Source organism: Scyliorhinus torazame, chromosome 6, assembly GCF_047496885.1.
Source record: "Scyliorhinus torazame isolate Kashiwa2021f chromosome 6, sScyTor2.1, whole genome shotgun sequence".
NCBI classification, from domain to species: Eukaryota; Metazoa; Chordata; class Chondrichthyes; order Carcharhiniformes; family Scyliorhinidae; genus Scyliorhinus; species Scyliorhinus torazame.
The window spans coordinates 18,077,911-18,348,498 of NC_092712.1; the positions used below are offsets into that span (position 1 = coordinate 18,077,911).

Consider the following 270,588-nt stretch of genomic DNA (forward strand, 5'->3'; position numbering starts at 1 on the left):
GGTGGAGCATCTGAACTATAATGAGAGACTGGATCGGCTGGGATTGTTTTCTCTCGAGCAGAGAATGCCGAGGGGGCTATGGTTGAGGTAAGATGATGAAGGGTTTGGACGGGGTAAATAGGAAGCAGCTCTTTCCCTCGGTTGAGGAGTCAATCACAAGGTGAGGGGCGGAAGATTCCGAGGGGATTTGAGAAAATATTTCTTCTCTCAGAGGGTGTTGAGAATGTGGAATGCGCGGCCTGGGCAGGTAGTGGAGGCTGGAAACCTCACAGCCTTTAAAACGCACTTGGATGAGCTTGAGACACCATCACATTCAAGGATCTGGGACAATTGCTGGTGAGTGGGATTGGCGCGTGATTAGGGGTAGTTACTATCGGAGCTGACCTGATGGGCTGAAGAGACATTTCTGTGCTGTCCGACTCTATGACTCAAAACGGTCATTGTTTGATGTGTCCTGTGGCTCATAGCTGTAGCCAGATATTGAACTGCATGAGGCACCACCACCAGTCTTTCCCTTGGTACAAACACAGGGGACGGGATTCTCTGATCCTGAGGCTAAGTGTTGACGTGTTTCTCGACGGCGTCAACAAGGCCGCAGGATCAGCAATTCTGGCCCCTACAGGGGGCCAACACGGCCCTGGAGAGGCCCACGCCGCTCCAGCTGCTGATCCCGCCGTCAACTGGGTGCCGGCCCTGACGCATCATGGCGTAGGGCTACAGGGGCCGGCGCGGAAGAAAGGAGGCCCCGCAGCCCGAGAGGCCGGCCCGCCGATCGGTGGGCCCCAATCGCAGGCCAGGCCACAACGGAGGCCCCCCCCCCCACAGTTGCTTCACAGCTCCAGGGTCCCAGGTTCGATTCCGGCTTGGGTCACTGCCTGAGCGGAGCCTGCACGTTCTCCCCGTGTCTGCGCGGGTTTCCTCCGGGTGCTCCGGTTTCCTCCCACAGTCCAAAGATGTGCAGGTTAGGTGGTTTGGCCATGATAAATTACCCTTAAGTGTCCAAAAAGGTTGGGTGGGGTTACTGAGTTACGGGGTTAGTGGAATAGGGTGGAGGCGTGAGCTTAAGTGGTGTGCTCTTTGTAAGGGCCGGTGCAGACTCGATGGGCCGAATGGCCTCCTTCGGCACTGTAAATTCTATGATTCTATGAAAGTTGTTATTGAATCTGTTTCCACTGCCCTTTCAAGCACCAAATTGAAAATCACAGCCGCTCGCTGCGGTAAAACCTTTCACCTCATCTCTCCCTCAGGCTATTTTACCAATCACCTGAGACCTTGTGTCCTCCAGTTACCGGCTCCCCTGCCACTGGAAGTAGTTGCTTCTTGTTGGCTTCCTCGAGAACCTTCATCAAATTAAACGCCTCGATTGAATCTCCTCGAGGGGGAACTCCTGGGTTGGTCTGCACAACCGTTTTCCATGGTTCCTGGTACCACTCTAGCAAATCTCCTCTGCACCCTCCCCAACCCTGTCGTGTTGGGTGTTCCGATACACAAACGGACCAACACGGTTGTCGATGGTACAACTCTGTTTTATTATTCTGTACAATAATAACTATTAACTTCTGGCTGTGGTTCGTACTTTACCAGCTAACCTGTGGACCCAGCCCCAGCACTATCTTAGTGAGGCACTCAGCATATGGTGTATGTCTGAGTGGCACGCTGTGAGCTCTGTGCTCTGAGCTATCTCCTGGTGGAATGAGCAGGAACTGTGGTGTTCCCTGTTTTATAGTGCGTGTGCTCTCACTGGTGATTGGCTGCGATGTTATGTGTGTATTGATTGGTCCAACTGCCTGTCCATCAGTGTGTGTGTGATTGCACCATGATATGTTAATGTGGATATCATGACAAATCCCTGACTAAAATCCATCCCCAGAATGTACTTTCCCCAACACAGCCCTGAAGAATAAAGTTAAGAATGTCTGCGAGTGGTAAATCTGGATTGAGTGACAAGGTTAAGGGGCCTACACGAGGAGGGGGAACCTGCAGGTTGTGGGTCGTGGTGGGGGGTGGGTGCGGGGGGGGGGAACAGGACGTGCCCGTCACATTCCACCTGCGGGAGGATATCCTGCGTGAGTCCGAAAGGGGTCCTCATGGTTGAATTGGCCACTGACTGACTCTCCCATGCGACACATTCTCATTATCTCGATTCTAGTTGCTTTCCAGAGGCGTCGATTCAGTGGGGCCCCCTTCTTGTCCAGCTGATACCATGTCAGGCGGATTGTGTCAATGTGGCAGGTCAGGCGAGAGATCTTGTTGTTTTCTGGGACCAGTTGCAATGTTGTAACTTTGGAATCTTTCCTGCTCCACGTGAATGCTGACAGCGGCAGTCCCTCCCTCCCTCCCTCTCCCTCCATCCCTCGCTCCCACTCTCTCTCGCTCCCTCCCTCCCACACTCTCCCTCCATCCCTCGCTCCCACACTCTCTCTCTCCCTCCCTCCCTCCCTCTCCCTCCATCCCTCGCTCCCACACTCTCCCTCTCCCTCCCTCCCACACTCTCTCTCTCCTGCACACAGACAATGGGGTAGATCAGGACTCTCTGCAATACTGTTAAACAGGAAACAGTGAGTCAGCAGGCAGTACTAACTCCTCCCTGATGCTCATTGCCAGGAGGAATCGCAAAGTGGCGTCGATAGATCGACCGGATGGACAAAACTGTGGAATGAGCACCCCAGCAATCAGAGAATTTTATTTAAATGCGAGAGCCTCGAAAGCATAGAGGGGTAGGGCGAGGTTCCAAGTAGAAAGGCTGGTGAATGGGTACAAAAACATAATGGAACATTGTATAGTTTCGCCAGGCGGGCCTGGGATAGAGAGGAGTGGATGTTTTGTCATACTCACTCTGGTTAGATCCCAGTAAAGAAGTTCTGTTCAGTTACAAGTGCTACATTCAGGAAGGGTATCTTGGACATGGAGTGGGTGTAGCTCAGACTCTTCAGAGAACATCCCCAATAGTGACCCAAAACACAGACCCCCTCAACAGAGATCCCTCAACAGAGACCCCCAAACAGAGACCCCCAGCACAGACACCCCAACAGAGATCCCCCAACAGAGAATGTCCCAAACAGAGACCCCCAAACAGAGAAATCCCCAACAGAGACCCCCCAACAGAGACCCCCAAACAGAGAATGTCCCAAACAGAGACCCCCAAACAGAGAAATCCCCAACAGAGACTCCCCAACAGAAACCCCCAAACAGAGAGCCCCAGCACAGACCCCCCAACAGAGAACCCCCAACAGAGACCGCCCCCCCCAGCACAGACCCACCAACAGAGACCGCCCCAACAGAGATCCCAAACAGAGACCCCAATCAGAGACCCCCAGCACAGACACCCCAACAAAGACCCCCCAGCACAGAGCCCCTAACAGAGACCCCCCGACAGAGACCCCCAGCACAGACCCCCCAACAGAGACCCTCCAACACAGAACCCCAACAGAGACCCCCCAACAGAGACCCCCCAACAGAGACCCCCCAACAGAGACCCCCCAGCAGAGACCCCCAAACAGAGACCCCCCAGCAGAGACCCCCCAACAGAGACCCCCCAACAGAGACCCCCAACAGAGACCCCCTAACAGAGCCCCCCAAACAGAGACCCCCCAGCAGAGACCCCCCAACAGAGACCCTCCAACATAGACCCCCCAACAGAGACCACCCAACAGTGGCCCCCCAACAGAGACCCCCAACAGAGACCCCCAACAAAGACCCCCCAACAGAGAGCCACAACAGAGACCCCCCAACAGAGACCCCCCAACACAGACCCCCCAACAGAGACCCCCCCAACAGAGACCCCCCAGCACAATCCCCCCAACAAAGACCCCCAACAGAGACCCCCCAAAGGTGACCCGCCAACAGAGACCCCCAACAGAGACCCCCCCATCAGAGACCCCCAACAGAGACCCCCCAACAGAGACCACCCAACAGAGACCTCCCAACAGAGACCCCCCAACGCAGAACCCTCCAACAGAGACCCCCCAGCAGAGACCCCCCAACAGAGACCCTCCAACATAGACCCCCCAACAGAGACCCCCCAACAGTGGCCCCCCAACAGAGACCCCCAACAGAGACCCCCAACAAAGACCCCCCAACAGAGAGCCCCAACAGAGACCCCCCAACAGAGACCCCCCAACACAGACCCCCCAACAGAGACCCCCCAACAGAGACCCCCCAGCACAATCCCACCAACAAAGACCACCAACAGAGACCCCCCAACAGAGACCCCTCAACGGAGACCCCCAACAGAGACCCTAACAGAGACCCCCTAACAGAGACCCCCCAACAGAGACCCCCCAAAGGTGACCCGCCAACAGAGACCCCCAACAGAGACCCCCCATCAGAGACCCCCAACAGAGACCCGCCAACAGAGACCCCCCAACAGAGACCTCCCAACAGACCCCCCAACGCAGAACCCCCCAACAGAGACCCCCCAACAGAGACCCCCTAACAGAGACCGCCCAACAGGGACCCCCCAAAGGTGACCCGCCAACAGAGACCCCCAACAGAGACCCCCCCATCAGAGACCCCCAACAGAGACCCCCCAACAGAGACCCCCCAAGAGAGACCTCCCAACAGAGACCCCCCAACGCAGAACCCCCCAACAGAGACCCCCCAGCACAATCCCCCCAACACAGACCCCCCAACAGAGACCCCCAAACAGAGACCCCCAACACAGATCCCCAACAGAGACCCCCCAACAGAGAGCCCCCAGCACAATCCCCCCAACAAAGGCCCCCCAACAGAGACCCCCAAACAGAGATCCTCCAACACAGATCCCCCAACAGAGACCCCCGAACAGAGAGCCCCCAACAGAGACCCCCCTACAGAGACCCCCAACAGAGACCCCCAACACAGACCCCCCAACACAGACCCCCCAACACAGGCCCCCCAAAAGAGACCCCCCAACACAGACCCCCAACAGATACCCCACAACAGAGACCCCCAACAGAGACCCCCCAACAGAGACCCCCCAAAAGAGAGCCCCCAACAGAGACCCCCAACAGAGACCCCCAAGCACAGACCCCCCCAACAGAGACCCCCCAGCACAATCCCCCCAACAGAGACCCCCCAACAGAGACCGCACAACAGAGACCCCACAACAGAGACCACCCAACAGAGACCCCCAAACAGTGAACCCCAGCACAGACCCCCCAACAGTGACCCCCAAACAGAGAACCCCCTGCACAGACCCCCCAGCACAGACCCCCAACAGAGACCCCCCAACAGAGACACCCCAACAAAGACCCCCCAGCACAGAGCCCCTAACAGAGACCCCCCGACAGAGACCCCCAGCACAGACCCCCCAACAGAGACCCTCCAACACAGAACCCCAACAGAGACCCCCCAACAGAGACCCCCCAACAGAGACCCCCCAACAGAGACCCCCCAGCAGAGACCCCCCAACACAGACCCCAAACAGGGACCCCCAACAGAGACCTCCCAACAGAGCCCCCCAAACAGAGACCCCCCAGCAGAGACCCCCCAACAGAGACCCCCCAACAGAGACCCCCAACAGAGACCCCCTAACAGAGCCCCCCAAACAGAGACCCCCCAGCAGAGACCCCCCAACAGAGACCCTCCAACATAGACCCCCCAACAGAGACCCCCCAACAGTGGCCCCCCAACAGAGACCCCCAACAGAGACCCCCAACAAAGACCCCCCAACAGAGAGCCACAACAGAGACCCCCCAACAGAGACCCCCCAACACAGACCCCCCAACAGAGACCCCCCCAACAGAGACCCCCCAGCACAATCCCCCCAACAAAGACCCCCAACAGAGACCCCCCAAAGGTGACCCGCCAACAGAGACCCCCAACAGAGACCCCCCCATCAGAGACCCCCAACAGAGACCCCCCAACAGAGACCACCCAACAGAGACCTCCCAACAGAGACCCCCCAACGCAGAACCCTCCAACAGAGACCCCCCAGCAGAGACCCCCCAACAGAGACCCTCCAACATAGACCCCCCAACAGAGACCCCCCAACAGTGGCCCCCCAACAGAGACCCCCAACAGAGACCCCCAACAAAGACCCCCCAACAGAGAGCCCCAACAGAGACCCCCCAACAGAGACCCCCCAACACAGACCCCCCAACAGAGACCCCCCAACAGAGACCCCCCAGCACAATCCCACCAACAAAGACCCCCAACAGAGACCCCCCAACAGAGACCCCTCAACGGAGACCCCCAACAGAGACCCTAACAGAGACCCCCTAACAGAGACCCCCCAACAGAGACCCCCCAAAGGTGACCCGCCAACAGAGACCCCCAACAGAGACCCCCCATCAGAGACCCCCAACAGAGACCCGCCAACAGAGACCCCCCAACAGAGACCTCCCAACAGACCCCCCAACGCAGAACCCCCCAACAGAGACCCCCCAACAGAGACCCCCTAACAGAGACCGCCCAACAGGGACCCCCCAAAGGTGACCCGCCAACAGAGACCCCCAACAGAGACCCCCCCATCAGAGACCCCCAACAGAGACCCCCCAACAGAGACCCCCCAAGAGAGACCTCCCAACAGAGACCCCCCAATGCAGAACCCCCCAACAGAGACCCCCCAGCACAATCCCCCCAACACAGACCCCCCAACAGAGACCCCCAAACAGAGACCCCCAACACAGATCCCCAACAGAGACCCCCCAACAGAGACCCCCCAACAGAGAGCCCCCAGCACAATCCCCCCAACAAAGGCCCCCCAACAGAGACCCCCAAACAGAGATCCTCCAACACAGATCCCCCAACAGAGACCCCCGAACAGAGAGCCCCCAACAGAGACCCCCCTACAGAGACCCCCAACAGAGACCCCCAACACAGACCCCCCAACACAGACCCCCCAACACAGGCCCCCCAAAAGAGACCCCCCAACACAGACCCCCAACAGATACCCCACAACAGAGACCCCCAACAGAGACCCCCCAACAGAGACCCCCCAAAAGAGAGCCCCCAACAGAGACCCCCAACAGAGACCCCCAAGCACAGACCCCCCCAACAGAGACCCCCCAGCACAATCCCCCCAACAGAGACCCCCCAACAGAGACCGCACAACAGAGACCCCACAGCAGAGACCACCCAACAGAGACCCCCAAACAGTGAACCCCAGCACAGACCCCCCAACAGTGACCCCCAAACAGAGAACCCCCTGCACAGACCCCCCAGCACAGACCCCCAACAGAGACCCCCCAACAGAGACCCCCCAACAGAGACCCCCCAACAGAGACCCCCAAACAGAGACCCCCAACAGTGACCCCCCAACAGAGATCCCCAACTGAGAGCCCCCAACAGAGACCCCCCAACAGAGACCCCCCAACAGAGAGCCCCCAACAGAGACCCCCCAACAGAGACCCCCAAACAGAGACTCCCCAACAGAGACCCCCCAACTGAGACCCCCCAACACAGACCCCCAAACAGAGACCCCCAACAGTGACCGCCCAACAGAGATCCCCAACTGAGAGCCCCCAACAGAGACCCCACAACAGAGACCCCCCAACAGAGACCCCCAAACACAGACCCCCAACAGAGACCCCCACAGCACAGTCCCCCCAACAGAGTCCCCCTAACAGGGACCCCCAAACAGAGACCCCCCCAACAGAGACCCCCCAGCAGTGACCCCCCAACAGAGAACCCCCAACAGAGACCCCCAAACAGAGACCCCCAGCACAGACCCCCCAACAGAGACCCCCCAACAGAGACCCCCAAACAGAGACCCCCAGCACAGACCCCCCAACAGAGACCCCCCAATAGAGACCCCCCAACAGTGACCCCGCAACAGAGATCCCCCAACAGAGACCCCCAAACAGAGACCCCCAGCACAGGCCCCCCAACTGAGACCCCCCAACAGAGACCCCCCCAACTGAGACCCCCCAAAAGAGACCCCCCAACACAGACCCCCCAACAGAGTACGCCCAACACAGACCCCCCAACAGAGACCCCAATCAGAGACCCCCAGCACCGACCCTCCAACAGGGACCCCCCAACAGAGACCCTCCAACAGAGATCCCCCAACAGAGACCCCCCAACACAGACTCCCAACAGAGACCGTTCCAAACAGGGACCCCCAAACAGAGAAACCCCCAACAGAGATCCCACAACAGGGACCATCCTGAACAGAGACCCCCAACAGAGACCCCCCAACAGAGAGCCACAACAGAGACCCCCCAACAGAGACCCCCCAACACAGACCCCCCAACAGAGACCCCCCCAACAGAGACCCCCCAGCACAATCCCCCCAACAAAGACCCCCAACAGAGACCCCCCAAAGGTGACCCGCCAACAGAGACCCCCAACAGAGACCCCCCCATCAGAGACCCCCAACAGAGACCCCCCAACAGAGACCACCCAACAGAGACCTCCCAACAGAGACCCCCCAACGCAGAACCCTCCAACAGAGACCCCCCAGCAGAGACCCCCCAACAGAGACCCTCCAACATAGACCCCCCAACAGAGACCCCCCAACAGTGGCCCCCCAACAGAGACCCCCAACAGAGACCCCCAACAAAGACCCCCCAACAGAGAGCCCCAACAGAGACCCCCCAACAGAGACCCCCCAACACAGACCCCCCAACAGAGACCCCCCAACAGAGACCCCCCAGCACAATCCCACCAACAAAGACCACCAACAGAGACCCCCCAACAGAGACCCCTCAACGGAGACCCCCAACAGAGACCCTAACAGAGACCCCCTAACAGAGACCCCCCAACAGAGACCCCCCAAAGGTGACCCGCCAACAGAGACCCCCAACAGAGACCCCCCATCAGAGACCCCCAACAGAGACCCGCCAACAGAGACCCCCCAACAGAGACCTCCCAACAGACCCCCCAACGCAGAACCCCCCAACAGAGACCCCCCAACAGAGACCCCCTAACAGAGACCGCCCAACAGGGACCCCCCAAAGGTGACCCGCCAACAGAGACCCCCAACAGAGACCCCCCCATCAGAGACCCCCAACAGAGACCCCCCAACAGAGACCCCCCAAGAGAGACCTCCCAACAGAGACCCCCCAACGCAGAACCCCCCAACAGAGACCCCCCAGCACAATCCCCCCAACACAGACCCCCCAACAGAGACCCCCAAACAGAGACCCCCAACACAGATCCCCAACAGAGACCCCCCAACAGAGACCCCCCAACAGAGAGCCCCCAGCACAATCCCCCCAACAAAGGCCCCCCAACAGAGACCCCCAAACAGAGATCCTCCAACACAGATCCCCCAACAGAGACCCCCGAACAGAGAGCCCCCAACAGAGACCCCCCTACAGAGACCCCCAACAGAGACCCCCAACACAGACCCCCCAACACAGACCCCCCAACACAGGCCCCCCAAAAGAGACCCCCCAACACAGACCCCCAACAGATACCCCACAACAGAGACCCCCAACAGAGACCCCCCAACAGAGACCCCCCAAAAGAGAGCCCCCAACAGAGACCCCCAACAGAGACCCCCAAGCACAGACCCCCCCAACAGAGACCCCCCAGCACAATCCCCCCAACAGAGACCCCCCAACAGAGACCGCACAACAGAGACCCCACAACAGAGACCACCCAACAGAGACCCCCAAACAGTGAACCCCAGCACAGACCCCCCAACAGTGACCCCCAAACAGAGAACCCCCTGCACAGACCCCCCAGCACAGACCCCCAACAGAGACCCCCCAACAGAGACACCCCAACAAAGACCCCCCAGCACAGAGCCCCTAACAGAGACCCCCCGACAGAGACCCCCAGCACAGACCCCCCAACAGAGACCCTCCAACACAGAACCCCAACAGAGACCCCCCAACAGAGACCCCCCAACAGAGACCCCCCAACAGAGACCCCCCAGCAGAGACCCCCCAACACAGACCCCAAACAGGGACCCCCAACAGAGACCCCCCAACAGAGCCCCCCAAACAGAGACCCCCCAGCAGAGACCCCCCAACAGAGACCCCCCAACAGAGACCCCCAACAGAGACCCCCTAACAGAGCCCCCCAAACAGAGACCCCCCAGCAGAGACCCCCCAACAGAGACCCTCCAACATAGACCCCCCAACAGAGACCCCCCAACAGTGGCCCCCCAACAGAGACCCCCAACAGAGACCCCCAACAAAGACCCCCCAACAGAGAGCCACAACAGAGACCCCCCAACAGAGACCCCCCAACACAGACCCCCCAACAGAGACCCCCCCAACAGAGACCCCCCAGCACAATCCCCCCAACAAAGACCCCCAACAGAGACCCCCCAAAGGTGACCCGCCAACAGAGACCCCCAACAGAGACCCCCCCATCAGAGACCCCCAACAGAGACCCCCCAACAGAGACCACCCAACAGAGACCTCCCAACAGAGACCCCCCAACGCAGAACCCTCCAACAGAGACCCCCCAGCAGAGACCCCCCAACAGAGACCCTCCAACATAGACCCCCCAACAGAGACCCCCAACAGTGGCCCCCCAACAGAGACCCCCAACAGAGACCCCCAACAAAGACCCCCCAACAGAGAGCCCCAACAGAGACCCCCCAACAGAGACCCCCCAACACAGACCCCCCAACAGAGACCCCCCAACAGAGACCCCCCAGCACAATCCCACCAACAAAGACCCCCAACAGAGACCCCCCAACAGAGACCCCTCAACGGAGACCCCCAACAGAGACCCTAACAGAGACCCCCTAACAGAGACCCCCCAACAGAGACCCCCCAAAGGTGACCCGCCAACAGAGACCCCCAACAGAGACCCCCCATCAGAGACCCCCAACAGAGACCCGCCAACAGAGACCCCCCAACAGAGACCTCCCAACAGACCCCCCAACGCAGAACCCCCCAACAGAGACCCCCCAACAGAGACCCCCTAACAGAGACCGCCCAACAGGGACCCCCCAAAGGTGACCCGCCAACAGAGACCCCCAACAGAGACCCCCCCATCAGAGACCCCCAACAGAGACCCCCCAACAGAGACCCCCCAAGAGAGACCTCCCAACAGAGACCCCCCAACGCAGAATCCCCCAACAGAGACCCCCCAGCACAATCCCCCCAACACAGACCCCCCAACAGAGACCCCCAAACAGAGACCCCCAACACAGATCCCCAACAGAGACCCCCCAACAGAGACCCCCCAACAGAGAGCCCCCAGCACAATCCCCCCAACAAAGGCCCCCCAACAGAGACCCCCAAACAGAGATCCTCCAACACAGATCCCCCAACAGAGACCCCCGAACAGAGAGCCCCCAACAGAGACCCCCCTACAGAGACCCCCAACAGAGACCCCCAACACAGACCCCCCAACACAGACCCCCCAACACAGGCCCCCCAAAAGAGACCCCCCAACACAGACCCCCAACAGATACCCCACAACAGAGACCCCCAACAGAGACCCCCCAACAGAGACCCCCCAAAAGAGAGCCCCCAACAGAGACCCCCAACAGAGACCCCCAAGCACAGACCCCCCCAACAGAGACCCCCCAGCACAATCCCCCCAACAGAGACCCCCCAACAGAGACCGCACAACAGAGACCCCACAACAGAGACCACCCAACAGAGACCCCCAAACAGTGAACCCCAGCACAGACCCCCCAACAGTGACCCCCAAACAGAGAATCCCCTGCACAGACCCCCCAGCACAGACCCCCAACAGAGACCCCCCAACAGAGACCCCCCAACAGAGACCCCCCAACAGAGACCCCCAAACAGAGACCCCCAACAGTGACCCCCCAACAGAGATCCCCAACTGAGAGCCCCCAACAGAGACCCCCCAACAGAGACCCCCCAACAGAGAGCCCCCAACAGAGACCCCCCAACAGAGACCCCCAAACAGAGACTCCCCAACAGAGACCCCCCAACTGAGACCCCCCAACACAGACCCCCAAACAGAGACCCCCAACAGTGACCGCCCAACAGAGATCCCCAACTGAGAGCCCCCAACAGAGACCCCACAACAGAGACCCCCCAACAGAGACCCCCAAACACAGACCCCCAACAGAGACCCCCACAGCACAGTCCCCCCAACAGAGTCCCCCTAACAGGGACCCCCAAACAGAGACCCCCCCAACAGAGACCCCCCAGCAGTGACCCCCCAACAGAGAACCCCCAACAGAGACCCCCAAACAGAGACCCCCAGCACAGACCCCCCAACAGAGACCCCCCAACAGAGACCCCCAAACAGAGACCCCCAGCACAGACCCCCCAACAGAGACCCCCCAATAGAGACCCCCCAACAGTGACCCCGCAACAGAGATCCCCCAACAGAGACCCCCAAACAGAGACCCCCAGCACAGGCCCCCCAACTGAGACCCCCCAACAGAGACCCCCCCAACTGAGACCCCCCAAAAGAGACCCCCAACACAGACCCCCCAACAGAGTACGCCCAACACAGACCCCCCAACAGAGACCCCAATCAGAGACCCCCAGCACCGACCCTCCAACAGGGACCCCCCAACAGAGACCCTCCAACAGAGATCCCCCAACAGAGACCCCCCAACACAGACTCCCAACAGAGACCGTTCCAAACAGGGACCCCCAAACAGAGAAACCCCCAACAGAGATCCCACAACAGGGACCATCCTGAACAGAGACCCCCAACAGAGACCCCCCAACAGAGACCCCCCAACAGAGACCCCCCAACAGAGACCCCCCAACAGAGACCCCCCAACAGAGACCCCCCAACAGAGACCCCCCAACAGAGACCCTCAACAGAGACCCCCCAACACAGACCCCCAACAGAGACCCCCCAACAGAGACCCCCCAACAGAGACCCCCCAACAGAGACCCTCAACAGAGACCCCCCAACACAGACCCCCAACAGAGACCGTCCCAAACAGGGAACCCCAAACAGAGAAACCCCCAACAGAGACCCCCAACAGAGACCAGCCAACAGAGGCCCCCCAACAGAGACCCCCCAACAGAGACCCCCAACAGAGACCCCCCAAAAGAGAGCCCCCAATAGAGACCCCCAACAGAGACCCCCAAGCACAGACACCCCCAACAGAGACCCCCAGCACAGACCCTCCAACAGTGACCCCCAAACAGAGAACCCCCTGCACAGACCCCCGAGCACAGACCCCGAACAGAGACCCCCCAACAGAGAACCCCCAACAGAGACCCCCCAACAGAGGCACCCAACAGAGACCCCCCCCCAACAGAGACCCCCAACAGAGACCCCCAACAGAGACCCCCCAACAGAGAACCCCCAACAGAGACCCCCCAACAGAGGCACCCAACAGAGACCCCCCCAACAGAGACCCCCAACAGAGACCCCCAACAGAGACCCCCCCAACAGAGACCCCCAACAGAGACCCCCAACAGGGACCGTCCCAAACAGGGAACCCCAAACAGAGAAACCCCCAACAGAGACCCCCAACAGAGAACCCCAACAGAGACCCCCAACAGAGACCCCCAACAGAGACCCCCAACAGAGGCCCCCCAACAGAGAACCCCCAACAGAGACCCCCCAAAAGAGAGCCCCCAATAGAGACCCCCAACAGAGACCCCCAAGCACAGACCCTCCAACAGTGACCCCCAAACAGAGAACCCCCTGCACAGACCCCCGAGCACAGACCCCGAACAGAGACCCCCCAACAGAGACCCCCCAACAGAGACCCCCCAACAGAGGCCCCCAAACAGAGACTCCCCAACAGAGACCCCCCAACTGAGACCCCCCAACACAGACCCCCAAACAGAGACCCCCAACAGTGACCCCCCAACAGAGATCCCCAACTGAGAGGTCCCCAACAGAGACCCCCCAACAGAGACCCCCCAACAGAGACCCCCGAACACAGACCCCCAACAGAGACCCCCACAGCACAGTCCCCCCAACAGAGTCCCCCTAACAGGGATCCCCAAACAGAGACCCCCCAACAGAGACCCCCCAGCAGTGACCCCCAACAGAGACCCCCCAACAGAGACCCCCAAAAAGAGACCCCCAGCACAGACCCCCCAACAGAGACCCCCCAACAGAGACCCCCAAACAGAGAACCCCAGCACAGACCCCCCCAACAGAGACCCCCCAATAGAGACCCCCCAACAGTGACCCCCCAACAGAGACCCCCCAACAGAGACCCCCAAACAGAGTCCCCCAGCACAGACCCCCCCAACAGAGACCCCCCAATAGAGACCCCCCAACAGTGACCCCGCAACAGAGACCCCCCAACTGAGACCCCCCAACACAGACCCCCAAACAGAGACCCCCAACAGTGACCCCACAACAGACATCCCCTACTGAGACCCCCCAACAGAGAGGCCCCAACAGAGACCCCCCAACAGAGACCCCCGAACACAGACCCCCAACAGAGACCCCCACAGCACAGTCCCCCCAACTGAGTCCCCCTAACAGGGATCCCCAAACAGAGACCCCCCAACAGAGACCCCCCAGCAGTGACCCCCCAACAGAGACCCCCAACAGAGACCCCCAAACAAAGACCCCCAGCACAGACCCCCCAACAGAGACCCCCCAACAGAGACCCCCAAACAGAGACCCCCAGCACAGACCCCCCAACAGAGACCCCCCAATAGAGACCCCCCAACAGTGACCCCGCAACAGAGATCCCCCAACAGAGACCCCCAAACAGAGACCCCCAGCACAGGCCCCCCAACAGAGACCCCCAACAGAGACCCCCCAACTGAGACCCCCCAAACAGAGAACCCCCAACACAGACCCCCCAATGCAAACCCCCAACAGAGACCCCCAACAGAGACCCCCAATTGAGACCCCCCAACAGAGACCCCCCAACAGAGATCCCCCAGAACAGACCCCCAACAGAAACCCCCCAACAGAGATCCCTCAGCACAGACCCCCCAACAGAGACTCCCCAACAGTGACCCCAAAACAGAGACCCCCCAACAGAGACAACCCAATAGAGCCCCCCAACAGAGACCCCAATCAGAGACCCCCAACAGAGACCCCCAACAGAAACCCCCCAAAAGAGACCCCACAACAGAGAGCCCCAACAGAGACCCCCAAACAGAGACCCCCAACAGAGCCCCCCCCAACAGAGACCCCCCAACAGAGACCCCCAAACAGAGACCCCCAGCACAGACCCCCCAACAGAGTACCCCCAACAGCGACCCCCCAACAGAGACCCCCAAACAGAGCTCCCCAGCAGAGACCCCCAACACAGACCCCCAACAGAGACCCCCAACAGAGACCCCCCAACAGTGACCCCCCAACAGAGACCCCCCTACAGAGACCCCCAACAGGAACCCCACAACACAAACCCCCCAACAGAGATCCCCCAACAGAGAACCCCCATCAGAGACCCTCCAACATAGACCATTCCCAACAGAGACCCACCAGCACAATCCCCCCAACAGAGACCCCCAACAGAGACAGCACAACAGAGACCCCCCAACAGAGACCCCCAACAGAGACCCCCAAACAGAGACCCCCAGCACAGACCCCCCAACAGTGACCCCCAAACAGAGAACCCCCTGCACAGACCCCCAAGCACAGACCCCCAACAGAGACCCCCCAACAGATACCCCCAACAGAGACCCCCCAACAGAGACCCCCAAAGAGAGACTCCCCAACAGAGACCCCCCAACTGAGACCCCCCAACACAGACCCCCAAACAGAGACCCCCAACAGTGACCCCCCAACAGAGATCCCCAACTGAGACACCCCAACAGAGACCCCCCAACAGAGACCCCCCAACAGAGACCCCCGAACACAGACCCCCAACAGAGACCCCCACAGCACAGTCCCCCCAACAGAGTCCCCCTAACAGGGATCCCCAAACAGAAACCCCCAACAGAGACCCCCCAGCAGTGAGCCCCCAACAGAGACCCCCCAACAGAGACCCCCAAGCAGAGACCCCCAGCACAGAACCCCCAACAGAGACCCCCCAACAGTGACCCCCAAACAGAGACCCCCAGCACAGACCCCCCAACAGAGACCCCCCAATAGAGACCCCCCAACAGTGACCCCGCAATAGAGATCCCCCAACAGAGACCCCCAAACAGAGACCCCCAGCACAGGCCCCCAACAGAGACCCCCCAACAGAGACCCCCCAACAGAGACCCCCCAACGCAAACCCCCCAACAGAGACCCCCAACAGAGACCCCCAATTGAGACCCCCCAACAGAGACCCTCCAACAGAGATCCCCCAGAACAGACCCCAACAGAAACCCCCCAAAAGAGATCCCTCAGCACAGACCACCCAACAGAGACTCCCCAACAGTGACCCCCAAACAGAGACCCCCCAACAGAGACAACCCAAAAAAGCCCCCCAACAGAGACCCCCATCAGAGACCCCCAACAGAGACCCCCAACAGAAACCCCCCAGAAGAAACCCACCAACAGAGACCCCCCAACAGAGATCCCCAGCAGAGACCCCCAACACAGACCCCCAACAGAGACCCCCCCAACAGAGACCCCCCAACAGTGACCCCCCAACAGAGACCCCCCTACAGAGACCCCCAACAGGAACCCCACAACACAAACCCCCAACAGAGATCCCCCAAGAGAGACCCCCCATCAGAGACCCTCCAACATAGACCATCCCCAACAGAGACCCACCAACTGAGACCCCCCAACACAGACCCCCCAACACAGACCCCCAAACAGAGACCCCCAACAGTGACCCCCAACACAGACCCCCCAACACAGACCCCCAACAGAGACCATCCCAAACAGGGACCCCCCAACAGAGACCCCCCAACAGAGACCCCCCAACACAGACCCCCAACAGAGACTGTCCCAAATAGGGACCCCTAAACAGAGAAACCCCCAACAGAGATCCCATAACAGAGACCATCCCGAACAGAGACCCCCAACAGAGACCCCCCAACAGAGACCCCCCAACACAGATCCCCAACAGAGACCGTCCCAAACAGGGACAACCAAACAGAGAAACCCCCAACAGAGATCCCACAACAGAGACCATCCCAAACAGAGACCCCCAACAGAGACCCCCAACAGATACCCCCCAACAGAGAACCCCCAACAGAGACCCCCAACAGAGACCCCCCAACAGAGACCCCCCCAACACAGACCCCCAAACAGAGACCCCCCAACAGAGACCCCCCAACAGAGACCCCCAACAGAGACCACCCAACAGAGACCCCCCAACAGAGACCCCCCAACAGAGACCCCCCAACAGAGAGCCCCCAACAGAGACCCCCAAGCACAGACCCCCCCAACAGAGACCCCCCAGCACAATCCCCCCAACAGAGACCCCCCAACAGAGACCGCACAACAGAGACCCCCCAACAGAGACCCCCAACAGAGAACCCCGAGCACAGACCCCCCAGCACAGAACCCCCAACAGAGACCCCCAACAGAGACCCCCCAACAGAGACCCCCCAACAGAGACCCCCAAACAGAGACTCCCCAACAGAGACCCCCAACTGAGACCCCCCAACACAGACCCCCAAAAAAAGACCTCCCAACAGTGACCCCCCAACAGAGATCCCCAACTGAGACCCCCCAACAGAGACCCCCAACAGAGACCCCCGAACACAGACCCCCAACAGGGACACCCCAGCACAGTCCCCCCAACAGAGTCCCCCTAACAGTGACCCCTTAAACAGAGACCCCTCAACAGAGACCCCCCAGCAGTGACCCCCCAACAGAGAGCCCCCAACAGAGACACCCAAACAGAGAACACCAGCACAGACCCCCAACAGAGACCCCCCAATAGAGACCCCCCAACAGTGACCCCCGCAACAGAGACCCCCCAACAGAGACCCCCCAACAGAGACCCCCAGCACAGACCCCCCAACAGTGACCCCCCAACAGAGACCCCCCAACAGAGACCCCCGAACAGAGACCACCCAACACAGACCCCCCAACACATACCCCCCAACAGAGACCCCAAACAGAGACCCCCAATAGAGACCCCCCAACAGAGACCCCCCAACAGAGATCCCCAGCACAGACCCCCAACAGAAACCCCCAACAGAGATCCCCAGCACAGACCCCCCAACAGAGACTCCCCAACAGTGACCCCCAAACAGAGACCCCCCAACAGAGACAACCCAACAGAGCCCCCCAACAGGGACGCCCATCAGAGACCCCCAACAGAGACCCCCAACAGAGACCCCCCAAAAGAGACCCCACAGCAGAGAGTCCCAACAGAGACACCCCAACAGAGACCCCCCAACAGAGCTCCCCCCTAGAGAGACCTCCCAACAGAGACCCCCAAACAGAGACCCCAGCACAGACCCCCCGACAGAGATCCCCCAACAGAGACCCCCCAACAGAGACCTCCCAACAGAGACCCCCAACGGAGACCCCCAAACAGAGATCCCCAGCAGAGACCCCCGACATGACCCCCCAACAGAGACCCCCCAACAGTGACCCCCCCAACAGAGACCCCCCTACAGAGACCCCCAACAGGAACCCCACAACACAAACCACCCAACAGAGACCCCCAACAGAGACCCCCCCATCAGAGACCCTCCAACATAGACCATCCACAACAGAGACCCAGCAACAGAGAGCCCCCAACCAGACCACCCAACACAGACCCCCAAACAGAGACCCCCAACAGTGACCCCCCAACAGAGACCCACCACTGAGACCGCCCAACAGAGACCCCCCAACAGAGACCCCCCAACAGAGACCCCCCAACACAGACCACCAACAGAGACCCCCCAGCACAGTCCCCCCAACAGAGACCCCCTAAAAGTGACCCCCAAACAGAGACCCCCCAACAGCGACCCCCCAACAGAGACCCCCCAACAGAGACCCCCAAACAGAGAACCCCAGCACCGACCCCCCAACAAAGACCCCCCAACAGAGACCCCCGAACAGAGACCCCCAGCACAGACCCCCCAACAGAGACCCCCCCAATAGAGACCCCCAACAGTGATCCCCCCCAACAGAGACCCCCCAACAGGGACCCCCAAACAGAGACCCCCAGCACAGACCCCCCAACAGAGACCCCCCAACAGAGACCACCCAACAGAGACCCCCCAACAGAGACCCCCCAACACAGACCCCCCAACACATACCCCCCCAACAGAGACCCCCAACAGAGACCCCCAATAGAGACCCCCCAACAGAGGCCCCCAACAGAGATCCCCCAGCACAGACCCCCGAAAAGAAACCCCCCAACAGAGATCCCCCAGCACAGACCCCCCAACAGAAACTCCCCAACAGTGACCCCCAAACAGAGACCCCCAACAGAGACCCCTAAACAGAGCCCCCCAACAGAGCCCCCCAAACAGAGACCCCCAACAGAGACCCCTAACAGAGACCCCCAAAAGAGACCCCACAACAGAGACCCCCCCCCCCACAGAGACCCCCCAACAGATACCCCCCAACAGAGACCCCCAAACAGAGACCCCCAGCACAGACCCACCAACAGAGACCCCCCAACAGAGACCCCCAACAGAGACCCCCAATCTCAGACCACCCAACAGAGACCCCCAACATAGACTGTCCCCAACACAGAACCCCCATCAGAGACCCCCAACAGGGACCCCCAATCTCAGACCCCCCAACAGAGACCCCCAACATAGACTGTCCCCAACACAGAACCCCCATCAGAGACCCCCCAACAGAGACCCCCCAACAGTGATCCCCCAACAGAGACCCCCAACTGTGACCCCCAAACACAGACCCCCAACAGAGACCCCCAAACAGAGACCTTCCCCAACAGTGACCCCCCAACAGAGACCCCCCAACAGAGACCCCCCAACAGAGACCCCCAACAGTGACCCGCAACAGAGACCCCCATCAGAGACCCCCAACAGAGACCCCCAACAGAAACCGCCCAGAAGAGACCCACCAACAGAGACCCCCCAACAGAGACACCCAAACAGAGACCCCCAGCACAGACCCCCCAACAGAGTACCCCCAACAGAGACCCCCCAACAGAGACCCCCCCAACAGAGACCTCCAAAAGAGACCCCCAAACAGAGATCCCCAGCAGAGACCCGCAACACAGACCCCCAACAGAGACCCCCCAACAGAGACCCCCCAACAGTGACCCCCCAACAGAGACCCCCCTACAGAGACCCCCAACAGGAACCCCACAACACAAACCCCCCAACAGAGATCCCCCAAGAGAGACACCCCATCAGAGACCCTCCAACATAGACCATCCCCAACAGAGACCCACCAACTGAGACCCCCCAACACAGACCCCCCAACACAGACCCCCAAACAGAGACCCCCCAACAGTGACCCCCAACACAGACCCCCCAACACAGACCCCCAACAGAGACCATCCCAAACAGGGACCCCCAAACAGAGAAATCCCCAACAGGGACCCCCCAAAAGAGACCCCCCAACACAGACCCCCCAACACAGACCCCCAACAGAGACTGTCCCAAAGAGGGACCCCCAAACAGAGAAACCCCCAACAGAGATCCCACAACAGAGACCATCCCGAACAGAGACCCCCAACAGAGACCCCCCAACAGAGACCCCCCAACAGAGACCCCCAACAGAGACCACCCAACACAGACCCCCAAAAGAGACCGTCCCAAACAGGGACAACCAAACAGAGAAACCCCCAACAGAGATCCCACAACAGAGACCATCCCCAACAGAGACCCCCAACAGAGACCCCCCAACAGAGACCCCCAACACAGACCCCCAAACAGAGACCCCCCAACAGAGACCCCCCAACACAGACCCCCAAACAGAGACCCCCCAACAGAGACCCCCCAACAGATACCCCCCAACAGAGAACCCCCAACAGAGACCCCCAACAGAGACCCCCCAACAGAGACCCCCCAACACAGACCCCCAAACAGAGACCCCCCAACAGAGACCCCCAAACAGAGACCCCCAACAGAGAGCCCCCAACAGAGACCCCCAAGCACAGACCCCCCCAACAGAGACCCCCCAGCACAATCCCCCAACAGAGACCCCCCAACAGAGACCCCCCAACAGAGACCCCCCAACAGAGACCCCCAAACAGAGACTCCCCAACAGAGACCCCCAACTGAGACCCCCCAACACAGACCCCCCAACAGAGACCCCCAACAGAGACCACCCAACAGAGACCCCCCAACAGAGACCCCCCAACAGAGACCCCCCAACAGAGAGCCCCCAACAGAGACCCCCAAGCACAGACCCCCCCAACAGAGACCCCCCAGCACAATCCCCCCAACAGAGACCCCCCAACAGAGACCGCACAACAGAGACCCCCCAACAGAGACCCCCAACAGAGAACCCCGAGCACAGACCCCCCAGCACAGAACCCCCAACAGAGACCCCCCAACAGAGACCCCCCAACAGAGACCCCCCAACAGAGACCCCCAAACAGAGACTCCCCAACAGAGACCCCCAACTGAGACCCCCCAACACAGACCCCCAAAAAAAGACCTCCCAACAGTGACCCCCCAACAGAGATCCCCAACTGAGACCCCCCAACAGAGACCCCCAACAGAGACCCCCGAACACAGACCCCCAACAGGGACACCCCAGCACAGTCCCCCCAACAGAGTCCCCCTAACAGTGACCCCTTAAACAGAGACCCCTCAACAGAGACCCCCCAGCAGTGACCCCCCAACAGAGAGCCCCCAACAGAGACACCCAAACAGAGAACACCAGCACAGACCCCCAACAGAGACCCCCCAATAGAGACCCCCCAACAGTGACCCCCGCAACAGAGACCCCCCAACAGAGACCCCCCAACAGAGACCCCCAGCACAGACCCCCCAACAGTGACCCCCCAACAGAGACCCCCCAACAGAGACCCCCGAACAGAGACCACCCAACACAGACCCCCCAACACATACCCCCCAACAGAGACCCCAAACAGAGACCCCCAATAGAGACCCCCCAACAGAGACCCCCCAACAGAGATCCCCAGCACAGACCCCCAACAGAAACCCCCAACAGAGATCCCCAGCACAGACCCCCAACAGAGACTCCCCAACAGTGACCCCCAAACAGAGACCCCCCAACAGAGACTACCCAACAGAGCCCCCCAACAGGGACGCCCATCAGAGACCCCCAACAGAGACCCCCAACAGAGACCCCCCAAAAGAGACCCCACAGCAGAGAGTCCCAACAGAGACACCCCAACAGAGACCCCCCAACAGAGCTCCCCCCTAGAGAGACCTCCCAACAGAGACCCCCAAACAGAGACCCCAGCACAGACCCCCCGACAGAGATCCCCCAACAGAGACCCCCCAACAGAGACCTCCCAACAGAGACCCCCAACGGAGACCCCCAAACAGAGATCCCCAGCAGAGACCCCCGACATGACCCCCCAACAGAGACCCCCCAACAGTGACCCCCCCAACAGAGACCCCCCTACAGAGACCCCCAACAGGAACCCCACAACACAAACCACCCAACAGAGACCCCCAACAGAGACCCCCCCATCAGAGACCCTCCAACATAGACCATCCACAACAGAGACCCAGCAACAGAGAGCCCCCAACCAGACCACCCAACACAGACCCCCAAACAGAGACCCCCAACAGTGACCCCCCAACAGAGACCCACAACTGAGACCGCCCAACAGAGACCCCCCAACAGAGACCCCCCAACAGAGACCCCCCAACACAGACCACCAACAGAGACCCCCCAGCACAGTCCCCCCAACAGAGACCCCCTAAAAGTGACCCCCAAACAGAGACCCCCCAACAGCGACCCCCCAACAGAGACCCCCCAACAGAGACCCCCAAACAGAGAACCCCAGCACCGACCCCCCAACAAAGACCCCCCAACAGAGACCCCCGAACAGAGACCCCCAGCACAGACCCCCCAACAGAGACCCCCCCAATAGAGACCCCCAACAGTGATCCCCCCCAACAGAGACCCCCCAACAGGGACCCCCAAACAGAGACCCCCAGCACAGACCCCCCAACAGAGACCCCCCAACAGAGACCCCCCAACAGAGACCCCCCAACAGAGACCCCCCAACACAGACCCCCCAACACATACCCCCCCAACAGAGACCCCCAACAGAGACCCCCAATAGAGACCCCCCAACAGAGGCCCCCAACAGAGATCCCCCAGCACAGACCCCCGAAAAGAAACCCCCCAACAGAGATCCCCCAGCACAGACCCCCCAACAGAAACTCCCCAACAGTGACCCCCAAACAGAGACCCCCAACAGAGACCCCTAAACAGAGCCCCCCAACAGAGCCCCCCAAACAGAGACCCCCAACAGAGACCCCTAACAGAGACCCCCAAAAGAGACCCCACAACAGAGACCCCCCCCCCCACAGAGACCCCCCAACAGATACCCCCCAACAGAGACCCCCAAACAGAGACCCCCAGCACAGACCCACCAACAGAGACCCCCCAACAGAGACCCCCAACAGAGACCCCCAATCTCAGACCACCCAACAGAGACCCCCAACATAGACTGTCCCCAACACAGAACCCCCATCAGAGACCCCCAACAGGGACCCCCAATCTCAGACCCCCCAACAGAGACCCCCAACATAGACTGTCCCCAACACAGAACCCCCATCAGAGACCCCCCAACAGAGACCCCCCAACAGTGATCCCCCAACAGAGACCCCCAACTGTGACCCCCAAACACAGACCCCCAACAGAGACCCCCAAACAGAGACCTTCCCCAACAGTGACCCCCCAACAGAGACCCCCCAACAGAGACCCCCCAACAGAGACCCCCAACAGTGACCCGCAACAGAGACCCCCATCAGAGACCCCCAACAGAGACCCCCAACAGAAACCGCCCAGAAGAGACCCACCAACAGAGACCCCCCAACAGAGACACCCAAACAGAGACCCCCAGCACAGACCCCCCAACAGAGTACCCCCAACAGAGACCCCCCAACAGAGACCCCCCCAACAGAGACCTCCAAAAGAGACCCCCAAACAGAGATCCCCAGCAGAGACCCGCAACACAGACCCCCAACAGAGACCCCCCAACAGAGACCCCCCAACAGTGACCCCCCAACAGAGACCCCCCTACAGAGACCCCCAACAGGAACCCCACAACACAAACCCCCCAACAGAGATCCCCCAAGAGAGACACCCCATCAGAGACCCTCCAACATAGACCATCCCCAACAGAGACCCACCAACTGAGACCCCCCAACACATACCCCCCAACACAGACCCCCAAACAGAGACCCCCCAACAGTGACCCCCAACACAGACCCCCCAACACAGACCCCCAACAGAGACCATCCCAAACAGGGACCCCCAAACAGAGAAATCCCCAACAGGGACCCCCCAAAAGAGACCCCCCAACAGAGACCCCCCAACACAGACCCCCAACAGAGACTGTCCCAAAGAGGGACCCCCAAACAGAGAAACCCCCAACAGAGATCCCACAACAGAGACCATCCCGAACAGAGACCCCCAACAGAGACCCCCCAACAGAGACCCCCCAACAGAGACCCCCAACAGAGACCACCCAACACAGACCCCCAAAAGAGACCGTCCCAAACAGGGACAACCAAACAGAGAAACCCCCAACAGAGATCCCACAACAGAGACCATCCCCAACAGAGACCCCCAACAGAGGCCCCCCAACAGAGACCCCCAACACAGACCCCCAAACAGAGACCCCCCAACAGAGACCCCCCAACACAGACCCCCAAACAGAGACCCCCCAACAGAGACCCCCCAACAGATACCCCCCAACAGAGAACCCCCAACAGAGACCCCCAACAGAGACCCCCCAACAGAGACCCCCCAACACAGACCCCCAAACAGAGACCCCCCAACAGAGACCCCCCAACAGAGACCCCCAACAGAGAGCCCCCAACAGAGACCCCCAAGCACAGACCCCCCCAACAGAGACCCCCCAGCACAATCCCCCAACAGAGACCCCCCAACAGAGACCCCCCAACAGAGACCCCCCAACAGAGACCCCCAAACAGAGACTCCCCAACAGAGACCCCCAACTGAGACCCCCCAACACAGACCCCCAAACAGAGACCTCCCAACAGTGACCACCCAACAGAGATCCCCAACTGAGACCCCCCAACAGAGACCCCCCAACAGAGACCCCCGAACACAGACCCCCAACAGAGACACCCCAGCACAGTCCCCCCAACAGAGTCCCCCTAACAGTGACCCCTTAAACAGAGGCCCCCAACAGACACCCCCCAGCAGTGACCCCCCAACAGAGACCCCCCAACAGAGAACCCCAAACAGAGAACACCAGCACAGACCCCCCAACAGAGACTCCCAACAGAGACCCCCAAACAGATACCCCCAGCACAGACCCCCAACAGAGACCCCCCAATAGAGACCCCCCAACAGTGACCCCCGCAACAGAAACCCCCAAATGGAGCCCCCCCAACGGAGACCCCCAACAGAGACCCCCCAACAGAGACCCCCCAACAAAGACCCCCAAACAGAGACCCCCCAACAGAGTCCCCTCAACAGAGACCCCCCCAACAGAAACCCCCCAACAGAGACCCCCAAACAGAGACCCCCAACAGAGACCCCCCAACAGAGACCCCCCAACAGAGATCCCCAGCACAGACCCCCAACAGAAACCCCCAACCGAGATCCCCAGCACAGACCCCCCAACAGAGACTCCCCAACAGTGACCCCCAAACAGAGACCCCCCAACAGAGACAACCCAACAGAGCCCCCCAACAGAGACGCCCATCAGAGACCCCCAACAGAGACCCCCAACAGAGACCCCCCAAAAGAGACCCCACAGCAGAGAGTCCCAACAGAGACACCCCAACAGAGACCCCCCAACAGAGCCCCCCCCCAACAGAGACCTCCCAACAGAGACCCCCAAACAGAGACCACCAGCACAGACCCCCCGACAGAGATCCCCCAACAGAGATCCCCCAACAGAGACCTCCCAACAGAGACCCCCAACAGAGACCCCCAAACAGAGATCCCCAGCAGAGACCCCCAACATGACCCCCCAACAGAGACCCCCCAACAGTGACCCCCCAACAGAGACCCCCCTACAGAGACCCCCAACAGGAACCCCACAACACAAACCACCCAACAGAGACCCCCAACAGAGACCCCCCCATCAGAGACCCTCCAACATAGACCATCCACAACAGAGACTCACCTACAGAGACCCCCCAACCCAGACCCCCCAACACAGACCCCCAAACAGAGACCCCCAACAGTGACCCCCCAACAGATACCCCCAACTGAGACCGCCCAACAGAGACCCCCCAACAGAGACCCCCCAACAGAGACCCCGCAACACAGACCCCCAACAGAGACCCCCCAGCACAGTCCCCCCAACAGAGACCCCCTAAAAGTGACCCCCAAACAGAGACCCCCCAACAGCGACCCCCCAACAGAGACCCCCCAACAGAGACCCCCAAACAGAGAACCCCAGCACAGACCCCCCAACAAAGACCCCCCAACAGAGACCCCCGAACAGAGACCCCCAGCACAGACCCCCCAACAGAGACCCCCCCAATAGAGACCCCCAACAGTGATCCCCCCCAACAGAGACCCCCCAACAGGGACCCCCAAACAGAGACCCCAGCACAGACCCCCCAACAGAGACCCCCCAACAGAGACCCCCCAACAGAGACCCCCCAACACAGACCCCCCAACACAGACCCCCCTCAACAGAGACCCCCAACAGAGACCCCCAATAGAGACCCCCCCAACAGAGACCCCCAACAGAGATCCCCCAGCACAGACCCCCGAACAGAAACCCCCCAACAGAGATCCCCCAGCACAGACCCCCCAACAGAAACTCCCCAACAGTGACCCCCAAACAGAGACCCCCAACAGAGACCCCTAAACAGAGCCCCCCAACAGAGCCCCCCCAACAGAGACCCCCAACAGAGACCCCTAACAGAGACCCCCAAAAGAGACCCCACAACAGAGACCCCCCCCCACAGAGACCCCCCAAAAGACACCCCCCAACAGAGACCCCCAAACAGAGACCCCCAGCACAGACCCACCAACAGAGACCCCCCAACAGAGACCCCCAACAGAGACCCCCAATCTCAGACCCCCCAACAGAGACCCCCAACATAGACTGTCCCCAACACAGAACCCCCATCAGAGACCCCCAACGGGGACCCCCAATCTCAGACCCCCCAACAGAGACCCCCAACATAGACTGTCCCCAACACAGAACCCCCATCAGAGACCCCCCAACAGAGACCCCCCAACAGAGACCCCCAACTGTGACCCCCATACACAGACCCCCCAACAGAGACCCCCAAACAGAGACCTTCCCCAACAGTGACCCCCCAACAGAGACCCCCCAACAGAGACCCCCCCAACAGAGACCCCCAACAGTGACCCCCAAACACAGACCTCCCCAACAGGGACCCCCAAACACAGACCTCCCCAACAAAGACCCCCAACAGAGACCCTCTCCAACAGAGACTGCCCAAAAGAGACCCCCAACAAAGACTCCCAACAGAGACCCCCAACAGAAACCCCCAACAGAGATCTTCCCCAACAGAGACCCCCAACAGAGACCCCCAACAGTGACCCCCCAACATAGACCCCCCAACAGCAACCACCCAACAGAGACCCCCCCAACAGAGACCCCCAACAGAGACCCCCCAACAGAGACCCCCAACAGAGACCCCCCAACAGAGACCCCCCAACAGAGACCCCCCAACAGACACCCCCAAACATAGTCTCCCCAACAGAGATCTTCCCGTACAGAGACCCCCAACAGACACCCCCCAACAGGGACTCCCCAACAGAGACTCCCCAACAGAGATCCCCCAGCACAGACCCCCGAACAGAAACTCCCCAACAGTGACCCCCAAACAGAGACCCCCAACAGAGACCCCTAAACAGAGCCCCCCAACAGAGCCCCCCCAACAGAGACCCCCAACAGAGACCCCTAACAGAGACCCCCAAAAGAGACCCCACAACAGAGACCCCCCCCCACAGAGACCCCCCAAAAGACACCCCCCAACAGAGACCCCCAAACAGAGACCCCCAGCACAGACCCACCAACAGAGACCCCCCAACAGAGACCCCCAACAGAGACCCCCAATCTCAGACCCCCCAACAGAGACCCCCAACATAGACTGTCCCCAACACAGAACCCCCATCAGAGACCCCCAACGGGGACCCCCAATCTCAGACCCCCCAACAGAGACCCCCAACATAGACTGTCCCCAACACAGAAACCCATCAGAGACCCCCCAACAGAGACCCCCCAACAGAGACCCCCCAACAGAGACCCCCAACTGTGACCCCCATACACAGACCCGCCAACAGAGACCCCCAAACAGAGACCTTCCCCAACAGAGACCCCCCAACAGAGATCCCCAGCACAGACCCCCAACAGAAACCCCCAACCGAGATCCCCAGCACAGACCCCCCAACAGAGACTCCCCAACAGTGACCCCCAAACAGAGACCCCCCAACAGAGACAACCCAACAGAGCCCCCCAACAGAGACGCCCATCAGAGACCCCCAACAGAGACCCCCAACAGAGACCCCCCAAAAGAGACCCCACAGCAGAGAGTCCCAACAGAGACACCCCAACAGAGACCCCCCAACAGAGCCCCCCCCAACAGAGACCTCCCAACAGAGACCCCCAAACAGAGACCACCAGCACAGACCCCCCGACAGAGATCCCCCAACAGAGATCCCCCAACAGAGACCTCCCAACAGAGGCCCCCAACAGAGACCCCCAAACAGAGATCCCCAGCAGAGACCCCCAACATGACCCCCCAACAGAGACCCCCCAACAGTGACCCCCCAACAGAGACCCCCCTACAGAGACCCCCAACAGGAACCCCACAACACAAACCACCCAACAGAGACCCCCAACAGAGACCCCCCATCAGAGACCCTCCAACATAGACCATCCACAACAGAGACCCACCAACAGAGACCCCCCAACCCAGACCCCCCAACACAGACCCCCAAACAGAGACCCCCAACAGTGACCCCCCAACAGATACCCCCAACTGAGACCGCCCAACAGAGACCCCCCAACAGAGACCCCCCAACAGAGACCCCGCAACACAGACCCCCAACAGAGACCCCCCAGCACAGTCCCCCCAACAGAGACCCCCTAAAAGTGACCCCCAAACAGAGACCCCCCAACAGCGACCCCCCAACAGAGACCCCCCAACAGAGACCCCCAAACAGAGAACCCCAGCACAGACCCCCCAACAAAGACCCCCCAACAGAGACCCCCGAACAGAGACCCCCAGCACAGACCCCCCAACAGAGACCCCCCCAATAGAGACCCCCAACAGTGATCCCCCCCAACAGAGACCCCCCAACAGGGACCCCCAAACAGAGACCCCAGCACAGTCCCCCCAACAGAGACCCCCCAACAGAGACCCCCAACAGAGACCCCCCAACACAGACCCCCCAACACAGACCCCCCCCAACAGAGACCCCCAACAGAGACCCCCAATAGAGACCCCCCCAACAGAGACCCCCAACAGAGATCCCCCAGCACAGACCCCCGAACAGAAACCCCCCAACAGAGATCCCCCAGCACAGACCCCCCAACAGAAACTCCCCAACAGTGACCCCCAAACAGAGACCCCCAACAGAGACCCCTAAACAGAGCCCCCCAACAGAGCCCCCCCAACAGAGACCCCCAACAGAGACCCCTAACAGAGACCCCCAAAAGAGACCCCACAACAGAGACCCCACCCACAGAGACCCCCCAAAAGACACCCCCCAACAGAGACCCCAAACAGAGACCCCCAGCACAGACCCACCAACAGAGACCCCCCAACAGAGACCCCCAACAGAGACCCCCAATCTCAGACCCCCCAACAGAGACCCCCAACATAGACTGTCCCCAACACAGAACCCCCATCAGAGACCCCCAACGGGGACCCCCAATCTCAGACCCCCCAACAGAGACCCCCAACATAGACTGTCCCCAACACAGAACCCCCATCAGAGACCCCCCAACAGAGACCCCCCAACAGAGACCCCCAACTGTGACCCCCATACACAGACCCCCCAACAGAGACCCCCAAACAGAGACCTTCCCCAACAGTGACCCCCCAACAGAGACCCCCCAACAGAGACCCCCCCAACAGAGACCCCCAACAGTGACCCCCAAACACAGACCTCCCCAACAGGGACCCCCAAACACAGACCTCCCCAACAAAGACCCCCAACAGAGACCCTCTCCAACAGAGACTGCCCAAAAGAGACCCCCAACAAAGACTCCCAACAGAGGCCCCCAACAGAAACCCCCAACAGAGATCTTCCCCAACAGAGACCCCCAACAGAAACCCCCAACAGTGACCCCCCAACAGCAACCACCCAACAGAGACCCCCCCAACAGAGACCCCCAACAGAGACCCCCCAACAGAGACCCCCAACAGAGACCCCCCAACAGAGACCCCCCAACAGAGACCCCCCAACAGACACCCCCAAACATAGTCTCCCCAACAGAGATCTTCCCGTACAGAGACCCCCAACAGACACCCCCCAACAGGGACTCCCCAACAGAGACTCCCCAACAGAGATCCCCCAGCACAGACCCCCGAACAGAAACTCCCCAACAGTGACCCCCAAACAGAGACCCCCAACAGAGACCCCTAAACAGAGCCCCCCAACAGAGCCCCCCCAACAGAGACCCCCAACAGAGACCCCTAACAGAGACCCCCAAAAGAGACCCCACAACAGAGACCCCCCCCCACAGAGACCCCCCAAAAGACACCCCCCAACAGAGACCCCCAAACAGAGACCCCCAGCACAGACCCACCAACAGAGACCCCCCAACAGAGACCCCCAACAGAGACCCCCAATCTCAGACCCCCCAACAGAGACCCCCAACATAGACTGTCCCCAACACAGAACCCCCATCAGAGACCCCCAACGGGGACCCCCAATCTCAGACCCCCCAACAGAGACCCCCAACATAGACTGTCCCCAACACAGAACCCCCATCAGAGACCCCCCAACAGAGACCCCCCAACAGAGACCCCCCAACAGAGACCCCCAACTGTGACCCCCATACACAGACCCGCCAACAGAGACCCCCAAACAGAGACCTTCCCCAACAGTGACCCCCCAACAGAGACCTCCCAACAGGGACCCCCAAACACAAACCTCCCCAACAAAGACCCCCAACAGAGACCCTCTCCAACAGAGACTGCCCAAAAGAGACCCCCAACAAAGACTCCCAACAGAGACCCCCAACAGAAACCCCCAACAGAGATCTTCCCCAACAGAGACCCCCAACAGAAACCCCCAACAGTGACCCCCCAACAGCGACCGCCCAACAGAGACCCCCCCAACAGAGACCCCCAACAGAGACCCCCCAACAGAGACCCCCAACAGAGACCCCCCAACAGAGACCCCCCAACAGAGACCCCCCCAACAGACACCCCCAAACATAGTCTCCCCAACAGAGATCTTCCCCAACAGAGACCCCCAACAGACACCCCCCAACAGGGACTCCCCAACAGAGACTCCCCAACAGAGACCCCCCAACAGAGACCCCCCAACAGTGACCCCCCCACAGAGGGCCCCCAACAGAGACCCCCCAACATAGACCCTCCTCAACAGAGACCCCCCAACAGTGACCCCCAACAGAGGCCCCAAACTCAGACCCCCAAACAGAGACACCCAACAGAAACCCCCAAACAGAGACCCCCAAACAGAGACCCCCCCCAACAGAGACCCCCCCAACATAGACCACCCAACAAAGACCCCCAACAGTGACCCCCAACAGAGACCCCTCAACAGAGACCCCCAAACAGAGACCTTCCCCAACAGTGACCCCCCAACAGAGACCCCCCAACAGAGACCCCCCAACAGAGACCCCCAACAGTGACCCCCAAACACAGACCTCCCCAACAGGGACCCCCAAACACAGACCTCCCCAACAAAGACCCTCAACAGAGACCCTCTCCAACAGAGACTGCCCAAAAGAGACCCCCAACAAAGACTCCCAACAGAGACCCCCAACAGAAACCCCCAACAGAGATCTTCCCCAACAGAGACCCCCAACAGAAACCCCCAACAGAGATCTTCCCCAACAGAGACCCCCAACAGAGACCCCTCAACAGAGACCCCCAACAGTGACCCCCCAACATAGACCCCCCAACAGCGACCACCCAACAGAGATCCCCCCAACAGAGACCCCCAACAGAGACCCCCCAACAGAGACCCCCAACAGAGACCCCCCAACAGAGACCCCCCAACAGAGACCCCCGCAACAGACACCCCCAAACATAGTCTCCCCAACAGAGATCTTCCCCAACAGAGACCCCCAACAGAGACCCCCCAACAGGGACTCCCCAACAGAGACTCCCCAACAGAGACCCCCCAACAGAGACCCCCCAACAGTGACCGCCCCCCACAGAGGGCCCCCAACAGAGACCCCCAACATAGACACTCCTCAACAGAGACCCCCCAACAGTGACCCCCACAGAGGCCCCAAACTCAGACCCCCAAACAGAGACCCCAACAGAAACCCCCAAACAGAGACCCCCAAACAGAGACCCTCTCCAACAGAGATGCCCCAACAGAGACCCCCCAACAGAGACCCCCCCAACAGAGACCCCCCAACATAGACCACCCAACAAAGACCCCCAACAGTGACCCGCAACAGAGACCCCCCCAACAGAAACCCCCCAACAGAGATCTTCCCCAACAGAGACCCCCAACAGATACCCCCAACAGGGACCCCCCAACAGAGACCCCCCAACAGAGACCCCAACAGAGACGCCTCAACAGTGACCCCCCCCACAGAGAGCCCCCAACAGAAACCCCCCAACATAGACCCTCCTCAACAGAGACCCCCACAGAGACCCCCCAACATAGACCCTCCTCAACAGAGACCCCCCAGCAGTGACCCACAAACAGAGACCCCCAAACAGAGACCCTCTCCAACAGAGATGCCCCAACAGTGACCCCCAAACACAGACCCCCCCAACAGAGACCACCCAACAGAAACCCCCAAATGGAGCCCCCCAACCGAGACCCCCAACAGAGACCCCCAAACAGAGACCCCCCAACAAAGACCCCCAAACAGAGACCCCCCAACAGAGTCCCCTCAACAGAGACCCCCCCAACAGAAACCCCCCAACAGAGACCCCCAAACAGAGACCCCCAACAGAGACCCCCCAACAGAGACCCCCAACAGAGACCCCTGCCCGCAGGTTGAAGCATAGTCCTGGCAGTAGATTGTAAAATCATTCCATTTTGACTTACCCTTTCTTAACATCCCTGCCTCAGACAGAAATGTTCAAATCAGCAGCTTTTCCTTCGCGGTTGGCATTCTAAAATCCAGTCCAGGTTTTACAAATTACCCTTTTAACCCAAGCTTCTGCTCCATTTTTAACAGTGAATCCAATCCAGATTTTACTCCAACCCCTTTTTAGGTTCCCTCTGTTAACTGCTTTTTCACAAACTCCAAGATCCAGCCATCGATTTCCATAATTATTTCAATTCACCTTCCACAGTCTGTCGTAAAATCTCAAAACCTGCAAATCACTTCAGATTTCTTTCTGGCATCTCAACCTTATTTTCAGCTGTCTGTCTTTACTGAACAGTCCTCTGTTCTTGTATCTTTACCTCAGACTTCTTGGAACCTTACCTTCATTTTTCCTCAATTAGTTGCTGTTTAGATCTCTGGAGAAATGCTTAAGGAAACAAGTGCATAGTATGGCTTTTCTTATAGCAAAGCTTGGCGAGAAGTTCCCTCTCTAGTCTTCCAAAGCAACTACGTCTAGCAGAGCTCTAAGAGTTGCCTTCTCTCTTACTACTTCGCTTCAACTGCAATCAAAGTAATTTAAATTAAACTTAAAAAGCTTTTCAACCTTACAAGGTCTCAGCTGCTAAGCAACCGCCATTGGCTTATTTATTTTTCATGCTGTAGCCCTTTCTAAGCACAGTAGAAGCACAATTGGAACTTAACCAACTCCCATGCATACAAACCCCTTTGTCCAGCATGAATATAACTATATACTTAACCCTTCCAGGCACAGAAACATTAAATTAAATCCACTTAAAACTTATACCTTATTTCTAATGTTTATCAATACAAACATGAATCTCTTAAAACTACATTTGTTTTCCTAACAGTGACTAAAAGATTAATAAGGAGGGAAAAATTAGAGTACGAGAGGAGAGAAAGCTAGCTAGAAATATAGACAGGTGGTAAGAAATGTTCACAAAGGAAGAGTTAACAAAGTGAGTGGCGGTCCCATAGAAAATGCGTCTGTGCAGCTACTGATGGAAAACAAGGAGATGGCAGATGAATTGAACGGGTATTTGTATCGGTCTTCACTATAGTGGATACAAGTAACATTCCAGATTTAGCTGTAAATCCAGATTTGGAAGGGAATTACAATTACCAGAAAGTTGGTTCTGAGTAAATGGTTGGAGCTCTGGGCTGTTAAGTCCCTGGGTTCTGATGGTTATCATCCTGGAGACTTGAAACAAGCGGCGAGTGAGATAGTCGATGTGCTGGCCTTAATTTTCCAAAATGCATTAGATTCGGGGAAGGTTGCATTGGATTGTAAAATAGCTCATGTAAATTCTTCATTCAAAGATGAGGGAGACACAAAGCAGGAAACTGCAGTCCAGTTAGTTTACCATCTGTCAGAGGGAAAATGCAGGAAGCTATTAAAGATGTTTATAACAGGGCACTTTGATAAATTTAATGTAATCAGGCACCATGTTTTTATGATCGGGAAATCATGTTTAACCCAATTTGTTGGAGTTCTATGAAGAAGTCACATGTGCAGTGGATAGAATCGTAGAATTTACAGTGCCGAAGGGGACCATTCGGCCCATTGAATCTGCACCGGCCTTTGGAAAGAGCTCCCTACAAACCAGTGGATGCACTGTACTTAGATCTCCAGAGGGTATTTGGTAAGGTGCCACCTCAAAGGTTATTGAGGAAATTAAAAGGCGTAGGGGGTGACATATTGGATTGGAAAGAATATTGCTTAGCTAACAGGAAATAGAGAATAGGCATGCATGGGTTATTTTCTGTTTGGTAGGATGTGATGAGTGATGTGTCACAGGGATCAGTGGTGAAGCCTCAACTGTTTACAATTTATATAAATAACTCGGATGAAGAAACTGTTGCATGGCTGCTAAACTTGCTGATAATACAAAAATAGGTAGGACAGTAAGTTCTGAAGAGGACATAAGGAGGATTTAAGAGCATAGAGATAGATTAGATGAATGGGCAAAGATCAGGCAAATGGGGTATAATGTTGGAAAATGGGAGGTTGTCTATTTTGGAAGGACGAATAAAAAAAGAAGCTAATTTTTGTGAGGGCCACGAAGAATCCACCACGAGTTTTAAGGATACAAAGTAATAACATTTATTTGCAATAACATATATATATATATAACAGCAGCAGCAACTTCCCTTGCTACACACTCCTTCCTGCTGGTTCCTAAACTGGCCAGCTTTATTTATACTAGGAGTTTACTAATGGTTTCTCCACCCCCCCCATTGGGGAAGCTCATACTCCCACAGGATTGTGGGATTTGCCATTAGTCCCCAGTCAATGGTAAGTAGGCAGGTTATAACACTAATTATATGAATGGTGAGGGTTCACAGATCTCTGAGCTGCAGAGGGATCTGGGCATTTTAGTGCATCAATCACAAAGGTTAATATATGGGGGCAACAACTAATTAGAGAATTTTATCATTTATTAAAGTAATCTTTATTGTCATAAGTAGGCTTACATTAGCACTGCAATGAAGTTACTGAGAAAAGCCCCTAATTGCCACATTCCGGCGCCTGTTCGGGTACACGGAGGGAGAATTCAGAATGTCCAAATTACCTTTCAGCACGTCTTTCGGGACTTGTGGGAGGAAACCGGAGCACCCGGAGGAAACCCACGCAGACACGGGGAGAACGTGCAGACTCCGCACAGACAGTGACCCAAGCCGGGAATCAAACTTGGAGCTGTGAAGCACCAGTGCTAACCACTGTGCTGCGGTGCTGCCCACATTTTGTAAGAGGAACCGAATATGAGAGGGTTTATGTGTCAGTTCTACAGGGTATTGGTGAGACCACATTTGGAGTAGAATGTATTGCGTTGGTCACCTTATTTACTGAAGGATGTTAATGTTTTGAAAGCAGTTTGGAGGAGGTTTACCAGACTAATACCTGGAGTGGGCGGGTTGGTTGTTTTATGAGGAAAGATTGGACAGTGTAGGTGTGTATCCATTGGAGTTTAGAAGAGTAAGAGGCAACTTAATTGGAGCACATAAGATCCTCAGGGGCATTGATGTGGCCAGGATGTTTCCTCCTATGGGACAATCTTGTCGGCTGATGTGATTCCAGACCCAAAACAATGTGGTTGACTCTTAAACTGCTCTCTGAAGGGCAATGCGGGGTGGGCACTAAATGCTGGCACAGCCTGCGACACGCACATCCCACGAATGAATAAAAACAAAGAACTAGGGGGTTACTGTTTAAAAATTTAGGACAGAGAGGAGGGAAAGTGTTTTCTCTCAGGCGATTGTGAGAGTTTGAAAATTTCTTCTTCAAAGGGCACTGGAAGCACAATATCTTTAAGACAGAGTGAGGTTGATTCTGGATTAACATGAGGGGGTGGAAGGTTAATGGGGAGTGGGCAGGGGGGTGGGGTTGAGGTTACAATCAGATCAGTCATGGTCTTATTGAATGGGGGAGCAGGCTCGAGGGGCCTCCTCCTGGTCCTAATTCGTACGTTTGTAAAAATCTAGCTCACTCAGCCTTGAAGGTGAGGACAGGTGTGATGTACTGTAGGCTCGCACTCCTAGGTACAGGAGGGTGGTCAAACCGGGATATTGGAAATAATGAATGGGTTTGATAGGGTCAATAAAGACCTGGACATTGCAGATAGGCCTGTCAGAGGTGATGCCAGGCAGAACCTCTTCACACCTAGAGAAATCTGGAATTCTCTCCTCAAACGTTGTTCAGACTTGGCAGTCAGTAGGAGCTCTCAAAACTGACATTAGTTAAGATTTTAGTCAGGTACAAATGTTAAACGAGACAAAAGCAAAGTGGGTGGATGGAGCCATGGTATATATCAGCCATGGTTAAATTGACCGATGTTACTGTGAAAAGCCCCTAGTCGCCACACTCCGGCGCCTGTTCGGGTACACAGAGGGAGAATTTAGAATGTCCAAATCACCTAACAGCACGTCTTTTGGGACTTGTGGGAGGAAACCGGAGCACCCGGAGGAAACCCACGCACACATGGGGAGAAGGTGCAGACTATGCACAGACAGCGACCCAAGCCGGGAATCGAACGCGGGACCCTGGCGCTGTGAAGCAACAGTGCTAACCACTGTGCTACCGTGCCGCCCAGGCTCCAGGGAGGGAGTGACCTTCCCCCTGTTGCGATGTTGCTATGAACATGCAAATGTGTTTAGTGTGTACTAATGCCCCCTTCTCCCTTTGGAGTCTGAATAAGCTAAAACTGCGAACTGGGTGAATTCAATTCTTGTAGTACTGAGTTGTAACCAGCAGGTGGAGAAGGTGTGATTCATGACATTTCTTTCATTTCTTTCATTTTACAGTACGAAGTCTTACAACACCAGGTTAAAGTCCAACAGGTTTGTTTCGATGTCACTAGCTTTCAGAGCACTGCTCCTTCCTCAGGTGAATGCAGAGGTCTGTTCCAGAAACATATATATATAGACAAATTCAAAGATGCCAAACAATGCTTGGAATGCGACTATTAGCAGGTGATTAAATCTTTACAGATCTGTAAAGATTTAATCACCTGCTAATGGTCGCATTCCAAGCATTGTTTGGCATCTTTGAATTTGTCTATATATGTGTTTCTGGAACATACCTCTTCATTCACCTGAGGAAGGAGCAAAGAACAAAGAACAAAGAACAAAGAAATGTACAGCACAGGAACAGGCCCTTCGGCCCTCCAAGCCCGTGCCGACCATACTGCCCGACTAAACTACAATCTTCTACACTTCCTGGGTCCGTATCCTTCTATTCCCATCCTATTCATATATTTGTCAAGATGCCCCTTAAATGTCCCTATCGTCCCTGCCTCCACTACCTCCTCCGGTAGTGAGTTCCAGGCACCCACTACCCTCTGCGTAAAAAACTTGCCTCGTACATCTACTCTAAACTTTGCCCCTCTCACCTTAAACCTATGCCCCCTAGTAATTGACCCCTCTACCCTGGGGAAAAGCCTCTGACTATCCACTCTGTCTATGCCCCTCATAATTTTGTATACCTCTATCAGGTCGCCCCTCAACCTCCTTCGTTCCAGTGAGAACAAACCGAGTTTATTCAATCGCTCCTCATAGCTTATGCCCTCCATACCAGGCAACATTCTGGTAAATCTCTTCTGCACCCTCTCTAAAGCCTCCACATCCTTCTGGTAGTGTGGCGACCAGAATTGAACACTATACTCCAAGTGTGGCCTAACTAAGGTTCTATACAGCTGCAACATGACTTGCCAATTCTTATACTCAATGCCCCGGCCAATGAAGGCAAGCATGCCGTATGCCTTCTTGACTACCTTCTCCACCTGTGTAGCCCCTTTCAGTGATCTGTGGACCTGTACTCCTAGATCTCTTTGACTTTCAATACTCTTGAGGGTTCTACCATTCACTGTATATTCCCTACCTGCATTAGCCCTTCCAAAATGCATTACCTCACATTTGTCCAGGTTAAACTCCATCTGCCATCTCTCCGCCCAAGTCTCCAGACAATCTAAATCCTGCTGTATCCTCAGACAGTCCTCATCGCTATCCGCAATTCCACCAACCTTTGTGTCGTCTGCAAACTTACTAATCAGACCAGTTACATTTTCCTCCAAATCATTTATATATACTACAAAGAGCAAAGGTCCCAGCACTGATCCCTGTGGAACACCACTGGTCACAGCCCTCCAATTAGAAAAGCATCCCTCCATTGCTACCCTCTGCCTTCTATGGCCTAGCCAGTTCTGTATCCACCTTGCCAGTTCACCCCTGATCCCGTGTGACTTCACCTTTTGTACTAGTCTACCATGAGGGACCTTGTCAAAGGCCTTACTGAAGTCCATATAGACAACATCTACTGCCCTACCTGCATCAATCATCTTAGTGACCTCCTCGAAAAACTCTATCAAGTTAGTGAGACACGACCTCCCCTTCACAAAACCGTGCTGCCTCTCACTAATACGTCCATTTGCTTCCAAATGGGAGTAGATCCTGTCTCGAAGAATTCTCTCCAGTAATTTTCCTACCACTGAAGTAAGGCTCACCGGCCTGTAGTTCCCGGGATTATCCCTGCCACCCTTCTTAAACAGAGGAACAACATTGGCTATTCTCCAGTCCTCCGGGACATCCCCTGAAGACAGCGAGGATCCAAAGATTTCTGTCAAGGCCTCAGCAATTTCCTCTCCAGCCTCCTTCAGTATTCTGGGGTAGATCCCATCCGGCCCTGGGGACTTATCTACCTTAATATTTTTTAAGACACCCAACACCTCGTCTTTTTGGATCACAATGTGACCCAGGCTATCTACACCCCCTTCTCCAGACTCAACATCTACCAATTCCTTCTCTTTGGTGAATACTGATGCAAAGTATTCATTTAGTACCTCGCCCATTTCCTCTGGCTCCACACATAGATTCCCTTGCCTATCCTTCAGTGGGCCAACCCTTTCCCTGGCTACCCTCTTGCTTTTTATGTAAGTGTAAAAAGCCTTGGGATTTTCCTTAACCCTATTTGCCAATGACTTTTCATGACCCCTTCTAGCCCTCCTGACTCCCTGCTTAAGTTCCTTCCTACTTTCCTTATATGCCACACAGGCTTCGTCTGTTCCCAGCCTTTTAGCCCTGACAAATGCCTCCTTTTTCTTTTTGACGAGGCCTACAATATCATTCGTCATCCAAGGTTCCCGAAAATTGCCGTATTTATCTTTCTTCCTCACAGGAACATGCCTGTCCTGTATTCCTATCAACTGACACTTGAAAGCCTCCCACATGTCAGATGTTGATTTGCCCTCAAACATCCGCCCCCAACAGCGCTCCGAAAGCTAGTGACATCGAAACAAACCTGTTGGACTTTAACCTGGTGTTGTAAGACTTCGTACTGTGCTCACCCCAGTCCAACGCTGGCATCTCCATATCATGGCTTTCATTTCACAGACACTGCCTCCATCTGCTGGCATATTGTTAGTATTACACAGACTTAAACTTCTTTCAGAACATAAGGTCAAAAATCTATGGACCCCAGCCAACGATTTGAAGACGGGGGGAGTGGAGGGATTGTAAAATCCAGCACGTGACTTCCTCCCTGCCTGCCCCAACCTTTCTCCCATCTTACAGTGGAGGCATTGGGTCTGACATTGGGTCATACACGTGTGACCTGTATAAAAAGGACGGGTTGCATCTAAACTGGAGAGGCATAAATATCCTGGCCGCGAGGTTTGCTAGTATCACACGGGAGGGTTTAAACTAGTATGGCAGGGGGGTGGGCATCGGAGCAATAGGTCAGAAGGTGAAAAGATTGAGGGAGAATAATGAAATAGGGCCACTATGGCTCTGAGGAAGAGCAGACAGGGAGATGTTGCTGAAGTGCATATGTTTTAATGCAAGAAGTATAACAGGTAAGGCAGATGAACTTAGAGCTTGGATTAGTACTTGGAACTATGATGTTGTTGCCATTACAGAGACCTGGTTGAGGGAAGGATAGGATTGGCAGCTAAACATTCCAGGATTTAAATGTTTCAGGCGGGATAGAGGGGGAGGTAAAAGGGGTGGAGGAGTTGCACTGCTGGTTAGGGAGAATATCACAGCTGTACTGCGGGAGGACACCTCAGAGGGCAGCGAGGCTATATGGGTAGAGATCAGGAATAAGAAGGGTACAGTCACAATGTTGGGGGTTTACTACAGGCCTCCCAACAGCCAGCGGTAGATAGAGGAGCAGATAGGTAGAAAGATTTTGGAAAGGAGTAAAAGCAACAGGGTTGTTGTGATGGGAGCCTTCAACTTCCCCAATATTGACTGGGACGCACTTAGTGCTAGGGGCTTGGACGGGGCAGAGTTTGTAAGGAGCATCCAGGAGGGCTTCTTAAAACAATATGTAGATAGTCCAACTAGGGAAGGGGCTGTACTGGACCTGGTATTGGGGAATGAGCCCGGCCAAGTGGTAGAAGTTTCAGTAGGGGAGCATTTCGGGAACAGTGACCACAATTCAGTAAGTTTTAAAATGCTGGTGGACAAGGATAAGAGTGGTCCTAGGGTGAATGTGCTGAATTGGGGGAAGGCTAATTATAACAATATTAGGCAGGAACTGAAGAACATAGATTGGGGGCGGATGTTTGAGGGTAAATCAACATCTGACATGTGGGAGGCTTTCAAATGTCAGTTGAAAGGAATTCAGGACCGGCATGTTCCTGTGAGGAAGAAGGATAAATACGGCAATTTTTGAGATCCTTGGATAACGAGGGATATTGTAGGCCTCGTCAAAAAGAAAAAGGAGGCATTTGTCAGGGCTAGAAGGCTGGGAATATAAGGAAAGTAGGAAGGAACTTAAGCAAGAAGTCAGGAGGGCTAGAAGGGGTCACGAAAAGTCATTGGCAAATAGGGTTAAGAAAAATCCCAAAGCTTTTTACACATACATAAAAAGCAAGAGGGTAGCCAGGGAAAGGTTTGGCCCATTGAAGGACAGGGGGGGGAATCTATGTGTGGAGCCAGAGGAAATGGGCGAGGTACTAAATTAATACTTTGCATCAATATTCACCAAAGAGAAGGAATTGGTGGATGTTGAGTCTAGAGAAGGGTGTGTAGATAGCCTGGGTCACATTGAGATCCAAAAAGACGAGGTGTTGGGCGTCTTGAAAAATATTACGGTGGATAAGTCCCCAGGGCCTGATGGGATCTACCACAGAATACTGAAGGAAGCAAGAGAGGAGATTGCTGAGATCTTGACAGAAATCTTTGGATCCTCACTGTCTTCAGGTGATGTCCCAGAGGACTGGAGAATAGTAAATGTTGTTCCTTTGTTTAAAAAGGGTAGCAAGGATAATCCAGGGAACTACAGGCTAGTGAGCCTTAAGTCAGTAGTAGGGAAATTACTGGAAAGAATTCTTCGAGACAGGATCTACTCCCATTTGGAAGCAAATGGACATATTAGTGAGAGGCAGCATGGTTTTGTGAAGGGGAGGTCGTGTCTCACTAACTTGATAGAGTTTTTCGAGGAGGTCACAAAGATGATTGATGCAGGTAGGGGAGTGGATGTTGTCTCTATGGACTTCAGTAAGGCCTTTGACAAGGCCCCTCATGGTAGACTGGTACAAAAGGTGAAGTCACACGGGATCAGGGGTGAGCTGGCAAGGTGGATACAGAACTGGCTAGGTCATAGAAGGCAGAGAGTAGCAATGGAAGGGTGCTTTTCTGATTGGAGGGCTGTGACTAGTGGTGTTCCGCAGGGATCAATGCTGGGACCTTTGCTGTTCATAGTATATATAAATGATTTGGAGGAAAATGTAACTGGTCTGATTAGTAAGTTTGCAGACGACACAAAGGTTGGTGGAATTGCAGATAGCGGTGAGGACTGTCAGAGGATACAGCAGGATTTAGATCGTTTGGAGATTTGGGCGGAGAGATGGCAGATGGAGTTTAATCTGGACAAATGTGAGGTAATGCATTTTGGAAGGTCTAATACAGGTAGGGAATATACAGTGAATGGTAGAACCCTCAAGAGTATTGAAAGTCAGAGAGATCTAGGTGTACAGGTCCACAGGTCACTGAAAGGGGCAACACAGGTGGAGAAGGTAGTCAAGAAGGCATACGGCATGCTTGCCTTCATTGGCCGGGACACTGAGTAGAGGAATTGGCAAGTCATGTTGCAGCTGTATAGAACCTTAGTTAGGCCACATTTGGAGTATAGTGTTCAATTCTGGTCGCCATGTTACCAGAAGGATGTGGAGGTTTTAGAGAGGGTGCAGAAGAGATTTACCAGGATGTTGCCTGGTATGGAGGGCATTAGCTATGAGGAGAGGTTGAATAAACGTAGTTTGTTCTCACTGGAACGAAGAAGGTTGAGAGGCGACCTGATAGAGGTCTACAAAATTATGAGGGGCATAGACAGAGTGGATAGTCAGAGGCTTTTCCCCGGGGTAGAGGGGTCAATTACTAGGGGGCTTAGGTTTAAGGTGCGAGGGGCAAGGTTTAGAGTAGATGTACGAGGCAGGTTTTTTACATAGAGGGTAGTGGGTGCCTGGAACTCGCTGCCGGAGGAGGTGGTGGAAGCAGGGACGATAGTGAAGTTTAAGGGCCATCTTGACAGATACATGAATAGGATGGGAATAGAGGGATACGGACCCCGGAAGTGTAGAATATTTTAGTTTAGACGGGCAGCATGGTTGGCGCAATCTTGGAGGGCCGAAGGGCCTGTTCCTGTGCTGTACTTTTCTTTGTTCTTTGTTCTTGTCTATTCAACACTTTAAGTGGTCACCTATGGCCATTCTGAGGGTCACATCCCACCTCCACCCATTACAGTGCAGGCTGGTGTCAGGCAAGGGGGCAGTGTGGGTTGAACCTACTTCGGATCCTCCACGGTGCCCATCTGAGGCACTCCCACATCATCATACCCCCCTTTGGACTCCCCAAGAGGAAATAAATCCTCTGCCCACCATGTTCTTTGCTTTCTGAATGAGGATGGCTTCGAAGTGTAGTATCTCACAAAGAACATCAAGCTAAGTTTTGAACAAAGCTAATTTATTTGCACTACAACTAAATAGATTCGACTTGCTAGCTAAGATATAAAGATTACAGATTCACTAAAACTATGATTCTAACTACAGAACTCCTGATAACACGACTATTCTCTACCTCGCCTAACAAGCTTCTCCCCAAATCAAGAGTATCACGTGATCCACGTGTATGCGCTTGATCGCCATCTAGTGGTTGGATGCAGTTAGTAATTGTTAACCCTTCAATATACATATTGTCACATCCCCCTTTCTTTGAAGTTGTTTGGATAAGCATTCAAACATATTTACAGTACATGATGCGTGTTAAGGCTGTACATGGTTTCACTATGTTATCGTCCAGTAGTTAACAATTTGTTTGTTCTTTTTTCACAAATTAAGTCTATTTGCTTTCTCTCTGTGACGTTTAGATCATCTTAGTAGTCTTGTCTTGCAGTTGTTTTCGTTCCAATGCTGCTGTCATTGTGTTCGCTGTTGGAACGACATCTTCCTGACATACTGTTCGAGTTGCTTTGAATAGCTCTGTACCTATTGTGATGTTTGGAAATGTGGGTTGAGTCGTCTCCACCTTAAGAAGTGTTCTGCGTTGGCCCGCGAATTATGGCCATATGTTTTGGGCTTGCCCGAATCTTGGGGGGGCCCACGATCATGTCCGTATGTTTTGGGCCTGTCCGAATCTAGGGGGATTCTGGCAGGGATTTGCCGATGTTATGTCGGAGGATCTGAAATTAAGGGTGGTCCCGAGTAGAGAGGTGGCGATTTGTGGTGTGTCAGAAGACCCGGGAGTCCAGAGGGCGAGAGAGGCCGATGTCTTGGCCTTTGCCTCCCTGGCAGCCTGGAGACGCATCTTGCTAGAATGGAGAAACTCGGACCCCCCAAAGTCGGGGGGTGGGTGAGTGACCTGGCAGGGTCGGGACGGGAGGGCACCGTCCGGGGGATAAGCGGGTGCGTGGGAACCGGGTGAGGAGCTGGTCTAAAAAAGGGGATGGCTAGTCGACGAGGGGGGGGGGGGTAAAGAGCCCCCCAACCCTGTTGATCACGTGGAACGTGAGAAGGTTGAATGGGCCGATTAAGAGGGCAAGGGTACTTGCGCACCTAAAGAAGCTAAAGGCAGACGTGGTCATGCTTCAGGAGACGCACCTGAAACTGGCGGATCAGGTCAGATTAAGAAAAGGATGGGTGGGACAGGTATCCCACTCGGGCTTGGATGCGGAAAATAGAGGGGTGGCAATACTGGTGGGGAAACAGGTATTGTTTGAGGCGAAGAACATAGTGGTGGACAGTGGGGGTAGATACGTGATGGTGAGTGGCAGATTGCAAGGTGAGGCGGTGGTGCTGGTGAATATATATGCCCCGAACTGGGATGACGCGAACTTTATGAAGCGTATGTTGGGGCGCATCCCGGACCTGGAGATGGAAAAGTTGGTAATGGGGAGGGGACTTCAACACGGTGCTGGACCCAGGGCTGGACCGGTCCAGATCTAGGACCGGGAGGAGGCCGGCAGCGGCCAAGGTGCTTAAGGGCTTTATGGAGCAGATGGGAGGAGTGGATCCCTGGAGATTTACTAGGCCAAGGAGTAAAGAGTTTTCCTTCTTCTCCCATGTCCACAGAGTGTACTCCCGGATAGACTTCTTTGTCCTGGGAAGGGCGCTGATCCCGAAGGTGGCAGGAACGAAGTATTCGGCTATAGCCATTTCAGATCATGCCCCACATTGGGTAGATCTGGAAGTAGGAGAGGAAAAGGAACAGCGCCCACTCTGGAGATTAGATATGGGACTGTTGGCGGACGAGGGGGTATGTGTAAGGGTGAGAGGATGTATTGAAAGGTACCTAGAGATTAATGATGACGGAGAGGTCCAGGTGGGAATGGTCTGGGAGGCGCTGAAGGCGGTGGTTAGAGGGGAACTGATCTCCATAAGGGCCCATAAGGGGAAACAAGAGGGTAAAGAAAGGGAGAGATTGTTGAGGGAGATTTTGAGGGTGGATAGGCAATATGCGGAGGCTCCAGATGAAGGGCTATACAGGGAAAGACGGAGATTACACACGGACTTTGACTTGTTGACCACGGGTAAGGCAGAGGCACAATGGAGGAAGGCACAGGGAGTGCAGTATGAATATGGAGAGAAGGCGAGCCGGCTGCTGGCCCAACAACTTAGGAAGAGGGGGGCGGCGAGAGAGATCGGAGGGGTTAGGGACGAGGAGGGAAAGATGGAACGGGGAGCGGAGAGGGTGAACGGGGTGTTTAAGGTATTTTACGAGAGGCCATATAAGGCTCAACCCCCGGAAGGGAAAGAGGGAATGATGCGTTTCCTAGACCAGCTGGAGTTCCCGAAGGTGGAGGAACAGGAGATGATAGGACTGGGAGCGCAGATTGAGGTGGAGGAGGTGGTAAAAGGAATTAGGAACATGCAGGCAGGGAAGGCCCCGGTACCGGATGGGTTCCCGGTGGAGTTCTATAGGAAATACGTGGACCTGCTGGCCCCACTTCTGACGAGAACTTTAAATGAGGCTAGGGAAAGGGGGACATTATCTCATACGATGTCGGAGGCGACGATATCGCTGATCCTGAAAAGAGACAAAGACCCGCTGCAGTGCGGGTCATACAGGCCTATTTCCCTCTTGAATGTAGATGCCAAGCTTTTGGCCAAGGTGATGGCGACGAGGATAGAGGACTGTGTCCCTGGGGTGGTGCATGATGATCAAACGGGGTTTGTTAAAGGGAGCCAATTGAATGCTAATATACGGAGGCTGCTGGGGGTGATGATGATGCCCCCACCGGAGGGGGAGGCGGAGATAGTGGTGGCGATGGATGCAGAGAAAGCATTTGATAGAGTGGAGTGGGACTACCTGTGGGAAGTACTGAGGAGATTTGGATTTGGAGAGGGGTTCATTAGATGGGTTCAGCTCCTATACAGGGCCCCGGTGTCATCTGCATACTTACTAATAGGCAACGATCTGACCACTTCCGACTATATAGGGTGTAGCGCACAAAGACTCCGTGAGACGAATAGAGTGAAGTCGATGAGGCTTTATTAAGCGTGTCTGTTCCCCCGCAGCTCGATAGTAGAATGGCCTGCGGGGGAGGACTCCGGCTTCTTATACTCCGCCTTCAGGGCGGAGCTAGAGGTCAACGGCCAACCAGGACCCGGGATCTGTTAGCCAATGACATTAGGGCTTCCAGTCCCACATGACCCCTAATACATACTACCACATTCGCCCCTTGTCAAAAATGAACCCGGCGGGGTGATGCTTCGCATGGTGGTAAGGGTTTACAGGGCTGGTCCTGGGAGGAAAACATTCATATGGCAATACAGTATGTACAATTTTGTCCTGTTTCAACTATTTACAGAAGGTATCGGGAGAAAAGCAAAATGTTCTTGTGAAAAGTCCATACATTGATTTAGATCGACGCCACGAGTCGGTCGGGCGGTCTGGTCGTCCGTGTCGATCGCCTCGGCCCCGGTGGTGGTGGTGGTGCTTGTACCGGTGTTGTCGTCTCCGGGAGCCTTACGGTTTCAGCTTGGGCTTTATTCTTGGTCGGGCCTGAGGGGAGGGGAACCGATCCTCCTGGGAAGGGGGCGGTCGCGGGGTGCGGCGGTGGCAGGAAGGGGGGGGTTGGGTGAATGGTGTCGGGGGGGGGTGTGTGTTGCCGGCGGGCGCCAGATCCCGCAGGGAGACCGTGTCCTGTCGGCCGTCGGGGTACTCCATGTAAGCGTACTGCGGGTTCGCGTGGAGGAGGTGAACCCTTTCGACCAACGGGTCCGCCTTGTGTGCCCGCACATGCTTTCGGAGCAAGATGGGTCCTGGGGCCGCCAGCCAGGTCGGCAGCAACGTTCCAGAGGAGGACCTCCTAGGGAAGCCAAGGAGACGCTCATGAGGCGTTTGATTAGTGCTCGTACATAATAGCGACCGGATGGAGTGGAGAGCGTCCGGGAGGACCTCCTGCCACCGTGAAACTGGGAGGTTCCTGGACCGTAGGGCCAGTAGGACGGTCTTCCAGACCATGCCGTTCTCCCTCTCTACTTGCCCGTTCCCCCGGGGGTTGTAGCTGGTCGTCCTGCTTGAGGCTATGCCCCTGCTGAGCAGGAACTGGCGCAGCTCGTCACTCATGAAAGAGGACCCCCTGTCGCTGTGGACGTACGCGTGGCAACCGAACAGCGTGAAGATGGTGTTCAGGGCTTTAATGACTGTGGCCGCGGTCATGTCAGAGCAGGGAATGGCGAATGGGAAGTGGGAGTATTCGTCCACCACATTAAGGAAGTATGTATTGCGGTCGGTGGAGGGGAGGGGCCCTTTGAAATCCAGACTAAGGCGTTCAAAGGGGCGGGAAGCCTTAATCAGGTGCGCACCATCCGGCCTGAAAAAATGCGGTTTGCATTCCGCGCAGATGTGGCAGTCCCTTGTGACTGTACGGATCTCCTCTAAAGAGTATGGGAGGTTGCGGGACTTGATAAAGTGGAAAAACCGAGTGACCCCCAGGTGGCAGAGGTCCTCGTGGAGGGTTTGGAGGCGGTTAATTTGTGCGTTGGCACATGTGCCGCGGGATAGGGCATCGGACGGCTCGTTCAGCTTTCCGGGCCGGTACAAGATCTCGTAGTTGAAGGTGGAGAGCTCGATCCTCCACCTTAGGATCTTGTCGTTTTTGATTTTGCCCCGCTGTGCATTATCGAACATGAAGGCTACCGACCGTTGGTCCGTGAGGAGAGTGAATCTCCTGCCGGCCAGGTAATGCCTCCAATGTCGCACAGCTTCCACTATGGCTTGGGCTTCCTTTTCCACTGAGGAGTGGCGGATTTCTGAAGCGTGGAGGGTTCGGGAGAAAAAGGCCACGGGTCTGCCCGCTTGGTTAAGGATGGCCGCTAGAGCTACGTCGGAGGCGTCGCTCTCGACCTGGAAGGGGAGGGACTCGTCGATGGCACGCATCGTGGCCTTTGCGATATCCACTTTGATGCGGCTGAAGGCCTGGCAAGCCTCTGTCGACAGAGGGAAGGTCGTGGTCTGTATTAGGGGGCGGGCCTTGTCTGCGTACTGGGGGACCCACTGGGCGTAGTATGAAAAAAACCCCAGGCAGCGTTTCAGGGCTTTTGAGCAGTGCGGGAGGGGAAATTCCATGAGGGCACGCATACGTTCGGGGTCGGGGCCTATTATCCCATTGCGCACTACGTAGCCCAGAATGGCTAGCCGATTGGTGCTAAAAACGCACTTGTCCTCGTTGTACGTGAGGTTCAAGGCTTTGGCGGTCTGGAGGAATTTTTGGAGGTTGGCGTCGTGGTCCTGCTGGTCGTGGCCGCAGATGGTTACATTGCCGAGATACGGGAACGTGGCCCGCAACCCATGTTGATCAACCATTCGGTCCATCTCCAGTTGGAAGACCGAGACCCCGTTTGTGACGCCAAATGGGACCCTTAGGAAATGGTATAATCGCCCGTCTGCCTCGAAGACTGTGTACTTGCGGTCACTTGGGCGGATGGGGAGCTGATGGTAGGCGGACTTGAGGTCCACGGTGGAGAAGACTTTATATTGGGCAATCCGATTGACCATGTCGGATATGCGGGGGAGAGGGTACGCGTCTAGTTGTGTGTACCTGTTGATGGTCTGGCTATAGTCTATGACCATCCTTTGTTTCTCCCCTGTCTTCACTACTACCACCTGTGCTCTCCAGGGACTATTGCTGGCCTGGATTATGCCTTCCTTTAGTAGCCGCTGGACTTCGGACCGAATGAAGGTCCGGTCCTGGGCGCTGTACCGTCTGCTCCTAGTGGCGACGGCTTTGCAATCCGGGGTGAGGTTCGCAAACAAGGACGGGGGTTGCACCTTGAGGGTTGCGAGGCCGCAGATAGTGAGTGGGGGTATTGGACCGCCGAATTTGAACGTAAGGCTCTGTAGATTGCACTGGAAATCTAATCCCAGTAATGTGGGGGCGCAGAGTTGGGGAAGGACGTGTAGTTTGTAGTTTTTGAACTCCCTCTCTTGCACCGTTAGGGTAACTATGCAGAAACCTTGGATCTGTACGGAGTGGGATCCTACAGCTAGGGAAATCTTTTGTGCGCTGGGATCGGTGGTCAAGGAACAGCGTCTTACCGTGTCGGGGTGGATAAAGCTCTCCGTGCTCCCGGAGTCGACTAGGCATGGTGTCTCGTGCCCGTTTATTAGCACCGTTGTCGTCGTCGTCTGGAGTGTCCGGGGCCGAGCTTGATCGAGCGTAATTGAAGCGAGACATGGTTGTAGTAGTGGAGCGTCTTCCTCGAACCCCGTGGAGCCGTCGACACTGGGGTCCGTTGTTGCCGTCCAAGATGGCGTCGGGGATGAACAAAATGGCTGCCCCCATGCATCACACATGGCTGGGGGGTCGCAAGATGGCGGCGGGGGTGGACAAAATGGCCACCCCCACGCGTCGTACAGGTCTGGGGTGGTCCAAGATGGCGGCGCCCTTCCTCCCCTCGTGGTGGCCGGGACCCAAAATGGTGGCGTCTGCGGGTCGCACATGGGGCGCTGGGGGGGTTGGGGAGAGTTAGGACCACGCGGGGCTCCCTCATCTCTGTGGACAGCGGTGGTCGGGACCCAAATTGGAAGCGCCGGCGGGTCATACATGGGGCGCGTGGGGGGGGGGGGGTTGGGGAGCGTACGCAGCGTGCTGGGCTCCCTGTTCTCCCGGGACCGCGGTGGTCGGGACCCAGAGCGGCTGCGCCTGCGGGTCGTACATGGGGCGCTGGGGGGGGTTGGGGAGCGTAAACGGCTTGCAGGGCTCCCTGTTCTCCCGGGACAGCGGCGACCTCGCGGGACCGGCACACAACCGCGAAATGGCCCTTTTTCCCGCAGCTCTTGCAGATCGCTGCGCGGGCGCCCCCGGTGCGACTTGGCGTTTGGACCGCGCAAGCCTGTGGGGTGTCCGGGGGGGGGGGGGGGTGGGTTTGTCGCGACGGGTACGTACGGAGCCCAATGGGCTGCCGCGCGGTCGGGGCCGTAGGCGCGGGTATTACGCGCGGCCACGTCTAGGGAGGCTGCTAGGGCCCGTGCCTCTGAGAGTCCTAGCGACTCTTTTTCTAGAAGTCTTTGGCGGATTTGGGAGGAATTTATACCTGCCACAAAAGCATCGCGCATTAACATGTCCGTGTGTTCATTTGCGTTCACCGAAGGGCAGCTGCAGGCTCGTCCCAAAATCAGCAGCGCGGCGAAGAATTCGTCCATCGATTCGCCGGGACTTTGCCGTCTCGTCGCGAGCTGGTAGCGAGCGTAGATTTGGTTAACTGGGCGGACATAGAGACTTTTCAGTGCTGCGAACGCCGTCTGGAAATCCTCTGCGTCTTCGATGAAAGAGAAAATCTCCGTGCTTAACCTCGAGTGCAGGACCTGTAGTTTTTGGTCTTCTGTGACCCGGCCGGTGGCCGTTCTGAGGTAGGCCTCGAAACAAGTCTGCCAGTGCTTGAAGGCTGCTGCCGCGTTCACTGCGTGGGGGCTGATCCTCAGGCATTCCGGGATGATCCTGAGCTCCATAGTCCTTTTTAGGCACGCTTAATAAATTGTAGCGCACAAAGACTCCGTGAGACGAATAGAGTGAAGTCGATGAGGCTTTATTAAGCGTGTCTGTTCCCCCGCAGCTCGATAGTAGAATGGCCTGCGGGGGAGGACTCCGGCTTCTTATACTCTGCCTTCAGGGCGGAGCTAGAGGTCAACGGCCAACCAGGACCCGGGATCTGTCAGCCAATGACATTAGGGCTTCCAGTCCCACATGACCCCTAATACATACTACCACATAGGGGTACAAGACAGGGATGCCCCGTGTCCCCGTTACTGTTTGCGTTGGCAATTGAGCCACTGGCCATAGCGCTGAGGGGCTCTAGGAAGTGGAGGGGGGTACTTAGAGGAGGAGAGCATCGGGTGTCATTAGACGCGGATGATTTGTTGTTGTATGTCGCGGACCCAGTGGAGGGGATGCCTGAGGTAATGCAGACACTCAGGGAGTTTGGAGAATTTTCAGGATATAAATTGAATATGGGGAAGAGTGAACTGTTTGTGATGCACCCCGGGGAACAGGGCATGGGAATAGACAATTTACCGTTGAGGAGGGTAACAAGGGATTTCTGGGATTTGGGGATCCAGGTGGCCAGGAACTGGGGAACCTTGCATAAGCTTAACTTGGCACGACTGGTAGAGCAGATGGAAGAGGACTTTAGGAGGTGGGACATGGCGCCCCTGTCATTGGCGGGCAGGGTGCAGGCAGTTAAAATGGTCGTCCTTCAGAGGTTTCTTTTTGTGTTCCAGTGCCTCCCTGTACTGATTACAAAGGCCTTTTTTAAGAAGGTGGACAAGAGTATTATGAGCTTTGTGTGGGCTGGAAAGACCCCAAGAGTAAAGAGGGGGTCCCTGCAGCGCAGTAGGGACAGAGGGGGACTGGCACTGCCGAGTCTAAGTGATTATTATTGGGCCGCCAACGTGTCAATGATATGTAAGTGGATGAGGGAAGGGGAAGGAGCGGCGTGGAAAAGACTGGAGATGGCGTCCTGTAGGGGAACTAGCCTAAAAGCACTGGCGACGGCGCCGTTACCGTTCTCCCTGAAAAAATACACCACAAACCCAGTGGTGGTGGCAACTCTGAAGATTTGGGGGCAGTGGAGACGACATAGGGGAGTGACGGGTGCCTCGGTGTGGTCCCCGATAAGGAACAACCATAGGTTCGTCCCGGGAAAGATAGATGGGGGATTTAAATCTTGGCAGCGAGCAGGAATTGCAAAATTGAAGGACTTGTTCTTAGACGGGACGTTCGCGAGTCTGGGAGCACTGACAGAAAAATATGGGTTGCCACCTGGGAATGCATTTCGCCATATGCAAGTGAGGGCATTTGTGAGGCAACAGGTGAGGGAATTTCCGCAGCTCCCGGCGCAAGAGATCCAGGACAGAGAGATTTTGGGGGCATGGGTGGGTGATGGCAGGGTGTCAGATATAGATAGGGAAATGAGAGGCGAGGGGGAGACGATGGTCGAGGAGCTGAAGGGAAAATGGGAGGAGGAGCTGGGGGAAGAGATAGAGGAGGGGCTGTGGGCAGAGGCCCTAAGTAGGGTAAACTCTTCGTCCTCGTGTGCCAGGCTCAGCCTGATACAATTCAAGGTTCTACACAGGGCGCATATGACTGGAGCAAGGCTGAGTAGATTTTTTGGAGTGGAGGATAGGTGCGAGAGGTGCGTGGGAAGCCCGGCGAACCACACCCACATGTTCTGGTCATGTCCGGTATTGCATGGGTTCTGGGTGGGTGTGGCAAAAGTGATTTCAAAGGTGGTGGGGGTCCGGGTCGAACCAGTCTGGGGGTTGGCTATATTTGGGGTTACAGATGAGCTGGGAGTGCAGGAGGCGAGAGAGGCCGATGTTTTGGCCTTTGCGTCCCTAGGAGCCCGACGAAGGATTCTACTTATGTGGAAAGAAGCTAAACCCCCGGGCGTGGAGGCCTGGATAAACGACATGGCAGGGTTCATAAAATTGGAGCGGATAAAGAACGCACTAAGAGGTTCGGCTCAAGGGTTCACCAGGCGGTGGCAACCGTTCCTCGACTATCTCGCAGAGCGATAAGGGAAAATAGGAAAGGTAGCAGCAGCAACCCGGGGGGGGGGGGGAGGACTCATTTGGGTCCTCAGGGGTTTTATGTGTGTGTTTATATATTAGTTATTTATATTAGATTTTAAGAAGTTACTATTTTAGTTACTATTTCTGTTGTTTCTTATTTTGTTGTTGGCAGCTGCCGTTAGTTAGCATATTATTTATTTTTTAAAACGATCAATGTATATATTATTACAAAGTTGTAAAATGGGAAAATTTTGTTTTTGTTTGATCGAAAAACTTTAATAAAATATATTATTAAAAAAAAGGGGAGGCAGGGCGAGTTGGACAAGTTGGGGGCGGGTTGGTGGGGAATGTTTGTTGGGTTGTTGGTTATGTAAAGCCATGTCGGCTGGTTTGGGGTGTGTTGTTGTCCATTGTGTTAAAATTTATAATATAAATGCCTCAATAAAATATTTTTTTTAAAAAGAAGTGCTCCGCGGTTTCTCCTGAAGATCGAACCCTCTTCCGTTACTAATACATAGGAATGTGGAGCTACCTGACGTATGACATGTGCCATGCACGACCATCCAATCGGAATTGTACTCTGTCAGTATCACCTTGTTAAAGCGGTGATAGATTTTTTTGCTGTTCTTTCCGTTTGTTCTGTTCGATTTTTTGGATTGCGCCTTCGTTCTCAGGATTCGTTGTGGTAAGACACGGTAACGTGGTACGATTGATCGGCAACTATGCTGGTGAGTATCCTGTCCCACGTGGTGTGGCTCCGTAGCTTAACAAAGCTAAGCTTGGGTCGCTGTTTGAATCCCAAGCTTTCTTCAGTAACTTGGTGGCAATGTGCACTCCCTTCTCAGCCTTTCTATTGGACTGCGGATGAAGTGGGCCGGAGGTTACGTGATGGAAGTCATACTGTTTGGAAAACTAAGTCCATTCGCTGCTATCGAAACACGGTCCATTGTCACTCATTACGGTGAATGGAATGCCATGCCGAGCAAATATCTCCTTCGTAGCCTTGATGACTGCCTTCGAACTCGAGTTGGGAGCTTGATTACCTCAGGATGATTCGAAAAATAGTCAATGGCTAACAAGTATTCACTGCCTTGAAAGAAAAACAGGTCAATGCCTACTTTCGACCACAGTCGTGACGATTTTGTGCATAGCCAGTGCTTCTGTCGACGCGAATGATTCTTCTGACACGTTTTACATTGTGCAACTAGGTTGCTAGTGTCATTGTTGATTCCCGGCCAATACATGGACTCACAGGCTCACCTTTTACACTTCTCCATCCCCAGATAGCCTTCATGCACCTTGCTGAGGATCATTTGTCGTAAAGAAGTCGGTATTACAACACAGTTTTGCCTGAGCAGTAACCCATTTATACTGCTTTGTTCTGCTCGTATGTTTCGGTAGTTGGAATAAGTTCCTTTGGGCCAACCATCCCAACGAGTACTTTAAAACCCGTTGGATAGTTTCGTCCTTACGTGTTTCTTCTTTGATTAACTTCAACTTGTCATCAGATGCAGGTAGGTTCTCTTCAATGAGGTTTGCTTGAGCTTCAATGATCTGGACGATGCCGGTCGTCCCTGGATCATCAGTTGCACATGATAGTGCATCAGCGACAACTATCTCCTTTCCTGGAGTGTAGACTAGCTCAAAATCATACATTTGAAGTTTCATGACCGTTCTCTGTAGTCGTGGCGACATGTCGTTCAAATTCTTCTTTATAATTGAGACGAGAAGACTTTGATCAGTTTTCACTGTGAATGTGGGTAACCCATACATGTAGTTATGGAATTGTCCAGACCTGTGAGTAGAAACGCTCCTTTTCAATGTGCGCATAGCGCTGCTTGGTTGGTGTCATCGCTCTCGAGGCACATGCAACTGGTTGCCATAGCCGTTCACTTGTCTGTTGTAACAGCACTGCACCTCTGCCGTCTTTGCTGTCGAGATCTTCCTGTTGCTTTTGGGATCGAAGGACAGAACAGGTGTTGTAGTGAGTGCTCCTTTCAGATCAGACCACTCTCTGTTGTGTTCACCACACCAATTGAACGTGACGTTCTTTCAGATAGGCTCTTTTAGTGCCGTGATGCCTGGTGCCAAGCTTGGTGTGAATTTTCCCCCCTACATTGACAACACCTAGCATTCTTAGGACTGCCTTTTTTTGTCTGTTGGACATGATATTCTGGTAATGGCTGCTATCTTTTCAGTGTCTAGCTGGACCCCTTGAGTTGGTAGTTGATCACCCAAGAAAATTAGTCTGGAGCTGCCAAATTGGCGTTTGGCTCTGTTCAGTTTGAGACCAAACTTTGCAATTTGCTTCATGGCTTACAGAAGTCGTGCATTATGTTCCTCTTCATTTGATGAACAAATGAAGATGTCATCCACCTACACTCGTACGCCTGTGATACCCTCGACCATCTGTTCCATAGCCCAATGAAACATTTTGGAAGCTGAAATAATCTCGAAAGGCATTCTATTGAAACAGTATCCCTGTATGGCGTGTTAAACGTGCAGACTCTCTTACTTGCATCATCTAACTTTCGTTGCCAAAAACCCCTGGATGCGTCTAGCTTGGTAAAGATCTTGGCACCTGACATTTCACGAACAATTTCCTCTCCTTTAGTAAATGGGTAGTGTTCCCGTGAAATATTCTGATTCAGATCCTTGGGATGGATACAGATTCTCTATTGACTTTCTTCACACAAACCATAGGACTGACCCAATCAGTTGGTTCTTCCATTTTGGTGATTATCCCCAATTGCTGCATACGCTGAAGTTCTACTTTTAAACGGCCCCTCAAAGGAGCCGGAACCCCCGGAGGTGGATGAATTACTGGTTTGGCATTTGTTTTCAACTGGATTTTGTATTCAAATGGTAATGTTACCATACCATTAAAGACATGAGGAAAATTCTGATTAATCGCTTCATTCTGGTCATTACAATTGGCTGAAATCCTGTCCGAGCAGATCACAGCAGATCCAGCTCACTGCAAACACAGACACACCCAAGCTCTTTCAAACTGAAATGAAAAACTTCAAAACGGCCGAGCTGAAGCCCAGCTCCACCCACCATCTGACATCACTGCATTTCTTAAAGGTACATTGCTTAAACATCCATTTCTTGAGTTCACTGAGTTCTCCCAGTGAGCCAGAGAAGACACAGCCAGTGTGAGACAGCAAAGAGTGAGTTTGGGAATTTGAATCTAGGTGGGAATTGAATCCAATCAAATTGGTAAGGCAGCTCCTTTTAAATTTCAGGAGTTTAAATTAATTTATATTAAGCTAGTATTGTGCAGTGTAGGTTAACAAGGGCTGCCCCACCCACTCACATAACTGGTTGGCAGTTAAGTGTCAGTCACTTTAATCGACCTTGATCTAAAAGCAGGTGGGGGAGGGAGTCAACTCAGGCCAATTTAAAAAGAGCAACTTGTAACTCACTCCCAGTGAGTTCTCCCAGTGAGCCAGAGACGACACAGCCAGAGTGAGACAGCAAAGAGTGAGTTTGGGAATTTGAATCTAGGTGGGAATTCGAAGCTGGGTGGGGCGGAGGTGCTTTTTATCCCTGGTAAGTGACTGGTGAGCAATTTTTCTTTTCATTGTCTAATTTATTTATTTTTTCTTTCGTTTTTTGGAATTGTAGTTGTATAAGTTAACCTAAGGTTTAAGACATGGCAGGAGCTCTCAGACCCGTGTCACTCTCCTCGTGTGCGATGTGGGAGCTCAGGGACACGTCCACTGTCCCTGGTTCCTTCACTTGCAAGAAGTGTGTCCAGTTGCAGCTCCTGTTAGACCGCTTGACGGCTCTGGAGCTGCGGATGGACTCACTTTGGAGCATCTGCGATGCTGAGGACGTCGTAGATAGCACGTTCAGCGGGTTGGTCGCACCGCAGGTGAAAGGTACTGAGGGAGATAGAAAATGGGTGACCAAAAGGCAGAGCAAGAGCAGGAAGGCAGTGCAGGCGTCCCCTGCGGTCATCTCCCTGCAAAACAGATATACCGCTTTGGATACTGTTGAGGGAGATGGCTCACCAGGGGAAGGCAGCAGCAGCCAGGTTCATGGCACCATGGCTGGCTCTGCTGCGCAGCTGGGCAGGAAGAAGAATGGCAGGGCTATAGTGATAGGGGACTCAATTGTAAGGGGAATAGACAGGTGGTTCTGCGGACGCAATCGAGACTCCAGGATGGTATGTTGCTCCCTGGTGCAAGGGTCAAGGATGTCTTGGAGCGGCTGCAAGACATTCTGGGGGGGGAGGGTGAACAGCCAGCTGTCGTGGTGCACATAGGCACTAATGATATAGGTAAAAAACGGGACAAGGTCCTACAAGCTGAATTCAGGGAGTTAGGAGTTAAACTAAAAAGTAGGACCTCAAAGGTAGTAATCTCAGGATTGCTACCAGTGCCATGAGCTAGTCGGAGTAGGAATGTCAGGATAGATAGGATGAATGCATGGCTCGAGAGATGGTACAAGGGGGAGGGATTCAAATTCCTGGGGCATTGGAACTGGTTCTGGGGGAGGTGGGACCAGTACAAACCGGACGGTCTGCACCTGGGCAGGACTGAAACCGATGTCCTAGTGTTTGCTAGAGCTGTTGGGGAGGGTTTAAACTAAAGTGGCAGTGGGATGGGAACTGATGCAGGAAGTTGAAAGGTAGTAAAACAGGGACAGAAACAAAAGGCAGTACGGAGGAAAGTGTAAGGCAGAGAAGCCACAGTCAAAAATCAAAAAGGGCGACAGTACAAGGTACAGTGACTGAGGGGAGCTCAGTGAATAGGACCAGTAATACTAAAAGGAATAAAACGGGAAGTGAAAACATTAATGGTAAGCGACGCGGCAGGTTGTTACATGAAGATGTGGGTTCAACAACAAGGAAAATTAGGAGAAATGTTAAGAGGAAATATAACTTAGGAGATGTTACTGATCGAGGTGTTAAGATTCAGAACAGAAGTAAAAAAGCCAACATAAGTGTACTTTACCTGAATGCTCGTAGTATTCGGAATAAGGTAAATGAGCTGACGGCGCAAATCATCGTGAATGACTATGATTTAGTGGCCATTACTGAAACATGGTTAAAGGGTGGTCACGACTGGGAGTTAAATATCCGAGGGTATCAAACTATTCGGAAGGACAGAGTGGATGGTAAGGGAGGTGGTGTAGCTCTGTTATTTAAGGATGACATCCGGGCAATAGTAAGGGATGACATCGGGGCTAGTACGGCGCCGGAGTGGCGTCCGCAGCTCCGGCACCCGATAGCCGGCACGCCAAGGCCGGCGCGGGTTTACACATGTGCGTGGGTTCCCGTCTCCGCGCCGGCCTCCGGGTAATATGGCGTAGTCGTACAGGGGTCCGGCACGGACGAACATAGGGCCCCACGGAATTAGGGTCTGATCCGGGTCTGATCCCCCCACCCCCACTACCAGGACAGTCCCCGGAGACAGAACTCTGAGGTCCCGCCGGGTGGGACTGTACGTAACCCACGCCGGCGTGACTTGGCCAAACTCGTCGGTCACTCGGAGAATTGGTGGGGGGACGGGACACTTTCAACGGCTACCAACTGGTGCGGCGGCGATCCCACAGGCGCCTGGGAATCGGCGCCGGAGAATCGACGGGCCGGCGTCGGGTTGGCGTGGCGTGATTCTCGCGTCCCCCGGCGATTCTCCGACCCGGCACGGGGTTGGAGAATCCCGGCCAATCTCTTTGCTTCAACGATCTTGAATTAAATTGGAATTTTTTTCTCTTTGATCTCGACAGTTAAATAGCAGGTACCCATTGTGGTTATCAAATTGCCATTATAATCTCGCAGTTGACAATCATTCTCATCAATCACTGGTTTAATCTTTAATCTGGCTATGTATGTCTGATTAACGAGATTAGTATCCAATTTCAGTATCCAATTTCATCTTTATGTTGGTTCCATTTATTAAGAACAAAGAACAAAGAAAATTACAGCACAGGAACAGGCCCTTCGGCCCTCCCAGCCTGCACCGATCCAGATCCTTTATCTAAACCTGTCTTCTATTTTCCAAGGATCTACTTCCCTCTGTTCCCCGCCCGTTCATATATCTGTCTAGATGCATCTTAAATGATGCTATCGTGCCCGCCTCTACCACCTCCGCTGGCAAAGCGTTCCAGGCACCCACCACCCTCTGCGTAAAAAACTTTCCACGCACATCTCCCTTAAACTTTCCCCCTCTCACCTTGAAATCGTCACCCCTTGTAATTGACACCCCCACTCTTGGAAAAAGCTTGTTACTATCCACCCTGTCCATACCTCTCATAATTTTGTAGACCTCAATCAGGTCCCCCCTCAACCTCCGTCTTTCCAACGAAAACAATCCTAATCTACTCAACCTTTCTTCATAGCTAGCACCCTCCATACCAGGCAACATCCTGGTGAACCTCCTCTGCACCCTCTCTTAAGCATCCACATCCTTCTGGTAATGTGGCGACCAGAACTGCACACAGTATTCCAAATGTGGCCTAACCAAAGTCCTATACAATTGTAACATGACCTGCCGACTCTTGTACTCAATACCCCGTCCGATGAATGCAAGCATGCCTAAAGGAATCGTCCAATTATCAGTATTTTGAACGATGGAAATCTGTTTTAAAGTTTCCGAATTGGTAAAATTCCGAATTGGTAATATCCAAACCGGAAGTGAAGCCCCAACCTCGATTTGGAGCCGACCCGGACCTCGGAGCACCAAATCCGGCCCAACTACCGACGCCAGCCCCCGGATCGCCTTGCCCAGTCCCCGGAGCTCCCGACCCGACCCCCGACGGCAAGACACGGCCCAACGCGACCCCCAGAGACCCGCCCAGCGACCCGACCCGGAGAGGCCCGCCCAGCGACCCAACCTACCTGGTGATGGAAGAAAGAAAAATTCACGTGGAGGCTTGACCGGGCCTACTTCAAGATCCGACCCCAGGAGTGCCCAGGGAGGGAACAGACCACGGGACCCATCCCAACCTGCCTCAGGATGCCCCTGCCCATGACCCAGGACCCCCGGAACAGCGGAGACCCCGCACGAGGACCCGAACGTGCTGCAAGGTATTCCCGCGCCCGCAGAACGCCGGGACCCATCCAGATCGCAAACAGGCCCCCCTAGCAACCCCTCTACCTCAACCAGTGCCCGGGACCCTGCCAGACGCAACCCCAGATACGTAGACAGCACCCTGGTCCCCGCCAGAGCCCTGGACCCCGCCAGACGCAACCACCTACCTTCCACAAGAGCTGACGGGGCCATCGGATCCCAGGATCATCCAGCCGCAGCCGCCGATGGAGGAAGCGAGGGAAACGCGGCGGTCTGCAGGTTAGACTGAAGCAACGCGGTTTCAAGAGCCCTCTCCCCAGCATACTCCTGGCAAACGTCCAAGCGATCGAAAACAAGCTGGATGAACTTAATGCCAGACTTACCTCTCAGAGGGAAGTAAGAGGCTGCTGTGTGCTCTGTTTCACAGAGACATGGCTCACCCCTGCCTCACCGGACTGTGCCATACAGCCTGAAGGCTTCTCATTCACCGGGCGGACTGCACGGCATCATCAGGCAAAGCGAAGGGTGGAGGGTTTTGCCTCCTCATCAACTCCTCCTGGTGCTTGGATGTGGCGACTCGGGCGACCTACTGCTCCCCAGACCTGGAATACCTGACCGTGAAGTGCCGCTCATATTATCTTCCACGTGAGTTCACTTCAGCCATTATCACAGCGGTCTACATCCCACCCCAGGCAGTAATGAGGATGGCGCTGGACGAACTATACACAGTAATAATCAACTACGAAACAGAACACCCGGAGGCCTTGTTCATCGTGGCCGGAGACTTCAACAAGGCCAACCTCAAGAGTGTACTGCCAAAATTCCACCAACACATCTCCTGTCCCATCAGGGGTGACAACACTCTTGACCACTGCTACTCAAAAATCAAGGGCGCCTACCGTTCCATCCTCCGACCACACTTTGGGAAATCAGACCATAAGACAGTGCTCCTTCTCCCGGCATACAAGCAGAAACTCAAGCGGGAGAATCCAGCTAAGAAGGTCGTGCAGTGCTGGTCCGAGGAGACAGAAGAGCTCTTACGTGACTGCTTAGAGACCGTGGACTGGTCCATATTTAAGAACTCGGCGACCAACTTAAATGAGTATGCCACCACCGTCACAGACTTCATCAGCAAATGTGTGGATGACTGCGGCCAAAGAAAGCAGTACGTGCATTCCCCAACCGGAAACCATGGCTCAATCGCGAGATTGACTCCCTACTGAAGGACAGATAGAACATAGAACGATACAGCACAGTACAGGCCCTTCGGCCCACAATGTTGCACCGAAACAAAAGCCATCTAACCTACACTATGCCATTATCATCCATATGTTTATCCAATAAACTTTTAAATGCCCTCAATGTTGGCGAGTTCACTACTGTAGCAGGTAGGGCATTCCACGGCCTCACCACTCTTTGCGTAAAGAACCTACCTCTGACCTCTGTCCTATATCTATTACCCCTCAGTTTAAAGCTATGTCCCCTCGTGCTAGCCATTTCCATCCGCGGGAGAAGGCTCTCACTGTCCACCCTATCCAACCCCCTGATCATTTTGTATGCCTCTATTAAGTCTCCTCTTAACCTTCTTCTCTCCAACGAAAACAACCTCAAGTCCATCAGCCTTTCCTCATAAGATTTTCCCTCCATACCAGGCAACATCCTGGTAAATCTCCTCTGCACCCGCTCCAAAGCCTCCACGTCCTTCCTATAATGCGGTGACCAGAACTGTACGCAATACTCCAAATGCGGCCGTAACAGAGTTCTGTACAGCTGCAACATGACCTCCTGACTCCGGAACTCAATCCCTCTACCAATAAAAGCCAACACTCCATCGGCCTTCTTCACAACCCTATCAACCTGGGTGGCAACTTTCAGGGATCTATGTACATGGACACCTAGATCCCTCTGCTCATCTACACTTTCAAGAACTTTTCCATTAGCCAAATATTCCACATTCCTGTTATTCCTTCCAAAGTGAATCACCTCACACTTCTCTACATTAAACTCCATTTGCCACCTCTCAGCCCAGCTCTGCAGCTTATCTATATCCCTCTGTAACCTGCTACATCCTTCCACACTATCGACAACACCACCGACTTTAGTATCGTCTGCAAATTTACTCACCCACCCTTCTGCGCCTTCTCTAGGTCATTGATAAAAATGACAAACAGCAACGGCCCCAGAACAGATCCTTGTGGTACTCCACTTGTAACTGAACTCCATTCTGAACATTTCCCATCAACCACCACCCTCTGTCTTCTTTCAGCTAGCCAATTTCTGATCCACATCTCTAAATCACCCTCAATCCCCAGCCTCCGTATTTTCTGCAATAGCCTACTGTGGGGAACCTTATCAAACGCTTTGCTGAAATCCATATACACCACATCAACTGCTCTACCCTCGTCCACCTGTTCAGTCACCTTCTCAAAGAACTCGATAAGGTTTGTGAGGCATGACCTACCCTTCACAAAGCCATGCTGACTATCCCTGATCATATTATTCCTATCTAGATGATTATAAATCTTGTCTCTTATAATCCCCTCCAAGACTTTACCCACTACAGACGTGAGGCTCACAGGTCTATAGTTGCCGGGGTTGTCTCTGCTCCCCTTTTTGAACAAAGGGACCACATTTGCTATCCTCCAGTCCTCTGGCACTATTCCTGTAGCCAATGATGACATAAAAATCAAAGCCAAAGGTCCAGCAATCTCTTCCCTGGCCTCCCAGAGAATCCTAGGATAAATCCCATCAGGTCCCGGGGACTTATCTATTTTCAGCCTGTCCAGAATTGCCAACACCTCTTCCCTACGTACCTCAATGCCATCTATTCTATTAGCCTGGGGCTCAGCATTCTCCTCCACAACATTATCTTTTTCCTGAGTGAATACTGACGAAAAATATTCATTTAGTATCTCGCCTATCTCTTCAGACACCACACACAACTTCCCATCCCTGTCCTTGACTGGTCCTACTCTTTCCCTAGTCATTCGCTTATTCCTGACATACCTATAGAAAGCTTTTGGGTTTTCCTTGATCCTACCTGCCAAATACTTCTCATGTCCCCTCCTTGCTCGTCTTAGCTCTCTCTTTAGATCCTCCCTCGCTACCTTGTAACTATCCATCGCCCCAACTGAAACTTCACACCTCATCTTCACATAGGCCTCCTTCTTCCTCTTAACAAGAGATTCCACTTCTTTGGTAAACCACGGTTCCCTCGCTCTATGCCTTCCTCCCTGCCTGACCGGTACATACTTATCAAGAACACGCAGTAGCTGATCCTTGAACAAGCTCCACTTATCCAGTGAACCCAACACTTGCAGCCTACTTCTCCACCTTATCCCCCCCAAGTTACGTCTAATGGCATCATAATTGCCCTTCCCCCAGCTATAACTCTTGCCCTGCGGTGTATGCTTATCCCTTTCCATCATTAACGTAAACGTCACCGAATTGTGGTCACTGTCCCCAAAGTGCTCTCCTACCTCCAAATCCAACACCTGGCCTGGTTCATTACCCAAAACCAAATCCAACGTGGCCTCGCCTCTTGTTGGCCTGTCAACATATTGTGTCAGGAAACCCTCCTGCACACACTGTACAAAAAACGACCCATCTAATGTACTCGAACTATATCTTTTCCAGTCAATATTTGTAAAGTTAAAGTCTCCCATAATAACTACCCTGTTACTTTCGCTCTTATCCAGGATCATCCTCGCCATCCTTTCCTCTACATCCCTAGAACTATTTGGAGGCCTATAGAAGACTCCCAACAGTGTGACCTCTCCTTTCATGTTTCTAACCTCAGCCCATACTACCTCGGAAGATGAGTCCCCATCTAGCATCCTCTCCGCCACCGTAATACTGCTCTTGACTAGCAGCGCCACCCCCCCCCTCTTTTGCCTCCTTCTCTGAGCTTACTAAAACACCTAAACCCCGGAACCTGCAACATCCATTCCTGTCCCTGCTCTATCCATGTCTCCGAAATGGCCACAACATCGAAGTCCCAGGTACCAACCCATGCTGCCAGTTCCCCTACCTTATTTTGTATACTCCTGGCATTGAAGTAGACACACTTCAACCCACCTACCTGAACACTGGCTCCCTCCTGCGACGTCAAATCTGTGCTCCTGACCTCTATACTCTCATTCTCCCTTACCCTAAAACTACAATCCAGGTTCCCATGCCCCTGCTGCATTAGTTTAACCCCCCCCAAAGAGCACTAACAAATCTCCCCCCCAGGATATTTGTGCCCCTCAGGTTCAGATGTAGACCATCCTGTCTGTAGAGGTCCCACCTTCCCCAGAAAGATCCCCAGTTATCCAGAAATCTGAATCCCTCCCGCCTGCACCATCCCTGTAGCCACGTGTTTAATTGCTCTCTCTCCCTATTCCTCATCTCACTATCACGTGGCACGGGCAACAACCCAGAGATAACAACTCTGTTTGTTCTAGTTCTGAGCTTCCATCCTAGCTCCCTGAAAGCCTGCCTGACATCCTTGTCCCCTTTCCTACCTATGTCGTCAGTGCCAATGTGGACCACGACTTGGGGCTGCTCCCACTCCCCCCTAAGGACCCGGAAAACACGATCCGAGACATCACGTACCCTTGCACCTGGGAGGCAACATACCAAACGTGAGTCTCTCACGCTCCCACAAAATCTCCTATCTGTGCCCCTGACTATCGAGCCCCCAATTACTAATGCTCTGCTCCTCTCCCCCCTTCCCTTCTGAGCAACAGGGACAGACTCCGTGCCAGAGGCCCGTACCCCATGACAGATCTGAGGCGTTCAAGGCAGACGACCCTGACCTATACAAGAAATCCAGGTACGACCTCCGCAAAGCCATCCGGAATGCCAAGAGAGACTATCAAACCAAGCTAGAGTCACAGACAGACTCTCGGCGGTTGTGGCAAGGACTAAACAACATAACGGGCTACAAAGCGAAGCCGAACAGTATCTCCGGCAGCAGCGCACCGCTCCCCGATGAACTCAATGCATTCTATGCTCGGTTCAAGCAGGTAACCAACAATCCGTTGGCGAGTGCCCCAGCAGCCCATAATTCACCCATACCCACCATCACAGCTTCCGAAGTCAGATTGGCCTTCCTGAAAGTGAACCCTCGGAAGGCGACGGGCCCAGACGGGATCCCTGGTCGTGCACTCAGAGCCTGCGCGGACCAGCTGGCAGAGGTATTCACGGACATCTTTAACCTGTCCCTACTCCACTCCGAGGTCCCCACCTGCTTCAAGAAGACCACCATCATACCGGTACCAAAGAAGAACCAGGCAACGTGCTTCAATGACTACCGACCAGTGGCCCTGACTTCAGTCGTAATGAAGTGCTTCGAGAGGTTGATCATGAAGCACATCACCTCCATACTCCCAGAACACCTTGATCCACTGCAATTCGCATACCGCTGCAACCGGTCCACATCAGACACCATTTCCCTGGCCCTACACTCATCCCTAGAGCATCTCGAAAACAAGGACTCCTACATTAGACTCCTATTTATTGACTACAGCTCCGCCTTCAACACCATAATCCCAGCCAAGCTCATATCAAAGCTCCAAAACCTAGGACTTGGCTCCCCACTCTGCAACTGGATCCTCGGTTTTCTGACCAACAGACCACAATCAGTAAAAACGAACAACACCTCCTCCACAATAGTCCTCAACACCGGCGCCCCGCAAGGCTGCGTACTTAGCCCCCTACTCTACTCCCTGTACACACACGACTGCGTGGCAAAACTTGGTTCCAACTCCATCTACAAGTTTGCTGACGATACGACCACAGTGGGCCGGATCTCGAATAACGATGAGTCCGAATACAGGAGGGAGATAGAGAACCTAGTGGAGTGGTGTAGCGACAACAATCCCTCAATGCCAGCAAAACTAAAGAGTTGGCAATTGACTTCAGGAAGCAAAGTACTGTTCACACCCCTGTCAGCATCAACGGGGCCGAGGTGGAGATGGTTAGCAGTTTCAAATTCCTAGGGTGCACATCTCCAAAAATCTGTCCTGGTCCACCCACGTCGACGCTACCACCAAGAAAGCAGAACAGCGCCTATACTTCCTCAGGAAACTAAGGAAATTCGGCATGTCCACATTGACTCTTACCAACTTTTACAGATGCACCATAGAAAGCATCCTATCAGGCTGCATCACAGCCTGGTATGGCAACTGCTCGGCCCAGGACCGCAAGAAACTTCAGAGAGTCGTGAACACCGCCCAGTCCATCACACAAACCTGCCTCCCATCCATCGACTCCATCTACACATCCATCCCGCCTGGGGAAAGCGGGCAGTATAATCAAAGATCCCTCCCACCCGGCTTACTCACTCTTCCAACTTTTTCCATCGGGCAGGAGATACAGAAGTCTGAGAACACGCACGAACAGACTCAAAAACAGCTTCTTCCCCACTGTCACCAGACTCCTAAATGACCCTCTTATGGATTGATTTCATTAACACTGCACCCTGTATGCTTCATCCGATGCCAGTGCTTATGTAGTTACATTGTATATGTTGTGTTGCCCTATTATGTATTTTCTTTTATTCCCTTTTCTTCTCATGTACTTAATGATCTGTTGAGCTGCTCGCAGAAAAATACTTTTCACTGTACCTCGGTACACGTGACAATAAACAAATCCAATCCAATCCAATCCAATATTTTGACGTGCGTTTTCTATGCTTTCCACTGTTTCAACAAAGATGGAATCCTCTAAGTAAAGTACATCTTCCTCCGAGTCAGATTTGATCGCTTGTTTAACATTTTTTTTTAATGCTTACTTCTTGCACACCTCTTCCTTTGTTCATTGTAGGGAGCTTTTTAAACTGCTGCGAGTTTGTTCCCGATCTACATTGAGATATGTAGTGGTTTAGCTTGTGACATTTCACACAGGTTTCCCCATATGAAGCATTTTTTGATCTGATGCACGTTGTCACACCGTTTACACGTCACAAATAAACTAGCTGCTGTCTGGAGCACATTTCTTTTTTAGGTGCACCACTGCACTAATGGCGTCGGCCATGTTGTTAGTTTTCGCGCCACTTTCTCCGACCATTGATTTCTGACAAGTTCGCTTACTGATTGTGCCTTCTGACATCAAATCAGACTGTGGCAATAACCTTTCCGCAGTTTGTCCCTTTTTGCTCCGTAGGCTATCTGACCTCACAGAAGTGAGTCTAGGAAAATCAAAAGATTACGGCTGGGATTCTCCAATCCCGCGCCGGGTCGGAGAATCGCCGGAGCTGCGAGCACCATCCGGCGCCCTGCTAGCCCCCTAGGAAGGGGTGAATACCTGAACGTGGAGGCCCATTGACGCCGGAGTGGCTCGCGCCGCTTTCACGCCGGCGTCAGAACTTGGCCACGGGATTGGAGAATCCCGGCCTACATGCCTGCGCTTTAAGTCTCAGATCCGGTATGAAGCAGTCAAACATTTCACCTGCCTTCTGCACTCTTTGCCTGAACACATACCATTCAAACATTTTGTTGTGTTGCAACTGGCAGTGCTTGTCAAACTATTCAATAACTTTGATATACTTTTAAAAATCTGCCTCATCCTCAAACCGGAACGAGTTAAAGATTTCAATGGCTTGCGATCCAGCCACTGTTAGAGACAGTGCGATTTTTCGCTGGTTGCTGGCCATTTCTACGTCTAGGGCAGAGATATTCAATTTTTGCTTTTCACAGTAACTTCATTTGAAGCCTACTTGTGACGATAAGTGATTTTCATTTCATTTTTGCATTTCAAACTGCTGCTTGAAATTGAGCCAATGAACGGCTACTTTACCCGAAGTACAAAATTGCCGTGGAGCTTGCGGTCCATCTTGCTTCGACTGGGAGTCGCTTCGACGTCGCCGTTGAACTCAGACTCTGGTTGGAAATGTTTTTCAAGTTTTGTTTCATGGAAATGATTTGGCACTTCTCTTCTCTTGCTGAACCTTTCTAATTATCTTCAGCATGCACACCTAGTACCTTCCGATTTCAACTCCTGGTACTAGGTGATGTTCTTTGCTTTCTGAATGAGGATGGCTTCGAAGTGCAGTGTCTCACAAAGAACATCAAATTAAGTTTTGGACAAAGCTAATTTATTTACACTACAACTAAATAGATTTGACTTGCTTTGTCATGTGAGAGTACCTTTAAAAAATGGGTGTTTATAAATGGGTGTGTATATAAATATCTGTAGTGTGAGTACCTTTTAGAAATGGGTGTTTACTACTGCAGTGATGTCAGAGAGTGGGTGGAGCTGGGCTGTCTGTCAGCTTTTTCCTTTTGTTTTAGGCTGTTTGCTGCAGGGTGTGTTTTAGTTTCGTTTTCAGTGTCAGAGCTGAAGCCAGACAGAGCAGGTGTACTATTGATCTCTCTGCCATGAAAAGACTATCTCTTGAGCATTTGGTGAATTCAGGATTATAAATGTTCTCATGTGGTGAATGTAAACCTAATGTGCTTCTGTTAAAAGGTGTCTCTTCTGTCTTCTGGATGTTGTTTGGGAAGTTATTAAGGATTACTTAGTGTTGTATTCTTTGGGGGTTGTATTTGAATTGATGGTTGCTAAGATGTTCACTGTATGTTTTAAACTTGAGTTCATAGAATACATATTGTTTTAATTTAAAAGTACTGTAAAGCTCTGTTTGCACCACACCTGTAGAATGGACCGTGTGCTCCCCATAACCACAATCTATTAAAAGTTGTGGGTCAGACTCTAAACCCTGGCCCATAACAGCTTGCTAAGATATAAAGATTACAGATTCACTAAAACAATGATTCTAACGACAGAGCTCCTGACAACACGACTATTCTCTCCCTCGCCTCACATCCTTCTCCCCGAATCAAGAGTATCACGTGATCCACGTGTATGCGCTTGACCGCCATCTAGTGGTTGGATGCAGTTACAGTAAATTGTCAACCCTTCATTATTCTTACAATATACATATTGTCACACCCACCTGCCCTGCCAAGCCCTCTAAGCATTCTGCTCTGGGGCTCCTCTCGTGGCCAAGGGGTAAGTGTGTGGATCAGGAGAGCGTACCTGAGCACGAACTCCCGAATGTTCCCCATGAGGTCTGGGGTGAGTGAGCAGAGCAAGGTTTGCCAGCGTAACTGGCTCAGTGGATGGCACTCTGAGAGAAAGCAGGTCACATGGGAGGAGTGGGAGGGGCTTGTGGGATTTGATGGTCCCGGGATGGAAGCCCTAACTGATTGTTGGTGTACCTTCCTTCTACAATTCCTCACAGATACCAACATGGCTGCTGGTGTCAGACCCGCAGCGGCTACCCTCACGTTGCTGGTGGCAGCCCATATGGCCAGGCCCCGGAGAAGGCTACAGCGACGACGCTGGCTGGAGGAGGAACCCCGTGTGTAGGGGGCCACCGCCCACCCTGAAGACCCGGCCACCCATCAGGCTGAGGAGGAACCCAGAGGGAGAGGCCAGTGACGGCCCAAGGTGTACAGGCGTCGTTGGTTTTTCAATGAGGTGATGGACAGCATTTACCGCAGGAGACTCCGTCTCAGGAGTGAGACAGTGCGGCACTTGTGCCACGTCCTCACGGAATAGGCACCCCGTGGAGGAGGACGACGCCCGCTCCCAGTGGCTGTGAAGGTCACCACAGCCCTCAACCTTCATGCCACTGGTTCATTCCAGGGTTCAAGCAGGGACTTGTGTGGCACTTCACAATCTACAGTCCACAGGTACATCCGGGAGGACACAGGTGCTCTGTTAGCCCCGGCGTCAGACTTCGTCACCTCTGAGCTGGTCCAGGCCCACCAAGATGCCCAGGCTGCAGGATTCTCCACCTTCGCCGGGATGCCCCAGGTCCAGAGGGCAATCGATGGCACTGGGGCATCAGGGCATGCCCTTCATGAATGGAAGGGGTTCCACTCCCTGAATGCTCAGATTGTGTGCGTCCACCACCTTCGTATCATGCACGTGTTTGCCCACTGCCCAGGAAGCTTGCATGACAGATACATCCTGGGGCTCAGAGATCACCCAGCATTTTCAAGGACGATGGGTTGGCTCGTGGGGGACAAGGGATACCCGCTGAGGTCTTGGCTGATGAGGTAGGTGCGGAGGCCGGAGACTGAAATGGAGACCCGTTATAACGAGGTCCACGCTGTGATTGAGCGGTGCATCGGACCGCGTCGGACTGCTGAAAATGCCGTTCCGATGCCTGGACCACTCGGGTGGCGCACTGCAGTGCACCCCCCCCCCCCCAGAGGGTCTCCGCTTTGTGGCGGTCTGGTGTGCCCTCCACAACCTGGCACAGCAGCAGGGCGACATGCTGGAGGAGGAGGAGAGGAGGGGCATGCGGCCTCGTCTGAGCGGGAATGGCTGGAGGACGAGCCTGGTGAGGAGCCGGAGGAGGAGCCGGAGGACAGAGGGAAGGTGACGGGTGACGGCAAGGGTCCGACAAACCCGGAGGACCAGGAAAGCCCTCATCCTCACCAAATTCCCACCCCCCATTCTGCACCCCCCCCCCCCCCCCCCCGCCAATCACAACGCCTCCCCACCCCGACCACACTGGTTCCCCCTCAACTACTTCCAGTGGCAGCGACTTCCACAGGCTCACCACTCTCTGGGTGAAGAAAGTTCTCCTCATCTCTGTCTTAAACAGTCGTATACCTCTGTTCCTATTTCATCTGTCTGTAACACCTCTTAGCACAACAGCTCAAAGGTACTGAATTTGCGGAATGCTTTGAGGACTAGTTCCCGGAGCGATACGTTTAAAACAAACAATGGAACATGTCAAACTAGATTCCGTAATGAGTAATGAACCAGAAATAAATCAACAGCTTCCATGATCAGCGACTATTTTGAGAATAGGATATGATTTGAGGTTGACATGTGATTTGAGCAGAAAACTGGCAGGGTTTTAAGAATGTGCAGGGCAAACTTCAAAGGATTGAGAAATAAACTGACCACAGGAAATTGGGCCGAACTGTTAATGGATAACCCTACACGCAGGGGCAGGGAGGTACCCAAGGAAGTGATTTGAACAAGACAAATCCACTGATAGCTATTTGTATTTAAATGGGCCCTTTATTATAATCAATACTTTTCACAGGAATGTTCTCAAGTAAACTTTGTCACTAAGCCACAAAGACAATAAGGAGCATCGAAGGGACGAGAGATAGAGAGACAGAGAGATTTAGGGAGACAATTTCGGAGCTTAGGGCCTTGACGGTTGGAGACAAATGAGAGATGTTCCTGAGAGATGCCCCCGAACGCACGAGTGAGAACAGTCAACACATATAATACATTACGGTGCAGACAATACACACGGCCTGTGGGGGGGGGGGCTCCTTCACCGGGGTGGGGGCCTCCGAGGGGGTCTGGCCCGCCATCGAGGCCCACCGATCGGTGGGCCAGCCTCTCCAGCCCCGACCCTATTTTGTTAGGCGGCCGGCCCCTGAACTCCCGCGCCATGTTGCGTCGGGACCGGCGCGGTGAGGAAGTCCCCCGCGCATGCGCGGGCTGGCGCGGCGCCCAGTGGGTGCCGGGAAAGGAGGCTGGAGCGGCGTGAACCGCGCCAGTGCCGTGCTGGTCCCCTGTGGGGGCCAGAATCGGTCGTGCCCGCGCCCGTTTCATGCCGTCGTGAAACGCGACGGCGTTCACGACGGCACGGACACTCTGCCTCCATTTCGGAGAATCCCGCCCTGGGACTATGCGCTCTGAAGTATAGAGGAATGTGAGACAGAACGGCAGGCTCGAAGGAGACAGGCGGCTGAAGCTCACCTCCTATCAGCCCAGACGCCCGGGATCCCGTCTTACTTAGTAATTAATGTCCCATCTACAAAACTGCAGAAGTGTACTACATTTCCCCATATCTCTGGAAGTGATTCCTGAGTTATGAGGCTTTAAGGAACCCGGGAAAGCAACGGTAATTGCAGATTGGAGATTGCATCTCAAAGATCAGGAGGAACATCCCTTTGACTTAGCAGCACTCTCTCTCTTTTTATAAGATGCTCTTAAACACACAAATCCCAATCCTTTGTTTCCTTTGCTGTGTCTTTGGATTTGTGCTGAGGCCAATGCCTGATGACATGTTTGGTTGTTAAATCCACACAATCGAAGTAGTTCAAATTTAACTTGGCAGCCAGCCTCATTCCTAGCTTTTCAAGCTTCTGGAGAAAAAAAAAGGAACAATTGTTATCATCTGCTGAGGCGTGGCATTTTTTTTTTGGGAAATGAATTTAACTCGACTGAAAAATTTGGACCCCGCCAATCCCGCTCAGAGGGCACTGGGCTCCTGTCCGCTACGGTGGGCCCCAGATTCATGCACCAAATTCTCCCACCGCCTTGCCCAATTGAGCTGGTGAGCTGGCCAACCACATGAAGGCCCATCGAAGGGCAACTTCAAACCTGACCCCTTCAGTGCCCATCAAGGCTGCTTCAGGTGAGGTGAGCCAACGCAGAAGGGAACGAGTCTGAATTCTCAGACTCTCCTGGTGGTACGGTCCATTCCAATTTTAAATGTCCTCCTCTGGTATTTTATCTTGTGCCCTGATGCGGCATGCCATGAAAGAATAAAAATAGATCCAGTAAGTAGGTAATTTGAGACATGATGTGCGGTGAGTACAATGTACTGGAGAGGAACAAGTGATTTTGGACCCATGGATCCCAAAGCTCTCCACCACTGGAGCGGGGGGCTGGATTGGAGTCAGTCCTCACCTCAGGTCTGGCTCTGTTGTAGACTCATTGATAGCTATTGTTCACCATGTTTAATTGATAAGGCCATTATTGTTGTATCATGTGACTATCAAGATAGCAGAAGATGGACAGCGAGTGGCACAGTGATTAGCACGGCTGCCTCACAGCGCCAGGGTCCCAGGGTCGATTCCGACCTTGGGTGACAGTCTGCGTGGAGTTTGCACTTTCTCCTCGTGGGTTTCCTCCGGGTGCTCCGGTTTCCTCCCACAGTCCAAAGATGTGCAGGTGAGGTGGATTGGCCGCGCTAAATTGCCCCTTAACGTCCAAAAGGTTAGGTGGGGTTACAGGGCTAGGGTGGGGAGTGGTCCTCGGTGGGGGTGCTCTTTCGGAGGGATGGTGCAGACTCGATGGGCCGAATGGCCTCTATCTGAACTCTAGGGGTTCTAAGAATCTACAAACTAGATGGGTCTGGGATATTTCTGTCCAGCGTTTCCTATGAAGCAAGAATGAGGACCGTGTGTCAAGGGCATTGTGTTCGAAGTAATGGAGCAAGAAAAGAGTTTTTGGAGCTAGATCAGTACATAGTTCCTGTCTAACTCAGCACAGGTTCACACCTGATCTGTTGTAACCAGCAGACCCATTGAGGGCTAATTTCTTAATGGCACTTTATGACTTTTGGTGTATATTTACCTCATAGAAATACAAATAAAAGTTACCTCTCGATTGGTGGAGAACTTGATCCCAGTCAGACTTATTACTTCAATGTAAGTACCATTCAGGATTAATTTGTAGTAAAACTTGCCCTGTCCTGGAAAACGCCATTGGAGAAGATCGATAGTTATCTAACACAGAGTGGGAAAGGCTACATCCAACACCCTCCTTCCACAGAACAAAGAACAAAGAAAAGTACAGCACAGGAACAGGCCCTTCGGCCCTCCAAGCCTGCGCCGACCATGCTGCCCGTCTAAACTAAAATCTTCTACACTTCCTGGGTCCGTATCCCTCTATTCCCATCCTATTCATGTATTTGTCAAGATGCCCCATAAACGCCACCATCGTCCGGGCTTCCACCACCTCCTCCGGCAGTGAGTTCCAGGCACCCACTACCCTCTGTGTAAAAAACTTGCCTCGTACATCTACTCTAAACCTTGCCCCTCGCACCTTAAACCTATGCCCCCTAGAAATTGACCCCTCTACCCTGAGAAAAAGTCTCTGACAATCCACCCTGCCTATGCCCCTCATAATTTTTAGACCTCTATCATGTCACCTCTCAACCTCCTTCGTTCCAGTGAGAACAAACCGAGTTTATTCAACCGCTCCTCATAGCTAATGCCCTCCATACCAGGCAACATTCTGGTAAATCTCTTCTGCACCCTCTCTAAAGCCTCCACATCCTTCTGGTAGTGTGGCGACCAGAATTGAACACTATACTCCAAGTGTGGCCTAACTAAGGTTCTATACAGCTGCAACATGACTTGCCAATTTTTATGCTCAATGCCCCGGCCAATGAAGGCAAGCATGCCGTATGCCTTCTTGACTACACAGCTCAGGGACCTGACGATGGGCACAACTCCAGCCATCCACCAACCCAACCATGAACCCTACCCTCATCCATCAATCCCTGCCCAGTCACTGCACAATCCATCTTTTATTAGGTTGGGTGAACAGAGGAACATAGGAATTCAGAGCAGAGATGGGCATTTCAGCCCCTCGAGCCCGCTCCGCCAATCAATCAGATCACGGCTGATCTCTTCCTGCTCTCAAATCCACCGCCCCACCTGTTGCCCATATCCCTTCAGCCCATTTTAAAATCAGAAATATATCTAACACCTTCTTGAAACCATTTAATGACCCAGGTTCCACCGCACTATGGGGCAGCGAGTTCCACAAATTCACCCACCCTCTGCGAGAAGACATGATGTAACTTACCCAAAATGTTGAGGTCCCAGCTGCCCTTTGGATGCCAGCTCTGGTTCCAAGACCCACTGTTAATTGCATTTTAATTGAGTATTTAATTGTATCGAGGAAGTGCCATTAACTTGTGTTTCTATACTTAGGAGCAGACTGAAATTATGGCTAACAGTTCAGAAGACGAGTCATATTGGACTCAAAATGTTTTCCACCGATGCTGCCATCTGCTGCTGAGGTTTTCCAGCATTTTCTGTTTTTAGTTTAGATTTCCAGCATCTGTAATCTTTTGCTTTTATTATGTTAAAATTGCGGTTGTTCAGTTTGGAGGCGTATGCTTGTGATATGTATCTCTGTAAATAAAAGATTATAAAGTGCAGAAATATTTGTCTCCTGTTCTACGTCTCATCAGTGAATAAAGAGGGGGGCAGCAGGGTTAACGATGTGCTGTCTCCAACCTGTTTTCCAATAGCAATCACTGACTAGCCATAATTATAGTGAGTGTCCCTTTAAGAAAGGTTTTGTCTTATCACGTGGCGTGTCGCACGGCTTCAGTGATGTCATTTGTGGGTGGAGCTGGGCTGTGGCTGTCAGGTGAGAGGGGGTTTAGTGCTTTCGTTTCAGTTTCGGTTTGTTGGTTTTTAACTGCAGAAGAAAGAAGCAGCGTTTTCCTTGTTTTCTCTGTTTTTATTTCAAAGCTGCTCCAGTGAACTGTAAGCACATTGGGTGCGGCAACCTGCCTTGGTAATTTTAAAGCTAGAGTTGCTTTGTGGAAGGAGTTTTGAATTTGCTGGCTGGAATCTCCGGGAAAGGACCCGTCTCATTCAAGTGAGAGTACAGTGTGCTGGGCCACGCCCTTGAAAGGGGTTTTGGTTTATTGGATTTTGTATTGAATTGGAACAGTTACTAAGGGGGATTCATTAAGAGTTATATACATAGATTACTGTAGCTGTTGTGAGTTTTTACATGTTTGTCATTGACAACAAATTCTTGATAACTGTTTTATAAATGTTAACTACATTCTTTGTTTTGATTGAAGTGTCTAGGAAGTCGGATGAATCACACCTGAAGGTTCTTGTGCTCATCCTCACCAAATTCAACATAAAAGTTATCGGTCAGGTGAGCTTCACAAACTTTGCGTTTCTAAGCCCTGGCCCACAACAAGGGCCCATAACAAGGAGCCAGGGAAAGGGTTGGCCCACTGAAGGATAGGCAAGGGAATCTATATGTGGAGCCAGAGGAAATGGGTGAGGTACTAAAAGAATACTTTGCATCAGCATTCACCAAAGAGAAGGAATTGGTGGATGTTGAGTCTGGAGATGGGTGTGTAGATAGCCTAGGTCACATTGAGATCCAAAAAGACGAGGTGTTGGGCGTCTTGAAAAATATTAAGGTAGATAAGTCCCCAGGGCCTGATGGGATCTATCCCAGAATACTGAAAGAGGCTAGAGAGAAAATTGCTGAGGCCTTGACAGAAATCTTTGGATCCTCACTGTCTTCAGGTGATGTCCCGGAGGACTGGAGAATAGCCAATGTTGTTCCTCTGTTTAAGAAGGGTAGCAAGGATAATCCAGGGAACTACAGGCCGGTGAGCCTTACGTCAGTGCTGGGAAATTACTGGAGGGAATTCTTCGAGACAGGATCTACTCCCATTTGGAAGCAAATGGACATATTAGTGAGAGGCAGCATGGTTTTGTGAAGGGGAGGTCGTGTCTCACTAACTTGATAGAGTTTTTTGAAGAAGTCACAAAGATGATTGGTGCAGGTAGGGCAGTGGATGTTGTCTATATGGACTTCAGTAAGGCCTTTGGCAAGGTCCCACATGGTAGACTAGTACAAAAGGTGAAGTCACACGAGATCAGGGGTGAGCTGGCAAGGTGGATACAGAATTGGCTGGGTCATAGAAGGCAGAGAGTAGCAATGGAAGGATGCTTTTCTAATTGGAGGGCTGTGACCAGTGGTGTTCCGCAGGGATCAGTGCTGGGACCTTTGCTGTTTGTAGTATATATAAATGATTTGGAGGAAAATGTAACTGGTCTGATTAGTAAGTTTGCAGACGACACAAAGGTTGGTGGAATTGCGGATAGCGATGAGGACTGTCAGAGGATACAGCAGGATTTAGATTGTTTGGAGACTTGGGCGGAGAGATGGCAGATGGAGTTTAATCCGGACAAATGTGAGGTAATGCATTTTGGAAGGTCTAATGCAGGTAGGGAATATACAGTGAATGGTAGAACCCTCAAGAGTATTGAAAGTCAAAGAGATCTAGGAGTACAGGTCCACAGGCCATTGAAAGGGGCAACACAGGTGGAGAAGGTAGTCAAGAAGGCATACGGCATGCTTGCCTTCATTGGCCGGGGCATTGAGTATAAGAATTGGCAAGTCATGTTGCAGCTGTATAGAACCTTAGTTAGGCCACACTTGGAGTATAGTGTTCAATTCTGGTCGCCACACTACCAGAAGGATGTGGTGGCTTTAGAGAGGGTGCAGAAGAGATTTACCAGAATGTTGCCTGGTATCGAGGGCATTAACTATGAGGAGCGGTTGAATAAACTCGGTTTGTTCTCACTGGAACGACGGAGGTTGAGGGGCAACCTGATAGAGGTCTACAAAATTATGAGGGGCATAGACAGAGAGGCTTTTCCCCAGGGTAGTGGGGTCAATTACTAGGGGGCATAGGTTTAAGGTGTGAGGGGCAAGGTTTAGAGTAGATGTACGAGGCAAGGTTTTTACACTGAGGGTAGTGGTTGCCTGGAACTCGCTGCCGGAGGAGGTGGTGGAAGCAGGGACGATAGTGACATTTAAGGGGCATCTTGACAAATACATGAATAGGATGGGAATAGTACGATACGGACCCAGGAAGTGTAGAAGATTGTAGTTTAGTCGGGCAGCATGGTCGGCACGGGCTTGGAGGGCCGAAGGGCCTGTTCCTGTGCTGTACTTTTCTTTGTTCTTTAATAGCCAAGGCAGTGCTGTTTCACTCCCATGCACTAATTTTAGTTTAAAATTCACGTTACATGGGTCCATTTTGTGTACGTATTTATCGAACAAACATCTCCATTCAATGCCCAAGGAATTAAAGCAGTCGCAACAGCCAAAGTAAACATTTGCACACTGTTTTCAGGCTCCCCACTTTACCAATAAACACACAGAAAAGTTAAAAGTTCACATGCGCAATCCATGAAAACAAGAATACACACACATTCCCGTACCGGCCTCCCTGAACAAGTGCCGGAATGTGGCGACTAGGGGCTTTTCGCAGTAACTTCATTGAAGCCCACTTGTGACAATAAGCGATTATTATTATTATTATATTAGTGTCTATTTTTTATTTAATAATCACCAATGCACGTGTCCTCTTCTGGATTCCCAATTAAATTCCAGATGAACCCAATCCAGTGTCTCAATTAACAACATCTGTATTCCCAGTTAATCACATCTGGGTATCTGAAGTGCCCAGGAGTTCTACTTATCCACACCTGGACTGACAATTATTCACAGCTGGATTCTCAATCACAATATCTGGATTCTCATTTAAGTCACATCTGTAATTTTGAATTAATTACATCTTTATGTGCCTATTCTAGATTCCCACTAGCCACACAAAGATTCTCAATTAGCCACAGTGTGACTGGCAAACAGTGTACAGGACAACACTCTCCTCGGGAGGTGGTGAGTCCGAGTGACTGTGACAACATACACGTTTACATGCATGTTGTGGTCTGCAGCTGCGGATAGTCATGGTAGAGTGTCCAATGTTCTTTCCATCACATGGGTGACGAGGAATCCCTCCCACTCTTACCGCCTGTCATTGATGTGTGTTGGAAGGATGGACAGGTTGATACTCAACCTGACTGGCCACATTGGGAACGCACCAAGTTCAGGGGCGGGACTTGAACCCAGAGCTTCTGGTTTAAGGCCAGGGGCAGGACCTGCTTCTCGGAGAAGACGCACATTGGGCACTGAACTGCATCAACAGGTCGGTCAGTGGCCTGGCTTCTTTCTTGGCTGAGCTGAGTTTACTGAGCCAAGCGCTGGATGGAGTCAGAGACGTGAAGCACAAAGTTTCATTGCACTCACCGGATTTCTGAGCGGTGAGCCTGATGTAGACTTCGTCCAGGGTGCCCTTGTGCTGAAGGTAACGGTGGATGTAGAATTCATAGGTGTTCTCATTCAAGTCGATGATGAGGTTCCTCCTGCCTATGGATGTGATAATGAGCCATAGGCCCAACAGAATCAGGAAGATGAAGAATCCAGCAAACTGCATGCTGCCCTGGATATCAGAAGTGGAGAAAATGAGGGTTGTGGAGGGGAGAAAGGCAGAAAGGACACTTTTATTCCTCTTTACAAAATGGTTACGGCCTCTATTCAAAATGTTTTCCACTCATTATCTTCCTTCATGTTCAGCGTGTTGGACAGAAACTGCCCATTTGGCCCATCAAAGTCCATGCCAGTTTATGCTCCACACCAACCTCCTCTCGGCCCTACGTCATCACCCCATCAGCAACAACCTCAACTTCAGTTCATAAACTACTTTAAAGTAGGAAAACATCCCAAGGTGCTACCAAGTCACAGAGGATATTAGGACAGGAGAGGCAGGTTTGAAGGATAGTGTTAAATGGCAGAATCACAGAATAATAGTGCGAAAGAGGCCCTCCGGCCCATTGAGTCTGCACCCACGCATGAAAAGCACCTGACCTGCCCACCTAATCCCACTTGCCAGCACTTGATCCATTGCCTTGAATGTTAAGACGTGCCAAGTGCTCATCCAGGTACCTTTTAAAGGATGGGAGGCATCCCGCCTCTACCACCCTCCCAGGCAGCGCGTTCCAGACCGTCACCAGCCTCTGGGTAAAAAAGCTTTTCCTCAAACCTTCTGCCCCCCACTTTGAACTTGTGTCCCCTCATAACTGACCTTTAAACTGAGGGTACAGCTGCTCCCTATCCACCCTGTCCCTGCCCCTCATAATCTTGTCCACCTCGATCAGGTGGCCCCTCAGTCTTCTCTGCTCCACTGAAAACAACCCAAGCCTCTCCAACCTTTCTTCATAACTAAAATGCTCCATCCCAGGCAACATCCTAGTGAATCGCCTCTGCACCCCCTCCAGTGCGATCACATCCTTCCTATAATGTGGCGACCAGATCTGCACACAGTGCTCCAGCTGTGGCCTCACCCTATGCAACTCCAACATGACCTCCCTGCTTTTGTAATTTAAGCCCCGATTGATAAAAGCGAGTGTCCCATATGCCTTTTCCACCACCCTATTAATCATAGAATTATAGAATTTACAGTGCAGAAGGAGGCCATTCGGCCCATCGAGTCTGCACCGGCCCTTGGAAAGAGCACCCCACCCAAGCCCACACCCCACCCTATCCCCATAACCCAGTAACCCCACCCAACACTAAGGGCAATTTTTGGACACTAAGGGCAACTTAGCTCGGCCAATCCACCTAACCTGCACATCTTTGGACTGTGGGAGGAAACCGGAGCATCCGGAGGAAACCCACGCACACACGGGGAGAACATGCAGACTCCGCACAGACAGTGACCCAAGCCGGGAATCGAACCTGGGACTCTGGAGCTGTGAAACAATTGTGCTAACCACTGTGCTACCATGCTGCCCTAACTGCCTTCAGAAATCTATGGAAAAACATGCCAAGGTCCCTTTGTTCCTCGGAATTCCCCAGTGTTAGGCCACGACATAATAAAGGACGACAGAGGCAAAGAGGTTTAATGGGGAGCGAATTCCAGACCTCAGGCCATTCAGCCCCTTCAGCCTCCTCAACTACCCAATAAGACCATGGCTGATCAGATTGTGACCTCAACTCCAATTTCCCCTCACCCCCGAGACCCCTCGACTTCAGCCTCAAAACAGTTCAAGGACCCACAGCCTCCACTCCTCTCTGGGGAAGAGAGTGCCACAGAGTCACGAGAGAGAAACAAATCTCCTCGTTGCTTTCTGAAATGGGAGCCTCCTTGTTTTTAAATTGTGTCGCCTGGTTCTCGTCTCTCCCACAAGGGGAAGCATCTTTTCAGCATCCACCTTGCCTCGTTCCCACGGGATCTTTCATGTTTTAGTGAGATCGTCTCTAATCTTCTAAACTCATTCAGGCCCAACAGATCTAACCTTCCCTCATAGGTTAACCAGAAGACCATAAGATATAGGAGCAGAATTAGGCCACTCGGCCCATCGAGTCTGCTCCGCCATTCAATCATGGCTGATATTTTTCTCATCCCCATTCTCCTGCCTTCTCCCAATAACCCCTGATCCCCTTATTAATCAAGAACCTATCTATCTCTGTCTCAAAGACACATTTAGCCCCCACAGCCTTCTGCGGCAGAGTTCCACAGATTCACCACTCTCTGGCTGAAGAAATTCCTCCTCACCTCTGTTTTAAAGGATCGTCCCTTTAGTCTGAGATGGTGTCCTCTGGTTCTAGTTTTTCCTACAAGTGGAAACATCCTCTCCACATCCACTCTATTCGGCCTCGCAGTATCCTGTAAGTTTCAATAAGATCCCCCCTCATCCTTCTAAACTCCAACGAGTACTGACCCAGAGTCCTCACCCGTTCCTCATACGACAAGCTCTTTATTCCAGGGATCATGCTTGTGAACCTCCTCTGCACCCTTTCCAAGGCCAGCACATCGTTCCTTAGATACGGGGCCCAAAACCGCCCACAATACTCCAAATGGGGGTTCTGACCAGAGCCTTATACAGCCTCAGGAGTACATCCCTGGTCTTATATTCTAGCCCTCTTGACAAGAATGCTAACTTTGCATTTGCCTTCTTAACTGCCGACTGAACCTGCACGTTAACCTTAAGAGAATTGTGAACAAGGATTCCCAAGTCTCTTTGTGCTTCTGATTTCCGAAGAATTTCCCCATTTAGAAAATAGTCTATGCCTCAATTTCTCCTTCCAAAGTGCATACCCTCCCACTTTTCCACATTGTATTCTATCTGCCACTTCACTGCCCACCCTCCTAGCCTGTCCAAGTCCTTCTGCAGCCCCCCTGCTTCCTCAATACTAGCTGTCCCTCTATAGATCTTTGTATCATCTGCAAACTTAGCAACAGTGCCTTCAGTACCTTCTTCCAGATCATTAATGTATATTGTGAAAAGTTGTGGTCCCAGCACTGACCCCTGAGGCACACCACTAGTCACCAGCTGCCATCCTGAAAAGGACCCCTTTATCCTCACTCTCTGCATTCTGCCAATCAGCCAATCCTCTATCCGTGCCAGGATCTTACCCTTAACACCATGGGCTCTTAACTTATTTAACAGGCTCCTATGCGGCATCTTGTCAAAGGCCTTCTGGAAATCTAAATAAATCACGTCCACTGGTTCTCCTTTGTCTAACTTCCTTGTTACCTCCTCAAAGAACTCTAACAGATTTGTCAGACATGATTTCCCCTTGACGAAGCCGTGCTGACTCAGTCCTATTTAATCATGCACTTCCAAGCACTCCACCTCATTCAGGAATCAGTCAAGTCAAATTTCTCTGAACTGCTTCAAACTGCCTTCTAAAATATAATAATAATAATAATTTTTTGTCACAAGTAGGCTTTAATGAAGTTACTGTGAAAAGCCACATTCCGGCGCCTGTTCGGGGAGGCTGGTACGGGAATTGAACCCGCATTTCTGGCATTGTTCTGCATTACAAGCCAGCTGTTACCCCACTGTGCTAAACCAGCCTCTGGGTTATGGAGACCAAACCATTTTTTGTTCATCTGTAGGATGGTGGCTTCGCTGACTCGACCAGCATTCATTGCCCATCCCTAACTGCCCACATCAAAAACACCCATTGTGCTGTTCGGGAAGGAATTCCAGGATTTTGTCCCAGCGACAGTGAAGGAACGGCGATATATTTCCAAGTCAGGGTGGTGAGTGACTTGGAGGGGAACCTCCAGGTGGTGGGGTTGCCAGGTGTCTGCTGCTCTTGTCCTTCTAGATGGTAGTGGTCGTGGGTTTGGAAGGTGCTGTCTAAGGAACCTTGTGAGTTGCTGCAGTGCATCTTGTAGATGGTGCACACGGCTGTCATCGGTGAAGGGAGTGATTGTTTGTGGATGGGGTGCCAATCAAGCGGGGTTGCTATGGCCTGGATGGTGTTGAGCTTCTTGAGTGTTGTTGGAGCTGTACTGACCTAGGCAAGTGGAGAGTATTCCATCACACTCCTGACTTGTTCCTTGCAGATGATGGACCCTCTCTCAGAGGGGAATGAGTCTGTGGAATTCTTTACCACGGAGAGTTGTAGTGGCTGGGTTATTAAGATAGACAGATTTTTAATCAGTAAGGGAATCAAAGGTTATGGGGATAAGACGCAAAACTGGAGTTGAGGATTATCATATCAAATTAGTCATGATTTCATTGAATGGTGGAGTATATTTGATGGGCCGAATGGCCTACTTCTGTTCCTATGTCTTATGGTCAGGTACTGTGGGCAGGATTTAAGGAGTCAGGAGGTGAGTTAGTTATCGCATGATTCTGAGTTTCTGACCTGTTGCTGCAGCCACAGAGTTGATATGGAGAGTTCAGTTCAGTTTCTGATTAATGGTAACCCCCAGGATGTTGATAGTGGCGAATGTGGTGGTGTTAGTGCCATTGAATGTCAAGGGGTGATTCTCCCTTGTTGGTCCTTGTGTGGCATGAATCTATCTTGCTTCTTGTCAGCATAATCCGAGATATTGTCCAGGTCTTGCTGCATTTGGACATGGACAGCTTCCATGGACATCCACGCTTCTGACCTTATGATGGAAGGATGGGTGATGAAGCAGCTGAAGATGGTTGAGCCTAGGACTCTTACCCTGAGGACCACCTGCAGTGATGTCCTGGGGCTGAGATGATCCAACCACCACAACCATCTTCCTTTGTGCCAGGTGTGACTCCAACCAGCGGAGAGTTTTCCTCCTAATTCCCACTGGCTCCACATTTTGCTGGGCTCCTTGATGCCATACTCGCTCAATGTGACCTTGACATCGAGAACAATCACTGTTACCTCACCTCTAGAGTTCAATTGCGAAGGAAGGAAGGACCACTTAGCATCGGCCATGGTACCAAACATGACAACAGTAAACCCAGCCCTGTGGACTTTGCAAAGTCCTCCTTACTAACATCTGGGGGTTGGTGACAAAATAGGAGAGCTGTCTCACAGACTGGTCAAGCGACAGCCTGATGTATTCATACTCCCGGAATCATACCTCACAGATAATGTCCCAGACACCCGGGTCTGTCCTGTCTCACCGGCAGGACATGCCCAGCAGAGATGGGGCACAGTCCGGAGGGAGTTGCCCTGGGAGTTCTGCACATCACCTCTGGACCCCATGAATTTTCATGGCACCAGGTTGGAAATGGGCAAGGAAACCTCTTACTGATTAGCACGTACTGTCTCCCTCAGCTGATGAATCAGTACTCCTCCACTGAGCGTGGCACAGGCTCAGAATACACTCGGGGTGGGGGGCACTTCAATGTCCATCACTAAGAGTGGCTTGGTAGTACCACCACAGACCGAGCTGGCCGGGTCCTAAAGGACATAGCTGCTAGACTGGGACTGCAGCAGGTGGTGAGGGAACCAACAAGAGTGAAAAACCCTCATCCTCACCAACCTGCCTGCTGCAGATGTATCTGTCCATGACAGTATCGGTGGGAGTGATCACAGTCCTTGCGGCGACAAAGTCACAGCTTCACATTGAGGATACCCTCCATCGTGTTGTGTGGCACTACCACCGTGCTAAATGGGATAGGCTTCAAACCGATCCAGCAACTCAAGGCCGGGCATCCAGGAGGCGCTGTGGGCCATCAGCAGCAGCAGAATTGTACTTGATCATAATCTATAACCTCAGCGCTTGGCATATCCCCCACTCTACCCTTGCCACCAAGCCAGGTGATTGCTCAGTTTGGGTTCCGCCGGTCTCACTCAGCTCCTGACCTCATTATAGCCTTGGCTCATACATGGACAAAAGAGCTGAATGCCAGAGGAGAGGTGAGAGTGACTGCTCTTGACATCAAGACAGCATTTGACTGAGTTTGCAGATGACAGAACAATGTTCAGCAGCGACTGCTCAGATAATGAAGCAGTCCGTGTCCAAATGCAACAAGACCTGGACAATATCTAGATTTGGCAAGTGGCAAGTTACATTCATGCCACACAAGTGCCAGGCAATGACCATCTCCTACAAGAGAGGATCCAACCATCGCCCTTTGACATTCAATGGCATTATTGATTGATTGATTGATATTTATTGTCACATGCACCGAAGTACAGTGAAAAGTATTTTTCTGCAGCCAAGGGAACGTACACAGTACGTACACAGGAGACAAAAGAATACTACCGCTGAATTCCCCCCCTACCCGGCTAGGAATCCTACGTAATTCACCCCATGACTCCCCCAAAGCCTGTCCACTATCTACAAGGCACAGGTCAGGAGTGTGATGGAATACTCTCCACTTGCCTGGATGAGCGCAGCTCCAACAACACTCAAGCTCGACACCATCCAGGACAAAGCAGCCCCGCTTGATTGCTCCCCCTTCCACAAACACTCAAACCCTCCACCACTGACGAACAGTGGCAGCCGTGTGCACCATCTACAAGATGCACTGCAGTAACTCACCAAGGCTCCTTGGACAGCACCTTCCAAACCCACAACCACTACCACCGAGAAGGACAAGAGCAGCAGATACCTGGGAACCCCACCACCTGGAGGTTCCCCTCCAAGTCACTCACCACCCTGACTTGGAAATATATCGCCGTTCCTTCACTGTCGCTGGGGCAACATCCTGGAACTCCCTCCCTCAGAGCACAATGGCAGTACCTACACCACATGGACTGCAGCGGTTCAAGAAAGAAGCTCACCACCATCTTTTGAAGGGCAACTAGGGATGGGCAACAACCGCTGGTCCAGCCGGCCACATCCTCATCCCATAAAAAGGAATAAAGGGAAAGACGACCCCTGAATTAACTTGACTGACACAGAGTCGGAACAACTGGTAGTGGGGCCGGTTTAGCACAGTGGGCTAAACAGCTGGCTTGTAATGTAGAACAAGGCATCAGCGCGGGTTCAATTCCTGTACCGGCCTCCCCGAACAGGCGCTGGAATGTGGCGACTAGGGGCTTTTCACAGTAACTTCATTGAAGCCTACTTGTGACAATAAGCGATTATTATATTATTATTATTAGTGAGCGGGTGGATGGAGGTTCCAAAACCGTCTCAGATCCAGACCCTCGAGACCTCCCCAGCATGTTTTTACTCAGGTGTTAGCCAGTAGTTACATTCTACTACTCCGTGTGAACAGCCAATATTCAAACACTTTACTTCACCAAGTCCGGAACTTGTACCCTCTGTTGTTGACGAAAGTGACAACTTACCATCATGTAGCTCAAGAGGTAAAGGGCGGATGCAATGAGCGAGACAATTAACATAGCAATGCCGATCCATAAGTTATCGTTTAAGTAGCTGAGCTCATAGACTGCGGTCCACCAACAACAGCAAAGAGAAGAAGAGAGAAAGAAACATTAGAGCTGGTGTTCATCACAACAACAGAACAAAATTATTCTACCCAGGGATTCCACTGCAAAGCTACAGAGAAGATGGTGCAGTGGCAATTTCACTGTTTTATGATCGAGAGGCTCAGGATAGCACTCTGGGGTGTGGGTTCAGACCCCACCATGGACAGCTGGTAAAATTGTTGGAGTTTGGAAGGATGAGGGGGGATCTTATTGAAACTTATAGGACACTGTGAGGCCTGGATAGAGTGGACGTAGAGAGTGTTGTGTTATGTACTCTGGGATAACACAGGCTGCAACTGCAGCTTTAACCAAAAGATACTCCAGACCTTGAGGTTAGTTCAATCGGATTTATTGAACCAGTAGCACAGGTAGCACAGTTCTCTACGAGTTCGACTCTCTGCTAACCTAAGTGTGGTTACTCTGGCTGACTGAACCAGACTAGCTCTTAGTCACGTGCTGGAGGTGTGATACTGTACATACACCCTGACTCACTCTGTAGATGTTCATCAGTGGAAAGAGGTGGAGTGTGAGTGCCTCGTGCCTTTTATAGTGAGATACCACCCCTGAGTGTCCTGCCTGCTCATTGGTCATGTCCTGTTCTCTGTGTTTATTAGCTGCCTGTCTGTATATCATTATCTGCATGTCTGCAAATCATGACAAGTCCCCTTTTTAAAAATGTTTTGTTGGCATATGGGAACGTACTTACATGTGGTGGCATATACACATATTTACAAGCGGTGGCATATGTGAATGTATTTACATGTGAAGACAGCTGTCTAATGTGAGAAAACAGAACATTGCAAACAAAACAAATGTTCATAAGTCCAGTCTCTGGTGCTTGCGTCTGATCCTTGTCGACCGCCGGAGAGGTGGTGGTGGGGACGACAGCGCCCAGACAGGCGGGATGGAAGCCTGACTGGTGGCCTCGTAGTTCGAGGTATCAGGAGGTGGCAAAACAACGGACAGAAACGGAGAAGAAAGCAATTGCAGGCAGGCAACCTTGCACAGTGCCCGTCTGTTTCGTCGCACAACAGAACCATCAGCTATACGTATAGCATACGAGCAGGGCGCAGCCTGTCGAACAACGACAGCTGGAGCAGACTAGCCACCATCCGGTACCTTGATCCTGACAGTGTCTGCCGGGGATAACACGGGCAAATCGGTGGCATGAGCATCATAGCGCTGCTTTTGCTGGTTTCGGAACTGCTGCAACTTCTGCGGCACCGGGAGTTGATCCCGGTTGGGCACGTGTATGGCTGGAAGTGTTGTCCGCAGGTCCCTGTTCATCAGGAGTTGAGCCGGCGACATGCCAGTGGACAATGGAGTCGCCCTGTACACGAGCAGCACGAGGTATATGTCACCCCCACACCACCCTCACCCTCACCCCCACACCACCCTCACCCTCACCCCCACACCACCCTCACCCCCACACCACCCTCACCCCCACACCACCCTCACCCCCACACCACCCTCACCCCCAAACCACCCTCACCCCCACACCGCACTCACCTCCACAACACCCTCACCTCCACACCACCCTCAGCCCCACACCACCCTCACCCCCACACCACCCTCACCCCCACACCGCACTCACCCCCACACCACCCTCACCCCCACACCACCCTCAACCCGACAACACCCTCAACCCGACAACACCCTCACCTCCACACCACCCTCACCCCCACACCACCCTCACCCCCACACCACCCACACCCCCACACCACCCTCAACCCCACACCACCCTCACCCCCACACCACCCTCACCCCCAAACCACCCGCACCCCCACACCGCACTCACCTCCACACAACCCTCACCTCCACACCACCCTCACCCCCACACCACCCTCACCCCCACACCACCCTCACACCCACACCGCACTCACCCCCACACCACCCTCACCCCCACACCACCCTCAACCCGACAACACCCTCACCTCCACACCACCCTCACCCCCACACCACCCTCACCCCCACACCACCCTCACCCCCACACCACCCTCAACCCCACACCACCCTCAACCCGACAAGACCCTCACCCCCACACCACCCTCACCCCCACACCACCCTCACCCCCACACCACCCTCACCCCCACTACCCTCACCCCCACACCACCCTCATCCGCACACCACCCTCACCCCCACACTATCCTCACCCCCACACCACCCTCACCCCCACACCAAACTAACACCCACACCACTCTCACACCCACACCACTCTCACCCCCACATCCACCCTCAACCCGACACCCATCCTCACCCCCACAACCTTCACCCCCAGACTATCCTCACACCCACACCACCCTCACCCCCACATCCACCCTCACCCCCACACCACCCCCACACGACCCTCACCCCCACACCACCCTCACCCCCACATCGCCCTCACCCCCACACCGCCCTCACCCCCACACCACCCTTACCTCCACATCGCCCTCACCCCCACACCACCCTCACTCCCACACCACCCTCACCCCCACAGCACCCTCACCCCCACATCGCCCTCACCTCCCCCACCCTCACTCCCACACCGCACTCACCCCCACACCACCCTCAACCCCACACCGCCCTCATCCCCACACCACCCTCACCCCCATATCACCCTCACCCCCACACCACCCTCACCCCTACACCACCCTCACACTCACACCACCCTCACCCCCACCCTCACACCCACCCTCACCCCCACACCACCCTCACCCCCACACCATCCTCACACCCACCCCCCCTCCACCCCCACACCCACGCCACCATCACCCCCAAACCACCCTCACCCCCACACCCACCCTCACTCCTATATCACCCTCACCCCCACACCACCCTCACACCCACACCACCCTCACACCCACACCACCACTGCCCAGCCTGCGGTCTAATCATCACTCTTGTCTTGCAGGAGCTGCTGGTGATGGGGCGGTTCTGGTGACCTCCGCTCTAGCCAGTGCCACAGCCAGAGGCCACTCCCCACCCCTCCCCGTGAGCCAGGCAGTGATGATAACACCATCATGGAGGGTGACACCGACTTCCCATCACAGCTGCCCCGACACTCTCCACCACCCCAGAGACACTCACTTCGGTTGGGCACTTTAGTGAAGTGGCTCCTGGGACACACAGCTGACCCGGTACAGCTGGTGGAGGTAGGACCAGCCGAGGGTGTGGACGGTCGGAGGGCAGGCCGACCCCAGGGACTAGCTGCCATCCAGGTTTCTGTCTCGTGGAACAGACAGTCCCATCGATTGTGGGGACACATTCACAGAGCCAGGGCTACATGAGGGGTTGTCGGCGAGCATTCAGCACCTGCAGGCACTCATGGGAGAGTTCAACCATGTGCAGAGCAGGAGCTGATGCCAACCATGCATGCCACCCAGGCCAACACTGCATGGGGACGTCCGCGGTTGAGGCTGTCATGATAGGCACTCATGCACATAATGAGATACAGACAGGCAGTGACAGACACTCAGTACAGCCAATCAACACACAGGACAGAACACAACCAATCACCAGTCAGAACACGAGGGGAGGGCGTTCCCACTATAAAACACACGAGGCATCAGCACTTTGCATCTTTCCACTGGTGACAACTGTAGTGACAGTCAGGGTGCATATATCAGTTAGCACCTTCTACACGTGGCTCAGAGCTAGTCTGGTCAAGTTAGTTATAGTAAGCACGCTTAGATTAGTAGAGTGTCAAACCCACAGCGAACTGTGTGCACTGCTCAGCAAGTTCAATAAAGTGTTTGAACTTACATCAAAGTTTGGTGTCTACTTTCAAGTACTACTGCATCCAGTTGCAGTTCGTGTTACCCCAGGGTGAATAACACGGCAGAGGCATTGCGGGCGACGGTCGTGGCTATGGATCATCGTGTCCAAGGCTTGGAGCATTCCGAGCAGGCGCTTGCCGAGGCCCAGGACAGGGCTGCCCTCTCACAGGCAGCCATGTGTGTTATAACCTGCCTACTGACGATTGGCTGGGGACTAATGACTATCCCACAATCCTATGGGAGTATGAACTTCCCCAATGAGGGGGGCGGAGAAACTCCTACTATAAATAAGCTGGCCAGTCCAGGAACCAAGAGGAAGGAGAATGTAGCAAGGGAAGTTACTGTTACTGCTACTGCTATGTATATATTGTTATAGTAAATAAACGTTATTATTTTGTATCCTTAAAACTCGTGCTGGATTCTTCGTGGCCCTCACAAAACTGGCGACGAAGGTAAAAGTGAATAGCTGTCTACACTGCTGAAGCCACCTCCCTGGATTTTTGTTGGATACAGGTTGGAAGTTGTTTTCTATTACACCATGCCTCTGTACGGACGTTTGGATGTTTTTGATGCTGCGCTGGAAAGCTGGAACCAGTACACGCAACGGATGCGTTACTATTTCCGGGCAAACAATATCACTGAAAACGAGCGCCAGGTGGTCATATTGCTCACCGCCTGCGGCCCGCATATGTTTGGGGTGATTAGGAGCCTTACGTACCCAGCTGCGCCGGACACCAAAACGTTTGACGAACTTGTGAATATAGTGGGGCAACACTTTAACCCAACCCCGTCCACGATAGTCCAGCGTTACCGGTTTAATACCGCTGAGAGGACCCCTGGAGAATCCCTTGCCGATTTTTTATCCAGGCTACGCGGGATTGCGGAATACTGTGACTATGGTGAGACCTTGTCAGAAATGTTACGCGACCGTTTGGTTTGCGGTATTAACAATGCGGCCACCCAGAGAAAGTTGTTAGCGGAGCCAACATTGACTTTTCAACAGGCAATACAAATAGTCTTGTCCCGAGAGAGCGCAGAGCGAGGAGTACAGGAGCTACAGGGAATGGAAGTGCATGCCTTGGGGAGAAACCCTTTCCGCCCAAAAACGTCCCCCCGCACTCCTGCGGTACCTTGGGCGAGGCAACGACCAGACCGACGCCAGTGGCCATCGGACATTGCTCCCCGAAGGGAGCCTTCTCCAGGGCCAATGGATGAGGAGCCATGTCCGTGTCAGACTTGTAGGCGCCGACCCCGTCGCGGACGGCGGTCCTGGGGACGCCAGAGGCGCCGTCATTCCGACCGAAACTGGGACCAGCCCAGGGGCCGTAACTGGGACCAGCCCAGAGGCCGTACCTTCCATGTGGATGAACCTGCGGCGACCACTCCTGAGGACATGGAGACGGAGGACGACTGCCTGCAGTTGCATTGTGTGGCAGCTCCCCGTGTGGCCCCCATTAAGGTGACAGTACGGGTCAATGGCCACCTGCTGGAGATGGAGTTGGATACTGGCGCAGCTGTCTCCGTGATCGCCCAGAGGACATTCGACCGCATCAAGCAGGGTATACAGACCCTTACACTAACTGACTCACAGGCCAGGTTGGCCACCTACACGGGGGAACCACTGGACATTGCAGGAACTACAATGACCCCTGTTGTCTATGGACGCCAGGAGGGGCGTTTCCCACTTATCGTAGTGCGTGGCCATGGGCCCAGCCTGTTGGGTCGGGACTGGTTGCGCCATTTGCGGTTGCAATGGCAGCACATCCTCCAAACAGTTTCTGGAGGGTTGACTGAGGTGCTAGGACGATACCCAGAGGTATTCCAGCCTGGTCTGGGGAAAATAAAAGGGGCCGTAGCCCGTATCCAAGTTGAACCAGGAGCCACACCGCGCTATTTCCGGGCGCGCCCAGTGCCTTACGCTTTGCTCGAGAAGGTAGAAGGGGAGCTCACTCGTTTGGAGAGTTTGGGTATTATCAGGCCAGTCCGTTTTGCTGACTGGGCAGCACCAATTGTGCCAGTAATGAAGCCAGATGCCACAGTTCGCTTGTGTGGCGACTATAAACTTACAGTGAAAACAGTTTCCCGACTCGACCGATACCCAATGCCTCGTATAGAGGATCTCTACGCGAAACTTGCAGGCGGACTCTCATTCACAAAATTAGATATGAGTCACGCCTACCTGCAGTTGGAGCTGGACCCTGCCTCCCGACCATATGTAACAATTAACACACACCGGGGCCTGTATGAATATACACGGTTGCCCTTTGGAGTATCCTCTGCCTGCGCAATTTTTCAACGTGTTATGGAGGGCATTTTGAGAGGTTTACCACGTGTTGCTGTCTACCTAGATGACGTGTTGATTACAGGGACGTCGGAGCAAGAGCATTTGGAAAATCTGGAGGCTGTCCTTAAACGCCTTTCGGAGGCTGGAGTCCGTTTACGTCACACAAAGTGCGTATTTCAGGCAAAAGAAGTAGTCTACCTAGGTTATCGGGTGGACCGCGAGGGTCTGCACCCCGTCGCAGAGAAGGTGCGTGCAATTCAACATGCCCCCACCCCGACTGACACTTCGCATCTTCGTTCTTTTCTCGGTCTCGTAAACTATTACGGGAAGTTCCTCCCCAATCTGGCAACTACGCTGGCCCCCTTACACCTGCTGCTAAAGAAAAATCACACCTGGGTTTGGGGTCAGCCGCAAGAAACCGCTTTCCGGCGGGTAAAGCAACAATTGTCGTCGTCTGGGTTACTAACCCACTATGATCCGGGAAAGCCTTTGCTCGTCACATGTGATGCATCCCCGTATGGTATTGGGGCTGTCCTGTCCCACAAGATGGAGAACGGGGCCGAGCGACCGATAGCTTTCGCCTCCCGCACATTGACTGCAGCGGAGAAGAAGTACGCGCAGATCGAGAAGGAGGGCCTGGCAGTGGTTTTCGCGGTGAAACGCTTCCACCAGTATGTGTACGGCCGCCATTTCACTATCGTGACTGATCATAAGCCCCTGCTGGGACTCTTCAGAGAGGATAAGCCGATACCGCCCATTGCTTCTGCACGGATCCAGCGCTGGGCTTTGTTGCTTGCTGCATATGAGTATTCTCTGGAGCACAAACCAGGTACGCAGATAGCAAATGCCGACGCACTGAGCCAATTGCCTTTATCGATCGGCCCAATGTCGACCCCCACGACCGGTGAGGTGGTCGCAACCCTAAATTTTATGGACATCTTGCCTGTCACGGCATCACAGATCCGTGAGTGGACCCAGACGGAGCCAGTCCTGTCAAAGGTTCGGCACATAGTCCTGTATGGTGGGCAGCATAGACAGCTCCCAGGCGAGTTGCGGGCATTTTCCTCCAAGCTGTCAGAGTTCAGCGTGGAAGACGGCATCCTCTTGTGGGGGACGCGTGTGGTTGTCCCGGAAAAAGGCCAGGAGCTGATATTATCAGACTTGCACAATGGGCATCCGGGCGTGACCAAGATGAAAATGTTGGCCCGGAGTTATGTCTGGTGGCCAGGCCTCGACACCGACATTGAGAAGGTGGCCCAAAACTGCTCCATTTGCCAGGAGCATCAGAAGCTTCCGCCGGCCGCGCCCCTACATCACTGGGAATGGCCAGGGCGGCCTTGGGCACGCTTACATGCAGATTTCGCAGGCCCTTTTCAGGGATCCATGTTCCTTCTACTAATTGACGCCCAGTCCAAATGGCTGGAGGTGCATAAGATGCAGGGGACAACGTCCTGCGCAACAATTGAAAAAATGCGTTTATCATTTAGCACGCATGGCCTCCCCGAGGTGCTGGTCACGGATAATGGCACTCCATTCACGAGTGAGGAGTTTGCTAGGTTTACAAAGATGAACGGCATCCGCCATATCCGCACTGCCCCTTACCACCCGGCTTCAAATGGGTTGGCAGAGCGTGCAGTGCAAACATTCAAAAGAGGCCTAAAGAAGCAGTCTTCCGGATCAATGGACACGAGACTGGCTCGGTTTTTGTCTACGTACAGGACCACCCCCCATACAGTGACTGGGGTAGCTCCCGCAGAACTCCTAATGGGCCGGAGACTTCGCACCCGCCTTAGTATGGTCTTCCCGGACATTGGCGCAAATGTACGCCGCACACAAGAACGGCAGGGACCGGGATTGTCTCAGCATCGTCCGATTCGGCAGTTTGCGCCCGGTGACCCAGTATTCGTGCGGAATTTTGCTGGTGGTGCCCAATGGGTTCCTGGGGTAATCTTTCGCCAAACGGGCCCTATATCGTACCAAGTGCAAGCCCAGGGTCGTCTCCAGCGAAAACATGTAGACCACGTCCGGTCCAGAAGATCATCCCCGCAAAAGATTCCCGCCCCCTGAGCTCAGTTCAACAGCGGCAAAGACCAGAAACAAGGGAAGGTAGTCCTCCAAATCTTCCACTGGTGCCTCACTCAAAGCCTGCGCAGGTCATGACGGGACCGAATGGGGACAGAGACGCTGACATGACGGAGGCAGCAGACTCTGACTCCGAGATGGAGACACAGGATGAATCAGAGGGGGAATCCTTGGGTCCACAGGCCGTGGATGTACAACCGCCCCATTCATCACGGAAGCGCCGGTCTCCATCTCGTTATACGCCGCCTGATCCAGCGCCACGTGCAAATGGCGTCCGGCCTGCGGCCAAACGAGTTTGACGCCTTCCTTCGCCAGGGCCTACGGTGGATTCCTTGGACTTTGGGGGGGAGGGATGTTATAACCTGCCTACTGACGATTGGCTGGGGACTAATGACTATCCCACAATCCTATGGGAGTATGAACTTCCCCAATGAGGGGGGCGGAGAAACTCCTACTATAAATAAGCTGGCCAGTCCAGGAACCAAGAGGAAGGAGAAGGTAGCAAGGGACGTTACTGCTACTGCTATGTATATATTGTTATAGTAAATAAACTTTATTATTTTGTATCCTTAAAACTCGTGCTGGATTCTTCGGGGCCCTTACAAAAATGTGCCAGAGCCACCTGGACATTGCAACACCGCTCCTGAGCCTGGCCCAGTCACAGCAGGCCACGGCTGGGAACGTGAGCGGCATTGTCCAGGCGCTGGCCAGCGTGCCGCCAACACAGAGGGAGATGGCGCAGCCACTGGCTGATGTGACACAGACCCAGAGGGTGGTGGCAAAGCCGCAGCCTGATGTGGTGCAGTCCCAGATGGAGGTCGTCCACTCCCTCCAAGGCCGCAAGCATGCAGACTCTTGTCGAGGCGAAAGCGGGCCTCCAGGCACCACGCCACCTGGGACACCCGAGCAGCAGCCGGGCTCATCCAGGCCCGGTCGCCCCAGAAGACGGCCGCCAACTGGAACCCAGGCCACAGGGCGGGGATCACAGCAGGCCGCCTCCACTCCTGCTGTACCACCTGGGGACCCACCTCGAAGCAGCGTTCGGGACTGTAAGGCCAGAAAGTTAGACACCAGCTAAGTTGACACGGGTGCAGAGCACAGTTTAGGGATAGGAGTTGGGGCAGAAATCTGTATATATTTGTTCACATGAAACACTGTTCACAATGTTACAACCTGCCTCGGTGCTCTGTCAGAAGGGTGTGAGGGGTGGGCTTGTCTAGGCCGGCCAGAGAGGGGGTGCGTGGGGGCGGGGGAATGGCGGACATTGGGGGTGGGCTGCACTCAGGCACCGCAGTTCAGCGGAGCTCACCTCTCCGGTGTTCCACCCCCATCCCCCTCCCCACCTCCGTCTCCCAGCAATCCGATGGCACTGTGTGATGGAATGGCCAGCGGGCATGCAGGGATCACCCAGGTGGACGGCGGAAACTGCTGCCGTGGGCAGGAGTCAGGCATTGTCAAACGATGCGGAGCACCAGAGCTCATCGCAGAGCGGGTTGTCATCATCCTCCATCCCATGGATCAGACCCGCTGTTGCTGCCAACCCAGGGCCCACACCTCCGTAAAGAGGCAGGTATGTATCACAGAGGGGGGTGCAGGTGGGGTGGTGGCCAGAAGGGGGTGGTGTGTGGGGGTGAACCTACAGGCGATCAGAGCATCCCGTACGAAGTTGGCCCTGGCGCCCATGTTGTGTGGCCTCCCGTGCCTGCCTGGGCCCCATGTCCTGCCCATCCTCGCCCTCCCCGCATCTTCCTCATCGGACATGGGCAGACGTTCCTCCTCCTCCTCCAGCACGTCAGCCCTCTGCTGCGCAATGTTGTGGAGGACGCAGCAGGCCACTGTAGTGATCTGCATATCTGTGTGTATATATATATATATATCAGGGGTCAATGTAGATGCACTACAACTAAGCAATCACTAGAGGGAGCACGGGAGATGTATAAAGACAGACAGACAGGAAGCCAGGGACTCTTCACAGGAACGGCAGCTGGTGAGCAGGACACAGACAGGCAGCTCAGATGTAACATAGTATAAGCGCTGGAGAGAGAATGAACTCAAAATAAAGCATCTACTTCAACTGTAAGACTACGAGCTTTATTCAGACACAAGGAATAACACATGATACCAGGAGACTTCAGAACGCTTACTATAAGATTACAGAAGATGCAGAGAAAGAAAGATCAAAATGATAAGAAAACTCGTACCGGACATTCGACGTGGGAAGACTTCGCTGATTTAATGGAATTTGTTGGAACTCCACCGCAGCTGAACACAACCGGTAATTTAAGTCATAGCTGGAAAAGTTTTAAACAAATGTTCGACATATATATCATAGCTTATGATTTGAAAGCAGCCTCAGAAGAAATTAAAACAGCGCTGCTCCTCGCAAAGGCGGGACAAGAGAAACCTATAATTGCTCTAAATACTTGAAAGGTGAAGACAACACCAAATTAGAAGTAATACTGAAACATTTTGAAGAGTACTGTAACACCAGTAACAATGCTGCTTTAAGACATTCAATGCTTGGAGACCAAATTGCACAGGGGATGGGTGATGCAAAACTCAACCAATCATTACCAGAACAGAAAGGTTTAACGCTGGAAATCGTGTGCGATAAGTGCAGATTGCAAGAAAAAGATAACTTTACTTGCTTACCGAAAAAAAACGCTGATAAAGTTCTTTTCCACGGGTCTGAAGAAGTTACAATGGCATCTGAGTACATTTTTAACTGCCCAGGGAACAAAAGACTCAAATCTGAGTCTGCGCATGCACGGCTGTGGTTTTGCGCAAAGACCGTTCTGTGCATGTGCAGTTTTGGGCGCAGATCGTTATGCGCAAGGCGCGCATGCGCAGTTGGACAAAAAGACCGCACAGTGCAGAGATGGATTTGCACATGTGCAGTTGGACAAAAAGACCGCACAGTGCAGAGATGGATTTGCACATGCGCAGTTGGACAAAAAGACCGCACAGTGCAGAGATGGATTTGCACATGCGCAGTTGGACAAAAAGACCGCACAGTGCAGAGATGGATTTGCACATGCGCAGTTGGACAAAAAGACCGCACAGTGCAGAGATGGATTTGCACATGTGCAGTTGGACAAAAAGACCGCACAGTGCAGAGATGGATTTGCACATGTGCAGTTGGACAAAAAGACCGCACAGTGCAGAGATGGATTTGCGCATGTGCAGTTGACAAAAAAAATCACACAGTGAAAGAAACTTGATTTGCGCATGCGCAAACGGTTCCTACGCCTTACGTCACGAGCATCATGACATCATCAGATGCAGTCCGCGCCCACTTAAAAGGGAAATGCCCGAAAATCACAAACAAGACTTTTAAAGGCACAAAACCACCAAATTCAACCTCAAAAGGCACACCATTGCCTGAACTTCTACCAGCAGTTGAAAATAGCTTTTGCAGAACCCTGGAACAAGCAGTTTGCACCAGCCAAAGTGAAGAGCGCAATGACAAATCCAAAACCAAAGAAGATGATTTGTTCATTGAACATGAAGAGAACGATAACAAATCCGAAACAAAAAAAGATGATTTGTTTATCGAACAATACTACTCAGACATGGCTGAGTTATTCGGATATGCTGATCATAGCATCAGCAACACGGTTGCAAAACTCCACGCGACTCTACTCATGGTAGATGAATCCAATACCATGATGCAATGGCAGATCATCGATACATTGGATGACAGCAGCCTGTCAAATACCCAAGAAGAACACAACGCCACACAGCGAGTACTGACCAACTCCTTTGAGAGAGCACAGATCGACTCCACAGAGAGAACACTGCACGACTCCACATAGAGAGTGATGCAAGCCTCCACAGAGAGCTCGTTGACAGACTCCAAAATGGAAGCAATCAAACACTCCATAGCGAACGCCATGCATGATCAAGACCATGAAGGTCTACCCACCATATCTGAGCAACCAGAAGAAGACAATGTAAGTCTACCCACTGTATCTGAAAACAGTGACAATGTGATCACAACCGACATACAGGGTGTGCAGGATCACAGCGAGACTGACAGATCTCAGCTCGTTTGTACAGAAGCACATTGTAGGGCTACTCATCAGTCCAGAGAGGCCACGTCAATTGAAACCTCATCCACTCTAAAATACCCACAAGAAAATGAAATCTTGAAGATTTTTACTCCAGAAGAGGAGCACCAAGACCCACAAGAAAATGAAATCTTGAAGATTTTTACTCCAGAAGAGGAGCATCAACAAACCAAAGAAGAGGAATCAAATCCACCACAGATGACTGATGTCACCAAGATCAATGCAACATCAGATCATTCTCACAATCCTCAAGAAGAAACCCTCAATGAAACAGCAGATACCACAGAGGGCACTGACACCAATAACTTGGAGAATGACTCAAATTATCCACACGGAGCAATCATTGAGCGCAACAAGAACAATAAAAACCCCAAAAAGCACAACAGAAATAATAACAACAACAGCAACAACAAAAACAACAAGAAGCACAACAAGAACAACAAAAACTAAAAAACTACAAGCACAACAACAAGAAGCATAACAAAGACAACAACAGCAACAACGGCAATAACAAGCACGACAAAAACAAGAACGACAACGAAAACAACAAAGACAGAAACGACAGAAACAACAACAATGAAACAACGACCTGTACAACATGGTACAACTCTGCACATGAAGGACAATGCAACATTACACTCAAAAACAATGACAAGAGTACAAACATACCATGGCATGACAACGAATCTCATTAATTCACATTTGCTCCAGAACAAACGAGCACACCAGCTTTCAAGGCAGATGACACACTAAATCGATACCACAAGCACAGAAAAATGTCCACGTCGGTCAACATCAGTGGTTCGACCATTCGAACACCGCGTGATGACTTGTTGCTTGCTTAAAACACAAGAACACTGACGACATTCACAAAGAAGTTACAATATCAACATCACCACATCAACAACAGAAGAAAAAAACTCAACCGAACAAATTCATAAAGTTTGGAATCATAAATGTTTTTATTAAGATTGGACTCATAAATATTAATTGGCTTTGTATAATAATCAATATCATCACCACTTGTACAGATATACATATAATTAATCTCACTGTTTTGTACAATTTTCTTTAACATTGGAGAGAAAATATGTAAAAGAAAAAAAGGAGGATGTAGTGCTCTGCATATCTGTGTGTGTATATATATATATCAGGGGTCAATGTAGATGCACTACAACTAAGCAATCACTAGAGGGAGCACGGGAGATGTATAACGACAGACAGACAGGAAGTCAGGGACTCTTCACAGGAACGGCAGCTGGTGAGCAGAACACAGACAGGCAGCTCAGATGTAACATAGTATAAGCGCTGGAGAGAGAATGAACTCAAAATAAAGCATCTACATCAACTGTAAGACTACGAGCTTTATTCAGACACAAGGAATGACACAGCCACCACGATGCAGGCAACATTCCCAGCGCCATATGGGAGGGCCCCTCCAGAGGTACCTGAACCGCATTTCAGGATACTGAAGCACTGCTCATTAATTCTCCTGGTTGTGGCATGGGTGTCATTGTGGCGGGTTTCCGTGTCGGTTTGTGGCCACCGGACAGGTGCGATCAGACATGACCGCACTGGATAATCCCTATCACCCAGGAACCAATCCCCCAGCTGGGGATGTGCCTCGAAGAGGCCGGGAATCGTCAAGTGTGCCAGTATGAAGGCGTCGTGCACACAGCCCGGGTATCGGGCACGGAGGCGAATGATACACATCTGATGGTCACATATCAGCTGCACGTTGATCGAGTGGAACCACTTTCAGGTTGTGTAGAGTGGCCTGTCATCTGCAGGTGCTCATAGGGGGACCTGCATCCCATCGATCAGCCCCTGGACCCGGGACATGCCATCGATGGCGCCGAACCCCGCTGCCCAGGCATCCTGGTGGGCTCGGTCCACTTTGAAATGGATGTATTGATCCTCCTCGGCATACAGGGCGTCTGTGCACCAAGCTCTGTGAGATCCCGGATAGGTCCCCTTGGAATTCAGGGCGACCGTCACCTTGATGGCCACCTGCCATTGGGGTCTCCCCCCCCACCCCCCATACCCCTGTGTTACCAGGTGTGCCATGATCTGGTAGATATGTTGTATTGTGTGCCTACTCATCCGGAGTCTTCGATGGCATGCCTGGTCCGGCAAGTCCTCGAATGACATGTGCTGCCGGTACACACGAGCTCTCATGCGGCACCTCATTGGCACCTCCACTTCCTCAGCTTGTTGTGCAGCTGGCTCTCCATCCTCAGCGGTGCTCCAGCTCGTACAGCCACAGGGCCGCACGGTAGCACAGTGGTTAGCACAGTTGCTTCACAGCTCCAGGGTCCCGGGTTCGATTCCCGGCTTGGGTCACTGTCTGTGTGGAGTCGGCACGTTCTCCCCGTGTGTGCGTGGGTTTCCTCCGGGTGCTCCGGTTTCCCCCCACAGTCCAAAGGTGTGCAGGCTAGGTGGATTGGCCATGATAAATTGTCCTTAGTGTCCAAAAGGTTCGGTGGGGTTACTAAGTTTGGGTGGAGGTGTGGGCTTAGGTAGGGTGCTCTTTCCAAGGGCCGGTGCAAACCCAATGGGCCGAATGGCCTCCTTCTGCACTGTTAATTCTGTGATTATAGGGCATCTCCCAGGGCTGCGGCGACCAGCAGGAAGGCCATCATTGCTGGATGAATTCCAGTATCCATTTTCTGCAGGGGGTGAAAGGTCGACATGTTAGCATGGTGCGTAACCCCGTGCCCAACCAGGTCCAACGGGTTGCACGGTGCCCCTGGTTGGCACTGCAGACTCCTCCCCTGCATGTCCACCCCCCTCTCCACACCCTGTCAGTGCCTGGAACCAAGGGGTTCTGGCTCTGGCGCCTGTCCTGCTGCCAGGGGTGCCCTCGGCTGGTGCTGCCCTTGCCGGTGGTATGCTCCGCGGCCCCCGTCCGGTGCCCCCCATAAGGGCTACAGTGGGCATTGCCCTGGGTGGGCCGGCTGATGCCCCTTTGATGGGTGGCGGCTGAGTGGGGGGGGGGGGGGTGGGGGTGGTGTGAAAGAGGGTGGGGTGCGGGATGGTGGGGTAGAGGGTGGGGGCTGGGGTGAGGGGGTGAGGGCACCCATACGGCCGGTGTCACTGTGCAGAACCAGGGGGCCATGGCGGGCGGTGAGTGGAATGCACAGCTGCCTTGCAGGCCGCAGCAATGGCGGTCCATGCCCGGGCCACACGGACCAAACCCCCCCTCCCCCGCCAGCCACCCCGCCCAGCGTCAGGACCGGCAGCCCTCGGTCGCACCTCTCCATGTCCTACCTCCTCTCTCTCTCTCTCTCATCAGCCACGGCGCCTTCTAAAAGCGATTTATAAAAGCACAAGCGAACCTCGCCGTTGGGAATTCGCCCCAGTGGAGGCAGAGAATCGTGGAGGTCCCGGAGAATACCGGGTCAGGCTCGCTAATGATATGCCAACAGCGTTGACTGTACGTGTGTTCCGGAATGCTATGATGCTGCTGTCGGCGGAGAATTGTGATCTGCTGTGAAACACACCCTGTAAATGAATTTTGAAAAAAACTCCCCGAATCATTTTGCCATGGATACATCTGCCCATGAGGGCATCTCTACGAAAGACAGCACCTCAGGTATTCCCTCAGTGGGAATGTCGTGTCTTATTCCATCTGGAATCAGGGGCACATCTCTTACCGTTGGATTGTCGAATTGTGAATGGGTGGAACGGGTTACTCTTCAGGTTTCTGTGTAGAATCTCTTCTGCTGATTTGAAGACATTTCGCCAGTCTTTCGTCAGTCCTTGCATAAACATTTTGAGAATAAACTCAAGCTAGGCTCTCTGAAGGACTCAAGAATTTCGAACGAGTTCCTGCCGTGTAGAGAGCGGGAGCCCACATCCTTGTCCTGATTCCCCCTCTTTCCAAATCATTCTGATGATATTGTGAAGTGAAGATTTCTTCTTCAAGCCATGTCACATCGGGGTAGCTTCAGGCGCAGTCACTGTCCTCTCCTTAACTTAGCGATAAAGTTAATCTGTCGTATAAGTTCTTTACCAGGAATTAATGGAAGAACCATTGAAGAGTTGACAGCAATTTAGCCACTGTGCATTACCCAGGATAGGTCTCAGTGAACGTTGCCCTGGAGATGCAACGCATGACCTCACAGCAGCATGCTTGTGATGGTCAAAGTTGAAATGTGTCATAAGGACCTCTTCTCCTCAGCTTGTGACACCCTGTGTATTCCGTCACCTCTGACTATCAGAGGACATTCGAACTTCCAACAAATGGCAAACTAATAATAATAATAATCTTTATTATTGTCACAAGTAGGCTTACATTAACACTGCAATGAAGTTACTGTGAAAATCCCCTCGTCGCCACATTCAGGCGCCTGTTCAGGTACGCAGAAGGAGAAATCAGAATGTCCGATTCAACTGACAGCACGTCTTTCGGAAACCGGAGCGCCCGGAGGAAACCTACGCAGACACGGGGAGACCATGCAGACTCCGCACAGACAGTGGCCCAAGCCGGGAATCGAACCTGGGACCCTGGACTTCCTCAGGCCAACCCTGGTTCTTTCTACCACTCGCTTTAAATCTATACCACTGGAAACAGTTTCACTTTGTTTAATAATAAGAGCAAAATACTGTGGAGGCTGGGAATCTGAAATAAAAACTGAAAATTGCTGCAAAAACTCAGCGGATCTGGTAGCATCTGTGAAGATAGAAACATTCCTTGGGTTCGATTCTCCGTTTGGGAGACTAGTCCTCCATGCCGGTATGAACACGGTGATCCTTTACACAAGGAGAACTGGCGCAAAACGGCCACCGATTCCCTGTTTTGCCGGGAGGCATTGCAGAGCTTACAGCTCTTGCTGCCGATACGGCCCTCAGCACTCCTGGTTCCGTGCCGCGCACGTGCAAGGCCGCAGCCTGCAGCAGCCACGCCATGCTTCATGGCCGACTCAGCCCGCAGACCCGAACTGCAAAAGTGGTGCCCCCCTCTGGTCGCTCGCGCGCCCCGGACCGCCCGCCCACAGTGCCCCCAGCCCTGAATGAAGCCCCCCCCCCCACTGCCCGCGGATCGGCCCTCCCCAGACTGTGGTGGAGCCGGACTGAGTCCGCAGCCGCCGCGTGAGGTGCCTGGACTGTGTGAGCACACGTAACCCACGGTGAACTCGGCTGGTCAGGGACGAAGCATCGCGGGGCGGGACTCAGGCAATGGCCTGAGGCTGTAGATAATTGGCGCAGCGTACTCCAGAGGGCGGAGCATACAAAAACTGGTGCCGCTCCCGATATTGGCGTCAAAACGGATTCTCCGCCCCGTTGCCGAGTACGGCGTCGGAGAGCAGAAAATCCAGCTCCAAGTCTGTTCTGTTTCTCTTTTCTTTAATCCGCCTAAACCCTTCATGATTTTAAACATCTCTTAGCCTTCTCTGGTCCGATGAGAATGACCTTAACCTATCCCTTTGTACTCTCAGCCTCTATAAAGCTCAGATATGATATGTTTTATAAACTGCCTTGTTTACTGCACACTCACCCGTGGGTTTGCTCCGATTTCCTCCCACAAGTCCCGAAAGACGTGCTGTTAGGTAATTTGGACATTCTGAATTCTCCCTCTGTGTACCCGAACAGGCACCAGAGTGTGGCGACTAGGGGCTTTTCACAGTAACTTCATTGCAGTGTTAATGTAAACCTACTTGTGACAATAAAGATTATTATTATAATAATAATGGTGGCTAAGGTTTGGATTGCGCTGCTGGTTAAGGTGGTGGATGCAGATTTAATGGTACACATCCTTAAAGATGAACAACTTGGGACGAATGGCGGCGCAGTGGTTAGCACTGCTGCCTCATGGCACCAAGGACCCGGGTTCGATCCGGTCCCCAGGTCACTGTCTGTGTGGAGTTTGTGTGGTAAACCATTGTTACACCTGTATTAGGTGATGTACGGTAGGACCTGTACTACAGGTTCGCCGGTAGTCCCTGCCTGCTGGCTCCGCCCAGGAGGCGGGGTATAAATATGCGTGTCCTCCAGCCAGCAGCCATTTCGCCAGCTGCTGTGGGTGGCCACACATCTGATAGCAATAAAGCCTCAGTTGCCTTCAACTATCGTCTTTGTCCAATTGATCGTGCCTCAATTTATTGCTATCAGTTTCTAAGGATGGACCTCCGTACCAAACCGGATCGCCTGCAGCTGGATCCGCACTCAAGCGACGCCAGAAAGGACTTCCAGCACTGGCTAGCTTGCTTCGAGACGTATATCAATACGGCACCAACCCCTATTCCAGGTTGAGCTCAAAAAGCTTTCCGTTAATCCAGGATGTGCCGAACTACGCCAAAGCCATGACTCTACTCAGGGACAACTACGCACAGAAGATGAAGACGCTCTTCGCCAGGCACGCACTCGCCACTCGCTCTCAGCTCCCTGGTGAGTCCACAGAAGACTTCTGGTGGGCCCTAATCCTACTAGTCTGGGACTGTGACTGTCAGGCCGTTACGGCCACGGAACACTCAGACCTCCTTATGCGGGACGCTTTTGTGACTGGAATTGGGTCAGATCTCATATGCCAGCAGCTCCTAGAAGGGGCCTCGCGACCTCGCAGAGACTAAAACGCTAGCGCTCTCCATGACGGTCGCCCCGCACAACGTCCAGTCCTACACCCCAAGCCACGCGGCCCTTCCCTCCTATGCTTCATGGACCCCACAGACAGCCGCCCCAGCGGGGGCGCTGCCCACCCAATACGCCTGCGCTGCACACCAGCCAGTGAACCCCGGGGGCCCCCGATGCTATTTTTGCGGCCAACAGAAGCACCCCCGCCAACGCTGCCCGGCCCGCGCTGCCCTTTGTAAAGCCTGCGGGAAGACGGGCCATTCGCCGCGGTGTGCCAGGCCCACTCAGTAGCCGCTATCGCCCCCACCCCCCTCGGTCACGGACAATGAGCGCCGCCATCCCCCCCTCAGACCACGTGCGGCCAGTGGGCGCCGCCATTTTTCCCTCCGCACAACACGTGCGTTCCTTGGGCGCTGCCATCTTGTTCCACCCCCGCAACATGCGTTCCATGGGCGCCGCCATTTTGTAACCCTCAAGATCTTCGGGCGCCGCCATCTTGTCTACCCCTCAGCACATGGGCTCACCAGCCGCCCCATTATCCGACACCAGCGACGACCAACCAAGACTCGCCTCCATGTCAATCGACCAGTCTCGTCCGCATAACCTGACCAATGCATCCACCAGCGTGAAAGTCGACGGACACGTAACCTCCTGCCTGCTGGACTCCGGGAGCACCGAAAGCTTCATACACCCGGATACGGTAAGGCGCTGCTCCCTCACGATACACCCCGCCAACCAGAAAATCTCCCTGGCCTCCGGATCCCATTGCATAACGATCCAGGGGTACTGCACGGTCACGCTCACGATCCAGAGCATAGAATTCACCGGCTTCCGCCTCTATGTCCTCCCTAACCTCTGCGCTGCACTAATCCTCGGCCTGGATTTTCAGTGCAACCTCCAGAACCTAACTCTGAAATTCGGCGGACCCTTACCACCCCTTACTGTGTGCGGCCTCTCGATCCTAAAGGTCGACCCACCTTCCCTCTTTGCCAATCTAACTCCAGATTGCAAACCCGTCGCCACCAGGAGCAGACGGTACAGCACCCAGGACAAGACCTTCATCAGGTCCGAAGTCCAGCGGCTGCTTCGGGAAGGCATCATCGAGGCCAGCAACAGCCCCCGGAGAGCTCAAGTGGTAGTAGTTAAAACTGGGGAGAAACACCGAATGGTCGTGGACTACAGCCAGACCATCAACCGGTACACGCAGCTCGACGCGTACCTCCTCCCACGCATATCTGACATGGTTTACCAGATTGCACAGTACCGGGTCTTCTCAATGGTAGACCTGAAATCCGCTTACCACCAGGTCCCCATCCGTAAATCGGACCGGCCATACACCGCCTTCGAGGCAGACGGCCGCCGATACCACTTCCTCAGGGTCCCCTTCAGCGTCACAAACGGGGTCTCGGTCTTCCAAAGGGAGGTGGACCGAATGGTCGACCGGTACGGGTTGCGGGCCACCTTTCCGTACCTAGACAATGTCACCATCTGCGGCCATGATCAGCAGGACCACGACGCCAACCTTGCTAAATTTCTCCGCACCGCCACTCTCCTAAACCTCACCTACAACAAGGAGAAGTGCATGTTCCGCATGAACCGCTTAGCCATCCTCGGCTATGTGGTCCAGAACAGAATTCTGGGGCCCGATCCCGACCGCATGCGCCCCCTCATGGAGCTCCCCCTCCCCCACTGCCCAAAGGCCCTCAAACGCTGCCTGGGGTTCTTTTCGCACTAGGCTCAGTGGGTCCCAAACTATGCGGACAAGGCCCGTCCACTCACACAGTCCACCCAGTTTCCCCATGACGGCCAAGGCCCAACAGGCCTTCACCCGGATCAGAGCTGATATTGCCAAGGCCACAATGCACGCTGTAGATGAGACACTGCCCTTCCAAGTAGAACGTGACGCATCAGACGTCGCCCTTGCCGCCACCCTCAATCAGGCAGGCAGGTCCATGGCATTATTTTCCCGCACCCTTCATGCCTCAGAAATTCGGCACTTATCTGTTGAAGCTGTGCGGCATTGGAGGCATTACCTGGCCGGCAGGAGATTCACCCTCCTCACTGACCAACGGTCGGTTGCCTTCATGTTCAACAACACACAGCGGGGCAAGATCAAGAACGATAAAATCTTGAGGTGGAGGATCGGGCTCTCCACCTACAATTACGAGATTATGTATCGCCCCTGCAAACTCAACGAGCCCCCAGACGCCCTATCACGAGGTACATGGGCCAGCGCACAGGTAGACTGACTCCGGGCCCTGCACGACAGCCTTTGTCACCCAGGAGTCACACGGTTGTACTACTTCATTAAGGCACAAATTCTGCCCTACTCCGTCGAGGAAGCAAGGACAATCACCAGGGACTGCCAGGTCTGTGCGGAGTGCAAGCCGCACTTCTACCAGCCAGACCGTGCGTGCCTGGTGAAGGCCTCCCGCCCCTTTGAACGCCTCAGCGTGGATTTCAAAGGCCCCCTCCCCTCCACCGACTGTCACACATATTTTCTCAGTGTGATTGACGAATACTCCATATTCCTCTTTGCCATCCCATGCCCTGACATGACGTCTGCCACGGTCATTAAAAAGTTTTACAACACCAGGTTAAAGTCCAACAGGTTTGTTTCGATGTCACTAGCTTTCGGAGCGCTGCTCCTTCCTCAGGTGAATGAAGAGGTATGTTCCACAAACATATATATAGACCGATTCCATGTTTCTGGAACATACCTCTTCATTCACCTGAGGAAGGAGCAGCGCTCCGAAAGCTAGTGACATCGAAACAAACCTGTTGGACTTTAACCTGGTGTTGTAAGACTTCTTACTGTGCTCACCCCAGTCCAACGCTGGCATCTCCACATCATGACCATCATTAAAGCCCTCAACACAATCTTCGCTCTGTTCGGTTTCCCCACCTACATCCACAGTGACAGTGGATCCTCATTCATGAGCGATGAGCTGCGTCAGTTCCTGCTCAGCAGGGGTATCGCCTCCAGCAAGACGACCAGCTATAACCCCCGGGGAAACGGACAGGTAGAAAGGGAGAATGGGACGGTATGGAGGGCCATCCAGCTGGCCCTACGGTCCAGAAACCTCCCGGCCTCCCGCTGGCAGGAGGTCCTCCTTGATGCACTCCACTCCATTCGCTCATTACTGTGCACGACCACTGACAGTACACCCCATGAACGTCTTTTTGCCTTCCCCAGGAAGTCCACATCCGGGGTGTCGCTCCCGACTTGGCTCGCAGCTCCGGGAACCGTGCTTCTCCGTAAGCACGTCCGACTCCACAAGGCGGACCCGTTGGTGGAGAGGGTGTACTTGCTCTGCGCAAACCCCCAGTACGCCTACGTAGCATTCCCCGACGGCCGCCAGGATACTGTCTCCCTCGGACCTGGCACCAGTAGGTTCCACCCCCACACCCCCTCCGCCCCCGGTGCCACCCTCCCCTCCCCCGTCGCCCCCAACAGCAACCCTCCCCAGGACTATCCGTCCTCTCCCTGCCAACGCCCGATGATGAAGAGGATTTCGGCACACTCCCGTAGTCACCATCGACCAGATCAGCACCAACATCGCCGACACCACTGCGTCGCTTCCAGAGGAACATCAAGGCCCCGGACCGGCTAAACCTCTGACCGGTCCACCGGACATCAAAGGACATTTGTTTGCTCAAATCTTGTAAATATTAACTCATTGTTGTGTATAGTTATCCACCCCCCCCGCCGGACTCAATTTTTAACAGTGGTGAATGTGGTAAACCACTGTTACACCTGTATTAGGTGATGTACGGTAGGACCTGTACTACAGGTTCGCCGGTAATCCCTGCCTGCTGGCTCCGCCCAGGAGGCGGGGTATAAATATGCGTGTCCTCCAGCCAGCAGCCATTTCGCCAGCTGCTGTGGGAGGCCACACATCTGATAGCAATAAAGCCTCAGTTGGATTCAACTATCGTCTTTGTCCAATTGGGGCTGTTTAGGGGCTGTTTAGCACAGGGCTAAATCACTGGTTTTGAAAGCCGACCAAGGCAGGCCAGCAGCACGGTTCGATTCCCGTAACAGCCTCCCCGAACAGGTGCCGGAATGTGGCGACTAGGGGCTTTTCACAGTAATTTCATTTGAAGCCTACTTGTGACAAGCGATTTTCATTCATTTCATTTCAATTGATCGTGCCTCAGTTTGCACATTCTCTCCGTGTCTGCAGGGATCTTACCCCCACAACCCAAAGATGTGCAGGGTAGGTGGATTGGCCATGCTAAATTGCCCCTTAATTGGAAAAAATAAGAATTGGATACTCTAAATTTATTTTTTTAAAAGGTGAACAGCAGCTGGGGAGAGAACAGGAGGAACTTTATAAACGGGATTGCTCTCTGAAAACACTCGCAAGGACCCAAAGGGCTGAATAGTCTCCTTCTGTACTGTATGATTCTATGAAAAGCATTGTTACAAAAGCATCTTCTTCTGGGAAGTCAGGCAAAACTGCAGCTGTCCTTTCTATTAACAGGAAGACTTTGGTCGATCAATATTGACAAATGCCGAGAGCTGACAATATTGTGCCTGGTTAAACCTGTTTATCTTACTGTTCCCCATTCTATTGCAGGAGCCAATAATCTGTGGGTGAGTTCGATGCCCTATGACGGACTGTGGTAACGGGAAGATACATGGCTGTGTTCTCAGAAAGGACCTGTGCTGTTTACACTTGTCACTGCACCTTGGTGATTTCTCATCAGCACGAGTTCTGTAACTTCATGTTCCACCGTCCCACAGTAATGTACATCAACCCAAAATCAGACATCAAGTCCAGCACATCACATCAGTGACTCACAAACTTTATCCCAGTGCAACTTCGTGTGACCCCAGAGTTGAACAGGGTTGGGGGGGGGGCGGTGGCGGTGGCTTCAGCTTTTAAGCATGGAGGGATTATTAACAGATTATTAATGTACTTGGACTCTGATCATTAATGTAATGGCATCCTGATTATTAACCTTATAGTATCATGATTATTGATACAATTGACAAATGACTTTAATGTAGTATAGGACCCTGCGTATTGATGCAATTAGAGTCTTGATTATTAATTGAAACAATTCTGATTATTAATGTATTAGCATCCTGATTATAAATGCAGTAATTTCCTGCTAATTTAAGCCATAGGCAGCAATTATTAATGCAACAGGAACTGGACAATTAATGTACGAGGATCTTGAATATTAATGCAACACAATCCTGATTCGAACGTAATGGGACACTGATTATTAATGCAATAAGATCCTGATTGTTGGTGAACTCGGCACCAGACTATTAATGTAATCGTATACTCATTATTGATTTTTAGATGGTCGCGTTGTATGTAGAAATCCAAAGGCTCAAGGGGAACGCTATACAAAAGTAGGGAAGTTTTGCTCCACTTGTGCAGGGCATTTTTGAGACCACACCTGATTTAGATTTACCGAGGTACAGTGAAAAGTCATGTTCTGCGTACAGTCCAGACAGATCGTTCCATATATGAAAAACATACGATAAATACACAATGTGAATACGTAGACATCGGGTGAAGCATACAGGAGTGTAGTACTACTCAGAAGATGCAGAGAGAGATCAGTTCAGTCCATAAGAGGGTCATTAAGAGTCTGGTAACAGCGGGGAAGAAGCTATTTTTGAATTTATTAGTGCGTGTTCTCAAACTTTTGTATCTCCTGCCCGCTGGAAGAAGTTGGAAGAGTGAGTAAGCCGGGTGGGAGGGATCTTTGATTATGCTGCCCGCTTTCCCAAGGCAGCGGGAGGCGTAGATGGAGTCAATGGATGGGAGGCGGGTTCGTGTGATGGACTGGGCTGTATTCACGATTCTCTGAAGTTTCTAACGGTCCTGGGTCGAGCAGTTGCCATACCAGGCTGTGATGCAGCCTGATAGGATGCTTTCTATGGTGCATCTGTAAAAATTGGTAAGAGCCAATGAGGACATGCCGAATTTCCAACATTTCCTGAGGAAGTGTAGGCGCTGTTGTGCTTTGTAGCCATCTGGGATGGCCACTTCCAGAATACAAAATGGACGCTGACAAAGAATGTAGGGAAATGTGGACAATGCTAGACAACAAGCAGGCACAGAGCCTGAATGTGTATTTGGGAAGCACTTACCAGACGGAATCGAAACTCTGGGTCGATTAGCATATTGATGACCCATCTCCGAGGAACAAAGGACTAACACTCAGGTAGTTGATACTGTTACAGACATCCCGGCGCCAGAAAGACACAATCAAAGCAAGGCTAACGGCCACCTAAGACACGGCCAGCCATCAGGGCACCCACCCCTTTATTGGTCAAGATCGATAACAATGATCGAGAAGCTGCCCAATTAATTGGGACAAGTTTAAGGCCCGCCCAAAAGCGCGCGAAGCCCCTCCAAGTATAAGAAGGAACCCCCACGAGAGATTCGCTCTCTTGGATTTGGCTCTCAGGCGGAGAGACCCATCCACCAGCATCACCAGAAGCAAGTAAGTTCAAGGTCAACGCTCGCTACCAGACGAACGACCTTAGCTATTCTCCTGTTTCTCTTCGAACCCAACAGCCTCAGATCCGAACAACGGGCATTGTTTCTCTGACTAAGTGGGCACCCGAAGTTAAGTATAGGCGTTAGCGTTAGAGATAGTTTAGTTTGTAGTACTGTTGCGCATGAGTAGATCTTACTGTGTGTGTAAATAAATAGTATTGACTTTGAACTGACTAACTGGTGTATTGGCTCTTTGATCGGTATTCGGGTTGAACCTTGTGGCGGTATCGAGAGACACCTGGCGACTCTGAAGTAGAAACATAATTAGGATTAAGAAAGGCGTCCATATTGACCGCCATATTTATAACCAGATAAACAGAGCAACAATACTGGCAACATCTGATGGGACTCGACCTAGAAGTGGCTTTGTCACTTCGAGAGAACCCAAATTTGAATTAGAAGCCAATTGGAAAAAGAAAAACCACAAGCGTAAGACCAATACTGATCAAACCTCCAAGATTCGGAAGTGTGTTATTTGCATGCGTACTAACAGGGATATAAGGTAAACCTGAGAGATTTTGTTGCGTAAAACTGTCGGGAGTTTTGTAGACCAGAAAATAGCGTGAGCCGTACCCGTGTTTACATCACTACTTTATTCCCCCCTGTTCCAAATTCGGTAGAAACCCCAGAGATAGCGATAGAAATGGCAATGAAGGCAATGGAACGCCTTATGAACCCCCAGGAATTTGAGGTTGCAGCGACCAGTAGAGTAGGACAGTGTCCCGTATGGGAAGAGGAAATCAGAAAATATCTCAAAGGGAAAGGATGGCCCCTTTGGAGTGAATTTTGTGCGAACGATGAAACAGGTCCCGGAAGTATAGGGTATACTTGATGGGAGAACCTGACAGAGATCCAGAGGAAGAGCTTAGGGAAAGCTCGTATGCCGATGGCAATCGTGTCCTGCTTGGCACAATTGCGAGGCACGGAGGAGGTCGTGAGGACGCTCCGCAGAGAGATTGAAGAGAGAGATAAGAATAGTGAGGGGGTACGAGAAAGTTAACAGGGAATTGAGAGAGCAGTTAGCGGCGAAGGACAAGGAGATGGGGGATGTCAAACGGACACACCAATCTTATCTCGCCCATTTAAGCAGCTGCCTACCAAGACACGCAACGCGCGGTGTTGGTAAGAGAAGAAACCCAGAACACCAAGTCAAGCAGTTACAGAAACAATGTAATGATTTAAAAGCAGTCCTCCGAGCACTCCACAGTTCCACGACGGAACAAAGGCAGAGCTCGGTAGATCACGGCAAATGCCGAAAGCAAATTGCAGACCTGCAATCCCTGCTTTCTGTACAAAATGGATTCCAGAACACGTTTGGACCCCGATTAGACCAAGAAAATGGCCCCGATTGGCAGGAGTTAAATGAGGCTGCCCGTCGATATGTACATGGCACATGTACGCAGGACAAACCACAGAAAAGAAAAGTACCCCCCCCCCCAACTGCACAGGCAGAACACAACCCTATGAACCCTGTCACAACACAGCGCAGGGCCATAACAGACAGAAACCCAGACTTTCTGTACACCACCCTGATGCGACCATCAATTCACTCGAAGACACGTGGAGAAGTAAACCGTGGTTTTAATCAGCTTAGAACTGAGCCTGCCTGTGACCGGTACAACACTGAAGGTGGCCCCGCAGGTCAGCAGCTCTTATATTTCCTGTAAAGGGGGTGGAGCCATGGGTGGAGCCCGTACATGCCCCAACATATCCCCTGTGGGTGAAGCCACACAATGGCCCATAGGTAGAGCCCACAGGATTAATAACATAACACAGTGCACTGGTGAATTATCAGTAATTATACATTTATCACACACCCCATTAACCGTCACTCAATTAAGGGACGCGTGTGATAAAATAACACCATTCCTACCCACATCGGACCCACACCATTATTTCGCAAGAGTAAAACAACAGGCGACCATGTACGGCCTGGATGAAAAGGATCACGTGAAGGTCACAGTTTTGAGCCTTGACCCCAGCCCTTGTGGCAGCCCTTCCTGACCCACAAAATGTAGGAGGAGGAGGCACCCTCCAAGAAATGCATGCAGCGATCCTAGATGCGACCGGCTACAACAAAGGAGACCCCATAGAAGGCCTAAACAAATGTCGGCAGAAAAAGACAAAGCACCCACAGCATTTGCTGGATGCCTGTGGATTCATTTCACAGCGGTATTTGGTTAGTTAGCCCGCGTCCATTTGACCCCAGACAATATGGCCAAATGGACTCGAATCCTAGTCTCTCACGCGACAGAAGTAGGACAGAGAGCTTGCGCAAATTACGACCCCTCAGACGAGGTCCACAATGAGAAATGGGTACTAAAGAGATTGTACCGAGCTTGGGAACAGTCCGTTCAGGGAAAATCAGCTTATGGTAAAGCAGAGGAAGAGCAGGCAGATTCTAACATGCATCCAGTTAGGACACACCAGAACCCCACATGGGTAAATGAGGGAAGAAACAGCCCACAGCAGCCTAAATCCCAAGAATGTTGCAATTGCGGACAATTAGGACACTACACATGAGAGTGCAATGCGCCCCAGAAACAGCAGCGAAACCAGCAGGCAGGCACCCTGAATAAGAATAGGGCCAAGCCAACCCATAGTATTAGAGCCCGTTCCGAATACGCAGATATGAACGGCACCGATTGACGGTGTGCGGACTGCCCAACTTGGGTCTGCGACACCCTTTGGGACAAGTCCGGAAAACCGGTAGTGGCAGGCACAGTCCGGGGACACCCCGTAGAATTTTTTTGGGACACAGGAGGGTCCCGCACCACGCTCAACTCCTCCACAATGTTTCAACGAGACACATGGCCCGCCACAGACACCATTACTCTCAGCGGTTTTACAGGACATTTGCAGCAGGGACACATCACAGCCCCTGTAGCGATTCAGATAGGGAACATTAAAACTAAACACCCCGTAGTTCTAGTCGATCTACCCCAGACAACCGAACACATTTTAGCTATAGATTTTATGAGCTCCCACAATCTATCGTTCGACCCCGTAAACAAATGTGTGTGGAGAATGGGAAAGGCAGCACGAGCCCCCGCCACGCTCACAGTTGGAGACGACGAAAACAGAATTAGCGCAGTAGGAGACTTCTGGTTCGACCCTCGATCCATTAGTCAGGACAGAGAGGTTAGAGACCTTTTTCAGCGACACAAAGCAGTTTTGCCCAGCACAAGCACGACTGTGGCAAGATCGCTGGCTTAGTGAACATTACAGGTCCCGACCCCAGACCCCAAAAGCAGTACGGTTTTCCCCAGAAAGCAGAGGGAGAGATCACAACGGTTATCCAGAGTCTGCTTGACCAAGGCGTACTCTGTTCAGTAGCCTCAACGAACATTGCCCCAATTTGGCCCGTCAGGAAACCCGATGGATCATGGCGACTGACCATCGATTACCGGGAACTAAACAAAGTAACCCCAGTAGCAGCCCCCACCGTAGCCACGAGTCCCGAGACAATGCTAAAGCAGGGACTCCAGTCAAAAAAAAATTCGGTTTTGGACATTAGCAATGGCTTTTGGTCCATCCCATTGGATAAAGCGTGCCAATATAAATTTGCTTTCACCTTCCAGGGACAGCAATACACGTGGACGTGCCTTCCACAAGGCTTCCACAACTCCCCCTCCATTTTCCACCGACAGCTGGCGAATGGTTTAGCCAAATTGTCCCGACCCGACTGCCTTGTCCAGTATGTAGACGACTTGCTTCTACAGACGGACACTAAGGGAGAGCACATTTCGCTTCTCGCCGAACTATTAGGGCTCCTTCAACAAATTGTATGTAAAGTGAACCCCAAATAGGCCCAGATTCTACAAGAAAAAGTAATTTATTTAGGAACAATGATCACCCATGGCAAACGCGAGATCGAGCAGAAACGCATTGACTCCATTGTCAAGTTACCCCTGCCCCATAATGTCACAGCCCTCGGTCATTTCTAGCACTGGTTGGCTACTGTAGGAATCACATCGACGATTGTGCCACAAAGGCAGCACCCCTCTCCGAATTCCTAAAGAAGCAAGCATCATGGGAATGGCTTCCACAGCACACGGATGCTGTGGATGCATTAAAAAGAGCCCTCAGCACAGCCCCCGCGTTACAGGTTCCAGATCCACTTCCCCCTTACGCAATTGAAGTTGCAACCACCGACCGAACCCTTTCGGCCGTGCTCCTCCAAGAAAGACACGATCGTTTAGGCCCCGTAGCATACGCCTCACGAGTTCTCGACCCAGTTGAGCAAGGATTTTCTGCCTGCGAAAGGCACCTGCTCGCAGTTTTTTGGCCAGTTCAATACTTCGCCTACATAACAGGACTCAACCCCATCACCATTTTAACAGAGCACACCCCAACCCAACCTCTCCTGGATGGTAGACTAAAGGACGGCACAGTCAGCCAAATTTGCGCCACCCGACGGACCCTTCTCTTACAGGGACGGGATATAACAGTGAAGAGGACAAAAACACACACTTTCCTCGCAGACAATTTACACTATGCCAGCACCCTACATGAATGTGAAATAATCTCCACCAAACACAACACAGGACCCTTTGTACCAAAGTCAGCTCCCCCGAAACCAGGTACTACACCCCAGAGACCCCAGCCCACAGACATAGGCGCACCCCTACAGATTTATGTGGATGGCTCCTCCACAGTTTTGAACCGTAAAAGGATTAACGGTTGCGGTATATATGTAGAGGACGCGCAGGGACGCGCGTTAGAGGAGATATCTTTGAAATTGCCCGGACATTTAGGTTCGCAGACAGCTGAATTAGCAGCCGTAGTGTATATTGTAGAGCACCCCGACTTGTTCCCGACCCCAGCCGACATATATTCCGACAGTCTATATGTCTGTAATAGTTTAACAGAATTCCTACCCCTGTGGGAATCTAGAGGTTTTGTCTCCGCAGATGGAAAACCCCTACCCTCAGCCCCATTACTCCAGCATATTCTAAGGACAGCTAAAGATCGAAATATGGTATTATAAAAGATCGTAGCCACCATCGTTCTTCCCCCCCATGTAACGTTAAGGCAAACGCCCTAGCAAAGGCAGGTTCCAGACACGGTCACTTTTGGAATCCTCCCGAGAGTGCCCCAGTACACGCGGTTCAGGTCTCACAGATCAACATTCAGGATTTAGCGCAGGCCCAAAAAGAAGATGAACAGCTCAGGGAAGTTTTAAAAGGCAACTTCCCAGCCTCCCACGATAAATACAAGAACGCATTGACGACACATCACAGTATAATTTTAAAAGAAGGTATTTATGTGGTCCCCACTCAGGACAGAAACAAGTTTATTTGTCAATTCCATGACAACCATGGACATCAAGGCATAGAAGCAACCCTCGCCCACCTCAGACCTCTCTGCTGGTGGCCCGATTTTAAAATCCAATGTAACGCACTACATTGAAAACTGTTTAATCTGCGCCAAGAACAATCCGGACAGATATGCAAGGAAAGGTCAGCTTAGTCACACCCGCCCTGTTAATGGCCCCTGGACGAATTTGCAAATTGATTATATAGGACCCCTACCCCCTTGCAAGAATGGTTTTAAGTATTTGTTGGTGATCCATCCAGAACGAACACGGCTAAAGCGACAGCCAAGATCCTCACTCAGCACATCTTTACAAGATGGGGTCTTCCCCGCAGCATAGAGTCCAACCAAGGCTCACATTTTACAGGACGAGTGATGAAAAACGTCCTCGCAATTTTCGGAATCAAACAAAAATTCCACATTGCATATCACCACCAATCAAGCAGAATAGTTGAGAGAATGAATAGGGCTCTCAAAGCAACCTGAAGGAAAATGGTGCAACAGCACAATAGCACCTGGGACAGTTCTCCCCTTTGCACTAATGTTCATAAGGAACACGGTATCCAAGTCGACAGGATACACCCCCACACCCTCATGACCGGACGACCCATGAAGGGACAGAATATTTGTTAGGACTCGATTTGGCCAGCCCCACAGTCACCGCCCTCAGCCATGAGAAAGCAGTTCAGCAGATTGTCGAGAATGTAGAAGCAGTCCAGCTCGCAGCAGCTGTTAGGCTTGGGACACGGAAGAAGCAAAGTAAAGTTTGCTTCGACAAAACAGTACACGCCACAGAATTTGTAGTAGGGCAGCAGGTCATGCTATCCCTGTACAACCCCAGCTCATTCCTCTCCCCCAAATTTGCAGGCCCGTACTCTATTTCTGATAAAGTCAGCCCCTCCGTATATAAAATTACTTATCCCAATGGCAAGTCTGCATGGTTCCACATAAACCAGCTTAAGGCTTATGGCACACAGAACAACCACTCCCACCACATCTCACTTGCAGCAGCAGACGAACACGCCCCGCCCACGGCCGACTTATTCCTACCCTCCCCCAACCAGTCCAGCCCATCCTCAGACACAACTTCGACTCCACCCCCAGAGGCACGACTCCGCCTCTCCCTTCATTCAACCAGCAGCGACAGCCCCATAGCACCGCAACACGATTACACCCCTGCACCAGGCCCACTCCCAGCGACTCCGAACAAGATTCCAGCGACCCCTTTCAGACCACGTACATTAAAGCTCCTGATCCAGACCCACCACCCGACGATTATGGATTGCCCCTACCACCTCCAACCTCGACACAAAACACTGGCACCGAGACAATTCGTACAGACTCATCCGGAATGATGAGATGGGCCCCACTTCACCCCAAGCAGCTTTGGCACAGCTACTCCAGTCACAAGTATGGCAACCGGGAGAAGATGATAACTTAGAGTCTGACTCCCCCCAGGCGCATCCTTTTGCGACTGTTCGCTATAGAGCAATGAGGTGTCCAGAAGATGGTAAAAAAGAACCGATGGAGATTTACGGTGTCCTTTCTGATGGAACCTGCACAATTTTGTTGTGTTACGTTAAATGTTTGTTACTGTAAATGTTGAATGTTGTTTGTGCACTTAAAGTTTATTCATGACCCCATGCCACCACTCTTTTAATGCCCACTGGCAGTTAAAGAAACAAGTTTGTCGGCAGACACCCAATCATAACTACTCTTCTGATTCGAAGGTAATCACAAGAGGCAACATCCACGGTGAACACAAATTCTTTCCGTTCTTGTCCGGTCGCTCAGGCAGTGGAGAAACGGCACTGGTCCCCGCCCTGCCTGAGGACCCCCATCTGGTCAGCTACGCTCGGGTAGTGCACATACGGCACTGGTCACCGTCCTACCCGGGGATTCCACCCATTTTTTTTTTTTAATAAATATTTTATTGAAAATTTTTGGTCAACCAACACAGTACATTGTGCATCCTTTACACAACATTATAACACCACAGATAACAATGACCTATTTTATATAAACAAAAAATAAATAAATATTAAATAACAAAAACGAAAACTAGCCCTAATTGGCAACTGCCTTGTCACAAGCTACACCCCCCCCGCCCACCCCCCCCCCATCCCTCCCCCCCCCCCCCAAATCCTGGGCTGCTGCTGCTGCCTTCTTTTTTTCCCCCATCTATCTATCCGCAAGATATTCGACGAACGGTTGCCACCGCCTGGTGAACCCTTGAGACGACCCCCTTAGGACAAACTTAATCCGCTCTAGCTTTATGAACCCCGCCATGTCATTTATCCAGGTCTCCACCCCCGGGGGCTTGGCTTCTTTCCACATTAACAATATCCTGCGCTGGGCTACTAGGGACGCAAAGGCCAAAACATCGGCCTCTCTCGCCTCCTGCACTCCCGGCTCTTGTGCAACCCCAAATATAGCCAACCCCCAGCTTGGTTCGACCCGGACTCCTACTACTTTTGAAAGCGCCTTTGTCACCCCCACCCAAAACCCCTGTAGTGCCGGGCATGACCAAAACATATGGGTATGATTCGCTGGGCTTCTCGAGCACCTCGCACACCTATCCTCCACCCCAAAAAATTTACTGAGCCGTGTTCCAGTCATATGTGCCCTGTGTAATACCTTAAACTGAATCAGGCTTAGCCTGGCACACGAGGACGATGAGTTTACCCTGCTTAGGGCATCTGCCCACAGCCCCTCCTCGATCTCCTCCCCTAGCTCTTCTTCCCATTTCCCTTTTAGTTCATCCACCATAGTCTCCCCTTCGTCCCTCATTTCCCTATATATATCTGACACCTTACCCTCCCCCACCCATTTCTTTGAGATCACTCTGTCCTGCACCTCTTGTGTCGGGAGCTGCGGGAATTCCCTCACCTGTTGCCTCGCAAAAGCCCTCAATTGCATGTACCTGAATGCATTCCCTTGGGGCAACCCATATTTCTCGGTCAGCGCTCCCAGACTTGCGAACTTCCCATCCACAAATAGATCTTTCAGTTGCGTTATTCCTGCTCTTTGCCACATTCCATATCCCCCATCCATTCCCCCCGGGGCAAACCTATGGTTGTTTCTTATCGGGGACCCCCCCAATGCTCCGGTCTTTCCCCTATGTCGTCTCCACTGTCCCCAAATCTTCAGTGTAGCTACCACCACCGGGCTTGTGGTGTAGTTCCTCGGTGAGAACGGCAATGGGGCTGTCACCATAGCCTGCAGGCTAGTCCCCCTACAGGACGCCCTCTCTAATCTCTTCCACGCCGCTCCCTCCTCCTCTCCCATCCACTTACTCACCATTGAAATATTAGCGGCCCAATAGTACTCACTTAGGCTCGGTAGTGCCAGCCCCCCCCTATCCCTACTACGCTGTAAGAATCCCTTCCTCACTCTCGGAGTCTTCCCGGCCCAAACAAAACCCATGATGCTCTTTTCTATCCTTTTAAAAAAAGCCTTCGTGATCACCACCGGGAGGCACTGAAACACAAAGAGGAATCTCGGGAGGACCACCATCTTAACCGCCTGCACCCTCCCTGCCATTGACAGTGCTACCATATCCCATCTCTTGAAATCTTCCTCCATCTGTTCCACCAACCGCGTTAAATTTAGCCTGTGCAATGTCCCCCAATTCTTAGCTATCTGGATCCCCAGGTAACGAAAGTCTCTTGTTACCTTCCTCAACGGTAGGTCCTCTATTTCTCTACTCTGCTCCCCTGGATGCACCACAAACAGCTCACTCTTCCCCATGTTCAATTTATACCCTGAAAAATCCCCAAACTCCCCAAGTATCCGCATTATTTCTGGCATCCCCTCCGCCGGATCCGCCACATATAGTAGCAAATCATCCGCATACAAAGATACCCGGTGTTCTTCTCCTCCCCTAAGTACTCCCCTCCATCTCTTGGAACCCCTCAGCGCTATCGCCAGGGGCTCAATCGCCAGTGCAAACAGTAATGGGGACAGAGGGCATCCCTGCCTTGTCCCTCTATGGAGCCGAAAATATGCCGATCCCCGTCCATTCGTGACCACACTCGCCACTGGGGCCCTATACAATAGCTGCATCCATCTAACATACCCCTCTCCAAAACCAAATCTCCTCAACACCTCCCACAAATAATCCCATTCCACTCTATCAAATGCTTTCTCGGCATCCGTCGCCACTACTATCTCCGTTTCACCCTCTGGTGGGGCCATCATCATTACCCCTAACAGCCTCCGTATATTCGTGTTCAGCTGTCTCCCCTTCACAAACCCAGTTTGGTCCTCGTGAACCACCCCCGGGACACATTCCTCTATTCTCATTGCCATTACCTTGGCCAGGACCTTGGCATCCACATTTAGGAGGGAAATTGGTCTGTAGGACCCGCATTGTAGCGAGTCCTTTTCCTTCTTTAAGAGAAGCGATATCGTTGCTTCAGACATAGTCGGGGGCAGTTGTCCCCTTTCCTTTGCCTCGTTAAAGGTCCTCGTCAGTACCGGGGCGAGCAAGTCCAAATATTTTCTGTAGAATTCAACTGGGAATCCGTCCGGTCCCGGGGCCTTTCCCGTCTGCATGTTCCTAATTCCTTTCACCACTTCTTCTACTTCGATCTGTGCTCCCAGTCCCACCCTTTCCTGCTCTTTCACCTTGGGAATTTCCAGCCGATCCAAAAAGTCCATCATTCTCTCCCTCCCATCCGGGGGTTGAGCTTCATATAATTTTTTATAAAATGTCTTGAACACTTCATTCACTCTCTCCGCTCCCCACTCCATCTCTCCTTCCTCGTCCCTCACTCCCCCTATTTCCCTCGCTGCTCCCCTTTTCCTCAATTGGTGTGCCAGCAATCTGCTCGCCTTCTCCCCATATTCATACTGTACACCCTGCGCCTTCCTCCATTGTGCCTCTGCAGTGCCTGTAGTCAGCAAGTCAAATTCCACATGCAGCCTTTGCCTTTCCCTGTACAATCCCTCCTCCGGTGCTTCCGCATATTGTCTGTCCACCCTCAAAAGTTCTTGCAGCAACCGCTCCCGTTCCTTACTCTCCTGCTTCCCTTTATGTGCCCTTATTGATATCAGCTCCCCCCTAACCACCGCCTTCAACGCCTCCCAGACCACTCCCACCTGGACCTCCCCATTGTCATTGAGTTCCAAGTACTTTTCAATACATCCCCTCACCCTTAGGCACACCCCCTCATCCGCCATTAGTCCCATGTCCATTCTCCAGGGTGGGCGCCCTCCTGTTTCCTCCCCTATCTCCAAGTCCACCCAGTGTGGGGCATGATCCGAAATGGCTATAGCCGTATATTCCGTTCCCCTCACCTTCGGGATCAATGCCCTACCCAGCACAAAAAAGTCTATGCGCGAATAGACTTTATGGACATAGGAGAAAAACGAGAACTCCTTACTCCTAGGTCTACTGAATCTCCACGGGTCCACACCTCCCATCTGCTCCATAAAATCTTTAAGCACCTTGGCTGCTGCCGGCCTCCTACCAGTCCTGGACTTCGACCTATCCAGCCCTGGTTCCAACACCGTGTTAAAGTCTCCCCCCATTATCAGCTTTCCCGTCTCTAGGTCCGGAATGCGTCCTAGCATTCGCCTCATAAAGTTGGCATCATCCCAGTTCGGGGCATACACGTTTACCAAAACCACCATCTCTCCCTGTAGTTTACCACTCACCATCACGTATCTGCCCCCGTTATCCGCCACTATAGTCTTTGCCTCGAACATTACCCGCTTCCCCACTAATATAGCCACCCCCCTGTTTTTCGCATCCAGCCCCGAATGGAACACCTGCCCCACCCATCCTTTGCGCAGCCTAACCTGGTCTATCAGTTTCAGGTGCGTTTCCTGTAACATAACCACATCTGCTTTAAGTTTCTTAAGGTGTGCGAGTACTCGTGCCCTCTTTATCGGCCCGTTGAGCCCTCTCACGTTCCACGTGATCAGCCGAGTTGGGGGGCTTCCCACCCCCCCCCCCCTTGCCGATTAGCCATCATCTTTTTCCAGCTTCTCACCCAGTTCCCACGCAGCTGTATCTCCCCCAGGCGGTGCCCCCCCGCCCATCCTCTCCCGTACCCACTCCCCCCTTTCCCCAGCAGCAGCAACCCAGTAATTCCCCCCTCCCACCCCCCCCGCTAGACCCCCCGCTAGCGTAATTACTCCCCCCATGTTGCTCCCAGAAGTCAGCAAACTCTGGCTGACCTCGGCTTCCCCCCGTGACCACGGCTCGCACCGTGCGACGCCCCCTCCTTCCTGCTTCTCTATTCCCGCCATAATTATCATAGCGCGGGAACCAAGCCTGCGCTTCTCCCTCGGCCCCGCCTCCCATGGCCAACGCCCCATCTCCTCTCCCTCCCCACCTCCCCCCATCACCACCTGTGGGAGAAAGAAAAGTTACCATACCGCAGGATTAGAACATAAAACCCCTCTTCGCCCCCCACATTCGCCCCACCACTTTGTCCAAACGTTCTTTTTAATAATCCACTCATTCCAGTTTTTCTTCTACAATAAAAGTCCACGCTTCATCCGCCGTCTCAAAGTAGTGGTGCCTCCCTTGATATGTGACCCACAGTCTTGCCGGTTGCAGCATTCCAAATTTTATCTTCCTTTTATGAAGCACCGCCTTGGCCCGATTAAAGCTCGCCCTCCTTCTCGCCACCTCCGCACTCCAGTCTTGATAAACGCGGATCACCGCGTTCTCCCATTTACTGCACCGAGTTTTCTTCGCCCATCTAAGGACCATTTCTCTATCCTTAAAACGGAGGAATCTCACCACTACGGCTCTGGGAGTTTCTCCTGCTCTCGATCCTCGCACCATAACTCGGTACGCTCCCTCCACCTCCAACGGACCCGTCGGGGCCTCCGCTCCCATTAACGAGTGCAGCATCGTGCTCACATATGCCCCGACGTCCGCCCCCTCCACACCTTCAGGAAGACCAAGAATCCTCAGGTTGTTCCTCCTTGCGTTGTTTTCCAGTGCCTCCAACCTCTCCACACATCGTTTCTGATGTGCCTCCTGTATCTCCGTCTTCACCACCAGGCCCTGTATATCGTTCTCATTCTCGGCTGCTTTCGCCTTCACGACCCGAAGCTCCTGCTCCTGGGTCTTTTGTTCCTCCTTTAGCCCTTCGATCGCCTGTAGTATCGGGGCCAACAACTCTTTCTTCATTTCCTTTTTTATCTCCTCCACGCAGCATTTCAAGAACTCTTGTTGTTCAGGGCCCCATATGAAACTGCCACCTTCCGACGCCATCTTGGTTTTTGCTTGCCTTCCTTGCCGCTGTTCCAAAGGATCCGCTGCAATCCGGCCACTTTCCTCTCCTTTTTCCATCCGTGTCCAGGGGGAATCCCCTTCTGGTTTACCGCACGGTGTTTTTAGCCGTTAAAATTGCCGTTGGGGCTCCTATCAAGAGCCCAAAAGTCCGTTCCACCGGGAGCTGCCGAAACGTGCGACTTAGCTGGTCATCGCCGCACCCGGAAGTCCGGGGATTCCACCCATTCTTGCCCTGCCGCAGCCCATAAGCACCCCCTTCCGAACTTTTGGTTCAAAACTCTTTTGTTGTTTTCCAAAGACCCTTAGGTTGCCCTCCATATGCTATTTACATCCTCAAACACTGGGATGGTGCACACACCGCATCGATCGCACAAGCTGCGAGACTGCTCGCGCTGTGACAGTATTTTCTTCTCGGATGTCTTGTCCCAAAATATTTGGTTTAAAAAAAAATGAGGGAATCAGAGATGGTGACCAATTATAATGGGTAATTGGTAATAAAGGACAGACTGACAGACGAGATCTTAAGCAAGATAATACCAGATATTATGCTCGTGTCCACAGAAATCCAGAGCCACAGAAGCCACAGGAAGACCATAGAAGGAAAAAGAGAACATGAAGACAGACATCATGGTCTACATTTGGATCTTCACGGGATCCCTACAGTTGTGTGCAGACGCAACTCCCCTGACCCCCACCCCACAGGCTGTGAATGTTTCCTATCCCTGCCATACACTACACCCAGAGACAGTAACTGATACGCCAACTTGGTGTGACAAGTTCATCACCTGGTATTCCCTGTCCTACATTGTAGAAGCACTGTTAGCCATTGCAATACTCTAGTGTCATCCAGACACTGAGACTTAGGAAATGGCGAAGGAAAGCCTCCCGCCCTCCGGTATATACATTCAGACCCCCTATTTTCGGACTTCAGCAAACCCCCCCACTCTCTTTAAGTGAATTAATGTGCATCGACTTTTTTTTGTTTGTTTGCTCTAATAAAAAGATGTAAAACTCTGTACTCTGCCAAGCTACAGAGACCTGTATTTCTGCTACTGTATAGTTTATACTGTTGTAAATTCCTTTAAGCGACTAAGGATAGTTTAGATAAGAATAGTTAGAGGTTCCCGTGTTTAATTGTAATGCATGCCTGAATATCATAGCGCCCCGTAGAATTTTATAATAATGTGTGTATATAAAACAATTTAGGTAAAGTTCCAATCCATAGGACAGAGTAGAGTAGAGCCTGTCCCTGTTTACGGGTGCTCGACTTAGGCAGAGAACAAAGAAGATGCAGTAATATGATCCTTCATGCTTCGCGTTGAAGATCACAAGGAGGGAGTGTAGACATCAGGGATGGCCACTTCCAGAATACAAAATGGACACTCACAAAGAATGTAGGGAAATGTGGACAATGCTAGACAACAAGCAGGCACAGAGCCTGAATGTGTATTTGGGAAGCACTTACCAGACGGAATCGAAACTCTGGGTCGATTAGCATATTGATGGCCCATCTCCGAGGAACAAAGGACTAACACTCAGGTAGTTGATACTGTTACAGACATCCCGGCGCCAGAAAGACACAATCAAAGCAAGGCTAACGGCCACCTGAGACACGCCCAGCCATCAGGGCACCCACCCCTTTATTGGTCAAGATCGATAACAATGATCGAGAAGCTGCCCAATTAATTGGGACAAGTTTAAGGCAAGCCCAAAAGCGCGCGACGCCCCTCCAAGTATAAGAGAGATTCGCTCTCTTGGATTTGACTCTCAGGCGGAGAGACCCATCCACCAGCTGCACCAGAAGCAAGTAAGTTCAAGGTCAACGCTCGCTACCAGACGGACGACCTTAGCTATTCTCCTGTTTCTCTTCGAACCCAACAGCCTCAGATCCGAACAATGGCCATTGTTCCTCTGACTAAGTGGGCACCCGAAGTTAAGTATAGGCGTTAGCGTTAGAGATAGTTTAGTTTGTAGTACTGTTGTGCTTGAGTAGATCTTACTGTGTGTGTAAATAAATAGTATTGACTTTGAACTGACTAACTGGTGTATTGGCTCTTTGATCGGTATTCGGGTTGAACCTTGTGGCGGGATCGAGAGATACCTGGCGACTCTGAAAGTAGAAACATAATTAGGATTAAGAAAGGCGACCATATTGACCGCCATATTTATAACCAGATAAACAGAGCAACAGCTTTCTTGGTCGTAGCGTTGACGTGGGTGGACCGGGACAGATTGTTGGTGATGTCGAGTCGTGTCGAGAGTCTCCATCCTCAAGAAAGGATATAATTACAGCGGTTTACTGAAGCTTCACACAACTAGGGCGGGAATCTCTCAGCCCGGGGCCGGGCCGGAGAATCCCCGCGACCGGCGCGAATCGCGCCGTGCCGCCCCGATGCCGGGACGAGATTCTCCGCAGAGCGTGGATGGTGCGGCGCCAGTCGGGGGGCCGCTCTACGCAGCCCCCCACCGATTCTCGGCCCGGGATGGGCCGAGCAGCCTTGGCAAAAAAAAACGAGTCCCACCGCCGCCGTTCTAATCTGCTCTCAGCCGGCGGGACCTCGGGCTGGAAGGTGGCCTGAGGGGCGGGTGGGAGGCGGGGATCGACCCCTAACTCCTGGCCCTCCTGCTGAGCTGCACTGAGGGATTGGAAAACTGTGCAAAACCTCTGAGGTTGTATGCTTTATGTGAAATTAATATTGAAAATATAATCTGCAATTGCAAGTGGCGTGAGGCTAATGCCCTTTAGCGTGATAGGACATTTCAGAGGGCAGTTAAGAGTCAAACACATTGCTGTGGGTCTGGAGTCACGTGTAGGCCAGACCGGGTAAGGACGGCAGATTTCCTTCCCTAAAGGGCATTAGTGAACCAAATGGGTTCATCAGATAATCTACACCAATTGCAAGTGGCGGGAGTTCCTTGAAAGAAATGGATCTGTTTTACTCTTCAAGGGGTGGACCTTTACGCCCCTGTTGCCGTGCGTGCGTGGGTGGGTGGGTGGGTGGGGGGGGCAGGGAAAATGCCGTGAGCCATTCAAAAATCCTTCGTCAGGATTGGGAAATCCAGCTGGTAAGAAGGGTCACAAAATTCCGACCCATGGAATGCCAATTTTAAACTGCATTGGAATGTGCTTTTATAAATGTTCAGAATGAAGGTGAGTTTTGGAAATAAATCAATTATGAATGCTGAATTCAGTCCCAGATGTACAAGGGTAATGTGTGGCTTGTGCTATCTAATCATTTCTATAATTAAAACATTCAATCTGCTCATAATTTCTGGCAACAAAACCTTCCATTTCATTTCATTCCCGTCGATTCTATGAAGGCTGAGCTGTAGTCAATAAATAGGAGTCTGACGTAGGTGTCTTTGTTTGAGAAAAAAGGCAGCACTGTAGCATGGTGGTTAGCACAATTACTTCACAGCTCCAGGGTCCCAGGTTCGATTCCCGGCTTGGGTCGCTGTCTGTGCGGAGTCTGCACATCCTCCCCGTGTGTGCGTGGGTTTCCTCCGGGTGCTCCGGTTTCCTCCCACAGTCCAAAGATGTGCAGGTTAGGTGGATTGGCCATGCTAAATTGCCCTTAGTGTCCAAAATTGCCCTTAGTGTTGGGTGAGGTTACTGGGTTATGGGGATAGGGTGGAGGTGAGGGCTTGGGTAGGGTGCTCTTTCAAAGAGCCGGTGCAGACTCGATGGGCCGAATGGCCTCCTTCTGCACTGTAGATTCTATGATTCTATGAATTAATTTCCCGGATTGAAAATTTGTTGCTTTGATGGAATCTGCCAGTAGTTCTCTTGATTTCTCCTGGTGTTGTGGTCAGCGCTGGCAAAGTTGGTACTTATTGTCCATCTCTAATTGCCTTTGAGAAGGTGGTGGTGAGCTGCCTTCTTGAACCACTGCAGTCCATGTGGTGTAGGTACACCCACAGCTTTTGTTGCCCTTGTCCTTCTGAGAGTTTGGCTCAAGATGGATTGGAACTTTATGGGGAAACAAAATGTTAGATAAAGCTTTGTGTGCAGGAATGTCAAGACAGGCTTTTTGGTAGCAAGCTGTAATCACTTGTTCTTTTGTACCAGACAAATTGCAGTAACGGGGACTGAAGAGAAACTAATTCACACTTCTAGGTGGCCGGGACCGTGGGTTCGGAAGGTGTTTGAAAGGAGCCTTAATGAGTTGTTGCAGCCGATTTTATGTATTTTTTAAGTTACTTTCATAGGAGTCACTGACAAGGATGCCCATCCCTTCCTACCCTCTGAGTGGCGTGATAGGACATTTCAGAGGGCAGTTAAGAGTCAAACACATTGCTGTGGGTCTGGAGTCACGTGTAGGCCAGACCGGGTAAGGATGGCAGATTTCCTTCCCGAAAGGGCATTAGTGAACCAAATGGGTTCATCAGATAATCTACACCAATTGAGACAGCCAGTCCCATTACTCAGGCTAACTTTCAATTCCAGAATTTAAATTCCGCCACCTAATAATAATAAGAAGAATCTTTATTGTCACAAGTAGGCTTACATTAACAGTGCAATTAAGTTACTGTGAAAAGCCCCTCGTCGCCACATTCCGGCGCCTGTTCGGGTACACTGCGGGAGAATTCAGAATGTCCAATTCACCTAACAGCACGTCTTTTTGGACTGTGGGAGGAAACCGGAGCACCCGGAGGGAACCCACGCAGACACGGGGGGAACGTGCAGACTCCGCGCAGACAGTGACCCAAGCCGGGAATTGAACCTGGGACCCTGGCGCTGTGAAGAAACAGTGCTAACCACTGTGCATGGTGGGATGTCAATAAAGCGGCTGCTTGGATCTGGATGGTGCTGATTTTGCTCACTTGGCTAGACAGCTGGAGCAGGGCCAGCAGCGCGGGTTCGATCCCCGTACCGGCTGAGGGTATTCATGAAGGCTCCGCCTTCTCAACCTCGCCCCTCGCCTGAGGTGTGGTGACCCTCAGGTTAAATCACACCGGCCAGCTCTCCCTCCTCAAAGGGGAAGGCAGCCTATGGTCCTCTGGGGCTTATGAAACCTTTATCTTTACCTGTTCGAGCTGCACCAATACAGATATAAGTGGAAAGCATTCCGGAAAGCAGACTTCTGCTTTGCACAATAATTTGCGGAGTATGTTTAAGGCAGAGATAGATTTTTGGCTCTCAGGAATCAAGGGATATGGGGAGGGGGTGCAAAAATGGAGTTGAAAATCAAAGGTTGGCTATGATCATGTTGAATTGCGGATAAAGCTCAACAGGTTTTAAGGCCCACTCTGCTCTTACCTCTTATGTTCTCATGTCTCAGTGTATCACTCAGCATACCGTTACAGTCAAGTCAGGAATCAGCTCAAAGAGGCGAGTGGGTAGCGTGCCAGAAGCAGCAACAGGCATATCGACAAATCAAATGGCAATCTGGTGAAGCCACAACACAGGACTAGTCATAGGTTCATAGATGTTTCCAGCATGAAAACAGGCCCTTCGGCCCAGCTTGTCCATGCCGTCCAGTTTCTATCACGAAAGCTAGTCTCACTTGCCCACATTTGGCCCAAAACCCTCTATACCCACCCTGCCCATGTAACTGTCTAACTGTTTTTTTAAAAAGAAATTTAGAGTACCCAATTATGTATTTTCCAATTTTAGGGGCAATTTAGCGTGGCCAATCCACCTAACCTGAACATCTTTGGGTTGTGGGGGTGAAACCCATGCAGACACGGGGAGAATGAAAATCACTTATTGTGACAAGTAGGCTTCAAATGAAGTTACTGTGAAAAGCCCCTAGTCGCCACATTCCGGCGCCTGTTTGGGGAGGCTGGTACGGGGAATTGAACCGTGCTGCTGGCCTGCCTTGGTCTGCTTTCAAAGCCAGCGATTTAGCCCAGTGTGCTGAACCAGCCCAGAATGTGCAAACGGCACACGCACAGTGACCCAGGGCCGAGATTCGAACCCGGGTCCTCGGTGCCGCAGTCCCAGTGCTAACCACTGTGCCACATGACGCCCCTTTCCAACTGTTTTTCAAAGGAAAACATTGTACCCGCCTCTACCACTGCCTCTGGCAGCTCGTTCCAGACGCTCACCACCCTCTGTGTGAAAACATTTCCCCTCTGGTCTCTTTTCTATCTCGCCCCTCTCACCTTTAACCTATGCCCTCTGGTTCTTGACTCCTCTACCTTTGGGAAAAGATGTTGACTATCTACCTTATTGATGCTCCTCATTATTTTATAGACCTCAGTAAGATCACCCCAAGCCTCCTACGCTCCAGGGAAAAAAGTCCCAGCCTATCCAACCTCTCCTTATAACTCAGACCATCAAGTCCCGGTGGCATCCTCGTAAATCTCTTCTGAGCCAACCCGCCCATCGAAGAGGGCGGTGATGAGCGACTCCCTCAGGATGTAGCGGTCGTGCACACTCCCCGGGAAGCGGGCACACATGTGCATGATCTTCATCTCGTGGTCGCACACGAGTGTATGTTGAGGGGGTGGGTCCCCTTTCTGTTAACATAGAGCACCCCCAGAGGCCGAGTGAGCACAGGGCAACGTGCGTGGCATCTCTGACTCTGTGGGCCGGGGGCATTCCAGCGATAGTGGAGAAACTTGCTGCCCGGGCACCTTGCTGGACTTGGTCCATGTCAAAGATTTCCAAAGTCGATTTTCACCCAGGCATACAGGACATCCGTGACCTGTCAGATGCACCTGTGGGCTGTGGCCTGTGAGATACCACACAGGTCCCTGGAATGATCCTGAGGCGTAAAGGTTTAGAGCTGCGGTGACCTTGATGGCCACAGAGAGCAGGTATCCTCCCCCTCCCATGTGGTGCCAGCTCTGTGAGGGTGTCGCACCATCTCCTTGTTGAGGCAGCGCCTCCTGTGGCCCACGCTGTCCGTCATCTCCTCAAATGACCAGTGACGCTTGTACACCCTGGGCCATCGCAGTGTCCCCCTCTGGGTCCCTCACTGGCCTAATGGGCGGCCGGGTTCTTGAGCGGAGGGGCAGGGTCTGGCACGTGGGCCGGTGCCTCGAGCATCTGCAGACGCTGTTGCTGCCGCCATCTCCGGCGTCGGGTTGCCAGGCCGAGCAGCAGCGCCACTAGGGCAACCTCTACGTCCCACATCACTTTTCATGTGCTGACCCCCGAGACGCGGCCTCATCAGAGGGGTGGAACTCGGGACTGCTGGTGGCCACCGTCGCCGCCCCTTGGGACGGGTCCAGGTAGGCACCCAGCGCCACCTCCTCCCGGTCAGTGCCCACAGGACCCTGGGGTTCATCTTGGGAGGGACGGGCATCTGGATCGAGCCCCGGCTGCCCCTGCATCATCTGGCTCTGCCAGCCCTGCCGGTTCCCCGTGGTCCGCACCGTCGTGTCGCCGCCCTCGGCGATGCTCCTCAGTGACTGGGACATGCTCTGCAGCGCCTCGGCAAAGCCCACCTGCGACTGGCACAAGCTCCTCAGCCTTGACCATGCCCATCTGAGAGCGGGACATGTCCCGCAAAACCCCATTAAGGTCGGCTTGGTACTGGGTGACATGCCCCTGCGAGGCAGACATTCCGTCAAGACCTTCGGCCATGGTGCCGACGTCGTGCTACACTGCGGTCGCCGCCCTGGCAATATTGGCCTCAGTGCCACACATTGCCGGCGCCAACTCCTGTGCCGTAGCCTCTGGGACTCCTCCAATCGGCTACGGATCTGCTGGAGTGACGCTGACATCTCCCTCTGAATGTCCCGGCTGCTCCCTATCATCTCCATCGGCTCCGGGTAACCCACTCCCACAGGCTCAGCATCAGGCTGGGACCCAGATGGGTCCTGGGATCCAGCAGCCCTCCGACTGCTGCCTCGCCCGGGGACCCCCCTCCACCAGAGGTACATCAGCAGCAGTGTGGTTGTCATGTTCTGTAAACTGGTGAAGTAAATGATGAACTACAAAACATCTAGTTTAAATAATTTATTATTAAACAACTGCATGACTAAGATACCTTAAGATAAATAAAATAATAAACTATTAACACTAATTAACTATTGTAGAGCTACTAAAAAATACGTCTGTCTCCTCGCACAAGCTACTCCCAACTCTCCAGACCCAGGGTCATGTGGTGGGTTAACACTGCCACCTAGTGGTCGCAGGTCGTGCATAACATTATGTACATAACTGCTTTATGCTTATCGTCCACATGGTGCTCACCAGATTGCGCCCCAGAAGCTTGACAACTAACATGTCCCACCGAGATGCATATACCTGTGCTGATGCAGGGTGGGGATGACTGCTGTGCCGCGACTGCAGTGGCATCCTCGGAGCTCGCCTCCGAGGTGTTCTCCTCGGAGTCGGGAGTGGGAGCCGCCCGGGATGGGCCGGTGCCGTCGGCTGGAGGACCTGCGGGAGAATGGACATGTGGTCAGTGGGAGGGATGGGTCAGTCAGTAAGGCAATATCAACTTACATTTGGCAGGTCTTCCGGGTGGAGCCTGGTGGTTCCTCACCGCTGCGGCTTTGGCCAGCCTCCGCCTGGATGACCGCCCTGCCCGCGGCCACACTGGTCACCTCCAGGGCCGCTCCTCGAAGGAGGTCAGGCGTGCTCCCTTGGGGGGGGGGGGGGATATTTTTTCCGCCACCTCACCCCGGGCAGCACTGGCTGCTTTGTGGCCCACTCGCCGGCACCCCTCGGGGGAACAGCACATCCCTCCCGGCCTCCATCGTGCCCAGGAGCCTCCCCAGGTCAGCGTCCCCGGATCTTTGGGCTGGTCTCCGCAGTGCCATTGTTGCGAGCTGGCTGGGGTTGGCTGAGCAAGTGCAGGCTAAGGGCTGCTCGACCTTGTTAGCGGGGGGCTGGCGAGCGCAGTCCCGGCCAATCATCTGCTGAGCGTTCATTTGCGGCGAGAAGCCCGTGAGGCCTCGTTTAGTGGACCAATTAACGTTGCATTGCATTGCCGGAAATTCCCACTCTGTACCACACTTCAAAACCTTTCCAGAGAATCGCGCCCAAAGTGATCCTTTTATTGTTCAACATTATAATCGCTTATTGTCACAAGTAGGCTAAACATTTGTGTCTGTGTTTTTGCGTGGGCAGCACGGTAGCACACGTGGCTAGCACTTCACAGCGCCAGGGTCCCAGGTTCAATTCCCGGCTTGGGTCACTGTCTGTGCGGAGTCTGCACGCCCTCCCCGTGTGTGCGCGGGTTTCCTCCGGGTGCTCCGGTTTCCCCCCCCCCAGTCCAAAGACGTGCAGGTTAGGTGGATTGGCCATGATAAATTGCCCTTAGTGACCAAGAAAAGGTTAGGAGGGGTTATTGGTTTATGGGGATAGGGTGGAAGTGAGGGTCTAAGTGGGTCAGTGCAGACTGGATGGGCCGAATGGCCTCCTTATGCACATTTTGTTCTATGTATCTAGGCCTCAATGGAGTTACTGTGAAAAGCCCCTAGTCACCACATTCCGGCGCCTGTTCGGGGAGGCCGGTACGGGAATTGAACCCGCGCTGCTCTGTTCTGCATTGCAAGCCAGCTATTTAGCCCACTGTGCTAAACCAGCCCCATAAACAATTAAACATTGTTGAATTGGTAATTGTAAGTTATATTTCTGTGATGTTAAGGTAGTTTAATCCTGTGTTAATGATGAAGTTTGTTTTAATACACCATATCCCTATTTATCTGCGGAATTGCCCCTGGACTGAAGTATCCTTTCATCACAGTCTTTCTTAATTTAAAAAATAGTGATATGGTTTTTTGTCCGGTATGCTAGCAAATATTAGGGTCTGGTCTGGGATCGTAATACAGGCAATAAACACTGGCTTGGCCAGGAATGTCTGAACCCTATGAACTAATAAAAATAGACCTTTACACCCTCACTGCCCCTAACCACTCCACGTGCACCCCATGCTTCTCAAACACCCCTCATGCCTCCTCATACCCCCCACGCCCCCTTCATTCCCCTTTATCTCCCATGCATCTGTTGCCCCTCCTGGACAAGGATCAACTGACACGACACAGAAACTACTTACACAGGTGATCTTGAATCAAGTTTACTTTAGTTGGATCAAATGTGCCACACAGACTATCATACAATTAGTTATTATCACATCGATTAATACTTAACCCTGAATAAAACCATTACATAGATTAATTCTCAATAAGTGTTACAGACTTTAGCTCAATAAGTGATAACTGTTACTCAATCAAACTTAAACGTCACCCTAATCAGAACAGCAGGTCAGGGTCGTCTTAAAGGGTGCATTGCTGGTCATCGATCTTCTTTTGAGACTAGGGGCCTCCTACTACCCCGAATTCTGTGTAAAAACTGCATTTCCAGAAAGTTGCCAGAAGCCTCTCTGATTTCTTTATTATCTCTGTTACTTGGCCACATTTCCCATCAGGCCACAGTGTCTCTTGCAGCTTGGCCATATTTCCCAGTGGGCTTAGGACCAGGGATACACAACTGGCAACTCTATCAACCAAAGCACGATGAACAGATTGCCTCATTATGAATGCTTGGCTGAGCTCAAGGCACCTAGATCTCGGCAAGCAATGTTCATACAGCTACAAAGGCGAGTTGAAAACTTTTATTTGATTGATATATTTATTTCCTTATAATAGCTTGCTGTTTCATTGAAAAAAAATTTCACTGCTTGTGTGTTTCTTTAAATATGATTAAGCGGTCTGAAGAGGATAAAATAGTTCTAATTGATTGACAGCTTTATGAGAACATGAGAGGGTCAATGTGTTTCTCAATGAAAATGTTAATTGCTGTTTTTTTCAGATTAATGACTAGGGAGTTGTGTTCAACCATGGTCCATGCCTCCTTTGAGACGCCATGAGCCACCTCGATTTCGGAAGGGCGCCTGGTTCCACCAGAAAACACGTGGGGCGGGATTCTCCGACCCTCCGTGCCAGAATCGTGCCCGGCGCGGGAGCGGAGACAGCCGTCCACGGCGGAAATCCGGGTGCGAAGGCGCTTCTGCGATTCTCCACGGACCCGCCAGTCGCACACGCGCGGTCGATGCGGCACCGGTCGGGGGCCGCTGAAATAGGCCCCCACGCCGATTCTCCATGGTCAACCGGCCGAACTCCCGCCAGCGTGGTTTGCATCTGGTACCACCCGGCGGGAGCTGGGACTCGCGGCCGTGGTGGCGGTCCTGGTGGGGGCGGGGGCAATCTGACTCCGGGGGGGGGCCTCAGCGGTGGACAGGCCCGCAATCGCGGGCCACCGATCGGCGGGCCATCGTGGTTTGGAGGGGGACCTACCTTACTCTGAGCGGGCCCGCTGTGTGGCTCCGCCATGTCGCCGTGCCCCCTGGCAAAAAGTCCGGAATGATTCTCGCACGTTTTCCGACGGACATGGGGACTTAGTCCCCAAAAGGGAGAATCCTGGCCAGGGAGTTTTGAACTGTCTTTCTGCACTGTAAATTCTATGTCTATGTCTATGCTTATCCCTGGAGTGAAGCTGACAAGGATGCTGGCCTTCCGGGGGCTGTTTAGCACTGTGCTAAATCGCTGGCTTTGAAAGCAGACCAAGACAGGCCAACAGCACGGTTCAATTCCCGTAACAGCCTCCCCGAACAGGCGCCGGGATGTGGCGACTAGGGGCTTTTCACAGTAACTTCATTTGAAGCCTACTTGTGACAATAAGCGATTTTCATTTCATTTTATTTCCTTATCCCATGCCGGTCAAAATGGCTGGAAATGGATGTGGGAATCCCGGAATCTGTTCCCACCGAGTCAGCACAACTCAGCAAAGATCCAGAGCGATGTTTCAAGACTACCTTCACCAGTCTAGGTTCTCCTGTTACTGTACCTTCTCAATCCAGATTTCAGATATGTAGCCCCACCTAACGTTTAGACACTACGGGCAATTTAGCATGGCCAATCCTAACTTGCACATCTTTGGACTGTGGGAGGAAACCGGAGCACCCTGACGAACCCACACAGACACGGGGAGAACGTGCAGACTCCGCAATGACAGTGACCCAAGCCGGGAATCGAACCTGGGACCCTGGAGCTGTGAAGCAACTGTGCTAACCACTGTGCTACCGTGCTGTCCATTAAAAAATTTACATTCGCCCAATGGAGCTGCCCCATGCTGGGGTTACTATTTCTGTGCTAACTCTGATATGACAACCAAACTTGATCCTGCATTCACCCGACATTATTAGGAGGAGAATAAATTTACACATTGTTCCAAAGTTTTCACATCTTTGGGTTTTTTCTATCTCCAAGGCCCGTACATAATGTTACTGTCTTTCTCAGAAGACAAATATTTAAACCAAATTGGCGGCTCAAATGAAATGGGGAGGGGCTCTCGGTGACTGAGCCATAGAGACGTAATCATTGAAGGAACCCATTAAACCCATTGGGTATACGCCATGATTGACATGGAGGAAACCAACTAGAATAGGTCTGGAGCAGAATGGAAATATTTATCCTTCAAACATACCTCTACTGCAAGGGAGTACCTGTAATGTTTATGCAAACTGCCCCGATAATTTAACCGCTTATCATTAATTCCAGTATCATTCTGATGAATATGCACTGTCTTTCTTCCTGCCAACATACTCTTTTGCACCAAAGCTGAAGGTAGAGATCAGTGCGGAAAAACAGGCACTGAGATCATAGAATGATACAGCATAGGTGGCGGTGATTCATCATAATTGTGCCAGCTCTTTGGAAAAGCGATCCAATTCATCCCATTCTCCTGCTCTTTCCCACAGTGCAGACAGAGGCCATTTGCCCCATCGGGTTTCTGAAGCCAGAAGGCAGGTTAATCGGGTGGTGAAGAAGGCGTATGGGACACTCGCTTGTATCAATCGGGGCCTAGACTACAAAAGCAGGGAGGTCATGGTGGAGCTGCGTAGAACTTTGGTGAGGCCACAGCTGGAGTACTGTGTGCAATTCTGGTCGCCACATTATAGGAAGGATGTGATTGCAGTGGAGGGGGTGCAGAGGCGATTCACCTGGATGTTGCCTGGGATGGAGCATTTAAGTTATGAAAAGAGGTTGGATAGGCCTGGGTTGTTTTCAGTGGAGCAGAGGAGACTGAGGGGCCACCTGATTGAGGTGGACAAGATTATGAGGAGTATGGATAGGGAGCAGCAGTTCCCCTCAGTTGAAGGGTCAGTTACGAGGGGACACAAGTTCAAAGTGAGGGGTGGGAGATTTAGGGTGGATTTGAGGATAACCTTTTTACCCAGCGAGTGGTGACGGTCTGGAACGCGCGGCCTGGGAGGGTGGTAGAGGCGGGTTGCCTCACATCCTTTAAAAAGTACCTGGGTGAGTACTTGGCACGTCATAACATTCAAGGCTATGGGCCAAGTGCTGGTGGGATCAGGTGGGCAGGTCAGGGCCCTTCATGTGTCGGTGCAGACTCGATGGGCTGAAGGGCCTCTTCTGCACTGTGGTATTCTGTCAGTCTGCACCACCCTCTGAAAGAGCACCCCACCCAGGCCCATTCCCCCGTAACCCCAGTTAATCTTCACATTTTTGGACATTAAGGGGCAATTTAGCACGGCAAATCCACCAGCACACCTTTGGATAGTGGGAGGAAACTTGAGCACCCGGAGGAAACTCACGCAGACACGGGGAGAACGTGCAAACTCCGCACAGTCACCCGAGGTTGGAATTGAACCCTGGAGCTCTGAAGCAGCAGTGCTAACCACTGCGCCACCGTGCCACCTCGACCTCGCAAATCTGGGGACAAATGTTCAAATCGCACTATGGCAGCTGGTGGAATTGAAAATCAATTGATAAAATCTGAAATCTCAGTAATAGTGACCATGAAACTGTCCGCAATTGCCGTAAAAACCCATCTGGTTCACTAATGTTCTTTAGGGAAGGAAATCTGCCGCCCTTACCCAGCCTGGCCTACATGTTTATAATTATATTAATAATTTTTATTGTCACAAGTAGGCTTACATTAACATTGCAATGAAGTTACTGTGAAAAGCCCCTAGCTGCCACACTCCGGCGCCTGTTCGGGTACACAGAGCGAGAAGTCAGAATGTCCAAATTACTCAACAGCCTGACTTTCAGGACTTGTGGGAGGAAACCAGAGCACCCGGAGAAAACGCATACTGACACGGGAAGAACGTGCAGACACCGCACAGACAGTGAGCCAAGCCAGGAATCGAACCTGGGACCCTGGCACTGTGAAGCAACAGTGCTACCCACTGTGCTATCGTGTGACTCCAGATCCACAGAAATGTGGTTGACTCCTAGTTGGCTGAGCAAATCAATCGGCTGTAGGGCAAATAGAGATGGGCAGCAAAAGATGTTCTTCCAGTGACGTCCACATTCCATGAAATAATTTTTTAAAAACACAGTATAGCTTTTTACTTCTTTATTCTTTATTCATCCATGGGATGTGTTCTTCGTTGGCCGGGCCAGCATTTATTGCCCGTCCCTGAGGGCATTTAAGAGTCAACCACATTGCTATGGATGTGGAGTCACATGTAGGCCAGACCAGGCATGGATGGCAGATTTCCCTCATTTAAGTCCATTCGTGAACCAGATGGGTTTTTGAGACAATCCACAATGGTTTCATGGTCATCGTTAGACTTTGATTCTAGATTTTCATTGAATTCAAATTCCACCATCTGCAGTGGCGGGATTCGAACCGGGGTCCCCAGAGCATTACTCTGGGTCTCTGGATTATTATTCCAGTGGCAATACCCCGATGCCACCGCCTCCCTATAGGCAGCGGTATGATTGGCTTTAATGTTGCTTGCAAAGTACAGCCATTCCAAAAGCTGTAATCTAACACTGTTATTGTTCTAGTGTTCATCTGACAGGCGATGCATATTCTTTCACGCCCATTCTGGAGGGAGTATTGACAGTGTCACTTTGTCATCGGAGCTCAGCGTGAAAACCTTTCAAAATGCAGCATAAAAGGTTGAAGCATGTTGGCCTCCTTGGATAGAGTGTCTGCCTGGTACATGCACCACATGACACATCCTTTCCCTGAAGCTACATCGGGCTGCCGGGAAAAACAATAAAAGCCTTCATGGAGATGATGTGAATCTTGGTACTCATCCCAGAACACGTCACTGAGCGCAAATGTACTGAATTCCTTCAAAGTTAGATACCGATGTAATTTCTCAATGGCAGGATTTGTGCAACGGGTTTTACCGGAATGATCCAAGAACAATTTCAAAACGTGTTTATCTGTTTTTCCCTTGTGCAAACGTATTGAGGAGGTTCACAGAGCTGCACCACACACATCAATATAACAGCGTTGGAATTTGACCCCAGGAACTGACAATGAAACAGCATTCTCTCTGATTGGCACAAGAATGTGGAAAGTGCAGGTTTAACTTGGGTGAGGTAAAGTTTACGTAGGACTGAACGATATATTTTTTTTTATGGGGGGGGGACGACAATTCTCTTCTCTCATGTCCTAATCTTCTGATGCCTGGCACAAAGCCGTGTTTGTGCACTGTTCTGTAGATAGTGGCCGGGATTTTCCGGAGGGAGCGTGCTTTCCAGTCCCGTCGATGACTGCAAGGGTTTTGCGTGACCCGCACCCTCTGCTGCCGGGGAACGGCGCCTGGCAGGGCTGGAAGATCCCACGGGCAGGAAGGGCTGGAAAACATTGGCCTATCTTGACACACACATGTATAGGATGGGTATAGAGGGGTACGGCACCAGGAAGTGCTGAGGGTTTTGGCCAAGGTTGGTATCATGGCCGGTACAGGCTTGGAGGGCCGAAGGGTCTGTTCCTGTGCTGCATTGTTCTCTGATCTTATCTGTGAATGGATAGCCAGGGAATGTGACCTTTTCTTTTGAAAATCTTTTTATTGGCTTTTCTCATATTTATACACAGTTGTTGCTTATATACATGACATTTTTCTTGCCTGCGCTAATTTGCTTTATTTTACAGAGAGGTTTGTTTTGTCCTTCATTTGACTAACTGTACGTACATTTTGCTGCCCTCTGGATCGGTCTATGATATCCCCCCCCCCCCCCCCCCCAATTGGTTTCAGCACCCTTCCTCTTCTCTTGTGGTTCCCCCATTCCCCCCCCCCCCCGGGTTGCGCAGTCCTTAGGTTCTTCATCTTTTTTTTTCCTGGCTTACTCCTCGTTGCTGGTCTCGAACAGGTTTTGGAACAGGCCGACGAACTGCCCCCAAGTATCCAGGAAGCCTTCCTCTGACCCGCGGGTGGCGCACTTAATCTTCTCCAGGTGGAGAAATTCCGAGAGGTCAGCGAGCCAGTCTGCAGCTGTGGGTGGTGCTGCCGATCGCCAGCCGAGCAGGATTCTCCGGCGTGCGATTAGGGAAGCGAAAGCAAGGGCGTTGGCCCCCTCCCCCATGTGTAACTCTGGCTGCTCCGATACCCTGAAGATTACCACTATTGGGCACGGCTTCACCCTCACCCCCACAACCTTGGATATTGCCTCGGAGAAGGCCGTCCAGAACCCAGCAAGCTTGGGGCAAGCCCAAAACATGTGGGTGTGGTTGGCCGGGCCCCTCTGGCACTGCTCACATTTGTCCTCCATCTCCGGGAAGAACCTGCTCATTCGGGTTCTGGTCAGGTGCGCTCTGTGCACCACTTTGAGCTGCATTAGGCTTAGCCTTGCGCAGGAGGAGGTGGAGTTCACCCTGTACAGTGCTTCGCTCCAGAGTCCCCATCCTACTTCTGTCCCCAGTCCGTCCTCCCATTTTTGTCTGGTCCCGCCCAGTGGTGTTCCAGCTCTGTCCAGTAGCTGTCCGTAGATTTTCCCACGTGGCCCCCCCCTTCTCGCTGCTTGTGCCTATCAGGTCCTCTAGTAGTGCGCTTTCTGGGGCCCCGGGGTACCGTACTGTCTCTTTGTGGAGGAAGTGCTTTATTTGGAGGTGCCTCAATTCTTGTCATTTTGATAGGTTCCCCTTCCTCGTCAGTTCGTCCAGTGTCGCCAGTCTGCGCTCTACGTAGAAGTCCCCGACCGTCAGTGTGCCCCCGTCCCGCCTCCATCTTTTGACGGTGGTATCTAGCAGGGCTGGGGGGAATCTATGATTGCCGTAGATGGGGGCCATCAGGGACATTTTGGTTATCCCGAAGTGCTGTCTCAGCTGGGTCCACATTCGCAGCATGACCACTACCACTGGGCTCATTGTGTACCTTGTTGAGGAGGATGGGAGTGCTGCTGTGGCCAGGGCCCGGAGGGTCGTTCCTTTACAGGATACCTCCTCCATTTGTACCCAATCTGTGTCGGGTTCTTGTACCCATCCCCTCACTTTTTCTGCCGTTGCTGCCCAGTGGTTGTATTGTAGGTTCGGTAGAGCCAGGCCCCCTGTGACATTCCCTCTTTGCAGTGTCGGTTTGGGAATTCTCAGGTTCTTACTGCCCCACACAAATGCCATGATTAGCCTGTCTATATTTTGGAAAAAGGCCTTGGGGATGAAGATCGGGATAGATCTAAACAGGAAGAGGAACCTTGGCAGTACGTTCATCTTGATCGTCTGCACTCTCCCCGCCAGGGAGAGTGGGAGTGAGCCCCACCGTTGAAGGTCTTTTCTTACTTCCTCCACCAGGCTGGTCAGGTTCCACTTGTGGATCTGTGTCCAGTCTCTGGCTAGTTGGATCCCCAGGTAACGGAATCTGTTCTGGGCCATTTTGAACGGGAGCCTCTTCAGCTCTGTCCCTCCCCCTTTTGGGTTCACTGGGAATGCCTCACTTTTGCCCAGGTTAAGTTTGTAGCCCGAGAAGGTTCCAAACTCTTTCAGTATTTGCAGTATTGCCTTCAGTCCCTCCTGTTACTGTGAGACATAGAGGAGCAGGTCATCTGCATAGAGTGAGACTCTGCTCTCTGTCTCCTCTCCGGATTCCCTTCCAGCTTTTTGCGTCCCGCAGTGCTATCGTCAGGGGTTCGATCGCTAGCGCGAACAAGAGTGGGGACAGGGGGCAGCCCTGTCTTGTTCCTTTCTGTAGCTGGAAGTATTCAGAGCTGGTGGTGTTCGTATGGACACTTGCTTTGGGAGCGTTGTCCAAGAGCCTCACCCAGGCGGTGAACCCCGCTCCTAGCCCAAACCGTTCCAGTACCTCGAGGAAGTAGCTCCATTCGACTCTGTCAAAGGCCTTTTCTGTGTCCAGGGGGATGATCACCTCTTGTGTTCTCTCCCGGGGGGGTCATTATCACATTCAGCAGCCGCCTGATGTTCACTGTGAGCTGCCTACCCTTGACAAAGCCGGTTTGGTCCTCTGCGACCACCTTTGGTACGCAGCCCTCCAGCCTTTTGGACAGGACCTTTGCGAGTATTTTCGCATCCACGTTCAGCAGTGAAATGGGTCTGTATGATCCACATTCCGTCAGGTCTTTATCTTTTTTGGGTATCAGTGAGATTGTGGCCTGCGCTAGCGTGGGGGGCAGGGTGCCCCCTGCCAGTGAGTCCGCGAACATGTCCCTTAGGCGTGGGGCCAGGACTGGTGCAAATATTTTGTCGAAGTCTGCCGGGAACCCGTTGGGTCCCGGCGCCTTCCTCGCCTGCATGGAGCTGATGCTTTCCATGATTTCGCCCAGGTCTATTGGTGCTTCCAGCTCCCCCCGTCTGTCTTCCCCCACCACTGGTAGTTCCAGTCTGTCTGGGAACTGTTTCATTCCCGCATCCCCGTCGGGGGGCTCGGAGGTGTACAGTCCCCGGTAGAAGGTCTCAAATGCCCGATTGACCTCCTTTGGTTCTGTTACCAGTCTGCCTTTGCTATCCTTAACCTGCGCTATTTTCCTTGTGGCTGCCTGCTTTCTCAGCTGGTGAGCCAATAGGCGGCCAGCCTTGTCTCTGTGTTCGTAGAAGGTCCCCTGTGTCTGGCGGAGTTGGTACACTGCTTTCCCAGTGGATAGCAGGTTAAAGTCCATTTGCAGGAGACTTCCGGGTGCGGCGATGACCAGCTAAGTCGCACGTTTCGGCAGCTCCCGTTGGAACGGACTTTTGGGCTCTTAATAGGAGCCCCAACGGCAATTTAAACGGCCAAAAACACTGTGCGGTAAACCAGAAGGGAATCCCCCCGGACAAGCATGGAAAAGGGAGAGGATAGTGGCCGGATTGCGGAGGATCCTCTGGAGCAGCAGCAAGGAAGGGAAGCTCAAAGATAGATGGCGTCGGAAGGTGGCCGTTTGTTATGGGGCCCGGACCAACAAGAGTTCCTGCGGCGCTGTGTGGAAGAGCTGAAGAAGGAGTTGAAGAAGGAGCTGTTGGCCCCGATATTACAGGCGATTGAAGGGCTAAAGGAGGAGCAGAGGACCCAAGAGCTTGAGCTTCGGGTCGTGAAGGCAAAGGCTGCTGAAAATGAAGATGAAATACAGGGCCTGGTGGTGAAGACAGAGACACACGAGGCACAGCACAAAAGGTGTGTGGAAAGGTTGGAAGTACTGGAGAATAATTCGAGGAGGAAGAATTTAAGAGTCCTGGGTCTTCCCGAAGGCGCAGAAGGGGCGGACGTCGGGACATATGTGAGCACGATGCTTCACTCGCTAATGGGATTGGAGGCCCCGACGGGCCCTTTGGAGGTGGAGGGAGCTTATCGAGTTCTGGCGCGAAGACCGAAGGCTGGAGAAATACCTCGAGCTATAGTGGTGAGGTTTCTCCGCTACAATGACAGAGAGACGGTCCTCAAATGGGCGAAGAAAACTCGGAGCTGTAGGTGGGAGAACGCGGTGATCCGCGTATACCAGGATTGGAGTGCGGAGGTGGCGAGAAGGAGGGCAAGTTTTAATCGGGCTAAGGCGGTGTTTCACAAAAAGAAGATCCAGTTTGGAATGTTGCAACTGGCGAGATTGTGGGTCACACACCAAGGGAAGCACCACTACTTTGAGACGGCAGAAGAGGCATGGACATTCATTGTGGACGAGAAGCTGGAATAGTCTGGCGAGAGAAAGAGCTTTTGGGACAAAGTGGTGGGGTGATTATGTGGGGCGAGAAAAGAGGGGGGGGGGGGATGATTTTTCAATTTGTTAATTTTGTGATCCTGTAACTTTTCTCTCTTCCCCATGTTGTGGGGGGGGGGGGATGAGGAACTGTGGGCGCCGGCCATTAGGGGCGGGGCCGAGTGGGAAACGCGGGCTTTGTTCCTACGCTATGATAATTATGGCGGGAACAGGGACACAGGAAGGAGGGGGCCTCGCACAGTGGGGGCCGAGGACAAGGGGGGAAGCCGAGGTCAGCCAGAGTTCGCTGACTTCTGGGAGCAACATGGGGGGTGCAACTACGCTAGAGGGGGATCTAGCGGAGGGGGGGAGGGGGGGTTAACTGGGTTGCTGCTGCTAAGGAGAAAGGGGAGCTGTTATGGGATGGGGTGGTCGAGGCGGGAGGGTGCCGTCGGGGGGATATATGGGTACGTGGGAACCGGGTGAGGACCTGGGTTAAAAAAGGGGATGGCTAGTCGACAAGGGGGCGGGGGGTAAAGAGCCCCCCAACCCGGCTGATCACGTGGAACGTGAGAGGGCTGAACGGACCGATTAAAAGGGCATGGGTACTCGCACACCTAAAGAAATTAAAGGCAGATGTGGCTATGTTGCAGGAGACGCATCTGAAACTGATAGACCAGGTCAGACTACGTAAAGGATGGGTGGGGCAGGTGTTTCATTCGGGTTTAGATGCGAAGAACAGGGGGGTGGCTATCTTAGTGGGGAAACGGGTACTGTTTGAGGCAAAGACCATAGTGGCGGATAGTGGGGGTAGATATGTGATGGTGAGTGGCAGATTGCAAGGGGAGGCGGTGGTTCTGGTGAACGTATACGCCCCGAACTGGGATGATGCAAATTTTATGAGGCGTATGTTGGGACGTATCCCGGACCTGGAGGCGGGAAAGTTGGTAATGGGGGGAGACTTCAATACGGTGCTTGATCCAGGGCTGGACCGGTCGAGGTCCAGGACCGGGAGGAGGCCGGCAGCGGCCAGGGTGCTCAAGGACTTCATGGAGCAGATGGGAGGGGTAGACCCCTGGAGATTTAGTAGGCCTAGGAGTAAGGAGTTCTCATTTTTCTCCCATGTTCACAAAGTATACTCACGGATAGACTTTTTTGTCTTGGGAAGGGCACTGATTCCGAAGGTGACAGGGACGGAATATACGGCCATAGCCATTTCGGACCACGCTCCACATTGGGTAGACCTGGAGGTAGGAGAGGAAAAAGAACAGCACCCACTCTGGAGAATGGATATGGGCTTATTGGCGGATGAGAGGGTATGTTTAAGGGTGAGGGGGTGCATCGAAAGGTACTTGGAGCTTAATGACAATGGAGAGGTTCAGCTGGGAGTGGTCTGGGAGGCGTTGAAGGCGGTGGTCAGAGGGGATCTGATATCCATAAGGGCACATAAAGGGAAGCAAGAGGGTAAAGAAAGGGAGCGATTGTTGAAAGAACTTTTGAGGGTGGACAGGCAATATGCGGAGGCACCGGAGGAGGGACTGTACAGGGAAAGACAAAGGCTACATGTGGAATTTGACCTGCTGACCACGGGTAAGGCAGAGGCACAGTGGAGGAGGGCACAGGGTGTACAGTATGAGTATGGAGAGAAGGCGAGTCGGCTACTGGCCCACCAATTGAGGAAGAGGGGAGCAGCGAGGGAGATAGGTGGGGTGAGAGATGAGGAGGGAGAGATGGAACGGGGAGCGGAGAGAGTGAACGGGGTGTTCAAGGCATTTTATGAGAGGTTATATAAGGCTCAGCCCCCGGAAGGGAAGGAGGGAATGATGTGTTTCTTGGATCAGCTGGAATTCCCTAAGGTGGAGGAGCAGGAGAGGGCGGGACTGGGAGCACAGATTGAGATGGAGGAGGTGGTAAAAGGGATTGGGAGCATGCAGGCGGGGAAGGCCTCGGGACCGGACAGATTCCCGGTGGAATTTTATAGGAAATATATGGACCTACTGGCCCCGCTTTTGACGAGAACCTTTAATGAGGCCAGGGAAAGGGGGCAGCTGCCCCCGACTACGTCGGAGGCAACGATATCGCTCCTTTTGAAGAAGGAAAAAGACCCGCTGCAGTGTGGGTCCTACAAGCCCATTTCCCTTTTAAATGTAGATGCTCCTGGCCAAGGTGATGGCGACGAGGATAGAGGACTGTGTCCCGGGGGTGGTCCACGAGGATCAAACTGGGTTTGTTAATGAGAGACAGCTGAACACGAACATACGGAGGTTGCTAGGGGTAATGATGATGCCCCCACCAGAGGGGGAGGCGGAGATAGTGGTGGCGATGGACGCCGAGAAAGCATTCGACAGAGTGGAGTGGGATTATCTGTGGTAGGTGCTGAGGAGATTTGGTTTTGGAGAAGGGTTTATCGGATGGGTACAGCTGCTGTATAGGGCCCCGGTGGCGAGCGTGGTCACGAACAGACAGAGGTCTGACTACTTCCGTCTTCATAGAGGGACGAGGCAGGGGTGTCCCCTGTCTCCGTTACTGTTTGCATTGGCGATTGAGCCCCTGGCCATAGCACTGAGGGGTTCCAGGAAGTGGAGGGGAGTACTCAGGGGAGGAGAAGAACACCGGGTATCTTTGTATGCAGATGATTTATTGCTGTATGTTGCGGACCCAGTGGAGGGGATGCCTGAGATAATGCAGACACTCAGGGAGTTTGGGGCATTTTCGGGGTACAAATTGAATATGGGGAAGAGTGAGTTGTTTGTGGTGCATCCGGGGGAGCAGAGCAGGGGAATAGATGACTTACCGCTGAGGAAGGTAACAAGAGATTTCCGGTACTTAGGGATTCAGATAGCCAGGAGTTGGGGAACCTTACATAGGCTTAATTTAACAAGATTAGTGGAACAGATGGAGGAGGATTTTAAGAGATGGGACATGGTGCCCCTGTCACTGGTGGGTAGGGTGCAGGCGGTCAAAATGGTAGTCCTCCCGAGATTCCTTTTTGTGTTTCAGTGCCTTCCGGTGATGGTCACGAAGGCTTTTTTCAAGGAAATTGAGAAAAGTGTCATGAGTTTTGTGTGGGCCGGGAAGACCCCGAGAGTGAGGAGGGGGTTCTTGCAGCGTAGCAGGGATAGGGGGGGGGGCTGGCACTACCGAGCCTAAGTGAATACTACTGGGCCGCCAATATCTCAATGGTGTGTAAGTGGATGGGAGAAGGGGAGGGAGCAGCGTGGAAGAGATTGGAGATGGCGTCCTGCAAAGGAACCAGCCTACAAGCAATGGTGACGGCACCGTTGCCGTTCTCCCCGAAGAAATACACCACAAGTCCAGTGGTGGTGGCAACACTAAAAATTTGGGGACAGTGGAGACGACATAGGGGAAGGACGGGAGCCTCGGTGCGGTCCCCGATAAGAAATAACCATAGGTTTGTCCCGGGGAGAATGGATGGGGGATTTGGAGCATGGCAGAGAGCTGGGGTTGTGCAACTGAGAGATCTGTTCGTAGACGGGACGTTTGCGAGTCTGGGAGCGCTGACGGAAAAATATGGGTTGCCCCAAGGGAATGCATTTCGGTACATGCAACTGAGGGCTTTTGCGAGGCAGCAGGTGAGGGAATTCCCGCAGCTCCCGACGCAGGAGATTCAAGATAGAGTGATCTCAGGGACATGGGTGGGGGATGGTAGGGTGTCAGATATATACAGGGAAATGAGGGACGAGGGGGAGATCATGGTGGATGAGCTGAAGGGGAAATGGGAAGAAGAGCTGGGGGAAGAGATTGAGGAGGGGCTGTGGGCTGATGCCCTACGTAGGGTAAACTCGTCGTCCTCGTGCGCCAGGCTAAGCCTGATACAATTCAAGGTTTTACACAGGGCGCACATGACCGGAGCAAGGCTCAGTAAATTTTTCGGGGTAGAGGATAGGTGTGGGAGATGCTCGAGAAGCCCAGCGAACCACACCCACATGTTTTGGTCATGCCCGGCACTGCAGGGGTTCTGGGTGGGGGTGGCAAAGGTGCTTTCGAAGGTGGTGGGGGTCCGGGTCGAGCCAGGCTGGGGGTTGGCTATATTTGGGGTTGCAGAAGAGCCGGGAGTGCAGGAGGCGAAAGAGGCTGATGTCTTGGCCTTTGCGTCCCTAGTAGCCCGGCGAAGGATATTGCTTATGTGGAAGGAAGCCAAACCCCCGGACGTGGAGACCTGGATAAATGACATGGCAGGGTTTATAAAACTAGAACGGATAAAGTTCGCACTAAGGGGTTCGGCTCAAGGGTTCACCAGGCGGTGGCAACCGTTCATTGACTACCTCGCAGAACGATAAAGGAAATGGGAAGGTAACAGCAGCAACCCGGGGGGGGGGGGGGGGGGGGGAGGGCTCGGGTGGGTCCTCAGGGGTGTTTTTGTATAGATAATTGTACTAGGTTATGTATAATGGATTGTTTGATTTTATTTTTGGAGAGTTATTATTTTTGTTATGGCAGTTGCCATTTAGTTTATATATTATTTATTTATTTGTTAAAACGGCCACTGTTATTTATATTGTTTTATTGTTGTAAAAGGAAAACCTTTGTATTGTTTTGTTTGGCCGAAAAATTTGAATAAAGTATATATATTTTTTTTTAAAGTCCATTTGCAGCAATTTCCTCTCCGCCAGCAGCCCTACGGTCGGGGCCTCTGAGTATTTTCTATCGACTTCCAGAATGGAGTCCACTAGCTGTTGCCTGGCCACCCTCTCTTCCCTGTCTCTACTTGCCTTGTAGGCTATGATCTCTCCTCTGATCACAGCCTTCAGTTCCTCCCAAAACGTGGAAGGTGAGACCTCCCCATTTTGGTTGTTACTAACGTAATTGCCTATGGCCCGCGATGTTTTTTGTCAGAAAGCCTTGTCTGCCAGGAGGTCCGTGGCCAGCCTCCATGTGGGGCGCTGGGCCCGGCCTGTCTCCAACCTCACATCCATATAATGTGGAGTGTGGTCAGAGATAACGATCGCGGAGTGCTCCGTTCCCGTGATCTCTGGAAGCACTGATTTCCCCCACTGCAAAGACGTCGATACGAGTGAATACCTTGTGCACCTGCGAAAAGAACGAGAACTCCTTTTCTCCCGGGTGCAGGAACCTCCATGGGTCCACCGCCCACATCTGTTCCTTGAAGGCTCCTAGCTCTCCAGCCATGCCAGACTTTTTCCCCGTTCTGGGGTTTGATCGGTCGGTCAGTGGGTCCAGCACGCAGTTAAAGGCGCCCCCCCCCCATAATCAGTCGGTGTGTGTCAAGGTCGGGGATTTCCGCCATGGTCTTCCTTCTGAATTCTGAGTCGGCCCAGTTGGGAGCATACACATTTACCAGTACGACAGGTGCCCCTTCCAGGACACCGCTGACCATGACGTACCTTCCCCCTGGGTCCGTAACTGTCTTGCTTCCCGGAAACCTTGTCCTTTTGCTAATTTATATTGCTACCCCCCCCTAGCCCTCATCCCGTAGCATGAGTGGTACGTCTGTCCCAACCAGCTCTTCCGTACCAGCAGTCGGTCCTTCTCCTTCAGGTGCGTCTCTTGTAGGTAGATTATGTCTGCTTTTAGGCTTCTTAGGTGGGCGAAGACTCTGGATCTTTAACTGGACCGTTGAGTCCCCTTACATTCCAGGTAACAATCTTGGTGGGGGTTTCTGACCCCCCCGGTCCTGTGGGATCCCCCATACTTACCTGGTGGACGCGCCCCTGCACTCCAGGGTTTCCCTTTGCTAGGGGGCCGACCAAAATGGCCAGGGTCGCCACTCTCACCATGGGGTCGGGGCCCAGCACTCAGGGGTTCCCTTTGCCCAGGGGGCACCCAATGTGGCCACCAGCTGTGTGTACGCCACGTGGGTACGCCCCTGCCCTCTGGGGTCTGCCTCCGCCCTGATGCCCTCTCAAGTGGCTGTTTGCGGTGCCCTCTTGGTTCCTCGCCCTGCTCCATGCCCGTCGAGGCCTATGTCTGTACTGCTTCACTATCTCACCCTTCTCTTTGCTTCGCTTTTGTTCTGCGTTCTCCCCCAGACTCCTCTCCTCCCCCATAGCCCCTGTCTCTTTGTCCCCCCCCCGTGTTCTCGCCCCCCTTCTGCCCCCTCCCCTCCTTGTGCCAGGCACTCCCCCTCCCCTGAGAGGGGCGTCGTGGCCCTCCTTCCTTCCTGCCCTCCCGTGCTGGCCCTCCTCGCTAGTACGGTGGCCCTCCTCCCAGTATTCACCCAGTTCTGGCCCTGTTTAACCTTTCTCCTACTGGCCCTTGTCTCGCCCTCCTGTCTGCTTTTCTCACCCTCATTTCCCTCGCTCCACTCCCTCCCCATTGCACTGAGAGAGGAGACAAGCCCAGAAACGAGGCAGCACAGTCCCGCGCAAGGCATATGTGGTAGTCACCACTAACTGTATTAGATGTATATTAGATGCAGTACGGTAAGACTCCTGTATTAGAGGTACAGGGGTAAATCCCTGTCTGATGGCTCCGCCCAGTAGGCGGCGTATAAATGTGTGTGCTCGCCAGAGCTGCTCCCATTCTGGTAGCAGCTGCAGGAGGCCACACATCTTTGCTCAATAAAGCCTCGATTATTCACTACTCTCATCTTTGTAGTAATTGATAGTACATCAATTTATTGAGCAAAGATTTTAAAACGATGGAACTTCGCATCAAGCCTGATCGCCTACAGCTGACCCCTCAAGCAGCCAACGTCCACTTTTCACCACTGGCTAGCCTGCTTCGAAAGCTACCTCCGAACATCCGCTGAGGAACCCTCGGACGCACAGAAGCTCCAGGTCCTTTATTCACGGCTGAGCCCTGACATTTTTCCTCTCATCCGGGATGCGCCCACTTACTCTGAAGCAATGGAGCTCCTGAAAGGACATTACATTCGGCCGGTCAACAAACTATACGCCAGGCACCGCCTGTCCACGAGACAGCAACTCCCGGTGAGTCCCTGGACGATTTCTGGCGTGCCCTGCACATCCTGGCGAGGAACTGTGACTGCCAGGCAGTTTCGGCAGTCGAGCATACAGAATTTCTAATCAGAGATGCTTTTGTTATGGGCATGGTGCCGGCGTACATCCGCCAGCGCCTATTGGAGGGGGATACACTTGATCTTGCGGGAACCAGGCAGCTCACAAACTCATTAACCGTGGCCTCCCATAACGTCCAGTCGTACGCCCCCGACCGCTTGGCACCCTCATGGGTATCGTGGGCCCCACCAGCTACCGACCCCAGCCCACCGCATGCCTGCGCCGCGCGGCAGCCAGCCAACCCCGGGGGGCCCAAATGCTACTTCTGCAGGCAGAACAAACACCCCGGCAGCGCTGCCCGGCGCGGAGCGCAACCTGCAGCGGCTGCGGAAAGAAGGGACATTTTGCTGCTGTGTGCCAGGCCCGGTCGGTCGCCGCTGTTTCTAGGCCCAGCGTTCTTACACCCCCCACGTGTGGCCCGTGGGCGCCGCCATCTTCTTCTCCACAGGCCACGTGCAGCCCGTGGGCGCCGCCATCTTTAATGTCGCCCGCCGTGGGCACGGCCACTTTCGCCGCCATTTTGGACGGGGCCTCAGGACCCCCTGCTCGTCGGGAAGCTCATCTGGCTGCTCATCGCCTGCCACCACCGCTGACCAGCCCGGGGCCACGCAATACCAGCCGCAGCTCATCTCGATCACCCTCGACCACTCCCGGCCCCACAACCTCGCAACCGCAAGAACGGTGAAAATCAATGAGCACAAGACCTCCTGCCTTTTTGACTCCGGGAGCACGGAAAGCTTTATCCACCCCACTACGGTAAGGCGCTGCTCCTTCGCGGTACATCCCGTTACCCAAAAAAAATCTCCCTGGCCTCCGGATCCCATTCCGTGGAAATTCCGTACTGCATCGCGACCCTCACCGTCCAGGGTGTGGAGTTTAGTAACTTCCGGCTCTACGTCCTCCCCCTCCTCTGCGCTGCCCTGTTACTCGGCCTGGACTTCCAGTGCTACCTCCAAAGCTTAACTTTAAAATTCGGCGGACCCCTGCCCCCCTCACCGTATGCGGCCTCACGACCCTTATGGTCAATCCACCTTCCTTGTTCGCAAACCTCACCCCGGATTGCAAACCCGTCACCACCAGGAGCAGACGGTACAGTGCCCAGGACAGGACCTTCATCAGGTCGGAGGTCCAGCGGCTTCTGTGGGAAGGCATCATTGGGGCCCGCAACAGCCCTTGGAGAGCCCAAGTGGTAGTAGTAAAGACTGGGGAGAAACACAGGATGGTCATTGACTAGAGTCAGACCATCAATCGGTACACACACTCGACGCGTATCCCCTCCCACACATATCTGATATGGTCAATCAGATTGCACAGTACCGGGTCTTTTCCACAGTGGACCTGAAGTCCGCCTACCACCAGCTCCCCATCCGCAAGGAGGACCGCCAATACACTGCGTTCAAAGCAGATGGCCGCCTCTATCACTTCCTTAAGGTTCCCTTGGCATCACTAACGAGGTCGCGGTCTTCCAACATGAGATGGACCGAATGGTTGACCGGTACGGACTGCGGGCCACCTTCCCGTACCTAGACAACGTCACCATCTGTGGCCACTATCAGCAGGACCTTCTCAAATTTCTCCACACTGCCAAACTCCTGAATCTCATGTACAATAAGGAGAAGTGCGAGTTCCGCACCAACCGCTGAGCCATCCTTGGCTATGTTGTGGAAAATGGAGTGTTAGGGCCCGACCCCGACCGCATGCACCCCTCATGGAACTCCCCCTCCACCACTGCCCCAAGGCCCTGAAACGATGCCTGGGGTTCTTCTCCTATTATGCCCAGTGGGTCCCTAACTATGCGGACGAGGCCCGCCCACTCATTCAGTCCACAGTCTTTCCCCTGGGGAAACGGGCAGGTGGAAAGGGAGAACGGGACGGTCTGGAAGGCCATCCTGCTGGCCCTACGGTCTAAGAATCTCCCGGTCTCCCGCTGGCAGGATGTCCTCCCCGACGCGCTCCACTCCATCCGATCGTTCCTCTGCACTGCAACTAACGAAACCCCCCATGAACATCTTTTTGCCTTCCCCAGGAAGTCCTCCTCCGGGGTCTCGCTCCCACCATGGCTGGCAGCTCCTGGACCCGTCCTCCTTCGCAAACACATGCGGACCCATAAGTCGGACCCGTTGGTAGAAAGGGTCCAACTACTGCACGCAAACCCGCAGTACGCCTACGTGGCACACCCCGACGGGCGCCAGGACACAGTCTCGCTCCGGGACCTGGCACCCGCTGGATCCCCACCCACAGCCCACCACCCGACACCTCCCCCTCCAGTTGCCCCTGCGCCACTCACCCTCCCCCCAGCACACCTCACCGCAGCCCCCGCCCCAGGAGGATCCGTCCTCCCACTGGTTCCACTCGTGGGCGATGAAGACGAGGACAACACGCTCCCGGAGTCGCAGGTGACCAAGTCGGCACCCGCATCACCACCAGGACAGAGGCGATCACAGCAGAGGATCAAGGCTCCCGACAGACTGAACTTGTAAATTTTACCACCACCCCTGCCGGACTCTTTTTTTAACAGGGGGTGAATGTGGTATTCACCACTAACTGAATTAGATGTATATTAGTACAGTAAGACTCCTGTATTAGAGGTACATGGGGAAATTCCTGCCTCATGTCTTTGTAGTAATTGATAGTGCATCAGCATAAAACCCATGTGCACAGTTCATGAGTCCATTGTCCTTGTTTGCGGTTTGTTCTCCGCTCTTTGTTCTGGTTTTCCCTTCCTTTTCCCTCCCCATGTCTTTCACTGCGGTTGCGTGCGCTCCTCCCCCAGCTTGTTCGCTCTAACAAACTCATCATCCGTTGGGGTGTTAAAATACAGCTCTTTCCCCCCAAATGTTACCCAGAGTTTAGCCGGGAACAACATCCCAAATGTTACCTTGCTTTTGTGCAGCGCTGATTTCGTCTTGTTGAATTCAACCCTTTTTTTGGCCAGGTCCGCCCCAATGTCCTGATACACCCTTATGGTCTTCCCTTCCCACGTGCTCTGTTCGTTTGCCGGGCCCACTTTAGGATTCTCTCCCGGTCTTGGAACTGGTGCAGCTTCGCAATAATTGCTCTGGGCTGGTCCCTGGCTTTGGGCTTGGGTCGGAGCGACCAGTGCGCCCTGTCTATTTCTGGTGGGTTTGGGAATACCTCCTTTCCCACTAGCTTGTCCATCATTTGGATGATGTAGCCTGTTGGGTCTCTGCCCTCTATCCCCTCTGGCAGACCCAATATTTTAATGTTCTGCCGTCTTGACCTATTTTCCTGGTCCTCCACATTCCCTCTTTGGCTCTCTGGGCCGTTACTAACCTTTTGACCTTGGCTTTTAGGGTTATTGTGGTAAACCACTGTTACACCTGTATTAGGTGATATAAGGTAGGACCTGTACTACAGGTTCGCCAGTAGCCCCTGCCTGCTGGCTCCGCCCAGTAGGAGGAGTATAAATATGCGTGCCCTCTATTCAGCAGCAATTTTGCCAGCTGCTGTGGGAGGCCACACATCTTACTGCAATAAAGCCACAGTTGTATCCAACCTGAGTCTTTGTACAATTGATCGTGCATCAATTTATTGCAGTAAGATTTTCTACAAGATGGACCTCCGAATCAAACCAGATCGCCTGCAGCTGGATCCGCAATCGAGCGACGCCAGAAAGGACTTTGATCACTGGCTAGACTGCTTCGTGGCCTATATCAACTCAGAGCCCACCCCTCTGATGGAGGCTCAGAAGATACAGATCCTGTACTCAAGGTTGAGCTCCAGCGTGTTTCCACTGATCCAGGATGCCCCGAACTACGCGGACGCCATGGCGCTCCTCAAACTACACACAGAAAGTGAACACACTCTTCGCCAGGCATGTACTCGCCACTCGTTCTCAACTCCCTGGTGAGTCCATAGAAGACTTCTGGCGGGCCCTAATCCCACTCGTCCGGGACTGTGACTGTCAGGCCGTTACGGCCACCGAACATTCTAACCTTCTTATGCGCGTTGCTTTTGTAACGGGGATTGGGTCGGATCTCATTCGCCAAAGGCTGCTTGAAGGGGCCACGCTCGACCTAGCGGGGACTAAGAAGCTAGCACTCTCCATGACGGTCACCTCACGTAATGCTCAGGCCTACCCCTCCGGCCGCGCGGCCCACCCCTCCTATCCCTCGTGGACCCCACAAACGGCCGCCCCAGCCGGGGCTTTACCCAGCCAATAAGCCTGTGCCACACGCTAATCCGCGCACCCCAGGGGTCCCCGATGTTACTTCTGCGACCAGCAGAAGCACCCTCGCCAACGCTGCCCGGCCCATTCTGCCATTTGCAAGGCTTGCAGCAAAATGGGCCACTTTGCCACGGTGTGCCAGGCCCGCGCAGTCACCACTATCGCCCCCTCCCCCCGATCCACACACAATGGGCACCGCCATCTATGTCCTGGACAACGCGTGGCCAGTGGGCCATCTTCACCTCCCCAGACCACGCGCCGCCAGTGGGCGCCGCCAACTTCATCCCCCGGGGCCATGCGCGGCCAGTGGGCGCCGCCATCTCCCCCCCCCGCAGTACACATGCTGCCCATGGGCGCTGCCATCTTGTCCAGCCCCCGCAACGTGCAGCGCATGGGCGCCGCCATCTTGTCCAGCCCCCGCAACGTGCGGCCCATGGGCGCCGCCATTTTGTCCCCCGCAGGATCTTCAGGCGCCACCATCTTGTCTTCCCCACGGGGCATGGATGCTGACAACATTCTCCCAGTGAGCCAGAGAAGACACAGCCAGAGTGAGACAGAACCAAGAGTGAGTTTGGGAATTTGAATCTAGGTGGGAATTCAAAGCTGGGTGGGGAGGAAGTGCTTTTTATCCCTGGTAAGTGACTGGTAAGTCATGTTTCTGTTTTCTTTTTCTTTTCATTGGTATATATTATATTTTTTTTTCTTCGTTGTTTATTTATTTATTTTTCGGGGGGGGGGGAAATTGTAATTGTTGAAGTTAACCGTAGGTTTAAGACATGGCAGGAGATCTCAGACCCGTGTCATGCTCCTCGTGTGCGATGTGGGAGCTCAGGGACACGTCCACTGTCCCTGGCTCCTTCACGTGCAAGAAGTGTGTCCAGTTGCAGCTCCTGTTAGACCGCTTGACGGCTCTGGAGCTGCGGATGGACTCACTTTGGAGCATCCGCGATGCTGAGGACATCGTGGATAGCACGTTTAGCGAGTTGGTCACACCGCAGGTGAAAGGTACTGAGGGAGATAGAAAATGGGTGACCAAAAGACCGAGCAAGAATAGGAAGGCAGTGCAGGTGTCCCCTGCGGTCATCCCGCTGCAAAACAGATATACCGCTTTGGATACTGTTGAGGGAGATGGCTCACCAGGGGAAGGCAGCAGCAGCCAGGTTCATGGCACCGTGGCTGGCTCTGCTGCACAGCTGGGCAGGAAGAAGAATGGCAGGGCTATAGTGATAGGGGACTCAATTGTAAGGGGAATAGACAGGCGGTTCTGCGGACGCAATCGAGACTCCAGGATGGTATGTTGCCTCCCTGGTGCAAGGGTCAAGGATGTCTCGGAGCGGCTGTAGGACATTCTGGGGTGGGAGGGTGAACAGCCAGCTGTCGTGGTGCACATAGGCACCAACGATATAGGTAAAAAACGGGACGAGGTCCTACAAGCTGAATTCAGGGAGTTAGGAGTTAAACTAAAAAGTAGGACTTTTACTACCCTCAAAGGTAGTAATCTCAGGATTGCTACCAGTGCCACGAACTAGTCAGAGTAGGAATGTCAGGATAGATAGGATGAATGCGTGGCTCGAGAGATGGTGCAAGAGGGAGGGATTCAAATTCCTGGGGCATTGGAACCGGTTCTGGGGGAGGTGGGACCAGTACAAACCGGACGGTCTGCACCTGGGCAGGACTGGAACCGATGTCCTAGGGAGGGTATTTGCTAGAGCTGTTGGGGAGAGTTCAAACTAATGTGGCAGGGGGATGGGAACCGATGCAGGAAGTTGGAAGGTAGTAAAACAGGGACAGAAACAAAAGGCAGTAAGGGGGAAAGTGTAAGGCAATGAAGCCATAGTAAAAAATCAAAAAGGGCGACAGTACAAGGTTATCATAGAATTTACAGTGCAGAAGGAGGCCATTTGGCCCATCGAGTCTCCACCGGCTCTTGGAAAGAGCACCCCACCCAAGGTCAACACCTCCACCCTATCCCCATAACCCAGTAACCCCACCCAACACTAAGGGCAATTTTGGACACTAAGGGCAATTTATCATGGCCAATCCACCTAACCTGCACATCTTTGGACTGTGGGAGGAAACCGGAGCACCCGGAGGAAACCCACGCACACACGGGGAGGATGTGCAGACTCCGCACAGACAGTGACCCAAGCCGGAATCGAACCTGGGACCCTGGAGCTGTGAAGCAATTGTGCTAGCCACAAGGCTACCGTGCTGCCCCAAAGGTCCAGTGACTGAGGGGAGCTCAGTGAATAGGACCAGGAATACTAAAAGGAATAAAACGGGAAGTGAATACATTAAAGGTAAGCAACGCGGCAGGTCATTACATGAAGATATGGGTTCAACGACAAGGAAAATTAGGAGAAAGGTTAAGAGGAAATATAACTTAGGAGAGGTTACTGATCGAGGTGTTAAGATTCAGAACAGAGGTAAAAAAGCCAACATAAGTGTACTTTATCTGAATGCTCGTAGTATTCGGAATAAGGTAAATGAGTTGATCATCGTGAATGACTATGATTTAGTGGCCATTACTGAAACATGGTTAAAGGATGGTCATGACTGGGAGTTAAATATCCAAGGGTATCAAACTATTCGGAAGGACAGAGTGGATGGCAAGGGAGGTGGTGTAGCTCTGTTATTTAAGGATGACAGCGGGCAACAGTAAGGGATGACATAGGTGCTATGGAGGATAAGGTTGAATCCATTTGGGTGGAAATCATGAATAGTAAGGTGAAAAAGTCACTGATAGGAGTAATCTATAGGCCACCAAATAGTAACATTATGGTGGGGCAGGCAATAAACAAAGAAATAACAGATGCATGTAGAAATGGTACAGCAGTTATCATGGGGGATTTTAATCTACATGTTGATTGGTTTAACCAGGTCGGTCAAGGCAGCCTTGACGAGGAGTTTATAGAATGTATCCGCGATAGTTTCCTTGAACAGTATGTAATGGAACCTACGAGGGAACAAGCGGTCCTAGATCTGGTCCTGTGTAATGAGACAGGATTGATTCAGGATCTCATAGTTCGGGATCCTCTCGGAAGGAGCGATCACAATATGGTGGAATTTAAAATACAGATGGAGGGTGAGAAGGTAAAATCAAGCACTAGTGCTTAAACAAAGGAGATTACAATGGGATGAGAGAAGAACTAGCTAAGATAGACTGGGAGCAAAGACTTTATGGTGAAACAGTTGAGGAACAGTGGAGAACCTTCCAAGTGATTTTTCACAGTGCTCAGCAAAGGTTTATACCAACAAAAAGGAAAGACGGTAGAAAGAGGGAAAATCGACCGTGGATATCTAAGGAAATAAGGGAGAGTATCAAACTGAAGGAAAAAGCATACAAAGTAGCAAAGATTAGTGGGAGACTAGAGGACTGGGAAATGTTTAGGGGGCAACAGAAAGCTACTAAAAAAGCTATAAAGAAGAGTAAGATAGATTATGAGAGTAAAGTTGTTCAGAATATAAAAACAGATCGTAAAGGTTTCTACAAATATATAAGACAAAAAAGAGTGGCTAAGGTAAATATTGGTCCTTTAGAGGATGAGAAGGGAGATTTAATAATGGGAGATGTAATTGATAATATGGAAAGATGTGTCATTTGAAACATGGAAGTCTGGCAATATCTGGTCTGAGAGAAACATAAGAGAATGTAGGGAAAGATCCCACAAAGGGTTAACAGCAGCTGCCAGAGAAGGATTGTAAAATGCAGATATTCTTGGTCAAGCAGGCTTAGCAAACAAGACAAACAAGATTTTGAATGAAGCCAAAAACAATGGCTCACACCTTCATTGAAAGTAACTATCTTTGTAAGGATCTGGAAAATAATCGATGAGGTTCAGTTGAATTTGGTGATAATTCTAGGTGTGAAAATTTGCTAATACCAGGTTTATCAGTCTACGAGAAACATAATTCAAAGCCAAAATCAAAGTCAAAATTGAGCTAAGGACACAATTGGAAAATAAAACTATAGAAATGGCAGGAATTAAAAGTAACACCTATTGAAACCAAAGCATTTTGAACATCACAAAGGAAACAATGTAATCAGATCTATGAGATGAAGTCATGTCAAAATGTATACTTAGTTGGATTAAAAGGGTTAGATCAAAAGCTCCTTTTTACAATCAAAGAAAATAAGAGTTACTTTACAATAACATCAAAAAACGTAATTGTTAGAAAGCAATTATAAACCTCGAAACCAGGGCAGGAACACTGAGATCCAGATCCAGAACCAGAGCTCAGAGGGAGAGAGAGAGAAGCAGAGAAGGAACAAGCAGCTAGACTCAGATTACAATCAGCTCGGCTATGGGAAATGGACAGGGCAGAGCAGCCGAGCTAAAATAGCTGATACATCTAAAGAAGACCAGACTTTAAAGAAGATTGATTGTCAAGTTGGGCCTGAAGGTCCCTTCAACCAACCAGAAGGATCCAGAAGCAAGATCTTTTTACTTTTCTGTAAAGACAGTGATTGCATCTTTTAAAAAGAAAAAAATATATAATAATAAAATAACTTTAAAGTTTTAACCTGAAACAGTGGTTATTCCAAAGTCTACTTTACTTACTTAGCAATGCGGGACCCAGGATCGATGCTACTAAGTGGTAAGTAGATGAAATCTTCGGTGAAGGTATGGGTTATACCGGGGGATGACTTGAAAATATAGTTTGACCTGAATAGCACCCACTGAAGCCTGCATCGGAGTCGGGAAGTGAGAATCCCTGATCACCATTTAGAATGTCGGCCCTTTTTGGTATCGGGGGACTTCTAAGAATAGTGGTGAGTTTTCAAAAACAGAGATGAGGAAATGGCTGAGGAACCGAACATGGTTTTTGGGTCGGTCTTCACAATGGAAGACACAAATAACATGCCAGTGACTGATGGAAATGAGGCTATGACAGGTGAGGACCTTGAGAGGATTGTTATCACCAAGGAGGTAGTGATGGGCAAGCTAATGGGGCTATAGGTAGACAACTCTCCTGGCCCTGATGGAATGCATCCCAGAGTGCTAAAAGAGATGGCTAGGGAAATTGCAAATGGACTAGTGATAATTTACCAAAATTCACTCGACTCTGGGATGGTCCCGGCGGATTGGAAATTAGCAAACGTGACACCACTGTTTAAAAAAGGAGGTAGGCAGAAAGCGGGTAATTATAGGCCAGTGAGCTTAACTTTGGTAGTCGGGAAGATGCTGGAATGTATCATCAAGGAAGAACTAGCGAGGCATCTGGATGGAAATTGTCCCATTGGGCAGATGCAGCATGGGTTCATAAAGGGCAGGTCGTGCCTAACTAATTTTTCGAGGACAGTAACAGAGCGGTAGATAACGGGGAGCCAATGGATGTGGTATATCTGGATTTCCAGAAAGCCTTTGACAAGGTGCCACACAAAAGGTTGCTGCATAAGATAAAGGTGCATGGCATTAAGGGGAAAGTAGTAGCATGGATTGAGGATTGGTTAATTAATAGAAAGCAAAGAGTGGGGATTAATGGGTGTTTCTCTGGTTGGCAATCAGTCGCTAGTGGTGTCCCTCAGGGATCAGTGTTGGGCCCACAACTGTTCACAATTTACATAGATGATTTGGAGTTGGGGACCAAGGGCAATGTGTCCAAGTTTGCAGACGACACTAAGATAAGTGGTAAAGCAAAAAGTGCAGAGGATACTGGAAGTCTTCAGAGGGATTTGGATAGGCTAAGTGAATGGGCTAGGGTCTGGCAGATGGAATACAATGTTGACAAATGTGAGGTTATCCATTTTGGTAGGAATAACAGCAAAAGGGATTATTATTTAAATGATAAAATATTAAAACATGCTGCTGTGCAGAGAGACCTGGGTGTGCTAGTGCATGAGTCGCAATAAGTTGGTTTACAGGTGCAACAGGTGATTAAGAAGGCAAATGGAATTTTGTCCTTCATTGCTAGAGGGATGGAGTTTAAGACTAGGGAGGTTATGCTGCAATTGTATAAGGTGTTAGTGAGGCCACACCTGGAGTATTGTGTTCAGTTTTGGTCTCCTTACTTGAGAAAGGACGTACTGGCACTGGAGGGTGTGCAGAGGACATTCACTAAGTTAATCCCAGAGCTGAAGGGGTTGGATTACGAGGAGAGGTTGAGTAGACTGGGACTGTACTCGTTGGAATTTAGAAGGATGAGAGGGGATCTTATAGAAACATATAAAATTATGAAGGGAATAGATAGGATAGATGCGGGCAGGTTGTTTCCACTGGCGGGTGAAAGCAGAACTAGGGGGCATAGCCTCAAAATAAGGGGAAGTAGATTTAGGACTGAGTTTAGGAGGAACTTCTTCACCCAAAGGGTTGTGAATCTATGGAATTCCTTGCCCAGTGAAGCAGTAGCGGCTCCTTCGGTAAATGTTTTTAAGATAAAGATAGATAGTTTTTTGAATAATAAAGGGATTAAGGGTTATGGTGTTCGGGCCGGAGAGTGGAGCTGAGTCCACAAAAGATCAGCCATGATCTCATTGAATGGTGGAGCAGGCTCGAGGGGCCAGATGGCCTACTCCTGCTCCTAGTTCTTATGTTCTTATGTTCTTCTTCCACGACCTGGGCCCCCCACACTCTCCATCTTCGGACGCCAGCGACGACCAACCGCAGCTCGCCTCAATGACTCTCCACCAGTCTCGTCCACACAACCTGGCCACCGCCTCGACTACGGTGAAAATCAACGGCCACGTGACCTCTTGCCTGCTGGACTCCGGGAGCACCAAAAGCTTCATCCACCCGGATACAGTAAGGCGCTGCTCTCTCGCGGTCCACCCCGCCAATCAAAGAATCTCCCTGGCCTCCGGGTCCCACTCGGTCCTGATCCGGGGGTTCTGCATAGTCGCTCTCACTCTCCAGGGCATAGAATTCAGCGGCTTCCGCCTCTACGTTCTTTCTAATCTCTGCGCTGCACTACTACTAGGCCTGGACTTCCAGTGCAATCTCCAGAGCCTCACCCTCAAATTCAGCGGGCCCCTACCACCCCTCACTGTGTGCGGCCTCGCGACCCTAAAGGTCGACCCACTCTCCCTCTTTGCCAATCTAACTTCGGATTGCAAACCCGTCGCCACCAGGAGCAGACGGTACAGCACCCAGGACAAGACCTTCATCAGGTCCGAGGTCCAGCGGTTGCTTCGGGAGGGCACCATCGAGGCCAGCAACAGCCCCTGGAGAGCTCAAGTGGTAGTCGTTAAAACTGGGGAGAAGCACAGAATGGTCGTGGACTACAGCCAGACCATCAATCGGTACACGCAGCTCGACGCGTACCCCCTCCCACGCATACCTGATATGGTCAATCAGGTTGCGCAGTACCGGGTCTTTTCAACGAAAGACCTAAAATCCACCTACCACCAGCTCCCCATTCGTAAATCGGACCGTCCATACACTGCTTTCGAGGCGTCTCTATCACTTCCTCAGGGTTCCCTTCGGCGTCACTAACGGGGTCTCGGTCTTCCAAAGGGAGATGGACCGAATGGTCGACCAGTACGGTTTGCGGGCCACCTTTCCGTACCTAGACAACGTCACCATATGCGGCCATGATCAGCAGGACCACGCGGCCAACCTTGCTAAATTTCTCCGCACCGCCACTCTCCTCAACCTCACCTACAACAAGGAGAAGTGCGTGTTCAGCACAACCCGCCTAGCCATCCTCTGCTATGTGGTCCAGAACGGAGTTCTAGGGCCCGATCCCGACCGCATGCGCCCTCTCATGGAGCTTCCCCTCCCCCACTGCCCCAAGGCCCTCAAACGCAGCCTGGGGTTCTTCTCCTACTACGGCCAGTGGGTCCCAAACTACGCGGACAGGGCCCGTCCACTCATTCAGTCCACCCACTTTCCCCTTACGACCGTAGCACAACAGGCCTTCGCCCGTATCAGAGCTGATATAGCCAAGGCCGGGATGCACGCAGTAGACGAGACACTGCCCTTCCAAGTAGAAAGCGATGCATCAGACGTCGCACTTGCCATCACCCTCAACCAGGCAGGCAGACCCGTGGCATTCTTTTCCCTCACCCTTCATGCCTCAGAAATTCGGCACTCGTCCGTCGAAAAGGAGGCCCAGGCTATCGTTGAAGCTGTGCGGCATTGGAGGCATTACCTGGCCGGCAGGAGATTCACTCTCCTCACTGACCAACGGTCGGTTGCCTTCATGTTCAACAACACGCGGTGGGGCAAGATCAAAAATGATAAAATCTTGCGGTGGAGAATCAAGCTCTCCACCTACAACTATGAGATTAAGTATCGCCCTGGCAAACTCAACGAGCCCCCAGACGCCCTCTCCCGAGGTACATGTGCCAGCGCACAAGTTGACCGACTCCGGGCCCTGCATGACAGTCTTTGTCACCCGGGGGTCACACGGTTGTACCATCTTGTCAAGGCTCGCAATCTGCCCTACTCCGTCGAGGAAGTATGGACAGTCACCAGGGACTGCCAGGTCTGTGCGGAGTGCCCCTTTGAACGCCTCAGAGTGGATTTCAAAGGGCCCCTCCCCTCCACCGTTCGAAACACGTACATTTTCAGTGCGGTCGATGAGTACTCCAGATTCCCCTTCGCCATCCCATGCCCCGATATGACGTCTGCCACCTGTGGTAGTATGTATTGGGGGTCATGTGGGACTGGAAGCCCTAATGTCATTGGCTGACAGATCCCGGGTCCTGGTTGGCCGTTGACCTCATACTCCGCCCTGAAGGCGAAGTATAAGAAGCCGGTGCCTTCCCCCGCATGCCAGTTTACTATCGGGCTGCTGGGGAACAGACACGCTTAATAAAGCCTCATCGACTTCACTCTGTTTGTCTCACGGAGTCTTTGTGCGCCACAATTTATTAAGCGTGCCTAAAAAAGACTATGGAGCTCAGGATCATTCCAGAATGCCTGAGGATCAGCCCCCACGCAGTTAACGCGGCAGCAGCCTTCAAACACTGGCAGACTTGCTTTGAGGCCTACATCACATCGACCACAGGCCGAGTCTCAGATGAACAAAAACTGCAGGTCCTGCACTCGAGGGTGAGCACGGAGATTTTCACCCTCATTGAAGACACCCGCGATTTCCAGACGGCGTTCGCAGCACTGAGAAGTCTCTACGTTCGCCCAGTTAACCAAATCTACGCTCGCTACCAGCTCGCGACGAGACGGCAAGCTCCCGGAGAATCGATGGACGAGTTCTACGCCGCGCTGCTGATTTTGGGACGAGCCTGCAGCTGCCCGTCTGTGAACGCAAACGAACACACGGACATGTTAATGCGTGATGCTTTTGTTGCAGGTATACAATCCTCCCAAATCCGCCAAAGACTTCTAGAAAAAGAGTCACTAGGACTCTCAGAGGCACGGGCCCTGGCAGCCTCGCTGGACGTAGCCGCGCGTAATACCCGCGCCTACGGCCCCGACCGCGCGGCAGGCCATTGGGCCCCGTACGTACCCGCCGCGGCAAACCCCCTACCCCCCCCCGGACACCCCACAGGCTTGCGCAGTCCAAACGCCGAGTCGCACCGGGGGCGCCCGCTGTTATTTCTGCGGCCAGGCGAAGCACCCCCGACAACGCTGTCCGGCCCGCGCAGCCATCTGCAAAAGCTGCGGGAAAAAGGGCCACTATGCGGTGGTGTGCCGGTCCCGCGTGGTCGCCGCCGTCCCGGGAGAACAGGGAGCCCTACAGGCAGTCTATGCCTCCCAACCCCCCCAGCACGCCATGTGCGACCCCCAGGCGCCGCCATTTTGGGTCCCGACCACCGCGGCCCCGGGAGAACTGGGAGCCCTGCACGCCGCCTACGCTCCCCAACCCCCCTCCCCGCAGTCCATGTATGACCCGCCGCCGGCGCTCCCGATTTGGGTGCCAGCCAACACTCTCCACGGAGAGGAGGGGGTTTTCCGTATCCCGAACGCCACCCTCACCCCCGTCCCGCGCCCCACGCCTGACCCGCCGGCGCCACCTACCTTGACCCCGACCACCGCTGTCCCCGGCGAGGGAGCTCCGCACGGTCCCAGCGCTCGCGGCCCCACGACTGACCCGCCGACCTGGGCCCTCGCCCCCGTCCCGCGCCCCACGCCTGACCCGCCGGAGCCGCCGACCTGGGCCCTCGCCCCCGTCCCGCGCCCCACGCCTGACCCGCCGGAGCCGCCGACCTGGGCCCTCGCCCCCGTCCCGCGCCCCACGCCTGACCCGCCGGAGCCGCCGACCTGGGCCCTCGCCCCCGTCCCGCGCCCCACGCCTGACCCGCCGGAGCCGCCGACCTGGGCCCTCGCCCCCGTCCCGCGCCCCACGCCTGACCCGCCGGAGCCGCCGACCTGGGCCCTCGCCCCCGTCCCCGTCCCGCGCCCCACGCCTGACCCGCCAACGCCGCCGACCTGGTCCCTCACCCCCGTCCCGCGCCCCACGCCTGACCCGCCGGCAATACAACTCACCTGGACCCCGACCTCCGTCCCCGGCAAGGGACCTCCTCACTGTCCCAGCGCTTGCACTGACCTGCCGGTCCCCAGCGAGGGAGCTCCGCGCGGTCCTAGCGCCCGCGGCCCTGGAGCTCGCACCAAAGGAACTCCGCGCGGTCCTAGCGCCCGCGGCCCGAGAACTCCGCGCGGTCCTAGCGCCCCCCAGACCCCCCAGCACTCAATGTGCGACCCGCAGACGCCGCCATTTTGGGTCCCGACCACCACGAGGGGAGGAGGGGCCCCGCCATCTTGGACCGCCCCCGACCTGTACGACGCATGGGGGCGGCCATTTTGTCCACCCCCGACGCCATCTTGTGACCCCTCATCTACGGGCGAGGTATGGGGGCGGCCATTTTATCCATCCCCGACGTCCTCTTGGACGGCAACAACGGACCCCACCCCACTACTACAACCACGGCTCGCTTCGGTTACGCTCGATCAGGCTCGGCCCCGGACTCTCCAGACGACGACGACAACGGTCCTAATTAACGGCCACGAGACGCCATGCCTAGTCGACTCCGGGAGCACGGAAAGTTTTATACATCCCGACACGGTAAGACGCTGTTCCTTAACTACCTACCCCAGCGCACAAAAGATTTGCCTAGCCGCAGGATCCCACTCCGTACAGATCCAGGGATTCTGCATAGTTACCCTAACGGTACAGGGGAGGGAATTCAAAAACTACAAACTTAACGTCCTTCCCCAACTCTGTGCCCCCACCTTGCTGGGCTTAGATTTTCAATGTAACCTACAGAGCCTTACGTTTAAATTCGGCGGCCCCATACCCCCACTCACTATCTGCGGCCTCGCCACCCTCAAGGTGCAACCCCCGTCCTTGTTTGCGAACCTCACCCCGGATTGCAAACCCGTCGCCACTAGGAGCAGACGGTACAGCGCCCAGGACCGGACCTTCATTCGCTCCGAAGTCCAGCGGCTACTAAAGGAGGGCATAATCCAGGCCAGCAATAGTCCCTGGAGAGCGCAGGTGGTAGTAGTGAAGACAGGGGAGAAACAAAGGATGGTCATTGACTATAGCCAGACCATCAACAGGTACACACAACTAGACGCGTACCCTCTCCCCCGCATATCCGACATGGTCAATCGGATTGCCCAGTATAAAGTCTTCTCCACCGTGGACCTCAAGTCCGCCTACCATCAGCTCCCCATCCGCCCAAGTGACCGCAAGTACACAGCCTTCGAGGCAGACGGGCGATTATACCACTTCCTAAGGGTCCCTTTTGGCGTCACAAACGGCGTCTCGGTCTTCCAACGGGAAATGGACCGAATGGTTGATCAACATGGGTTACGGGCCACGTTCCCGTACCTCGACAATGTAACCATCTGCGGCCACGATCAGCAGGACCACGACGCCAACCTCCAAAAATTCCTCCAGACTGCCAAAGCCTTGAACCTCACGTACAATGAGGACAAGTGCGTTTTTAGCACCGACCGGCTAGCCATTCTGGGCTACATAGTGCGCAATGGGATAATAGGCCCCGACCCCGAACGTATGCGCGCACTCATGGAATTTCCCCTCCCGCACTGCCCAAAAGCCCTGAAACGCTGCCTGGGGTTCTTTTCATACTACGCCCAGTGGGTCCCCCAGTACGCAGACAAGGCCCGCCCCCTAATACAGACCACGGCTTTTCCGCTGTCGACAGAGGCTTGCCAGGCTTTCAGCCGCATCAAAGCGGACATCGCAAAGGCCACGATGCGCGCCATCGACGAGTCCCTCCCCTTCCAGGTCGAGAGCGACGCCTCTGACGTAGCTCTCGCGGCTACCCTTAACCAAGCGGGCAGACCCGTGGCCTTTTTCTCCCGAACCCTCCACGCCTCAGAAATCCGCCACTCCTCAGTGGAAAAGGAAGCCCAAGCCATAGTGGAGGCTGTGCGACATTGGAGGCATTACCTGGCCGGCAGGAGATTCACTCTCCTCACTGACCAACGGTCGGTTGCCTTCATGTTCGATAATGCACAGCGGGGCAAGATCAAGAACGACAAGATCTTGCGGTGGAGGATCGAACTCTCCACCTTCAACTATGAGATCTTGTACCGGCCCGGAAAGCTGAACGAGCCGTCTGATGCCCTATCCCGCGGGACATGTGCCAACGCACAAATTGACCGCCTCCATGCCCTCCACGAGGACCTCTGCCACCCGGGGGTCACTCGGTTTTACCACTTCATCAAGTCCCGCAATCTCCCCTACTCCTTAGAGGAGGTCCGTACAGTCACAAGAGACTGCCACATCTGCGCAGAATGCAAACCGCATTTTTTCAGGCCAGATGGAGCGCACCTGATTAAGGCTTCCCGTCCCTTTGAACGCCTCAGTCTCGATTTCAAAGGGCCCCTCCCCTCCACCGACCGCAACGCGTATTTCCTTAATGTAGTGGACGAATACTCCCGCTTCCCTTTTGCCATTCCCTGCTCCGACATGACCGCGGCCACAGTCATTAAAGCCCTGAACAGCATATTCACACTGTTCGGTTACCCCGCATACGTCCACAGCGACAGGGGGTCCTCTTTCATGAGTGACGAGCTGCGCCAGTTCCTGCTCAGCAAGGGTATAGCTTCAAGCAGGACGACCAGCTACAACCCCCGGGGGAACGGGCAAGTAGAAAGGGAGAACGGCACGGTCTGGAAGGCCGTCCTACTGGCTCTACGGTCCAGGGATCTCCCAGTTTCACGGTGGCAGGAGGTCCTCCCGGACGCTCTCCATTCCATCCGGTCGTTATTATGTACGAGCACTAATCAAACGCCTCACGAGCGTCTCCTTGTCTTCCCTAGGAGGTCCTCCTCTGGAACGTCGCTGCCGACCTGGCTGGCGGCCCCAGGACCCATCCTGCTCCGAAAGCACGTGCGGGCACATAAGGCGGACCCGTTGGTCGAAAGGGTTCACCTCCTCCACGCAAACCCCCAGTACGCCTACGTGGAGTACCCCGACGGCCGACAGGACACGGTCTCCCTGCGGGATCTGGCGCCCGCCGGCACCACGCACACCCCCCCGGCACCATCAACCCAACCGCCCCCCTTCCTGCCACCGCCGCACCCCGCGACCGCCCCCTTCCCAGGAGGATCAGCCCCCCTCCCCTTTGCACCGACAGCTAAAACCGTGCGGTTCCCGGAGGCGACAACGCTGGTACAAGCACCACCACCACCGCCGGGGCCGAGGCGATCGACACGGACGACCAGACCGCCCGACCGACTCGTGGCGTCGATGTAAAACAAAGATGGACTGTCCAATGAACATTTTGTTTTCATATATCCTCTGTAAATAGTTGTAACAGGACGATACTGTCCAATACGGTCCTACCATGTAACTGTTCTCTCCTCCCAGGACCAGTACTGTAAACCCTTACCACCATACGAAGCATCACCCCGCTGGGTTCATTTTTGACAAGGGGTGAATGTGGTAGTATGTATTGGGGGTCATGTGGGACTGGAAGCCCTAATGTCATTGGCTGACAGATCCCGGGTCCTGGTTGGCCGTTGACCTCATACTCCGCCCTGAAGGCGAAGTATAAGAAGCCGGTGCCTTCCCCCGCATGCCAGTTTACTATCGGGCTGCTGGGGAACAGACACGCTTAATAAAGCCTCATCGACTTCACTCTGTTTGTCTCACGGAGTCTTTGTGCGCCACACCACCGTCATCAAGGCCCTCAACACAATCTTCGCTCTGTTCGGCTTCCCCGCCTACATCCACAGTGACAGGGGATCCTTATTCATGAGTGATGAGCTGCGTCAGTTCCTGCTCAGCAGGGGTATCGCCTCCACCAGGACGACCAGCTATAACCCCTGGGGAAACGGGCAGGGAGAGGGAGAACGGGACGGTTTGGAGGGCCGTCCAACTGGCCCTACGGTCCAGGAACCTCCCAGCCTCTCGTTGATGCAGGAGGTCCTCCCTGATGCACTGCACTCCATCCGGTCACTACTGTGCACCGCTACGAATAACACACCCCATGAACGTCTTTTTGCCTTCCCCAGGAAGTCCACTTCCGGGGTGTCACTCCCGACATGGCTCGCAGTTCCAGGACCTGTCCTGCTCCATAGGCACGTCCGACTCCACAAGGCGGACCCGTTGGTGGATAGGGTGCACTTGCTCCATGCCAACCCCCAGTATGCCTATGTGGCATACCCCGACGGCCACCAAGATACTGTCTCCCTCAGGGACCTGGCACCAGCAGGTTCCACTGATATACACTTCCTCGGCCCGGCGCAACCCTCACCTACCCCGGCGCTCCCGACATTAACCCCACCAGGGCCATTGCTCCGTCCCCTGCCCACGCAAGAGGATGAAGAGGATTTTGGCACGCTCCCGGGGTCACCCGACGTAAGGCCAGCTCCGACATCGCCAGCATCGACATCGCCGCCACCGTTACGTCGCTCCCAGCGGAAGGTCAAGGCACCAGACCGGTTGAATCTCTAACTGACACCGGACTTTCAAAAGAATTTTTTTTTCTCTCCTAATAAAACACTGTACATAAATTCACTACTGTATATAGCTCTCCACCACCCCCGCCGGACTTATTTTTAACACTGTACATAAATTCACTACTGTATTTTTGTGAGGGCCACGAAGAATCCAGCACGAGTTTCAAGGATACAAAGAAATAACAGTTATTTACAATAACATATATATACACAACAGCAGCAACCTCGCTTGCTGCACACTCCTTCCTGCTGGTTCCAAACTGGCCAGCTTTATTTATACAGGGAGTCTGCTAATGATTTCTCCGCCCCCCCTCATTGGGAAAGCTCATACTCCCACAGGATTGTGGGATTGTCATTAGTCTCCAGCCAATGGTAAGCAGGCAGGTTATAACATCCCTCCCCCCCCAAAGTCCAAGGAATCCACCGAAGACCCTGGCGAAGGAGGGCGTCGGACTCGTTTTGCCGCAGGCGGGACACCATTTGCACGAGGCGCTGGATCGGGCGGCATGTAACGAGACGGAGACCGGCGCTTCCGTGATGAATGGCGTAACGGTTGTACATCCACGGCCCATGGGCCCGGGGATTCCCCCTCTGATGCGTCCTGTGTCTCCATCTCGGAGTCAGAGCCTGCTGTCTCTGTCATCTCGGTGTCTCTATCTCCGCGCGGTTCTGTAACGACCTGCGCAGGCTTCGAGTGAGGCACCAGAGGAAGATTGTGAGGACTACTTCCCATTGTCTCTGGTCTCTGCGGCTGTAGAAATGAGCTCCGGGGGCGGGGAATCTTTGGAAGGGATAGTCTTCTGGACCGAACGTGGTCTACATGTTTGCACTGGAGATGACCCTGGGCTTGCACCTGGTAAGATATAGGGCCCGTTTGGCGAAAGATTACGCCAGGGACCTACTGGGCACCACCAACAAAATTGCAAATGAACACTGGGTCTCTGGGCGCAAACTGCCGAATCGGCCGATGCCGAGAAAAACCCTGTCCCTGCCGTTCTTGTGTGCGGCGTACATTTGTGCCAATGTCCGGGAAAACAATATTAAGGCGGGTGCGAAGTCTCCGGCCCATTAGGAGTTCTGCGGGAGCTACCCCAGTCACCGCATGGGGGATGGTCCTATACGAAAATAAAAAGCGAGCCAGTCTCGTGTCCATTGACCCGGAAGACTACTTCTTTAGGCCTCGTTTGAATGTCTGCACTGCGCGCTCCGCCAACCCATTTGAAGCCGGGTGGTAAGGGGCAGTGCTGATATGGCGTATGCCGTTCATCTTCATGAACCTCGCAAACTCCTCACTGGTGAATGGAGTGCCGTTATCCATGACCAGCTCCTCGGGGAGGCCATGTGTACTAAAAGACAAACGCATCTTTTCAATTGTTGCGCAGGACGTTGTCCCCTGCATCTTATGCACCTCTAACCATTTAGACTGGGCGTTGATTAATAAAAGGAACATGGATCCTTGAAAAGGGCCGGCGAAATCCACATGCAAGCGTGCCCAAGGCCGCCCTGGCCATTCCCAGTGATGTAGGGGCACGGCCGGCGGAAGCTTCTGATGCTCCTGACAAATGGAGCAGTTTTGGGCCACCTTCTCAATGTCGGCGTCGAGGCCTGGCCACCAAACATAACTCCGGGCCAACATTTTCATTTTGGTCACACCTGGATGCCCATTGTGCAAGTCTCTTAGTATCAGCTCCTGTCCTTTTTCCGGGACAATCAAACGTGTCCCCCACAAGAGGATGCCGTCTTCCACGCTGAATTCTGACAGCTTGGAGGAAAATGCCCGCAACTCGCCTGGGAGCTGTCTATGCTGCCCACCATACAGGACTATGTGCCGAACCTTTGACAGGACTGGCTCCGTCTGGGTCCACTCACGGATCTGTGATGCCGTGACAGGCAAGGTGTCCATAAAATTTAGGGTTGCAACCACCTCACCGGTCGTGGGGGTCGACATGGGGCCGGTCGATAAAGGCAATCGGCTCAGTGCGTCGGCATTCGCTATCTGCGTTCCTGGTTTGTGCTCCAGAGAATACTCGTATGCAGCGAGCAACAAAGCCCAGCGCTGGATCCGTGCGGAAGCAATGGGCGGTATTGGCTTATCCTCTCTGAAAAGTCCCAGCAGAGGCTTATGATCAGTCACGATAGTGAAGTGTCGGCCATACACGTACTGGTGGAAACGTTTCACCGCAAAGACCACTGCCAGGCCCTCCTTCTCGATCTGCGCGTACTTTTTTTCCGCTGCAGTCAATGTGCGGGAGGCGAAAGCTATCGGCCGCTCGGCCCCGTTCTCCATCTTGTGGGACAGCACGGCCCCAATACCATACGGGGATGCATCACATGTGACGAGCAAAGGCTTTCCAGGATCATAGTGGGTTAGTAACACAGACGACGACAATTGTTGTTTTACCCGCCGGAAAGCGGTTTCTTGCGGCTGACCCCAAACCCAGGTGTGATTTTTCTTTAGCAGAAGGTGCAAAGGGGCCAGCGTAGATGCCAGATTGGGGAGGAACTTCCCGTAATAGTTTACGAGGCCGAGAAAAGAACGAAAATGCAAAGTGTCAGTCGGGGCAGGGGCCTGTTGAATTGCACGCGCCTTCTCTGCGACGGGGTGCAAACCTTCGTGGTCCACCCGATAACCCAGGTAGACTACTTCCTTCGCCTGAAAGACGCACTTTGTGCGACGTAAACGGACTCCAGCCTCCGAAAAGCGTCTAAGGACAGCCTCCAGATTTTCCAAATGTTCCTGCTCCGACATCCCTGTGATCAAAACGTCATCTAAGTAGACAGCGACATGCGGTAAACCTCTCAAAATGCCCTCCATAACGCGTTGAAAAATAGCACAGGCAGAGGATACTCCAAAGGGCAACCGTGTATATTCATACAGGCCCCGGTGTGTATTAATCGTTACATGTGGTTGGGAGGCAGGTTCCTGCTCCAACTGTAGGTAGGCGTGACTCATATCTAATTTTGTGAACGAGAGTTCACCTGCAAGCTTTGCGTAGAGATCCTCAATGCGAGGCATTGGATATCAGTCGAGTCGGGAAGCCGTATTCACTGTAGGTTTATAGTCGCCGCACAAGCGAACTGTGGCATCTGGCTTCATTACAGGTACAATTGGTGCTGCCCAGTCAGCGAAACGGACGGGCCTGATAATACCCAAAGTTTCCAAACGAGTGAGCTCCCCTTCTACCTTCTCGAGCAAGGCATAAGGCACCGGGCGCACCCAGAAATAGCGCGCCGTGGCTCCTGGTTCGACTTGGATACGGGCTATGGCCACTTTTATTTTCCCCAAACCGGGCTGGAATACATCTGGGTATCGTCCTAGCACCTCAGTCAACCCTCCAGAAACTGTTTGGAGGATGTGCTGCCACTGCAAGTGCAAATGGCGCAACCAGTCCCGACCCAACAGGTCGGGCCCATGGCCGCGCACCACGATAAGTGGGAAACGCCCCTCCTGGCATCCATAAACAACAGGGGTCATCGTAGTTCCTGCGATGTCCAATGGTCCCCTCATGTAGGTGGCCAACCTGGCCTGTGTGTCGGTTAATGTAAGGGTCTGTATACCCTGCTTGATGCGGTCGAATGTCCTCTGGGCGATCACGGAGACCGCTGCGCCAGTTGCCAACTCCATCTCATGCGGGTGACCATTGACCCGTACTGTCACCTTAATGGGGGCCACATGGGGAGCTGCCACACAATGCAGCTACAGGCAGTCGTCCTCCGTCTCCACGTCCTCAGGAGTAGTCGCCGCAGGTTCATCCACATGGAAGGTACGACCCCTGGGCTGGTCCCAGTTTCGTTCGGAACGACGGCGCCACTGGCGCCCCCAAGACCGGCGTCCGCGACGGGGTCGACGCCTACAAGTCTGACACGGACATGGCTCCTCATTCATTGGTTCTGGAGAAGGCTCCCTTCGGGGAGGAATGTCCGACGGCCACTGGCATCGATCCGGACGTCGTCTCACCCAAGGTACCGCAGGAGTGCGGGAGGACGTTTTCAGACGGAAGGGGTTGCGCCCCAAGGCATGCACCTCCATTCCCTGTAGCTCCTGCACTCCTCATTCTGCGCTCTCTCGGGACAATACTATTTAAATGGCCTGTTGAAAAGTCAATGATGGCTGAGCTAACAACTTTCTCTGGGTGGCCGCATTGTTAATACCGCAAACCAAACGGTCGCGTAACATTTCTGACAAGGTCTCACCATAGTCACAGTACTCCGCAATCCTGCGCAGCCTGGATAGAAAGTCGGCAAGGGATTCTCCTGGGGTCCTCTCAGCGGTATTAAACCGGTAACGTTGGACTATCGTGGACGGGGTTGGGTTAAAATGTTGCCCCACTATATTCACAAGTTCATCAAACGTTTTGGTGTCCGGCGCAGCTGGGTAAGGCTCCTAATCACCCCAAACATACGCGGGCCGCAGGCGGTGAGCAATATGACCACCTGCCGCTCGTTTTCGGTGATATTGTTTGCCCGGAAATAGTAACGCATCCGTTGTGCAGACTGGTTCCAGCTTTCCAGCGCAGCATCAAAAACATCCAAACATCCGTACAGAGGCATGGTGTAATAGAAAACAACTTCCAACCTGTATCCAACAAAAATCCAGGGAGATGGCTTCAGCAGTGTAGACAGCTATTCACTTTAACCCTCGTCGCCAGTTTTGTGAGGGCCACGAAGAATCCAGCACGAGTTTCAAGGATACAAGGAAATAACATTTATTTACAATAACATATATATACACAACAGCAGCAACCTCGCTTGCTGCTTACTCCTTCCTGCTGGTTCCAAACTGGCCAGCTTTATTTCTGCAGGGAGTCTGCTAATGATTTCTCCGCCCCCCCTCATTGGGGAAGCTCATACTCCCACAGGATTGTGGGATTGTCATTAGTCCCCAGCCAATGGTAAGCAGGCAGGTTATAACATGTATATAGCTCTCCACCACCCCCGCCGGACACATTTTTAATAGGGGGTGAATGTGGTAAACCACTGTTACAGCTGTATAGAACTTTAGTTAGGCCACACTTGGAGGGGTCTCCGATGCCGTGCCGAGGCCCCGCCCCTGCAAAATGCGCCACGCCCCTGCCAGCCCCACGGAGGTCCCAGAATAGGGGTCTGGGAATGGGTGCCGACGCCGGAGTAAAACACTCCGGTTTTTACTCCGGCCTCGGCACTTAGACTCCTGTTGGGAGAATCCCGCCCGTGGTATAGTGTTCAATTCTGGCCGTGGAGGCTTTAGAGAGGGTGCAGAAGAGATTTACCAGGATGTTGCCTGGTATGGAGGGCATTAGCTATGAGGAGAGGTTGAATAAACTTGTTCTCACTGGAACGACGGAGATTAAGGGGCGACCTGATAGAGGTCTACAAAATTATGAGGGGCATAGACAGAGTGGATAGTCAGAGGCTTTTTCCCAGGGTAGAGGGGTCAATTACTAGGGGGCATAGGTTTAAGTTGCGAGGGGCAAGGTTTAGAGTAGATGTACGAGGCAGGTTATTTTTACACAAAGAGTAGTGGGTGCCTGGAACTCGCTGCCGGAGGAGGTGGTAGAAGCAGGGGCGATAGTGACGTTTAAGGGGCATCTTGACAAATACATGAATGGGATGGGAATAGAGGGATACGGACCCAGGAAGTGCAGAAGATTTTAATTTAGACGGGCAGCATGGTCAGCACAGGCTTGGAGGGCCGAAGGACCTGTTCCTCTGCTGTACTTTTCTTTGTTCTTTGTTCCTTGTTCTTTATTAGCCAGGAGGATGAAATCAACCATCCCTCAACACTGCAGATAATTCACTGATCCTGAGTGACATATATTTTCTTGAGGCAGTTAGGAGGAACATCAACATATTGCAGCATATTGCCTCTCTCAGCTTCACAAGATCAGACACACCCAGTCCTGATGCCTGTTCTGTACTGAACTAACCTGTCCCATGAATGCTAAAGTTGGCCAATGGGCTAGGGAGGGAACAACTAACTAGCGTTCGCCAGATATATTTGTGCATTTGTGTAGATATTATGGGCTGGATTCTCCATTCTGGAGACTAAGGGCTTCTGTTGGAGTAAAATCACTCGTGGGGCGTCATTCTCCGCCGGAGAACAGGCGCCGGAATGTGGCGACTAGGGGCTTTTCACAGTAACTTCTTTGCAGTGTTAATGTAAGTTCACTTGTGACAATAAAGATTATTATCATTATTAGCTCTCTCCATGCATAAATTTGCATGTAAAAGGGGAGAAAATCGCTCCTGGGCTTCGCTCCTAGCTCGAGTGGAAACCAGGGGCGAAATTCTCCTACCCGCCCCGCCACATTTCTGCCCCGACCGGCCGGCGGGAGTCTCCGTTTTGCCGGCGCCGGGGGGGTTTCCCGACGGCGTGGGGCTGCCCCACAATGGGAAACCCCATTGACTGGCCGGTGTTACGGAGACTCCCGCTGGCCGGTCGGGGCAGAAATGTGGCGGGGCGGGTAGGAGAATTTCGCCCCTGGTTTCCACTCGAGCTAGGAGCGAAGCCCAGGAGCGATTTTCTCCCCTTTTACATGCAAATTTATGCATGGAGAGAGCTAATAATGATAATAATCTTTATTGTCACAAGTGAACTTACATTAACACTGCAAAGAAGTTACTGTGAAAAGCCCCTAGTCGCCACATTCCGGCGCCTGTTCAGGTACACTGCTTGTGGGATTTTGTCGGAATCCTGGCATCGGGCCGCCATTTTGAGCGGGCAGCCCACTATTGAGGTCTGGCAGGAGGCCGCCTTCCCTCTCCCCCCCCCCCACTCAATGCAAATCCTGCCCCCCCCCCTCTGCTGACAAAGGGCATCCTCTCCACCCGTTACCATGGGAATAACAGGCCACCACCTCACAGCACGCATGCATGAAGGTGACCCAACCTCCCCCCGCCCCCACCCATGCCCAGCACCCCCCATCAGAGACCCCCGCCTAATAGTTGAAGAGCAGTCCAAGCAGTAGGTTGAAGGGTCACTTACATCGAAAGCAGCTAAGTGCTCTGACTTCCTCTTTTTCACAGCAGAAAGCACTTGGCTGCTTTTGATGGGGTGAGGGGCTGTCAATCATCAGGGTCTGACGGCAGGGTGGGGAGTCTGATGGGGGGATTTCTGTTGGGATCTGTGATGGGGATCTGTGACTGGAAGTTAGTAGGATGGGTCTACATCATGCATGTGTGCTGTAGGGGGGGGGGGGGGGGGATGACCCGTTATTCCTGTGGTGGTGGGGTGGGAGAATACCCCTACTTCTAAGTGGAGGGGGGGGGAACAGAATTTATGTTGTGGCGGGAGGAAGGGGGGCCTAGCGATAGACTTTGGAGGCATCACACCACACACTGCATTACGCACTGTTACCCACTGTGGGGTCCACACTTGAAAATACCTGCACCAATTCACGCCCATGTGAATCCCAGCTGAGAGGTCCAGAGCATCATGGGAATGGAGATTTGGGCTTCCAATCTGTTAATCGGATGCAAATGGGTGCAAACGAGACAATTACATCTTCCCGCCGACATGGGGTGTGTAACTTGCTGCCACCATCGGTGGGGTCCCAGGGCATTGGAACGGGATCGACACTGGCATTTCTAGGATGACGCTCAATTCTCCATCGGATCAGGAAACCCGCTACCAGCTGTGGAGAATTCACCTCTATGTGTTTCGATGGAGAAGATGTTACGATGTCCCAAAGTGTTGTATGTTCTGGCTCTCGGAGATTGGTCTGTTGAGTTAGGCAATGAAAAGCAACTATGACCTGTGGGACCAGCGAGCAAGTTAATGAGAGAGAAATTGGACCTCGCTGTGCCAATATTTCAGGTGCGCAAATGTCTGCCCCCCCCCCCCCCCAGTATTGTGGAAGACATCCCAACTCCATTCAGTTTCTTTCACGCCTTTGAACGAACACCAGCTCACGATCGCCGCTGGACAAACACAATTGCTGAGGTGAGTTTGTGCCGGGTTTGCACGTTGTTTTATTTTGGTTCTTTATGTGGCCCAACAGGTGATCGTAAAGGAACTTCTGGAAGCTTCCCAACGCACTTTAATATGGAGACAGAGACTGTTTTTTTTTTCCCCAAACTGCAAAATATAGGGAAGTGCTGCTAAATCTGTACAAGGCACTAGTTAGACAACACCTGGGACACTGTGAACAGTTTTGCTCGCCTTATCCAAGGAAAGATATACCGGCATTGGAGGCAGTCCAGAGAAGGTTCACTCGGTTGATCCCGGGTGTGGAGGGATTTTCTTATGAGGAGAGGTTGAGTAGGTTGGGTCTGTACTCATTGGAGTTTAGAAGAATGAGAGGTGACCTTATTGAGGCATATCGGATTCTCAGGGGGTTTGACATGGTCGATGCTGAGAGGATGTTTCCTCTTGTGGGAGAGTCTAGGACCAGAGGGCAGAATCTCAGAGTAAGGGGTCGCCCATTTCAGACAGAGATGAGGAGGAATTTCTTCTCTTAGAGGGGAGTGAATCTGTGGAATTCTTTACCGCAGAGAGCTGTAGAGGCCGGGTCGTTAAGTATGTTCAAGGCTGAGAGAGACAGAGTTTTAATCAGTAAGGGAATCAAAGGTTATGGGGATAAGGTGGGAAAGTGGAGTTGAGGATTTTATCAGATCAGCCATGATCTCATTGAACGTTGGAGCAGACTCGATGGGCCGAGTGGCCTACTTCTGCTCCTATATCTTAAGATCTAGATTGCCACCGACCCATGTTCATTCCTGTTTTCCATTTCCCTCTCAAGTAATCCTGCATCATAAAATAGGCTTTGTGATCGAGTATTATAATCGCATGTCTTTATTAAAAATGAAGAAATATGTACAAATATAGCAGAGGAGATAGTAAGGTGCTGACTCCATTCTAGGTCCTCCAAATCTCTGTCCATATGTAGATTGACCCTGGCTCTGGGTTATTTGTCTTGTTGCAGCACTGTGAGATTTGATCGAGCTGTTTACTATCATGAGGGGGCTGGACAGAATAGATGGGGAGAAACTGGTCCCGCTTGTAAATGAACAAGGGCATAGATTTAAAGGGTGTGAATCCAATGACAAGTCCACCCTCTCATTTTGGCGTAAGTGATCCCATGGCTCTGTGCTGAAGACGTACCAGCAGTGGGGTTATCACTCTGAGCACTAGCTGATATTGATACTAGAATCCCAGCTTGACTAGGATATTTTAATTATTCTCAGCATTTATTGGGAGCTACATTGTGTGTGGACTTCTAGTTCGCGGTAGCACAGTGGTTAGCACTGTTGCTTCACAGCGCCAGTGTCCCAAGTTCGATTCCCGGCTTGGGTCACTGTCTGTATGGAGTCTGCACGTTCTCCCCGTGTCTGCGTGGGTTTCCTCCGGGTGCTCCAGTTTCCTCCCACAAGTCCCGAAAGACGTGCTGTTCGGTAATTTGGACTTTCTGATTTCTCCCTCAGTGGACCCGAACAGGTGCCGGAATGTGGCGACGAGGGTTTTTTCACAGTAACTTCACTGCAGTGTTAATGTAAGCCTACTTGTGACAGTAATAAAAATTATTATTATTCAGACCCACATTAAGCCTGTGTGTACCAGATCCTTCTACTACTGGACTCCGCCCAGCATGGCAGCTAGCCAAACTGGTGTCCCGGAGACCATAGACCTACCTCTTGGGATCTGCCAATGAAAGATTTAGGTCGTAACCCTGCAGTTTAATTCCGGATGCACCCTGAAGAGTTTTAGGCCCAAAAATGGGCCTAAATTAAGCTCCAGACGAATACCATCAGATAAGGAAGGGTCAAATCTGGATGCAAAAAGGTAAAAAGAATGTTTAATTTTCTTTTAAAGATGGGATTTGACCGTAACTGTAGAAACGTATTAGAAGGCAAGATACCAATAAAGATTGTCAATGCTAAGCCACCTTTTACACTTTTGGAGGTCGGTAGACGTCATCTGCATTTCCAGCATTTTGTGATTTTTTTATGTTAAAAAGAAACTTTTATTTTATAAAGACACCAGGTACACAAAGCGCACAGTAAGCTGACGGTATATGATTCGAAGGAAACCTAATAAGTGAGGCGGGGAAAACAAGTAAAACAATTTGGTTAGAAAGGTTAAGTTACAAAATGCAGCAACGAAACCAAGTGTGAAAGGAAATTGAATGCGGTAAAGTCGGGAGTGGAATGTTGTTTTGTAGTGACAGGGTGAAGTATTGATTTTAACATCCCTGAAGTCAGAGTGACATTATGTTTACCTCCAATAACTTATTAAAGAGAAGCGGCCAGGAGGTGCAGAAAATAGACTTGGATTGTGCTCATATATTTTTTAATTTGTTACTTCCAGAAATACTTATTCATGGAAATAAAATGTATATGCTCAGGTGAAAGTGTTTTCTTTGATAGCCCAAAAGTTGGGTCTCTCGCGAAAGTGAGATTTCCAAACCTGGGAGTTTCCTTTTAGAGTAATGGCTGACATCATGAATCTTTCCCTGGCCAATCAAGAGACAGAATGGAGTGGGGGGGGGGGGGGGGGGACATTTGTCACAAAGTTAGTTATAAAGCCCGACAACTTTAACCCGCGGTCATTTACATCTCTTCCCATTGAGGCACTCAAGATCTCACTGAATAAGCTGTTGGGTGGGCAGACGGGAGAGATCCTTTCCTTTTTAATTGTTTGCTGAACTATGCTGAGTCTGTCTCTACTGCTCCCTGTGGCTTTAGCTGTCCTAAAGCAGGCAGCTTCGCAGGGAAATGGATCTCTCTTTATCTCCGAACAAGAGGTCTTCAAGAGAGTGCTGGATCTCTTGGCCCCAGAAGAAGACACTTTGAGCGAAGCGGTTTTCACCTCTTTAATACATATCTTAGGGAACCGTGTGCAGTGTTCTGAGGTGTCGTGTGAAGAGGTAAGTGCAAAGCTTTCTGATCATTACATACAGAGGACAAACTCCAGTGCAGACTGCTGGTGCCACCTGAAGGTGGCTCTAAGCATTAACTCAGCCTTTTACTCAATGTTTTAAATTGCATGACTAAGATGTTGTAACTTCACATTTTGCATTGAGTTTCATGTATAGACAGGTGCGTAGATGTTCTTAAGTGGAAATTATTCGGCTCCATTGAGATTTTATGAATTTTTAAGGACAGTTTTAGAGAATTTCTCCCTTAAAATCTGTGCATTGTCTAACTTCATTATCCAAAATGGTCTTTGTTAATTGGGGGTGTCTGGCGGTGGGGTGGTTGGTGAGGGGTTTGCAGAGGGGTGGGGTGGTGGAAGGGGGTGGCAGATTGTCGACGGTTCATTTCCCTTATTAACGACAATGCTAAGATGTTGGCGAGCGTGCAGAGAATATTTGCTGAAATGGTTCTGGGATCGAAGAACTTCAGTTCATGTGGGCAGACTGGGGAATCTGGGATTACTCTCTTTAGAGACCAAAAGATCAGGGGTAGATTTAATGGAGAAGTTCAAAATCATGGAGGATTTTAACAGAGAAATAAAGTGATATTGTCTGAGCACCAAAGCTTTATTTTATTTCTTCAAGTTCTGGCCTTCCATGCTCATGTATGGAAACGCGATTGCATCACCTGCTCACTTCATTTTTAAAAATATAGTTGGTGTACTATATTTATCCAGAACAAAAGGTTATTTCCACAGATCAGGTTGTTGACTAACTCCTGATAAATAGCAGCTTTGCGCAAGAGGACATTTTAAAAAGCACGAGAAAAGATTCTAATTATTGTACACTACTGAGAAAGAATTGTTGGGAATTTTGTTTGGGCGTATCGATGGAAACAGATCCACTCATTCCACAATGGCTTGAAGAATTCACCCTGCAGCAACTGTGGAAATGTGACAAATGGTAGTACGTGGGCTAGCAGGGAGACAAGGGAGAGATTCTGGGGCCACAACTCGGCTCTGGGGGATCTACGTCAAGCAAGGTAGCAAACCTGGAGTGCCAGCCAGGAGCAGGAAAGTGTGACACAATATCAGAGGACAATGTTTAAGAGAGACTTACGTTTCATGTTCTTCATGACCGCCAGGCATCTCAAAGAGCTTTTACAGCCGATTAAGTACTTTTTGAAGTGTAATCCCTGTTGTCATGGAGGAAACACAACAACCAATTTGCACACAGTAAATTCCCTCAAACAGCAATGCGATAATGAGCAGATAAACTGTTTCAGTGATGTTGATTGAGGGATATATATTGACCAGGACACCGGCCTCATTGAAATAGTGACGTGGGATCTTACACATCCATCCAAAGGTAGCACAATGGTTAGCACGGTTGCTTCACAGCTCCAGGGTCCCAGGTTCGATTCTGGCTTGGGACACTGTCTGTGCACGTTCTCCCCGTGTCTGCGTGGGTTTCCTCCAGGTGCTCCAGTTTCCTCACACAATTCCCGAAAGACGTGCTTGTTAGGCGAATTGGGACATTCTGAATTCTCCCTCAGTATACCCGAACAGGCAGGGGAATGTGGCGACTAGGGGCTTTTCACAGTAACGTCATTGCAGTGTTAATGTAAGCCTACTTGTGACAATAATAAAGAATATTATTATTAACACAGGCAGTTGGGCATCCCAAAGATGTCACCGCCAACATTCTAGGTCTCCCTCAGTATTACACTGGAATGTCAGCCTGGATTATTGTGCTGAAGCCCTAGACTGAGACCTTGAACCCAGAACCATGTGATTCAGAGGCCGGAGTGCTGTCAACGAAGGCACGGCCGACATTCAACTATACCCCTGGCTATTTCAACTATTTAATTTGTTTCCTGATTTAGTACTTTCAGATGACATGATGGAACTTACTTTGTTTGCAATTAGCCAGGACAATCAGTCAAGCCTCTGTACATTAAAATATCTGGTGGTTAAAACAGCAATGAGAAAGTCTGAAAACAAACCCTTCCAACGATCACAAAATCTGTTTGAGGTCATTACCATGGGTGAAGCTCCTGGTTGTCAAGCTAGACAAAAGGATAGGAAACAAATGTTCCTCAGTTTAGAATAATTCAAAAGCCCTGTTGACAAAACTGGTTGAGAAAATATTAGTCTTTCCACAGTGGAGATTAGTGACAGTGGCTTTGCCACCGTCACAGTCTCAGGCAGTTAATGGCCTGCTTCCATTTTGTGTAACAACTGCTCTATTCAGAGAGATAATTTCTCCATTGTGGCCCTAAACCTTAGAAATGACAGAATGTGAAAGGATCGCACCAATGGTTCCACATGCAAGTTACCAAAAACCACTCCGATTCATTGCCGGGGTTAATTTGATGCACAGACTTGGAAGTTACCTCTGCCCAGCTTGTTTCTAGGAATTGCTGGTGTTTAATCCATGAAGGACCTCAGTTGGGGTGATTGTGGGCATGCTGCCCCCTCGGCCTCTCCCTGTACAACTGAGGACAGTTTGAGGGTGGGCAGGTTACCCAGGGATTTTTAACCCCATTCCCCCCCCCCCCCCCCCAAAAAAAAAAAACCCTGCCTTCAAACCCACTGGCCCCTGGTCTTAATGTTTTACTTCTGGGACAGTAAGAGCTCATTAATTGGCAGTTTCATTTTGAGCAATTTTGGCCGTAAACGCTGGAACCCCTCACAAAACCTCTCCAAATCCCGCTCTCTCTTCCTCTAGGACCATTCTGTAAAACCTACCTTCTCGGCTAAGCATTTGGACACCTGTCATGGCCGTGTACGTAGGCAATGACCGTCTTCTGCTGCTTCATCAATGACCCTCCCTCAGTTGGGAAGTAGGGATGTCATCTAATGGGGGTTCAGTTCCATTCGTAACTCCTCAGATACTAATGCAGTCATTTTCTGTGTGCAGCAAGAAGATCTGGACAATATCAGGTAAATAACATTCATGCCACACAAGTGCCATACAATGACCATTTCCAAGAAGTGATAATTTCCCAATCGTCCCTTGACATTCGGTAGAATTTTTATCACTGAATCTCCCATCATAAGCAATGTGCCTGGAAGGTGGGGCGGCAGGGTGGCACAGTGGTTAACACGGCTGCCTCCCAGCACCAGGGTCCCGGGTTCAATTCCGGCCTTGGCTCACTGTCTGTGTGGAGTTTGCACTTTCTCCCCGTGTCTGCGTGGGTTTCCTCCGGGTGCTCCGGTTTCCTTCCACTGTCGAAAGATGTTGGTTTCTTTCCTCTATCTTTTCAAACAGGTTCATTTAACAGCAATGAGTTGAATTTGCATGTCAGCTTTATACATGATACAATGTCACATGCCATCCCAAAGTTCATAATTGACCAGAAACCTAGACTGAACCAGTCCAATAAACACTGTGATTGAGAAGGCAGGTCAGATGTGCATGCTGGATGTTCTGTGGCAAGTAACACATCTCCTTCTTTGGGCGGCACGGTAGCGCCAGGGACCCCGGTTCGATTCCCGGCTTGGGCCACTGTCTGTGCGGAGTCTGCACGTTATCCCCGTGTCTGCGTGGGTGTGATATTATAGGTATTACGGTACCTGATAGGCTGAAGCACCATTGGTGGGAACTATGCTTTCTATTGGTTAGGATGTATGGTAGCTCCGCCCTGCTAGGTGGGGTATAAGAGCCCATGCCGCCCCAGCAGCCTTCATTCTGTACCTGAGCTGCTGGGAGAAACATCTAGCTTATTAAAGCCTTCAGTTGGACTACAACCTCACTTTAGTGGTCATTGATCGTGCATCAGTGGGTTTCCTCCAGGGGCTCCGGTTTCCTCCCACAAGTCCCGTGCTTGTTAGGTGAATTGGACATACTGAATTCTCCTTTTTGTATCCGAACAGGCGCCGGAGTGTGGCGACGAGGGGATTTTCACTTCTGCCAGGGATTCAGGAGGGTGCCTGGGTATGCATGTGGAAAAAAGTTAAAGTTAAAATCTCTTGGGTTCTCAGCGACACGGTCATTGCTCACCCTGGCTGCTTATGCGGGGAATGTCAAAGGGCCAATTAGTTTATTTACTGGTGTGCACAGGCCATCGAAGGAGCTGGTGTTGTGGCACAATGTGAAGCGTTCCTGCCTGCGGACGGCACCCAGGAACTGATGGAATGTTTATAACACGATCAAACAGGTTGAATATTAACCTGCAAATCCTTCTAACACACACCAAAAGCAGGTGGTGGTGGTGGTGGGGGTTTCAAACCAACCATGGTCCAAGCTATTGATTTTCTAGCCAATTAAATCTATTTCAATGTGAATCAGCTAGTTATATTTAATTGTTTGGTTCCTTTATCTTACATACTTCAATAGAATAATATTCACATTTGCATAGCGCATAATATTTGTATCCCAGGCTGCTGAGTGAGACAAGGGAGGAAATAGCAGGGGTGCTGGCAATAATTTTCAATTCCCCTCTGGCCACAGGAGAGGTGCTGCAGGACTGGAGGATAGCCAATATGGTACCTTTATTCAAGAAGGGAGTGTGATGATAAGCATAAAGCAGTTCTGTACATAATGTTCCACACAACCTCCGACCACTAGGTAGCAGTGTAAACCCACCACGTGATTCTGTGGCTGGGAGTTGGGAGTAGGCTGTGATGGAGGATAGACATATTTTGCAGTAGCTTTACAATATTATTTAGTGTTAGTAGTTTATTATTTTATTTATCCCAGTTATCTTTATCACGCAGTTGTTTCATAATAAATTATTTAAACTAGATGTCCTGTAGTTCATCATTCACAGAACACAGAACACAGAAAATACAGCACAGAACAGGCCCTTCGGCCCACGATGTTGTGCCGAACCTTTGTCCTAGATTAATCATAGATTATCATTGAATCCACAGCGCAGAAGGAGGCCACCCGGCCCCCCGAGCCCGCACCGGCCCCCGGAAAGAGCACCCCACCCAAACCCAACACCCCCACCCAACACCAAGGGCAATTTGGACACTAAGGGCAATTTATCATTGGCCAATTCACCCAACCCGCACATCCCCGGACTGTGGGAGGAAACCGGAGCACCCGGAGGAAACCCATGCAGACACGGGGAGGACGCGCAGACTCCGCACAGCCAGCGACCCAAGCCGGAACCGAACCCGGGACCCCGGAGCTGCGAAGCAACTGTGCTATCCACAATGCTACCGTGCTGCCCTTGAGAACAAATAAATCTACACTATATCATTTAACCGTAAACCATGCACCTATCCAATAGCTGCTTGAAGGTCCCTAATGTTTCCGACTCAACTACTTCCACAGGCAGTGCATTCCATGCCCCCACTACTCTCTGGGTAAAGAACCTACCTCTGATATCCCTCCTATATCTTCCACCTTTCACCTTAAATTTATGTCCCCTTGTAATGGTTTGTTCCACCCGGGGAAAAAGTCTCTGACTGTCTACTCTATCTATTCCCCTGATCATCTTATAAACCTCTATCAAGTCGCCCCTCATCCTTCTCCGTTCTAATGAGAAAAGGCCTAGCACCCTCAACCTTTCCTCGTAAGACCTACTCTCCATTCCAGGCAACATCCTGGTAAATCTTCTTTGCACCTTTTCCAAAGCTTCCACATCCTTCCTAAAATGAGGCGACCAGAACTGTACACAGTACTCCAAATGTGGCCTTACCAAAGTTTTGTACAGCTGCATCATCACCTCACGGCTCTTAAATTCAATCCCTCTGTTAATGAACGCGAGCACACCATAGGCCTTCTTCACAGCTCTATCCACTTGAGTGGCAACTTTCAAAGATGTATGAACATAGACCCCAAGATCTCGCTGCTCCTCCACATTGCCAAGAACTCTACCGTTAACCCTGTATTCCGCATTCATATTTGTCCTTCCAAAATGGACAACCTCACACTTTTCAGGGTTAAACTCCATCTGCCACTGCTCAGCCCAGCTCTGCATCCTATCTATGTCTCTTTGCAGCCGACAACAGCCCTCCTTACTATCCACAACTCCACCAATCTTCGTATCGTCTGCAAATTTACTGACCCACCCTCCAACTCCCTCATCCAAGTCATTAATGAAAATCACAAACAGCAGAGGACCCAGAACTGATCCCTGCGGTACGCCACTGGTAACTGGGATCCAGGCTGAATATTTGCCATCCACCACCACTCTCTGACTTCTATCGGTTAGCCAGTTCGTTATCCAACTGGCCAAATTTCCCACTATCCCATGCCTCCTTACTTTCTGCATAAGCCTACCATGGGGAACTTTATCAAATGCCTTACTAAAATCCATGTACACTACATCCACTGCTTTACCATTCACTTCGGCCAGTCTACAGAACATGAGAGGGGGGAAGGGATAAAGCCGTAAACTTGAGGCCAGGCAGTTAGCCTCAGTGATGGGGCAGCACAGTGGTGCAGTGGTTAGCACTGCTGCCTCACTGCGCCAAAGACGGGGTTCGATCCCGGCCCCGGGTCGCTGTCCGTGTGGCGTTTGCAAATTCTCCTTGTGTCTGTGTGCGTCTTACCCCCACAACCCGAAGATGTGTAGAGTAGGTGGATTGGCCACGCTAAATTGCCCCTTTATTGGAAACATTTTTTAAAAAGTGGCGGGGAAACTATTGGAGGCAATTCTGAGGAACAGAATTAATCTGCATTTGGAGAGGCAGGGGTTAATCGATTGGATTGGATTTGTTTATTATCAAGTGTACCGAGATACAGTGAAAAGTATTTTTCTGCGAGCAGCTCAACAGATCATTAAGTACATGGGAAGAAAAGGGAAGAAAAGAAAATACATAATAGGGCAACACAGCATATACAATGTAACTACATAGGCATCGGCATCGGATGAAGCATACAGGGTGTAGTGTTAATGAGGTCAGTTCATAAGAGGGTCATTTAGGAGTCTGGTGACAGTGGGGAAGAAGCTGTTTTTTGAGTCTGTTCGTGCGTGTTCTCAGACTTCTGTATCTCCTGCCCGATGGAAGAAGTTGGAAGAGTGAGTAAGCCGGGTGGGAGGGGTCTTTGATTAGGCTGCCCTCTTTCCCCAGGCAGCGGGAGGTGTAAATGGAATCAATGGATGGGAGGCAGGTTTGTGTGATGGACTGGGCGGTGTTCCCGACTCTCTGAAGTTTCTTGCGGTCCTGGGCCGAGCAGTTGCCATACCAGGCTGTGATGCAGCCTGATAGGATGCTTTCTATGGTGCATCTGTAAAAGTTGGTAAGAGTCAATGTGGACATGCCGAATTTCCTTAGTTTCCTGAGGAAGTATAGGCACTGTTGTGCTTTCTTGGTGGTAGCGTCGACGTGGGTGGACCAGGACAGATTTTTGGAGATGTGCACCCTAAGGAATTTGAAACTGCTAACCATCTCCACCTCGGCCCCGTTGATGCTGACAGGGGTGTGAACAGTACTTTGCTTCCTGAAGTCAATGACCAGCTCTTTAGTTTTGGTGTCATTGAGGGAGAGATTGTTGTCGCTGCACATCTCCACTAGGTTCTCTATCTCCCTCCTGTATTCTGACTCGTCGTTATTCGAGATCCGGCCCAATATGGTCATATCGTCAGCAAACTTGTAGATGGAGTTGGAACCAAATTTTGCCACGCAGTCGTGTGTGTACAGGGAGTAGAGTAGGGGGCTAAGTACGCAGCTTTGCGGGACCCCGGTATTGAGGACTATTGTGGAGGAGGTGTTGTTGTTCATTCTTACTGATTGTGGTCTGTTGGTCAGAAAATCGAGGATCCAGTTGCAGAGTTGGGAGCCAAGTCCTAGGTTTTGGAGCTTTGATATGAGCTTGGCTGGGATTATGGTGTTGAAGGCGGAGCTGTAGTCAATAAATAGGAGTCTGATGTAGGAGTCTTTGTTGTCGAGATGCTCTAGGGATGAGTGTCGGGCCAGGGAAATGGCGTCTGCTGTGGACAGGTTGCGACGGTATGCGAATTGCAGTGGATCAAGGCGTTCTGGGAGTATGGAGATGATGCGCTTCATGATCAACCTCTCGAAGCACTTCATTACGACTGAAGTCAGGGCCACCGGACAGTAGTCATTGAGGCACGTTGCCTGGTTCTTCTTTGGCACTGGTATGATGGTGGTCTTCTTGAAACAGGTGGGGACCTTGGAGTGGAGTAGGGACAGGTTCAAGATGTCCGCGAATACCTCTGCCAGCTGGTCCGCGCAGGCTCTGAGTGCACGACCAGGGATCCCGTCCGAGCCCATCGCCTTCCGAGGGTTCACTTTCAGGAAGACCGATCTGAATTCGGAAGCTGTAATGGTGGGTATGGGTGTGCTGTGGGCTGCTGGGGCACTCGACAGCAGATTGTTGGTTACCTGCTCGAACCGAGCATAGAATGCATTGAGTTCATCGGGAGGGGTGCGCTGCTGCCGGAGATACTGCTCGGCTTCGCTTTGTAGCCCGTTATGTTGTTTAGTCCTTGCCACAACCGCCAGTCAGCATGATTTTGTTAAGGGGAGGTTCATGTCTGAACAACTTGATTGAATTTTTCGAAGAGGTGACCAGGTGTGTCGATGAGGGTAATGAATTTGACGTAGTCTACTTGGACTTCAGCAAGGCTTTTGATAAGGTTCCACATGGGAGACTGTTAGTGAAGGTAAGAGTCCATGGGATCCAAGGAAATTTGGTAATAGGATCCAAAATTGGCTGAATGGCAGGAAGTAGAGCATTTATTTCTGACTGGAAGACTGTGTCCAGTGGGGTCCTGCGGGATCAGTGTGGGGGCATTTGCTGTTTGTGGTTTATATAAATGATTTAGACATGAATGTAGGAGGGTTGATTAGTAAGTTCATGGATGATGCACAAATTGGTGGGTGGTAAATAGTGAGGAGGATCGCCTTCGATTACAGGAGGATATAGACAGGCTGGTCAGATGGGCTGATCAGTGGAAAATGGGATTCAATCCGGATAAGTGTGAGGCGATGCTCTTGGGCAGGACAAACAAGGCAAGGGAATACAGGATAAACGGCAGGACTCTGGGAAACACCGAGGATTAGATGGTGTGCATGTGCACTGGTCCCTTCAGGTAGCAAAGCAGTGGATACGGTGGTTAAGAAGGCATCAGGTATACTTGCCTTTATTAACCAAGGCATGGAGTTTAAGAGCAGGGAGGTTATGCTAGAACTGTATAAAACGTTGGTTAGGCCACAGCTAGAGTATTGTGTGCAGTTCTGGAATCCACATTATAGGAGGGATGTGATAGCCCTGGAAAGGGTGCAGAGGAGATTTACCAGGATGTTGCCTGGGCTGGAGAGTTTTCGTTATTTGGATTGTTTTCCTTGGAGCAGAGGAGACTGACGGGGGACATGATTGAAATGTATAAAATTATGAGGGGGATAGATAGAGTAGACAGGAAGAAACCTTTCCCATTGGTGGAGGGATCAATGACCAGGGGGCATAGACTTAAGGTAAGGGGATGTGAGGAAAAACCTTTTCACCCAGAGGGTGATGGGAGTTTGGAACTCACTGCCTGAAAGGATGATAGAGGCAGAGACCTTCATAACATTTAAGAAGTATTTAGATGTGTACTTGCTGTCACATGGCCTACAAGGCTATGGGCCAAGTGCTAGGAAATGGGATTAGAATAGTATAGGTGGTTGTTTTTGACCGGCGCAGACTTGATGGGCTGAAGGGCCTTTTCTGTGCTGCATGACTCTATTTAATAATACCTGCTAATCTCTACAAATTGTAAATCAAAAATTGAAAAGTAGGAGTTTGAATTCTTAGGGAATCTGAAGTTTGGTAAGGATGATAGGATCCATTTCACTCCCTTCTTGAAAGACACAGTGAATTGGCAGATAGCCACTCCTGCACTTTCTAAAAGACATATTACAGATTTTCTCAGTGTCGGTTATGTTATATTTCTACCATTTGCTGATTTTTAAAATTTCAGAATCATATGTGTTGATCGTAAAAACAATAATTGCTTTCTGCTAACATCTGAGATAATGTAGGCCGAGACCTGGGACTCAGCAGGAAGGACCTTGCAGATGGGGTGACTGTTTTTTGCCCAGTGCACACCCAGAACAGAGTTTAAAGGTACAGCACTCGTATCGCACAGAGCAAGGTCTGTTGAGGGAAATTACTCTTGGATCATCAGATATGATTTTGCGATAACCAACATTGTAACACATTGACCAACATTGTAAATTTTGTTTTAGGATTCAGAAAATCATTGTAAAATGGGCGTGTGTACTTTGTTCTCTCATTTGCCAATGTAATTGGCTCTTTGATTAGATTCCAACTTGCAGCTTATTCCCAAGTGCCATGGTTCAGATGATATATATTCATGTTATATAAACTATAGTCTGAACTCCTTATAACTGGCAACTAATGCCAAGCAAATCTTACCCAGTAAAAGGCCTATGTCTGAATTGGAGATAGACATTTACCTGGCAAGCTCCAGAACTTGCCCTGTCAATAGTAATTAATGTCTGCAGAAAATACCCAGCAGGCCAGGCAGCATCATGGATGACAAGTGGGAGCAGCACTTGCCATTGGCTGTCAGCAGAGTTTTCTGGTTCGGTTGATGTCTACAGCAATTTGTGTGGCTTGTCCAACCCACCACTGGGTGGGGTCGCCATGGGTAGGAACACTGAGGTGTCTCAAACAACCTGTGGGTTTTCCTTGCTGTTCATAACTCGTCCCAGACAATGACAGATTGTGACACCTTCAAACCGTGAAACGGACTCATTGCAGTCAAGTCTCGGTGAGGGCTGCATATCTCACAGCACATATCCTAAACGTATGCCCTTCCAATTCAATGTCTTGCACTTCATTCACATCGGTCTGCAGTCCCCAGTTGTCAGCCCCAGTCTTCACTGTGGTTGTGGAGCTGCTCTGCCTGCTCCACCTGATGAGGCTTGCTGTCAATCAGTCAATCCTCAATCAAATCTAGGACTCTACCCCCTAAACCCCTGCGATCTCACATTCTGGATCAATCTTTTATGCGGCACCTTTTCAAACGTCTCCTGGAACCCTCGGGTTGTTGAAATTGGGGGATTCTGCGGTGGTAATGCCATTGAATGTCAAGGGACTGTGGTTAGATTCTCTCGAGAAGTCATCGCCTAACATTTGTGTGGCACGAATGTAACTTGCCACTTATCAGCCCAAGCTTGGATATTGACCAGGTCTTACTGCATTTGCACGAGGGTTGCTTCAGGTGTGAGGAATCACGAGTGGTGCTGAAAATTGTGCAAATATCAACAAACATCCCCACTTCTGACCTTATGGAAGGGAGGTCATTGATAAAGCAGTTGAAGATGGGTGAGCCTAGGTCACTACCTGAAGAATTGCTGCAGTGATTTCCTAGAACTGAGATGATTGACCTCAAACAACTGCAACCATCTTCCTTTGTGTCAGGCACCGACTCCAATCAGTGGAGAGTTTCCCCCCTGATTCCCATTGACTCCAGTTTAGCTAGGGCTCCTTGATGCCATACTCGGTCAAATGCTGCCTTGATGTCGAGGGCAGTCACTCTTACCACACCCCTGGCATTCAGCTCTTTTGTCCATATTTGAACTAAGGCTGTAATGAGGTCAGGAGCTGAGTGACCCTGGCGGAACCCAAACTGAGCAGGTTATTCCTAAGCAAGTGCCTCTTGACAGCACTGTTGATGACCCCTTCCATCACTTTACTGATGGAGAGTACACTGATGAGACAGTAATTGGCTGGGTTGGATTTGTTCTGCTTTTTGTGTACAGGACACACCTGGGCAGTTTTCCACATTGCCGGATGGATGCCAGTGTTGTAGCTGCACTGGAACAGCTTGGCCGGGGGCGTGACAAGTTCTGGAGCACAAGTCTTGTATCATTGTTGGAATATTGTCAGGGCCCATAGCCTTTGCAATATCCAATGCTTTTGCCCGTTTATGATCTGGAATGCACTATATACATGTTGGCAGAAAGCCACAGGGGAAAGAAGCAGGATAGAGGCATTTACTGGATAGTTATTTCAAAGGGAAATTACAGGCACAATGGGTTTGTCAGTGCTGCACATTTCTACCTTCACCTGGTGAAGGAGCAGGGTTCCGGGAGCTTGTGATTTTAAACAAACCTGTTGGACCTTAACCTGGTGTTGTGAAACTTCTTACTGTGTCCTGTACACACCCAGTCTAGTGTCGGCATCTTCACATCATGGAACATTTCTCTGAGCACTCCTAGTTTGCATTGCTAATAGTATTGTGACGTGGAAGAAAAGGAGGCAGATTCTTAAATTGGTGCAGTTTGGGAATCTATGGACTGACACTGTGAATAGTGTTATTGTTAATAACAGGGTGGGGTTGAAGTGTCTTTACAAGTGAAATGAATTAAAACTGATATGCCTGCACAATTTCCTGGTTGTATCAGTGGGCCAGTTCTTCCTGGAAGAATAATTGCAGGTTATTGATGCTTGCCTTTATCTATATGCAAATAGGACACAAATCTCAAGGGATTGAGAGTTGGGCTGTGCTGTGCACATCTTCAGAACTGGCTGGGGTGGATTCCGATCGTGCGGAGAATGGAGCATTGGCCGAAAAACAGGATTGGCGCTGGACGCCAGGGGATTAGCAGAGCTCATTTCAAACAAAGGACACTTGCACCGTTGCCACTGAAATCTTCCCTGGCACACAGCAGCTCTCAGAGTAGAGGACTCACCAGTAACACTCTCAGCCAGTCACCCGAATATCACGAATATCTCCAAGCCTTGTGGGCGACACGGTGGCATAGTGGTTAGCACAGTTGCTTCACCGCTCCAGGGTCCCAGGTTCGATTCCCGGCTTGGGTCACTGTCTGTGCGGAGTCTGCACGTTCTCCCCGTGTCTGCGTGGGTTTCCTCCGGGTGCTCCGGTTTCCTCCCACAGTCCAAAGATGTGCAGGTTAAGTGGATTGGCCGTGCTAAATTGCCCTTCGTGTCCAAAAAAAGGTTAGATGGGGTTACGGGGATATGGTGAAGATGTGGGTTCAAATAGGGTGATCTTTCCATGGGCCGGTGCAGACTCGATGGGCCGAATGGCCTCCTTCTGCACTGTAAATTCTATGATCTATGATCTAAGCCCTGCCTGTCCACCAGGCCCCGATCCCATCCATCCCGCTCACGGCCAGGAAATCTGACCAGCTCCCTGTCACAACCTGTGTGTAAAACCCAGGCTCCACATAACACCGCAGCTAAGATCTCAGCTAACACACACACATCGCCTCCCTCATCCCCATCTGTTGGACCTGCCCGCACACCAGGCTCTTAGCATGGAGACGGGTGGCTGCACAGTATGAACATCTCCACCACACAACCAGTTGCCACCCTCCAGGTGGGATAGCACAAGGCCCACCCAGTGAGGAGAGCCTCAGTAAATCACACTGGGAGAAACAAGACAGGGGCCACAGAGCCTCTCACTATCCACTGCTGGCAGGGACAGGTGGTGAGGAGAGAGGCTCCTCACATCACAGGCCGAGCGCCAGTCACTGATGGGGACAGGGATTCAGTGCGGACTACATCATCTTGAAGGGGCTGGAGTGGGGGGGCCAATGTTGAGGGTGGTGCAGCAGTATAACTGGGTGACCTTTAACCTGGTGACATTGGATGGTCACGGGAATCCTCATTGTGCTGACATTCTCTGTCTTTCCCCACTCCACCCGAAGAGACATGGATTTCGGACTCCAGCCAGCTATGCTCGCTATCTACCTGGCCGCTGCAGCATTGGGTTTATTGTCACCGAGGTACAGTGAAAAGTATTGTTCTGCGTACAGTCCAGGCAGATCATCCCACATATGAAAAACACAGGACATAATAAATACACACTGTAAATACATAGACACAGGCATCGGGTGAAGCATATGGAGTGTGGTACTACTCAGTAGAGAAGATGTGTGAAGAGATCAGTTCAGTCCATAAGAGGGTCGTTTAGGAGTCTGGTAACAGCGGGGAAGAAGCTGTTTTTGAATCTGTTCGTACATGTTCTCAGACTTTTGTATCTCCTGCCCGATGGAAGATGTTGGAAGAAAGAATAACCCGGGTGGGAGAGGTCCTAGCTTATGCTGCCTGCTTTCCCCAGGCAGTGGGAGGTGTAGACAGAGTCAATGGATGGAAGACAGGTTCACATGATGGATTGGGCTGTGTTCGCGATTCTCTGTATTTTCTTACGGTCTTGGGCCGAGCAGTTGTCAAACCAGACTCTAATGCAGACAGATAGGATGCTTTCTATGGTGCGCCTGTAAAAATTGCTAAGTGTTAATGTGGACATGCCGAATTTCCTGAGAAAGTATAGGCGCTGTTGTGTTTTCTTGGTCATAGTGTCGACGTGGGTGGACCAGGGCAGATTGTTTGTGTTTTGCACCCCTAGGAATTTGAAGCTGTCAACCATCTCCACCTCGGCCCAGTTGATGCTGACAGGGGCGTGTACGATACTTTGCTTCCTGAAGTCAATGACCAGCTCTTTAGCTTTGCTGATATTGAGGGAGAGATTGTTGTCGTTACACCACTCCACTAGGTTCTCTATCTCCCTCCTGTACTCTGACTCATTGTTGTTCGAGATCCAACCAACGACGGTCGTGTCATCAGCAATCTTGTAGATGGAGTTGGAGCCAAATGTTGCACAGTTGTGTGTTTATATAGGGACTATAGTAGGGGGCTAAGTACGCAGCTTTGCGGGGCCCTGTTATTGAGGACTATCGTGGAAGAGGTGTTACATACATATATAGATACATAGAAGATAGGTGCAGGAGGAGACCTTTTGGCCCTTCGAGCCTGCTCCGTCATTCATCACGATCATGGCTGATCATCCAACTCAATAGTCTAATCCTGCTTTCTCCCCAGAGCCTTGGATCCCATTATCCCCAAGTGCAATATCCAGCCGCCTCTTGAATATATTCAATGACTTAGCATCAGAAGTTGATGTGTCTTATGACCAACCTCTCGAAGCACTTCATAATGATCGATGTCAAGGCCACTGGACAGTAGTCATTGAGGCACATTGCCTGGTTCTTCTTTGGCACCGGTATTATGGTGGTTCACTTCAAGCAGGTGGGAACCTCGGGATGGAGTAGGAAGAGGTTGCAGCGGCCGTGCCGTGCTTCATGGCGGACTCAGCCCGCGGACCCGGACCGCAAAAGTAGTGCCCCCCTTCGGCCGCTCGCCCGGCCCGGACCACAGTGCCCCGAGCCCCGAATTAAGCCCCCCCTGCCCGCGGATCGGCCCTCCCCCAACTGTGGCGGCCCCGGACTGAGATCGCAGCCACCTCGCGAGGTTCCCGAACAGTGTGAGCACACATAACCCACGCCGTTGGGAACTCGGCCGGTCAGGGATGGTGCATCGCGGGGCAGGCCTGAGGCCGTGGATATTTGGCGCGACGTACTCCTAGAGTATGGTGCTTTTCAGGGGGTGAGGAATCCGAAAACTGCCGCCGCTCCCGATTTCGGCGCCAAAACAGATTCTCCGCCCCCCTCGCCAAAGGTGATTTCACATCGGGGGGCAGAGAATCCAGCCCAGGTTTGGCACAGGTGGGCAGAGAAACCAGCCCAGGGTTTGGCACAGGTGGGCAGAGAATCCAGCCCAGGGTTTGGCACAGATGGGCAGAGAATCCAGCCCAGGGTTTGGCACAGGTGGGCAGAGAAACCAGCCCAGGGTTTGGCACAACATTAAACGTAAATTTCAAAATGAAGCTAAGGTATGAAGAAAAAAGCAACTTGTTGAGCAAAAATAAAGCAATGTCAAAGCAATAAATTGATAATTAATGGGTAATAAATAAATCACCTTTGGAATGTGAGAGGGACAGAGTCTGTTTGGCTCACTCTCAATCTCTAGATGCTCACTCACCAATCACGTGAGTCGGTGATTGTGTGTTGGTGTGTGGAGGTAAGGGTGAGTTTGAATTCTGAGACTGAGTGTGCCAGAGACACATACACTTCCCACACTCACTGCTCCTCCACACTTCCACATTCACTCCTTCCCTCATTTCTTCCCTCTTCTCCACATGACACTCGCTCCTTCACTCACTCTCTCCCTCACTTCCACACACACTCACTTCCATACACTCATTCACTGCCACACACACTAACTCCATCCCCCTCACTCTCTCCCTCCCTCACACACTTCCACATGTATTCCCTCTTTTCTCCACACTTCCACACTCACTCTCCCACACACCTATGCAGGGAGTCCTTTCATCCTTACCATGTATCCCCCCACCTCCAAGTTCTTACCATTGCCTCCAGTCTCTACCAACTGGGCAGGTGAGTCTCACCTTCTCCCACCCAGCCCAGCCTGGAGCGGGATTCTCACACCTCCACCCAACCCTGCCTGGAACGAGCGTCTCTTTTCCTTCACCCAGCCCAACCTGGAGCCAGTCTGTCTTTCCCCCCACCCGGCCCAGTCCAGCCAGGAGTGACGTTCCCCTTCACAGGCCTTCCAACATTTGAGAAGTGACCGGCTCAGTTCAAGGTAAGTAACCGAGAATGTTCCCACAAAAAAAGCACACACCCTCTCAGCTTTACTTCAAAAACTTTAATTAAAAAACACAAAATAACTTCCAAGCCACCACTGAAGGAATAGGGAAGGCTAGGCCCTCTATAGGCAGCCTTTGGCTGTTATCTCATCCAGGCAGGCCTGCCATTGGGTAGCTGCAAACAGACTGCGTCCCCCATCATGTGGGAAAATTGGAAACCTCAGTTATCCTCCTTAATCCTTGCTTAACAAGACTCTTAAGAAGAATAGTTGACTCACGTTGACCAGCCTCCCGGAACAGGTGCCGGAATGTGGCAACTAGGGGCTTTTCACAGTAACTTCATTTGAAGCCTACTTGTGACAATAAGCGATTTTCATGGTTTTCTGACCCCCGTCAACCTCTTTTGCCGACATTAGTGGTGCCCGGAAATTCAGCCTACAGGAAGAGCATTAGCTCAGTGAGACGTTCTGTGGTTGATGCTTTCTGCTGAAATCATACGGTCTGCTGTATTAATCGAGATTTTCCCCCATTTACTTTGCACAGGTTCATGACTTTATTAAAATGGCACACAGTGGAACTTCTTCCCTCTTGACACAGACTCTCATGCATTCAGATATATATATTCATTTGTCTAGCCAAAGTCCCATCGCCACTTACGTCCATTAGAGAGAGAGAGTTTTTGGTGACTTGAGGACCCACTCTGCAAGCACGGGGAAGGAGGGCAGAACCTCCACAAACCACCACAGTCGGTACAGGGATTGAACCCACATTATTGGTGTCATTCTACGACACGCTCTAGCCAGCTAGCCAGCTGAGATAACCTACCCCACATAAAAGCACAAAGCACAAATGTGTGGCGTAAAGGGTTCATGGTCTGCCAGGAAGTCCAAGGACGGTTGCCACCACCTGAAAAACCCTTGCACCGATCCCCTTAAGGCAAATTTCACCCTCTCCAATTTAATAAACCCCGCCATATCGTTGATCCAGGATTCCACGCTTGGGGGCCTTGTGTCTACAATGGGGGATCTGAGGGGGTATATATATTTGCTATGTTTGCTTTGTGTTAATTCGGGGTGTTAATTTATTATTTCTGTATAGGGGGGAGGGGGGCACGGGGTTGTTTTATTTTGTATTTAATTCTATTGGGTTCCTTTTTCATTTTGTTGTTGATATTTTGTGAAAACTTCAATAAAAAATTTTTTTTAAAAAGGGTTCATGTTAAATATATAAATTGAAACGTTTACATCAGCAGTGTTGCAAGATCACAGCGTGATCATAGCGTGCTGAGGGATAGTTCTGTGTGAAGCCTCATGCCAAGTACATGGTTATAGGAATATTCAATAAAAGTTAAAGTTTACCAACAGCCTTGGCTCCAGCAGCCTCTATCAAGCCTGGCCAAGGACAACCGTAACTAAGTTCCACAATGATGATAACAGGACATGGCATTTGCACAAATGTACAGACACAAATATATATAAATGCACATGTAAAATATGCATTTGTATCTGTGTGCATTTTGTAATGTGCATTTGTATACAGATACACACATGTACAAATTCACATATACAAATATTTTGACAAACACACAAATATATAGACATTAACGCAAACGCACATACGTTATTGGTAGATGACAGTATCTTCTTTAATAAAGAAACTGTCTGATTGTTTACAAGCTTCTTCCCTCTCTTTTCACAGTGTTTCTCAGCAAATGACCTTTTTGAACTCGCCAAGAAGAACAGGAGTGACACAAAAACACTGACATCCAATGACTTTTTCCGAATTTCTCCTGGATTGCTGCTTTTCCTGAGTAACCCACAGAAAGAGTGCAAGGTTATACAGTCCGGGAGGTGGAACGAAGCAACGGTGGCGTTCACAGAGGGTCTCGTGATGAAAAATAACATCAGCCAAATCCCTGACCCCACCCATCACCAAGTAGAAGAGGTACTGGAGGCAATCCAGAGGAACTACCTGACAGTGGCCAAAGGTCAGGTAAGTAGGGATTGGCACTCTGTGCATTTTCTCTTTCCAACAATTCAATCGGTTAACGTCAGCATAACCTTGAACGACACACCACACTAAAATCATTAGCCGGGCTGCACTTTGTGTGAACTAATTTAGAACCTTAAATGATTGATTAGTTAAGCAGCCAGTAAAGCATTAAGATAAATTCAGGAGATCAATGGCTCATATAAATTGAGCGAGATTATAGCAAAGGAACACCCTATAATACATTATAGCAAGGGAACAATGGCATCCATTATTGCAAAGCTTTGTCAGTTCCTGCAGATCACAGACATCAGGCAAAACATTTTTGTATTACATGGAATGTGCAGCACAGAAGCAAATCATTTGGTCTGCCTCGTTTGTCTTGGTGGCTATATTCTACACAAGCCTCCTTTTACTCCATTTCATCTAATCACATTGGTCAGTGCTGAGCATGTGTTTCCAGGGTGGAACATAATTACAAAATTTTACACCTTGAGTTAAGTTACATCTTGGGCGCGATCGACTGGCTGCATCCCACCGGAACCAGGGCAGGTTCCGGCTGGTAGATCTCGGGAGAGGCCTGCCCACCCCCCACCCCACCCCCGGATTGCCTACAGCTGTTAAGCTTTGCGAGATCCAACCAGAACTTGGAAGATGTCGCAATTTGGATCCTGCCCACAATGGGCAGTGTCATGATATTCAAACACACACATCATGATAGACACACCAACAGACAAATCAGAACACACAACACCACAACCAATGACAGAAAGATATAAAAGCACAGACACGACCCCCGGTGGTCAGTATTAGCTGCAGAGGAGAATCAGGACACATCTGTTACCAAACACACTCAGGGAGACAGCACGTGCAGAGTATCCAGAACGAACTGTATTATAAGAGTTATAATAAAATAGAGTTGTACCACATACAACTGTGTTGGCTCATCTGTGCACCAGAGCACCCAACACCACATGGTACAGGAGTGGATCGATACCTGCCGGCATACCTCAGTGTACACAGACAACCAGCAGTGCCCAGGCAAAATGATAGAGCTCCCGGTTCCGCAGCCGCTCCAGTGCTACGGCGATCTCCGCGAAAACTGGCGGCGATTCCGGCAAATGTTCGAATTGTTCCTGGTGGCAGCTGAACTCCAAGACCTGGATGATAGCGAAAAAATTGAATTTCTCCTCACCATCGCCGGTGCAAGGGCAAGAGAAATATTCACAAGGTTCAGGTTCTTCAGGAGGCAGCAAAGGTACGATTACCAGGCAGTTCTGGACAAATTCTCCAAGTACTGTGAAGAAAACGCAATCCAATCGGCAAATAAAGGTAAGAAAAGCTGCAGTACTCACCTCGTGGCTGGGATCCCGGAGCCCGAAATCCCAGAGGCCGAAATCCCGGGCCTGAGAGAAGGCTGGGTCGAGGTCAGCGGCCATCTTGCTAAAGGTATCACGCTAGCACAGTTGCGCGAGCAGTGCGCAGAACCGGAAGTTTCGTTTGCGCATGCGCGAGATGCTGCGCATGCGCAGTCAAGAAAACGGCCATCGGTAAAGGAACAGCGATCTGAGCATGCGCAGTCGCTTCCTACGTGCTACATACCGAGCGTCAGGATGTCAGAGGCCCCAGACTGCACCAATTTAAAAGGGAAATGTCCCAAATCCAATTTAAAAGGGAAACGTCCCAAATCAAAAAAACAAAAATCTGTTAAAGCTGTAAAACAACCTTCCCTCACCTGGAATGACAGCACAGTGCCGCAAATTGACCCAGGAGATGAATTTGACCTCCGAAGAACCCTCCGACAAGCAGTTACCTACGCACAAGCCGATGATTCCGACCTTGAATACTTCGATGACGATCTTTACAGTGTTTCCGGACCTCGCGAGCCCAATGATAGCTCCGTGGTCCTATATGACTATGACTCGGACGAACCTTTCGTGTTGCACATTGGCGGCCCCCACATTGAATCCGACGCAGATGCGGATTCATTTTTCGGATTTGAGGATCTTCAATCCAGCAGATATGACGTTCCAACTTATCAGTACCGGATGATGCTGCAGCCTGACATTAACAGACAGGGAGCGGTGCAAGCACACGGAGAGCGCCCTGCTGCCACACAGAGCGTGGTCCACATCCCGCTCAACGTTCCCGACTCTATGAAAGAAGACATGCAAGACTCCAGAGTGCAGTCCTCGCATGAACCAGAAGTGACTCCAGTGTCACAAGCTTCCACAGCAAGCTCGTGGACAGACTCCACAATTGCAGAAATGCAAGACTCCAGAGCGCAGTCCTTGCACGGACAAGAAGTGACTCCAGTGTCACAAGCCTCCACAGAGAGCTCGTGGACAGCCTCCACGATAGAAGCAACGCAAGACTCCAGAGCGCAGTCCTTGCACGAACAAGAAGTGACTCCAGTGTCACAAGCCTCCACAGAGAGCTCGTGGACAGCCTCCACGATAGGAGCAACGCAAGACTCCAGAGCGCAGTCCTTGCACGAACAAGAAGTGACTCCAGTGTCACAAGCCTCCACAGAGAGCTCGTGGACGGACTCCACGATGGAAGGAACGCAAGACTCCAGAGCGCAGTCCTTGCAGGAACAAGACCATGAGGGTCTAGCAACCTCTCCTGACCAACCAGCGGCAGACGATGCAAGTCTGCCATGCTCACGTGAACAGCAAGAAGGCTATAACAGCCTACCATGCTCCACTACACAGCAGCATGAACATGACGGTCTCTCATGCTACAATGAAGGGCACAGCGCTGAAGACTGTTCAAGCCCAACTGAAGACAAGCCAAAGGAATCGCCTTGTCCAAGCCCGAAGAAAAAAGGTTTATGCGCTGACCTTCAGGATCATTATAGCCGAACAGAGATTAATAATGCTGCACGGCCACAGAAGGATGCTGAGGATTTGCTAACGAAATTAATTGAATGTTTAACTTGCAAGGAGCAGACTGAGAATTGCCAGTGTTTTAGTACGGATCGAAAAAATGGACAAGACATTGATCCTCAGTTAATGGAAATAACACAACCTGAATCATATCTACAGCAGGGACAAATGTCTCCCTTCAACACAACACCGCAAAATCCCAACTTCGGAGACCAGCAGTTAGTCAGTAATGACTCTTCAAACCTTGAGGGGAACATTAATTGCATTGAACCTATACACGCTCCACTGATTATTGAGCAGAACATTGGAGCAAGAATCCTGAGGACACCGACATCGAGTAGCCAGATAACGAATTTAAAACCCACAGCAGTTTCAAGTGAACCAAGTGTGCTTTCCACTAATGGTGAAGATGCAGATAAGGTCGACCCGATTATCCATTGTACCACACTAACCCCAGTGATTAAGCAGTTATGTATGGGGAGTATAATGTGGGCAATTGAGAACAGTAAAAGAGAGACTGTGACCATGCCAGTCCCAGCAAAATCAGACCCAGAGACGATGAAGGCATGTACATTAGACAAAGATACATATGAGGCACCTGAGAAGAAAAGTGAAACGGAATGTTCTTTGGAAAATAGTACAATGTCGATAGAAACATTGGATCCTATATTCGAGACCATACCTATGGGAGAATTTGGGGGTAATAAACAAGGTTCTGCAATGTCTGGGGGAAGATTTAAAATTCCAAAGAAGAAAAGCCCAAATGAAGGACAACGGCAAGACAATGACAGTCCACCGACATGGTGTGCACCACCAGATGAAAACTCTGACAATTTACCCAACCCTAGTGAACAGCAAGCTGCTAATGAGGATCTATCCACGGGATGTGAGACGAGTGACGACAGCATCCCACTTCCCATGCAAAAGGTGCAAGGTGACAGACCTCGCCTAGTGCGTACCGAGGCACTCGACGATCACGGTGGGACCACTGACGACTGCGGTGGCAGCGCACCGCTTCCACCCTCGATGGCTCGACCCTCTCCACTGGTTGGTGCATTCCTGCATGTTCCGACTCCAGAAGTACAGCTTCAGGGAATCTCGGCTGCCTCCAGTGAACCTGTTGGGACTCCGGACGGGGGGCATCGACGGAAGGCAGACCGGACTCCAGATGGGGAGCAGCCAAGCGCCGACTCTGATTCGGCACGCCAGACCTTGCTCCGGACGGGCGGTGTCGCGGCCTCGGTGATGGCACGCTCAGGGTGACGGCGGATGCCACGGCGACAGGGAATGGATCGCGTGGCAGTCCCACTGGGTCGGCAGTGGCAACCAGCACCAAGATGGACACACCAATTTGCGCCATCGCCAGACGTTGATGCGAGCAACAATTCTCTCTCCAAGGTGACATGCTTCGACGTTTCTCTGCGGAGTCGCCCTTCCGGCACAGCAGGTGGCCGGAACCAGCGTACACGGTCTCGGCCAACTTCCACATCTGGCACAGTCATCGCCTTGCATGATATTAGTGATGGTGCTACTTCGATGGCAACGACCCATCGGCTACAAGATGCCGTCCACCACAAACATAAAAAGAAAAAGACTCCACCTTGTTCCTGGCATGCAGGGCGGATGGATTGGTGCGTAGGCGCAATCAGCGAGCTTTGCGCCGCCTTCCACGCTCGCAACTGAACCGTACGCACACGCCGGATCCTCCACTGGTTCCCAAGGATGACTTCGTGGAGATGCCACGGATCATGCCCCTTCCATCGCCACCAGAACCAAACCACAGCCAAGGCACCACTAACAAAGATGTTGAATGTTATATTTGCACGAATGAAAAAAACCAAGCACTGCACGAAGTACAACAAATGGTAAAGTAGAGACTTCGGCAACAGCATCACCTCCAACAATCCAAGGTGAACCAGTGTGACCCCAAATCTCCACAGCTGAACCGGCTTGAGGACCAGCCCATTCTTGAGGCGGTCACCCATTAGACTGGACTTATAACGCTGTTCATACGTTCAAAAAGTCAAACACTTCTGTATTATAACCTGTTGTTGTTTATTGTTCCAGATATCGTCTGACCAGACCAATGTTCAAGTTTTTTTTTTTTTCTCTCTCGCATCCAAGTTTTGTTATGGTACAACCTTGTTAGTGTGACGCACCCGACATCGCCCCATGTAAATAGTTACGTCATATACACACGCTGTACATAACACACACACACACTCTTCGATGCACTCACGACACAATTATATTTATAACCACGTAGGCACATATCTTTGTAAAAAGGGGGGATGTCATGATATTCAAACACACACATCATGATAGACACACCAACAGACAAATCAGAACACACAACACCACAACCAATGACAGAAAGATATAAAAGCACAGACACGACCCCCGGTGGTCAGTATTAGCTGCAGAGGAGAATCAGGACACATCTGTTACCAAACACACTCAGGGAGACAGCACGTGCAGAGTATCCAGAACGAACTGTATTATAAGAGTTATAATAAAATAGAGTTGTACCACATACAACTGTGTTGGCTCATCTGTGCACCAGAGCACCCAACACCACAGGCAGGACCCAGTCTGGCACGGCTGAGTGAGTTTAAAAACCCACATTGTCGTGCATGCGCCTGAATCGAACAGCCATCCGGCATCTACCGGCCTTGCCAAGGAGACCCCAGCCGACAACATTCAGTACTGGTCACCACAAATGGGACCAGATGGAACGGTACCTGTGGGGTCTCCCAGGTGATTGGTGGCCTCTGGGTGGTCAGCCTCCGGGCAGGGTGGCACCCAGGCACTTGAGGTGCCACCCAGGTGCCAGCCTGGCACTGCCAGAGTGCTTAAGTGGTCCTGCCAGGCTGCCAGAGTGCGGGGCTGACCAGTGCCAAGGGGTCAGGCTGTCAATTTGCCTGCGCAGAGGATCGATAGACTAAGGCAGAATTTGGTGATATGAGACGAGCACAGAATTAAAAAGATTACCAGATTAGTTAGCTACTAGTTATGTCAATCAATTACTTTCTTTCTCACTGCAGCCCTGTGTCAACGTGTCTCAAATCGTAGAAGAGTCGAATCTGGGTTCTAATGGATTGACAGAAGATGACGTCAGTCACTTTTCTGCTATTGTGCTCTATCATGTTCTTCAAGGAGATTGTATACTCCAATACTTACTGCCTGGCCCTGAATACTTCCTGGATTTTATTTTTCACACCCACCATAATGACTCTGCAAACATCACTCGAACCGGTAAGGACAATATTCTCCCGTTCAGCTTTTGGTTAGGTAGCGGTGAGAACGGGATTGGTACACGAGAATAGGGAAGTGAGGGGGCAGCGCCATTCTAAGTGGACTTTGGAGCATAAAGGGCCACTGTACCTCACTGGCATTTCGCAGTGGCTCCTATTTTAACTATGCTGCACTTGGCCTGGGAGTTTCTGACACTTATACTGCTACTCCCTGGTCAAGAGAACTAAAATAAATTTCCTAGGTTTTAGAATTAACAGTATATTAATAGTCTTAAAACAGTAGAACTGAATGTATATCCAATATTTGGCAGTAGAATCAATGATATTGGAAATATAGCACAAATAAAAATAAGCAAATAAATCCAATGGTAACGTTTAAAAGGGAATATCGGATAAATAATTGAAAGTTAAATATTTAGATGGTGGAAGAGCAGGGGTCTGGGAGACAAAGAACCAGGATAGGAACAGGAGGAGGTCATTCAGCCCCTCGAACCTGTTCCGCCTTCATGGTTGATGTGACCTAACTCCATATCCCTTAATATCTTTGCTTAACAAAAATCTATCTATCGCAAATTTAATATTAACAACGTTTCCAGCTTCAACTGCTGTTTGTGGGAGAGAGTTCCACACCTCTACCACCCTCAGAGTGAAGATCTTCCTAACATCTCTCCTGAACTGTCTGGCCCTAATTTTTAGACTATGCCCCCGAGATCTAGAATCTCCAACCAGTGGAAATAGTTTCTCTTTATCTCCCCTGTCTTTCCCTGTTAGTATCTTCAATACTTTGATCAGATCACCTCTTAGCCTTTAAATTCCAGCGAAACAGGTCTAATTGGAGTCATCGCTCCTCGTAACTCAACCCCTGTAATCCAGGTATAATTTTTGTAAATCTACACTGCACTCCCTCCAAGGCCAAAATATCCTTCCTAAGGTGTGGTGCCCAGAATTGCTCCCAGTGACTCCAAGTGGGGTCGAACCAGGGTTTTGTATAGCTGCAGCATAACTCCCGTGTCTTTATACTCCAATCCTTTTGATATACGGGCTAATGTTCCATTAGCCTTTTTGGTTATTTTGTGCACTTGTATGTGGCATTTTAAGAATCTAAGTGCCTGAACTCCCAAGTTTCTTTGGACATCCACTGTGCCGAGCCTCTTTCCATTTGGAAAGTTCTCTGCTCTCTCCTTTTTTGGTCCAAAATGGATAACCTCACACTTATATTGAATTCCATCTCCCACAATTTTGCCCATTCACCTTGTCTGTCAATATCTCCTTGCAATTTAATGCTATCATCTAGACTGTCTACAATGCCACTTTGTATCATCAGCAAATTTGGGTATACGACTTTCTATGCCATCATCCAAGTCATTAATGAATAGCCTGGATAATTGAGACCCTAACACAGATCCCTGTGGGACACCACTAGTCACCTCCTGCCAGTTAGAGTAATTATCCATTATCCCCACTCTCTGTCGCCTGCCCATTCAACCAATTTCCTAGACATGTCAATAATTTGCCCTCAGCTCCGTGGACTTCCACCTTAGTTAACAGTCTCTGAAGTGGGACTTTATCAAATGCCTTCTGGAAGTCCATATAAATGACATCCATATCCATTCCTCTGTCCCCTGCCTTCGTGACCTCTTCAAAAAATTCAATAAGATTAGTCAGGCATGACCTTCCCCTCACAAATCCACGCTGGCTCTCCCTGATTGGCCAAGATTGACTCCAGCAATTTCCCCATCACAGATGTTAGGCTAACTGGTCTGTAAATCCCTGGTTTCCCACTGCTTAAACAGCAGAGGTACAATGAAATTAATGACCTATCTCTGTGCTGTAAGATTTTACAATTCTCTAAGCTATCTGCAAACGATAATCCAACTATTATCGTTGGCTGCTACTTGAAGGTAAGGTGAATGTGAGTGGAGGGATGGGGCAGCTGACTCAGCTGAAACTATTCCATTGGCTGCCTACAGAAATCATTACGGCAACGATACATTCCCTTCATTCTAGTTGATCTTTCCCTTTTTCATTCATGGGATATGAGCATCGTTGGCATATCCAGCATTTGTTTCCCATCCCTGATCTGGCAGGAGGTGACATAAGGAAATTCCTTTTCAGAGCGATTATCTGACAATACGACTTTCATTTGCAAGTAAACATTGATTTGCAAAATTAAATTATTTGGTCCTCCAGATGCATGCTGAAAATATATTGATACATACCTGCAGAGGTAGACACATTCAAAACTAAATGGTTAAGATGCCTAACCTTTTCTAAGGTGCTATGGTTTCAATATTTAGCATCACAATATGGGCAGCACGGCAGCACAGTGGTTAGCACTGTTACCTCAGAGCACCAGGGTCCCAGGTTCGATTCCCGGCTTGGGTCACGGTCTGTGCGGAGTCTGCGCGCTCTCCCCGTGTCTGCGTGGGTTTCCTCCGGGTGCTCCAGTTCCCTCCCACAAGTCCCGAAAGACGTGCTGTTAGGTAATTTGGACATTCTGAATTCTCCCTCAGTGTACCCGAACAGGCGGAGGAATGTGGTGACGAGGGGCTTTCCACAGTAACTTCACTGCAGCGTTAATGTAAGCCTACTTGTGACAATAAAGATTATTATTTAAATTCTCCTATTCAAGAAAGCAGGGTTAAGAGAAAACGGAACTATAGACCAGACATCCTGACATCAGTAGTAAGGAAAACAATGGGATCTATTATTAGGGATGTGGGAACAAGGGATATGTAGATGGTGTGGGAAAATGAAGCCGAGTTAGGGGATCAACCATAATCTTATTGAATTGGCAGAGCAAACTCAAGGTGCTGAATGTACTAATCCTGCTTTTTCTTATGACTACGTCAAGTAGTCATAAGACTACTTAAGGAGCGGTTGAATAACCTCGGTTTGTTCTCACTGGAACGACGGAGGTTGAGGGGCGACCTGATAGAGGTCTACAAAATTATGAGGGGCATAGACAGAGTGGATAGTCAGAGGCTTTTCCCCAGGGTAGAGGGGTCAATTACTAGGGGGCATAGGTTTAAGGTGCGAGGGGCAAGGTTTAGAGGAGATGTACGAGGCAAGTTTGTTACACAGAGGGTAGTGGGTGCCTGGAACTCGCTACCGGAGGAGGTGGTGGAAGCAGGGACGATAGTGACATTTAAGGGGCATCTTGACAAATACATGAATAGGATGGGAACAGAGGGATACGGACCCAGGAAGTGTAGAAGATTTTAGTTTAGACGGGCAGCATGGTCGGCACAGGCTTGGAGGGCCGAAGGGCCTGTTCCTGTGCTGTACTTTTCTTTGTTCTATGTTCTTTGTTCTTTGTACTAAGTACTGAATGGGCCGTGACGTGCTTTCGGAGGGTTTGAAAGGTGGTATAAAAACGCAAGTTATTTTGTTTCTTGCATTTCAGACCTTGAAGACTTAATGGATAAAATTGGTCTGCCTCATAATAAATATGAGGTTTCCACAGCTCCTGGGCATGAAGAGCACGAGGATGAGCACCATGAACACAAGAATGTGCCATCTGAAAGTCTGGAGAAGGAGGATGCAAATATAACCACCAGCAGCTGGGACATGGTAACTACACTCCTAGTTACACTCCTTTAAGTCACTCTCTTTACCAACAATCGCTGTTACAAGTCTGTCTGGAAACCTAGTATTTCCACCCCGATTGCGATCCACTCTGCTGGAAGTGCATCTATGAGTGGCGATAGAAAGCTAATATACCAGAGCTTGCTGCTGTCTATGGCGTACATCCTGGCTTCACCATCAGAATTGCTGTGCTAAGAGATTGTTGCCTAATAATTCTGGCGCCCTGTTCGGGTACACAGAGGCAGAATTCAGAATGTCCAATCCACCGAACAGCATGTAGACACGGGGAGAACGGGCAGACTCCGCACAGACAGCGAACCAGCCGGGAATCGAACCTGGGACCCTGGTGTTGTGAAGCCACAGTGCTAACCACTGTGCTACCGTGCTTGCCAGTTCAATTCACCGCCTTGTTCTCACACTCATATTTCAGTCCTCGACCTGCTACAATGCTCTAGTGGAGCACAGCAGCAATAGCAACCCACCTTCCGATTAGCCTTCCGGACTGCATTTTGTTCTATGTTTTTCTCTCCTTTATTCTGCTATTAACACCTACTCTGGACTAATGCTTTGTGCCTTTCATAGAATCATTACCGTTTCTTTCCTTGTGCTCCATTACACTGTTGTTATTTAGCTCTGTTTCTTTCATTCATCTGAGCTGCTTAAGAACACAAACATCAGCTTCGCAAACAACATCAGGATAGAAACATTCTGATCATGCAAAAGTGTGCACATTTCTATCAAATGAATACCCATTTAACAGGGTTTTGTGTGAGCTAAGAGAAATTTAAAGTCCCTGAGGTTCAAGAGGCAAACTTTACTGTGATTTGCAATGTAGGCTGTACCAAGCGTTGTCATATTCTATGAACAATTTGACCTGAGTCATCAACCAGTGTTAGGTGAACTAACACGTAACCACCAGAGGGCGGCACAATGTTATACTACTTTACGGAGGTGAGATAACGGGCGGGATTTAACTAAATGGGAACAGAGTCCCATTGCGGGTGTTTTTAACAGCGTCGAGAAACACAACATTATAAAACGGCACCCGGGTTAGGTAGAAGGCTCAATGGGGAACGCCCAGCAGAGGCCGCAGATGAAATGAAATGAAAATGAAATGAAATGAAATAGCCCCGTTCGCCAGAACTCCTCACTGTAGCGAGAGATCTGGCATCCCTATCTCTGGAGCCCCCACTGCGACCCCTGACCCCACCCAAGCCCCCCCCCTCCCTCCCCCCCCCCCCCTCCCCCCCCCACATGGCACCCCTAGCCTGATCGCCATTGCGCAAAAAATGTCAGCTTGGGACCTTGACAGTGCCAGCAGTGCCAGCCTGGCACCCAGGTGGCAATGCCAAGGTGCCAGACTGCCATTGCCAGGATGCCCAGGTGGCACTAGCAGTGCCAGGGTACCACCCTGCCCAAAGGGCATGCACCTGGGGGCTTCCAATCCCACTGGAAGACCCCGACGAATGCTGTTCCATCTGGTCCTCGTTTGTGGAGACCAGCATTGAACGGCACTCGCCCAAGATCTCCGAGGCAATGTGGGTAGATCCCAATACCTGTCTCACTAGCTGTCTCACTTTAATTTGAGATTGACCAAAAAGTTATCCCGCCCACAATGGGCGGAATTTACATCGCACGATCGTGTTAGATCTCGTGAGGCGTTGTGACCCTGGAAGATCCCAGGATCTTCCGTCTTCTATTAGGAACATAAGAACATAAGAACTAGGAGCAGGAGTAGGCCATCTGGCCCCTCAAGCCTGCTCCGCCATTCAATGAGATCATGGCTGATCTTTTGTGGACTCAGCTCCACTTTCCGGCCCGAACACCATAACCCTTAATCCCTTTATTCTTCAAAAAGCTATCTATCTTTATCTTAAAAACATTTAATGAAGGAGCCTCAACTGCTTTATTGGGCTAGGAATTCCATAGATTCACAACCCTTGGGGTGAAGAAGTTCCTGCTAAACTCAGTCCTAAATCTACTTCCCCTTATTTTGAGGCTATGCCCCCTAGTTCTGCTTTCACCCGCCAGTGGAAACAACCTGCCCGCATCTATCCTATCTATTCCCTTCATAATTTTATATATTTCTATAAGATCCCCCCTCATCCTTCTAAATTCCAACGAGTAAAATCCCAGTCTACTCAACCTCTCCTCGTAATCCAACCCCTTCAGCTCTGGGATTAACTTAGTGAATCTCCTCTGCACACCCTCCAGCGCCGTACGTCCTTTCTGAGGTAAGGAGACCAAAACTGAACACAGTACTCCAGGTGTGGCCTCACTAACACCTTATACAATTGCAGCATAACCTCCCTAGTCTTAAACTCCATCCCTCTAGCAATGAAGGACAAAATTCCATTTGCCTTCTTATTCACCTGTTGCACCTGTAAACCAACTTTTTGCGACTCATGCACTAGCACACCCAGGTCTCTCTGCACAGCAGCATGTTTTAATATTTTATCATTTAAATAATAATCCCTTTTGCTGTTATTCCTACCAAAATGGATAACCTCACATTTGTCAACATTGTATTCCATCTGCCAGACCCTAGCCCATTCACTTAGCCTATCCAAATCCCTCTGCAGACTTCCAGTATCCTCTGCACTTTTTGCTTTACCACTTATCTTAGTGTCGTCTGCAAACTTGGACACATTGCCCTTGGTTCCCAACTTCAAATCATCTATGTAAATTGTGAACAATTGTGGGCCCAACACTGATCCCTGAGGGACACCACTAGCTACTGATTGCCAACCAGGGGGAAACACCCATTAATCCCCACTCTTTGCTTCCTATTAATTAACCAATCCTCTATCCATGCTACTACTTTACCCTTAATGCCATGCATCTTTATCTTATGCAGCAACCTTTTGTGTGGCACCTTGTCAAAGGCTTTCTGGAAATCCAGATATACCACATCCATTGGCTCCCCGTTATCTACCGCACTGGTAATGTCCTTAAAAAATTCCACTAAATTAGTTAGGCACGACCTGCCCTTTATGAACCCATGCTGCGTCTGCCCAATGGGACAATTTCTATCCAGATGCCTCGCTATTTCTTCCTTGATGATAGATTCCAGCATCTTCCCTGCTACCGAAGGTAAGCTCACTGGCCTATAATTACCCACTTTCTGCCTACCTCCTTTGTGATAACAATCCTCTCAAGGTCCTCACCTGTCATAGCCTCATTTCTATCAGTCACTGGCATGTTATTTGTGTCTTCCACTGTGAAGACCTACCCAAAAAACCTGTTCAGTTCCTCAACCATTTCCTCATCTCCCATTATTAAATCTCCCTTCTCATCCTCTAAAGGACCAATATTTACCTTAGCCACTCTTCTTTATAGCTTTTTTAGTAGCTTTCTATTGCCCCCTAAAGGTTTCCCAGTCCTCTAGGGCAGCACGGTAGCATTTTGGATGGCACAATTGCTTCACAGCTCCAGGGTCCCAGGTTCGATTCCGGCTTGGGTCACTGTCTGTGCGGAGTCTGCACATCCTCCCCGTGTGTGCGTGGGTTTCCTCCGGGTGCTCCGGTTTCCTCCCACAGTCCAAAGATGTGCAGGTTAGGTAGATTGGCCATGATAAATTGCCCTTAGTGTCCAAAAGGATAGGTAGGGTTATGGGAATAGGGTGCAGGTGAGGGCTTAAGCTTAAGTAGAGTGCTCTTTTCAAGGGTCAGTGCAGACTCAGCGGGCTGAATGATCTTTTTCTGCACTGTAGGGATTCCATGATCTAACTAAATGGCAGAAGAGGGGCTGAATGGTGAACTCCTATATTTTTATGGTCTCCACCTGTGTACTGCTGAACAGAGACCATGCTGTCAAAGTTTTTCATCTTGCACTCATCAAGAGAGATGTAACAATGCCAAAAAGCATGGGGGACAAGAACTCCATGGTACAAACTCCATGGCAACTCCGTGGCCAATCAGAGTCGGCTTGCCAATCAATCAGCACCTGTTTCTCTTTTTATTTGAAAAACATATTATTGGAGGCATTGATAATATATAAGCACCCTCCTCTCATGTATAAATTGTTGCCCCCTTTGAAATTTGGTACTCTTGCACCTGTCCTGATGCATGCCAGATGAAAAGCTACGGCAGCATTTCTTTTTTTCAGCAAAACTCTCAAGTTCTGCACTACTGAGTGAGGATTTGTGTTCAGCTGTTCCCTCCTTGTTCAGTCGAAGCCTCAAGGCTGCTCGCTGCAAACTAGCTCAAACGAAACAACACGAATATGGGAAGCCGGTCAACCCAATTTAGAAAGGGGACTGACAGTTTGAACATTGTCTAACTGTCGTGCTCTTTCTCTCCCCTTGCGTTTTTCAGAAATGCTTTCGCTCCAGTGAAATAATGACGATCTACCACATTCCAGTCGACGGCACGATTTCTCGCGGCGACTTTGTTCAGCTCAGTCCCGCGTTGATCCAGCAGCTCCTGAGCCAGGCCTGCAACCGAAAGAACCAAGTCACAGAAAATAACAAATTTCAGCTGACCACGGCAGAAAGTAAGGTTCTCCAGCATGTGATGGTGTCCTGTATTAATTAGAAATCTGGTTTGTTTGGTCTTAGCTGTGGCTCTGTGGGAGCTCTCGCTTATGAGGAAGAGGGTTATGGATGCACATCCCACTTCAGGGGCGGGATTCTCCACTCCCGCGCCGAAGTGCCCACGCCGCCGTGAACGCCGTCGAGGTTCACGACGGCGCGAAACGGCCCCTATCCCGACCGATTCAGGGGCCGATAATGGGCTAGGAGCGGGGCCGCGTCATTTACACGCACCAGGCCTTGTCGCCACGTAAAGGAGGCACTGCATACATGACGCGGCCGCCGCTCCTAGCCCAAACTGGCGTCACCCGCGCATGCGCGGGTTGTCCGGCGCCAACCCGCGCATGCGTGTTTGCCGTCCTCTCCGAGTCCGCCCCGCAAGAAGATGTCAGACGGATCTTGCGGGGCTGCGGAAGAAAGGAGGTCCTCCTTCAGAGAGGACGGCCCGACGATCGGTGGGCACCGATCGCGGGCCAGACCCCATTTGAGGCCCCTCCTGGTGCAGGCCCCCCCCCAGCGTTCCCGCGGTGTTCCCGCCGGCAGCGACCAGGTGTCGACGGCGCCGGGGGGAACCCGCCGTTTTGGCCTGGCCGCTCGGCCCATCTGGGCCTGAGAATAGCGGGGGTGCCAAGGAGAATCGCCATTTTGGGTGTCTCGGGCGATTCTCCGGCCTGCGCAGCGCGGAACTCGACGGGGCCGTTCTCGCCGCTTGGGAGAATCGCGGGAGGGCGTCGGACAGGCGTGCGGGAAAATTCGGTGACCCAGGCGATTCTCCCAACCGGCGCGGGAGTGGAGAATCCCGCCCCAGAGACGCGGGTTGGAATTCACCGCCTGTTTGCTGGCGGGGGAGGGATTCTCTGGCTGGCAGTGTACCCCTACCCACGGGTTTCCCGGCAGTGTGGGGTGGCTCCATATGCAGCGAAAAAGCTAGGATCCTCCCCCATCAGTGAACGGCGCTCCGCCTCTCACCGCTGAGAGACACGCAGCAGGGAGACCGGGGGGATAACACCCATGAGCAGACAATCTGAGCTGATACTCCAGTGCCAGCACAGAGGGGGTGCTGCATCGCTAGGAGTGACGTCAATTAAATGAGAACGTGGGAACAGAATCTCCCCGAAAAATGGCTGGGAGTCTTGATAGCGGCTGGAAACGCATGCCAGCAGCAACGGTGCAACTCCTCTTGATTTTACAGGCGGCAGCTCCCTGTCTTGGGTAGGACGGCCCCACCAGCTCCCCAGGGCTGTCAGCCCAATCACAGGGTTGGCAACACGGCAGCGCCCACCAGAAATGGTGGTCACTGTGAGAAAAGTGACCTGTAACCTGAGCCAGGTAGGCCGCGATAACCACCTGAGCTAACCATTGGGTCCAGAATGGCTGCCTTCCCTGTCTGCGATCCTCCTCTTTCAATAAAAAATATTTTTCCCCATCGCTGGCGATTGCAGGGGGCTGCCCTCCCATCTGGCAGGAGGAGGGGGGTTGGCCGATCCAGCTGATGGTCCTTAGTTGGGAAATGGTGGAGTAGTGGATTTGTAATCACTGGACCAGTAATTCAGAGGCCCAGGTTAAAAAGTCACAGTCACAGAGCTTTACAGCACAGAAAAAGGACTGTCGGCCCATCATGTCTGTGCCGCCCATCAAACATCGATCATTTCTAATCCCAGTTTCCACCTTACTCCATCGCCTTGCCATGGCTGGTTTAGCATAGTGGGCTTTTCACAGTAACTTCATTTGAAGCCTGCTTGTGACAATGAGCGATTTTCATTTCATTTCATTTTCATGGTGTTCTAAGTGCTTGTCTAAATGCTTCTTAAATGTTGTGAAGCTCTGAGAACATGTGTTCAAATCCCATCAGGGGCCAGATGGCCTACCTCGAGCCTGCTCCGCCATTCAATTAGATCATGGCTGATGTTTTGTGGACTCAGCTCCACTTTCCAGCCCGAACACCATAACCCTAAATCCCTTTATTCTTCAAAAAACTATCTATCTTTATCTTAAAAACATTTAATGAAGGAGCCTCAACTGCTTCACTGGGCAAGGAATTCCATAGATTCACAACCCTTTGGGTGAAGAAGTTCCTCCTAAACTCAGTCCTAAACAACGTCGAAGAAGAGAAGAGAGGTTCTCTTCTGAATCCCTTTCAACACTTATTCTGCAACAAACACCTAAAAAAGCTGATGATCTGGTCACTATCACAGTGCCGTTTTTAGAACCTTGCTAATTTGCTGCTGTATTAATAATAATAATCGTAGTTTCACAAGTAAGCTCACATTAACACTGCAGTGAAGTTACTGTGAAAATCCCCTAGTTGCCACAATCCGGCGCCTGTTCGGGTACACTGAGGGAGAATTCAGAATGTCCAATTCACCTAACAAGCACGTCTTTCGGGACTTTTTCTCTCTAATTAATGACAATCAACGATAGTAATATGGCCACTGCTACTGAAACAAGCTTATGTTCCAGATTTATTAATTGAATTTAAATCCCGTCCCTGGATTGTTGGTCCTACGGCATGGTGGGTGGCATGGTGGCACAGCCGTTAGCACTGCTGTCTCACATCACCAGGGACCCGGGTTCAATTCCAGCCTTAGGTAATTGTCTGTGCGGAGTTTGCACTTTCTCCCCGTGTCTGCGTGGGTTTCCTCTGGATGCTCCGGTTTCCTCCCACAGTCCAAAGATGTGTAGGTTAGGTGGATTGGCCACGATAAAAATTGCCCCTTAGGACCCAGAGATGTACAGTTAGATGGGATTACGGAGATAGGGTGGGGGAGTGGGCAATAGGTGGGGTGCTCTTTCAAAGAGTCAGTGCAGACTCAATGGATCAAATGGCCTTCTTCTGCACTACAGAGATTCTATTACTACTACACTGGGCAGCACGGTAGCACAGTGGTTAGCACAGTTGCTTCACAGCTCCAGGGTCCCAGGTTCGATTCCCGCTTGGGTCACTGCCTGTGCGGGGTCTCCACATTCTCCCTGTGTCTGCGTGGGTTTCCTCCGGGTTTCCTCCCACAGTCCAAAGATGTGCGGGTTAGGTGAATTGGCCGTGCTAAATTGTCCTTAGTGTCCAAAAAGGTTAGGTGGGGTTTCTGGGTTACGGGGATGGGGTGGAGGCGTGGGCTTAGGTGGGTGCTCTTTCCAAGTGCCGGCGCAGACTCGATGGGCCGAATGGCCTCCTTCTGCATTGTAAATTCTATGATTCTATGATACACTCCATGAGGCTGTAAAAAAGCTTTGGGAATTCCTGAGGTTCAAACATGCACATTCTTTCTCTTTATTCTTTTTCATTGTTCAAAGCAACGATGAATCCTAAAATGGAAACTCTTATTCGGTTGGTCGAAATGGAGTAAAAAGCACTCAAAACGTCCTCAGTCTCATGTCTCTCCATCAGGGGCAAATGCCATCACTGTGGTGAGGCTTGGTAGATCACCACAGGGAGGCCCCAGGTTGAAAAATCCTCGGAAGCGATTGCTTGCCAGTAAATTTCATAAAGTGAGTTAGAGGCTTGAGAGTAATTGACCTGCTCATTTGGTATGGGGGTAGTGTATGCTGTGGAGAGATTTAATAAACTCTTAAAAGCAAAGAACCCTTAATAATAGAAATGGCAAATGTTTAATATTTGTGGATAAGTCACTGTTAAAATGCCTCTTTTTTTTTTCCCCCCAGAATATATTTATGGATCCATTGCAACGTTGATTGTGAGTCTATGTGCCGTGTTGGGGATTGTGATTGTGCTTTGTGCCTCCTGCGTCAATGCATATCAGTATGTCATACAAGGCTTCGTAAGTCTGGCCGTGGGGTCACTAACTGGTGACGCTGTGTTACACCTCATACCCTCAGTAAGCACATTTTTTCTCAGAATATTTTGTATATTACAAACAAAAAAGTGCTTTCATTTAAGTTGCATCTACATGATACTTATTTGACTAGACAAAAGGATTGGCGAGGTTTTGCTGTCTATATGCTATTCAAAATTTCAGGTTTTCACACAGTTCCTATTTAAATTCCACTTGTCACAATTTTGGATTACATTTTTATGTCGATATTTAACATTGAAACTGCCTATGTAAACATTACAAACAGTAACAGACAGGAATCAATTTCACCCTGTCGATCTCTTCCCTTCATAATTTTGTCCACCTCAATTAAGTCATAGAATGGAAATTGTTCATGAGATGCCTGGTAATTTCAATTTCAGACCAGTATGTGATTTTCTGAAGCTTTTCCCAATTCCATCACCGTATTATAGATCATAAAAATACCCACAATCTACTGCCCATGGACAATGCTACGGTGAATTTATTAGTCGTTTATAAAGCATTGACTGTGGGGCGTAAAGCTCCTCTCACAGGTTCAGTGATCTCTTCTGGAAAGTATGTTAGAGTGGGCATTGGGTTTGGTGTGATACCTTTCATGGTTGAATAACCTGATGATATCCACTATCATGAGCCAATTCATGAAACAGCGTCAGGGGGTGAAACAACAGAGGGCGATAAGCAGTATGAATGGATACTTTCAGGAAAATAGGGAGGAACAAACGGAGTACAGTACCAGCGATAATGTTAGCACGATCCTGGTATGACTCTGTGTACATTAGGACAGATCAGCTACATAAAAACCATTTAAATTCCATCTGTGAAGCCCTTTTACTTTTATAAACACAAGAATAATATAGAATAATTCTAATATGGGATGCAGAGATTTCCTTATCTAAAGAGGGTATGTTGGAATTTGCTACCATAGGGATTGTTCAGGTGATTAGATTTGTTTCAGTTAAAGGAAAGTGAATTGAGCCCATTAGGAAAAACAAGAGCTATGGATACTGTTAGGAAAGCAAAGGTACTTTTAAGGGATTTATATATGTTTTGGTTAGCATTAGGAAGAAGATATGTTTTAGGTGGATTTAATTTAATGTTTTTGTGCCTGGAAGGGACCTATAGTTAAGATTCGTGCTGGACAAAGGTGTCTGTGGGGGTTGGTGAACTTCCAACTGTGATAGAGGGAGCTACCGCGCGAAGAGTAATTATAGTTGCTTGGCAACTAGAGGTCCTTGTAAGGGAAAAAGATTTCCTTTGTTCTATAGTTTTAGCTGGAAGCCACATTAGATAGACAGCCGGAGAGGGTACAGCTCCCACAGGGTGGCTAAAAGCAGTAGTTTTAGAAAGCTGAAGAGATAACATCTCTCTCAGCTTTTCTATAAGAAAAACCATACAATGGAGTAATGAGTATTGCAACCATACAGTTTGTTTTAAGAAAAAACATACAATGGAGCAGCTAGCTAAGGAAACAGGAGAAATGAAAATAAGTTTCCAGTTGTAATAAGGTTAAATGTCCAAGAACAGAGGACTGTTCAATAAAGAGATTCAGAGCTCCGAAGAAGGCTAAGATGCCAGAAAGACATCTGAAGTGATTTTCAGGTTTGTGAGATTTTACTCCAGCCTGTGGAATGTGAATTGAAATATCTGTGGGAATTGGTGGCTGGACCTCAAGTGTACAAAAGCAGTCAAGACAAAGAAATCCTGCAAGGTGTAATATCCTGGCCTAGATTCATTGGTAAAAGTGGAGTGTAAGCTGTGTTCACAAGAGTCATTTGGGAATGGTGGACTGGATTTTGGAATGAAAACCATCAATAGAAAGCATGATTATGAGAGACGATTGTAATGCGTGAGTTTGGAAACTCTTACATGACAATCATCTGGGGGGATTCCGAAGAGACATCCACAGACATTCACTTGGGGTTTCAGAGTGGAGAGTGTATTTGACCACAGGCATTTTGTGTGCGGTCAAAGGGACTTTGTGTATCAATGAGGCTATTGTAGCTTCAAACATACTTTGTCATCCATGTTAATCTTAAAACCTGTGTCTAATTGTTAAGCTCGGGGGGGGGGGGGGGGGGGCGGGGGGTTAAAGGGTTATTGTATTATCATCCATGTTTTCATGTTTAATTAACAGTAATTTGCGGTCCTTTGACTCTGTTCCTCCAAGTTTGATTAAAAAATAAAAGTGATGGTATTTTGAGCAAGGATCCCATTCTGGAATCAGCCCGTCCAGTTATAACATCAACTGGAATTGTAACATAAGTGAGCAATGGCTCCAATGTTCTTTCCACAACATGGCTGACCAGGAATCTTTCTTGCTCTTACCGCCTGCCATTGGCCTGTGTTGGTAGGTTTTGCAGGTTGATATTCAACCCGTTTGGTTCTGAATTCTCCCTCTGTGTACTCGAACAGGCGCCGGAATTTGGCGACTAGGGGATTTTTACAGTAACTTCATTGCAGTGTTAATGTAAGCCTACTTGTGACGCGAATAAAGATTATTACTTTTATTATAAACAGACCTTCTTTGCTCAGCAAGTCCGGGGGTGCGACTGGAACCCAGAGTTTTTGGGTCAGAGGCAAGGTTGCTACCCACTGCACCACAGGACTGCCTGGATATGCTGACAGGATTCAATAAAGAGGGCTGGGCGGGGGGAGAGACTAGTTTGCATTAAACGCCTGTTGGGCTGAATGCTCTGTTTCTGTGCTTCGGAATTTAATTCTATGTCATATCTAAAGAAAAGTCTCCTTTGTTGTAGTTTCTTGGCTTACACAGTCACACAGGTGGTCATGACGATCACATGTCATCCCCTCACATTTGGAAGCTAGTGGCTGTCCTTGGAGGCATCTATGGTTTCTTCGTGTTGGAGAAAATATTCATCATATTACTGAAAGACGAGGATGTAAGTATTTATCTTTTTAAAAGAAATAGGTGTACAGGTCTAGGCCCCAATCATTCATCAGTCTTGCTCTCTTCAACAATTGGCAGAGTCAGCGAGTGCAGCTTTTTGAATCACCATGCGGGATGATTAACGAGGTGTAAATGATCAAAGAAAAACCTGTTCAATTTTCCATGTCCCACCAAAAGTAATTAACTCAAACCTTCAAGTTCCCACTCACTATCATAATTCATTTATACAACGCTGAAGGTGGAAAGTTATCTCTATCTGTGCTTATTCTTGTAAGTTTTGATCTTGTTAATCACCATGCAGGGAATTTTATGGCATGTCATGGTCCCTGTCCACCTGACCAAAAGGTGAGTTAGGGTGTTGGGGGGCGCCAACCGGTGCAGCGCGATTCCCGCCCCCGCCGAATATCCGGTGCCGGAGAATTTGGCAACCGGCGGGGGCAGGATTCACGCCAGCCCCCGGCGATTCTCCGACCCGGCGGGAGGTCGGAGAATCTCGCCCCTGTTCCTTGTGTTATAAGATGAAACCTTCCCCGCAAGCACGGATATATTGAAAACTAATCTTGAAGAATTAATTGAATAGTGCTTTGTATTTTATTTACTGAGAAAATTAACTGACTGTCGAAGACTTGCCAAGTGTGGTCCCAACCCAGCTGAAAACAGGAGAGGACGAGTTACACCAGCAAGTAGTTATTCACTGGAGCGAGCTTGGGTTTTAAAAACTAGCTGGCTGTAGCTGGAGGAAGGCAATGCTATAAATGGTCCAGTAGTAATGGTGAAATTAGAAGCAGTGATCCTCCGTGCCTTCTGTGTTGAATTCTAGATGCTGGTTTTCATGGTGTTTTGTGTCTGGTTGTAGGATGAACACGATGACCATCACTGTGACCATGTGCTGGCTCTTCAGGCATTTAAAGAAGGGCAAAGGAGCAAACAGAAGAAAAAGCAGACAATATCCCACGTGGAACTGGTAAGTGTTGTGGAAGGAACTGAAACACTCGCCAGTAATTTTCTATCTCCCTATTGTTTTCGTTCCCCTCATTCGTTTGGGATAATTTGTCCTCCTCGAATCAGACGAGATAATGAACACAATAATAGGAGCAGGGATAGACCATTCTATTCCTCGAGCCGACGTCATTATTTAATAAGATCTTTACTGATCTGATCATGGCCTCAACCTCAATACCCACCGACCTATCCCCATTGCTTCGCATAACCTCTGACTCCCCTGTAGAACCAAAAATCTGTCTAACTCAGCCACGGATATATTCAGTGACTCAGTCTCCACTGATCTCTAGACGAGGAAAGTCCAAGGGTTAATGGCCCTTGGGAGAAGAAATTCCTCCTCGCCTCGGTCTGAAATGGGAGATAAACTGCGCCCGCAGTTCTAGATTCCCCCACAAGGGGAAACAGCCTCTCAGCATCCACCCAGTCAAGCTCCCTCAGAACCTTGGGTGGATTCTCTCAGCCCACGCCGGATCGGAGAATCGCCGGGCCAGGTGCGATTTGCGCGACGCCTACCCGACGTTGGTCCGCCGATTCTCCGGTGCCCGGAGAATGGGCGCCATTGGCGCTGGCGCGGTCGTGGGCCACTCTACACAGCACCCCCCTCCGCCGATTCTCCGCCCGGGATGGGCCGAGTGGCTGCCCCGCCGGTGCCGTTCACATCCGGTCTTACCTGGCGGGACCGCGGCATCCATCCTGTCTGGGGCGGCCTGGTTGGGGGGGGGGGCGACCCTGGGAGGGGCCTCCACCGTGGCCTGCCCCATGATCAGGGCCTACCGATCGGTGGGCCGGCCTCTCGTGGTGGGGGCCTCTTTTGCTCTGTGCCGGTCCCTGTAGCCCTACGCAATGCTGGGTCGGGGCCGGTGCGGAGAAGGGAGCTACTGCACATGCACGCATTCGGCCGGTCGCAGCGCGCATGCGCAGACCCTCGGCGCCCATTTGACGCCGGTATCGGCAGCTGGAGCTGCGTGTGTCGCTCCCGTGCCGTGCTGGCACCCTGTAGGGCAGAGGATCACTACACTATAGCGGTCCGACGACGCCGTCATTAAACTCTCCAGTTTTTACGACGGCGTGAACACTCTGCCTTCAGATGGGAGAACCCCGGCCCTTATGATCCAATATGCTCTTCAAAACTCCAGCGAGTACAGGCCCAACATGTCTTTATAAGACAATCACTTTCTCCCATGAACCTCCTCTGAACTGCCTTAAATGCAACTATATCCCTCCTCCAGGGGACCAAATCCATAGACTGTATTCTAGGTGCAGCCTCACCAACACCCCGTGCGTTTGGAACAATATTCTCAGCTTTTATATTCCACCCCCCTTGCAATAAACATTAAACTTATGTTCTTATTATTGCTGAACCTGCATGCTAACCTATTATATCTCACATATAAAGAATGCCAGATCCCTCTGTACCACAGCATTCTCTATTTTTCTGTAATGTTTTGCTTTCCCGTAACAGCCTCCCCGAACAGGCGCCGGAATGTGGCGACTAGGGGCTTTTCACAGTAACTTCATTTGAAGCCTACTTGTGACAATAAGCGGATTTTCATTTCATTTCTATTCTTCCTACCAAAGTGGGTAACTTCACATTTTCTCACTGGATACTCCATCTGCCAGATTTTTTCCCACTAACTTCATTTATTTCGATCCCTTTGCAGAATCCTTTTGCCCTCCTCACAATTTGTTTTCCCCACCTCTTTCTAATGTCAGCAAAAATGGCTACAAGGCTCCCTGTCCCTTTCCCCAAGACCATCAATATAGATTGAAAACAGTCGAGTCCCCTGCCCAAATGGCTGTAGTTTTACAACCTGAAAATGACCATTTATCCAGTCTCTCTGGGCGAAATCTACCGACCGTGTAGCACCCGCAAGGCAGTGCGGCCCGGGCGGTAGACGCCGGAAGATCCCTTTTCCGGGATCTACCCAGATCGCCACACCTTGGCGTCACTCCTCCGCCCTATCCCAATCACCACTTAACTTAACCGAAACATTTACTTTGGACACTAAGGGGCAATTTATCATGGACAATCCACCTAACGGTCAGAAATTGGCTAGCTGGAAGAAGACAAAGGGTGGTGGTTGATGGGAAATGTTCAGACTGGAGTCCTGTTACTAGTGGTGTACCACAAGGATCTGTTTTGGGGGCACTGCTGTTTGTCATTTTTATAAATGACCTGGAGGAGGGCGTAGAAGGATGGGTGAGTAAATTTGCAGATGACACTAAAGTCGGTGGAGTTGTGGACAGTGTGGAAGGATGTTACAAGTTACAGAGGGACATAGATAAGCTGCAGCGCTGGGCTGAGAGGAGGCAAATGGAGCTTAATGCAGAAAAGTGTGAGTTGATTCATTTTGGAAGGAATAACAGGAAGACAGAGTACTGGGCTAATGGTAAGATTCTTGGCAGTGTGGATGAGCAGAGAGATCTCGGTGTCCATGTACATAGATCCCTGAAAGTTGCCACCCAGGTTGAGAAGGTTGTTAAGAAGACGTACGGTGTGTTGGCTTTTATTGGTAGAGGGATTGAGTTTCGGAGCCATGAGGTCATGTTGCAGCTGTACAAAACTCTGGTGCGGCCGCATTTGGAGTATTGCGTGCAATTCTGGTCGCCGCATTATAGGAAGGATGTGGAAGCATTGGAAAGGGTGCAGAAGAGATTTACCAGAATGTTGCCTGGTATGGATGGAAGATCTTATGAGGAAAGGCTGAGGGACTTGAGGTTGTTTTCGTTAGAGAGAAGAAGGTTAAGAGATGACTTAATTGAGGCATACAAGATGATCAGAGGATTAGATAGGGTGAACAGTGAGAGCCTTTTTCCTTGGATGATGCTGTCTCGCACAAGGGGACATAGCTTTAAATTGAGGGGCAATAGATATAGGACAGATGTCAGAGGTAGGTTCTTTACTCAGAGAGTAGTAAGGGCGTGGAATGCCCTGCCTGCAACAGTAGTGGACTCGCCAACACTAAGGGCATTCAAATGGTCATTGGATAGACATATGGACGATAAGGGAATAGTGTAGATGGGCTTTAGAGTGGTTCCACAGGTCGGCGCAACATCGAGGGCCGAAGGGCCTGTACTGCGCTGTAATGTTCTATGTTCTAACCTGCACATCTTTGGAAATATTATTGAAGGCCTTTTGGATCCAGGTGCATACATCTACTGGTTCCCCTTTATTCATACATCTTGGTGGGAATGCGGCAACATTTGGGTGGTGAGGCCTCCCCTCCTGCATATCCCTTTCAGGACTGCTGCTGGCTGTTATTTTCCTGCCTACTGCATTCAAATGGTGCTGGTGGTTGGGGGGATGGGGGACGCAGGGGTTATATGAATTTTCCTTCTTTACAGCTCAATTACTGTTAACGCTCAGGTCAAAATTTTGGAGGTGGTAGGTCCCTCGTTTACCGAATGGAGGGAGAGGACCTTGCTGGTGTCTTCTTTCCTCCTAGTAAATGCCGAAGGACTTGGTTTCAGGCTCTGCTGGTGTTGCAGTAGTGTCCTCGCTAAACATCTTCACCCTTGTGCTAGCTTCCAGAGTCGAGTCATGCTGAGCTCACATATCCCAACCTGGAAGGGTGAATTGTGTTATGTGTCAGATAAGAATGGACAGGTGAAATTGGATCCCATTGGAACTCTTCCATCATGAAGATACTTCTCTCCAGTCTGTTTTTCTCACTCTATTCTTCCCTTTCTTATTTTTCATGTTTCTTTGTTTTTCTCTTTTTCATGTGCTTAACCCGTTGTTAATATCGTTACCGTTTGGACAGCACGGTAGCACAAGTGGATAGCACTGTGGCTTCACAGCGCCGGGGTCCCAGGTTCGATTTCCCGCTGGGCCACTGTCTGTGCGGAGTCTACACATCCTCCCCGTGTCTGCGTGGGTTTCCTCCGGGTGCTCCGGTTTCCTCCCACAGTCCAAAGACGTGCAGGTTAGGTGGATTGGCCATGATAAATTGCCCTTAGTGACCAAAAAGGTTAGCAGGGGTTACTGGGTTACGGGGATAGGGTGGAAGTGAGGGCTTAAGTGGGTCAGTGCAGACTTGATGGGCCGAATGGCCTCCTTCTGCACTGTATGTTCTATGTTCATCTATGTTATTGTTTCCATGTTTAGACTGCCTCTGAATCGTCCCTGGAAGCTGATTCCGGTCAACATCCCAAAAAAGGTTAGATTTCTTAAATGGCATAAAGAATAGAAAAATCTCAATGTTGTCAGATGGGCAACATCTTGAATTTGAATTAACTCGGTTTTCCTGCCACGGCGTCACCGTAACTTCGCCGAATTTACACCAGAATGTGCATAAAGTTATGGTGAGACAAAGGAATAACGTCAGAGGAAATTCAGGTTTTAATCAGTTTCAGAAGGTTGCTCACCGCCTTGTCAAGGGCAATTGGGATGGGCAACAAATGTTGGCCTGGCCAGCAAAGCCCACATCCCGTAAAAATGAGTACATAAAAAAGACATCTCTAGCTTGAAATGTCGTAACAATTTTAATCTCAGGCGGCATTGTATAGAATTATGGGGCGGCACGGTAGCACAGTGAGATTACAAGACGTAAGCATGCTGTTTGGTTCAATTTGTACAGGCAGAGCACGCATGGAGAATGGACATGTACATATTTGGTCAGCTATGTGAAACTTTTTACAACCTAAGCTGCTTTGCGTTATTTCCCAAATTTACTCATCTGTGCAAAGAACACAATGATACTGAGGAAACCTTTAGCCACTCACCTTTAAATCCTCCAAGAGTCCCCTTAAATGTTTATCGGACCTTTGTAGGAGGTTTCTGTTCCTCCCCTTATAAACAATTCTTGGACTTTAGGATTTATAAAGAATAAAAAATACACAGACACAGGGATTGATCCAACTATAAATTTGCTGCTTTATTGCAGCCACTAATATCTCCAGTACAGATACCTCCACGATTGGTTAAAATAGCCAGAAAAAAGAAACAATCCATCCCCAGTACAAAATACCCCGCGGTTTGACTGGCAGATTGCGAGCTCACAAAGAATATTCAGACTTTCTAAAAACATTCCTTCAAATCCCTCTGTGGCTAGCTGAAAGTAGCACCTTCTGCAAGTTGACTGCAGTCCCCCTTTAGCCGAAATGGAGTCACTATGATTTGTTTAAATCTGACAAAATGCAGACAAATGCGCGCCTTTGTCCCAAAATCTTACAAAACCTTCAGACCAGTATCACTACGGTTTGTCTGAAGCACGTATAATTCCCAATACGGCTGGCCTCTCTGTCCAGTGTTGATTGTGGGCCCTGAATCAAGATGACCAGTCCTGATTCTTCTGACTGTAATAACCATACTCTGATAAGCGCTTCTTTTTATGATGATTCAACTCAGACACATCTTCCTGTTCTTCACTCTGTTCCAATATCTGGCAGTTAACACCTCTTAGTTTATTTCACACATGGATCGGTCGAATATCATCACCTTATGCTGGATGAAATAATAAATTAATCCATGGAAAAATAGCCCAGGTGGATATGATCAGCTCTCACATTGTTCAAACAATTCTCTGCTATTTTGAGGCAACAGAACTTGGCTCCGAGGTTGATGAAGGCTTGAATGATCCATTCCTCTCCTCGCGAGGAACCAGTCATAGTTACAATGGCCAGTTTCCAGTACCATTATCTATGACTTTCGTTGTATTACAATTCCTTAATTGTCTGGTGCCATTGTCCTTTGATAGCATCCAGTCAATGTCCAAATCCTTTTGATGAACCACTGTCTTTTACTAAATGTCTGAATTTGCCCCTTGTTGCCCAGCCCTGTGCTCTTGGCTGGTAGCTTGACTTTTGTATTTTATGATTCAAAACATGCCTGTTGGGTTTGGATTTTATATTCCACAATTTTCCCAGTTAGAGGGGAATCCCAGTGACAATCTCCCAGCTGTTGGAATAACCTGCTACTGAAAGAAATAATGAATCAACTGGAAATAAAAGCACAGCTTAAATAAATCATAACTGAATGTTTCCTTTTCCCACAGGCTTAAGGGTGCTTCCATATATGATAGTGATTGGCGATGGTATCCATAACTTTGCCGATGGGCTGGCTCTCGGTGCAGCTTTCTCGGTCTCCTGGAGGGCAGGACTTGCCACAACACTTGCGGTCTTGTGCCATGAACTTCCTCATGAAATGGGTATGGTTTTATTAACACTCTTTAAAGAATTATCCATTAGATTTACCTATCCAGAAACTCCTCCATTGCAGCGTCCGATTGTTAAAATAAGGTCCCCATGTTTCTCGATAAAAGCCAATTACTGAGGATGCTGGAATCTGAAACAAAAACAGAAAATACTGGCCAATCTCAGCAGGTCTGACAACGTCTGTGGAGAGAGAAGGGAGCTAAACGTTTCGAGTCTGGATGTCAGCTTTGACAAAGAGTCTTCCAGACTGTATTAGTGAGAGGCAGCACGGTTTTGTGAAGGGGAGGTCGTGTCTCACTAACTTGATAAGAGTTTTTCGAGGAGGTCACTAAGATGATTGATGCAGGTAGGGCAGTAGATGTTGTCTATATGGACTTCAGTAAGGCCTTTGACAAGGTCCCTCATGGTAGACTAGTACAAAAGGTGAAGTCACACGGGATCAGGGGTGAACTGGCAAGGTGGATACAGAACTGGCTAGGCCATAGAAGGCAGAGGGTAGCAATGGAGGGATGCTTTTCTAATTGGAGGGCTGTGACCAGTGGTGTTCCACAGGGATCAGTGCTGGGACCTTTGCTCTTTGTAGTATATATAAATGATTTGGAGGAAAATGTAACTGGTCTGATTAGTAAGTTTGCAGACGACACAAAGGTTGGTGGAATTGCGGATAGCGATGAGGACTGTCTGAGGATACAGCAGGATTTAGATTGTCTGGAGACTTGGGCGGAGAGATGGCAGATGGAGTTTAACCTGGACAAATGTGAGGTAATGCATTTTGGAAGGGCTAATGCAGGTAGGGAATATACAGTGAATGGTAGAACCCTCAAGAGTATTGAAAGTCAAAGAGATCTAGGAGTACAGGTCCACAGATCACTGAAAGGGGCTACACAGGTGGAGAAGGTAGTCAAGAAGGCATACGGCATGCTTGCCTTCATTGGCCGGGGCATTGAGTATAAGAATTGGCAAGTCATGTTGCAGCTGTATAGAACCTTAGTTAGGCCACACTTGGAGTATAGTGTTCAATTCTGGTCGCCACACTACCAGAAGGATGTGGAGGCTTTAGAGAGGGTGCAGAAGAGATTTACCAGAATGTTGCCTGGTATGGAGGGCATAAGCTATGAGGAGCGATTGAATAAACTCGGTTTGTTCTCACTGGAACGAAGGAGGTTGAGGGGCGACCTGATAGAGGTATACAAAATTATGAGGGGCATAGACAGAGTGGATAGTCAGAGGCTTTTCCCCAGGGTAGAGGGGTCAATTACTAGGGGGCATAGGTTTAAGGTGAGAGGGGCAAAGTTTAGAGTAGATGTACGAGGCAAGTTTTTTACGCAGAGGGTAGTGGGTGCCTGGAACTCACTACCGGAGGAGGTAGTGGAGGCAGGGACGATAGGGACATTTAAGGGGCATCTTGACAAATATATGAATAGGATGGGAATATAAGGATACGGACCCAGGAAGTGTAGAAGATTGTAGTTTAGTCGGGCAGTATGGTCGGCACGGGCTTGGAGGGCCGAAGGGCCTGTTCCTGTGCTGTACATTTCTTTGTTCTTTGTTGTTCTTTGTTAACCCCCTTCTCTCTCCACAGAATCTGTCAGACCTGCTGAGATTGTCCAGTATTTTCTGTTTTTGTTCCCCATGATACTGAAATACTAAATGGAAATTGGGCAGCATGGTAGCACAGTGGAGGGCAGCACAGTGGTTAGCACTATTGTTTCACAGCTCCAGGGTCCCAGGTTCGATTCCCGGCTTGGGTCACTGTCTGTGCGGAGTCTGTACGTCCTCCCCGTGTCTGCGTGGGTTTCCTCCAAGTGCTCCGGTTTCCTCCCACAGTCCAAAGATGTGCAGGTTAGGTGGATTGGCCATGCTAAATTGTCCTTAGTGTCCAAAAGGTTTGGGTGGGGTTACTGGGATAGTGTGGAGGTGTGGGATTGGGTAAGTGCAGGCTTGATGTGCCGAATGGCCTCCTTCTGCACTGTAAATTCTATGAAATAGATACGTGGGGAGCATCAAGTAGCTCTTTATGCTTCACTAGAAACAACAATTTTATTACTACATGGAAATAAACAGAAAGCTAAAACACAATAGACTATTTCACGGGGGTCAAACTCTTATCAGATATAATTGGGGGTGGTAATAGGCATTAAAATAATGCTCCTCAGAATCACTTAAGATCTATCCCACCAGTCCCATTCTTGAATTTCCAGTGAAATCGCTAGCCATTTCATCTCTACACTGACCACTATTGGGTGTGTGAGTGAACCTTCCGATTTTTGCCTCTGTTCTCTTTCAAAGCATCTGGTATTGCTTCAGTCCCACTCACATACACCCGTTAAATCAGCACAACTGTGATACATAGATACATAGAAGATAGGAGCAGGAGGCCTTATGGCCCTTCGAGCCTGCTCCACCATTCATCACGATCATGGCTGATCATCCAACTCAATAGCCTAATCCTGCTTTCTCCCCATAGCCTTTGATCCCATTCTCCTCAAGTGCTATATCTAGCCGCCTCTTGAATATATTCAGTGCAATGGGTAACAGCGTACAGTTGCTTCAGAGAGAGTACAGGGTATTTTTGCCCCTCCGTTACACATTACAGGTCTTGGATGTCTCCTGTTTCCAAAACCTTGGGCGTGACCTATTCCAAAGGTTCTCCTCAACTGATTATTTTCTCCCTTTCTTTGTCATCTCCTTTGTCATGGACTTTTCTTCGATTAAAAGCACTCAGCCCCGTGATCTGTATGATTGTGGGCTGCAGAAAGAACCTCCATGTTTTTCTTAACCAAAGGGACTAATTTTTATTCCATCCAACTCTTCCCATTAAGCTAGATTTGAGTCTCATTTGGGGAGAAGTGGATGCTGTCATTCCAACCAGCTGTCACAATGTCCAGCAATAATGTTGCTGAAAGTGGAATGCCACCAAGGTCCTGCTTGCTTATTACTGTTCTGTTGTGATAAAATTCAAAGACTTTTGAACTATATTGTTATGCCCAAGTATACATAAATACAGGATGCCACATCACTCACTGCTGCACCACAGTGCACCAAACTAAACAATTTCTGGGAAGCACAGGCATGCTTTCATGGCTTCCCTTGACAACAATAATCAGTTTGTCCTCCGTTGTACTTTAGGTGATTTTGCAGTTTTGTTGCACTCTGGGCTTTCTATGAAGAAAGCTGTTCTGATGAACTTTGGTAGTGCCTTGACCGCCTTTATTGGACTCTACATATCATTGGCAGTTGCGACAAATGAGGCAGTACAGCAATGGATATTCACTGTCGCAACAGGGCTCTTCCTATACGTTGCTCTTGGAGATATGGTAAATATATCTTTATTTGCTATTGATTATTGCCGCTCGTGTTTCAATGTGAATACAGATGTGTAATTAAGGATGTACACCTAAAATATTCACCCAGCCGATATCTGGTAATTCAGCATACACTACAAATGACCCCATGCAGCCTGAATAGCTTAATTTCACGTCAGATCATTCATAAGAACATAAGAACTAGGAACAGGAGTAGGCCATCTGGTCCCTCGAGCCTGCTCCGCCATTCAATGAGATCATGGCTGATCTTTGTGGACTCAGCTCCACTCTCCGGCCCGTACACCATATCCCCGAATCCCTTTATTCTTTAGAAAGGTATCTATCTTTTTCTTAAAAATGTTTAAAGGAGCCTCAACTGCTTCACTGGGCAAATATTCCAGAGATTCACAACCCTTTGGGTGAAGAAGTTCCTCCGAAACTCAGTCCTAAATCTACTTCCCCTTATTTTGAGGCTATGCCCCCTAGTTCTGCTTTCCCCAATGGCGCCGATTCTCCGCTCTCCGGCGTCGTGGCACGATTCGCGCCCGTCCCGGCGATTCTCCAGCCCGGCCCTGGGGTGAGAATCCCGCCCCTTGTCCTGGGAGCCATGGTCAGCTGGGAGACAGAGAGGGGGAACAACAGTGACACCTATTGTTGCCAGCGCTGCACTGCCAGCTTTTGAATGGTTACAATATAAGGCACCCAGGTGCCACTTGAGTATTACCTCTCAACCTTGCCCCTCGCCTGAGGTGTGGCGATCCTCAGGTTAAATCACCACCATTCAGCTCTCCCCCTCAAAGGGGAAAGCAGCCTATGGTCATCTGGGACTATGGCGACTTTACCTTTACATGACATGACAAAAATTGTGACACAGCGACTAAGAAATGTGAGAACTGAAAGTGCATGCACTGATAAAGAAATATTTATATTTATTAGATATAAAAACGAGAACAATGAATGAAGAAACGATAGTCAACCCTTAAACCAACCCTTTCCACAATCACAATATAACTATGGCAATCCACAATATAACGATGTTAGGCATGGAGACAAGAACCTTGGGCGTCATTCTCCGACTCCCCAGAGGGTCGGAGAATGGCCGTTGGCCGCCGTGAATCCCGCCCCCGCCGGTTGCCGAAGTCTCCGAAGGGAGAAAAGTCGGCGGGGCGTTAATGTCGCCACTGCCGCGGAGAATGTCACGGGTCTGCGCAAGGCAGCCGATTTTCGGCCTGCCGATATTCTCCCTTCCGGATGGGCCGAAGTCCCGTCGATGTGATGACCGTTCACGTCGACGTAAATTAAACCTCCTTTTCATCGGCGTGACCCTGTGCTCCAGGTTCACGCCGACCAGCGTGGAGGTGAGTGACGGCCTGGGGGGTTGGCTCTGGGCAGGCGATGGCGTGGCCGCAGTCTGAATGCGTGAGGAGAGGTGTGTCTCGGCTTGTGTGTGTGTGTGTGTGCGGCGGGGGGGGGGGTGGGGGTTAGAGTAGGCTGGGCTCCGGGGGAGTGCCGGGAGGGGGGGTCCGTGCCGGGGAGGGGGATGGGGGGTCCGTGCCGGGGTGGAGGTTGGGGGGGGGTCCGTGCCGGGGAGGGGGATGGGGGGTCCGTGCTGGGGAGGGGGATGGGGGGGTCCGTGCCGGGGTGGAGGTTGGGGGGGGGGACTGTGCCGGGGAGTGGGATGGGGGGGGGTCCGTGCTGGGGAGGGGGATGGGGGGGTCCGTGCCGGGGTGGAGGTTGGGGGGGGGGGTCCGTGCCGGGGTGGAGGATGGGGGGGGGGGGTCCGTGCCGGGGTGGATGTTGGGGGGGGGGGTCCGTGCCGGGGAGGGGGATGGGACCGTGCTGGGGAGGGGGATGGGGGGGTCGGTGCCGGGGTGGAGTTTGGGGGGGGTCTGTGCCGGGGAGGGGGATGGGGGGGGTCCGTGCTGGGGAGGGGGATGGGAGGGTCCGTGCCGGGGTGGAGGTTGGGGGGGGGGCTCGTGCCGGGGAGGGGGATGGGGGGGGTCCGTGCTGGGGAGGGGGATGATGGGGTCCGTGCCGGGGTGGAGGTTGGGGGGGGGTTCCGTGCCGGGGAGGGGGATGGGGGGGGGGTCCGTGCTGGGGAGGGGGATGGGGGGGTCCGTGCAGGGGTGGAGGTTGGGGGGGGGTCCGTGCCGGGGAGGGGGATGGGGTCCGTGCTGGGGAGGGGGATGGGTCCATGCCGGGGTGGAGGTTGGGGGGGGTCCGTGCCGGGGTGGAGGTTGGGGGGGGGGTCCGTGCCGGGGAGGGGGATATCCGTGCTGGGGAGGGGGATGGGGGGGTCCGTGCCGGGGTGGAGGTTGGGGGGGGGTCCGTGCCGGGGAGGGGGAGGGGGGGTGTCCGTGCTGGGGAGGGGGATGGGGGGGTCCGTGCCGGGGTGGAGGTTGGGGGGGGTTCCGTGCTGGGGAGGGGGATGGGGGGGGGGTCCGTGCTGGGGAGGGGATGGGGGGTCCGTGCCGGGGTGGAGGTTGGGGGGGGGGGGGTCCGTGCCGGGGAGGGGGATTGGGGGGGGGGTCCGTGCTGGGGAGGGGGATGGGGAGGTCCGTGCCGGAGTGGAGGTTGGGGGGGGGTCCGTGCCGGGGAGGGGGATGGGGGGGTCCGTGCTGGGGAGGGGGATGGGGGTCCGTGCCGGGGAGGGGGATGGGGTCCGTGCTGGGAGGGGGATGGGGGGGTCCGTGCCGGGGTGGAGGTTGGGGGCGGGGTCCGTGCCGGGGAGGGGATGGGTCCGTGCTGGGGAGGGGGATCCGTGCCGTGGTGGAGGTTGGGGTCCGTGCCGGGGAGGGGGATGGGGGGGGGGTCCGTGCTGGAGAGGGGGATGGGGGGGTCCGTGCCGGGGTGGAGGTTGGAGGGGGTGTCCGTGCCGGGGTGGAGGTTGGGGGGGGGGTCCGTGCTGGGGAGGGGGATGGGGGGGGGTCCGTGCCGGGGAGGGGGATGGGGGGGTCCGTGCCGGGGTGGAGGTTGGGGGGGGGGGGGGGTGGGGGGGGTCCGTGCCGGGGAGGGGGATGGGAGGGCAAGTGAGTTGGTCCACCTGGCCAGGTGCCAGCCTCCAACAGTTGGACCCATGCGGTCCATGCCACCTGGCTGGGGGGAGGAGGGGATATGGGCAATGATGACATGTCGTCGTTCCCCTCCCCCCACCAGGCCATGTTTTCAGATCATCCAGCGATGTCGGTCGCCGTGGCGGCAGCCGCTCATGTCTATGTTGCCCTGGATGAGGAGGAGGAGGAGGAGGAGGAGCGTGCCAGAGAGGCGGCGCAGGCTGCTGCAGAGGGGCAGGCGGCAGCCTCCCAGGCTGGTGGGACACCTGACCGACAGGAGGGGGAGGAGGACGTCGCGGCCCCACGGCAACGGAGGCACCCGAGGGCGCCCCGTGTGTACCAGCCCCGGCAGTCATACCAGGACCTCACGGACCGGGAATACAGGAGGAGACTCCGGATGAGGCGGGAAACCGTGGGACACATCTGCCACCTGCTGGCACACCTGTCACCGCGTGGCACTGGCGGGGGACACCCTCTCCCCGTGTCCGTCAAGGTTACGGTGGCCCTGAACTTTTATGCAACGGGGTCATTCCAGGCACCGAGTGGGGACCTGTCCGGCATATCGCAGACATCGGTGCACCGGTGCATCCGGGCAGTGACAGATGCCCTATATGCCATGGTGCACCGCTACATCGGCTTCCCCGTGGACCGGGCCAGCCAAGATGCCCGGGCCGTGGGCTTCTCTGCCGTGGCCGGGTTCCCCATGGTCCAGGGCGCGATCGATGGGATGCACGTCGCCGTGCGGCCGCCTGCAGATAACAGGGCCGTGTTCACTAATAGGAAGGGGACCTATTCGATGAACGTACAGGTGGTCTGCGACCACCGCATGATGATCCTGCACATCTGCGCCCGTCACCCAGGCAGTGTACACGACTCATTCGTGTTGTCGCGGTCATCCATCCCCGGCATGTACGAGGGACGCCATCCCCGGCTGAGGGGCTGGTTGCTGGGCGACAGGGGCTACCCATTGCGATCGTGGCTGATGACGCCTATACGGAGGCCACGCAATGAGGCGGAGAACCGCTACAATGATGCCCATGTAGCGACAAGGGGAGTGATAGAGAGGTGCTTTGGCGTGCTGAAGGTGCGTTTCAGGTGCCTGGACCTCTCTGGGGGCGCCCTCCAGTATCGGTCAGATAGGGTCGACCGCATCATTGTGGTGTGCTGCGTCCTGCACAACATAGCCCAACAGAGGGGCGATGTGCCGCAGGCAGAGGAGGGCGGAGTGGAGGAGCAGCAGGAAGAGGCGCAGTCCTCCCCAGATGAGGGGGATGGGGGTAATGGTCAGGGCAGATGGGGTACACACAGGCGGGTGGCTGTCCACCATTACCGGCTGGCCCAGCGGGCACGGAACAGACTGATAGACGCCCGCTTCACTGACTAGATGGGCGTGGGAATCGGGTAGTATGGCCACAGACCGCACACCATGGCAACAGCCGACCACCCACACCCCCCACCCATCCACCCACCCAGCACCCTCACCCCCCTCCCCAACCCCACCCACCCCACCCGCATGCACACCACCCGCCCCCCATTGCCGATCCACCTGCGGCACAACGGGCCGGGCTCACACAGTTGCGGGTGGACGCATGTCTATCGCAGGCCATGGAGGATGATGACAACCCGCCCTGCGGTGAGCTCCTGGCTCTACATCGTTGGACTATGTCTGACCCATGGCCACAGTACCACCATCCACCCGGACCATCCCTGCATGCGGCTGTGACACTGCAGCGCACGGTCCCGTCCTCTGCCCGGGGGATGTTGATGGCGGCCCAGGGGGAAGGGGGCAGACTCACCTGGGGCTGAGGTAAGACCACCCCTCACACACACACTTGCGCTCAACGTACATGACACCCCCGCACACTTTGGACAGTGCACAAAGGCAGCTTCTGTAGGTGTAACATTGACTTTAATAACCAAAGGAGTTCATGCACGTGCCCTAGCCCCTAAAACTCATCTGTGCCCTGCAACCGTGCCAACTTACTCAGTGTCTAATTGTTTGGCCTTACGGGCCCTTTGACTACGTCTACGTGGTTCCCCAGACGGTACAGCAGAACTGGAGGTGGACTCCTGTGATTCCTGCCCTCTGACACTGGATCCCTTTGGCGGCCGTTTCCTGGGGCGTCCTGGCCTAGATGGGCCAGGCTGCGGCCCGGGCGACTGGGATGGCGAGCTGCCAGCCTGTCCTGCCCATTGCCCACCCGATGCACCTGGGATGGAAGGGGGGGGGGGGGAGTCCGAGGTGTTGCGGTGTACCGGGACCTCCCCTACAGAGGGAGCTGGGACGGACCACACCACCTCCTCCTCCCTCGGGGTGCCCGATGGCCCCCAGGCCTCTACATGGGTGGGGGATGCGAACGGACTGGCCATCCGACGCCCCCCAGACATCTGGCGCTGCAGTCCTGGAGGCCCGTGCTGGTATCGACAGGGGTCTGCAGGTTTGCAGCCATGGAGCCCAGGGGTTGGCAAACCCTGTCTGTGACAGTGCGACACCGGCTCGCACATGGCCACTGGCGCCGATGCCCTCAGCGATGGCCTGCAGAGACTGGGCCATGGCCTGCTGAGACTGGGCCATGGCCTGCAGAGACTGGGCCATGGCCTGCTGAGACTGGGCCATGGCCTGCTGAGACTGGGCTATGGCGTTGAGCGCCTCTGCCATCTGGCGCTGGCACTGGCTCATGGCCTCCTGTGAGAGGGCAGCCATTTCCTGGGCCACAGACGCCGCCTGCACGGAAAGCCCCAGGCCTCGCAAACCGTTCCCCATGTCTGACACCGTCGCACCCATTGCCTCCACCGCGGACGCCACCCGTGCGGTGTCGGCCTGGGTGGCACGCATGACCGGCACCACTCCCAGCTCCTGGACGTGGGTGGACTCCTCCACCTGCGACCGCAGCCGCCGCAAGCCGCCCGTCATCCTCTTCGCTCGTCTCCGGGTCGGTAGTTGCATCGGATCTATGTGTGGGTGTGGTAACTCCAGGAACCCGGGATCCATCTGGGTGGCAGATGTTCGCTTGGGCTGGGCTGCCCTCCGGCCGCCCGGCCCCTCTGCTGCTCCTACCTCCACCTGCTGTACCGGTACGGCTGTGTTGTGCGCACCAGTGAGTGTACCAGACGCCTCATCACTAAAGTGCCCAACCGTGGTGAGTGTTTCTGCGATGGTGGAGGGTGTTGGTGACAGCAGTGGCGTTGTGTCGTGCTCTTCATCCCACTCTGAGTCCATGGCACTTTGGGGTGGGGGTTCGTCTCCACCCATCCATTCTGAGTTACTGTCCGGTATTTCGTCTTCCTGGGTAGTGCTGTCCCGGGTACTGCTGTCCCGGGTAGTGGTGTCCTGGGTAGTGGTGTCCTGGGTAGTGGTGTCCTGGGTAGTGGTGTCCTGGGTAGTGGTGTCCTGGGTTGTGGTGTCCTGGCTCGGATGTGACGGGGGCCTGTGGCTGCCCCCCTCGTCACTGGGTGGTCGCTCCCGCACGTGACGGGGGTGTCCTCTCCCTGTTGCTCCAGGTCTCTCCGTCTCCCGTGGTGTGCGAGGGGCATCCTGCGGGCGTCGCATGCTGGAGGGTGCGGGTCTCTCCGTCTCCTGTGGTCTCCGAGGGGCATCCTGCGGGCGGTCTGCATCTGCGGGGATGGGTGCCTGGACGTTTGGTCCTGCGATACACAATGAAGCATGCATGGTTAGACATCAGGCAGTGATAAGGTGATACGGGGGAGGGGGATATAGGGGAGGGGGGATATGGGGATGGGCTGTCGGTGGCTCACTTGCTAGTACGCCCCCGACCTCTGCATCAGCAACCTCCCGGTCCTCAGGTCTGCCAGCCAGTTCCAGGGCCCTTTCCTGGTGTTCGGTCAGTGGCCTCTCATCAGCGGGGCCTCCTCCAGTCCTCACATGCTCCCTATTGTTGTGTGCACGCTTCTCCTGTGGGGGGGGGGGGGGGGCGGTGGCAGGGGTAAAAGGCAACACTGTTAGGCAGGTATATGAATGCACACCATCAGTTGCGCGTGCATTGCAGAGGTTAAGGCTGGATTCACTTGGGGATATAGGGGAGGGGAGGATATGGCGAGGGGGGATATGGGGGAGGGGAATATGGGGGAGGGAGGATATGGGGGAGGGGGGATATGGGGGCGGGGGGGATATGGGGGAGGGGGGATATGGGGGAGGGGGGATATGGGGGAAGGGGGATATGGGGGAATATGGGGGAGGGGGGATATGGGGGAAGGGGGATATGGGGGAGGGGGGATATGGGGAGGGGGATATGGGGGAGGGGGGGATATGGGGGAGGGGGGATATGGGGAGGGGGGATATGGGGAGGCTCACCCTGCCTGCTCTGACGAGGTTGTTCACCTTCTTGTGGCACTGGGTGCCTGTCCGTGGTGTCAGAGCCACAGCGGTGACAGCCTCTGCCACTTCCCTCCACAGACGCCGGCTGTGGCGTGGGGCAACTCTGCGGCCGTGTCCGGGATACAGGGCGTCCCTCCTCTGCTCCACCGCTTCCAGGAGCGCCTCCACATCGCGTGACTCGAACCTCGGGGCTGAGCGGCGGCCAGCCATCCAGTCGGGTGTTGCGGTCGGGTGGGGGGGAGCAGCGCGGCCTTATGAGCCGTCACGCCGTGCGGCGCGTATGACGCTGCACGGCGTGAACCACTGCGCAAGCGCGGATCCCGTTACGTCGCTGCTAGCCCATTTCGGGCCGGATTATCGACCCATTTTTCCGACGTGACGCAAGTCGGATTTGCGCCGATCGGCGGACTTTCCGCCGATAACGGAGAATTTCGCCCCTTGTTTTGGAATACAGTTCTGATTTTATTTCCCCTTTTTCTTCAGCTTCCAGAGCTAATGCGAGCAAAGAGCCAACATCCCTGGATTCTCTTCCTTCTGCAGAACGTGGGATTACTTGTCGGCTGGGCCATCCTACTCCTACTGTCGCTTTACGAGGACCAAATTCAATTTGGATAGAGTGAAGCCTGCTCTTACGCTGAAACATATCTGTTGGGTCCATTTGTGTAGTTCTCTTTTTAATCTTCAGTGCAGCGCAGTGGTCACAAAGCTGGTGGGTTGAATAAATTTATTGGGTAATATTTCACCGACTAACTCAGCTTATATATTTTTAGAACTGGGGTGTAAAGATAACTGAAAGTCAAAGAGGCTGTCATCTGATGAGATGGGTGACTATACAAGGGTGCTGTACTTTTATGACTGGAGGTTAGTGCTTGAGCTATCAACGTTTACAACATGCAACTGTAAATTATTTTATATAGAAATAAAGATGCACAATTTGCTGGGGATGCCAAAGATTGAGGTCAGTGGATGGTTGAACACAGACAGGTACAAACATTGAGGTAGCTGGAGATTGATATTTAACATGGATAAATTGATAAGATCGGGAACGTGTATAGCCAGTAAGAATCTTACGTTCATGAGTATTAATATCTGAAGGACATGGGGGTATCAAGAATAGCTGCTTATGGCATCAAAACAGCGCATGGCTGCAAGAGGGAGAAAGGACATGGGGTATATAGTCCTAATCTTCTCACAATAGTCTGGACATTTCTCTTTTCCTCAATGTCCCAGTTGCAGGGCATCAGAAGTGTTTGTGAGCAGGGACTGCAGGTCACAAGCTGGATACAAAACCGCATGAGCGGTATCATCAGGTCAGGATGTTGTTCCCTGAGATCCTGTCGGCAGTTTCAAAAAATTAGTTCAATGTAGCCATTGCTGTCTAGGCCGGCATTTATTGCCCATCCCTAATTACCCCGAACAGGCGCTGGAATGTGGCGACTAGGGGCTTTTCACAGTAACTTCATTTGAAGCCTACTTGTGACAATAAGCAATTTTCATTTCATTACCTTTTGAGAAGGTGGTGATGAGCTGCCTTCTTGAACCACTACAGTCCATGCGGTGTCATAAGGGAGTTGCAGGATTTTGACCCGGCAACAACGAAGGAACAGCGATTATATTTCCAGATCAGGATGGTGTGTGATGTGGAAAGAAACTTGTTGGTGGTGGTGTTCCCATGTGTCTGCTGCCCTTGTTCTCCAGGCGGTGGAGGTCACGGGTTTGGAAGGTGCCATTGGAGGAAGTCAGTTCAGGTTGATAGGATAAATGTTTCCCCTCTTTGATGATGTAAAGGTTATGCTGGGTGGGAAACCCACTTGACCAGGTATTACACTCCATCCAATGGGGATCATTTTAACCTATCCTGTCAGTCAAATTGGGTGCAATGTTGGTTTTATTTCCACTCAGTTTTACTCTCCATTGAAATGAACAGTTAATATTGGGAGGGTGCGATATCAGTGTTACTACCGGATCCTGTGAGTTTCCCAGCCCTTGAGTTTGGTTAAAAGTGTCCCCAAAGTGTCAGCCTTGACTCAGTAATAGCACTCTCAGCGCTGAATTAGAGATTTGTGGGTTCCATTTGAGAGTCTGCAACCACCTGAAGATGAGACTCAGACCTTACTGAAGGAAGTTGGTGAAAGAGGTGCAGGGCAAGGTCAGTTATACCACGGATATGAGCAGTCACTGTGCCAACCACAGTCTCTGTTCTGTGTCAGGGATTAGAGCACAGTAGAGGAATGCTGCACTGTTGGAGATGCTGTTGTCAGCTACCTTACCCCGCAGCAGAAATCCCTCTCACTTCCACACCCACCACCGAACTTAGATTTCAGAATGGAAAATTCCTGCCAGTCGGTGAGATGGGTGTACAGGGAGCATCAGGTTACTACCTGACCAACTATCCAGAGTTCCCTTTTATGGTAAGCAAGATGTGACAGAGAAAATGCCAAGTGAAGTTGGTGTTAGGGAACCTGCATGTTAGCTAACTTGACTCATAACAATTCACCAATGAACAGAGCTTAAATTGTGTGTATGCAGATGGACAGCACAGGACTCCAAAAAGGCAGTCCAAACAACCACTCCAAAGAACTACTGTACTTAAACTCCAGTCATAAATTATTTAAGTTGATCACCTCTGCAGTTAAGTGATATTGACAGGTAATGGTACTGACAAGTTGCAAATCACCTGTCGCCTTGGGGAAGTGGGGGTGCAGAGGTAAAACATTTCATAATCACATGTGAATAGTTAAATCTATATATGTTGATAATTTATTTTTATTATTGATTTGGCTAGTCAACATAGAGGTGGTGTATACTTTTCTGAAGGCTGCCATTTTAGCCCTTTACTAAAATAAAAAACATTCTATTATTTCTTCGGAGTTGTTGTCTTCTGTTCAACAAATGTAATGGATCTGCGGGCATGGGTTTTGACTGAACAATCAGTAGGGTAATCCTAACGTCATGTCACAGTTTCTCTTGGTCATCCGAAGCTCCAAACTTCACTATAAGTTTTGGGCAGCACAGTAGCACAAGTGGCTTCACAGCGCCAGGGTCCCAGGTTCGATTCCCCGCTGGGTCACTGTTTGTGCGGAGTCTGCACGTTCTCCCCGTGTCTGCGTGGGTTTCCTCCGGGTGCTCCAGTTTCCTCCCACAGTCCAAATTACCCTCAGTGTCCAAAAAAGGTTAGGAGGGGTTATTGGGTTACGGTGGAAGTGAGGGCTTAAGTGTGTTGGTGCAGACTCGATGGGCCGAATGGTCTCCTTCTGCACTGTATGTTCTATAAGTTCTTCACGCTTGACATGTTTAATGTGTAGTATTACGGTCACAGATCAGACCCCAACAATGACTAGAATACTGGACTGAAATCCCAATATTATAGTTTATTTGTAAGACTGTGCTGAAAGAATGATTCGCTCCAGGAGTGATTGCACGAAGAAATAGGGATTTGGTATTTTTAAAGCAATACTTTATTAGGAATGCAATATTAAACTCTTTAATTCCACACGCGAAAAAAGCACACCCCTACTCAACTCCCCATTAAACAAAACTACAAGAAAATAAACATACAGTTCTCAATCCATCTTAAAATCAGCATGGCATAGAGTAATACTTGCTTTATAAAACTGATTTGGCCACTGTTAGAACCCCTTCAGACTCTGGCTGAATATCTTCAAAAGGTTGGTTCACCCGGTGTGTTTCAGCTTCTTCCTTGTCCTCAGACCAGACTCCTCTGCTTTAAATAGTATTACACTTGTGTAATTATCCTACTGAGAGATTTGAGGACTCTGTGTCAGACAGATCAGACTTTAACTCTTCTCCAAAGCTTTTCAAAAAAGTTTCTCTGCATCCCTTGGCTCCACCCAGCAATACCATTGTCTCTCCAAGTTGAAAAACCGAGTCCCCCCCCCCCACAGGAACCTACAGACTCCAGCCGGCGCATCAATGGGATGGGTGTGCCCCAGCACAGCCCATGTTTCACCAGGTATTGGCACAACCCAGTGTGCCCATCTGAGGCATTGACCCACAGCAGGGGGAGTAGGGGAGCCGCGGAGCTCGCCTCAATCGGCGTATGCGTGTACTGTAGGCGTCGGCATCCTCCTTGGCACACTGCCACTCACAGGGCAGATGCCCCGCCAGTGACACCCTCAGCTAGCCCACCCTGCAGGACTACTGGCTGTTGCCAAGCCACTCCTGCTTGCCCACTGCACCCTTGCCCCCAACCATCCTGCTCCCAGACAAGTAGACATAATGGTGCAGTGCACAAAAGACCCACAGCATACCGCAGCTACGATCCGAACAGGTGTCCACCCCCCTGGCTGAGCCCCATCTGTGGGCCTTGCCCACAAGCATGCCACCAAACATGGTGCCAGTTGGTGGCACACTGCGCCCACCCCCCCACCAATGGAGGAGACCCACAGTGGACTCCACAGGAGGGCGCAGCACAGGGGCCGCAGAGCGTACCCATGCCAGACACCAGAACCCCTGCTGTACTAAGTGGCGCCAGCGTGTCCACTTGCTGGGGTGGCTGCTGAATGACAGGAGGCTGTTGGATATGGGGTGGCTCCCGTTAATTGTACGGAAATCGGGCTTAAGTGATGAGAACTGGTTTCTCACCACGTTACAGCGAGATCCCGATTTCACATACGGGAGCAGGCCGATTGCATCGCAAACTGTTTGGTCCCTAGCACGGTTCTCGCTTCGGCCTCTCCCGCTAATCACCAGCGTTTCACTCAAGTGGGAGAGCAACGAGGACTGAGAATCGCGCCGTCCCTGAAATGGAGAATCCTGTTGTTTTGGGAAGCCATTGTCTCAACAGACTCATAGAGCGGGATTCTGCCGTAATCGGTGGGGATGGCAACTCCGGCGTGAACCACTCTGGCGTCGGGCCGCCCCAAAGGTGCGGAATCCTCCGCACCTTCAGGGTGTGTTCAGCAGAAAGGTTCAGTTTAAAAATAAAAAACAGGATTAAGGATAAAGTTCTAAAATATATGCAAGGTTGGATTTCTGTTCTGTGTCAGAGGAAACCAACAGTATTCACACAGCTACAAGATGCTAAGTGACCTTACAATACACAAAGCAAAGCACTGGCATTAGAACACGAGCAAGCCCATCAAATTAACCATTAGTGTTCCAATTCATTGTATTTATTCATTCGTGCGATGTGGCTGTTGCTGGCTAGGTCAGCATTCATTGTTAATGTTGCAAATACTGTGAGAATTGAATGCATGCTCCAGTTGTGAATAAGAGCAGCTGGTACTAACTGAGGAAGGTCAAGACACGGATATATACATATATATAGATATGATTCAGTTTCCAGCAATGCGGGAGAACTATGTGTAAAGGAAAAGTAGTCTGCATTTGTGTTATACTGGGTTTTGTGAATAAACTTGTGCTGAAGACAGACTGCGTCCAGCTTCTTCCTTTGCCAGTTGGATTTTCACTAGAGTAACATTTATTTCCTATCCCTCAATTCCTTTGAGAAGGCGGTGGTGTGTTGTTTTCTTGAACCACTGCAGTCCGTATCTTGCAGGAATACCCACGGCGCAGTGGATCGGTGGGCCTGGTCGTCCTCTGGTGCCTCCGGTGGAGGCTCGGGCGTCTGTGACTCCGGGAGCGTGGCCTCGATCTCTGTGGCAGCTTCAACACCCCTAGATTGCGCTGGTGGGGAAAACGGTTGACCTGGGAAGGGAGTGCCAGCGGGGTGCGTCGGTGGGTGGGGGGGGGCCTAGACTGGGCCGGCGGAAGGACTGATCCTCCTGTAAGGTGCCCTGGTGGAAGGGAGGGTGGGACTGGTGGCTGGGGTGTGCGTGGGGCTCCGACGGGCGCCAGGTCTCGTAGGGAGACTGTATCTTGTCAGCCGTCGGGGTACGCCACGTAGGCGTACTGGGGGTTAGAGTGGAGAAGATGGACCCTCTCGACCAACGGGTCCGACTTGTGCGCCCGCACGTGTTTTCGGAGCATGATGGGTCCGGGCGCTGCCAGCCAGGTCGGGAGCGAGGTCCCCGAGGAGGACTTCCTGGGGAAGACAAGGAGACATTCGTGAGGTGTCTGGTTGGTTGTGGTACAAAGCAGTGACCGGATGGCGTGGAGGGCATCCGGGAGGACTTCCTGCCAGCGGGAGACTGGGAGATTCCGGGACCGTAGGGCCAGTAGGACAGTCTTCCAGACTGTTCCGTTCTCCCTCTCTACCTGTCCGTTTCCCGGGAGTTGTAACTGGTCACCCTGCTCGAGGCGATGCCCTTGCTGAGCAGGAATTGACGCAATTCGTTGCTCATAAAGGAGGACCCCCTGTCACTATGTATGTAGGCGGGGAACCCGAACAGTGCAAAGATGCTCTGGAGGGCCTTGATGACGGTGGTTGCGGTCATGTCGGGGCAGGGGATGGCGAATGGGAACCGGGAGTACTCGTCAATCACGTTCAGGAAGTACGTGTTGCAGTCGATGGAGGGGAGGGGGTCTTTGAAGTCCATGCTGAGGCGTTCAAAGGGACGGGAAGTCTTTATCAGGTGCACTTTCCCTGGCCGGTAGAAGTGCGGTTTGCATTCCGCGCAGATTTGGCAGTCCCTGGTGGCTGTCCTGACCTCCTCGATGGATTAGGGCAGGTTGCGGGTCTTGATAAAGTGGGAAAAACGAGTGACCCCCGGGTGGCAGAGGTCCTCGTGGATGGCTCGGAGGCGGTCCACTTATGTGTGGCACATGTGCCGCGGGACAGGGCGTCAGGAGGCTCGTTTAGCTTCCCGGGACGATACAAGATCTCGTAGTTGTAGGTGGAGAGTTCGAACCTCCACCGCAAGATCTTATCGTTTTTTTATCTTGCTCCGCTGTGCATTATCGAACATGAAAGCACCGACCGTTGGTCAGTGAGGAGAGTGAATCTCCTGCCGGCCAGGTGATGCATCCAATGTCGCACAGCTTCTACTATGGCCTGGGCCTCCTTTTTGACTGAGGAGTGGCGGATTTCGGAAGCATGGAGGGTAGTGAGAAGGCCACGGGCCTGCCCGCTTGGTTGAGGGTGGCCGCCAGAGCTACGTCAGATGCGTCGCTCTCGACCTGGAAGGGGAGGGACTCGTCGATGGTGTGTATCGTGGCCTTTGCAATGTCCGTTTTGATGCGGCTGAAGGCCTGGTGGGCCTCTATCGACAGGGGAAAAGGTGTGGATTGGATCAGGGGACAGGCCTTGTCCATATAGTTGGGGACCCATTGGGCGTAGTAACTGAAAAACCCTAGGCAGCGCTTCAGGGCCTTGGGGCAGTGAGGGAGGGGGAACTTCATAAGGGGCGCATGCGCTCAGGGCCGGGGCCTATAACTCCATTTCGCACTACGTAGTCGAGGATGGCTAGGCGGTCGGTGCTAAACATGCATTTATCCTTGTTGTATGTAAGGTTAAGGATCTTTGCGGTCTGGAGGAATTTTCAGAGGTTGGTGTCGTGGTCCTGCTGGTCGTGGCCGCAGATGGTAACATTATCGAGATAGCGGAATGTTGCCCGTAAACCGTACCGGTCAACCATTCGGTCCATCTCGCGCTGGAAGACCGAGACCCCGTTGGTGACATCAAAGGGGACTCTTAAGAAGTGATAGAGCCCCCCCATCTGCCTCGAAGGCAGTGTATTTGGGGTCACTAGTGCGGATGGGGAGCTGGTGGTAGGAGCACTTAAGATCCACCGTGGAGAAGACCTTGTAATGCGCGATCCTGTTTACCAGGTCGGATATGCGGGGGAGAGGGTACGCGTCCAGCTGCGTAAACCTGTTGATGGTCTGACTGTAGTCGATGATCATCCTATGCTTCTCCCCGGTCTTTACCACCACTACTTGAGCTCTCCAAGGACTGTTGCTGGCTTCAATGACTCCTTCCCTCAGTAGCCTTTGGACCTCTGACCTAATAAAGATCCGGTCCTGGGCACTGTACCGTCTGCTCCTGGTGGCGACGGGTTTGCAAGCCGGGGTGAGGTTCGCAAACTGGGAAGGCGGGTCGACCTTAAGGCCGCAGACAGTGAGGGGGTATACAGGGCGCCGAATTTGAAAGTTAGACTTTGGAGATTACACTGGAAGTCTAAACCTAGGAGTGTGGCTGCGCGGAGGTGGGGACGGATGTAGAGCCGGTAATTTTTAAATGCCCTTCCCTGGACTGTGAGGTTTGCTAAACAAAACCCCTTTATCTCTACTGAGTGGGAACCGGAGGCCAGGGAGATTTTTTGATTTACGGGGTCGACGAGGAGAGAACAGCGCCTTACCGTGTCGGGGTGTATGAAGCTCTCCGTGCTCCCAGAGTCGATTAGGCAGGACATCTCGTGCCCGTTGATAAATACAGTCGTTGCAGCAGTTGAGAGTGTTCGAGGCCGGGACTGGTCCAGAGTCACCGAGGCTAATTGCAGCAGTTGAGAGTTCTCTTCGGGCAGTGTGTGATCAGCCGAGCTGGGGTTCTGGGGGTCCATCCAAGATGGCGGCTCCCATTGGTCGCACATGGCTGGGGGTGCACAAAATGGCGGCACCCATCCATCTAACGTGGCGTCCGCGGGACAAGATGGCGGCGACCGGGGACCGCACGTGACTCTGGAGTAGAAAGATGGCGGCGCCCGCTTACCGCACGGGGACCATGGAGAGGTTTGTAGTGGCGGTCCGCATTCGCCGCCGGATACTGCGGCAACCGCACGGGCCTGGCATACCACCACGAAATGGCCCTTTTTACCGCATCCCATGCAGGTGGATGCGCAGGCCGGGCAGTGCTGGCAGGGGTGCTTGGCCTGCCCACAAAAGTAGCAGCGGGGCCCCCGGGGTTGCCAGGCCGCCTTGCAGCACAAGCTTGTGGGGGGATGGGAGATGTCTCGGGGTCGGCTGCGGAGGGGGCTGCCGCGCGGTCGGGAACGTAAGCGCGGGCGTTTCTGGAGGCCACATCCAGGGAGCCTGCAAAGGCCCGTGCCTCCTTGAGACCTAGAGTGTCTTTTTCCAGCAATCGCTGGCGGATTTGGGAGGACAGCATACCTGCTACGAAAGCGTCCCGGACCAAGAGTTCAGTGCGTTCGCTCGCCGAAACTTGCAGCCAGCTGCAGTTTCTCCCCAACACCAGGAGTGCACGGTAGAATTCTTCCAGCGATTCCCCAGGGATTTGTCGCATCGTTGCTAGCAGATGTCGGGCGTAGACTGGGTTTACCGGGCAAATATAATGTCCCTTCAGCAGCTCTATTGCTGCATCGAAGTCTTCCGCTTCCCGTAACAGCCTCCCCGAACAGGCGCCGGAATGTGGCGACTAGGGGCTTTTCACAGTAACTTCATTTGAAGCCTACTTGTGACAATAAGTGATTTTCATTTCATTCAATCATGAGGGTGTAAATCTCCGAGCTCACCCTCGAGTGCAGGACTTGCATTTTCTGTTCTCCCGTGGGTGTGTTTTCGGCTGTCCCGAGATATCCTTTAAAACATGCCAGCCAGTGCTTGAAGATTGCCGCTGAATTCGCCGCGTCGGGGCTGAGTTGCAGACACTCCGGCTTGATTCGGAGCTCCATCGTTTTGAATCTAGCTTATTAAATTGATGCACGATCAATGACCACTAAAGCGAGGTTGTAGTCCAACTGAAGGCTTTAATAAGCTAGATGTTTCCCCCGGCAGCTCAGGTACAGAATGAAGGCTGCTGGGGAGGCACGGGCTCTTATACCCCGCCTAGCAGGGCGGAGCTACCATACAGCTTGACCAATAGGAAGCGTACAATTTCTACCAATGGTGTTCCAACATTATCAGGTATAGTAATACCTCTACTACCACACTGGAATATGAGGCACAAACAGAGAATGCTGCAAAAACTCAGCAGGTCGAGCACCATCCGCAGGTAGATGGGCATTCTGAATTCCATCTCAGTGTATCCGAAGGCGCCGGAGTGTGGCGACCAGGGGATTTTCACAGTAACTTTGTTGCAGTGTCAATGTCAACCTACTTGTGACACTAATAAAGATTATTATTAGAGAGAAAACAGTTTTGACTCTTGTTCAGATCTGAAGAGAGAAGAAATGTGTTGGATTATATACTGTATAGGAGGGGATGGAACAGAATAGGTCAGTGATTAACGGGAGCAAGGAGTGATTAAAAGAAAGATGTAACAAAATTTACAAACAAGTGAGATGGTACGGTGGGAGAGGGAGGGTTTCTGAATTCTTAAAAATTAATTTACGGGATGTGGGCGTGGCTTGTTAGGCCAGCATTTATTGCCCATCCCTAGTTGCCCTTCAGAAGGCGGACGTGAGCTGCCTTCTTGAACCGCTGCAGTCCTTCAGGTGTAGGTACACTCACTATGCTGTTAGGGAGGAAGATCCAGGATTTTGACACAGTGACAGTGAAGGAACGGCGATATATTTCCAAGTTGGGGTGGTGAGTGATTCCAGGTGGTGGGATTCCCAGGAATCTGCTGCTCTTATCCTTCTAGATGTTAGTGGTCGTGGATTTGGAAGGTGCTTGTCATGATATCCACATTAGCATATCATGGTGCAATCACACACACCTGATGGACAGGTAGTTGGACCAATACACACACATCGCAGCCAATCACCAGTGAGAGCACACGCACTATAAAACAGGGAACACCACAGTTCCCACTCATTCTACCAGGAGAGAGCGCAGAGCAGAGCTCACAGCGTGCCACTCAGACATACACCATGTGCTGAGTGTTTCATAAGAACATAAGAACTAGGAGCAGGAGTAGGCCATCTGGCCCCTCGAGCCTGCTCCACCATTCAATGAGATCATGGCTGATCTTTTGTGGACTCAGCTCCACTTTCCGGCCCGAACACCATAACCCTTAATCTCTTTATTCTTCAAAAAACTATCTATCTTTATCTTAAAAACATTTAATGAAGGAGCCTCTACTGCTTCACTGGGCAAGGAATTCCATAGATTCACAACTCTTTGGGTGAAGAAGTTCCTCCTAAACGCAGTCCTAAATCTACTTCCCCTTATTTTGAGGCTATGCCCCCTAGTTCTGCTTTCACCCGCCAGTGGAAACAACCTGCCCGCATCTATCCTATCTATTCCCTTCATAATCTTATATGTTTCTATAAGATCCCCCCTCATCCTTCTAAATTCCAACGAGTATAGTCCCAGTCTACTCAACCTCTCCTCGTAATCCAACCCCTTCAGCTCTGGGATTAACCTAGTGAATCTCCTCTGCACACCCTCCAGTGCCAGTACGTCCTTTCTCAAGTAAGGAGACCAAAACTGAACACAATACTCCAGGTGTGGCCTCACTAACACCTTATACAATTGCAGCAGAACCTCCCTAGTCTTAAACTCCATCCCTCTAGCACTGAAGGACAAAATTCCATTTGCCTTCTTAATCACCTGTTGCACCTGAAAACCAACTTTTTGCGACTCATGCACGAGCACACCCAGGTCTCTCTGCACAGCAGCATGTTTTAATATTTTATCATTTAAATAATAATCCCTTTTGCTGTTATTCCTACCAAAATGGATAACCTCACATTTGTCAACATTGTATTCCATCTGCCAGACCCTAGCCCATTCACTTAGCCTATCCAAATCCCTCTGCAGACTTCCAGTATCCTCTGCACTTTTTGCTTTACCACTTATCTTAGTGTCGTCTGCAAACTTGGACACATTGCCCTTGGTCCCCAACTCCAAATTATGAACCCATGCTGCGTCTGTCCAATGGGACAATTTCCATCCAGATGCCTCGCTATTTCTTCCTTGATGATAGATTCCAGCATCTTCCCTACTACCGAAGTTAAGCTCACTGGCCTATAATTACCCACTTTCTGCCTACCTCCTTTTTTAAACAGTGGTGTCACGTTTGCTAATTTCCAATCCGCCGGGACCACCCCAGAGTCTAGTGAATTTTGGTAAATTATCACTAGTGCATTTGCAATTTCCCGAGCCATCTCTTTTAGCACTCTGGGATGCATTCCATCAGGTCCAGGAGACTTGTCTACCTTTAGCCCCATGAGCTTGCCCATCGCTACCTCCTTGGTGATAACAATCCTCTCAAGGTCCTCACCTGTCAGAGCCTCATTTCCATCAGTCACTGACATGTTATTTGTGTCTTCCACTGTGAAGACCGACCAAAAAACCTGTTCAGTTCCTCAGCCATTTCCTCATCTCCCATTATTAAATCTCCCTTCTCATCCTCTAAAGGACCAATATTTACCTTTGCCACTCTTTTTTGTTTTATGTATTTGTAGAAACTTTTACTATCTGTTTTTATATTCTGAGCAAGTTTACTCTCATAATCTATCTTACTCTTCTTTATAGCTTTTTTAGTAGCTTTCTGTTGCCCCCTATAGATTTCCCAGTCCTCTAGCCTCCCACTAATCTTTGCTACTTTGTATGTTTTTTCCTTCAATTTGATACTCTCCCTTATTTCCTTAGATATCCACGGTCGATTTTCCCTCTTTTTACCGTCCTTCCTTTTTGTTGGTATAAACCTTTGCTGAGCACTGTGAAAAATCACTTGGAAGGTTCTCCACTGTTCCTCAACTGTTTCACCATAAAGTCTTTGCTCCCAGTCTACCTTAGCTAGTTCTTCTCTCATCCCATTGTAATCTCCTTTCTTTAAGCACAAAACACTAGTGCTTGATTTTACCTTCTCACCCTCCATCTGTATTTTAAATTCCACCACATTGTGATCGCTCCTTCCGAGAGGATCCCTAACTATAAGATCCTGAATCAATCCTGTCTCATTACACAGGACCAGATCTAGGACCGCTTGTTCCCTCGTAGGTTCCATTACATACTGTTCTAGGAAACTATCGCGGATACATTCTATAAACTCCTCCTCAAGGCTGCCTTGACCGACCTGGTTAAACCAATCAACATGTAGATTAAAATCCCCCATGATAACTGCTGTACCATTTCTACATGCATCTGTTATTTCTTTGTTTATTGCCTGCCCCACCATAATGTTACTATTTGGTGGCCTATAGATTACTCCTATCAGTGACTTTTTCGACTTACTATTCCTGATTTCCACCCAAATGGATTCAACCTTATCCTCCATAGCACCGATGTCATCCCTTACTGTTGCCCGGATGTCATCCTTAAATAACAGAGCTACACCACCTCCCTTACCATCCACTCTGTCCTTCTGAAAAGTTTGATACCCTCGGATATTTAACTCCCAGTCGTGACCATCCTTTAACCATGTTTCAGTAATGGCCACTAAATCATAGTCATTCACGATGATTTGCGCCATCAACTCATTTACCTTATTCCGAATACTACGAGCATTCAGGTAAAGTACACTTATGTTGGCTTTTTTTAACCTCTGTTCTGAATCTTAACACCTCGATCAGTAACCTCTCCTAAGTTATATTTCCTCTTAACCTTTCTCCTAATTTTCCTTGTCGTCGAACCCATATCTTCCTGTAACAACCTGCCGTGTCGCTTACCATTAATGTTTTCACTTCCCGTTTTATTTCTTTTAGTATTCCTGGTCCTATTCACTGAGCTCCCCTCAGTCACTGTACCTTGTACTGTCGCCCTTTGTGATTTTTGACTATGGCTTCTCTGCCTTACACTTTCCCCCTTACTGCCTTTTATTTCTGTCCCTGTTTTACTACCTTCCAACTTCCTGCATCGGTTCCTATCCCCCTGCCACATTAGTTTAAACTCTCCCCAACAGCTCTAGCAAACACCCCCCCTAGGACATCGGTTCCAGTCCTGCCCAGGTGCAGACCGTCCGGTTTGTACTGGTCCCACCTCCCCCAGAACCGGTTCCAATGTCCCAGGAGTTTGAATCCCTCCCTCTTGCACCATCTCTCGAGCCACGTATTCATCCTCTATATCCTGACATTCCTACTATGACTAGCTCGTGGCACTGGTAGCAATTGTGAGATTACTATCTTTGAGGTCCTACTTTTTAGTTTAACTCCTAGCTCCCTAAATTCAGCTTGTAGGACCTCGTCCCGTTTTTTTACCTATATCGTTGGTGCCTATGTGCACCACGACAGCTGGCTATTCACCCTCCCCCCCCAGAATGTCCTGCAGCCGCTCCGAGACACCCTTGATCCTTGCACCAGCGAGGCAACATACCATCCTGGAGTCTCGATTGCGTCCGCAGAACCGCCTGTCTATTCCCCTTACAATTGAGTCCCCTATCACTATAGCCCTGCCATTCTTCTTCCAAGATAGTGAAAGGGCTGGGTCCACAGGTTAGCTGGTGAAGCACGAACCTCAGCCAGCAGTTATTAGTTGTTATTGTTCAAGACACGGGGCAGCACGGTAGCATGGTGATTAGCACAATTGCTTCACAGCTCCAGGGTCTCAGATTCGATTCCCGGCTTGGGTCACTGTCTGTGTGGAGTCTGCACGTTCTTCCCGTGTGTGCGTGGGTTTCCTCCGGGTGCTCCGGTTTCCTCCCACAGTCCAAAGATGTGCAGGTTAGGTGGATTGGCCCTGATAAATTGCCCTTAGTGTTGGGTGGGTTATGGGGATAGGGTGGAGGTGTTGACCTTGGGTAGGGTGTTCTTTCCAAGAGCCGGTGCAGACTCGATGAGCTGAATGACCTCCTTCTGCACTGTAAATTCTATGATATTCTATGAAGACAATAAAACAGAGTTGTACCATCTACAACCTTGTTGGTTCATTTGTGTATCGGAACACCCAACACAACATGATACCAGTAGTGGAAACTACCCAGTGACTGTGAGACCTACCTGCACCTTCTCAGAAATCCGCCATCCTGCTTCATGGAAAACATCAGCCCGTCGCAGCCGTTCCGAATTGCTGGAAATCTTGGCGTCAACTGGAAGCTGTTTAAACAGCGCTTTCAGCTCTTCCTAGAAGCCACAGACAGGGAGAATGCATCGGACACCAGGAAGATCGTCCTCCTCCTCTCCACGGCGGGGCAACACGCCATCCACATCTACAACTCCCTGGCATTCGCGGAAGGCGAGGACAAGACAAAATACAAGACGGTGCTTCTAAAGTTCGAGGAACACTTCAGCGTGGAAGTTAATGAGAGCTTCGAGAGGTACCTCTTCCAGCAGCGCCTGAAGGGTAAGGATGAGCCTTTTCAATCTTATCTGACACACCTCCGTATTCTCCCGCAGTCCTGTGGCTATGAGGCCACCTCCGACTTCATGATTCGGTATCAGATAGTTTTTGGGGTCACCTCGGACACCCTACGCCAGCAGCTCCTCAAAATAAAGCGCCTTATCCTAGCGACTGCCATCGAGACCTGCGTCCTCCACGAGAACGCGACCAGCCGGTACTCCCAAATCTAGGCGGCCGAATCGGCACGGCAGGGGTCCTACGAGGCGGAGCGGGTCCAGACGATCGAGTTCCTCCCGGCCCGCGGCCCGGACGAGGGTGGCCATTTTGCACGCTTTCCGAGGCCTCCCGCGCTTGTACACGCCAAAAGAGGGGACATCGGCACAGAGGGACGGGATGCGCAGGTGCACTCTACAATGGACCGCACCGCGCATGCGCGGTGGCGCAACGAACGCCATGACGTCACGACGTGCCACAACTGTGGCTCCGCCCACTTAAAGCGGCAATGTCCGGCCAAAGCGCGACAATGCCTCTGCTGTGGCAGGATGGGCCACTAAACTGCCTGCTGTCGAGCAGCTCAACCTACCAACTCGCAACAATTCCGCCAGCCTCGCAGGGACGTGCGGGCCATTCAGCTCCCGTACACTGAGTCATATCCTGACAACATGCAGACCAGTGATACCGACGACAGGGAACCCTTCCGTGTTGCGGTAATAAACAAGAACCGGATGTCCCTAAGTCAGAACCACCAGCCGCTGCCAGTGCACAGCATCGATCCGGGCGATGAGTGGTGTGCCACCCTAACGGTCAACCGATCACTGATCACATTTCGCTTGGACACTGGTGCCTCCGCCAATCTCCTTGCATGGTCAGCCTTCCAGACCTTGAAGGTTAAACCACCGATTCTGACATCCCACTGTCAGCTGGTTGACTATAACGGAAACGTCATCCTGGCCACGGGGTCCTGCCAGCTCGAGGTTACACACAACTCACACAAAGCCACATTGTCTTTTGAAATAGTTGGATCCTCGAAGGACTCTCTGTTAGGCGCACAGGCGTGCAAGATCCTCCACCTTGTTCAGCGGGTACACACACTGTCTCCAGAAGGCACGTCCAATTTCCCGGATGCAGACTTTAGGGCGCAGCTCCACTCACTCCTCGCGCACAACCAGGAGGTTTTCGAGGGCATGGGCACACTGCCCTACACATACAGAATACGGCTCAAACCGGATGCCACCCCGGTCATTCACGTAGAGTCCCAGCACCACTCAAGGACCGCCTCACGTAGAGTCCCAGCACCACTCAAGGACCGCCTCAAGCAGCAGCGGCAGGACCAAGGAGTGCTTTCCCGGGTCACGGAGCCAACGCCATGGGTCAGCTCCATGGTGTGCATCAAGAAGTCCTCCGGCGAGCTCCGGATCTGCATCAACACAAAAGATCTGAACAACAACATTATGAGGGAACACTACCCGATACCCAAACAAGAAGAAATCACGAGCGAAATGGCTTGGGTAAAAATATTCACCAAGCTTGATGCTTCAAAGGGTTTTTGTCAGATTCAACTGGATCAGTCCTGCAGGAAGCTGTGCACTTTCAACACTCCATTTGGCAGATACTGCTACAATAGGATGCCGTTTGGCATCATCTCGGCCTCCGAGGTGTTCCATCACATCATGGAACAGATGATGGAGGGCATCGAAGGGGTATGCGTCTATGTAGACGACGTTATCATCTGGTCCACCACACCACAGGAGCACATCAGTCGTCTCCAGCGTGTCTTTGCACGGATACGAGATCAGGGCCTGCGCCTCAACGGAGCCAAGTGCTCTTTTGGCCAGACTGAGCTAAAGTTTCTGGGGGACCACATATCCCGGTCAGGGGTGCGGCCGGATGCCGACAAAGTGTCAGCCATCGCAGCCATGCAGCAGCCGGCAGACAAGAAGGCAGTGCTGCGCTTTCTCGGGATGGTCAACTTCCTGGAGAAGTTTATTCCCAACCTTGCCTCGCACACAACGGCTCTTCGCCACCTGGTCAAGAAGACAATGGAATTCCAGTGGCTGCCCGCACACCAGAGTGAATGGAAGGAGCTCAAGGTCAAGCTCACCACCGCCCCGTTTCTGGCATTTTTCGATACCACTCGGGATACAAAGATCTCAACTGACGCCAGCCAGTCCGGCATTGGGGCGGTACTCCTGCAACGGGACAACACCGCATCATGGGCCCCGGTCGACTATTCCTCGCGGGCCATGACCCCCACAGAACAGCGCTATGCGCAGATTGAAAAGGAGTGCCTAGGCTTGTTGACCGGCATCGACAAATTCCACGATTATGTGTATGGTCTTCCGCAGTTCACTGTGGAGACCGACCATCGCCCCCTCGTCGGCATCATTCAGAAGGACTTCAACGATATGACCCCTCGCCTCCAGCGCATTCTGCTCAAGCTCCGGAGGTACGACTTCCAACTTGTCTACACCCCGGGGAAGGACCTCATCATCGCAGATGCTCTGTCCAGGGCGGTGAACACACCGCCCGAATTGGAGGGGTTCGTTTGTCAGGTCGACGCACAAGTAGCCTTCACATCGGCCAATCTGGCGGCTACTGACGCACGTCTGGCCCACATTCGCCGTGAGACTGCGGCTGACCCCCTTCTACAGCGTGTAATGCGCCACATGATGGAAGGGTGGCTCAAGGGGCACTGCCCACAATTCTACAATGTCCGGGATGACTTGGCCATCATTGATGGTGTCCTCCTGAGGTTGGACCGGATTGTGATCCCACACAGCATGCACTGGCTTGTCCTCGAACAACTGCACGAAGGCCATCTCGGAGTTGAAAAGTGCAGGCGGAGGGCCCAAGAAGCGGTGTACTGGCCGGGCATCAGCGACGACATCACCAACATGGTGCTCAACTGCCCCACCTGCCAAAGGTTTCAGCCGGCGCAACTCCCTGAGACACTTCAGCCCCATGAGTTGGTCACGTCCCCCTGGGCAAAGGTGGGTGTGGACCTCTTTCATGCGCACGGCAGGGACTACATCATTCTGATTGACTATTTTTCAAATTATCCGGAGGTCATACGCCTGCACAACATGACATCATCAGCTGTCATCCGGGCATGCAAAGAAACCTTCGCTCGCCATGGAATTCCGCTCACCGTCATGTCTGACAACGGGCCTTGTTTTGCGAGCCAAGAATGGTCTTCCTTTGCCACTTCATACAACTTCACGCACGTGACGTCCAGTCCCTTGCATCCCCAGTTGAATGGCAAGGCGGAAAAGGGCGTCCACATCGTGAAGCGGCTCCTCTGCAAGACTGCTGATGCTGGATATGACTTCTGTTTAGCCCTGCTGGCCTATCGCTCGGCCCCACTGTCCACGGGCCTCTCGCCAGCCCAGCTGTTGATGTGTCGCACCATCAGGACCACTGTGCCGTCCATTCATGTTCCTGAACCCGACCATGCTCCAGTAATGCGAAGGATGCAACAGCGTGCTCAACAGAAGGTGGCACATGACGCTCGGGCAACTGATCTTCCTACCCTGGCGCCTGGAGACAACGTCCGCATACACCTACCGGAGGGTGGCTGATCGGCAACCGCCGAGGTTCTCTGTCGCGTGGCTCCCCGCTCGTTCCTGGTTCGCATGCCTGATGGCTCCATTCGCCGACGTAGTCAGCGGGCCCTTCGGCTGGTTCCACGCTCGCTACGAGATCATGCACCGGTGCCACACCCTCCTGTTGTCCCTGATTTCGGCGGGAGAATCAGCTGGTGAGTCAGTTTCAGCGGGAGCAGAGCGGAAGTGGTTGCTGGGAGGTACGTCTGTCCTTTAAAAGCACTTGTCTTTGCAGGGGCAGGCCAGTCGATTTCGGCGGGAGAATCAACTGGTGAGTCAGTTTCAGCGGGAGCAGAGCGGAAGTGGTTGCTGGGAGGTAAGTCTGTCCTTTAAAAGCACTTGTCTTTGCAGGGGCAGGCCAGTCGATTTCGGCGGGAGTGGAGCTGGCTGGTTAGTCAATTTCAGCAGGAGCTGAGAAATTTAAAAAAAAAAAATTAGTGTTTTAGGCGGGAACAGGAAGTCGACCCGCGGACGTCTGGGAAGACCCTCACCAATAAATTCTGGTGGAGAGGAAACCCGAGACACTACACGTGTAGTGTCTCCCACCCACCCTCCTCCTCTAACCTAATAATAAAACCCATTGGTCTGAGGTAAGTACCATATTTTATTATATTATTATTATTTTTTATAAAAAATTTAATTTAGTTGTTAGCCAGATCTTGGTAGAAAGTTAGAGGAATGGCAGGGAAGGGAGTGCAATGTTCCTCCTGCAGGATGTTTGAGGTGAGGGATGCAGTTAGTGTCCCTGCTGATTTTTCCTGCAGGAAGTGCTGCCATCTCCAGCTCCTCCAAGACCGAGTTAGGGAACTGGAGCTGGAGTTGGAAGAACTTCGGATCATTCGGGAGGCAGAAGGGGTCATAGATAGCAGCTTCAGGGAATTAGTAACACCAAAGATTGGAGATAGGTGGGTAACTGTAAGAGGGACTGGGAAAAAGCCGTCAGTGCAGGGATCCCCTGCGGTCGTTCCCCTGAGAAACAAGTATACCGCTTTGGATACTTGTGGGGGGGACGACTTACCAGGGGTAAGCCATGGGGTACGGGCCTCTGGCACGGAGTCTGTCCCTGTTGCTCAGAAGGGAAGGGGGGAGAGGAGCAGAGCATTAGTAATTTGGGACTCTATAGTCAGGGGCACAGATAGGAGATTTTGTGGGAGCGTGAGAGACTCACGTTTGGTATGTTGCCTCCCAGGTGCAAGGGTACGTGATGTCTCGTGTTTTCCGGGTCCTTCGGGGGGAGGGGGAGCAGCCCCAAGTCGTGGTCCACATTGGCACTAACGACATAGGTAGGAAAGGGGACAAGGATGTCAGGCAGGCTTTCAGGGAGCTAGGATGGAAGCTCAGAACTAGAACAAACAGAGTTGTTATCTCTGGGTTGTTGCCCGTGCCACGTGATAGTGAGATGAGGAATAGGGAGAGAGAGCATTTAAACACGTGGCTACAGGGATGGTGCAGGCGGAAGGGATTCAGATTTCTGGATAACTGGGGCTCTTTCTGGGGGAGGTGGGACCTCTACAGACAGGATGGTCTACATCTGAACCTGAGGGGCACAAATATCCTGGGGGGGAGATTTGTTAGTGCTCTTTGGGGGGGTTTAAACTAATGCAGCAGGGGCATGGGAACCTGGATTGTAGTTTTAGGGTAAGGGAGAATGAGAGTATAGAGGTCAGGAGCACAGATTTGACGTCGCAGGAGGGGGCCAGTGTTCAGGTAGGTGGTTTGAAGTGTGTCTACTTCAATGCCAGGAGTATACGAAACAAGGTAGGGGAACTGGCAGCATGGGTTGGTACCAGGGACTTCGATGTTGTGGCCATTTCGGAGACATGGATAGAGCAGGGACAGGAATGGATGTTGCAGGTTCCGGGGTTTAGGTGTTTTAGTAAGCTCAGAGAAGGAGGCAAAAGAGGGGGAGGTGTGGCGCTGCTAGTCAAGAGCAGTATTACGGTGGCGGAGAGGATGCTAGATGGGGACTCTTCTTCCGAGGTAGTATGGGCTGAAGTTAGAACCAGGAAAGGAGGTCACCCTGTTGGGAGTTTTTTATAGGCCTCCTAATATTTCTAGGGATGTAGAGGAAAGGATGGCGAAGATGATTCTGGATAAGAGCGAAAGTAACAGGGTAGTTATTATGGGAGACTTTAACTTTCCAAATATTGACTGGAAAAGATATAGTTCGAGTACAATAGATGGGTCGTTTTTTGTACAGTGTGTAGAGGAGGGTTTCCTGAAACAATATGTTGACAGGCCAACAAGAGGCGAGGCCACGTTGGATTTGGTTTTGGGTAATGAACCAGGCCAGGTGTTGGATTTGGAGGTAGGAGAGCACTTTGGGGACAGTGACCACAATTCGGTGACGTTTACGTTAATGATGGAAAGGGATAAGTATACACCGCAGGGCAAGAGTTATAGCTGGGGGAAGGGCAATTATGATGCCATTAGACGTGACTTGGGGGGGATAAGGTGGAGAAGTAGGCTGCAAGTGTTGGGCACACTGGATAAGTGGGGCTTGTTCAAGGATCAGCTACTGCGTGTTCTTGATAAGTATGTACCGGTCAGACAGGGAGGAAGGCGTCGAGCGAGGGAACCGTGGTTTACCAAGGAAGTGGAATCTCTTGTTAAGAGGAAGAAGGAGGCCTATGTGAAGATGAGGTGTGAAGTTTTGGTTGGGGCGATGGATAGTTACAAGGTAGCGAGGAAGGATCTAAAGAGAGAGCTAAGACGAGCAAGGAGGGGACATGAGAAGTATTTGGCAGGAAGGATCAAGGAAAACCCAAAAGCTTTCTATAGGTATGTCAGGAATAAGCGAATGACTAGGGAAAGAGTAGGACCAGTCAAGGACAGGGATGGGAAATTGTGTGTGGAGTCTGAAGAGATAGGCGAGATACTAAATGAATATTTTTCGTCAGTATTCACTCAGGAAAAAGATAATGTTGTGGAGGAGAATGCTGAGCCCCAGGCTAATAGAATAGATGGCATTGAGGTACGTAGGGAAGAGGTGTTGGCAATTCTGGACAGGCTGAAAATAGCTAAGTCCCCGGGACCTGATGGGATTTATCCTAGGATTCTCTGGGAGGCCAGGGAAGAGATTGCTGGACCTTTGGCTTTGATTTTTATGTCATCATTGGCTACAGGAATAGTGCCAGAGGACTGGAGGACAGCAAATGTGGTCCCTTTGTTCAAAAAGGGCAGCAGAGACAACCCCGGCAACTATAGACCGGTGAGCCTCACGTCTGTCGTGGGTAAAGTCTTGGAGGGGATTATAAGAGACAAGATTTATAATCATCTAGATAGGAATAATATGATCAGGGATAGTCAGCATGGCTTTGTGAAGGGTAGGTCATGCCTCACAAACCTTATTGAGTTCTTTGAGAAGGTGACTGAACAGGTAGACGAGGGTAGAGCAGTTGATGTGGTGTATATGGATTTCAGCAAAGCGTTTGATAAGGTTCCCCACGGTAGGCTATTGCAAAAAATACGGAGGCTGGGGATTGAGGGTGATTTAGAGATGTGGATCAGAAATTGGCTAGCTGAAAGAAGACAGAGGGTGGTGGTTGATGGGAAATGTTCAGAATGGAGTACAGTCACAAGTGGAGTACCACAAGGATCTGTTCTGGGGCCGTTGCTGTTTGTAATTTTTATCAATGACCTTGAGGAAGGCGCAGAAGGGTGGGTGAGTAAATTTGCAGACGATACTAAAGTCGGTGGTGTTGTCGATAGTGTGGAAGGAAGTAGCAGGTTACAGAGGGATATAGATAAGCTGCAGAGCTGGGCTGAGAGGTGGCAAATGGAGTTTAATGTAGAGAAGTGTGAGGTGATTCACTTTGGAAGGAATAACAGGAATGCGGAATATTTGGCTAATGGTAAAGTTCTTGAAAGTGTGGATGAGCAGAGGGATCTAGGTGTCCATGTACATAGATCCCTGAAAGTTGCCATCCAGGTTGATAGGGTTGTGAAGAAGGCCTATGGAGTGTTTGCCTTTATTGGTAGAGGGATTGAGTTCCGGAGTCGGGAGGTCATGTTGCAGCTGTACAGAACTCTGGTACGGCCGCATTTGGAGTATTGCGTACAGTTCTGGTCACCGCATTATAGGAAGGACGTGGAGGCTTTGGAGTGGGTGCAGAGGAGATTTACCAGGATGTTGCCTGGTATGGAGGAAAAATCTTATGAGGAAAGGCTGATGGACTTGAGGCTGTTTTCGTTGGAGAGAAGAAGGTTAAGAGGAGACTTAATAGAGGCATACAAAATGATCAGGGGGTTGGATGGGGTGGACAGTGAGAGCCTTCTCCCGCGGATGGATATGGCTGGCACGAGGGGACATAACTTTAAACTGAGGGGTAATAGATATAAGACAGAGGTCAGAGGTAGGTTCTTTACGCAAAGAGTAGTGAGGCCGTGGAATGCCCTACCTGCTACAGTAGTGAACTCGCCAACATTGAGGGCATTTAAAAGTTTATTGGATAAACATATGGATGATAATGGCATAGTGTAGGTTAGATGGCTTTTGTTTCGGTGCAACATCGTGGGCCGAAGGGCCTGTACTGCGCTGTATTGTTCTATGTTCTATGATGTCGACTTCGTTGAGCTTCCTGCCACTCTACCTATTCCTCTCGCCCGTGGCCAGGCCCATTCCTCAGCTGGTGGATCCTGACCCACCCTTGAGGCGGTCAACCCAAATTCGTCGCCCACCTGATAGGCTCTCTGTTAGCACATTGGACTCACTGAATTGTTTTACAGTACTGTTAATGTGTTCCTTTCTTGTCGTTCCAGAAGTTCTCTCTTGTCGTTTGCTGATTGCACTTGTTCTGTTATTGGTACAACCGCATTGCTCTGTTGCACCTGACACCTTCCTCTGTATATAGTTTAGCCTCATGTACATGTTGTAAATATTGCACACACATACTCAAATGCACTCAGTACACACTAATATTTATTAGCATGTCGGCACATATCCTTGTGAAAAGGGGGGACGTCATGATATCCACATTAGCATATCATGGTGCAATCACACACACACTGATGGACAGGTAGTTGGACCAACCAACACACACACAACATCGCAGCCAATCACCAGTGAGAGCACACGCACTATAAAACAGGGAACACCACAGTTCCCGCTCATTCTACCAGGAGATAGCTCAGAGCACAGAGCTCACAGCGTGCCACTCAGACATACACTGACATGTGCTGAGTGCCTCACCAAGGTAGTGGAAGGGCTGGGTCCACAGGTTAGCTGGTGAAGCACAAACCTCTGCCAGCAGTTATTAGTTGTTATTGTTCAAGACAATAAAACAGAGTTGTACCATCTACAACCGTGTTGGTTCATTTGTGTATTGGAACACCCAACACGACAGTGCTGTCGAAGGAAACTTGGTGAGTTACTGCAGTGCATCTTGTAGATGGTACACACGGCTGCCACTGTGAGTCGGTGGTGGAGAGAGTGAATGCTTGTGGGAGGGGGAGCAATCAAGCGGGTCTGCTTTGTCCTGGATCGTGCCGAGCTTCTTGAGTGTTGGAGCTGCATTCATCCAGGCAAGTGGAGAGTATTCCAACACACTTCTGACTTGTGCCTTGTAGATGGTGGGCAGGCTTTGGGGGATCAGGAGGTGAGTTACTCGCTGTAGGATTCCTAGCCTTTGACCTGCCCTGGTTGCCACAGTATTAATATGGCTAGTCCAGTTCAGCTTCTGTTCAATGGTAACCCCCCAGGATGTTGATTGTGGGGGATTCAGCGATGGTAATGTCATTGACTGTCATTGGCCGATGGTTCGATCCTCTCTTGTAGGAGATGGTCATTGCCTGGCACTTGTGTGGCACAAATGTAACTTGCCACTTGTGTAAGGTTTTCGGGCAATTCGGCCCTTTTTGGAGAAACTCAGAGACTGTAAACCGACTTTCCAGCCAAGGGAACAGAACCAGTTTTCCCAGCAGGCTTGGCCCGCTGAGCTGAGTAAGGGCATAAATACATAAACATTTACAAACACCCCCCTAGGAGCTACAAGGAAGAAGGAGCCAGACAAACAAGATAACATCAAGACACAGACAAAGGGGCACGGGAATACACAGGAGGCTTGCATGCAAGCAGGACAATGGGATGGTCATAGCCCCATGCAAATGTAAATGACCTGGCCTCCACCAGAGTAGAATCCAATTAGCACCCCATCAACATAGCGAGGTGAGAACAGCAGCCATCTCCGGAGCAGCTGGAAGACACTGAAATTCTCCACAGAAGAGCCTAACCTCATTAAAACTAGAAATCAGACTGTCTGAGTCCAGCATATTGCGCTGGAAAAGCCCCTAGAAAATCAGCGGTAGAGGAAAAACCAAGTTGGAGGCGGACCTGGGGGAGGTACTCCAATCTTGACAGAAGCTACCGGCAGAAACTCACTGAAAGAAGGGGGCGGAGCCAGCGCCAAATTCAAATCGCGCAGGTCTGCCTAGCTGGAAGAAGCGGACCTGCAAGGAATACCCCGGAAACATACAGCTCTGACCGGCCCAAAGGGGGCGGGGCCAGCGGGAACTTTGAAAACCTACCTTTTCAATGCAAAAGGGGCTGGCCGATCACAGAACAAAGCCAGGTATAACTATATAAAAGGGGCTGTGTTTTCGAGTGGGGGTCTCTTCGTTCGTGGCTCGACCTCTGCACCCCTGACTTGACCTCTGCAGCCTGTGACCGTAAGTAACCCGCAGCAGCTTGCGAAACTCCCTTGATTTTAATAGTGGTTGAGGCTTTGGGGAAGGGAACTTGTTTTGTGCCTTGTGATTTTGCTAAAACCTGTGTAACCGTAAGAATTTTCGTTGTGTCCGCTATATTACCTTTTGAATAGACTTAGTTGTATTAGAGCATAAGATTTTATTGTGTTTCTTCTGTTGGTGGTTTTGACCTGGGTTTTACAATAAACCTTGATTTGATGCTAATTGGAGTCGTTTAAATTCTTCAATCCTTCACCAGCGATCTCTGACCAAGTCATTGTTAAAAATACTCCTCACCTTAATTCCGGGTTCAAGAATCGGGGGTCATCTTGAGCGATTCACTCAGGACAGACTGCTGGTTAGGAAATAAACAGCAGTGTCCTATTCTCTCTCTTGGGAAAGCTACTCTAGTGGAGTAGGAACCGGGTGGGGGTTGTACCACCGGCAAGAGAGAGAATCACCTGGGTATTGGTAGGGGTCTGGAGATCTGTATGATATAAGTCTCAGGCTGTCGGTTAGGAATAAACGGCAGACTTGAATCAGTGCTCTCTTCAGTGGAAGTGTCCCAGTGCGACATCCCCTGGCCTCTGAAGTTTCAGTGCCGGCTGGAGAGAGACACACACAGATATTCAAGCCCCAGATATCGGCCCAGTAGTGGAGTAGCGGAGATGGCACCCTCTACAATGGCGAGTCAGGCAGGAGCCCGGTGGTTTGGAGTATGTGACTTGGCAGAGGGGGTGAGGGAACGAAGCAAAATGGAGGAGAGAATATCCTCATATTTGTGGCAAAAGGTCAACCTCACCAAACCTTGGGTCTCAGAATTGATCAATGCGGAGCAACCGGTAATGGCAGCTGCTGCATGGACAGAAAGCAAGGCGCACAAAAGGCACTTGGAGAAGGCAGTTTGGCTGGTTTGCCTGTCTGAGCAGGTAGTCAAGACAGAGGATAGGGTCGAAGAGTTAGAGCAGGAGTTGAGAGAAGTGAGGGCCAGCGCAGGGGACAGCGCTAGCGCAGCGGAACGACTGCGGGAAGAAATGGCAGAAATTAAACAGGACAGCGCGAGTGTAGCAGAACGACTGCGGGAAGAAAGGGCAGAAATGAAACAGGAAAGCGAGTCTAACCGGTGTGAGAAGGACTATCTCCACTGCCAGATAGTGGAGGGGAAAGAAAAGGAACGGAGGCTCCAGGAACTCTATGCTCGGAGTACAGAGCAGTGTAGGAAGCTGGAGGGGAAGTTCCGGGACATCCAGGCAGCATACCGAGTGGCTCGCGAGGAAGTAGGGGACTGTGCCCATGGGCCGTGCCAGGCACGAATAACGGAGTTAGAGGAGGCCTTGTCCAAGGTCAGGGGACAGATACACCTGGTAGGTCCAGGGGGGTTCCCTAGGGGCAAGGTGCTCCTCGCAGCGGATGATTCCCCAAAGGCCAAGGGGAATAGACCGCCTCCTGAGGCACCGGGATTGTGTCCGGGCCGGCAGGGGGGGATCGGACTGCATGTTCAGGGGCAAGTCCAAGGGGGGTCGGCAGGGTACCCCCAACTGGCGGCGTGTCCGCCTGGTTTCGTATGTGGGTCCCCATGGGATGGGGACAGACCGCTGCCTGGGATGCCGGTGATGGGGCCGGGTCAGCAGGTAGGGTTTGGACCGCCCGGTCAGGGGCAGGTCCAAGGGGGGTCAGTGGTGTATCCCCAGATAGCGGCGTCTCCTATATGGGTAGTTAGCCCGGGGACAGGGGGGCTACCCAACGGGGCAAGAGAGCTGGACAGTGGGGAGGAGGAGCAGGAACCCCAGGTAGGGCGGATGTGCCCTGTCAGACAAAGAAGGTATGGTCCCCCGGCGGGGATGGCAAACAGGGGACCGGTTGAGGGCGACATTATCGTTCCTCATGGGGCATCCGCGCTCAGGGGAATGGTGGCCCACGTTCCCAGACTAACTCCAAAGGGGGATCCGTCGCTGCATTTTATGGAGGTGGAACAGGCTGCCAACATCAATGACTGCGACGAAGGGGAGCAAATAAAGATGCTCCTGATAACCCTAGATGCCCAGCTATGCAGGACAGTGACCTCTGGGAATGGGGGAAGACCTGACACCTGGGCGGCAGCACAGACTGCTGTTCTGGAGGCAATGGGCTTGAATCTGGGGAGCCCTTTCATGAGGGTGGGGGAAACCAAGCAGCAACCAGGGGAATCTCCCACTATGTTCGCAGACAGGCTGTGGACTGTCTATGTGGAGGCGTGTGGGGCTCCCGCGGATAGGCAGAATTTAGATGAGAGAACAGCCCACTGGCTGAAGACCCTCGTAGCTAACTGTCTCCCTCACGTTAGGGCAAAGGCCGAACACTGGTTCGACCCGCAGAGTCCGGACCTTAATGAGGCAGAGGTCCTTAGGAAACTCACCCTTGCATATCGTAATGGGGAGAGGGGTGAGGACAAGCCCCTTAAGGGTAGGGTGCATGAAATCGCGCCAGCAGGCCCTAAGAGAGAGTGGAAGCATGTGGGCACCCGGACCTCCGACGAGAAACCGGTATGCTACGGGTGTGGGAAGGCCGGGCATTTCAAGAGGGAATGTAGAAACCCTAGCAAGCAGGAGAGGGCTCCCGCAGTAGAGAGTCAGACCCCGGCGGTAGGAGCAGCTGCCCCGGGAACCATCGAAATAAGTAAAATTTTAGCCCTTTTGCAAGGCTCAGGACAGGTGGCAATGGCAACGGGCCAGGGCCTGCCCGCACCCACACCACAAGAACCCGTATGACTACCCAGGGAGCAGCCTCAGGAAAAAGGGAGCGCAGGGGTAGTTCTAGCCCCAGACCCTGGTCCGGTCCAGGTGCAGGGTCCCATTCTGGAGGCTGCCTCAGGGGCTATTTGCAGTTTAAATCCCTTAAGGTGGGACCCATGCGAACGCCACATCAGTCAATTTAAATTGTTCCACCCCATAAGGACAAAAAAGAGCAAGGTGGGGGGAAGACGGGGGGTGGTAGTGGAGAAACCCCCCGTAGAATTAACGACGGTGGGGGAGGTCCCTGACTCCACGGTCACACAACCGGTGACAAGGTGCTGTCCCGAAGGGGCAGTCCCAAAGAAACCGACCGTGCTGCAAGCACCCAGCCCAGGGACAGTAAGGATTCCCAAGCCCTTACCTGTGGGTCAGGTAGCCTGCCTTAGTATAGAGGCTAAGGAGGCGGAGGAAGTGAAGGTATCACCTTGGGCTTGGGAACCAGTCGGGGGACGAGGGAGCAATCGGGTCTCCAAGCCCCCGGTAAGATGGTCCCCATCACACCTCCCTGTCACCCGGTCCCGCAGTAAGGGGGCCCGAGTGGAAGGGAGCGATGAGGGATCACCGAACCCTGTTGGGAAAGGAGAGGCAAGGGGCAGCCCGAACCCCCGGGAGGGGACGGTCTGGCCCGAGCCATTGGACCAAACAGGTGAACTGCCCCAGTTTAGCGGGGCACAGTTTTAATTTGGCCACCCGGAGACGGGTGGCATTGTATATAGCATTCCCCCCTGTTAGTTCTAATTAGTGTGTAGTTGTGTGTGAAGTATTTAGGATCGTGGGAACACAGAAGCGCCTGGTGCAAGGGTAAAATATTGAAGCACCAGGCACTAGGACCCTGGTGCAGCCGGGCTGTAAAACACAGAACCCCAGACAGGCTGCGGCAACTTCAAAGCAGGAGCTGCTGCTGCCACCGGATAGCGGCAGGCACTAGGACCCTGGGGAGCCGGGCTGTAAACACAGAACCCCAGACAGGCTGCGGCAACTTCAAAGCAGGAGCTGCTGCCGCCACCGGATAGCACCCATGCACTTCAAGGTAGGTAGGGCTGTAGAGGCAAGAATGTGTTTTGTTTTTACAGATGGGGCACCCGACGATGTGGAGTTTGCTGATCTTGGCGATGGTGGGACCGGGAGAACTCCGCAGAGGCGAGACAGAAGAGTCCTTCGACTGACCGGGTTAGGGTGACTGAGGGCAGGCGGGTGTGTTCAACCTGTGAGGGGGACGTTCCTTTGGGGAGACGGTGGTGGCCCAGGAAGCTGAGGCTGGACATGAGGGATCGGTCCTCGGACTGGGAACGGACTGGACAACACCTAACGGACCATCACGGGGTCACCGGGTAGGATCACCGTTTGCGGGGATAAGGGGTGGGCTTCTGACCAGGGCATTTATTTGTGTTCATGGGGATCTACCAAGGCATGTCCACAAGGGGCATTAATCACTTTTGTAAGGTGGTGGCAGAACCCAGGGAACGGGATAAATTGACCGCAGTGGGGAGGGATGTGTAACGCCCAGGGAAGGGATGACTGTAGAAGCTACCGAACTGCTGGTTCAGGTAAAGCGACCCCTGCCCACAGCCCAACCGATCGACCCTCACAACTGTCCGATCACCACCAGGGGGGAGCCTGAGAATGGTTTAGTGTTTGCCCCCACAAAGGAAATGTTGTACAGGGGGTACATTATGCTGCCGCCTCAGTTGGACTAAACCTTTCAGCTGCAGGTATCGACGATGGAGGATAAATGAAGAGCCCTCAACGGGAAGAAGCGAAGTGCAGCCAAGAAAGGAGGATCCTTGATGAAATAAACAGATGCAATTGTAAATAGTTGTATGGATTTCGCGGGTCCCAGTTACTTGAGTGTGATATATGTACAGGGACCCTTACGTTTGGGGTTCCGGTGAAATGTGTATATGTTACTGTCTGCTTGAATTAAGTATGGTCTTGTCTTTCCCTTTCATTGAAATCAGGGGTAGCCTAGATTAAGGGAACTGTCTTGGGAATTGTAATTTCGCATGTTGCTGAGGGGGGGACCTACGGTCCACACAAAGGCACACAATTGCCCTTAACCTGTGTCGATACGATCCAAGCAGGTAGGGACGTATCAAAGGGGCATCTGTAAGGTTTTCGGGCAATTCGGCCCTTTTTGGAGAAACTCAGAGACTGTAAACCGACTTTCCAGCCAAGGGAACAGAACCAGTTTTCCCAGCAGGCTTGGCCCGCTGAGCTGAGTAAGGGCATAAATACATAAACATTTACAAACACCCCCCTAGGAGCTACAAGGAAGAAGGAGCCAGACAAACAAGATAACATCAAGACACAGACAAAGGGGCACGGGAATACACAGGAGGCTTGCATGCAAGCAGGACAATGGGATGGTCATAGCCCCATGCAAATGTAAATGACCTGGCCTCCACCAGAGTAGAATCCAATTAGCACCCCATCAACATAGCGAGGTGAGAACAGCAGCCATCTCCGGAGCAGCTGGAAGACACTGAAATTCTCCACAGAAGAGCCTAACCTCATTAAAACTAGAAATCAGACTGTCTGAGTCCAGCATATTGCGCTGGAAAAGCCCCTAGAAAATCAGCGGTAGAGGAAAAACCAAGTTGGAGGCGGACCTGGGGGAGGTACTCCAATCTTGACAGAAGCTACCGGCAGAAACTCACTGAAAGAAGGGGGCGGAGCCAGCGCCAAATTCAAATCGCGCAGGTCTGCCTAGCTGGAAGAAGCGGACCTGCAAGGAATACCCCGGAAACATACAGCTCTGACCGGCCCAAAGGGGGCGGGGCCAGCGGGAACTTTGAAAACCTACCTTTTCAATGCAAAAGGGGCTGGCCGATCACAGAACAAAGCCAGGTATAACTATATAAAAGGGGCTGTGTTTTCGAGTGGGGGTCTCTTCGTTCGTGGCTCGACCTCTGCACCCCTGACTTGACCTCTGCAGCCTGTGACCGTAAGTAACCCGCAGCAGCTTGCGAAACTCCCTTGATTTTAATAGTGGTTGAGGCTTTGGGGAAGGGAACTTGTTTTGTGCCTTGTGATTTTGCTAAAACCTGTGTAACCGTAAGAATTTTCGTTGTGTCCGCTATATTACCTTTTGAATAGACTTAGTTGTATTAGAGCATAAGATTTTATTGTGTTTCTTCTGTTGGTGGTTTTGACCTGGGTTTTACAATAAACCTTGATTTGATGCTAATTGGAGTCGTTTAAATTCTTCAATCCTTCACCAGCGATCTCTGACCAAGTCATTGTTAAAAATACTCCTCACCTTAATTCCGGGTTCAAGAATCGGGGGTCATCTTGAGCGATTCACTCAGGACAGACTGCTGGTTAGGAAATAAACAGCAGTGTCCTATTCTCTCTCTTGGGAAAGCTACTCTAGTGGAGTAGGAACCGGGTGGGGGTTGTACCACCGGCAAGAGAGAGAATCACCTGGGTATTGGTAGGGGTCTGGAGATCTGTATGATATAAGTCTCAGGCTGTCGGTTAGGAATAAACGGCAGACTTGAATCAGTGCTCTCTTCAGTGGAAGTGTCCCAGTGCGACATCCCCTGGCCTCTGAAGTTTCAGTGCCGGCTGGAGAGAGACACACACAGATATTCAAGCCCCAGATATCGGCCCAGTAGTGGAGTAGCGGAGATGGCACCCTCTACACTTGTCAGCCCAAGACTGGATATTGTCCAGGTCTTGCTGCATTTGGGCATGGACTGCTTCATTATCTGAGGAGTCGCGAATTGGGCTGAACATTGTGCAGTCATCCGCAAACATCCCCACTTCTGACCTTAGAATGATCCCTGGAATGAAGAACTTGTCGTATGAGGAACGGTTGAGGACTCTGGGTCTGTACTCTTGTTGGCTGGGGTGGTGTGTATGGAATGAAGTGTGTCTATGCAACTGCAGCTTGTCAGCCTCCTGAGTGTCAATCGCGAATCCAGCACCATTTTTCACTGGAATTGACTGTGTTCCACGTTGCGCCGGTGCTAGGACCTCAATGGTCGCTGAATCGGTCCAGGTGCGATGCCAGTTTTCCTATCATGGAAGTCCATGAATCCTGCCCCGGCGTCAACACTTAGGGTGCGATCTTCCGGCCTTATTACGCTTTTGCTCAAGTGAAGTGAGGCCAGTGAATAGAGGAAGAGGCCAAAAATTAGATCTGCGCTAGTCGCCAAACAGTTACGATGTAACCGGCCTGCTTCCGTAGGTGAAATCAGGATCATAGTGGGGGAATGGAGGGTCCCTAGGTGACCAACTCCCTGAAATAGGAACTAAACGGATGCAATCTCAAGTAGAACCTTTCAGCCGATCTTCTCGTTACATTCTTGATTTTCCCCCAAGTATAAAACTCCATCAGGTCACGTAACCATGCCGCAGCACTGGGCAGGGCTGAAGACTTGCAACCAAATAAAAATCTCCTTCAGTCTATTAAGGGAGCGAAGATAAGAGCATCCGTCTTCTTGATCCCAAGTCTGAGATCCCAAAAATAGCCACCAAAGGGCATGGTTCCATATCAACCCCAAGAATTCTTGACATGTGCTGAAGGAGAACCAGAAATTCACGGGCTTAGTGCAGTACCAGAACATGCGTGTGTGGTGCGTGAGCCCCTAGAGCATCGCTCGCACCTACACTCTACATCTAAGAAAAACCCACTCATTCATGCTCTAGTCAAATGTGCCGTACGCACCACCTTGAATTTAATCAGGCTGAACCCGAGGAGGTAGAGTTGACTATATATAGAGCCTC

General features: G+C 51.9%; 2 protein-coding genes across 4 annotated transcripts; one reads left to right on the forward strand and one right to left on the reverse strand.

Annotated features, from left to right (window-relative positions):
- Positions 1-71,318: 71,318 nt before the first annotated feature.
- LOC140424694 (cation channel sperm-associated auxiliary subunit TMEM249-like) lies at positions 71,319-181,889 on the reverse strand. Of its 2 annotated transcripts, none has more exons than XM_072507981.1 (5): positions 181,708-181,889; positions 85,930-86,030; positions 78,649-78,841; positions 73,377-73,468; positions 71,319-72,134 (listed from the first exon to the last, which is right to left on the reverse strand). In XM_072507981.1, exons 1-5 carry the CDS (start codon positions 181,721-181,723, stop codon positions 71,979-71,981), a joined length of 558 nt encoding a protein of 185 aa, XP_072364082.1. In that variant the 5' UTR covers positions 181,724-181,889; the 3' UTR covers positions 71,319-71,978. The 2 variants fall into 2 exon arrangements, with proteins under 2 accessions (XP_072364082.1, XP_072364080.1); XM_072507979.1 differs by lacking the exon at positions 181,708-181,889 and adding an exon at positions 101,921-102,288.
- slc39a4 (solute carrier family 39 member 4) lies at positions 179,428-240,678 on the forward strand. 2 transcript variants are annotated; one of them, XM_072507978.1, is made up of 12 exons: positions 179,428-179,516; positions 198,695-198,988; positions 204,918-205,128; positions 208,534-208,700; positions 213,032-213,209; positions 216,907-217,079; positions 219,815-219,958; positions 220,823-220,930; positions 225,077-225,128; positions 226,965-227,117; positions 230,254-230,441; positions 238,302-240,678. In XM_072507978.1, exons 2-12 carry the CDS (start codon positions 198,887-198,889, stop codon positions 238,431-238,433), a joined length of 1,608 nt encoding a protein of 535 aa, XP_072364079.1. In that variant the 5' UTR covers positions 179,428-179,516; positions 198,695-198,886; the 3' UTR covers positions 238,434-240,678. The 2 variants fall into 2 exon arrangements, with proteins under 2 accessions (XP_072364079.1, XP_072364078.1); XM_072507977.1 differs by lacking the exon at positions 179,428-179,516 and adding an exon at positions 180,257-180,600.
- The last annotated feature ends 29,910 nt before the right edge of the window (positions 240,679-270,588 follow it).

What these genes read in the sequence shown, in the direction of transcription:
- LOC140424694 (XM_072507979.1), bottom strand. Translation starts at nt 102,038, where the DNA reads ATGTTTATGCAAGGACTGACGAAAGACTGGCGAAATGTCTTCAAATCA. An exon ending in ACCTCTTGAGCTACATGATG is followed by an intron (nt 78,842 to 85,929) that starts GTAAGTTGTCAC and finishes TCTGATATCCAG; the next exon opens with GGCAGCATGCAGTTTGCTGG. An exon ending in AGTTCTCCACCAATCGAGAG is followed by an intron (nt 72,135 to 73,376) that starts GTAACTTTTATT and finishes TTTTTTCTCCAG; the next exon opens with AAGCTTGAAAAGCTAGGAAT.
- slc39a4 (XM_072507977.1), top strand. Translation starts at nt 180,382, where the DNA reads ATGCTGAGTCTGTCTCTACTGCTCCCTGTGGCTTTAGCTGTCCTAAAG. An exon ending in CTGAGGTGTCGTGTGAAGAG is followed by an intron (nt 180,601 to 198,694) that starts GTAAGTGCAAAG and finishes CTCTTTTCACAG; the next exon opens with TGTTTCTCAGCAAATGACCT. An exon ending in TGAACTTCCTCATGAAATGG is followed by an intron (nt 227,118 to 230,253) that starts GTATGGTTTTAT and finishes GTTGTACTTTAG; the next exon opens with GTGATTTTGCAGTTTTGTTG.